This window comes from Dama dama, chromosome 3, assembly GCF_033118175.1.
Source record: "Dama dama isolate Ldn47 chromosome 3, ASM3311817v1, whole genome shotgun sequence".
Taxonomy (NCBI): domain Eukaryota; kingdom Metazoa; phylum Chordata; class Mammalia; order Artiodactyla; family Cervidae; genus Dama; species Dama dama.
Window position 1 is genome coordinate 19,607,463 of NC_083683.1, and position 288,358 is coordinate 19,895,820.

General features: G+C 41.4%; 2 protein-coding genes and 2 non-coding genes across 9 annotated transcripts; all 4 read left to right on the forward strand.

Moving 5' to 3' along the window:
• Positions 1–18,223: 18,223 nt before the first annotated feature.
• Positions 18,224–90,527, forward strand: TBC1D15 (TBC1 domain family member 15). 6 transcript variants are annotated; one of them, XM_061124618.1, is made up of 19 exons: positions 18,224–18,298; positions 39,259–39,357; positions 39,935–40,009; positions 43,967–44,105; positions 49,162–49,372; positions 57,311–57,413; positions 58,242–58,292; positions 58,601–58,798; positions 60,263–60,391; positions 61,368–61,471; positions 62,528–62,622; positions 67,520–67,552; positions 73,475–73,591; positions 79,002–79,102; positions 83,383–83,482; positions 84,347–84,444; positions 86,416–86,532; positions 87,831–87,917; positions 89,207–90,527. In XM_061124618.1, exons 1-19 carry the CDS (start codon positions 18,269–18,271, stop codon positions 89,426–89,428), a joined length of 2,109 nt encoding a protein of 702 aa, XP_060980601.1. In that variant the 5' UTR covers positions 18,224–18,268; the 3' UTR covers positions 89,429–90,527. The 6 variants fall into 6 exon arrangements, with proteins under 6 accessions (XP_060980601.1, XP_060980611.1, XP_060980567.1 ...); XM_061124628.1 differs by lacking the exon at positions 18,224–18,298 and adding an exon at positions 37,179–37,198; XM_061124584.1 differs by lacking the exon at positions 18,224–18,298 and having other exon boundaries at positions 67,523–67,552.
• On the forward strand, positions 50,908–51,019 carry LOC133049567 (U6 spliceosomal RNA). The gene has a single exon (XR_009691383.1). It is a non-coding gene; the product is annotated as a U6 spliceosomal RNA (small nuclear RNA).
• On the forward strand, positions 64,920–65,026 carry LOC133049464 (U6 spliceosomal RNA). The gene has a single exon (XR_009691327.1). It is a non-coding gene; the product is annotated as a U6 spliceosomal RNA (small nuclear RNA).
• A 17,359-nt stretch (positions 90,528–107,886) lies between the features above and the next one.
• TPH2 (tryptophan hydroxylase 2) lies at positions 107,887–217,523 on the forward strand. Its single transcript, XM_061121901.1, has 11 exons — positions 107,887–108,391; positions 110,838–110,990; positions 123,688–123,871; positions 123,967–124,067; positions 128,819–128,886; positions 147,877–148,073; positions 153,626–153,761; positions 169,752–169,878; positions 201,974–202,069; positions 215,352–215,485; positions 215,615–217,523. The coding sequence occupies exons 1-11, from the start codon at positions 108,074–108,076 to the stop codon at positions 215,787–215,789; spliced, it is 1,689 nt and encodes a 562-aa protein (XP_060977884.1). The 5' UTR covers positions 107,887–108,073; the 3' UTR covers positions 215,790–217,523.
• Positions 217,524–288,358: the final 70,835 nt, after the last annotated feature.

The following is a 288,358-nucleotide window of genomic DNA, read 5'->3' on the forward strand; positions in this document are numbered from 1 at the left end:
CACAAGATGAATTTCGAGTGCTCTTCATCCCTTGACAAAGCAGGTTGCAAGGACAGCTCGGATTCAAGGGGGTGAGGTTTTTTTTTTTTTTTTTCCTTTTTTTTTCCATTTACTTTTATTAGTTGCAGGCTAATTACTTTACAATATTGTAGTGGTTTTTGCCATACATTGACATGAATCAGCAATAGATTTACACGTGTTCCCCATCCCGATCCCTCCTCCCACCTCCCTCTCTACCCGATCCCTCTGGGTCATCCCAGTGCACCAGCCCTGAGCACTTGTCTCATGCATCCAGCCTGGGCTGGTGATCTGTTTCACCCTCGATAATATACATGTTTCGATGCTGTTGTCTCGAAACATCCCACACTCTCCTTCTCCCACAGAGTCCAAATGTCTATTCTGTACATCTGTGTCTCTTTTCCTGTTTTGCATATAGGGTTATCGTTACTATCTTTTAAATTCCATATATATGCGTTAGTATACTGTATTGGTCTTTATCTTTCTGGCTTAGTTCACTCTATATAATGGGCTCCAGTTTCATCCATCTCATTAGAACTGATTCAAATAAATTCTTTTTAATGGCTGAGTAATATTCCATGGTGTATATGTACCACAGCTTCCTTATTCATTCATCTGCTGATGGGCATCTAAGTTGCTTCCATGTCCTGGCTATTATAAATAGTGCTGTGATGAACATTGGGGTACACGTGTCTCTTTCAGATCTGGTTTCCTCGGTGTGTATGCCCAGGAGTGGGATTGCTGGGTCATATGGCAGTTCTATTTCCAGTTTTTAAAGGAATCTCCACACTGTTCTCCATAGCGGCTGTACTAGTTTGCATTCCCACCAACAGTGTAAGAGGGTTCCCTTTTCTCCACACCCTCTCCAGGATTTATTGCTTGTAGACTTTTGGATAGCAGCCATCCTGACTGGCGTGTAATGGTACCTCACTGTGGTTTTGATTTGCATTTCTCTGATAATGAGTGATGTTGAGCATCTTTTCATGTGTTTGTTAGCCATCTGTATGTCTTCTTTGGAGAAATGTCTGTTTAGATCTTTGGCCCATTTTTTGATTGGGTCATTTATTTTTCTGGAATTGAGCTGCAGGAGGTGCTTATATATTTTTGAGATTAATCCTTTGTCTGTTTCTTCATTTGCTATTATTTTCTCCCATTCTGAGGGCTGTCTTTCACCTTGCTTATAGTTTCCTTTGTTGTGCAAAAGCTTTTAAGTTTGATTAGGTCCCATTTGTTTATTTTTGCTTTTATTTCCAATATTCTGGGAGGTGGGTCATAGAGGATCCTGCTGTGATTTATGTCGGAGAGTGTTTTGCCTATGTTCTCCTCTAGGAGTTTTATAGTTTCTGGTCTTACATTTAGATTTTAATCCATTTTGTTTATTTTTGTGTATGGTGTTAGAAAGTGTTCTAGTTTCATTCTTTTACAAGTGGTTAACCAGTTTTCCGAGCACCACTTGTTAAAGAGGTTGTCTTTTTTCCATTGTATATCCTTGCCTCCTTTGTCGAAGATAAGGTGTCCGTAGGTACGTGGATTTATCTCTGGGCTTTCTATTTTGTTCCATTGATCTATATTTCAGTCTTTGTGCCAGTACCATACTGTCTTCATGACTGTGGCTTTGTAGTAGAGCCTGAAGTCAGGCAGGTTGATTCCTCCAGTTCCATTCTTCTTTCTCAAGATTGCTTTGGCTATTCGAGTTTTTTTGTATTTCCATACAAATTGTGAAATTATTTGTTCTAGTTCTGTGAAGAATACCATTGGTAGCTTGATAGGGATTGCATTGAATCTACGGGTTGCTTTGGGTAGTATACTCATTTTCACAATATTGATTCTTCCAATCCATGAACACGGTATATTTCTCCATCTATTTGTGTCCTCTTTGATTTCTTTCATCAGTGTTTTATAGTTTTCTATGTATAGGTCTGGGGGGGGGGAGGTAAAATATTCCACCTTTTGATTCAAGGAGCTGTAAAGACACTTTGTAAAGAGAGATGCAAACAGCAAAGGATAGATACATGTGGGTATTTTTGCAATCTAACATAGAGATGGAGAAATCATGTGACTCAGTCCCTGCATCTTACTGTAACCCTTAACTTAGAGATTGGTTGATTTCAAAGGCAACACAGCAGTTAGCACTTCCCTGGCTGTCAAGCTGTAAAGAATCTCCAGTGCAGGAGATGTGGGTTCTATCCCTGAATTGGGAAGATCCCCTGGAGAAGGAAATGGCAAACCACTCTAGTATTCTTGCCTGGGAAATCCCATGGACAGAGGAGCCTGGCAGGCTACAGTCCATGGGGTTGCAAAAGAGCTGGACACAACTCTGTTCCTAAATGATTCTCTTCAGGGCTTCTCCCAGGTGTTCCTGATTCCCATGGTTCCTGGCATGGCATGCTGACTGAATAGCCACTAAGAAAATATGGGCAGTGAGTATCTGGAGAAATGAACCAGTTATTTGGACATGTTTACTATGACATCTGTGCTTCAAATAAAATGATCAAATTTTTTTGTATAAAATAAAGGGAGTGCTTAGGGTCTTGAATCTCTTGATTCTCCTCATAGAAAAATATACGAGAGAATCACCAGGCACTGTGTCTTTAAAATTCTGATTACCTGCTGATCTTAAAAGTAATTTAGAGCCAGTATTGTGGAGAGATGGTTTTCTCCGGGTTCCCTCAGCCCCCGGCCCTGTGGGAGCCTCGTGGGGTACTTACAGGGAGTCAGCTGGAAGGTGGGAACCACTATGTCTAAGCCCCCAGAGCCTTCACACTCTGCAACTGGCCCATGCGTGGCCACCAGGTTTCTAGTGTGGACCTCCTACTGTTTTCTGTGCTGTCTGGTGGCTCTGCTCCAGTGAAGCTGCAAGGCTCCTGACTCATAGGACCACAAGGTCAACATCTTACATACTTTGGACTGTAACATTGAACTACTGACAGGCTGAGGGAACAAATCTCAGAAGATTAAATCACATGCCCAGAGTCATATTGCTGGTAAGGATTTACCTGAGATTGCCTCCAAACACCCTCTTCCAATAACACAGGAGAAGACTACACCTGGACATCACCAGATGGTCAATACTGAAATCAGATTCATTATATTCTTTGCAGCCAAAGATGGAGAAACTATATACAGTCAGCAAAAACAAGAGTGGGAGCTGACTGTGGCTCAGATCATGAACTCCTTATTGCCAAATTCAGACTGAAATTGAAGAAAGTAGGGAAAACCACTAGACCCTTCAGGTATGACCTAGATCAAATCCCTTACACTTATACAGTGGGAGTAAGAAATAGATTCAAGGGATTAGATCTGATAGACAGAGTGCCTGAAGAACTATAGACAGAGGTTCGTGACATTGTACAGGAGGCAGGGATCAAGACCATACCCAAGGAAAATAAATGCAAAAAGGCAAAATGGTTGTCTGAGTAGGTCTTACAAAGAGCTGTGAAAAGAAAAGAAGTGAAAGGCAAAGGAGAAAAGGAAAGATATACCCATTTGAATGCAGAGTTCCAAAGAATAGCAAGGAGAGATAAGAAAGCCTTCCTCAGCTATCAATGCAAAGAAATAGAGGAAAACAATAGAATAGGAAAGTCTAGAAATCTCTTCAAGAAAATTAGAGATACCAAGGGAACACTTCATGCAAACATGGGCTCAATAAAGGACAGAAATTGTATAGACCTAACAGAAGCAGAAGATTTTAAGAGAGGTGGCAAGAATACAAAGAAGAACTATACAAAAAAGATCTTCATGACCCAGATAATCATGATGGTGTGATCACCAACCTAGAACCAGACATCCTGGAATGTGAAGTCAAGTGGGCCTTAGGAAGCATCACGATGAACAAAGCTAGTGGAGGTGATGGAATTCCAGTTGAGCTATTTCAAATCCTGAAAGATGATGCTGTGAACGTGCTGCACTCAATATGCCAACAAATTTGGAAAACTCAACAGTGGCCACAGGACTGGAAAAGCTCAGTTTTCATTCCAATCCCAAAGAAAGGCAATGCCAAAGAATGCTCAAACTACCACACAATTGCACTCATCTCACACACTAGTAAAGTAATGCTCAAAATTCTCCAAGTCAGGCTTCAACAGTACGTGGACTATGAACTTCTAGATGTTCAAGCTGGATTTAGAAAAGACAGAGGAACCAGAGATCAAATTGCTTCTGTTGGCTCATCAAAAAAGCAAGAGAGTTCCAGAAAAACATCTACTTCTGCCTTATTGACTATGCCAAAGCTTTTGACTGTGTGGATCACAACAAACTGGGAAATTCTTAAAGTGATGCAAATACCAGACCATCTGACCTGCCTCTTGAGAAATCTGTATGCCGGTCTGGAAGCAACAGTTAGAAGTGCACAACAGTCTGGTTCCAAATAGAGAAAGGAGTACATCAAGGCTGTACATTGTCACCCGGCTTATTTAACTTATATGCAGAGTACATCATGAGAAACGCTGGGCTGAATGAAGCACAAGCTGGAATCAAGATTGCCAGGAGAAATATCAGTAACCTCAGATATGCAGATGACACCACCCTTATGGCAAAAATTGAAGAAGAACTAAAGAGCTTCTTGACGAAAGCGAAAGAGGAGACTGAAAAAGTTGGCTTAAAGGTCAACATTCAGAAAACTAAGATCATGGCATCTCGTCCCATCACTTCATGGCAAATAGATGGGGAAACAATGGAAACAGTGACAGACATTATTTTGGGAGGCTCCAAAAGCACTGCAGATGGTGATTGCAGCCATGACATTAAAAGATGCTTACTCCTTGGAAGGAAAGTTATGACCAGCCTAGACAGCATATTAAAAAGTAGAGACATTTCTTTGCTAACAAAGGTCTGTCTAGTCAAAGCTATGGTTTTTCCAGTAGTCATGTTTGGATGTGAGAGTTGGACTATAAAGAAAGCTGAGCATCGAAGAATTGATGCTTTTGAACTGTCGGGTTGGAGAAGACTCTTGAGATTCCCTTGGACTGCAAGGAGATCCAGCCAGTCCATCCTAAGGGAGATCAGTCCTGAATATTCATTGGAAAGACTGATGCTGAAGCTGGAACTCCAATACTTTGGCCACCTGATGCAAAGAGGTGACTCATTTGAAAAGACCCTGATGCTGGGAAAGACTTAAGGTGGGAGGAGAAGGGGACAACAGAGAATGAGATGGTTGGATGGCATCACCGGCTGAATGGACATGAGTTTGGGTGAAGGCTGGGAGTTGGTGATGGACAGGCAGGCTTGGCGAGCTGTGGTTCGTGGGGTTGCATTGAGTCACACATGACTGAGCAACTGAACTGAACTGACAACAAGGAATCCAGTTTTAGTACAGAACAAGAACTTTCTAACAATGAGGGAGGAAAAGTAAACTGGTTTTTAAAATTTTAGACAATACACATTGCTTAAAGTAGAAAGTGGAATTCCTCTTATGCTCTCAGGAGTTTGGCGTTTGCTTTAGAATCTACACTGCAGATACTCAGGGCCTTTTGTCTGTTCTCTTTCACGCCTTAACAGGTACGGAAACCAAATAGTGCACTTAAGCAGTGGGCTCTGAAGCATTCTTAAATTCCAGTAACAGGATTAGGAGGCAGGACTCCTGATCTATCAGCTAATGAAATCATGTTCCATGTATACTGTATGTCTTTTCTTAATGTTTAATATGGACTCAATTATGCATGCACATGTTATTTGTAGGGAACATTTGCAATAATGCCTTTCCAGCTTTTGTAGAGAAATACATCCCCCAAACTGTGGATGGAGTAGTAGACTGTAGCAACTGTTATTTTCAAGGGTTCGATTTATGCAGATATCTGAATTTGCTAGTTTTTGTTTTCCATTGGCTTCATTAGAGTACAAAAGATAAATGCTGTAGATTCATACCAATATAATTTAAATGATTATTATGTTGATATTAGTTTTTCTCCCCAAATAGCTTATAAATTTTCTGTTTTCCTCCTTCTATTATAGTTTTTTTTTTTAAAAAACTTTAACAACATAAATCTCCATGACACACTAAAGGAGAGAAAAATGTAAGTGGGTAAGCAATGAAGCTGAGAAGGAAACATTTAATATTGGGTAATATGTGCCTTGATAGGAGAAAACAAGAATACCTCCTCAGGCTTCAACAATAACTCCATTTCTCAGTAGTTAGCAATGTTATTCTTCTGAAATAAATGGAAACACTTTATGAATAATCATCAGTTTGGGAGGCTATTTTTTATTATTTGCCTAACAGGGGTCTTTCATTTCTAGAGCATCATAACATCAGAGAAAAAAATATTGTATATACAGGCTGCCACTAAGAAACAATTGACACTCAAAAACTCCTTATATATAACCATGCCTCAGGTTTGAAGTTTTTGTTTATTAGTTTTTCAATTGCTATTTATTGCTTTTCTAGCTTACTCTTACAATTCTATTAGTAGAGGTTCTTTTGTCTATCACCATTCTGATGAAGAATTGTGGAGAAGCCTTCCAGGAGAAAGACTGATACCCTGGTTGATTCTTAAAGAATAAGGAGCCATTTCCTAGTGGAAATTTATAGGTTTGGGAATGGAAAGCAAGGGCATGCCAGGTTGAAGAGGGCACATCAGCAAAGGAAGAAATAGCATAGTGTTCAGAGAACCTAAAGAGTTGGGGTCATTAGAGTATAAAGTTCTGCAGGGAATGATGGAAAATAGGCTGAAGGGTCAAGGAGGGCTGCTGAATTTCATTCCATCAGTGTTGATGAAAAATTGGTGGGTGATTTATGGGATTAATGACATTGTGACTTAAGGGGGGAAAAAGGAAAGATTAAGAAGATTATTGAGCCTCACTGTTGGAAAAGGATTAGAAGGAGAAAATATTTTAGGCAGGGAGTAGTTGCTGCAGTTATTCATGGGAGTGATGACAGTATCCTCAGATATAACAGGTAACGACAGAGCTATTACTTTTCAATTGTATCAAGGGTTAAACAAATTTTTCAACCCCAACTGTACTTATGGTGTGACAGACATACAGGCTGTCTACCAATAACCGGTTTTCCCTTTTTCTTTGCTAACTGCTTTGTAGTATTGAGAACCGTATACTCAGGGCCATACTACATTTCCAGAGCCATACTATTTGAGGAATAAGATGCAATTCTGGCCAATGATTTTACAGAAAACCTCCTGAGGTCTTTTCATTAGCCTTAAAAAAGGAACCCAGAAAAGAAACGTTCTCCTGGTCTTTGCATGTTTTTATAGAAGGATGTGATTAATGGGGCTGCTGTAATCATTTTGAGATTCAGTGGACAGTTTTAGGACCAAGTACCAACATTCTGGAAATGAAGAGGGAGAAATACAGCACGAGGCTGGGTCTTTGATGACCCATTTGGAGTGATGAATTAATCAATCCTGACTATCTTTTGAATTTTTGCTTTGTGAGACAAAACAAAATCCACTTATAATACATTTTTTGGTGACAATTTTTAAAAAAGAATTTTATTGGAGTATAGTTGATTTACAATGTTGTGTTAGTTCCAGGTGTACCATGGATATATCTGCTCATTTTTAGATTCTTTTCCTGTATAGGCCATTACAGAGTATTGAATAGACACACACCACTATATATAAAATAGGGGCTTTCCAGGTGGCGCTAGTGGTAAAGAACCTGCCTGCCAATGCAGGAGATGAAAGAGGCAGGGTTCCATCCCTGGGTCAGGAAGATCCCCTGGAGGAGCAAATGGCATCCCACTGCAGTATTCTTGCCTGGAGAATCCTCATGGGTAGAGGAGCCTGGTGGGCTACAGTCCATGGGGTTGCAGAGTCGGACACGACTGAAGTGACTTAGCACAGGGCACAACTAACAAGGGCGTCGCGGTAGAACACGGGAACTGTCACAGATCTGACACAGAGTAGCACAAAGTTACAGGATACAGCATGATTTTTCAGCATGACTTTCAAACATTTTGCTCTCGAATCTTTCACTTTTGCCCTCACCTACTGACTCTCTTTAAGCTTCACCAGCCCTATACCCCACGTGCCTCTGGAGCTGCAGCCTCTGCACTGAGATTCCTGCTGGCATAGACCGTGGGGCATCTGCCCCTGTGACGTGTCACCCCTCCCACCCCTGGACCCATCACCTCTCCTCCCAAAGTACTCTGTCTCTGCGGTCACCCTGTCTGCTTCCAGCAGAAGGTTCTCCCAGGCGGTGGCCCTTCTTTTGGGCAGACAGGCCTGCTCAGGAGTCTCCCATCCTGGCTCCCATCCATGGCCCTCTGACCTCCCAGCCCCTTCTCAGAGCTCCTTCTCCGTCTGCATTCGGTGTCTCCAGCTGCTCACCAGGTACTTTCTGTCTGACCCATCCTGATCTAACCTCGCCACCCCCCCTTTTTTTCCCCACATTTGGATTGTTTGCTACTTGCAGCCAAAGTTGGCTATCCTGATACACATTTAAAAATGTATAACTGAATTTCAAATATCTAACATACATAAAAACTTTGGAAATTTGCCAAAAAAAAAAAAGTATGGGCAATTTCCATATACTTTTCACCCACTTTTTCCCAATGATAATGTTTTATATAACTGTAGTACAATACCACAGAGAAGGCAATAGCACCCCACTCCAGTCCTCTTGCCTGGAAAATCCCATGGACAGAGGAGCCTGGTAGGCTGCAGTCCATGGGGTCTCTAAGAGTTGGACATGACTGAGCGACTTCACTTTCACTTTTCACTTTCATGCATTGGAGAAGGAAATGGCAACCCACTCCGTGTTCTTGCCTGGAGAATCCCAGAGATGGGGGAGCCTGGTGGGCTGCCGTCTATGGGGTCTCACAGAGTCAGACACGACTGAAGTGACTTAGCAGCAGCAGCAGCAGCACAACACCAAACCCAGGCAATTGACTTTGATACAATCCACAGAATTTACTCAGATTTCACCAGTTTTACATGCACTGATTTGTCTATGTACGTGAACACTGAGTACAGTATGCAATTTTATCGTGTCGATTTATGTAACTATCACTTTGATCAAGATACAGATCTGCTCCATCACCACAAAGCTTCCTTCCCTTTACAGCTACTCCCATCCTTTCCCCCTTCCTCCCTAATCCCTAACCCCTGGAAATAATAATCTGCTTTTAATATGTATAATTTTTCTATCTCAAGAACATTATATAAATGGAGTCATGTAGCATTAACCATGGTGGAACTGATTTTTTTTTTCATTCAGCATAATTCTCTTCATCCATTCAAGTTGCTGCATGTATCAATTTTGTTGTTCTTCAGTAACTGAGTCCTGTCCAACTCTTTGCAACCCCACAGACAGCAGCATGCCAGGCTCTCTTGTCCTTCACTATCTCCCAGAGAGAATTTGCTCAAATTCTTGTTCATTGAGTTGGTGATGCTATCTCACCATCTCAGCCTCTGTTGGCCCCTTATCCTTTTGCCTTCAAACTTTGCCAGCATCAGGGTCTTAAAGTAAGTACGTAGTGATACCTCATTATGGCTTTACTTTGCATTTCCCTTATGACTAATGAAGTTGAACATCTTTTAGGTGCTCATTTTGCCACTTTTATGTCTTTAATAAAATGTGTGTTGACGTGTGTGATAGGAAGAACAATTTCCTCCCAAAAATATTATGCTATTATCCCCAGAACCTCAAGAAAATGTTACTTTGCACAGCAAAATTACTTTGCTGATGTGATTAAAGGTATGGACTTTGAGAAGGGGAGAGTGTCAGGAATTATCTAGGTGGACTTAATCTAGTCTCATGAGTCCATACATCGAGAACCTTTCAGGTAGAAATGTGAATAAGACAAAATAATTTACTCTGTTGTCCTACATCTTCCCATGCTTTTACTAGCAAGTTCAAATATATACTTATTCTTGTCCTTTTCATGCAACATGATATTTTTCCCCAACTGTGCATGTTTTTACAATCTTCTTTTGATTCTCATTGTCCTGAAATGTTACAATTACATCCCTTGCTGTTAGTCTTTCTGTTACACTATGCTGGGTGCTTAGTGTGCTGATTCAGTTTGAAAATATACATCTGACATTTCTGAGAAATTTTTTGAATTATTTTGTTTAATAATTTCCTTTCTTCCATATTTTCTGCTTGCTGTTGTTTATTTGGACTTAAGATATCCTGTTCTACTCCGCTAATTTTCTCAACTTTTCTCTCTTCATAGTTTTCTCTTTTTGTTCTATTTTCTGGGACATTTCCTCAGATTATCTTTTAATCCATTTATGGGCTTTTGAATTTATGTTAGCATATTTTTAATTTCTAAAAACTTATTTTGGTTCCCTAAATATTCCTTTACATGGTCTTTTATTCTTGTTTCATGGATACAAAGTCTTCTCTCATCTCTTAAAGGAATTTATTACAATTAAAATATTTTCTTCTGGGCATTGCCTTTTTGTCTTCAATTGCTTGTTTGTTGGTTTGTTCATTTTGGTCTCTGCCTTTCTACTTAAAGATCTTCTTCAAATGTGGAGTGATCCATAGTTATCTGTTCATATTTAAGAGACTGGAACCAAAAGCTGATTGGAAGTTTTAGGTATAAAGGTGGGGCCTGTTGATTTTTGTTTTTCATGGTAGAATGATGTGGTTGGGTCATTTCAGTGGAGATTCCCAACTGTCAATACTTACAGGTCTGATTTCTTCAGCTGGCCAATTTATCCCAAGAGAACTCCAGGAATCTCTTGCCTGTCACCAAAGTCTTTGCCTTCTTCATGGCACTACCTTGTATGGGGCGTGCATACTGCTGTGTGTGTGCTCGCTCACTCAGTCGGGTCTGACTCTTTGTGCCTGTAGCCTGTAGCCTGCCAGGGTCCTCTGTCCATGGGATTTTCAAGGCAAGAATACTGGAATGGGACTGCCATTTCCTCATCCAAAGGATCTTCCTGACCCAGGGATCGAACCCACTTCTCCTGTATCGGCAGGCAGATTTTTTACCCTGAGCCACCTGGGAAGCCCACTATCTTGTATAGTTAAGCACTAAAACAAAGTTTTTAGTCTGACTGTTATAAGAATTCAGGCAAGGTAGGGATAAATGAATGCTGGCAACATTGGGTGAATCTTAATACATGATGTGTGACATGGAATAATCCATGAAAGACAAACAGGTCAGTCAAACTGAGGTGTGTGAAAATCAAACTGAACAGTTAATTAAATGCAGTAATTTAGAGAGGGGAGTGATCACTTTCAGATGATAAGTGTAGCACAACCAACTAAGACACATCTCTAATGAAGTCTCTAGACAGCCATAAAGTAGCTCATGACTTTGGCAAACCATTAATCTCTAAGAGCCTCAGTTTCTTCAACTGAAAAACCCAGAAGATTCTCTCTAAAGTCCCACCCAGGTCCAAAGATTCTTTAAGGTGCTTCTTAAGATTCTTTTGCATTATATGATTTTTTTGAGTGATAAGTTATAATTAGCCAATGACTATGTAGTTTATGAGAGTGAACTTAGAAACTATAAAATTACTAAATTCCTTTAAGACAGTAATTATTTTAAGTTATAGGAAACACTGACTTTATTTACATTAAATTTATGAATGCTACTTTAAAAAAAGCTGTACACTTGTTATACATAAATTTACTATGTTTTTTTCCTTCTACTGTAGTAAAATCCTACAAATGAAACAAATTACATTGAAATTCTGACATTCTTTCTTCCCCTTTGCATATAGACAGAGACTATCATTGAAAATGGTCTTTTTCCTCTTGAATGAAAAGTTTCACTTCAGTTCAGTCACTCAGTTGTGTCTGATTCTTTGTGACCCCATGGACTGCAGGACACCAGGCGACCCTGTCCATCACCAACTCCCGGAGTTTACTCAACTCATGCCCATCTAGTCAGTGATACCATCCAAGCATCTCATCCTCTGTTGTCCCCTTCTCCTCCTGCCCCCAATCCCTCCCAGCAGCATGGTCTTTTCAAATGAGTCAGCTCTTTGCATCAGGTAGCCAAAGTATCAGAGTTTCAGCTTCAGCATCAGTCTTTCCAATGAATATTCAGGACTGATTTCCTTAGGATGGACTGGTTGGATCTCCTTGCTGTCCAAGAGACTCTCAAGAGTCTTCTCCAACACCACAGTTCAAAAGCATCAATTCTTTGGTGTTCAGCTTTCTTTATAGTCCAACTCTCACATCCAAACATGACTACTGGAAAAATCATAGCTTTGACTACACAGACCTTTGTTGGCAAAGTAACATCTCTGCTTTTTACTATGCTGTCTAGGTTGGTCATAACTTTTCTTCCAAGGAGCAAGTGTCTTTTAATTTCATGGCTGCAGTCACCATCTGCAGTGCTTTTGGAGCCCCCAAAAATAAAGTCTGTCACTGTTTCCATTGTTTCCCCATATATTTGCCATGAAGTGATGGGACAAGATGCCATGATCTTAGTTTTTTGAATGTTGACTTTTAAGCCAACTTTTTCAGTTTCATCAAGAGGCTCTTTAGTTCTTTGCTTTCTGCCATAAGGGTGGTGTCATCTGCATATCTGAGGTTATTGCTTTTTCTCCTGGCCATCTTGTTTCCAGCTTGTGCTTCATCCCAGTGTTTTTCATGATGTACTCTGCATAGAAGTTAAATAAGCAGAGTGACAATATACAGCGTTGATGTACTCCTTTCTCTATTTGGAACCAGTCTGTTGTTCCATGTCCAGTTCTAACTGTTGCTTCCTGACCTGCATACAGATTTCTCAAGAGGCAGGTCAGGAGGTCTGGTATTCCCATCTCTTTAAGAATTTTCCACAGTTTGTTGTGATCCACACAGTCAAAAGCTTTGGCATAGTCAATAAGGCAGAAGTAGATGTTTTTCTGGAACTCTTTCACCTTTTCAATGAGCCAACGGATGTTGGCAATTTGATCTCTGGTTCCTCTGCCTTTTCTAAATCCAGCTTGAACATCTGAAAGCTCATGGTTCACGTACTGAAGCATGGCTTGGAGAATTTTGAGCATTACTTTACTAGAGTGTGAGATGAGTGCAACTGTGTGGTAGTTTGAGCATTCTTTGCCTTTCTCTGGGATTGGAATGAAAACTGAGCTTTTCCAGTCCTGTGGCCACTGTTGAGTTTTCCAAATTTGTTGGCATATTGAGTGCAGCACGTTCACAGCATCATCTTTTAGGATTTGAAATAGCTCAACTGGAATTCCATCACCTCCACTAGCTTTGTTCATCGTGATGCTTCCTAAGGCCCAGTTGACTTCACATTCCAGGATGTCTGGTTCTAGGTTGGTGATCACACCATCATGATTATCTGGGTCGTGAAGATCTTTTTTGTATAGTTCTTCTTTGTATTCTTGCCACCTCTCTTAAAATCTTCTGCTTCTGTTAGGTCCATACAATTTCTGTCCTTTATTGAGCCCATGTTTGCATGAAATGTTCCCTTGGCATCTCTTATTTTCTTGAGGAGATCTCTAGTCTTTCTCATTCTGTTGTTTTCCTCTATTTCTTTGCATTGATTGCTGAGGAAGGCTTTCTTATCTCTCCTTGCTATTCTTTGGAACTCTGCATTCAAATGGGTATATCTTTCCTTTTTTCCTTTGCCTTTCACTTCTCTTTTCACAGCTCTTTGTAAGACCTACTCAGGCAACCATTTGCCTTTTTGCATTTATTTTCCTTGGGTATGGTCTTGATCCCTGCCTCCTGTACAATGTCACGAACCTCCGTCCATAGTTCTTCAGGCACCCTGTCTATCAGATCTAGTCCCTTAAATCTATTTCTCACTCCCACTGTATAGTCATAAGGGATTTGATTTAGGTCATACCTGAATGGTCTAGTGGTTTTCCCTACTTTCTTCAATTTCAGTCTGAATTTGGCAACAAGGAGGTCACGATCTGAGCCACAGTCAGCTCCTGGTCTTGTTTTTGCTGACTGTATAGAGCGTCTCCATCTTTGACTGCAAAGAATATAATCAATCTGATTTCAGTATTGACCATCTGGTGATGTTCATGTATAGTCTTCTCTTGGGAGAGGTTGTTTGCTATGACCAGTGTGTTCTCTTGGCAAAACTCTCTATACCCTTTGCCTTGCTTCATTCTGTACTCCAGGCCAAATTTGCCTGTTACTCCAGGTATTTCTTGACTTCCTACTTTTGCATTACAGTCCCCTATAATGAAAAGGACATCTTTTTGGGGTGTTAGAATGTAAAGTATAGCTGTGCCATTTCTAAATGGCCAATTACCTGATATTAATTTGTTAAACCTTTATTTAATATCTTCTATGAGTCAGGCATTTGTGCCAGGTGCAGTGGTAACACATATAAAAAGCATTGTCCCTGCTTTTCAGTAATTCATAGCCTAGTAAGGAAAGGAAGACAGTTCATTAAACCACAAAGTATTTTCCAGCATGATACCATGAAAGTGCGAAAATGGAACCTCTTTCGTTGATCTCTGCTTGCATGCTTAGCAGTCACTTATTTTTTTCTGGAATGGCTCATGGACTTTTCTCTGAGAATTACTCTTCTGCTATTTACATGTACTTTGACTGGAGCTGTGGGTATGTGACTCAAATTTGGCCAATCAGAACATTACATATTTTGGGTTACTGTGATCGGCTCAAGGATAATTCCATGATCCAAACCAAGTCAATCTGCTACAGTGAGAAGCAATCTTGGGACACAGCATGGGACATTCTAGGAACAACAGTTATTTGGCTGTGGTTGGAGAACTGGGTCTGAGTTGGGAAGGTAAAGCTAAAATGGTAGGCAACAACAATTTATGAAGGTGCTTCTAGCTATGCTGGAGAATTTGGACTTTTTCCTGAAGAGATAGGGAGCCATTAAGAGATTTTAAGCAGGGAGGTCACATGATCATGTTTATGCTTAGAAAGATTAATCTGGTAGGAATACAAATGATGAGATGGGGTAAGATGAAGACAAAAGCAAGAGAATGAATGAAGATGCCAGAATAGTTGTTCAAATCAGCGGTAATGAGAGACCTGAACTGCAGGAGTGGTAGTGGGGATAGGAAGGAGAGACATGATGATGTTGTTTCCCAGAAGACACACCAAAAAGGCATACCATGATAGCAGTACTTTCCTGGAGAAACTGGATTCTGACTGCATCTGTAGTTCAGTAAATGGTAGTCATTTTCAAAGAAGAAAAGCAAAATTTAAGTTTCATTTAAGACCATGTTTCTCAAAGTTTACTATATACACAAATCACCTGGGGATGTGTTAAAATGCCGATTTTGTTTTGGTAGGTCTGCGGTGGGACATAGGAGCCTGCATTTCTAACAAGCTCTCAGAAGATGATGGTATTGCTTGTCTGCAGACTACACTTTGAGTAGTAAAAATTTAGGATTTTTTAAGGTGTGAGTGGGCCATTCAACTTAAAAGTTCCAGTTGGCCGTATATCCAGGCTCTAGATTTTAGAAAAGGGAGAGACTGGGTCTTGAGAGATTTGGGAACCATCAACATTTAGGAGGTGATATCAGAACATCAAGATAATAATACAGAATTAGCTTTTGGAAAAAAGGAAGGAAGTCCAAGGATAATCCAAGCAATCCAATCCAAACTCAAGGTAACATCGTAATTTAAGGGGCAGTTGGAGGATGAGGCTTAAGAACATGAAGTAGCAGATGAACCAAATTTTGCCAAATTTTCAATGAAAAGCCTTTAATTCCCAAGTTTATCATATAAATATCAATAATAGCTACCATTTGTTGAGGATTGGATTCTGAGTACTGTACTAAGGGCTTCAATTTTCTCCAAAACACAGGGCATAAGAGATGTCATTAAAATTTTTCTCTAATGACACCCCATTGTCGGGAGCCACTATGGGAGGTCCCGCCCGTGACAAGGTCATGAAGAAAATACCGGGCAGGCAAGGCCGTCTGGGATCCCATCCATGACGAGGTCATGAGGAAAATACCTAACAAGCAAGGCCGTCTAGGATAAGGGACCCTCCAGGTTGGCCTTGGCCTCTACCCTACCCTATATCCTCCCCCTTTTTCTGCTGTTGTTCTTGTTTGCCCTGCTTCGGATTCTTGTGTTGCCTGCCGAGAGCTCTCCTGCTCCTCTTTCACTGAATGAGGACCAAGTTAAAACCCTAATTAATAAATCTTCTGGATGCTGGTACCCTATGAAGGGGGCAGGGATGAAGGAAATGCTTCAATTCAAACCCTTTTACTGGCATTCTTGCTTGTTTGATAAATGTGTGCTCTCATTGCACAAAATGCTCATAATTGTTCTAAACATCCTAAGCACAGTACGCTAACAAAAGACACTATTAAGCATAGGTCCCTCCGTGGGGTGAGAAAAGCTCCACAAATATTATAGCCACAAATGTGCCTAATAGAAAATGGTTTAGATAGAGATTAGCTGGTGACTTCCTGCAGGTAATTAACTTTTAGACTAAGAGCCTGTTTTGTGCCATATCTGTTGTTTTTGCAATCCTTTGCATTTCTGTTCTGTAAAAATGTAATCCTATCTAGTTCCCATGGAGATGACACCTAATAGAAAGAAAATAGATTAACCACAAAAAAGACAGGGTCGGCTATTGAAGTTGCTTAAAGTTGCACCAGGTGCAAGCCATAAATTGTCAACAGGCCTGAAAGCCAAAAGATATTATACATAGAGATTAACCATTAAAAAGGCCCTAATAGGCACAGAGCCCTTTGGGGGGTAAGGAAGCCCTATTAGAAAATACAAAAAATATTGTTTTAAAAGTGGTTATTAGATCAACGTTTGATTGATGTTAATGTGCTGAGGTTGTGCAGTGGAAACTATTGTTAATATAGTTAAAGATAGATTAAAATAAGAGTTCAGCCCTAGTGTAAAAACAATAAGATAATTGTTAATTTTAACCAAGAGTGCTAAACAGGGGCTGCCTCACCAGAGCCCCTCTCTCTCTCTCTCCGCCGCCCCCCTCCCAGGCAGACTTGGCCCCATAAAGGCCGGTCCTACGTGTCTCTCTCTCGCTGACGCTGTTCATCCTGACGGTTCGCCTGGATCCTGCTGGGGCTGGACCCCGGCACCCCATTACTGATGGAAAACTTAATCTGTGTCTTGATTAGGGCTCAACACATCACACCTAGGATTGCATGAAGGTTCCAGGGGTCACACAGTCCAGTACTCTTGGAGAAAGCCCTCAAGTCTTCACTCAGTGTTGGTTACTGCTAATATGCTCCTTTCCCCAGCTTATTCATCCTTTGTGGGTGAGCTGTTTTGCCAACTGAATACCAAACTTGGCCATGGGATCTTGGCGATGGGTGGTATCTCTAATGCAGTCCTACTAAGTCCATCTTGCGACCTCCTTCACCCATTAGGTTTTCAATATTCCCAGAAGTAGCAACCCCCTTCCTCTGTTATTCCCATTGATTACCACTCACTCAACCAACCTCAAAAGCCTCTAACCTCTCTCCACTGTGGAAGAGAGAAGTACCTCAATGTGCACAGGTGTTTTTGGTACAAAGGGAACTTTTATTCAGTCCAGGGGCAAGGGAAGTCCCATACTGTGTGCCGAGCGATAAGGGGTAGGATCCTATCATTCTGACATTTTTCTACAACACTGAGAACAAAACAAATTATTATCTTAATATCTCAGCAAATCATCTCACCACATATGCACTGTCCCAATGAGATCTTTACAACCACTCCATAGGTAATTCTCATTTTCCATCCTGAAGCTTGAATGAGTTTAAAAACTTGTTTCCAGTCAACTGTGTAGGAGTTATGAGATACTGTGCGTTGGACTCTGGAGCAACGAGGGCGTGGTATTATCGCAGTTCCCATCAAAATACCTTATTATTGGTCATATGTCAGTGGCAGTCACCAGACTCAACGTCAGAAACTTTACACGAAGGCTAAAACTCTCTGTGTGTGTGCTTCGGAGAGAGGGCTGGATTCCGTTAAACTTCACTATAGCCCTATCTCAATTTTACAAATGAGACTTTGAGGCCGAAGGTGGAAGTGACTTGCCTATGGCCACAAAGCCAAGATCAAGTTTGTTGGGTCCCAGTATGGTGTTCTTTCCATCATACCAAGCTGAAGAGGCCTGCGAACAGCTCACAGCCTCGCTCCCAGACAAACTCCAAAATATGACCACTTCAACTTCCGTACTCGCCAAGGAAACTTAAACTGGTACTTGTACCTGAGACTCCACGGAGGTAGCCTCCGATTCCTACTCAGCGCGCATGCGTCAGGCTGCTCCTCCCGCCCCGGCCCCTTCACCCCTCCGCCTTCCCGCCTCTCCCCGCCCCTTTCCCGCCCGGATATCAGCCTAGTTTTGCCGGATGTTGTTGTGAGTCTGGGAGACACGTGAGGCGCTGCTACGTCATCACAGGCACGCGCAGGAAACATGGCGGCGGCGGGTGTTGTGAGCGGGAAGGTAGGTAACGGCCCCGGGAGGACACTCCTGTTTTTCTCCGGGTCGGGCTGCTTTTGCTGCTTGGAGGCCGGCTTGGGAGGGATGCGAGGGCCTTGCTGTATCCGGAACAACGTGTAGAGGATGTAGGAGAAGATGCCTGGTTGTCAGCTGTTTTCTCGAGAATGCCGGCTCAGCTCGGGAATTGAGAGACCCGGCTCCTACTCCAAGACTAGCTAGGCCTTGGCGCTGTTTGGTCCGCTCTTCCCCAGGGTGAGGGGCTTTTATCGGTATTGCCTTTTCTGAGAGACAGGTGGTTCCCCTATTCCGTTTTTTTTTTTGGCTCGATTTTCTCTGACTGTCGTTCTTTCTGTCACTCTTAAGGACTCAAGGAATTTTTCTGTCTTCCTTTGAGGCGTCACTCTGATTCGCCTCTGCCTTCCTCTACTTCACTCTGGTAAGGCATCTTTGTCCTGTTCGGGAGGAGCTAAAAACAGGTGCTTTGCAGCTGTGCACTTAGAGGAGCGCATTGGATCCATTTTACCAGATTGCCGAGTTGATTGGTGATGGTGAGCAGTAGGGATGTTTCTTCTCAGGGAGCTGGAGATTTACAACATCCCACGCTTGTCTAGGAAGGCCTTAGTTACAGTATTTATTTCTGAGGCAAAGCTGTGATGTTCCCGTGGGAGACTCTGGTGCCGTTTTACGGAGTTGGTCATTGAACGCCTCGTTTTTCGTTAGGAATTAGGATTAGGTGCGGAGGATATTTCATCGCCTAGTGCTTATTCATGTTCCAAGGGAACGTCTTAATGCCTGTTAGTACTACCGTGGCATACCACTGGCAACATTTCCAGTTGGAGGAGTATTTCGTAAACAGTTGGGTGCGGTAATGACTCATCTCATACCAAGGACTGTTTACTTTCCGCGGATAGCTTCCTCCGTTCCTTGATTTCACTCATTTTCTTTACGCCGCCCTCTGCATCCCATTTTGAATTGTGTGACAGCGTTTGTGCTTTAGTGTAGGAACTACTAGCCAGCATAACACAATACTTTTACTCTGAATTGTGACCTTGCGAAATTGAGCAAGCATGACTTCTCTGTCCTTCCAGGTCTTTATCTCCAGAATGGATGTGGTGCTAGTCATTATTTATTGTATTGGAGTTAAGATTATATGAAATGATATAAGCATTAAGAAACTACCTCCTTCTGCATACTGAATATTTTAAATGATGGTCATCGTTTTCGAATTTTCTCTGTCTTTGGTTGTCTTGTCTGTTTTAGTCTTTAGGATGGAGATTTGACTAGTCTTTAGGATGGAGAGTCTCTTTGACTCATTACATATAGTAAGATTTTCTGTCTGGACTGATCCAATCTGATTCTATCTGACTGATCCAAGAAGGGATCCTTTCTATTTGAACTACACTTCGCTCTTTCAGGTGTGGATTGATTTTGATAGAACCTTTGAGATGATGAAGCGGAGTTGTGAAATAGGACCTTTTTCACCCTTTCCTTCCAGGCACTCACTACCTTTCATAACCTGACTGCATCTTTTATTTAACTCTACTTCTCCACCGCATTTATTCTCACACGTTGCAAACTTACACCCATTCTCATCACTGCACCTAAATTATTTTTTCATGCCAAAGGCTGCCCCTCTTTCAAATAATTCTGTTGTGACCAGTGAAACCTGCTTACTCCTTCTTCAGCAAGTTCAGATCTAGTTAATGGCATCATCATTTACTTGGTTGCATGTGAAACAAACATGGAGATGTCCATTTCTGTAACAGCATTTAATCAATAAGATAGTAGGACTGATCAGATCCTACTAGTTGTACCTTAAAGAGATTTCTTAAATTTGCTGCATCCTCTTCGTTCTCAGCGCTTGGTTCATTCAGACATTTAGTCTTGAGTTCTCTGCAGACTTTTCTTCTTTTCTACAGTCTCTTTGCCCAGAGTCTCGTCTCTACACAACCACTAGAGTTATTTTCTAGTGCACAAGTCTGATTGTCTCTTGTTTTAAAAAAACAAACAGAAAAGTCTTCATTTTGTTACTGTCACCATTAAAATAATACTCAAGGCTGGTTAACATGGCATTAAAAACGTGTGTTGACTTTCTGGCTTTATCTTATGCTTTTCTACTTCTCAGTCTTGTTTCTTTGGGAAAAGGGGGATAGGAAAGAAAACACACACGTATATTTGTGAAAGAGTGTGTATATATGTGTCTCTGTATTTATTTATTCCCCACCCCCACCCCAAAGGTTCAGCTAAGAACTGTCTAATTAGAAACCTAGGGCAGTGAATGTTAACCAAGACTTTTAGAAATCACGTGTGGTACTTTTAAAACTATGGATGCTGGGTCACAGCCCAATTCTATTGATTAGAACCTCCTGGTGTTGAGATCTAGGATGTAGAGTAACTTTACTACTGAGTCTACTTGCTTGAAACTTTGATTCTACGAAGTCATGTGGAGAGGAAGTTAATCTCTGTCATATGGAGAAGCAGTGTAAGATAACAGCTAAGAGCATGGACTCTGGAGACCCAAGCCAGTTTCAAAAACTAACTTCACACTAGTGACGTCAGTCAAATTACTTAATGTCTCTTTGTTTCAGTTTCCTTATCTGTAATACAGTAATGATAATAGTATCTACTTCATGGGATTTTTAGGATTGATAAGGAAATGTATTAGAACAAAGCCTGGCATGTAGGGTGTAGATCCTGTGTAGGTGTTACTGATTTCCCTGCAAGTCAGTGGTTAAGTATGGTAGAATTTTAAAGGTTTAGAATATGGTTTTTGGTATGAGGGTGAAATTCATTTTTGAATTTCCGTTCAGTTGCTCAGTTTTGTCCGACTCTTTGTGACCCCATGGACTGCAGCACGCCTGGCTTCCCTGTCCATCACCAACTCTTGGGGCTTGCTCAAACTCATGTCCATCAAGTTAATCATGCCATCCAACCATCTCATCCTCTGTCGCCCCCTTCTCCTCCTGCCTTCAGTCTTGCCCAGCATCAGGGTCTTTTCCAGTAAGTCAGTTCTTCGCATCAGGTGGCTGAAGTATTGGAGTTTCAACTTCAGCATCAGTCCTTCAAATGAATATTCAGACTGATTTCCTTTAGGATTGACTGGTTGGATCTCCTTGAAGTCCAGGGGACTCTCAAGAGTCTTTTCCAGCACCACAGTTCAAAAGCATCAATTCTTCAGTGCTCAGCTTTCTTGATGGTCCAACTCTCACATCCAAACATTACTACTGGAAAAACCATGGCTTTGACTAGACAGACATTTGTTTGCAAAGTAATGTCTCTGCTTTTTAATATGCTGTCTAGGTTGGTCATAACTTTTCTTCCAAGGAGCAAGAGTCTTAATTTCATGGCTGCAGTCACCATCTGCAGTGATTTTGGCGCCCAAGAAAATAAAATCTGGTACTGTTTCCACTGTTTCCCCATCTGTTTGCCATGAAGTGATGGGACAGGATGCCATGATCTAAGTTTTTTGAATGTTGAGTTTTAAGTTCTAATTCTCAGTGTTTTTTTAGAATTTGAAATACACCTTGTTTTAGAAGTCACAGGGAATTCTCTAGGGGTCGAATGGTTAGAACTCTGTGCTTCCTTTGCTGGGGAACTAGGATTCTGCATGCTGCATGGTGTGGCCAACCCCCCCTCCAAAGTCATGTAGTTTTGATGAATGAGAAATCGTCACAGTGGGGCGGTGGTGAAGGAGACAGAGCCTGACTGCTGGGGTTCAGAACCGAGCTCCACCACTGTATAGCTGTGTTACTTTGGGCAAATGTCTGAACTTTCTGTGCACCAGTTTTCTGATTTGAGAAATGGGAGCTAATGATGTAGGATGGGAGCTAGTGATTATTTTCCATCATCGGGTTGTGGAGAGGATTAAATGAGTTAATATTTACAGAGCATTTAGAGTAGTGCCTGGTATCAGATAAGTGCTTAATAAATGTTAACTGCTGTTGTTATTGTTGAGGATCTTTCAGACTGTCTTAAAGTTTTAAGGTTATTATTTGTTTGGAAGTAGTTGAATGTTTGTTTTTTGCTGCCATTTTCTACAGAGATTAAAGCTGCCCCAAAATACTAAAGCACTATAGTTAATGTAAAATAAATTGGAGGGGAAAAAGGCAAAAGGAAAGTAAATAATTGACATATCACTATATAAGCTTAAGGTGCACAGCCTGCTGGTTTGATTTATATGTATAGTGAGATGATGACCACAGTAGGTTCAGCTAACTCTTCTTCTCATATAGATCCTTCTTTATGCGGATAGATCTTCTCATGTAGATTGTCTTGTGAATTTTCAGGGGAGAAATAGGGCCACTCCCTGCAAAAGCTGTCCTGCTTTAGGATAATTAATGGAATAAGTTGACATCACAAAGGAGGCAGGAGAAAAGAGATAGTTAGAAGCAGGCTTTGGCCTTTATGCCCAGTGCCTATGAGGGTTGCAGTTTCCTTTTATTCATTTATAGAATATTTATTAAACACCTGATTTTTTCCAGGCACTATTCTAGGCATTTGGGATACATTAGATAGTCTTTACCTTGGAAATTACAGATTTCAATTCTTCAGAAGGAAAATATTCACTAAAATCCACCCCCTTATCTTGTTTAAATAAATTCAGTGAGTTTCAGATTTTTGAAGTGGTGCTGTTAATAGTGATGTTTGTTTTCATGAGGCTTGTAGACTGGACTAAGCCTCATGAGCACAAGGCCTGAAATGTTTCCCCTGTACCTGGCATAGTGCCGCCACATAGGATGTGTTCACTGAGGAGGAAGCAGCAAGAAAATAGGAGAAAAACACAAACGAAGGGGGACTAGAGGAAGAGTGATGGGTTCACTGAAAGCACTCTTGTTTTAGAGTTGATAAGTCCTGTGTTCGTATATTTACATTTCTCTCTAGGCCTGTGTTTTTTATTGTTAGAATTTGGTTCTGTTGAAAATAGCTTGAAACAATTGGGAAATCACCTGTTGTTTTTTTTTACCCCCTGGAGTTTTTTTGTTGTTGTTGTTTTTTTAGTGGTTTTCTTAGTAAGAATTTATTTTGTAGCTTAAATTTGGCCCTTTCCAGTTCCTTTTAGATAATGTTTATAGTCCTGTGAAATCCTATGCTTAAGAAAGATTGATATTCTTATTATCTGGTAGGTTTTCCTGGAGAATTTTCTTAGACTGTGTGTGTGTTAGTTGCTTAGTCGTGTTTGACTCTTCGCGACCCCACGGACTGTAGCCCGCCAAGCTTCTCTGTCCATGGAATTCCCCAGGCAAGAATACTGGAGTGGATTGCCATTCCCTTCTCCAGAGGAACTGCCCAACCCAGGGATTGAACGCTGGTCTCCTGCATCGCAGGCAGATTCTTTACTGTTTGAGCTACAGGCAAGTCCTTTTCTTAGACTAGATCTTATTAAATGGTAGTATCTTCCTGGTGTGGGATACAATGAATATGTCTTCCTTATTTTTCTGGCATTCTTTAACAAACATTTGAGTACCTTCTGTGTGCTGAGTTCTTTATTCTTGACACAGCACAGTGGTTTGCCATTTTAAGAAGTCATTTCAATTTGTGATTTAATAAAAACATGACTTGGGGAAAGAATTTAAATATTGTTTGCTTTGATGGGTCTTAGTTGCTGAGACTAAATGAAAGGAAGGAAATCCTTTGGACATGTGTTGACTGTTTCTTGCACAGTCTGTGGTGTGTCTGTAGTCGTTGGCATGAGAGAAGTCCTTCATTTAACCTCCTTACCCCTCCTGTACTGCCTTCCTGTCTGACATGGTTGTGCACACTGGCGCTCTTAGGAAGCAATGAAGTTCCGCCTGCCTTTTACTGAGAGTTGTACCATCCTCAGTGTCTCTTTGTCTTCACTGTAAGAATTTGTGTGGTTTGTTACTCGTAAAACCACCTGTGTTCCACATTGCTTTGAGTTCCACAGTCATTACTGACTAACATGCCCCAAATAAACTCACTGCATTCTTTCTTCTATATTCTCTCTCTCAGTTTTGTCCTGGAGTCTCCTCCTTCACCTCCCACATCTAATCAGTCATGAAGTGCTGTCATTTTGACCTTGTAATTACCATTCTAAGCCATCTGCCTTTCCTCATCCCACTGCCGCTGCCTGGGTTCAAGCCCCCATGAATTGCTTCCTCTCTGGATTATTGCAGCTGTTCTTTCTTGGCTCTGCAGCTGGTGTGTTGGTTTTGAAAAGGCAGGTCTGACATGGCGTTCCTCTGCTAGAACTTTCTAATGACTTTCAGTGGTAAATAATTGTCTTCAGGGTAAACGCCAAACTCCCAAATTCCTGAGCGTGTCTTAAAAACATTGTAGTCACTGGAGGCTTTCCAGATGGCTCAGATGGTAAACAGTCTGCCCGAAATGCGGGAGACCTGGGTTCGATCCCTGGGTTGGGAAGATCCCCTGGAGAAGGGAATGGCAACCGACTCCAGTATTCTTGTCTGGAGAATTCCATGGACAGAGGATTCTGGTAGGCTACAGTCTGTGGGGTTGCAAAGAGTCGGAACCGACTGAGTGACTTGACACATATGATCTGATCTGATTCCTGCTCTTGTGTCGAAACTGTTGGTCACTGCTTGCCGATCTGGGTTGCAGCCATTCATGGAACTACTTTCTGCATAGAACACATGCCCTGTGCCAAGAACACACACCCTCTTTGAGGTAACATTGCCATTCTTCAGGTCTCGGGCTGTATGTCACTCTAGTTACAGTCTTTCTGATTTCTCATCCTGCCTCACCCCTTTTGTGTAGGGTGGAAGTGTTGGTCGCTCAGTCATGTGCGACTTTCTGCCACCCCATGAACTGTAGCCCGCCAGGCTGCTCTATGGAATTCTCCAGGTGAGGATACTAGAGTGGGTAGCCATTCCCTTTAGGGTTTGCTTTGGCAACTGTTTACATCTTTATTAAATCATACGTTGCTTTTATCTGTTTTCTTGTCCTAACCGCCAATCAGATCGCTGTGAAGGCAGTGACTGAATCTTACTTATTTTTACCCAGAAGCTTGCTCTGTGCCTGGCACAGTGCAGGCATTCACTATATAACTATTGAAGAAATAACTGTAATTGACATCTCATACAAGATCCTGTGTACACTTTTATCACATTCTTCTATGATTGTTGACTTACATGACATTCCTACTTAGTCAGACACTTTTTATGATTTATGTTTTTCCACCAGCACCTTTTATCTCCAAATCTAGTTGGTGCTAAGTAAATGTGAATGAGTAAAGAAACTTAAATGAGGTTAGGTGGAATGCAGATGATTGGATGTGTTTGGATAGGCTATACTTGTGTCCTTTTGAAGGAGTTAGTCGAAGTTGTTTGCAGAGAGAAGGTATAAAAGGGTGTTCTAGGCAGAAGGAACAGAATGCACACAACACGCAAAGGCACACGGCTCTGAGGAACAGGGGAGTTCTGAGGGCCCACAGCACTGAGTGTCGCGGAGTGACAGGTGTTGCGTAGTTGTAGAAGTAAAGGGTGGAGTCAGAAGAATTTTAAGCTCAGGTGTGGTATGGTGAGACGTACGTTTTATAAAGGTCATTTTTGTCAGTTGTTAAAAACTATACAGTTTACACAGATTATTGGAAGGTGACTAGATTGGGGAGGAGTGATCAGGATATTATTTTAGTAACTCAGGCTAAAAATGATGAAGGGTCAGTGTCAGAGGGGAAGGTTTGAGGGGTTTTAGGAGGTGGCATGGGGATGGTGAAAGAGGCATTTAGGTACTGGGTTGTCTTACAGTTGGGAATATCAGAGGAGCAGATTTAGGATAAAACATACTGAGTGTAAGATGCCTGTGGGTTGTTCAAGTGGAGACATCAAGTGGGTGCTTATATATTGCTCATTAGAGTTTCTGGGCTTATTCTGGCATTTCCTGCAGATAACATCTCTAATCAAAACTTTAAATTACTTATATGCTGAATAGTTTTAAAGAAACTGAATTTTGTAACTTTCTTGTTGTTAAATTTAGCTTAAAAATTCACAGTTGCTAAAGTTCAGAATGTATGTTGTGTATAGTAGGTGTTGAATTTCCAGTTTTGGACAGAGATTTAGGGCAAGGATTTTATCCCTAAAACCTAAGAGTAAATTTCAAATATTAGTTGAATGTTTTATCTTTAGTTTTTGAAAATAAAGATTATAATAATACAGATAAAAATCCAATTCCATTAAGTGTAGGAACAAAATGAAAAATTATCTGCCATTGTATTGTGCAACTTTTATTCTAATTTCTGCTAAATTAAGAGGTCAGTAAGTTTATTCTAAATAATTTGCTATGGTTCCCAGAGTACTTTTAATGAGTTGTGTTGGACATGGTTTCTTTGGTAAAGGAAAAAAAAATCTGCAGTTTCTGCCATGTCATGTCAAAATGTCCCAGGCTGTCATTGGAAGTTTTATAAATATAATTACCTAGTTAGGCATCTTAGCAAATATTTAAGACCATTTTATTCCAGATAGAGAACTTTTCTCCTTTTTTTAGTACCTTTACACATACTTTTTTTTTCCCCCCTCCCAGGAGGGTGGGAAGAAGTTAGAATGCTCTAGCTTGTGTAAAGATTTTACCTTTTTTATAAAATTACCATTTACATCCAGGCAAGGAACTTTTATCTTGTTTATTTTTTTCTGCTCTCCACAGTGTCTGGCACATAATAAGTGCCCAATAAAAGTTTGTTGAATTAAGTTTAGATAATTGACTTATCACCACCAAGTGGCGAGTCTTTGAATGTGCTTGATAGTTTTTGCTCCCTATGGACACTTAATCCCCAAAGAAGAATAGATAAGGTGTGAATTAAAAAAAATTTTTTGAGGCAGGATCAACAACTTTTTTTTTCCAGTAGGATACTTCTGCCATGTGTTCACTATTATATAGGGTTTTGTGGTATAAAATAGACTTTTCCTGTTAGTTGTTTTTTATACAGCTTTATTGAGGTACTAATTGACAACCAGTAAGTAGCACATAGTGTGTATAATTTGATAACTTTTAATATACTATAGACCCATCAATAAAATCAAAATAATGACATATCTACCACTCAAAAGTTTCCTCTTGACATATTGTAATCTGTCACTGTCTTCATCCTGTCCACAGGCAACCACTGAGCTGCTTTTTGTGACTAGTTTGCATTTTCTGCAGTTTTATATAAATGGAATTATATGGCATGTACTCTATTTTTGGCCTGACTTTCTTTATTCAGCATAATTATTTTGAGGTTCATTTATGTTGTTGCATGTATCATTAGTAATTCCTTTTTATTGCCAAGTAGTATCCTGTCATATAGGTATATGGGTGTATGTATGTTTATTCATTGATCTATTGATGGACATTTTTCTTTTTCACTTTTGGCTTTACAAATAAAGTTTCTGTGAACATTGATGTATAAGTCTTTGTATGAATATATGCTTTGTATTTTGTCGGGCAAATACCTAGGTGTAGAATAGCTGGATCATAATGTTAGTTTCGGGCTTCCCTGATAGCTCAGCAGGCAGAGAATCCACTTGCAGTGCAGGAGACACGGGAGTCGCAGGTTTGATCCCTGGGTCAGTAGGATCCCCTGGAGGAGTAGATGGTGACCCACTCCAGTACTCTTGCCTGGAGAATTCCGTGGACAGAGGAGCCTGGTGGGCTGCAGTCTAGTGGTCACAGAGCCAGGCTAAGCACATGGCACAGTGTAAACTGGATATTTAGGATTTTAAGAAGCTGCCAAACTGTTTTCCAAACCATTTTACATTCCCACTGGTGGTTGTATAAAGGTTCTAGTTGCTCCACATCTTTGTTAACACTTGGCATGTTAGTTTAAAAAATTATAGTCATTTTAATAGATAGTTTTCAGTTTGCAGTTCCCTAATGACTTAGCAACTAAAAACAGCAAAACAATGACTTATGATGTTGAGCATTTTTTTCATGTGATTTTATGTCATCCCTTTGGTGAAGTGTCTGTTTAAACCTTTTGCCCTTTTTGTAATTTAAAATTTTTTTGTTCATTTTCTTGTTACTGAATTTTGAGAGTTATTTTTATGTTCTGGATATAAGTTCTTTATTACACATACAACATGACTTGCATGTATTTTCTCCACCTGAGCTGTGACTTTTTATTTGCTTAATGTCTTTTGAAGAGAAGTTTTCAATTTGATGATTTACCAGTCTTTTATGCTTTTGGCATCATTTCTAAATTTTGTTGTTGTTGTTGAACCCAAGGCCACATAAATCTTGTCCTAAATTTTCTTCTTAAAGCTTTGTAGTTTTAAGTTTTACATTTAAGTCTTGTCCTGTTTGATTTGTGTATGTAGTGTGATGTAAGGGTTAAAGTTTGATTTTTTTGCACATGGGTATCCATTTATTTGAACACTGTTAAAAAGACTATAAATTTAATTTTCTTAATTTATACTGTACTACTCAGGACAGATTATCTTTTTCATCTTGTGAGTATTGGTGGCTGTGTCTCTTAAATTTGTTTTAAGTTGTCAAATTCATTAGTATAAATTGTTCATAAATATTCTTGGTGTCTTTTTTACTTGTGTACATCTGTAGTGATGTTAAAGTTCTAATTCCGAATGTTGGTAGCTTGTGTCGTTTATTTTTTCCTCATCTGTCTGGCTAGAGTTTTAACCAGTTTTATTTCTTTTTTGTATTTTATTGATTTCTACTCTGATCTTTATTTCTACCTGCTTTCTTTGGGTTTAATTGGCATTTCTTTTTCTAGTTTCTTAAAGTAGATGCTGAGGTCATTAATTTGAGACCTTTTTTCCTTTCTGATAAAGGCATGTAACCCTATGTGTTTCCCACTAAGCACTGTTTTAGTGGCATTGTACAGACCATGCACAGGTTTTAATATAAGCTTGCATTTTGATTTGGTTCAAATACTTTCTAGTTCCTCTTTTATTTCTTCTTGATCCTTGGGTATTTAGAAGTATGTTACTAATTTCCAGGTATGTGAGAATATGCCAAAGATATTTCTATTACTGATTCATAATTTAATTCTATTGTGGTCACAGAATGTACTTGAATTCTTTTAACTTTATTGATATTTGCTTTATGGCTCAATTTTTGATCTGTCCTGGCAAATGTTTTGTGTATATTTGAAAGAATGAGTATTCTTTCAAGTATTCAAATGAATACTCATTCAAATGAGTATTCAAATGAATATTGATGGGTGGAATGTTTTGTAAGCATAAATTAGGTCCAGTTGGTTGATGGTGTTATCAAGTCTTCTATATTACTGATTTTCTTTCTATCATTTAATCAGTTATTGAGAGGGGTTTGAAATTTTGCAGTAATTGTGGACTTGTTTATTTCTTCTTGCAGTCCTGTCACTTTATGCTTCACGTTTTTTGAAAGTCTTATTAGGTGCATAAACATTTAGGATTGTTAGATCATCTTGAACCATTGACCATTTTATCATTAGGAAATTATCTTTTTAACCAGTAATATTTCTTTTGTCCAGAAGTTTATTTTTGTCTGATATTAATATAGCCATTCTAGCTTTTTTCTAATTAGTGTTAGTATATCTTTTCACCTTTTTATTTTTAACCTATATATGTCTTTATATTTAAAATGCTTTTCTTGCAGGTAGCATAGAATTTGGGCTTACTTTTCAATCTGATACTCTTTTTAGGTAATTTGTGTTTAATTTAGGTAATTTGTATTTAATGAGGTATGGTTAAATTTAAGTCTTATCATCTTGCTAATTTTTATTGTGCCGTCTCTTCTTTCTTCCATTTTCTTTTTCTGCCTTTTTTGTGACTAATCAAGTAGTTTTCATTAGTCTAAGTTTTATTTCCTTTATTGACAATTAACTATTAACTCTTATTTTAGTGATTGCTTTAATGCCTATAGTATGCATTGTTAGCTTATGACATTTACCTTCAGGAGTTATACTGCTTCACATAAGATATAAGAACCTAGAACACTATACTTCATTTCTCTTATCCCAACTTTTGTGCTATTTTTCTTATTTTACTTTTGCAAACTCCACAAAAACATACATTCATTCTTTTTTTAAAAATCCATTTGTTTTTGGCCGTGCCGGGTCTTTGTTGCTGACCGTGGACTTTCTCCGGTCGTGAGGCCTGGACCTGTCACCGCGGCGGTTTCTGTTGAGGAGCGCGGGCTCGGGGCGGGCTTCTGCAGCTGCGGCTTGCGGGCTCTAGAGCGCAGGCTTAGCAGTTGCAGTGCACAGGCTTAGTTGGCCCACAGTTTGTGGAATCTTCTCAGCCCAGGGATCAAGCCTCTGTCCCCTGCATTGGCAGACGGATGCTTAACCACTGGACTATCAGGGAAGTCCACATGTGTGTGAAAGTGAAGTGAAAGTGGCTCATCGTGTCTGACTCTTTGTGACCCCATGGCTGACTATACAGTCCATGGAATTCTCCAGGCCAGAATACTGGAGTGGGTAGCCTTTCCCTTCTCCAGGGATCTTCCCAGTTCAGGGATCAAACCCAGGTCTCCCAGACTGCAGGAGAATTCTTGACCAGTTGAGCCACTAGGGAAGCCCCCACATGTATTCATTTATTTATTTAGGCTTTAAAAAAAGGGATTTGATTAACAAATATATATATATATTTATTCACATAGTTATCTTTTTTGGTGGCTATTATTTCTGTATGGATCCAGATTTCCTTCTAGTGTAATCTATTCTCCCTGAAAAACTTACTTAAACATTTGTAATGTAGGTCTGTTTGTGATGAAGTTTTTTAGTTTTTATATGTCTGGAAAAGTCTTTATCTCTCTTCTAAATTGTGTGTGTGTGTTTTTTTTTTTTTTTAAATTAATGGCTGCACTGGGTCTTTGTTGCACTGGGTCTTCCTCCAAGGAGGAAGGAGGAAAGTTTGGTAGGTGATGGGTATGTTTGTGGCTTGATGGTGATGGTCTCATGGGTATATATTTATACACAGCTTACCAAGTTGTATGTGTTAAATATGTATAGTTTCTTATATGTCAGTCATTCCTCAATAAAGTGATTTAAGAAAAGCATTGCTCCATTGTTTTTGATCTCCATTGTTTCTTAAAAGGAATCTTCTATAATCATTATACTTATTTTTTTTTTCCTCTGGCTGACTTAAGATTTTCTGTGTGTTACTGATTTTGCATAATTTGATTACAGTGTGCCTTTAAATGATTTTCTTTGATTCTTGCTTTCATTTTGGAGTTTATTGGTACTTACATCTATGGATTTGCAGTCTTAGTCAAATTTGAATAAACTTTTGCAATTATTTTATCAAAAAAGATTTTTTGGGGTTTCTTTTCTCAGTCAACTCTTTCAGGTACATCAGTTAGGTTAATACATATACTAGATCAGTTGAAATTTCCCTGTAGCTCATTGGTGCCTTGTTCACTTTTTTCCTCAGCCCTCTCCCCTTTTGTGTTTTGTTTTATATAGTTATCGCTATAACTTCATTATTCTTCTAAAATATTTAATCTGCCATTATCCCATTAAGTGTATTTTTTATCTCAGACATTGTATTTTTCATCTCTAGAAGTTCAGTTTGGATCTATTTTTGATGTCTTAGCAAGTTGTAACTTGTTTCTAGTGTCCCGAACAATAGAGAACTCAGTTATAATAATGTTTTAATGTCTTTCCCTATTTTATTAATCGTGCCATATTTAGTTGGTTGATTTTTCCCCCTTACTGTGAGTCATATCTTTCTGATTGTTTTTTTGATACCAGATGCCAAAATCTATCTGGGAGTTTGTGGGTTTTTTTGGTTTTTTTTTTTTTAGCCAAATGTCATTACTGTGAATTTTATGTACATTTTTTTGTGTGTAAAATGTTCTTGAGTTTTATCCTAGAAGGCACTTACTTGTGTGGAAACAATTTGATACCTTTGGGACTTGCTTTTAAACTTTGTTAGATGTGATCAACACAGCTTTTGTTTTTGTTTTTGTTGAAGTATAGTTAATTTACAGTGTTGTGTTAGTTTGTAGTGTACAGCAGAGGGATTCATTTATATATACATTTTCACATTATTTTTTCCATTATGGTTTATTAAAGGATATTGAATATATTTCCCTGTGCTATACAGTAGGACCTTGTTTTTTATCAACACAGTATTTTTTTTCATTTATTTTATTAGTTGGAGGCTAATTACTTTACAATATTGTAGTGGGTTTTGTCATACATTGACATGAATCAGCCATGGAGTTACATGTATTCCCCATCCCGATCCCCCCTCCCTCAGCACAGCATTTAATGTAAGACTCACAGTGCCCCACTGCTGAGGTAAGATTATTCTGAGTATTCTACCTAGTGCCCTGTGATTTGTTAGGTTTCCTGCACTGATGGGGGGCTTCCCGGGTGGCCCAAATGGTAAAGAACTTGCTTGCAATGTGGAAGAACTGGATTTGATGTCTGGGTTGGGAAGATCCCCTGGAGAAGGAAATGGCAACCTGCTCCGGTATTCTTGCCTGGAGAATTTCATGGACAGAGGAGCTGGCAGGCTACAGTCCATGGGGTCACAAAGAGTTAACGTATGATACTGGAACAGTGTTCACACATGCGAAGCCTTAAATTGATTGTCTTTTCCATAATGTACCCTTTGGACAAATAAAACTTGTCCGAGCAGACCTGAGTCTCAACCCTGGAATAATGGAAATTGTTGTTTTTGTTCAGTTGCCAGGTCATGTCCAACTCTTTGCGACCCATGGACGCCAGGCTTCTCTGTCCTTCATTATCTCTTGGAGTTTGCTCAAATTCATGTCCATTGATTGAGTCAGTGGTGCTATCCTCTGCCACCCTTTTCTCCTTTTGCCTTCTATGTTTCCCAGCATCAGGGTCTTTTCCACTGAGTCAGCTCTTCTCATCAGGTGGCCAGAGTAGAGTAATAGAAGAATTTGGATCAGATCACTTCTGGGACTTTCCTGGTAGTCCATGGTTGGTCTCTGTGCTTCCACTGAGGATGACGTGGGTGTGGCCCCTGGTCAGGAAACTGGGATACTGCATGCTGCATGGCCAAAAAAAAAAAAGAAAAGTTACTTCCTTGCCTTTTTTTCCCTCAATTGCAAAGTGGGAGTGATAACATGTATCTAATAGAATTGTGAGGATCAAATGTGATAATGTAGAAATGCTTTGTAAAGTAATGAATAGTAGAAATATTACATGGCCAATGATGGCATTTGAACCTTTCTTTTTATTTTACATTAGAAATTATTAATAAAACCAGAGTAAGGAAATTGGAAGCCTGTTTCACTAAAAGTACTGAATATTACCTTAGATGAAATTCCTGATATCATAATTGTTCCCTGTAACAAAATAATTTTTCATATCAAACAAGCTTGGAGATAGCTTTTCAAGTGTTAATCATTAGCATTGGTAAATGGAGGAAGCAGAATGTCCTGTGGTAGTCTCATCCTCCTCAGGAATCAGTTCACTGTAGAGTTTAATGAAGAAATATCATCTTCATGCTATTGTCAAGAGGATCAGATTCTTTTTTTTCCTTCTTTTTTTGGCCTCACTACATAACTTGCAGATCTCAGTTCCCCAAACTGAGGTTGAACCCAGGCCCCTGTGGTAAAAGGGTGGAGTCCTAACCACTGGACTGCCAAGGAATTCCCTAAGATCAAATTCTTAATTGGATTTTTGTTTCTTTTTTTGACTTTTTTTTGATTTTTTATTTTTGTTTCTGTTTCTGATTTTTAACTGTTTCAAGTAGTCGATACAACTGTGTTTTATTGTATGCGTGTACCCATAAACTATGGTGATGAACATATATATGCTGTGAGTAGAAAATAAGTAAAATCATGCCCTCAAAGAAAGTAGAGTAAAAGGTTATCATATTAAAACAAATGATTCAAACCAAGATGCTATACAGGGGCTAAACTTTTCTTGTGAAATGTTTAGGCCTTCAGATGGGGGAGGATTTTGTTTAAGGCCAAACTTAAATAGTTAGCTGCTACATTGATCTATAAACTAAAGGCATTTAAAAATTGTCTTTAGGTAATTCCCTGGTGGTCCAGTGATTAGGACTGTGTGCTTTCACTGCTGAGGGCCTGGGTTCAGTTTCTGGTCGGGGAACTGAGATCCCACAAGCTGAGAAGTGCAGGCAAAAAAAACCTGTTTTTTTGTTTTTAGTCCCCAAAGCAGCATTATTTTCTGCATCTAAGCAACTTCAGAAACCATCTTCTAAGGAAGCTATGTAAAATTTTTTGGTAGATTCTTGAGGCAGTAATCATTGAGATTTAATGAGTGAAGGTGCCAGGAAATCTGAAATCCACTTCTTTCTTTGTTGTTGTTGTTTTTTTTTCCCACTTCTTACTTTGATATAAAGTCACTTAACAGCTCTGTGTCTCAGTTAATTCTTTAAAAAATGGAGGTAATAAGATCTAAATATTATATTTGAAGTAAATTATGTACTAGTGATTATGTTTGTATGCCTTTGAGTCTAATAAGACTTAATGAAGTTTTGTAGACATGAAGGTAAATTTACAAATTTTATTCCTTCTGCAGAATTAATTTGTATTGGTTAACATCATACTTTTCAAATCAGAAAGATGAACATAACTGCTTTCTAAAGACAGTACAAGTCAGGGTTTAGAATTGTCAAATTTTGGACATGTAATATGTCCCTCAGAAAGTGCTAAAAAGTTAAGAACATGAGATGGGTACTACAGTTTTGACTTTTTTGATGAAGTGCCTGGTGCTTTAGTACTTTTTAAATATTTTCCCAACTGAATTACTTAAGAAAGTTTTTCTTAAATGACAAAGAGTAAGGCTACACCTCATTGACATGTTTATGGGAAAGAAAGAGCTGCTTGATGTGCTTCAGTTAGGTGAAGTGTTGCATTTGATTCTTTAGGAGGGCTCATTTATTTCACTGAAGTTCCAGAATCTCTTTAGTATTAATAGTACCACAGAATTTAAGAAGCAGTGTAACACTGTTTTTGCACTTTGAAATATTCAAACAAGTCCAGCAGTAACATAGAAAGTTACAGTTTCTCTTTCAGCCTTTCTCTGTTCCCTTCTCTTTTTCAGAAGTAACCTTTGCTAACATTAAAGTGTGTCCTTCCAGAGCTTGTTGTCTGTTATTTTACACAAATAAGAGTGGACACAACTGAAGTGACTTAGCTCATATAGCACACACAGAGACACTTTTAAAACATATAAGTGTCATTATCTTATATATAATTGGGAGTTTTTTCCATGTATGCTTGTCTGTTTAATCTGCCTCTCAACTTCTGAGTTCTGTTCTCCATAGAATGAACATTGCAGGTTGTATTTGATAATTTCTTTCTGTGGTCATTTAGGTTCATACCTTCCTTTTCCTCCTCTCAGCTCTACCACCCACCATGTTATAAATAATAGTATTGTGAATGTTCTTATGCATATCTTTGTGTCCATCTGTGAGTAAATCTGTATGCTTTAAAATTTAATTTTTCATTTCTATACAAACAGTACAGCATTGTCTCCCACCACTCCTTAACTCAGACTGTCCCTAGTCTTTGCCTTCTGCTTCATGCTAGTCTGGTGTTTAACAGCTGTTTCATTGAAGGCCATCTTAGATTTTTTGAGATCAGAACTTCTCTTGTGATCTTGATTACTGAAAGGACTCTTTCTTGACTTGATATAAGTCTGTACCAGAAGCGGTTAACAAAACAGGAGAAGTAATAAAAGTAATGTGGGAACTTTGTAGTGCAGTGGCTAAGAGAACAGTTTTCTGGTGTCAGACTGCCTGGGTTTCAGACTCTACACCACTCCTTAACCACTCCTTACTATATGTGTCTTCAACTTTAGGCAAGTTATTTAACCTCTTTCAGATTTCTCAGCCCATAAATACTCTCCTCATCCTAATGATGTAGTTATAATAATATAGAACCTATGATTTTTGTAAGGATTAAGCTATGACATGGAATTGTTGGTTCATAAATGTTCCATAAATGTCCTCTGGGGGGTGATGATGGTGAGCTTTGTTGCTCGTCCTACATCCTTGGTCCCTATGCTGTTCAGTCACCCAAAGCCAGACATTGTGGAGTGCAAAGTCAGGTGGGCCTTAGGAAGCACTGATGTTAATAAAGTTAGTGGATACGATGGATTTCCAGTGTGTGTGTTAGTCGCTAGGTCGTGTCTGACCCTTTGTGACCCCATGGGCCCAGGAGCCTGCCAAGCTCCTCTGTTCATGGAATTCTCTAAGCAAGAATATAGGAGTGGGTTGCTGTTCCCTTCTCCAGGGGATCTTTCAGACCCAGGGATCAAACCTAGGTCTCCTGTATTGCAGGCAGATTCTTCACCATCTGAGCCACCAGGGAAGCCCAGTAGAATTCCAGTAGAGCTGTTGGAAACCCTAAAGGATGATGCCTTTAGACATCAAGGTGTTGCAGTCAGTATGTCAGCAAATCTGGAAGAGCCATCAGTGGCTAAAGGATTGGACAAGGTCAATCCTCATCCCAGTTCCCAACAAGGGTAATACTAAAGAATGTGCTAATCATTGGGTAATTGCCCTCATCTCCCATGCTAGTAAGGTCATGCTTAAAATCTTGCATGCTTCAGCATTATGCAAACCAAGAACGTCCAGATGTCCAAGCTGGGTTTAGAAAATGAAGTGAAACCAGAGATCAAATTACCAACAATTGCTGGATCATAGAGAAGGCAAGGGAATTCCAGAAAGACATCTACCTCTGTTTCATTGTTTATGCTAAAGCCTTTGACTGTGTGGCTCATAACAAACTGTGGAAAACTCTTAAAGAAATGGGAATACCAGACCATCTTACCTGTCTCCTGAGAAACCTGTATGCAGGTCAAGAAGCAACAGTTAAAACCATGTATGGAACAACTGTTTGGTTCAAGATTGAGAGACGAGTACGCCAGAGCTGTCTGCTGTCACCCTGTTTTTGTTTAACCTATAGACTGAGGACATCCTGACAAATGCCGGGCTGAGTGAGTTAAAGCTGGAATCAAGATAGGCGGGAGAAACGTCAGCAACCTCAGATATGCGGGTAATGCTACTATAATGGCAGAAAGTGAGGATCAACTAAAGAGCCTCTTGGTGACGGTGAAGGAGGAGAGTGAAGAGCTGGCTTAAAACTAAATATTAAAGAAAACTAAGGTCATGGCATCTGGCCACATTACTTCACGGCAAATAGAAGGGGAAAAGGTGAAAGTAGTGACAGGTTTCCCCTTGGGTTCCAGAATCACTGTGACGGTGACTGCAGCCATGAAATCTAAAGGCGATTGCTTCTTGGCAGGAAAACTGACAAACCTGGACAATGTGTTGCAAAACAGAGATATTACTTTGCTGACAAAGGTCCATGTAGTCATGGCTGTGGGCCTCCCAGTGGTCATGTATGGTTGTAAGAGCTGGACTGTAAAGGCAGAACACCAAAAAATTGATGCCTTTGGACTGTGGTGCTGGAAATGACTCCTGAAAGTCCCTTGGATAGCAAGGAGATCAAACCAGTCAATCTTAAGGGAAATCAGTTCTGAAAACTTGTTGAAAGGACCAATGCTGAAGCTGGAATTCTGGGATTTTGGTCATCTGATGCGAATAGCCGGCTTATTGGAAAAGTCCCTGAGACTGGGAAAGATTAAGGACAGAAGGAGAAGAAGGTGTCAGAGGATGAGATGGCTGGATGGCATCACCAATGGAATGGAAATGAACTTGGGCAAACTGCGTTAGATGGTGAGGGACAGGGAGTCCTGGCGTGCTGCAGTCCATGGGTTTGCAGAGTCCGACACAACTGGGTGGCTGAATAACAACAAGAAGTGTTGTTTTGAATAGTGTGATTGTATTGATAAAAGATCTACATAAATAGAAAGTAGACTGTATTCCAAACTTATGTCAAAATTACTTAGGTCTGGGAGTGACTATTTTATTTTCTTTTTACTTATTTTCATAATGAAAAGTAATTTTTACTGGTTTGAAATGGGTCGGAAATAGAATCTTAATATATCAGATAATGCTTTTAGCAAACAAGATTTAACTTTATAAGCATCTCGTTTACTTAGGAGGTAACTGGTCTCCCCTGTACTCCTGTGGGACGTGGTACTGGGACCTGTCTTGTGTGCTCAGTCCCTCAGGCGTGTCCAGCTCTCTGCCACCCCATGGACTACAGCCGGCCAGGCTCCTCTGTCCATGGGGTTCTCCAGGCAAGAGTACTGGAGTGGGTTGCCATGCCCTCCTCCAGGGCATCTTCCCAACCCAGGGATTGAACCCAGGTTTCCTGCATTGTGGGCAGATTCTTGACTGTCTGAGCCACCAGGGAAGCCTGTCATAGTCTTATACTTACCTTTTTATATGCTCTTACATATAGAGGCACTCAGCAAGTGTTTATGAGCTTAAACTAGTTCTGATCATCCCAAGAAGGCCTCATTATTACTTTTTAATATTCCCATATTATTCCGTGAATTTCTAGGCCATTGTGCTACAAAAGCACACCAAAATAAACTTATAGTAAAAACATATGCTGTTATAGGAATGGTTAGAAATCATTAACTTCTCATTATATTTCATGTTCTTTTTAATATTTTCAGGTTGAACCCAATACTTTGCTTAATGTTTGTTAAAAATATGTTATGTGAAATTTGCATATAGTGTCACACAACAATTAGCTTGACATCTTTGTCTAAGGAGAAGATCAAGATTGTGATTACATATCACCAGACTTGCATGTGTAACAAAGCAAATTCCTTTCTAATTTATGTTTGAAGTGTTTTTAAGTCTCAATAATATTTTTAAGATAATACACTTTTTGGAGAAGGAAATGGCAACCCACTCCAGTATTCTTGCCTGGAAAAATCCATGGACAGAGGAGTCTGGCGGGCTGAAGTCCATGGGATTACATGACTGAGCATGTTTTCACGAGGGTGGAGGGAGATGGGTTGGTAGCAATAAACTGGTAGAACTAAAAAAAAAAAAAAAAGATAATACAGTTTTATATGATATAATCAAAAACTTGGTTCAGGCATTATAGAAAAGTATCTCTTAAATATTTTAAGACAAACATTGAGATAGTACTGCATAAAAATGGTTTGATTAATCTTATTTTTGCTGTTTCAGATTATATATGAACAGGAAGGGGTCTATATTCACTCATCTTTGGGAAAGACCAATGACCAGGACAGCTTGATTTCAGGAATATTACGTGTTTTAGAAAAGGTATGTTTCTAGTAAATGACTTTATTTAACAATTGTTTGTTTAAATAAATTTTTAAAAATAATTGTTTAATAGTAATTGGGACATTATCAGCAAGTTTGAATTTTACTTGTAAGAGAAAATTATATAATTGAACAGTGGTTGTAAATTTAACATGAAAGTGATGTTAGAAATAAAATGCTTCAGATAAGCCAGTAAAATGCATGGAATATTTTTAAATTTACTATGGAAAAGTTGCAGTAATATAATTTTTTATAATGAAAATTGGAATTTCGAATGTGCATATTGTTTGTTGTCAAATAGTGGTTGTTTACATATGATATGCATGTTAAGGTGCTAATAAATTTAAGAGGTTAAAAATTCATTTTGGGGGCTTCCCTGGTAGTCCGGTAGTTAAGAATCTGAGCTTCCAATGCAGAGGAAGTGGGTTCAAGCCCTGGTCAGGGAACTAAGGTCCTGCATGTTTTGTGGTGCAGCCCCCTCAAAAAATTTCACTTTTGGTTCAGGGAATTAACTATAGGTGACTGAAAAATAAGATATTGCTGAAGAGTAAATATGGTTAATAATTTTTTTTTCTAGGATGCTGAAGTAATAGTGGACTGGAGACCACTGGATGATGCATTAGATTCTTCTAGTATTCTCTATGCTGGAAAGGTATTTATGGAAGAAATATATTACTAAAGGAATGATGTTTTTAAATAAAAGCTTTATTAAGATATAATTCATATACCATAAAGTTCACTCTTTTAAAGGACATAATTCAGTTTCTTTAGTATATTTACAGAATTGTATAACTATCACCAATAACCAACTTTAAAACATTTCTATTCCAAAAAAGCAGTCACCTCTCTTTCCCACTTAACTCCAATACTCTTCACTCATTAATTTACTATCTGTCTCTGAGGATTTGCTTATTATGGACATTTTATCTGAGTGGAATCATATAATATGTAGTTTTATGTGACTGGCTGCTTTCACGTAGCATAATATTTTCAAGGTTCATCCATGTTCTAGCACCTATCTGTTCTTTCCTTTTTTTCCTTTTTGCTGAATAATACTGCATTTCTGGATATGTGCCATATTTTGTTTATTCATTCATCAGTTGATGAGCATTTGGGTTGTTTTCATCTTTAGGCTAATCTAAATAATGCTCCTGTGCATGATCAGGTTCAAATTTCTTTGTGGACATATTTTCCTTGAAAACCAAGAAACGGGATAGTTGGATTAATTTATGTTTACTGTGTCTAATGTGTTGAGTTCTTACTGTGGAAGGTAGGGATTTAGCTCTCTTATCTCTAATTCACTCTGAAACTATGCCTCAGTTCTCCACATTTCTTCTCAAAGTATTAGTCACATGGACGATCTAATTTCGCCTTCTTGGAGACGTTTCTTGCAGACTTGTCTTCCACGCTCCTCCTGAACTGGCTACCCTTTTGGTTTGCTGGGTAGCAGTGCTGTGGCTTCCTCTGGCCTCCTTCCCGTGTTTTACCCACTGTCTCCTGTGCTGTCTTCTCTCCCGGCTTACTCTCTAGGTCTGGTGCACCTCTGGTGCTTCCCGAGAAAACGCGTGTGTGAGACCAAAGGCATCTCTTATGAACATTTGGGTTGAGCTGTCAATTCTGAATTGATGACTGGCTGGCATAGAATTATAGTTTGAAAATAAATTACCCCCACATTTTTGGAAGTTAGTCTTTACATTTCACTTATTTTCTTTATTGATGTTAAGTCTAATGTATTCGAATCCTGATCCTTGCTATATTTTTTTCCTCTTTAGAAGCTTTTAGAATTACCTTTTTGTTTCTACTATTCTAGATGTCCTGGAAATGTGCCCTTGTGGTCCTTTTTATCCTCTGTTTGGGTACTTGATAGTCCTTTTTAAAATGAAAACTTGTATCTTTTCATTTTTAGAAAATGTTCTTGAATTGTTTTAGTGGTGATTTCTTCTTTCTGTCCGTTTTCTACTTTCATTCTTTCTGGAACCCTCTACATGTTTTATATTGGTCCTGTAGTATTTTAATGCTTTACTGTTTTCTAATTCTTTGTATATGTGTATGTTATTTTCTAGGAAATTTCTTCAGTTTTATGTTTCAATTCTTCCGGAACCGTTTTCGTCTTGGCTGTTTTTAAATTTTGAATGCGTCTTGTTATGTGTCCCCTTCCCCCTTTAAAAGAAAACTTGCATCCTGTTCTTGGATGTTGTTCATCTATATGATTCCCTTGTTTCTGAGGAATTTAAGGATAATTTTTTAGATGTTTTCATTTCTGTATATAGTCCACTTTCTCTAATTCACTATCTTTTCTGCTGTTTCATTTAGACTTTTATCATTTATGTAGACACTTGCCTTTGTTTGGTGATCTTTGTACTTGGTGCTAATAAACAGCACACACGAAAAACTGATCATACTCTCTCAGTGTGTGGATAGGTTTGTTCATAGTTGGGACTCAGGGCGACCTGGCTAGGCTGTTTCCTTGGGGAATCCCTGATGTTGAAACCTGGGTCTTTCTTCTTGGGCTGGTCATTTGTCAGAGAAGAGTTTACAGATTTCTGCCTGAAGAGGGAAAACTGGATTCTACTGTTTCGGGAGCTGAGTGGAGGAAGAGAGCTGGGAGTCTTGCCACTCGTTTGATGAACTTTTGATTCATTCTCCTGTTTTTAGTGTATTATCTCTTTGCTCAGTGTCCCAGGTTTCTTGTAATCCAGAGAGAATCTGTTTTACCTTTTCCAGTGAATAAACCTCCAGCCTTCTGGACTTTTGTTAGTAGTCCTTTTTTCAGCTTGACCTTTATCCTAGTTTCCAAACGTGCCTGATGCACCAGGTCCAAGCCTTCGGGTGGGGTTGGGTTCTGTAAATGCTACTTAGCTTTCCTCTTTATTGGTAGTGATGGTGGTAAAGGTTGCATTTTTTAAATTGGGCAAACAAGGAGGACTCCCTGAGAAGTGACATTTGTGGAAGGACTCTGAGGAAAAAGCACTCCACTTTATAATTTCATTCACTCAGTTTTTTTCCCCCTATTCTTCAGTCTGTTTCTATTCCTTACTAATTTCTTTTGTTTCTTAATAATATATTCCTGTTCCTATAAAATCTTTTTTCCATTTTTGAAAAGAATTACACTAGTAATCCACATTGTAAAAATTCGAATAATAGAAAGTTGAAGCCCTCCTTGACTAGAACCCCATCCCTCATCTGTCCCTGTTTACTGTGTATCTTTCCAGACTTTTATCAGTACACATTTCCTTCCTTATCTGTATACCTGTCTATATCCATTTATCCATCCATCATCCCTGGTTTTCTCTAGTGTGATTCTAATTATGTATGTTCCATGTAGTTGTTATACTGCATACATTGTTTCATGATTTCCTTTTATTTACTTTTACATATTGAACATAAATACACATGAATAGATATCAATCTTTAAAACTTCTGCCTAGCATTTTATTGGCTACCCCTAGTTTATTTACTTATTCTTCCATTGATGGATAATAAGTTATTTTCAGCTCTTCACTTTTACAAGCAATGTTATGATGAAAATTCTTATATCTGCCTCTTTGTATACATGTTTATTTCTCTAACGTAGATAAAGTTATTGTGAAATATGCATATTTTAAATTTTAATAAATATGACTCCATTTTCATTTCAGTCAGTACTAATTATCACTGTTATCAACAGTGTGAGATAGCATTTCCTCACACTGTCTTCTATATTTTATTTTTTAATTGAAGGGGCATAAAAATTGAAATTCATCTTGCTTTTCTTTGTTTCTGAAGTTGGACTTCTTTCTTTGTCACTTCATGTTTCTTCTTTGATTTGTTTGTTCATGCCATTTCCTTTTCTCTTTTGATATTTGTTGATTTCTAAGTAAGTTGGTAGGGGTTATATTTGTTTTCTGGATGTTTTTCTGTCATCTTCTATGTATTTCAGAAAGATTTCACAAGTTTTGCTTATCGTTAACTTATGTGTAGTTTCTTTTGTTGACTAGAAGTTAAATTTTTTGATTTAGTCAAATTATTAATGTTGCATTTTAGACTTTTTTTTTTTAGGTTTTTGGTTGTTTTTTTGCTTTAGTCTCTTTTAAAACAAAATTCTTTAGGACTAAACATGTAGATATGTTATTTGTAGCTTTTAGGTAATTTTGATTAAGAGAAATATAGCAACCAATGATGATGACCTCAATAAGTGGCTACTGTTGGCCGTTTTCCTCAAATAACCAGAAGTCTGGAGGTTTGGAGCTCTTTGCAGTGTTTTTCTTGCTTTTTCTCTATGGTTGTAAGGTGGCTGTTATATTTTTAGCAACATAGCTGCATCGAAAGCAGGAAGTAGGGGCAAAGGGATAAGGCTTTTATTAGGAAAATCAAAGCATTCCCAAGGCCTACTGTTCACTTAGCTTATATTTCACTGATAACTCTATCTGCAGAAGAGTCTGGACACGCCTTTCTTTTTTTGTTTTCTTGAACAAGGGAGAAAGGATAGCAAATAGTGTTCAATTTTCCCACCAGTGATGTCTGCCACAACCTACAAACTTAATTTATATAGGAGCTGAGAAGACATTATTGATTAAAGTGAAATTGTAGTCTTAGTCCCTAAATATTTTATATGTTATAATTATTTTAGGACTCCAGCTCAGTTGTAGAATGGACTCAGGCCCCAAAAGAAAGAGCTCATCGAGTAGCGGAACATCTGAACAGTTACGAAGCAGAGTGGGACATGGTTAATACAGTTTCATTTAAAAAGAAACCACACACGAATGGAGGTATGACTTCAGTCTTTTGAAATCTTAAACTGATTTGCTACAGGATAAACAAAAGTGCAAAGAAAGTGGTTTCATGCTCCTTAGAGGAAGGATGATTTGGTGCTTTGATTAATATGTATAACTCTTATGTTTTTATTCCTTTATCATCTTTTTGTTTCCTCGGTTGTGACTTCATAAAGTACTTGTTCTGTTTGAAGTTATTAATGGCATAAAATAGAAACACTTTAAAAATTGCTTTGGTTGCCTCTCATGTACATTTTTCATAATTCGGTAGAATTAAAAAAAGTCATGTTATTTCATCCTAAAGCACCAGGGGGAGATGGAGTATACCACTAAACCATATCATTCTAATTTCAGTGTTTACTGGGATCATCACAGCTCATTGCAGTCTCCCCGTTATATATATGTTCAGTGGCTGTTCTCCTTTGTATATAAATTTATGTTTGCTGTGTGGTGACTGTCTACATACAGATAACAAGAAAGAACCAAGCCAGCAGTCTGGTAGAACACATACATATGCTATTCCAGATACAAGCTAGCTAGCCTGTCGGTGATGTGGCCAACTTACTTGTGATCTCTTTAAAAAATATTAAGCACTCTAAAGAGTTAATTTTTTTTTTGTTTTGATTTCTTTGTATTTTGTAACTAATAGGATATTTGATCTTTTAATGATTTTGGTCTGAATTTAGGATTTATTGGCATTTTACTGAAGTCAAAGAGGCTAGCCAAAGTTTACAAGAATATGTATTGCTATGTTCAATATGTATTGCTATGTTTACAAGAATATATATTGCTATGTTTAATATATGTATTGCTATGATAATATAAGTAAAATTGATTTTCATGTATGGCCTGGGGAATCATTCTCATATACAGTAGTTATACTTTGTACTGTATCATTTCTTGGGAACAGTAGCAATTAAATAGTAAATCACAGGCTTTTTTTTAACAATCAGCTCATGCATATATTAGGCAAACAAAAAATAGCAATTCACATAAACCAACCCCGAAGGTCTAATCTAGAGAAGTTAAAAATCCCTCACATGCTAAATATACTAAAGTCCTGTGGTTTTCTTTTCATAACATCTTTACGTTGTTCTGATAAGAACCTTCCCTGTAGAATAGGAATGCCAAAAAAAAGAAAGCATATATGCATGGTGGTTTAGTCACTAAGGTGTGTCCTACTCTTGTGACCCCATGGACTATAGCCTGCCAGGCTCCTCTGTCCATGGGATTCTTCAGACAAGAATACTAGAGCGGGTTGCCATTTTCTTCTCCAAGGGATCCTCCCAACCCAGGGATCGAACCCACTTCTCTTACATCTCCTGCATTGTCAGGAGGGTTCTTTACCACTAGCGCCACCTGGGAAGCCTATGAGCTAGGGCTAGCTTTCTCTTATAGAAATACAGTAGTCCAAATAGGTGGGTTGAAACCTCAAGAAAGAGCCTAGTTATGTAAAGAAAACCACAGAATTTTAGTATATTTAGCATTTGAGGGATTTTTAAGTTCTCTAGATCAGACCTTCAGGATTGGTTGATGTGAATTGCTATTTTTCATTGGCTAATATTATTGCTAAATCCTTGAAAATGAAAAAGTTACAGAAATGAGCAAAATGAGTGAATTTTCAGAATTTCATAAAGGAAATTTTGAAATACATGTTTGAGAAAAATATCTGATAGTAAACATCTTTTTAGATTAATGGTTTTTAACTTTGGCCGTGCATTGAAATCACGTGGGGAAGTTAAGCTTTGAAAAAAAGTAAAAGAAAAAAAGTACCAGCTGGGACTTCCCTGGCGGTTCAGTGGTTGGAAGACTCCAGGCTCCCACTGCAGGGCACAGGTTTGATCCCTGGTTGGGGAACTAAGGTCCTACATCCTGGATGCATGGCAGAACACCCAGAAATCAAGAAAGGGCCAGTGCTTGGGTTTCATCCAGCAAATCAAATCATCCTCTGGAGGTGGGGCCCAAGCGCCTGTATTCTTCAGAAGTTCTGGTGATTTAGTGTGCAGACTTGAGTGTGTCTGTGTAACAGCGTACTGCGTAGCTTAGCAAGAAACAGACATAAATACTGCTTGTATATCTTGGCACTGTATGATGGCCTGTAAAGAGCCTTTATTTAGTAATTATTAAAAGTTAAGGACACATTTTCTTTTTCTCTGTTTTCTCCACTACTTAAAAAATTTTATGATAGCAGTAAGAAATACATTGCACAGTATGGCCCAGTGTGCAAACACATGTACATATTTAACAGAACAAGGAGTTAATGAAGTACATGTCTTCCATTTCATCCCATTCCATCTCATTTTAGCCTCATCCAATCATGTTTCATAAAAACTGCTTCTTAAAACATTTTCTAATCTTAATGTTTCAGAGTTAAAAATTAAGCCATTAAATTTTTGTTCATTTTTGAAAAGCAGTTTTTCAAATAAAATTTTTAATTTTATTATTATAACCTTCACATTTTTTACTTTTTTTGTGTGACTTACAGAGGCAAACCTTAAAAAAGTTGACTATTGAAAACTTTTTTTAAGTTTATATTTCTTAGGAAATATACTCCTTAGTCTTTGTTTTTATATTCTAGATCAAATGTTTTGAAAATACATCTTTCCAGAACAACAGACTGCCATGGTGTTCTGGAAACATATTCAAGTAAAATGTCATGACCTTCATGTTAATTCTGTTTAAGACATACGGAGACTTACTATTTTATTCACTTTTCTTCTGTTTTGGCCAGTTTTCCCATGTCAGTGTGTTGAAGGTATTTTTTACATGTATTTGGCAACATGGTAAGTTCATCAGAACTAATTAGCTTTATTTACCTTTCTCTAAGGAGAAAGAAGGAAATTTTGGGTTAACTCTTGGGTTCTGTTAGTTTTCTTCTGTGACAATTTCTAGTTCTGGCTAGCTTGCATTGGTAGACCAGATTGCACATTACTTTTCTGTTGACTTGGTACTAAGTTGTTATTCTATATAACACACCTTTGAATACCTACTATGTGCTAGTCACTTTTCTAAGCACTGGGCATATAGCTGTGAACAGAGTTAAGTTCTTGTTTTCAGGAAACTTACACTCTAGTAAAGGGACTTCTAGAATTGACTTGTAATGTTTCTCTCATCATTTATCAGAGCTTTAAATGAGGAAACGTGTAAGGCATTTTCTGTTGTATTTAGTATGTAATGTGTTTCTCTTCTATTAGCAAGAGAAAATCTGCATAAAATTTTTACTTTGGGAATATGCACAAACTTCTGATAGTTCGTATAGTCTTCATATGTTATTTAATAATCTTCATATGATTTTCTTGCATTACTTTGGATTAAATACTTTTTGTGTAATTTAAGAGCTTAATTTAAAAATTGTATCTAGTTTCTCACTGTTGTTTTGCTGTGAAAATATTTTTGTCTTTGTAGATAATCTAGTAGTATGAATCTTTTCTGGGTAGTCCAGATACATTCATATGTAGGTGACTCATATTGAAATTCTAGAATTGTTCTCATTTTGCTGTTCGTTTGTAATGCTGTTATGAGCCCTGTAATATAAATTCCAGTGAAACATGACGTGTAGTAAAACGGGCACATAGTACTGAGTCTGTTATCAGCCTTAGATATGAGTTCAACATCTGAACAGGAAGTCAGCAGGCCACTGCGTAGATAATTTACTTTAGCCTTTCTGAACTTTCTTTCAAGTGATACTTGTTAAAGGTATCACTTAATCACATGTCCATGAAAGTGTGATGGTGTCTGCATTCCCTGCAAGTAGAGGTTTCTGGAAGGTGTAGATTCCTCTGTGTCAGTTTAGGAGAGTTTGTTGGAGGTGATGGAGCTGTAATGTTCCTGACTATATAGGAAGCTGACATACGTTCAGGTCAGTACTGACTGATCTACCCTTTGATTAATTTAAGTTCTGTAAGCAAATATTATCTATGTGGTTTATCTTTGTGAAATTGATAGTGTTGGGACAGAATTAGTGACGATTTTAAATAACAGGATAGTATGACACTTCTTATGAAATAACAGTCAAGAAAGGGTTTTTTAAGATATCAGAAGCTTTCCTGCTTAAGGTCTGAGTTAAAATGTTAAAATGACATTTTTAGATAAGAAATTAATTATAAGTATTGGATAGCATTTTTTCCTTTGTTCTTTACATTTTTATTTAAATAGATGATCTTTAAATTGCTTGTTATTGATTATGATATTATTCACAAACCTAGGATTTTAAGCCTCTCTAAAGAGCCCAAATACTAGGAAATGCTTTATTTTACATAGCTATAGTTTGATTTGAACTGGGGTCTTAATTTAATAAAAGGTTGATTTTAGCAGTGATACTGAATGTGCTCATTCTTTTTGAAGCATTCACAACTTGATTACCTTTCATCCTCAATTTCCCACTATTTTGTGGGGTTTTACAAATGTTAGTCTGTGTATTCACTCCAGTGTTACTTTTTATATTGGCATACTTTTACCTTCACTCAGTGTAGTCTGCTAAAAATAATTGGATGTGAGGAATAAAGGGTGGTTTTTGTTTTAAATGACTGTTGAAGTCCATCATTTGATTTGTTTTTGAGGGAAGTGGAGAGGATGAATATTTATTATTTGCTATATACTTGACACCATAGTAGTTAGTTGACAAGTATTATCTTTTTAATTCTTAGAATAACAGTGGGAGGTAAGTATAATTATCTCCATTATACAGATGAAGAAACTAAGGCTCAGAGAGATTCAATTATTTGCCCCAAATCATTGTTAGTAAGATGGTGGTGTTGCAGTTTGAATCCAGCCAACCTGCTTCTAAAGCCACTGTCATTTTGGGGCAAAGCTGATATTTTAAATAAGGATAGCATTTTTTTCAGTTTGTATGCAGTAAGATAATTATTTTAAAGACTGTTCTTTAAAGAAAATGTTTATTGCCATTTCTAATACAGGTGGAAGCCATGGTAATATGAATGCTGCAGTCATTCCCTAGGTTCAACAAATTTCTGTTAGGCAGTCGTGAAGAGTGCTGTCAGTACCTTTTAAAAAGGTGAACAAAAATATTTTGCCCCACTTTCTTGTTTTTAAGATGCTCCAAGTCATAGAAATGGGAAAAGCAAATGGTCATTCCTGTTCAGTTTGACAGACCTGAAATCAATCAAGCAAAACAAAGAGGGTATGGGCTGGTCATATTTGGTATTCTGTCTAAAGGATGACGTCGTTCTCCCTGCTCTGCACTTTCACCAAGGAGACAGCAAACTACTGATTGACTGTCTTGAAAAATATGTGGCATTATGTGAGTAAGTATCAAATTATTTTCTACTTACTGAAACTGGATTGTTGTGTTGGTCCCAAGGCAAACTGTTTTCACTTGATTGTTGGGTATCAGTGACCCATGTGCATATTAGGGGACAAGCAGCTTTGTTCTTTCTGGAATACTGACTGTTTTGGATGAATGAATAACATTTTGCCAATTTAGTGATTTGGGTCTGCAGTGTATCACCTTATTACTCTTTTAAAGAAAAAAAATGGTCCAGTATGTTTAATACACATTTAAATGTATGATGATACATCAGTAGTTAATGGGTTGTATATTTACCAATTTCACCTTTTATGTAGTTTCTCTTAAATGTAGAGTTTCGCTTGTAATGTTACAGATTTAAGGCGGGCAAATTTAAGGGCTTTATAAAATTATTTTAAGTGTGAAAGTTAGGGCATTCTCACTTTCCATAAATCTTGTGTCTTAAATTTATTTATGCAGGTGTTTGTGCACATAGTTTTTCTCACTTTCACTCTCCACAAATACATTTTTGATATCTACTGTGTTCTGAGCACTGTGCTGGTTGTTTGATATTTAGAAGAACAAAATAGGCATGTTCCTGGATATCTGCAAGTTTATGGTCTAGTGAAGGTGGCTGATCAGTAAATAGCAGTAAAACTCAAGAACTAAGATGGAGGAAGTACAAGGAAGGGAGGAATGGTACTCCAGTGGGGAGTTGGGTAGGAATCAGGGAAGACTTTCTGGAGGAGGTAATGTTTAGGTTGAAACCTGACAAATGAGTGAACATTAGCACGAAAGGGAGGGAGATACTTAGAGCAGAGATGTTTTAGATAGAGGGAAGAACATGCAGCATGCTGTGATCATGGAACACGGTAGTTCAGTATCACAGGTCTGCACAGTGGGAGAAGGGAGGACACCAGATTTAAGGATGAGGTCAGAGAGCTGAGTAAAGGCCACAGAGTGAACGCTCTTGTCAGTCATGTTAGCAGGTTGTTCCAGTCATCTAGAGGACTTAATGGTGGCATGAACTAGTAGAGCAATAGGAAAGAAGTATTGGAACAATATTTAGTGTTAGAGTTTGCGATTGATTGGATATGTGGAGGTGAAAAAAGGGAGAAGTTGAGATTTTTAGGAAGAGATTTTTGTTTGGGAAACTGTAAGGATGATTGTTAAGTTTATGAATATTAATGCCCTCACTTTGATAGAGAAACATCATGCCTAGATGTAGATTATACAAAGCTAGGAGGGACCCAGAAGTTGAGAGATGCTGCCTGTTTTCAGCTGGAGTTCTCCCTTGCATGTTGACCACCTCTGGCTGGCACTGGGCGTGCTGATGAGTAACTGTAACCATGAGAAAGTCAAATCTGTTTGGTAGAATGTGGGTCTTGGATCTTGAACTGAGAAACTGTGAATAGGCTACCACCCGTGAGGTTAAGTGGATTTCAGAAGGAGCATCGTCATAACTGGGGCAGAAGGCTTGGCTCTTGGGGGTTTTAGCATCATAGCAAGCTCCTTTTGCTCACTGTTGGGATGCAACTGTTAAGAGTTAGGTAAGTGCTCGCTTCGGCAGCACATGTGCTAAAATTGGAACGATGCAGAGAAGATTAGTATGGCATGGTCCCTGTGCAAGGATGACATGCAAATTCGTGAAGTGTTCCATATTTTTGATAAGGAAGCTATGGTACATATACACCATGGAATATTACTCAGCCATTAAAAAGGATTCATTTGAATCAGTTTTAATGAGATGGGTGAAACTGGAGCCCATTATACAGAGTGAACTAAGCCAGAAAGATAAAGACCAATACAGTATACTAACGCATATATATGGAATTTAGAAAGATGGTAATGATAACCCTATATGCAAAACAGAAAAAGAGACAGAGATGTACAGAACAGAATTTTGGAGTCTGTGGGAGAAGGCGAGGGTGGGATGTTTTGAGAGAACAGCATCGAAACATGTATATTATCGAGGGTGAAACAGATCACCAGCCCAGGTGGGATGCATGAGACAAGTGCTCGGGCCTGGTGCACTGGGAAGACCCAGAGGGATCGGGTGGAGAGGGAGGTGGGAGGGGGGATCGAGATGGGGAATACTTGTAAATCCGTGGCTGATTCATGTCAATGAATCAAAAACCACTACAATATTGTAAAGTAATTAGCTTCCAACTTAAAAAAAAAAGAGGTAAGCTGAGACTGTGGCTGACGCATACTCCCTGCAGTGAAGTGGCAGTCCCTCTATCCTGCTGCTGCTGCTAAGTCGCTTCGGTCGTGTCCGACTCTGTGCGACCCCATAGACAGCAGCCCACCAGGCTCCCCCGTCCCGGGGCTTCTCCAGGCAAGAACACCGGAGTGGGTTGCCATTTCCTTCTCCAATGCATGAAAGTGAAAAGTGAAAGTGAAGTCGCTCAGTTGTGTCCGACTCAGCGACCTCATGGACTACAGCCCACCAGGCTCCTCCGTCTATGGGGTTTTCCAGGCAAGAGTACTGGAGTGGGGTGCCATTGCCTTCTCCACCCTCTATCCTAGTAAGATTGTATTTTGGAGAACTAGGCTTAAACACTTCATTTAAATATATAGACTGACTATACTACATGGAAAAGATGACTAGTATAATGAGAGGGATCAAAATGGTATCATGAAAAACACTAGAAGGATGTGGGGATTTAACTTAAAGAAGAAGAGTTTAATGCTGCACCGTTAAATAAAAGCCAGGCTTCTTACTATGCTCGGTGACCCGCCCTGTCTTAGCCCTGCTGAGTTCTTAAGCCGCACTCCCTGCCGTTCTCTTCTGTGTTCCAGTCACCCGGCTTTCTCTCGGTTCCTGAGATGCCTTAAACTCTCTCTTAAGTCCTGTATGTATGTGTTTCTTTTGCTTAGATTCTTCTTCTCTCTTTCTTATCCCTGATGTCTCAGTTTAATGTCCCTTCTTCAGAGGGGCTTTTTTGGCACTTAGTCTCCTGTTTAATGTAGGTTCCCACTACCATGCCTTTTTGCTTTCTCATTCCTTTGTTTGCTTCCTTCATGGCCCTTAACAGAATGAAATAATTTTGTCTGTTTACCTCTGTTATATTCTACTCTAGATATAAGCCCTTAAAGGGAGGGATTGTATCTATATTGTTTACATTTTATCCTGAATTCCTAACCAGAATGCCTGGCATGTAGTATTTGTGCAGTAAATCTTAGTTGCATGAATAAATGGCATGGTACTTACCAGTTCTACAAATAATTTTGAAAGCATTGTTAAATAAACTGGACTCCAAAGATAAATAGATAAATTAGAAGGGGATAGCTCCAGAAATAGAAATTAGAAGAAAATAGCTCGAAGGATAGAGTTTTCTGTCCTGGATGAGTTCAAGGATAGACTCAACAATCACTTAGGTGCTTAAAAGAGAATATGTACCTTAAATATGTGTTCTTGATGTTTTAATGAAGGTTGTAAGTGAAACTGTGTTCCCTTCTCTGTATTTGTAAACAAGAGAGAAGTAAATATAAGAATCAGACAGATGGTGATAAAAATATTATTGGTGAGGCTTGGATGTGTAGCCTCATAATAGCTCAGCCCAAATCATTGTTGAATTCACCCAGTTACCACTTTTGGGCAGTCACAGTTCTCCCTAGTGAGGGCAGAGCACTTACGACAGGAATGAGAGCAGGCTAGAAGCCACCTTCCCCCTTGGCAGGCAGATCCAAGAGGTAAAGGGAGCCTGGACGGGGATATGCCGCACGTGCACCTCCCTCTTCTCTGCTCTCAGCAGGCAGGTGTGTCTTCACTAGATGTGTGTGCATCCACCTGGAGACAAGAAGCCGTGGGGATGGTGTCCCCCTCTGTTTTTCATTCAGCAGGAATTTTTTTTTTTTACAGAGGACCCACCATGTCCTAGACATCATACTAAGTGGCGGAAAGGAGCACTTGGTCAAAAAAGATATGGCCTCTGTCTTCATGGAGTTTGTGCTATTTGCAGGAAGGACAAACATTGCTTATACAAATAAATGTAAATTTTCAGCTGTTCAAGTGCTATGAATGAGAAATTTAGCACAGTGAAATATAGCCTGTAATAGGATAATATGTAAGTTTGTCTGTGTGTGTGTTACTAGTAATCAAAGCTCTGAGAGAGAATGAGATTACCTAAGGAGAGGATAAAATGGGACAGAATGTGAGCTTAAGTGATTAATTACAGCCTTTAGTGACCTGGTCAGAGAGAAGACCCTAGCAGAGGAATCTGACTCCCTACACTTTGTTTTCTGTCTTCCCACCAGGGTTTATCACATTTGTGGTCAACCAAGGATGTGACTGTTTCTGGGGGAGGAGATAGTAGTGTAAAGTGAGTGCTTTAAAAGCTACATCCCTAATACCAGCCACTCTCTATTGTGTGTTCTCCTGTGACACTGGGGGCCAGTTTATTCTTTGCCCCTGAATAGCCTGAAATGTACATCAAATATTTTATCCCCAGGCCTCTCTATACCCCAGGCAGAAAATAAGCACCCCCTAATCTTTTTCCCATCATAAATTGTGCCCAATTACATTGGGTCATGTAGATTGCCAGAGATTGTGTGCGGAGTCCAGGTGGTAGGATATTAGAAATTCCAGATAAACAGTCACCAGTATAAAAATAACTAACAAATTTGTATAAGCCATCTCTTGTTATCAGATTCTTAGGGAGATACTAAAGGTTCTTCTTTTTTATGTTCATAACTTAGGATCCCAATAAATGGAATTTCCAGTTAAGTCCAAAGAAATGAAAATTCCCAGCTATCCCCCATTTTTTACTTTATTAGGTATCATTTCCTGTCACTGGAGCAGTTATCCTAAGCAAAATGGTGTTTTCAGAGTCATGTTCCTATGGTCACAAATTGTTGTAGAGACCAGAAGAAGGAGAGTAGGCCAGGGAAAGCTTGATTTCAGCAGCTTTACTGAGATCCTGGCCGCTCTGTTCCCAGGTCATCCTTCTTGTCTTCTTCTGAGTTCAAAACATCAGTAGAGGTAGAATCAGACTATGTTATCTTTTTTCTCTGATTAACCTAAATTAAAGAATGTGGCTTTCATCTTTGGCCGTGATGTCTTCCTAATACTCCCTGTAATGAATTAAGGGCCTTAACCATACAGATGAAAGGAAACTGCAGATTTGCTAGTGAGATAAAGGCTGGGGCAGCTATGCACATTTCCTTCTTTCAGTTTTATCAAGTGGATCAGTCAGCGCAAAATAGGCCAGCTTCTTGAGACTTAACTAGTTTCTCTACTAGTTTTCTTAACTACTGGGAAAAACAAATTGTCTTATTCGTTGATGTTCTTTATTGTCTGACTTACCAACATTTAAAACATCGTATTTAGTGGGATCAAAGAATGAGCCACAGAAACATTTTTGTTATTTTTCTGGAACCAAGTTGGTTGTTAGGAAGTCAATGAAGGTTATTGGTTCTGTTAAAATTATTTTATATATTGGGCCATTTAAAAATTAATACATAAATATCCAAGCAATGAAATGTTTCCTTAAAAAGCCAAATTGGTTGTATCATAACACCAGCCATTTACGAGATTAGGTTCTTGACCCTCATGTATTCTCTTTGGGAGATACATTTATGGGTGTGTGTGTATGTGTATATTCATACATACATATGTACACATTTGTTTAGTTGCTGTTGTGTCTAACTCTTTTGTGACCCCATGGACTGTAGCCCACCAGGCTCCTCTGTCCATGGGATTTCTCAGGGAAGAATACTGGAGTGGGTTGCCGTTTCCTTCTCTAGAGGATCTTCCTGACCCAGGGATTGAACTTGTGTCTCCTGCATTGGTAGGCGGATTCTTTACCACTGAGCCCTCAGAGAAGCCTATATATAAATTATATAAATAGGATTAAACTATACAGTTTTGCTGTAAATATTCTGTACCTTTTTATTAACCTTTTCTGCTTTGTATCTTTTGCAACGTTGTTATTTATTTAGCTTTCCATATTGATCTCAGTAGCAATATAAAATAGTTACTGTTACATCTCAGTGTGCAAACATTCTTCAGCTGTTGTAATTTCTGAATTCTGAAGTCTTTGAGAGAGGCTCATTCCAAAGTACTTCTGAATTTTCAGTAATTACACATCTATAGTTACGATGTTAGACAGTGGTTTTCTTTAAGCCCTTTAGTAGGATCTAATAGAATTGGTGATGTTAGCATCATTAAAAGTTGTCTTACTGCTGCAGTGAGGTTTTGAAAGTCTTGAATAACATTGTTATGAGTGAGCAACTTCCCAGAATCTATAATACCCCAGAATATGTAAAGAGAGTGATTAATCTTCCCAGATTCAGTCGGTGTGGCAATCTGGCAGGTGGATATGTGGCAGTATTCTGGAATGCCAGGCCTCCTCCTGGTGAGCTCTGCAGTAGCTGAACAGCGTATCACCTGTCCTCCTCCTGATGTGCTTGAAGAAAATGCTCTGTTGATTTCTTTAGGGGCAGACAAGTAAAATGTGACTTCTTCTAGCCCCTCACCACAGAGCATTAGTTATTAAAAAAATAAAAAGAGAAATTCTTCCTTTTATAAAAGTATCTGTGGTTGGTTGTTGGTTGAGCAGTCATTTCTTCTCTGCATCTCCGGTCTTGTGACCGTAGTGTTGTATCTGGAGCCAAATAGTTGGCTGAACACAGCTAACTGAAGGTTGCATGTGTACTCCCCTTCAACATGCAGAAGCCAGTAAAAAATTGATACAAACTATTTTTAGAGACAAGTAACCATAGCGCCAGCACCACTGTGTTAGGGAAAAAGACGTTCCTGTATTAATTATTTTCTTTTTCTGATGCTTCATTTACAAGTTGACCAATCACTTAGAAATGCCTTGTGAGAACCTGTAGGTCTTCATGTTAATCATGAACCACTCCCCTGCAGGAGACATTCAGAAAAGTAATTAATGAATATCGAACATCTAAAAATTTTTTTTTTCTACCTCAAATGTCTCAACCTTAACTCTTTTAAAAAGCCAAGGGGCTTAGTAAGCTGTTATTGTCTCTGAGGAGTGAGTTCTGACTAAGAGTAAAATCTGTTTTGGATTTCAGGTACCCCCATAATTGCTGTTGCATCCTCTTATGTAAGAATTGAGAAGAGAGAACTGATGCTGAAGTTCTTATCTCAAGTTTTTATAATAAAGTAGAGGTAGATAGCAGCAAAACAATGCATTTAATTTTTGTTTTTAAACATAAAAGTTGTGAATTTATTACAGCTGGCTTACTAACTTATAAAACTTTTGAATAGAAAAAAGACTGGATAATTCATTTGTTTACTTCAAATTAGGTCTCTTTTTGGAAAGCATTTTGTTTATTCTGTAGTTACTAGGAAATGTGAAGAAAAACTTGTGTCCAGAGCTTTATAAGCAAGAACTAAAAATATACTGTTATGTGAACTGTACATTACAACCATTGTGTTATAATAATGATTTGCATAATTAATAGTCTTTAACAGGTAATCTTTTTTATCTTGTATTTTTAACATCTTATATTGAAATTCTCCCAAATGTGAAGTGTCCATTTCAAAATAGGATGTTTTCCTACAGTGTACATATTACATATACCAATGAATCCTGAAGTGCGTTTCAGTTTTCTTTATAAGAGAAAATATATTCTTATAATAAGGGAAGATATATTTGTAAGGATTTTTCTACGATATTCTAAACAAGAGTTTGGGTTTGGGTTCATTATAATTTAGTTCTCTTGGAATAAAATAAAATAGAAATACACTTCATCCTTTTTTATTTGTTAATTTAGTAGTTTCATGTAGTTTTGGAACTCACTTAAGATAGTTACTAAGTACTTGCTAGTACTGTATTGATGGGAAACTGTCCTGGAGCTGGACATTTAAGGTTTTTTTGTTGTTGTTGTTAAGGAAAAATAACTATGCATTAGTAATTATTCACGTATCACTGATACAGTATGATACTGTTTTCTACAAAGCGCCCCCCCCCTTTTTTTATTGCAGATCTCCACAGGACAAAAGAACACTTCTTGTGAATTGTCAGAATAAGAGTCTTTCACAGTCTTTTGAAAATCTTCTTGATGAGCCAGCATATGGTATAATACAAGTATGTTTCTTAAGTCTATTTTGTATTAATCTGTTAGTCTGACCCCATTATTTTATATACATGCTACCTCTTACTTTCCTAGCGATTATACAGAATGAGGCACATGTCTGTTTGTGTGTAAACTTTATGGAACTATTCTCTATAGTTTTATAGAAAATAGTATGTATCATACTATAGAAATAGTATGTATCATCTGGTTTGAATTTTTATTTTCCAGTTAAGTAGGTTCATTTGGGGTCAGGTTAGTTTAATTGCTCTTCAAGTATTTGAGTATATTCTTGAATTTGGCCGAAAAGCACAGGCAGAACTAAAGATAATTTTTCACTCAGATTTCTATGTAAACTTAATGGCAGTTTTGTTGACTCATGTGTTTGTATATATTCACTTATTCATTCAACAAATGTTTGAGTGCTTACTTTGTCCTGGATGTTCTTTTCTTGGTTCTGATGATAAAGTGGGGACGTTTTAGGAAGGAAGACAGGAGAGCTCTTGAACACTGATTAAAAAAAAAAAGTGAGGGAACAGTTTTTCTTATTATGAAAAATAATCATTTTAAAGATAGACCTTTAAGAAGTAGCTGTTTTTGCTAAATATGAATAAGCAGGCAGTTTGGGATTTAGAAATAACTTTAGCAGTAGAAAAATGTTTTTTTACTGTTTTCTAGGACAGCCCTGTCCAGAACAAATTAGTTTTACTGGCATGAGTTACCCATATATAACTATGTCAGTTAATATTTAAATATTGTGAGTATTTAAACTTAGCTGTCAGATATTTTGTGTTACATTAGTGTGGTACTGCACACTTTAAGAAGTTTTTTTTTGTGTGAAGGCAGGACTACTAGACAGAAGAAAGCTGTTGTGGGCCATTCATCAGTGGAAAGTAAGCACTGCATATATTTCTGGTGTATGCAGATTGAATGAAGCCTGCAAATGATTTGTTTATCTGCAATTCAATCAGTAGTGTTAGCTTGTCATTTGATATGCTATTTTAACCAAATGAAAAAATTGGCTTAGAAAATTTAAATTTTTCTTCCCAGAAAGAAACAAAATTTTAAAATAATCTTAGAATACTGTTTTAGTTCTGATTCTCCCCCCCCTTTTAAAAAACTTTGCCCTTTTGCTTATCATGAGGTATTTTTATCGTTCATTTGAATTAACTGTGCCAATATTTTTCTTCCTACCACATAGAAAATTAAAAAGGATCCTTATACAGCAACTATGGTAGGATTTTCCAAAGTCACAAACTACATTTTTGATAGTTTAAGAGGCAGTGATCCTTCTGTACATCAGCGACCACCTTCAGAGATGGCAGATTTTCTTAGTGATGCTATTCCAGGTTTAAAGATAAATCAACAAGAAGAACCAGGATTTGAAGTCATCACAAAGGTGAGTGGAGTTTATGTTAATATAGCTCTTCTATTTTAGCAGGAGAAATGCTTTTTAATGCTACAGAAATGCATTTCTATAGAAATATAGAAATTAAATGATAAATAGAAATTCAGTTTTGGTCATACCTGACTTCTTTCTCACAATCCTTTCATATAACTTTTTGCTAACTAATATATCTAACAATTCAAGCTTGTCCTGCCACCAGATTCTTGGTTGTTTCTTCACCAACTATGCTGCTTTCCTTTTCTATTCATCAGTGTTGGATGTCTTTTCTTTGACTACTTTTTGATAATAATGAATAGGTCGTTCGTTTCATTGAGTGCATAGTGAAGCTGCTCAGTCGTGTCTGACTCTGTGTGATCCCATGGACTGTAGCCCACCAGGCTCCTCCATCCATGGGATTTTCCAAGCAAGAATACTGGAGTGGGTTGCCATTTCCTTCTCCAGGAGATCTTCCCAACGTAGGGATTGAACCCGGGTCTCTTGCGTTGTAGGCAGACGCTTTACCATCTGAGCCACCAGGGAAGTCCATTGAGTGCATAGGAGTGAGTAAATAGTAAGCCTTGCATGTTTCCCATAGTTCTGCTCCAGATTTTTGTTTTCCCAGGTACTCTACACAGGCAGCTAGTCAGGACACTACTCTTGGGCTTTCATTCTTATGTGAATATTTTCTTTTTAAGTAAGATGGATTTTGGCCTTGAATTATGTCAAATCTTTACATATGTTCAACAAGACTTTTGAATTTGTTAAAATTCTAGGCTCCACACAGAACATTATGAAATATCTAAATTATAGTACTTAATGGAGAAGGGAATGGCAACCCACTCTAGTACTCTTGTGTGGAGAATCCCATGGACAGAGGAGCCTGGTGGGCTACAATCCATAGGGTCGCGAAGAGTTGGATATGACTGAGCAACTAACACACACACACTTAAAGAACTTATCTTACAAATGGCATTTAAAAATTACCAACTTTTTTTTTATTATTTAAAAAAAATTACCAACATTATTGAATAAAAAACTGTATAAAATGCAACGTGAAGCTAATGAATCATGAATCAATTCTGAGAGCTGCCAATTTTAGTTTGGAAGGAAAGTTAATTTTAGAATATGAATGGAATAGTACTCTCTCTTTTTTTTAAATAATAGAGCATACCATTTAGTTTGAAGGGTTTGTTTATTTGTATGTTGAATGTTCTATACTTATGTAATTGAAACCCAAAGTAGCAAATGCTTTTCTGTTTCTGAATTTATAGCTCAGTTATTTGTGTGTTTAGTAGGAGGGAAAAATGTATGGAGTGTTACTGCAGTTTATAAACTAAACATTGGAAACTAAGGGAAAATATTAGAAATGTTAGAACTTATGTGTGAGTAATAGTATTTTAATTTTAGTTGCTATATACTTTGATTTCATTTCGTTTGTTAAAGGTGTACTTCTTTTTGCTTATCTTCCTATTTTAGATTGATTTGGGCGAAAGACCTGTTGTTCAAAGGAGAGAGCCAGTATCATTGGAAGAATGGACTAAGAACATTGATTCTGAAGGAAGAATTTTAAATGTAGATAATATGAAGCAGATGATATTTAGAGGGGTAATTACTTTGGTATTTTAAATTGTTGGTATTCGAATTTTCTTTTTCCTTTGAGATGTTGGAGAGATGAACTCCATTTTGATGAATGATATCTTCAAATCCCTGTAGGACAGAGTGAGGTGCTTGTGATATCCTTGAGGGTTGGGTATTAGGGCTATGCTGCTAAGCCTGTGGAAAGGCACTCTTTCTTACTGGGGAGTTGTGTGGGTGATCTGAAGGAAGTGTTGTCTCTGTGGTAGCTGCCTTTTCCGGTAAGGTTTGGGTTTGGAAAGACTATCAGCCTGCTGTCAGCTCTGTGGTCTCCTGTTTGCTCTTCACTGTTCATGTATTCTGGCAGCTGCTTACACCGTCAGAATCTCAAAGTCAAAAACAAGGCAGTAGTCACTGACTTGAGCTATTTTCATATGTATAACTACCTTGGAGATACTGTGGGTTTGGTTCTAGACTGCTGCAGTAAAGTGAATATTGTAGATAAGCAAGTCCCTCAAATTTTTGATTTCCCAATGCATATAAAAATTACACTTGTGCTCTGTATTGTATTTAGTTGATTGATTGTTCAACAGTGTCATGTCTAAGAAAAAAAATGTACATATTTTAATTAAAAAATGCAAACAAAAAGATTTAATAACAGTAACATCAGAGATCACTGATCACAAATCACCACAAATAATAATAATAATGAAACAGCTTGAAATATTGCAAGAACTATCAAATTGCAACTCAGAGACATGAAATGAGCAAACGCTGTTAAAAAATTATTGCAGAGATAGATTTGTTTGACACAGGCTTGTCACAGATGTTTAATTGAATTAAAAAATGCAATGTTTGAGAAGTGCAGTGAAACAGAGTGCAGTAAAATGAAGTATGCCTATGTGAAACTCTCTCTTAATGGTTAGTTTTTCTGTTTATATGCAAGTTTTATAAGAGTATTGCATTCATTTTTTACAAGTGTGTTTAATATGCATATTTTCTTTAGGGACTTAGTCATGCATTGAGAAAACAAGCATGGAAATTTCTTCTGGGTTATTTTCCTTGGGACAGTACCAAAGAGGAAAGAACTCGGTTACAAAAACAAAAGACGTAAGTAATGGTCTTTTGTATGCTTACTAAAGAAACCCAAGTAACTTACCCATAAAAGTGTAATATACTGGGATTTGAGAGTATGTTCTTATTTTCATCTTTTTAACTTAAACATTACGAGTGCAGTAGTTAATTTCAAACCAGAAATGCTTACTAGAGAGATATTATTGCAATTACATTGGTGAATATGTTGAAAGCTGGTTAAAAAATTTCTAGTTCCTTTGTATCTACATTTTAAACATACTTAGATATAGCTTTTTAAATACATGTCATTTATCTTGATTCATTTTTATAGTTTATTATGAAATTATAAAAATGGTTCATAAGTATATTTGCTATTTAGGTTAATTACCTTTAAATTATTTTCCTGGTGCTCTTATAAACTGGTCTTTGATTCTGTTTTTTTGGAAGTGTGTTTCTGTTTCTAAGTAATTTATCAGACTTAAAAAGAAATACAGACCAACTGTCCAGTTTTACTTATTGCCAGTTTGTCAGTCTAACCTTTAATTTAAAGCTCATTTTCAGTGATTATGTATATATTCAAACTCACACAGTCCTTTCTCATCTCAATATGTTTGCCAGAACGTCTTAGACATTGTCACATCAACAAATTTCTGCAGTAAACTTGTTGGAAAATGGCACTCATATGTTACATTAAAGAAAAAAAAATTTTTTTTTCCTTAGGTTTATGTTGGGTTGGCCAAAAAGTTTATTCTGGTTTTAAAAACCCAAACAAACTTTTTGGCCAACCCAATATTTGTCATTATTCAGAAACTCTAGTGGTTAAAGTATTTAATGACAGGAATAATTTTAGGTCTGATATTAAGGATTTAAATAAATGTTTCCTTAAAATCACACATAAATTATTCACGTAGTTTAAACAAAGTTTGACATAGGTTATTTTATTTTTCCTTTGTTTTCACTAATTTATCATAACTTTAAACATTTTACTGTCATTTATAAATTTATCTCACTAGCATCATAAATGCTTTGATACATTAAAATTTTTTTTTAGGTGTTTAAGTAACTTCTTTTGGTGTAAAATTGTTTCTACAGTGATGAATACTTCAGAATGAAACTTCAGTGGAAATCTGTCAGCGAGGAACAAGAGAAAAGAAATTCGAGGTTGAGAGATTATAGAAGTCTTATCGGTAATTTTTTCTTAATTTTGGAAATGTTTGGAAGGGTTGCATGGAAGTTTTGGTGAGATTTAAGAAATGAAGATATATAGTAAGAGTTAGGGCCCAAATAAGAAATCAGAGGCTTATGGCAAAGATTCTTACCACGAAAATACCTCGGACCTCCTAGGACAGCCTTTGGAGTATGATTTAGGTGCTCTTTCTAGCTGCAAGCCTCTCTCTGGCTCTCTAGCCCTCTGAGGAAACTAACATTGTTGTGAACTTGGCCAGATAATAAGGTCATAAAGCTGTGTCTCAGAGACAAGATGGAGTAGAGGAGGCAAAACTCACCTTCCCCCCCAAACACATCAAATATCTACACATGGAACAATTTTCATTGAAAACTAACTGGAGACTGGCTAAGGGACTCCTGCACAGTCAAAGCTGAGAGAAAGATATACGTGACATTGAATAGGAAGGGAAAATAAATGATGAGGTTGGAGCTTGTGTTGCTGGGAGAGGACTCGGGAAGTTACATGGGCAGAGGGCCTCCTTGGGGGGAGAGAGTGGGTTAAGCCGCATCCTGGGTCACAGTCATGGGGCCCAGCACTGAAAGATGAGCCTCCTTGGCTGCTTGGAGGGCCAGTGGGCCTAACAGGAGGCCTGTAGGAAGCCTGAACTCTGCCCTTGAAGAGGGTGCGCATGCTTGTCTGAGGCAGGGTGGAGAGGGTGGATTGAAAGCTGCAGGAGTGGCTGGTGGGCTTCCCATAGCCACCCTTGCACGTCCTGGCCTGAGCTAAACAGACACTCTATAGTCCTGCTTGGGAGACAGGCTGTGAGATACAGAAGCAACTCAGACCTGAAGCAGCGTATGAGCAGGGTGGGGGCGCCCATTACAGGCAGAATATCAGAAGCAGTCTGGATCTGTGACCTTTGCGGGACCGATAGCCCGTGCACCCACACTTGGAGTGCCCACACCAGCCCCTCTTGTTTTAGCACTGTTCCCTCTGGGAGAGGTGTGTAGGGTACACACTTAGAGGGAAGAGAGCCCGCTCAGACTGAGCCCCGGGACTTGTGCTGCAGGAATTTGAGGCCTGACCCTGTCCCTGAGAGGGAGGTGACAGCAGACGGTCAGACAGCCAGCTCATACCTGGCCTCGGCCCCGGCCCCTCCACCTCGAGCCGCACCTCCCAGCAAGGGGATAGCTACCATCATGCTCTCAGGGAAAGTGTGACCTGTGTTCAGGTGAATCCAGCTCTCCCTCCAAAGCCATGGGCACAGGCTGACTGTATATGGATTGCCCCACACAGTGACACCCGTAAGCTGTTCCTCTGTGAGATTAGGTAAAAGTTAAGCAAAACAAGAAGACAGACGAATTTGTTTCAATTGAAAGAGTAGGAGGAAACCCCTGAAAAAACAGCTAATGAAACAGACATAAGCAGTTTACCAGATAAAGAATTCAAAGCATACCAGATAAAGAATTCAAAGCGTTTTTATGAGTAATAACACAGAAAATAGAAGAATCAGAACTGAAAAATACAGACTGAAATGAAAAACACACTATAAGGAATTAATAGTAGACTGGATGATACAGAGCACATAAATGGTCTGGAAGAAAGGATAATGGAAATCATCTAATCAGAACAGCAAAAAGAAAAACAAAAAAAAATGAACAGCGTAAGGAACCACTGGGACAACTTGAACTATACCAGCATTTGCATTATGGGAGTTCCAGAAGGAGAGGGGGGATGGTGAAAATATGTGACATTTTCCACAAAACTAGAACAGATAATCCTAAAATTAATAATCTTAACTGCAGAAGACCCCCAAAATGCCAAAGTAAAAAAAAAAAAAAAAAAGCCAAAGTAATCTTGAAAGAGACAAAAAAAAAAAAAGCTGAAGGTATTATGCTTTCTTGACTTCAGACTATACTACAAAGCTACATTTATGGAAACAGCATGGTACTGAAACAAAAACACGCATAGATTCCAATGGGACAGAATAGAGAGCCCAGAAACAAACTCACATGGTTGGTTAGTCTACAACAGAGGAGGAGAGAATATATAATGGAGAAAAGATAGTCTCTTCAGTAAATGGTGCTGGAAAAACTGAAGAGCTGTGTATAAAACGGATTAGAACATTTCCTCACACCGTATATAAAAGTATAAACTAAAAATGGATTAAATACCTAAATGTGAGATGTGAAACCATAAAGTTCCTAGAAGAGAACATAGGCAGAGTACTCTTTGATGTAAATCATAGCATTATTTTTTTTTATTTGTCTCCTAAGGCAAAGGAAACCAAATGGGACTAATTAAAACTTAAAAGCTGTGCTCGCTTCGGCAGCACATATACTAAAATTGGAACGATACAGAGAAGATTAGCATGGCCCCTGCGCAAGGATGACACGCAAATTCGTGAAGCATTCCATATTTTTAAATTTTAATCTTTTCAGGTAGTTGTGGACTTACTGTAAATGCTCCAAAAGCTGAAATCAAATAATAAAATAGACTAGTTTACTCAAAAAAAAAAAAAAAGAAAACTTAAAAGCTATTGCATGGAAAAAGAAAGACAGCCTGCTTGCTGAATGGGAGAAAATATTTGTAAATGATAGGACCTTTAAGTGGTTAATACCCAAAAATATATAAACGGCCCCAAAAATCAATTAAAACATGGACAGAAGACCTGAATAGATACTTTCCAATGAAGACATCCAGATGGCCCGCAGGCACATGAGAAGATGCTCAGTAGTGCTAACCAGTAGAGAAATGCAAATCAAAACCACAGATACTACCTCATACCTGACAGAAGGCTATCATTTAAAAACATGACCAATAACTAATGTTGGTGATGTGATTAAAAAGGAATCCTTGTACACTGTTGATGGGAAATGTAAGTTGGTGCAGTCACTATAAAAAACAATATGGAAGGCCTTCAAAAAACTCAAGATAGAACTACCGTATGATCCAGCAATTCCACTCCTAGGTATAAAGCTGAAGAAAATGAAAACAGTGTGCATCCCAGTGTTCATAGCAGCATTATTTACAATTGCCAAGGTATGGAAGGAACCCGTCTCCATCAACAACAAATGAATTGGTTAAGAAGTTGTGGCATGTGTACACACACACACACACACACACACACACACAATGGAATATTACTCAACCATAAAAAAAGAATGAAATTCTCCCATGTGCAACAGTGTGGGTGGACCTAGAGAGTATTATATGTGGTGAAATAAGAGAAAGATGAAAGATGAATAATCTGTTACCAGTTATATATGAAATATAAAAAAATACAATGAACCAAATGTATATGAGAAAACAGAAACTGAATAATAGATGTAGAAAACAAACTAGTGTTTATCAGTGGGAAGAGGGAAGAGGGATGGGCCAAGATAGGGGTAGGGTGTTAGGAGATACACACTACTGTGTATAAGACAGATAAGCAAAAGGACATATTGTACAGTACAGAGGAATGTAGCTGTTACCCTGTAGTAACTTTAAATGGGGTATAATATATAAAAATATTATCACTATGTTACATACCTGAAACTGATACAATATTGTAAGTCAACTATAGTTTAAAAAAGGAGAGAAATCAGAATGGAAAATAAATTAAAATGTGTGTTTAATATTCTTGGTTGTCTCTCTTCCAGTAGGAATATGAGTGCAGCCAGTATAGGTACTAATATATTTCGAGTTCCAAAGCATGAATTAAAGAAATGTTTAACTTCATTTGCTTGTTAATTTCATTTAAAAAATGGTGGTATTCCTCATTACAGAAATACCTTGTTTATTATAGAAAAATTAGAAGCTATAGATGAGCCTAAGAGAATGAAATGAAAATCTTGTTTCTGTCATTCAAAGAAAACAGCAATGGTTAAGAGGCTTTGGTTTGTATCCTTCAAGACCTTCTTTAAATATACATATATTTTATTTTTTAATCAAATGAATGACTCCATAGTAAATCTTTATCAGTATTTAAGAACTGAATAACTTCATCTGGGAATATTTATTCTCTGAAGAAGAGATACTTGATAGAATTTTACATTAAAAGCATTAACTTTCACCAAACAGTTACTGACTTGTCTGTCTCTTATGATAAAGGCTAGGTTGGTATAAGTTGCTGAAGGTGTCCATAGTTACTGCTGTACATGTTTACCTGACAAGTTCAGTTCATAACTTCCGTTTTACAGATAAGAAAACGGAAGCACTGAGAGCATAAATTGACTTGTCCAAAGTCATATAGTTAACAAGAGCAGTACCCAGTTTTGATGCTTACTGTTTGTTGCATGCCCTCTATATAATTTTAGGATAGTTTTTGATAGTAGTGAAACTTACTTGTAAAATCCTTACATTTGGTTTTGTGTATCTGTAGCTTTATAAATAAAGATTTGAGGGATGTTTTTGACCACCATGATCATCACTATCATCCCATGAAAGAAAAATTTCTCTAAATCATAGTTAAGAATCCCAGCATAACAGACTGATTTGGCAGCTTTTGTAGACGTAAAGACAAATGCTGAGATCTTTGATTGAAAAAAATCTTTATTTTCCTGAAAAATAAATTAGACCAGAGTAAACCACATCCTTCCTCTGGTTAAGGCAAAAGTTTCAAGACCTTGAGGAATGGGGTATCTGAAGTTTTCACCTGAAACCTCCTGCTATTTTCTGTTTCAGTAGGGAAAATGATAATGTACTGTTCCTTCCTGCTTGGAAATATTGTGAGTGAAAGGGATCTTAGAGAAAAACAAACCCAGTGTTTTAAGCCCTCTCCTTCCACATGCCATCCTTTGTTCCCTTTCTCACTCTTTCCTATGTCCTGTTTTCACTGTTTTCATGAAATTAAAAGAAAAATTTAGATGCTTTAAATGCCTGTTATGTAGTTTGAATTGAGACAAAGCTTAGTCTAATTTTCTCATTTTTAGCAGATAATGAAATAAAATTGAAGCTCAGAAAAGGTTAGTAAATTATCTTAAGTCATCTATCTGGATCGTTCCATATCTGGATGATTTCATAATCAGATCTAATTCTTAAGTGGCCTTTCAACTATACTGTGCTTTTTACTAATACAAGTATATAATGCACTCGTTTAAAAGCATTTTTTTCCTGTCATACTTTGTCCTCAAAATATTTCTTAGGGCTTTAGGAAGAATTACCAGAAGCTCTTTGTTGTTGTTTGGTATAAATTTTCTGTAATTATTGTTTTTTTAATTTATTTATTTTTGCCACACTGGGTCTTCGGTGCTGCGCGTGGGCTTTCTCTAGTTGTGGAGAGTGGGGGCTCTTCTTTGTTGTGGTGTGCGGGCTTCTCACTGTGGTGGCTTCTCTGGTCACCGAGTACAGACTCTAGGTAGACGGATTTCAGTAGTTGCGGCTCTTGGGCTTTAGAGCGTGAACTCGGTAGATGTGGCACAGGGCTCAGCTGCTCTGCATGCAGCATGTGGGATCCTCCTGGACCAGAGATCAAACCTGTGTTCCTGCGAACCTGTGTTCCTAAATTGGAAAGTGGATTCATAACCACTGGACCACCAGGGAAGCCCTGAATTCTATTTAGAAAAAAAAAATATGCAGATAATCTGTAGGCCTTCTGGATCATGCCAAGAAGGTGACTTTTATTTTAAATATGAAGAGTTCAAGTTGTTCAAGTATTTGAAGTAAAATCCTATTTATATTTTAAAGTCATTTTTTTCTGCTGTATGTAAATTGGATTGAATCAAGAGTAGGAACAGGGAGACCACTTCGTAGTAATGACTCCAATACAAGAGATGGTGGTGGTGGAGATGTAGAGTGATAGATTGATACAGGTTATATTTTATTATAGAATTGGTAAGACTTCGTGAGAAATCAGGGATGGGACTACGTTTCTTGGCTTGAGAAATTGATCATTTGGTGGTGCTACTCACTGAGATGCATGGAGTATCAGTTCAGTTGCACAGTCGTGTCTGACTCCCTGTGATCCCATGGACTGCAGCATGCCTGGCTTCCCTGTCCATCACCAACTCCCAGAGTTTACTCAAACTCATGTCCATTGAGTTGGTGATGCCATCCAACCATCTCATCCTCTGTCGTCCCCTTCTCCTCCCACCTTCATTCTTTCCCAGCATCAGGGTCTTTTCAAATGAGTCAGTTTTCACATGAGGTGGCCAAAGTACTGGAGTTTCAGCTTCAGCGTCAGTCCTTCCAATGAATATTCAGGACTGATTTCCTTTAGGATGGACTGGCTGGATTTCCTTGCAGTCCAAGGGACTCTCAAGAGTCTTCTCCAACACCACAGTTCTTCGGCATGCAGCTTTCTTTATAGTCCAACCCTCCCACCCATACATGACTACTGGAAAAACCATAGCTTTCACTAGACGGACCTTTGTTGGCAAAGTATAGTGGTGTTGTTGGCATGGAGTTGTTGTTGGTATGGGGTATAGTGAAATTGCATTAGATTTTACATATATATCTTAAGGTGGGACATAGAAATGGAATGTCAGTTGGCAGTAATCTGGAGTAGTCTGGGTAGGTTATATAAATTTGGTTATTATTAATATAAATATCCATGGTAATAGATGATATCACCTAGGGAATAAAAGAGAGGCAGGAATCCGAGTCTTTAGAGCATTGTTTCCTAACTTTGACTGCATGTTAGAATCACCAGGGGTCTTTTTAGAAATCATATTGATTATTTTAAACAATCATATATTCATTCATTTAATAAATATTTACTTAGTGCCTATTACTAGCGTGTGAGATGAGTGCAATTATGCAGTAGTTTGAGCATTCTTTGGCATTGCCTTTCTTTGGGGTTGGAATGAAAACTGACCATGTCCAGTCCTGTGGCCACTGCTGAGTTTTCCAAATTTGCTGACATATTGAGTGCAGTGCTTTCACAGCATCATCTTTTGGGATTTGAAATAGCTCAACTGGAATTCCATCACTTCCACTAGCTTTGTTCGTAGTGATGCTTCCTAAGGCCCACTTGACTTCACATTCCAGGATGTCTGGCTCTAGGGGAGTGATCACACCATCGTGATTATCTGGGTCGTGAAGATTTTTTTTGTACAGTCGTTCTGTGTATTCTTGCCACCTCTTCTTAATATCTTCTGCTTCTGTTAGGTCCATACCATTTCTGTCCTTTATTGAGCCCATGTTTGCATGAAATGTTCCCTTGGTATCTCTGATTTTCTTGAAGAGATCTCTAGTCTTTCCCATTCTATTATTTTCTTCTATTTCTTTGCATTGATCACTGAGGAAGGCTTTCTTAACTCTCCTGGCTATTCTTTAGAACTCTGTATTCAAATGGGCATGTCTTTCCTTTTTCTCCTTTGCTTTTCGCTTCTCTTCTTTTCACAGCTATTTGTAAGGTCTCCTCAGACAGCCATTTTGTTTTTTGCATTTCTTTTCCTTGGGGATGGTTTTGATCCCTGTCTCCTGTACAATGTCACGAACCTCCGTCCATAGTCCATCAGGCACTCTGTCTATCAGATTGAGTCCCTTAAATCTATTTCTCACTTCCACTGTATAGTCATAAGGGATTTGATTTAGGTCATATCTGAATGGTCTAGTGGTTTTCTCCACTTTCTTCAATTTCAGTCTGAATTTGGCAATAAGGAGTTCATGATCTGAGCCACAGTCAACTCCCAGTCTTGTTTTTGCTGACTGTATAGAGCTTCTCCATCTTTGGTTGCAAAGAATGTAATCAATCTGATTTTGGTGTTGGCCATCTGGTGATGTCCATGTATAGAGTTATGGCAGAAAGTGAAGAAGCACTAAAGAGCCTCTTGATCTTGATGAAAGTGAAAGAGGAGAGTGAAAAAGTTGGCTTAAAGCTCAACATTCAGAAAACTAAGATCATGGCATCTGGTCCCATCACCTCATGGGAAATCGATGGGGAAATAGTGGCTGACTTTACTTTTTTGGGCTCCAAAACCACTGCAGATGGTGATAGTAGCCATGAAATTAAAACATGCTTATTTCTTTGAAGGAAAGTTATGACCAACTTAGACAGCATATTAAAAAGCAAAGATATTACTTTGTCAACAAGGGTCCATCTAGTCAAGGCTATGGTTTTTCCAGTAGTTGTGTATAGATTTGAGAGTTGGACTATAAAGAAAGCTGAGTGCCGAAGAATTGATGGTTTTGAACTGTGGTGTTGGAGAAGACTCTTGAGAGTCCCTTGGACTGCACAGAGATCCAACCAGTCAGTCCCAAAGGAGATCAGTCCTGGGTGTTCATTGGAAGGACTGATGTTGAAGCTGAAACTCCAATACTTTGGCCACCTCATGCGAAGAGCTGACTCATTTGAAAAGACCCTGATGCTGGGAAAGATTGAGGGCGGGAGGAGAAGGGGATGACAGAGGATGAGATAGTTGGATGGCATCACCCACTCAATGGACATTTGGGTGGACTCTGGGAGTTGGTGATGGACAGGGAGGTCTGGCGTGCTGCAGTTCATGGGGTCGCAAAGAGTCAGACACGGCTGGGTAACTGAACTGAACAACTGAAAGCATTTCAGAAAGTAGTGACTGGAATGTTAAGTAAGATGAAAACTTGGATTGACTGTTAAGCAGAGTGATAAAGAGATCACTAAAAATTTTGATGGAAAAGGAGTTTTGGTGGAGTGGTGAATGTGCCAACCTGATTGGAGTGAGTTTGAGAGGGAATGGGAAGAGAGGACATGGAGACAATATGTACAGTTCTTTCAGGTAGTTTTGCTGTAACCAGAGAAAATGGGGCCACAATTAGAGGGAAGAGTGAGATTAAGAAAGATTTTTATGATGATAGAAGCAATTGTATGGTTGCTGAATGAAACTATAAAACGATGCAAGAATTAACTGGGACCCTATCTTTGAGTAGCCAATAGGGCATGGCTTTTGTGCACCAGAGGAGGGATTTGGTTGTAGCGACAATCATGGAAGCTTTGTAGCAATATGAGAGAGAAGGGAGACTAGGGGTCCAGAGGCTGTTGTGTGGTTAAAGTAGTAGGAATCTATGGAGTTCTCTTTGGATAACTTTCATTTTCTCAGAGATAGGAAGCAAGATCCTCAGAGCTGAGGTGTGGGGGGAAGATAGCATACTGGAGGCTTGGGAGAGGAGAAGATATAAAATAATACGAGAAGAAAGGGGACGCATGAGGGAAGTAGAGCGTGATTGCCAGGCAGGATCCACTTGAGGGCAGAAATGGTGAATGTAAGACAGACCGGTCTGCGTAGTTGTGCTTTCTTCAGCCTTCGCTGCATCAGGTTAGAGTTGGATTTAATGAGGACTTTAAAAAAAATTCAGTGCTCATTTTCTTTCTAGAAACACTTCCCTTGTATCATTTTTGATACCTTTTTGTTTTCTGCCTGGCATGTCTACTAAATACTCAAGAGGAGAGAATTAACAGATAGTTCTTGATGGCACAAATAATTTTTTACTGTGTTTAAAACACCTGTAAGGGAAGAAATTCTATGTTGGCATTATGACTATGTAAATTGTACTTGAGTTAATAAAAATAACTTATCTTTATCAACCATGATATGAGAATGAAAGATGTTTTTAAATGAAATTTGACTGTTATAGCATGATTGGTGTTGCTTTTCCTTGTTTGAAAATGTCTTCACAGTGTTCTATAGATAGGTGCTTATATTTATTGCATCAAGTGTAGTATGTTTTAGCAGAAAGCTAGACTGTTGTTCTTATGATTTTTTAAACACGCTTACAGAATCTAAACTCATGCTGTGTTAGATTCTGCTTTGTTGTAAAATACCTCCTCATCTTTTCACAACAGTTAATTGAGAATGTTTTCAGATTATTCCATTTACGGGGCAGGGATGGGGAAGAGAACAGTTATTAGTTTTAAACAAAACTGATTATAGAGTAGGTTAATCACTTTAAATTTCTTTACATTATTTTTTCTTAATTTACTGAGGGATTCAAGTTTGAGGAGTGCCTTTTTAATTGTAAGGTCTTTCACAGCAATATGCATCTAATAGATACCAGTTGTCAGAGAGGCAATGGCACCCCACTCCAGTCCTCTTGCCTGGAAAATCCCATGGACAGAGGAGCCTGGTGGGCTGCAGTCCATGGGGTTGGGAAGAGTTGGACACGACTGAGCGACTTCACTTTCCCTTTTCACTTTCATGCATTGGAGAAGGAAATGGCAGCCCACTCCAGTGTTCTTGCCTGGAGAATCCCGGACGGGGGAGCCTGGTGGGCTGCCGTCTATGGGGTCGCACAGAGTCGGACACGACTGAAGTGACTTAGCAGCAGCAGCAGCAGGTACCATTTGAGATACACTTCTGGTGATGTTTCCGGATCTTTTCTAGTGTCTTAAAATCATTTTCAGAAAAATGGATTTTCATTTTTTCAGAATTAAAATAGATTGCTTTTATAAACTGAATAATATATATTGAGAATACAGAAGTAGTTTGTCCTAAAGATGATTATGGAACATAATACTTCCTATAATGAATGAAGCAATTATGAAAACAAATCTCTTTGATTACACTTGACTGCATATTAACTTTTTTCATTACTGTTTTCAAATACTACTGCCTGTCACATGTGTTCATGACTGGCATTTTTGTTGCTAACTAATGTGAACTATTAATACTTGGTGTTGGTTTTAATTAATCAAAAATATTTCCTACTATTCAATTGAAAGGTTTCTGTTTAGGTAAAAATTGAAAAATATTTTAAACTATACCCAAGAGGAGGTGGACTGACTGGAAAAAAATTTCAAAATGTTAGCTTTTTTGCTTATCTGAAATGGAGTTTGATGAACTTTTTCATTAAGTAAAAGCTTAGTAAGAGAGTAAAATTAATAACAAGAAAAATAACTCTACTTGTAAGATATGAGCTTTATAAAAATCTGTCATTCTAAAGGTTTTCAAATATGTGATTTTCTTTCTCAGAAAAAGATGTTAACAGAACAGATCGAACAAACAAGTTTTATGAAGGTCAAGATAATCCAGGGTTGATTTTGCTTCATGACATTTTGATGACCTACTGTATGTATGATTTTGATTTAGGTAAGTTCTCCTCTAATACCCTAATTTAAAGATGTATGTTTAATTTAGAATTTAACTAGACGTATGTAAAAAGCTCTGTGATGTAGTTTTTATAGGGGTTGTTCTACTGGGGACTGGAAACTTAAAAGGCTTTGGTTCCCAAATTGTGTACCAGAGAGCACTGGGTTGCTGCAGCAAACTCATGGGACTGATGTCGGATATTTTAAATATTTGAGGGAAATAGAGGGACATCTGTAGGACACTGCCCTAACTACTAGCTGGAGTAGTTCAGGGTTTCAGCATTAAATCACCACATTCCTTCTTTCTGATGAAGTTATGTTTACAAAGGAGAGTTTTTGACTCTGCTGTGATAAGCAAGTACTGTGAGAAAATAGATGAGGATGGTGGTATCCAATTGGATTCCAAAGTTTGAGAAGTAGTGTGGTGCCCAACAGGTCCTAAAGTTCATAGGATATAAATATTTATTAAGTTGTTTGGATATGTTTAATAAATGGAAATGTTATTAATATTTTTGAACCTGGGATGCCGTGGAAAAAAATTTCTGAGGCGTACTGTGACCTGAGAAAGTTTGGAAACCTTTTTTTGATAGGCTTTCTCCCTTGTGAAGAAAAATGCTGATTTGATATCATAGATAAGAGGTGCAGATATTTATCTAGGGCATGTGAAATTTCACTTTTTTCCTGGTTAGGCTGCTTTCTACCAGGAATGGGTTGGAAAGACTAGGAGTGGAGGTTAGAGTGGGGGATTGCATGGGAAAGTGATGCTAAGGGCTAGAAAACCTGAGGAAACAGTATTTTAAGGGACAAGAGGACTTGAGCTGTTTCTTTAAGGGACCAATAAACTCCCTAAGCATCTACCTTTTTAAGTGAGTATAAAGAATGAACAAGTTTCTGAGTTACCTACTGATGTTAGTGACTCCCAGTAGAGGATAGTGAGGGTAGTTGTTTCCAGATTACCTTAATAGAACCTAAGACTTTCTTTTGGAGAAAGTAATTGAGTATTTGTCATATTAAACCCAAATGAACCTTGAATGGCGAGTATATTTTCTTCACTGTTTGTATCTATGAACCAAGAATTCTTCTTGGCTTCTTATATGTGGGTTAGGGAAAGATGTAAACTCTTGAGGATCTTGCAGGATCAGCCTCTTATGACAGTAAGTGAATATCTCAGATTTCTCTTTAAAATGTGAAATGTGCCCAGTCCTGTCAGGTTACACCTATAATGAACCTCAAATTGGATCGGTGAAAATACTAGGGACTGGAGTGCTTCTCAGGTTACCGAGTGTTGTCCTGCTCAATTTTGATTATATTAGCAGCCTCTTTTAAGAAGTGGATTAATAATCCCAGTTGTATGAATAAAGTTATAGTGATTTAGAGAGTGACTCAGGGCTGCATAAGTAGTAAATACTGGGCTGGGGGTAGAGGCCCAGCTCTTTATTTCAGGCTGGTATTTTAAAAAATATTTTTTTAAAATTTATTTGGCTGTTGCAGGGTATGGGGATCTAGTGAGCTGACCGTGGATTGAACCCGGGCCCCCCTGCTTTGGGAGCACAGAGTCTTAGCCACTGGACCACCAGGGCATTTTCCAGATGGCATTCTCACCTCCACACATTCAGCACCCTGACCCATTGCCATGTCAGTCTCTGTTAACCGCTGTTGGAAATAGGGCCTTTACTGTGGAGAACAGGAGGCATCCTCTCCAGGGGTAATTGTGAAGTACGAATGTATATTCTCAGAAGTCATTCCTGAATGCTCAGTTTTTCCATGCATTGAGTCACAGACAAGCTATTTGGACAGATTGCTATTTCCATTTGTCTATATTAACCCCACATTCTTTCTGGTTGGATACTTAAGTTATCTGAAACATACCCAGGGATTTTATTAAGAACTCTGGCCTTGAAAGAAGCCAAGGTAGTTTTCATAAAGCCCTGGACCAAATTGCTTGCTGTTTGACATGGATTTGAAGTAGCAGACAGTGATGTCGGACTCTTTGCAACTCCGTGGATTGTAGCCTGTCAGATTCCTCTGTCCATGGAGTTTTCTAGGCAGGAATACTGGAGAAGGTTGCCATTTCCTAATCCAGGGGTCTTCCTGACCCAGGGATTGAAGCTGCATCTCTTGCATCTCATGCATTGAGCAGGTGGCTCCTTCACCAGCTCCCCCACCGTCTTGCTGTTTACTCACAGTAAAGTAACCTGGGCTGTAAGTTTACTCTTGTAGTTGATTTTGTCATATTGAGTTGTTTGGCCTCTTAACCCACAGATGAGGTATCGGTGTGTTTGCATTTAATACAATCTCATTAGTAGTGAGGAGGAAGGCAAAAACCATCAAAAGCATACAGAAGACAAACATTACCAAAAGCAGATAGAAGAACTCAAGGAAGAGTAACTTTTACTTAGTGCAGAGGGTACACCTAAGGTATTTCTGTGGGAGGTACCTATTTTTTTTTCTACAATGTATGTTTATAATCATGATCCTGAATAAACAACAGAAGGTTAAATTATACTCAGAATACTCTATGTAAGAAGGCAGGAGTGTGTCCAGTAGAAAAAAAATGATTTCAAACACTTAAGATTTTTTTTAAAATTTTATTCTCTAATAACTGAATAAGCTTCAGTTGACCTGGAAAATTGACCTATGTAAAGATGAACTCTTTCTTTTCTCTTTAAGAATGTGTGCATTAGGATGATAAGGAGTTCATTTTTAACACCTCCCAACTGAAACAACTTTGTTATGAAAATAATTTAGGGGAACTTCTTCAGACATTGTAGTAGTACTGATTAAGATGTACATCAGTCAGCACTCGTGCAGAATCTGAACATCACTGAATGCTAATTTAAACAGCTTTAATCTTTCTTTAATTAAAGGGAATTTGTACATTAATTCCACCCCCACAACTCATGACATACCCCAAAGAACATCATGTATAAAATAGATTAAAAGCAACAAGAGTATGGAGAATAATTTGACTAGTTGATTTAACTAAAACTTACAGAAGAAATACAGTACTGATCTGGTATGAAAGCTAAAGACTTAAAGGATTAAATTAGCTTCTTAGAAATTTTTATTCATTATAACTTTATAACAAAACTCATTTCCCCCCAGAAGAAAGGTGCTTTGTAAATCTTTTGAATAGCACACTTTGAAATAGTTCCATTGTAGACTGTAGGTAGTCAGACCCAGTAAAGTGGTGCTCTTCTGCACTTTGTTGAATTCAGATAAATTTCCTTCATGCTTTGATTGGTTTAGCCTTTATGTTTGTTGTTGCTTTCACTGTGTCATTGCCATGTAGGAAACTTTTGATGATAACAGTCTAGTCTTCCTTCTGACCTACTTAAGAAAAATGTTGTTTTAACCAGGGAAAGAAACAAAGAAAAAAAGATTGCTTATAAGATACTGGCTTATGTCATTATGGAGACTAAAAGGTTCCCAGCCTGCCACCTAAAAGCTGGAGACCCAGGAAAGCTAGTGGTGTAGTTTAAAGCCTTCTGAGGGCAGGAGAGCTGGGGCAGAGGTCTCATTCCTGAGTCTGAAGGTGTGAGACCAGGAGCACTGAGGGCAGATGGATGTCTCAGGTCAGCAACCAGGCAGAGAGCAGATTCAGCCTTCCTCATCTTTGTGTTCTGTTCAGGCCCTCAGTGAATTGGATGATGCCCACTCACATTTCTGAAAGCCATCTGCTTTAATCAGTTCACCGATTCAAGTGCTAATCTCTTCTAGAAACACCTTTGCAGATACTCCCAGAAATTATGTTTAACCAGACATCTGGGCACCCTGTGGCTCACTCAGATTGACACCCAGGACTCACCATCACGAGTGTGTGTTATTGTTTTAAAAAGCGTCTGCAATAAATTTGTTTATGTGCTTACATTTAGGTGTCATGTCACATGCCGTTTTTTCTAGCTCTTTTCTCTGAACGTCTTGGTAACGCCATTGTTTGGCGCTGTAATGAGGGGATCCCAAGTTTGTGTATGTGTGTGTGCGTGCGAGCGCACTACTGTGCATGGAGCCGCACTCTCCCATGGGGTGTAGTGTAGACATAGTGAGGTTGGCAGGGGTTAGGCGTAGCAGTAGATGACAGGGCAGAGGCTAATAGCAGATAGAGCTAGACTTCTGTTTGTAAGGAGATCCTGAAGTGAGCTGGGTGTCTTTATTACACTTTTAACCCAAATTTTCTTAAGAGATTTTGGCTTACCTGCTTCCTGGGGTCACTTTTAAAGCTTTCTTCCAAAATAGGAAGAATGATGTAAAATTATGTATAATTTCTTCAGAAATATCCCCTCTCCTTTAAAAATAAGCATACTGTTTTAAATGACTTCAGTTCACATAGATTTTGGTGAATGATAAGAATGTAAGTTTTGGTTCTGCAAATGAAAGCCTGTTTTCCTCAGACTATCACTGGGGGAAAAACATCTCTGTGTAACTTTAACAAATACACAAGTTACCAAAGTTGAATGATAATATGTATGTGAAAAGGCTTTGTAAGAGCTCTTGTCCCTTGGTTCATTCAAGTCTCTGTATTTTAAGTCCGAAATCTAATTGTAAAATAGTTAAGAAAATTGTTAAGATGGAAATATAAACAATAAGACTTTTGACATGGTCTGGTGAAAAGCAAAACTAAGACTTTCTGGTTTTTAAGGGAGGGACCTGCTTCTTTAACTTTCCAATTTTTCTTTTAATCAACGGCTTTAAATTAGTGTCATGATTGAGAAATTGTAAGAGTGTCAAGAGAAAGATGGTTGAAATGGTAGTTTTACATACAAAATATTGATTGGATTAAATCCATTTGCTAGCATTGGTTGGGTTAGAGTAACAGCAAAAAGAAAAAAAGAGAAATTAAAAGAGGTGATTTTGTTGTGGTTATTTTTGTGTGGATTACCAATGTCTGGTTGCTAAATCAGTTGGACCCTTTTTTAGTTCTTATTTCACTTGGCTTATTCATGGCAGTTTGGTGGTGTTGTCCACTCTGACCTTGCAACTTCTTTCCCTTTGACTTTTACAACATTCTTTTCCCTTGCTTTCCCCCCTTTCTTCTTGACTATTATCTCACAAATCTTCTTTGGCTGTGTTCTTTTCAGTTTGATGTTCCTCTGGGTTTCCCGTCATCCGTCTTTATTATAATGCTTTTGCACATAAGTTTTTAGTATTATCCTCTCCTGATCCTCTCCTGATAGTGAGTGATACCTACACTGAGACACACAGCAGTTACATATCTGCTTGACCTCTCAAGCACCTCCCATTTCTCACCTGGTTACTAGATTTCCTTCTCATTGTTTAAGAACATCAGTATACACAAGTTTGTGAAACCCGAAAAAGATGTAATTTTAAGTGAGTTGGTGGAGATACGCATAGATGGATACAGAAAGTTTAGGTTTTTAGAGGTATGATTAGTTCTTCTTGTTTTTTTTAAGGCTACGTGCAAGGAATGAGTGACTTACTTTCACCTCTGTTATATGTGATGGAAAATGAAGTGGATGCCTTTTGGTGCTTTGCCTCCTACATGGACCAAATGGTAAGAACAGAGACTCCTTCCTTTAATCAAATTAATTTTGAATATTTTAGTTATATAATAATCTTACTATATAAGATGGATGTTTATATTTAGCCAGTCATGGTAGAACTTGAAACAAATTGCTCTGTTGGTTGGTTGTTTCAAGAGGCTTGGAAATGCTGGTACTATTTTTAATATTAAAAGTAGATAGTAAGTGCCTATAGAATAGGAATAATCAGGATTTAATATTGGTAAATAAATGCTTATGATCTGCAGAAGGGTAATGAGTCATAGAATATTGATGAAGTAGATGATTCAGTTCTTGTGAGGTATTTTCATTTCATCTGTTTCAGAGATAAAGCTTAGTCATTCCAAGTAATATCCTTACCTTTTGTGAACGTTTTAGATTTTATCATTATAGTGACTGATTTTTCTCCAGATGTTTTTGAACTATTTGTAACATTGACAGTTTCTTAGTTTTTTCATAAGCATGTGATTATTAGAGTTGAACTGTCTATATACATGTTATTACAAAGAACATTTTATCTATTATCATTGATATATCTTAGAGACAGAGTTCTAGGACAATAGTACAGAGAGAGTATTAACAGGAAAATAAAATAGAACAGTCTTCTCAAGTAATCTTTAGAAAGTGGAAGGGGGAAGAAAAAGCAAAGGGGCTCAGAGCAGATAAAAGCATATGAAATCCAAAGACCTGACTACATAGGTCTCTGTACGTGTTTCCAAATAAAATTAATATACTTGATGCTGGCCCTTCATGGTCGGATATTGAAATGGCTTGCTTGTAAGGGGATGAAGATTTCAAATATATAATCATATAAATGATTCCTTGCTATATAGAGTCTGGGATACAGATGTGAAACTTTTTGATTGCTTCTGTTTTTTGATGACTTCTGTTCTTCCTCTCTTGCTTGCCTGTTTTTATTTCCCCTTTAATTTGTCTCAGTTTTACCTGTTTTCTCAAGTCTCTTCTCCATGGTTTCAACTCATCACTACTTCGCCTAGTTCTTTTCCATCCTTAATAAGATTTGATAGTTTTAAAATATTCTTTTTCTATTAAAGTAATACATATTCAAATTATATAGTCCTTTACCATGAATTAATTTTTTTGGATTATTTAGAAAGATTGTTAATTGCAGTAATCTGGTAATATCATAATTTGTCTTCCTTACCTTTTTGATTGGTTGATTTTTACCTGCCTTCTTAGTTCCATATACTCCTAAGCGCTCTAGAAACCTGAGGCATTTGTTATAAAGGTCTGTACAACTGATAATAATTGTATAAAAACTGTTGTTTTGTTTTCCTTGTTTTTCTTGTTTATCCTCTTTTCACTAGAGCTAGTTTGATAAAGAGGTCATGTCTTTGTTTAACTCGTTCTGTGATATGCTGCCAGAATTTTCCTGATGCTTGACATGAGGTGTTTGTTCAACAGATTTTTGTAAAATAAATATGTGAGTATTTCCCCAGTGCTTAGTTTAGATCTCAGCTTACAGTAGGTTTTCTAAGAATTAGTACAAACGTATGGCATTTACTTTTTCTGTTGTTGTTCAGTCGCTAAGTCGTGTTCAACTCTGTGACCCCATGGACTGTAGGACTCCAGATTCCTTTGGCTCCTGGAGTTTGCTCAAATTCATGCCCATTGAGTCAGTGATGCTATCTAACCATCTCATTACAGTAATAGTTTTCATAAGAGCTAATACTGGCATGTTCAAGTATATTATCTTGTGTGCCAGATATGTATATACATGCATATGTGTGCATGTATTTAGGCCTCAGATGTAAAGACCACTTTCTGAACATCTTTAATACACATTTCACAGTCTGTCATTTTTGTGTATGGAGGTTCAAGTTCTTTGTTCTGTCTTTTTCACAGTAGATACCTTTTCCATTGACAACGGTCTGGGGATATTTCTAGTCTTTATTCTAAAAAGATTTCTTAATGTCTGCTAACATTTTTTGTTTCATGATGTGAAACATAACATGAAACATTTCATAATATGAAAGGGCAGTAAGTTGCAATTAAAATAGTTTGCACAATTATTTCCACTGCATTGTTATTATTTTGGTGTCCTTGAATCTCTTCTGCTGTTTGATTCCTTCTTTTTGTTTTACAGCTTTATTTCATGTAAGTTTTTACTGCTTTACGGAGGCTGAATCCAATGTCTGTAGATTTACTTTTGTTGGTATTTACTCATATCTAGTGTTGGTCTAGGCATAGACTTCTGTCTCATATCGCCATATTATAGAAACAACTGCAAAATGATCTAATGAACTTCCTTATAGCCAGCATTCATTTTGCCATATAGTTTTAACTTGCCCTTCCTTCTTACCCCCTTCCATATACATATGTGTGTGTATACACATACCTGTATATATGTACATATACATATATGTATATATGCACACATGTACATGCATATGTAATGTATATACACATTTATAGTTAGACTTGAAGCCCTTTGTATATCCATTGTTGACCTCCTTTTCCTTTCTGCAGGAATAGCTACTTCTCTGAAGTTGGCTTCTGTCATTTTGAGAGTGCTACTTTTTATAGCAGAGTGGGCAGCAGTGGCCATGCCATGCTGGTACTTCCAAAACAGTGGAAGCTTTTGGCCATGTCACAGCAAGAATTATACTGTTAATCAAAGAGTTAGTCCTGCCTTTCCCTTTTATTTTACAGTGGGAAATGTGAAGAAACTATATCCCAAAAACTTGCGTTAGTCTATTAAAGCATTTCATTCGCTAATTAAACTATTCAGATCACTAAAGAGAAACCAGTTTATTGAGAATCAGTAGCCTTAATTTTTTTTTAACCAACTAATCTGATAGATACTTCTAATAAGGCACTATTATTAGAGAAGGAAATGGCAACCCACTCCAGTATTCTTGCCTAGAGAATCCCGTGGGCAGAGGAGCCTGATGAGCTACAGTCCACGGGGTCGCAAAGAGTCGGACAAGACTTAGTGACTAAACGACCAAACAGCATTGTCTCAAAAACTAAAAGAGAAATGTGAGGGGGAAAGGATGTTATTCTTAGGCTTTTCACAAAGATTAGGGCAGTGGTTCTCCATAAAGGGGTTAGAACACGAGGGTTAAAGGGATCATAATCATAAGAAACCTTTCATTTATTTTGGTGCCCTCCGCATCCCAAAACCTTGACTGAAATTTTGGTAGCGAATCTACTCAGTTTCAGAGATTAAAACATTTAAACCACAGTAATTCTCAAACTTTATGATCTCAGGACCTCTTCACACTGTTCAATATTATTGCAGATTCTAAGAGCTTTTTTATGTGGGTTATATCTGTTGATGTTTGTCATGAAAAGTTCTAGGAAATTGATAAATATCGTGTTGTTTGGTTGCTAAGTTGTATCCAACTCTTGCAACCCGGTGGACTATAGCCCACCAGGCTCATCTGTCCATGGGATTTCCCAGGCAAGAATACTTGAGTGGGTTGCCATTTCCTTCACCAGAAGATCTTTCCAACGCAGGGATGGAACCTGTATCTCCTACATTGGCAGGTGGATTCTTTACCACTGAGCTACCTGGGAAGCCCAGATATTTATTTATTTATTCATTTAGAGATAACAGTAAACCTTCTGAAATTTTACATACCTTTTTTTAAAATGAAAAATAACTTTTCCAAAACAATTTACTGAAAAGAGGGATTATCTTCCAGTTTTCATTTTCTTTTACTGTTTAGTATTTAGTTTAATAGGAGACAGCTGACTTTCACATCTGCTCTTATATGCGGTCTATTGCAATATATAGCCTTTTTATAGCCTTTACAATTATGGGAGAATTTAAAGTGCAAAATTCGTAGATTGTTTTAGTATTGCTGTTGTCATGAAAATGGTTTTGACTTCATAGATTCCTTAATGTCATCAAATCATAAGAAATAATTAGCTAATTCTTTAACACTGGACACATATTAAAGCTAAAATTAATTTTATTTCCTATGTTAATTTGAAGAAATATTTAGCAGTAAAGTGATTTGATAAAAGTCTGTATCCCAAATGTATGTTCCTTTCACCCAGGTTTCTTATTTGATATAAGAATAGTCTATCAGTCAGTCTACAGCTGCTGTTGTCTGCATTATTCTTTATCTTAAAAAATTGAATAGTGGGAAAAAATAATCTTTTAGCATTTTAATTAGTTGTGATTTTAAAATATAACCAATATGGTGTAAGTACAACATTTGTCCTTATTTTAATGGCACAGTTATCAGTGGTTATGTATGGTAAAATATTTATTAAATATTACTTAATATTTTTTTTAAAGCATCAAAATTTTGAAGAGCAGATGCAAGGCATGAAGACCCAGCTTATTCAGCTAAGTACCTTACTTCGGTTGTTGGACAGTGGATTTTGCAGTTACTTAGGTGAGTTGAGTGAAACAAAGCTATACTCAGCAAATTGTAGGGTAATACGCAAAGAGAAAAAATGTAAAGACTGTATAATCCACCAGTGTTGCCTGAGTTCCTCTGAGGAATAAAACTGTGGGACCAAACTGTCCCACTTGTACAATTCGGCCTTAAAACAGTTTATTCATACTATGAAATACGAGTCATCTCTCATTTGGGAGGACTGCCCCTGGGTTGCGAAGATCTTTTGGAGGAAGAAATGGCAACCCACTACAGTATTCTTACCTGAAAAATTACATAGACAGGAGCCTGACGGGCTGCGATCCAGAGTTGAAAAGAGCTGGACATGACTGAGTGACTCACACACATACACTCTCACCCGCATGTCAGAATCCGAGGAGACTCAAGTCCCTTACGTGAAATGGCATAGTATTTGCATATAGCCTATGTACATCTTCCTGTATACTTTAGATCACCTCTAGATTATTTATTATACCTCACACAACATAATTGCTGTGTAAATAGTTGTAAATACAGTGTAAATCCTTTTTAAATAGTTGCCAGGTGCAGCAAATTCAACTTTTGCTTTTTGGAACTTCCTGAAATTTTTTTTTCCCCAAATATTTTCCATTCACAATTGGTTGAATCCACAGACACAAACTTGAAGAGATATGGAGAGTCAGCTGTTTTTTGGTGGCTTGCTTTTAAAGAAGTTAGCCTGCAATTCTGAATCGTTTCCTTGAATTAGTAGAAGATAATTAAATTTATAGGACTTTTAATAGCCTAAGATGAACAGAAAAATTTGAGTTTGAAATAGGTACCCTATTCTGAGATAATTATTGTAAGAGAAAATAAGGTTTTTGTTTTTGTTTTTTTTTGTAGAATCCCAGGACTCTGGATACCTTTATTTTTGCTTCAGATGGCTTTTAATCAGATTTAAAAGGGAATTTAGTTTTCTAGATATTCTTCGATTATGGGAGGTAAGTTCTTAATTATTGTAAAAATGTAACACTTTTTATGAAAATAACCATTTTGTTTCTATAGACTATAAATGGATTATAATATCCTGACTGAAATTTCTAAAGCAGTTCTGAAATTCTGATGTTTCTGGTCTCTCCTTAAAAACTGTGTTGAGCTGAATGTGTGGTCTTGGGAGTTTTTTTCTGTAGATCACATCCTTGTGAGACTGGGGGCCAGTAGGTTACCCAGAACAAGTTCTGTAGACCATTTGACCTTGGGGTACTTTATGTGAGACTGTGCTGAATTTGGGTGTAGATTTAAATATAGTTAAGAAAGTTTTGGCAGGCCAGTCAGTTGAGATGGTACTTTATTTGCAGTTTGGAGTATTGGGAGGGAACTGACTTTTGTTTTACTTTTTCAAGAAATTTAAGTGAGAGCAAAATACTAACAATAATGTAACAAATATGCTACTATCTGCATTCAACATATGTAATGATTTTTTACATATTTTACATATTTTACTTATTTACTTCTATCAAGTTGGCCAAATAAATTTGTTTGAATGAACTTTTTGGCCAATCCAATAGTTTTTCTCTCTTTCCAAGGCAAAAAATATTGAAAGATGTAACTTAGATCTTTAATCACCACCCCAAGCCCCATTACCCTTTTCCTCACTCTGGAGAGTATTCATGATCATGTTTTTGGTTTATATCTTTTCATTCCATATTGTACCCAGGGCAACTCTTGATGAAAAACAGAAAAGTATTTTCTTTTCATATATCTGTTAATTGTTAACAGATGGTATGCTTTCGAGATAGACTATTGGTATAATGACCATCCATTACCTTATCTTTATGAAAGTAAAGATGACAGAAACTTTCCCAAGGAAAGAATGGGGGAAATAATCTGTTTGAATAATAAGTGAACTTAATATACAGTGAGTATCCTGAGGCTCTTACACCTGGAAGTTGATTCCTTACTTTTGGTGGCTGTGCTCCCGTTAGAGAAGGTGATGCATTAACTGAAGGAACACGTCTTTGTTTGAAATTAGAAGGAAAACTTACATGTTCTCGACCTAGAATCGTACTTTAAAGTTTATCAGTTTCATTAAATTAGTATCTCAGCTTCGTTTCAAAAGTTTTCAGTAGTTGTAATAACTCCTTAATCTGTGTTTACCAAATAAATTAGGACTTTTAATGAAATCTTTGAGGTTAATTGCATTATAATTAAACTTTCAAAAATGGATTTAGTCTGAAAATGATTCTACTTGGTTTATTTTTAGTAAAAGAAATAAAGACATTTCTGGTATGCTCTAATAATATTGTTTACACGAGTCTTTGATCTTTCTAAAAAAGATATTAAGTACATTAACCAGAGGAAATTAAGACTTTAAGTTTTAGGACATTTATTGGGAAGAAATGATCAAATGTTGTACACATTTGGGTATCAATTTTGGGTGGTTGATTGAGTTTTTGTCACAATCAGAGATATTCTGATTTATTATATAATATGTTGCTTAGAATGTAGAGCTACTTCTGGGTGTTTTTGATTCCATGCAGTGTATAACTGCATTTTTATTCCTATGATGTAGCTTTTCCCCTCACCCCTAGAGACTGAAGAAGATTTAAAAGTGAAAAACTGAAGGTTTAGAAAAATATTGAAAATACCTCTAACGCTTATACCTTAGCCATTTATCATATTGATTAGGCTCAGTGCTAACTGCAGTCACCTAAAGAGACATGTTTGGGATTCATCATAATTCATTTATTGTTTGTGGGCAAAGGTAAGACTTTCATTCCCCACATCTCATTTCTTAACTAGAAAAAGAATGGACTACTCCATCTGGACAACTTCTGCTTTGCATAGAAGTCATTCAGAATTGAGCATCGTATCTATGAAGAAAATATTTTCTTTTTTTTCTTTTTTCTTTTTTTTAAGAAAATATTTTAGAATTGATCGAGTTTACTAAATATGTGTTCTGTTTTCTATAGGTAATGTGGACTGAACTACCATGTAAAAATTTTCATCTCCTTCTCTGTTGTGCTATTCTGGAGTCAGAAAAACAACAAATAATGGAAAAACATTATGGCTTTAATGAAATACTTAAGGTAGTTTTTCTTTTAATTTAGATTTTAATATTTTGACTCTTTCCTCTTTTTGTTGGAAAACAAACATTTCCTTGAGTGTTACTGAATCTCTTGAGTGACTTAAAATTTTATCAGTAATAGTCAATACTAGGACCAGTTCTCTGAGAATGACTGTTCAGCAAGTTGAACATATTGGCCAGTTATTTTTTCTCCTAGCTAATTAGAAAGAGAAGCAGATTCAACAAATGCTCTTTTATGTTGTTTACTTTTCTAAAAAAAGTAATTCTTTTGCTTATAACTTTGAGATAGTAGACTTGGGACAGCTGCTGGATTCAATGTTCCAATAGCTTATTATTAATAGCTGTTCCTTAGCTTTAAAACTTGAAATGATCTAATGAGGGATATGTTAAATTTCCTGTTTACTTGTAGTCTGGGGGTATTTTGTTTTGAGGATTCTATCTACAGTGTAATATAACTAGTATGACACCACCCTTATGGAGGAAAGCTAAGAAGAACTAAAGAGCCTCTTGATGAAAGTAAAAGAGAGTGAAAAAGTTGGCTAAAATTCAACATTCAGAAAACTAAGATCATGGCATCTGGTCCCATCACTTCATGGCAAATAGATGGGGAAACAGTGAGTGACTTTATTTTTTTGGGCCCGAAAATCACTGCAGATGGTGACTGCAGCCATGAAATTAAAATATGCTTACTCCTTGGAAGAAAAGTTACGACCAAACTAGACAGCTTATTAAAAAGCAGAGGCATTACTTTGCCAACAAAGGTCCGTCTAGTCAAAGCTATGGTTTTTCCAGTGGTCATGTATGGATGTGAGAGTTGGACTGTGAAGAAAGCTGAGCACCGAAGAACTGATGCTTTTGAACTATGGTGTTGGAGAAGACTCTTGAGAGTCCCTTGGACTGCAAGGAGATCCAACCAGTCCATCCTAAAGGAGATCAATCTTGGGTGTTCATTGGAAGGACTGATGCTGAAGCTGAAACTCCAGTACTTTGGCCACCTCATGCGAAGAGCTGACTCATTTGAAAAGACCCTGATGCTGGGAGGGATTGGGGGCAGGAGGAGAAGGGGATGACAGAGGATGAGATGGCTGGATGGCATCACGGACTCGATGGACATGAGTTTGAGTAAACGCTGGGAGTTGGTGATGGACAGGGAGGCCTGGTATGCTGTAGTCCATGGGGTTGCAAAGAGTTGGACACGACTGAGCGACTGAACTGAACTGACTGAATATACCTAGTAATAAATTGTGTAATAGAGTATAATAGTGTTTCAGTTTCAATTATTTTATTGATTTATTCTAGCATATCAATGAATTGTCCATGAAAATTGATGTGGAAGATGTACTATGCAAGGCAGAAGCAATTTCACTACAGATGGTAAAATGCAAGGTAAACAGTATTTTAAGTAATTGAAAGATTTTTTTGTCTGTATGATTTTGGTGGATTGAGGTCACAAACTTTTTCTTTTTAGAAGTTAAATTAGCACGTTGATGGCAGGCACAAAGCATTGGCCAGCATTTGTTTACCATTATAGATTTACAGCACTTAATTGAAAACAATTGAATAATTATGCTAGGAGACAATAAGAAGACAGAATGATAAAAGTAATGAAAACACTTTGGCAACAAGAGAGGCTGTAGAAGCGTCGATATATTTTCAAAGTAGTGAGCACAGAATAGGACCTCATAGTGAATATATAGTGCCTTCAAGTCAGGACAGATGCTAATCAGAAATAATTAAATGGATATTATTTGGTCAATGTCATTACATTTATATCAGTCAAGCTCTTAATTATCTCTAAAAACAAGGCAAGTTTGAGGTGTTCTGTCCTGAATTTAAACCAAAGTATTACACTTTTGGTGTATTTTGGTTTTCAGATTTTTAAGAGAATTCTTATTTAGTCTTTGTGTCATTTGTTCATGGTTCCAAATATTTATTTTGGCTCAGTTCTTTTCTTTATAATTTTATGTATTTGTGTACTTAGGGCTGCACCGGGACTTCATTGCTGCCTGGGCTTTTCTGGTTGAGGACAGTGGGGGCCGCTCTTCTTGCGGCTCGCAGGCTCCTCTCTTCAGGGGCTCCTCTGCTTGGGGCGCTTGGGCTCTAGGACCTCTGTGGCTGCAGCACATGGGCTCAGTCACTGAGGCTCCCAGGCTCGGCACTCAAGGCGCACAGGCTTAGTGGCTCCATGGCCTTTGGGCTCTTCCCTAGATAAGGGATCAAATCTATGTCTTCTGCATTGGCAGGTGGATCCTTTACCACTGAACCAGCAGGGAATCCCTATTTTAGTTCAGTTTTACAAATATTTATTTGATAGCTATTCTGTTCAAAACTTGTCGGAGATGCTTTTCAAGTTTAAGGAACATTTGTGTATTGAGGGAAAAGAATGACGTAAATAAAGAGTGAAATAAATGCAAAATGTTAGAAAACAGTATGTTTGTGGGAGTGGTGGGGTGGGGTAGGATGGAGGGTGGCTAATTCAGAATAGATCAGAAAACCACTTATTAAAAAGAGTGGTTTGGATTTCACTTCGAGTGGAGAAGGAAGGCCTGAGAAGGTGTGTAACAATTGCACTGTTAGAACAAATGTTTGATGTTATCTTCAATAGTACGTATTAATTTGTGGGTACTTTTCCTCTGTGGTGAATGATGATTTTATATTTGGTTCTTCTTATTCAGGAGTTGCCACAAGCAGTTTGTGAGATCCTGGGGCTTCAGGAAAGTGAAGTTACAACACCGGATTCAGACAATGGGGAAGATGAAAATGTCGGCATGACTATTTGTCCTGCATCTGCATTTCAGAGTAACTCGTTGCCTGTCCTTACTGCCAGTGGAGGCAGAGATGACAGCCCAACAGAGATATCCATGTCCCCAAGTGTCAGCAGATTAACACCTGCATGATCATTCTTTGAAGAGACACTTTGTTACAACTTTTTTTCAAGTACTTGAAAGGTGGAAATTTGAAATCTTGGTATTGATCATGCTTTAAGGTTTATGGAAAGAATGTGTACTGATGTTCTTGCATTAAAGCTTTACAAAGATTTAAACTAATTATTTTTGTAGTTACTTCTACCAAATAGCCTTTCCTTTTCAATAACATTCCTTGGTATTTTTTATAGCTAAGTACATTTTATTTTCTTGCTGATGAACTGGAATTGGAAAAACAGTACAAGTGGATGAGTTGGAAATTACGCACTTTGAAAACATTCACTTTGTTTACTCCGGGTTTAGCAGGTTTGGATCTGATTAAATGCTGAGCCTTTCTATAGCTTTCTAAGCTAAGAAGTAGATTGTGGCCCAGTGATGAAATGAAAGAATTTATTTTTCTGTCTTGTTTACAAAAATACTCAGCTTAAATATTTACGCTGGTTGAATGTGATTTAAATTGGACATTTTCATCAATGCAATTTAATGTGTAGATAAAGAGCTATTTCAACCATAATAAGTGGATTGGCAGTATATTTTTTACATTGAACTTTTCTTCACTTGTATATAAAGACTGTATAAGTACTTATTTATGAGTATAAGAAAGGATAGGCATATTTTCTTTAACAGAATAAACTTGACTATTGATTTATATAACCTGATTTCACAAAGTTAATACATAGCTTCAATATGAGATCTTTTTCAATGCTATTTTCTTAACCAAACATTTATTTCAGGAGACTACATTCAACCCCATACCTGGTGTAATTTTCAAGTTCATTGCTTATAGTCTCATTTTACTAATAATGTTTACTATCTTTCCTAATAATGCATTAACTGATTAATCAGGTCTTTAAATTTTTATGAAATACTCTTTACCAAAAGCTTACGTCAAAAATTTCATTATACTATCACGAGTCTCAAAATAATGCTCTTTTGTATATGAATGAAGCTATTGTTTTTACCATGCAGTGTTGCATGATTTTAAGTTATGTGTAGTGAACATAACTGATTCCATTTTAATTGTAATTTGTTTACTTCTGTACATATCATTAAAATAAATTTGAAGTTGAAATGGTGTTTTCAGTTAAATTGCACTTGGAAATAATCTGCTTGTTCTTCATGAGAAGAAGAAAACCCTAAGATGGACCCCAGTGCATCTTGTATTTTTATATGATTGAAACGGTCATTTGAATGAGTTGTGGAAAGAAGTGAGAAACATGATTCTTTATAAAGAAACTTTTTATTAGCATGAAATTGGGTATAGTATTACCTTGGAGGATATAATTATCTGAATCAGTAAAGCAACTTCCTGCAAGTGATGTTAATAATGTAAAATAAAAGTTACATAGTTCTAAAATGGTCCACTAGATAGATTCCCAGACCCCCCCTCCTCCCCCGACTCAGAGAACTAGGGAACCAAATGAACTTTTTCTTACTTGAGCTTTAACTGACAGTCATGACAGTAGAACCATTAGATTGTATTTTTTAATATCATATGTGTGTTATCTTTCATCAGTTAATAATAAGTAAGTCTATTCAGAAAAAAAAGTAAACTGATGAAAACTTGGCATCTCCAGCCTTTCATTTCCTGGTGTTGAGGAAATTGCTGAGAACATCTTGATGTCCTCCTTGTTCTTCCTGGGCAGGGACTTTGGGGAGGGTTTTTTTTCCCCCAACTATGTAATAAAATGTCTACTTCAGAGTTTTAAAAAATTTTAAGACATTTAGTAAGTTTAACTTTTGTGAAGTTTTATTTTTAAAACTACTTGTTAAAAAACATTTTTACTAAACATGTAATATTTCTCTTTGGCACATTTTTTATATGTAAATAATGATAATACAGTGCTAAGTAAAGTCTGACTTAATCCTTGCTAGCAAAACCAGCTAGCAAGTAACCATGTAAACTTGAACTTTTGATATTGCTAAGATAGAGTTCAGGTAAGTGTCTTAGTCTGACTTTTAAAAGATTTGCTTGTTTCAATTTTCACAAGGTGCTCTCTCCATGCCGATGACACATGAAATATTGAAAGTGAAAGTGCAAGTCACGTCCGACTCTTTGCAACCCCATGGACTTTACAGTCCATGTAATTCTCCAGGCCAGAATACTGGAGTGGGTAGCCTCTCACTTCTCCAGGGGATTTTCCCAACCTAGGGATCGAACCTAGGTCTCCCGCATTGCGAGCGGATTCTTTACCAGCTGAGCCACGAGGGAAGCCCAAGAATACTGGAGTGGGTAGCCAATCCCTTCTCCAGCGGATCTTCCCAACCCAGGAATCAAACCCAGGTCTCCTGCATTGCAGGTGGATTCTTTACCAGCCGAGCTATATTATGTGCTGTAAAAAGTTTTCAATTCTGATAGGAGTCTATGGGCAACCTTTCTGCATTGTAGATTTAGAGAATTGCCATTGTATATTGTATTGCTTGGAGTAAATTTTGACTTAGAGTTAGGTAGACAGGTCCTTAAGGTTTTTTTTTTTTTTTTTTTTAAGTACCTTGATTTTCTAAGGTGGATTTGCCCTAGTTCTGGTCATCATTTTTAGTAAAAAGTAATGACAGTCAACTTTGACTATTTTATGTAGGTTCCTCTGTTCTTACATTTTGAAGAGAAACTTTCAGTGTCATTTTACTTCTGAACATGAAACAGGGTTAAATTTGAGATGAATCTGAAAGTTGTTTTAATCAGTACCTAATGTCATTATCCGACAGTAAACGTCTGTACTTACTGTACTGAGTTGGCCAAAACGTTCATTAGGGTTTTCTGGTAACATCTTCGGGAAAAACCTGAAAGAACTTTTTGGTCAACTCAATACTTTTAACATGAATACTGCCATTTAAATGCTAGTGTATTTGGCCTGTCCTCCCTTTGGGTCCTTATAATATGGGCGTTTTTTAAGTTGTAGGTATTTGAGGATTGCTCTGATTACAAACATTTTTATCTTAGGTCTTATAAGTAGACTATTTTTCAGGCTGTCTTGACTTAGGGGAAGAAGTGTGTCATCCTTAGATGCAAAGAGGGGTGGGGGTGGGGCATTGATTGGACATACTTCTATAAGTTCTGGGGTATCCAAAGCACTCTTGGCTCATGGGAAATTGCACTGTTAACAAACTCACTGTAAAGAAAAACAGATCGTAATCCAAATCTCTTTCTAAGAACCATCAGACATCAGAAATGCTGGATTTACCTAATGTAGTTCAATCTCTAGAGTTAGAATTGGAATACTAGAATACTAGAATAATATAATATAATATAATAATATAATATAATAACTCACTAGAGTGAGTGCTTGCTCAGTCATGTCTGACTCTGTGATCCCATGGACTTTAGCCCACCAGGCTCCTCTGGGATTTTCCAGGCAAGAATACTGGAGTAGGTTGCTGTTTTCTAGAGAGTCTTCCCCAGAGGGATCAAACTTCTGTCCCTCGTCTCCTGCATTGGCAGGCGGTTTCTTCACCACTGAGCCTCCTGGGAAGCCCTAGAGTAAATAGGTCAGCTGTTAACTACGCTTCTCCTCAGAGGTCTCTGGTACATTGCTCTTCACATCTCTGTGTACTAAAGTAGACAGAGTGAAAAGAACAAATGCCAGCAAGCTTCGCTGTGATCAAGGAACAGTTCCTTTCAGGTTTTTTTAATTAAGAAGATGTATTAACTTCAGAAATGGGCTTTTGCTGTGACATTCAATAATGCATATTTTCAATACCATACTAGTCTGGAGGCACCAGACCCACTGAGTTAGCTGACTGCTTTAAAAACAACGAGAGCTGTTTTTAAGATTGCTTTAGATGTTTTATGGCCTGATTGTACATCGTTTTTTCATGAGTGTCACAGGTTCACTTTGTAAAGCAAATTCTTCTCCAGCGGAGAAGCCGTCAAGGTACTTCTGAGAGCTTAGTATTAATACTGCATGCCATTGCACCTCGGAGGCGCGGACTGCAGGGTGCGTCCAGAGAAAATATGAGTCACGTGCTCTTTGTTAACTGACTCAGACGTTAAGTGGGCCAAATGGAGTGTTTGCTGACCAGGAAGTCATTAACAGAATAGCATCTGACCGAAATAGATAGTGTAAAGACTTAAATTGTTTTCTGAGTGAAACTGTTTATTTTTTTATACTCTTAATAGAAGTAATGCTATTATAAACACACACATGTTCCTATTTCTGCCTTCCCCACTTCCAAAATTCACGAGAAGTTCTTTCACACACGTCAGGGTGTAAAGAAGGTAACCCGATAAATAGTATTGTTAAATTCCTCAATTTAAATGCAATTTCTGAGTACATTTGGGACAAATATTTTATTCTCTTCTGGTTTACAGAGCTTTTAAGGATTCTACATGTAGGTTAATGAGGGGGAACCCAGTCTGATGTTTCTAGCTTCCTTCATATCCTATTAACAGTTTTCCAGACCAGCCTTTTAACTTTCTAATACGACTTATCCCAAAATTTTATTGATCGGTGAAGATCAGGGGGGAAAGAATCACTTTCATTGGTATTTCATACCTAAGAAGAGTGACAAAAAAACAAAAAACCCTTCACTGCTTAAACAACCTACGGAATGGATGGGGTTATTCTTTTTCTTTTTTTTTTGGTATCTTTAATTTTTTTATTCTGTATTGTGGTAATTGGGGTATAGCCGATTAACAATGTTGGGACAATTTCAGGTGAACAGCAAAGGGACTCAGCCGTACATACACAGGTAATGGATGGGTTAGTCTTGACAGGTACATCTTAGGGAAGGAATTTAAGGAATAGAAATGTTTCAACTGGAGTCCGGTGAGTTGAATTCAGGTGGCAGAATCCTGGAGCCATCTGCCTCAGCAGAATCATTTTTTCCTAACCTATTCCCTTGTTCCTGACAGGACTGTAGGTGAATCATTCCAGCCATGAGAATCCATACCCCCACCCCACTCCTTTTTTTTTTTTTAAACACTTGTGGAAAAGGAAATTCTTTACCACAGAAATTCCCATTTTCTTTTGGTCACTCTTAAGTTTGATTTTGTGATGCTTCTCACATGCGTGGGCTGCTGAATTTTCCGTATTTTCAACTCTTCAGAATTAGAAGAAGGTGTGTTTAGAAGAGTGGCTCAGTGGCAAAGAATCTACCTGCCGTGTAGGAGACGCAGGAAACGGGTTCGATCCTGGGTTGGGCAGGCTCCCCAGAGGAGGAAATGGCAACCCAATCCAGTATCCCTGTGGGGAAAATCCTACGGACAGGGAAGCCTGGTGGGCTACAGCCCGTGGGGTTGCAAAGAGCTGAACGTGACTGAGCAGCTGAGCATACCGCCCCTCTCCCAATACAAGTTTATTCTGCAAGAAGACTTGAGTAATTGTGAGCATTTTATTTGTTAGCTTTACAGTGTGGAGTGAGTCCATGAGAGTCCTGGCCTCGGTCTAGGGTGTCCCTCTTTAATCTTTTTCCATAGTTTCCTAAGTTATTCTTAAGGACTCACATTGTCTGAGAGCATCGCTATGGCTTTTTTTTTTTTTCTTCTTTTTTTAAATACAGGAGTTTCTTTGTTAACTTGCTTTTAAAAACCTTGAAGTTTTGTATAGCTTCTTTTTCTTCTTTTTTTCTTTTTTATTTGCTATCACTGACTTGATTTCTTGACCACAATTTAGAGTTGCTTGACTGTATCAACACAAATATGAGTTCTTTTGATGGGTGGTGCTAATGGACAAATAGTACAACTAGTTTGAGGTGTTTGTTTTCTGAGTTAAAGGTGACTTCGGGTGGGGTATAGATGCTTGGGTCATAAAGTGCTTTGTGTTCTTGTCACACCATGGAGTTTATCCTGTAACATTCTGGGAGTCAGGTGTCAGAAAAAGATTTATTCGCACTGAATTGTTCATACTAGAAAATGCAAAACATTTTCTTAACGAATGCAAAACAGAAGGGTTAAACTATTTGAGTAGGAGCACAAGTTTTAGAGTCAGGCGGTCATGGATTTGAGACCTGGCTCCGTCGTTTCTTAATATTGTGACCATAACGGTTCCCAGTAAATGGAGTGTATGTAAAATGTTTAGTACAGTGCCTGGCATGATAAATAAATGGTATTGTTATTATTTGATGACAACCAACTAGATACCACGGCAGGCCATCATTTTTTATTCTTAAAGCTATATGGTTTGCTTTTCCTGCCAAAACATAGTATCCAACAGGCATGGCCTGGGGGCACCATTTGATTTGTTTTCATTGAGGTCATTTTGATTTTAAATCTGAACTGTGTTCTGGTTTCATCTGAGCCATTGCCTCACTGACCCCAGAATAAATCACTATTCCTTTTCTGCTTTAGTTTTATCCTATTCAAATTGGTTTAAATGTGCTTGCCTTTTATGAGTCTCCTTTTATCAAAGTTGTCATAAAAACATGGTAATGAGAACACAAATGTAAGATTTCATATTTTGCTTATTAATAGAGAAGTCTCTAGTCAACCATCTTGGTCAATATAGAAAATTATAAAAAATAAAAATCACCAGGTTTGTCTGCACTAAGTATTTTAGTGGTATGGTAATTATAGTGTCTACTTGATAGTCAAAGGTCCCTCGAGTCAAAGCTATCGTTTTTCCAGTAGTTGTATATGGATATGAGAGTTGGACTATAAAGGAAGCTGGAAAAAAAAAGGAAGCTGAGTGCCAAAGAATTGCTGCTTTTGCTGGTGTTGGAGAAGAATCCTGAGAGTCCCTTGGCCTGCAAGGAGATCAAACCAGTCAATCCTAAAGGAAATCAGTCCTGAATATTCACTGGAAGGACTGATGTTCAAGCTGAAACTCCAATACTGTGGCCACTTGATGGGAAGAACTGACTCATTAGAAAAGACTGTGATGCTGGGAAAGATTGAGGGCAGGAGGAGAAGGGGACGACAGAGGATGAGGTGGCTGGACGACATCACCGACTCGATGGACATGAGTCTGAGCAAGCTTTGGGAGTTGCTGATGGATAGGGAAGCCTCGCATGCTGCAGTCCATAGGGTTGCAGAGTCAGACATGACTGAGCGACTGAACTAATAGTCATGTGAACATTTTATCAGGAAAAAATAGATTCCTAAGGCCGTAGCAGCTGTTTTTGGTTATGGTCCAACATTAAGTCAGTTCAGTCAGACTCTTGATACCGAATCACCCTTATCCTCCATGACTTAATTCAGATTATATTGTCTTGATGTCTGACTGGTTGACAGAATGTCCTTGCAAAATTTAAATCCATCTTTATCTTTGTTGAAATTTTTTTCTCAAAATGATAGTTTCTATAGTCTTTGGGTGTGTTCCACAGGAGTAAATCATCTCCATTGTGTCTGCACACTTTCATGTATTATAGTATGAGTGGGCATAGTGGAAGCCACTTGAGTTGGTATTGTTTGGGGATATTCTTCCTGTGAGCACAAGTGCATACCTCATACTGACTATGAGTGTGTGCTCAGTCATGTCAGACTCTGTGGCCCCATAAACTGTAGCCCTCCAGGCTCAGAATTTTCGAGGCAAGAAATACTGGAGCAAGTCACCATTTCCTACTCCAGGCAATCTTCTCAACCCAGGGATTGAACCTGCATCTCTTGTGTCCTGCATTGGCAGGTGGATTAGCGCCACCTGGGAAGCCCCATACTATCATGGCATAATCAATTTTATGAAGACTTCTCATTTAAAGAGTGGGATCTCCTAAGCTCTCATGTAAGCCTAAGACTTTTTCCCCCATACTGCTGCTTTTTTCTTTTAATCCATTTGTAGATACTTAAAGTACCAGGATATGGTTCTAGTGGTAAAGAATCTGCCTGCCAATGCAGGAAATGTAAGGGACGCAGGTTTGATGCCTGGGTCGGGAAGATGCCCTGGAGGAGGGCGTGGTAACCTGCTCCAGTATTCTTGCCTGGAGAATTCTATGGACAGAGGAGCCTGGCAGGCTATTGTCCACAGGGTCACACAGAATCAGACATGACATGCGAGCAGTGATGCTCACATGCAGAGTACTAGAATAGATGGCAACTTTGTTAACTATGTATATGACAGTTGGTTTGTGAATATGTTGAAAAGAAAATAGTGTTATGTAAATGCCTGCTTGAGTTTCTTAAATGTTAGTCATGGCAGGTGTGTTTCATTCCTTTACTGATAAATTACTATACTACTAAGTTAAGGAAACACTTTAGCTATGGCATACGTTTATTTTGGTATGGTATTCACGTGGTTAGGTTGGAGGAATTAGGAATGGATGATATAGCAGTGAACAATTCCTGTCACAGAACCAAAAATGTACCCTGTAAACCCTAGGAGTCAGATGTCAATGGAAAAAAAAAATCCAACTGAAGTGATCACTAGGTTGGTTGGTTTTGTGCTATGAAGTTAAGCCTTATTCAATGTGGTTTAAGCACAGCAGGCATACATATCACATTTGCTTGTGACACAGACTTGATAGGCTGGAATGATGGCTTGCAACCAGAAAGACTTAAGGGAAAGAGATCAGCCTTTTTTATTCCCAGTCTCAAAATAACCACTGTTGATTGTTTTTCAGGTACCTCCGTATTCTGACAGCCCGTGTCTGTCCTTTAATAACTGCACTCGCCTTCTCCATTCATCTTGGGGAGGGACCAGGAAAGTTTTTTCTGATCATCAGCTTGTTTCCTTTTATCCTTCCCCCGAACATATTTCTTTACATCTCTGAAAATTCACTTTGATGACATTGTAATCTGTCGGATTTTTTTTTTTTTGGCCATGCCACGTGGCCTGTGGGATCTTAGTTCTCCGACCAGGAATTGTTTGTTTATTCCCTCTCCTTTCAGTTCCCACTGTATACATTGACCCTTCTTTATTGTTCCATCTTCCAATATAGTTGATATAGTATCAGTTTGTCCTTGTTGTTTAGTCGCTAAGTTGTGTCCGACTCTTTTGTGACCCCCATGGACTGCAACCCACTGGACTTCTTTGTCCTTGGGATTTCCCAGGCAACGAATGCTGGAGTGGGTTGCCATTTCCTTCTCAATGGGATCTTCCTGACCCAGGGATCAAACCTGTGTATCCTGAATCTCCTGCATTGGCAGGCAGATTTTTTACCACTGAGCCACTGGGGAAACTCATTATATTAGTTAGGGCAATGCAGTTCTTAGCTGAGACATGTCTTTCTTTGACCCTTTAATTTTTCTTTGGGAATCAATTCTTACTAAGGTTTTTTGTTTACTTGTTTTTTACATAATTATCACTAATCCAGTCTACCAAATGTTTAAATCGGGGCTTGCCAGTGATGGGGGTTTTACCATAATCTGATTGCTCTATTTTGTTCAGAGCTCTCAAAGTCTTCAGGTTTTTCTTTCTTTCCTGGTCAGAGTCTCCAACCATTTTCCCACGACCTGGCTGCAGGGTAAATGCCCGGCTCCCAGCCTCCTGTGGTTTGAGTCTCGGTACTCAGTGCACATGTTCTTTTAATCACTTTACTTTCAGGGTAATGCTGTTCTCAAACATGTCTAGTGCCCTTCTGTCCAGAGGTCCTCTGTTTTACAGTTTCCAGAAAATAAGCTCCATTCATCCCCCTGGAGGCAGGAAGGGAAGTGGCTTGGCTATGTAGAATAGAAGAGGGGAATATAGAGTTTTAACTGCCTTTAAAAAAAATAACAGTTTTATTAGGATATAATTCATGTGCCATAAAATGCACTCTTTTAAAGTGTGCAGGTCACTGATTTTTAATATATCCACAGAGTTGTGCGAGTATTCTCGTGTTGAGAGTCTCTTCATAACTGTCAGAAGAAACTTGGGGCTCAGTAGCGGTCACTCCTGCCTCCCCCTTCCCTGCAGCGCCCGACAACCACTAACCTGCGTCTGTCTGCCATCTCTCTCCTCTCCCCCACCCTTTTCTTGTTTCTTTTCACCTCTTCACCACGCTTCACACAAATGGAGTCATGCACTATGTGACATTTTGTGACTGGCTTCTTTAACTCAGTATGATGTTTTCAAGATTCATTTATGTCCTAACACATTTCAGTACTTTCTTCCTCTATGTTACCATTTATGGACACACCATATTTTGTTTTGTCTTTTCACTTAGTTGATATCTGCATTGATGTGAATTTGGGGTTTTTATTGTTATTACAAACTGTCAAACATTTTTCCAAAATGACTACTGCATTGTAACATATACCTAGAGGTAAAATTGTTGGGTCACATGGTAACTTTGTAGTTAATATTTTGAAGGACTACCAAACTTTTCCAAAGTGACTCATCATTTTTCATTCCTATCAACAATGTATGAGACTTGCTATTTTTCCATTTTCTTCCAATATTTGTCTGTCTTTTTTATTTTAGCCATTCTAGTGGTTTATAAATATCTTTTTTTGTGTTTTGATTTGTATTTCTCTAATAACTAATGTTGAGCATCTTTTCATGTACTTATTGGTCATATATTCTTTGGACAAATGTCAGTTCAAATCCTTTGTCCATTTCAAAATTGGTGATTCATTTTGAGTTAATTTTTGTGTCTGAAGTAAGGTAGGAGTCAGTGTTCATTGTTTTTCATGTAGATATCCAGTTATTCTTTGCTATGAACAGTTTTAGCACACTTGTTGAAAATCAGTTGACCATAAATGGTCAAAACTTGTTTTGAACTCTAAATTCTATTCCATTTATATGTCTATTGTCCTACAGGCTTCCCAGGCAGCGCTAGTGGTACAGGACCTGCCCGCCAATGTGGAAAACATAAGAGACTTGCATAGGGGAGACCCCCGGGGGGAGGGCACAGCCACCCACTTCAGTATTCTTGACCGGAGAATCCCTATGGACAGCGGAGCCTGGCAGGCGATAGTCCAAAGGGTTGCAAAGAGTTGGACACAACTGAAGTGACTTAGTGTCAGACTTTATTTTGGGGGGCTCCAAAATCACTGCAGATGGTGATTGCAGCCATGAAATTAAAAGACTCTTACTCCTTGGAAGGAAAGTTATGACCAACCTAGATAGCATATTAAAAAGCAGAGACATTTCTTTGCCAAAAAAGGTCCATCTAGTCAAGGCTATGGTTTATCCAGTGGTCATGTATGGATGTGAGAGTTGGACTGTGAAGAAAGCTGAGCACTGAAGATGCTTTTGAACTGTGGTGTTGGAGAAGACTCTTGAGAGTTCCTTGGACTGCAAGGAGATCCAACCAGTCCATCCTGAAGGAGATGAGTCCTGGGTGTTCATTGGGAGGACGGATGCTGAAGCTAAAACTCCAATACTTTGGCCACCTCATGCGAAGAGCTGACTCATTGGAAAAGACCCTGATGCTGGGAGGGATTGGGGGCAGGAGGAGAAGGGGGCGACAGAGGATGAGATGGCTGGATGGCATCACCGACTCGATGGGCATGAGTTTGAGTAAACTCCGGGAGTTTGTGATGGACAGGGAGGCCTGGCGTGCTGTGGTTCATGGGGTCGCAAAGAGTCGGACATGACTGAGTGACTGAACTGAACTGAACTGAGGTGACTTAACACATTGTCTTATAGTGCCACACTGGTTTGATTACTTTGTTAAATTTTGAAATTGTTTAATGACTTCTTAAACAGTCTTTGAACAATTCTTTTTCAGTCTCCTCCATTCACTCCCACTTCTAGAGGTATTTGAGCCTTTAGGAGATTCAGTAATGTTAGCTGAGTTGCTTCTCAGTCTTCTTCATTGATAGCTTAGGGTTCAGCTTTCTCACATTTACAAAATCTTTGATCAGTTTTTCGTCTTCTTTTAAGTTTCCAATCTTTTTGTTGCTGTTGTTTCTCCAATTTATGCTAATCTTTTGTGCCTTAAAAAGGAAAGGAAATCCTTTACTGTTGCTTTAGTAGGATTTCAGGAGGGAGCAAAAATAGTTAAATCTACACTATTAATTAGAAAGAGTACTTAAAAATCTTATATAGATGATCCGGACTTATTACCTACACTTTGGAACCCACATTATCTTTAACTCCTGTGATCTGGGTTTATTTCCTCTCTCTTACTAAAACTGCACTCTCTAAGGTCACCAGTGACAGTCTTGATAGCCAAATCTAGTGGTCTTTCTCTAGTTCTCATTCCTTTCCACTTCTCTGTAGTATTTGAAACCACTGACCATAAGTTTTATCTCCTTTCTATGTTTCACCTCCTTTAATCTTTTTTACTTGGATGACTTCTCTTTTTCATTCTACCTTTAATTATGAGCATCTTTTGTGGTTTAGTTCCTGGGTTCTCTTGGTTATTTATTTATTATTAAAATTTTTAAAATTTGTGGTAAAATGCACAGAGCATAAAGTTTATCTCTCACCATTCCTAAGCTCAACAATGTTAAGTACATTCATGTTATTGTGCAGCCAATCTCCAGAATTTTATCTTATTAAATTGAAACTCTGTGCCCCATTTTCCCCTCTCCCCAGCCCCTGACAAGCTCCATTTTGCTTGTGAGTTCAGCTATGCTAGATTTCTCATATAAATGGAATGTATTTGTCTTTTTGTGACTGACATTTCACTTAGCATAAAGTCCTTGAAGTTCATCCATGTTACGCATTTGTCAGGATTTCCTTTTTATGGCTGAATAACATTCCATTGTAGGTATATTCCATGTTTTGTTTACCACTTTGTTCATTGATAGACGCTTGTGTTGCTCAGCCTTTTGGCTCTTGTGAATAACAATGCTATTAACATGGATGTGGGGTTTCCCTGGTGGCTCAAATGGTAGAGAATCTGCCTGCAATGCAGGACACCTGGGTTTGATCCCTGGGTTGGGAAGATCTCCTGGAGAAGGAAATGGCAACCCACTCCAGTATTCTTGCCTGGAGAATCCCATGGACAGAGGAGCCTGGTGGGATAGAGTCCACAGGGTGACAAGAGTCACACAAGACTTCGTGACTAAAGTCAACTCAACATGAGTGCAAAAATACCTCTTTGAGTCCCTGCTTTCAATTCTTTTGGATTCAGACACGCACACAGACAGACACACACACACACTTCCCTGGTGGCTCAGATGGTAAAGAATCTGCGTGCAATGCAGGAGACCCAGTTTCAATCCCTGGGTGGGGAAGATCCCCTGGAGAAGGGAATGGCAACCCACTCCAGAATTCTTGCCTGGAGAATTTAATGGACAGAGGAACCTGGTGGGCTGCAATCCATGAAGTTGCAAACAGTTGGACCTGACTGAGGGACTCATGTATATATATGTATATACATACACACACCCAGAACTAGGATTGCTAAATCATACCATAATTCTTTTACTTTTTTGAGGAATCCTTTTCCTGTTTCCCCAGAGGCTGTACCATTTTATATTTCCCTCGATAGTTCAAAAGGATTCTAGTCTCTCTAGAGAGGATGTTTCTCTATATTCTTTTATTTGGATAGTCCATGGCCTGTGCCAGCTAACATCACTGAATTACTCTCAGATTTCTATCCATAGCTCTAATCTACTTCCCAAATTCCAGTCTAACATTTATAATTGCACGCTATTTAAAGTTCCTTTATAGTACTGCAGTCAACTCAATTTCACTCTTCTTTTTCCAAAACTTTATTCCCCTCTTTTTTTTTCCCAAAACTTATTCCTTCGTTGGAAATAGCGAAAATACCACCATTTACAGCCATGGAAGCTTGAGAGTTGAGTCTTCTTCCTATTTTGGACTTCACCTTCTATTTCAGAAGCAATATTCAGGCCCTCACCCCGCCCCTGCTGGCCAGGAGACCCACCCCGTTGACTCCTGCCCCTCCGCCCCCACCCCTCCCCTCCCCCCGCCGCCCCCTCCTCCCCTCCCCCTGCCGCCCCCACCTCCCCTCCCCCTGCCGCCCCCACCTCCCCTCCCCCCTCCCCCCACCTCCCCGCCGCCCCCACTCCCCCCTCCCCCGCCGCCCCCTCCTCCCCTCCCCCCTCCCCCCACCTCCCCGCCGCCCCCACTCCCCCCTCCCCCGCCGCCCCCTCCTCCCCTCCCCCTCCCCCGCCGCCCCTCCTCCCCTCCCCCTCCCCCCTCCCCCCTCCCCCCTCCCCCCTCCTCCCCTCCGCCCCTTTCCGCTGCGCCGCGGAGCTGCCCGACGTTTGCGCTACAGGACGGCTGGGCTGCCGCAGGACTGTTTGGATGGTGCGCTGCCGGCAGGGTCCTGGCAGAGGCTGAGTCCCTTGACCACTTCCGGTGTCCTGTGTGCCTAGAAGCCAGTTTAGGTGCCGAGTGGCCACGGCCTGTGGTTTGTATGCTGCAGGAATGTCTGAAACCCCGGATGTGTGGGGTGGAGCTCCGGCGGCGGCCGACGACGCCCAGAGACTTCTCCCCATGCTGCGCTAGCAGTTTCTTTCCGCCCAAGATCCAGGCGCATGGGGCCTCTTGTCTGAACGTGGACAGACTTCCTGGTCAGTGGCTGAGGTTACAAACGGCAGGGAGCTTTGGGCCTGTGCGCTGCGGCCGCGGGCCTCTCCCTACCTGCCGCGGAGAGCTGCAGCTGCCCCGGAACCAGCGGAGACAGGGCCTCTGGGGGCGGAGCAGTTTCCTCCAGGGTACTGTTGCTTGGGCTTCCCAGTGGCTCTAGTGAAGAACTCGCCTGTCGATGCAGGAGACAGGAGGCGTAGGTTTGATCCCTGGGTCCGGAGGACCCCTGTTGAAGGAAATGGCAAGGACACTCCAGTGTTCTTGCCTGGAAAATCCCGTGGACAGAGGAGCCTGGAGGGCTGCAGTCCATAGAGTTGCAAAAGAGTCCTGGCATTCAGATTTACAAACACTCAAGTCCTTCATTCTGTTTTTCAAGTTTCATATTTGCCTTCCAAAAACTTACCTTCTCTTGGCTTTGCTTTTCCTACCTCTCTGAAATTTTTCCTTTTCTTATTTTCCTTTTTATGTTTCTGTTTTTATTTTGTTTTAAATCATTTCTTAAATTTGATGTTCCCCAGGGTTTTCTGTTCTTGACTGTCTTCTCAAACAACATATACTTTGTGAGTGAAGCTATATTAAACCAATTCAGTACTTGACAATAGTCAAGGCTCTATATCCAGCTTAGGTCTCATTTCAAGTTTTAAACCCATATATTCAAATGCTTATTGGACAGTTTCACTTGGTCATTCACATGCAATATATATAAGATCTAACTTTTAAGAGTTTTTTTTTTTTTTTTTTCTTAACTTGCAATTATTTATGTGTGGTCTAGTTCAATGAATGAGACTGTAATTTACCCAGTCCACCCAGTCAGAAACTTGAGAGTTATTCTGGGAGCTTTTTATCTGCTCCCACATCCAAGTAGACATGTTATCCTATGGATTTTACTCCTTAACATCTCTTATTCTTTTCATTGCTTACTTCGTCCCCCAGTTGGACTATTTCACGTCCTAAGTGGTTTATACCTTTAGTTTTGAGGTCCTCCCCCAAGCTGCTGCTTTTCTGAAATACCAAGATGGTTACACTGTTGCCTTGCCTAATGCCCTTCCAAGTGCTCTCTTTCCCTTACAGGATAAGGTGATAAAGTGAAAAGCCCACTGAACGCCATTCAAGATTTATCAGGATTTGGATCCCGTTTTCCCCTTCAGCCTTATCCTTCAAGGGCACCTTTGCCCTGGCCCACACTCCATTCTTGTTGAGCAACATCATTTGTCGATATATTTCTTATATTGTTCTCTCTACATGGAATCACCTCCTCACTATCTCCTATTCCATTCCAATTAATAAACACAAACTCACTTTTAATTATTCAGCTTCTAGAAAGGCCCACTTAACTCCCCTAAGGTAACACTGAGCACTCTGTCCCTTGTGCTTTTACTGTCTTCTGTAGAGAATTCGATGTTTTGTTTCACTTATTTATTTGCATGTATATTCCTTCAGCCAGTCTGTGCTTTGCTTGAGGGTGGCAGTGTACCTCATTCATCTTTGCATCCCCAGGACGCGGTTTCAGTGCCTGACAGAGTGAAGTGAAGTTGCCCAGTTGTGTCCAACTCTGCGACCCCCTGGACTGTAGCGTACCAGGATCCTCCATCCGTGGGAGGCAAAAATACTGGAGTGGGTTGCCATTTCCTTCTCCAGGAGATCTTCCTGACTCAGGGATTGAACCTGGGTCTCCCGCATTGTAGGCAGACGCTTTACTGTCTGAGCCACCAGGGAAGTCCTAACAGAGTGAGTCCTTAACAAGTCTTTGTTGAATTACACATCTTCCCAAATCCTCTTCTAGATGAAATAATTTATGTATGTTTTCTTGAGTTTACTTTTATTTCCTTGTTTGGAATACTCAAAGGTTTAATGTAATAGTTGAGACCATGGATTTTGGAGCCAAACTGCCTGAATTTAAATCCTGCCTCAGCCACCTTTTAATTTTGTAAACCTTTGGCATGTGTGTGTGTTAAGTCACTTCAGTCATGTCCGACTCTTTGCGACCCTATGGACTGCAGCCCGCCAGGTTCCCCTGTCCACTGGACCTCTAGGTTGGTACAGAGCCCCTGTTTGAATTTCCTGAGCCACACAGCAGATTCCTGTTGGCTGTCTATTTTACTCATGGTAATATAAGTTTCCAAATTACTCTTTCCATACATCTCACCCTCTCCCTCCCTCTCCCCATGTCTATAAGTCTATTCTCTATATCTGTTTCTACATAAACATGTCCATTTGATCAAGAGTCTTCAATCCTTCAGGAGGCTATTAATATTTTCCTTGGTAATTTTATGACTTACTAAAGTTTGAATGGTAAGTTATCAGTTGATCTATGCATTTCAAATTGTTGGACTTGTTCTAGTTTGAAGTCATCAAAGGAATGATTATATGGACATTTCATATCCTTTTCCTTCCTACCTAGTGAGGAAGATTCTAGGGTTAGTGTCTCAACTATGCATCAGTTCAGTTCAGTCGCTCAGTTGTGTCTGACTCTTTGCGACCCATGAATCCTAGCACGCCAGGCCTCCCTGTCCATCACAAACTCCCGGAGGTTACTCAAACCCATGTCCATCAAGTCGGTGATGCCATCCAGCCATTTCATCCTCTGTTGTCCCCTTCTCCTCCTGCCCCCAATCCCTCCCAGCATCAGGGTCTTTTCAATGAGTCAGCTCTTCACATGAGGTGGCCAAGGTATCGGAGTTTCCGCTTCAGCATCAGTCCTACCAATGAACACCCAGGACTGATCTCCTTCAGGATGGAGTGGTTGGATCTCCTTGCAGTCCAGGGACTCTCAAGAGTCTTCTCCAACACCACAGTTCAAAAGCATCAGTTTTTCGGCACTCAGCTTTCTTCACAGTCCACCTCTCACATCCAGACATGACCACTGGAAAAACCATAGCCTTGACTAGATGGACCTTTTTTGACAAAGTAATGTCTCTGCTTTTTAATATGCTATCTAGGTTGGTCAGAACTTTCCTTCCAAGGAGTAAGTGTCTTTTAATTTCATGGCTGCAATCACCATGTGCAGTGATTTTGGAGCCCCCCCCCAAAATAGTCTGACACTGTTTCCACTGTTTCCCCATCCACTTCCCATGAAGTGATGGGACCAGATGCCATGATCTTAGTTTTCTGAATGTTGAGCTTTAAGCCAACTTTTTCACTCTCCTCTTTCACTTTCCTCAAGAGGCTTTTTAGTTCCTCTTCACTTTCTGCCATAAGGGTGGTGTCATCTGCATATCTGAGGTTATTGATATTTCTCCCAGCAATCTTGATTCCAGCTTGTGCTTCTTCCAGCCCAGCGTTTGTCATGATGTACTCTGCATATAAGTTAAATAAGAAGGGTGACAACATACAGCCTTGACGTACTCCTTTTCCTATTTGGAACCAGTCTGTTGTTCCATGTCCAGTTCTAACTGTTGCTTCCTGACCTGCATACAGGTTTCTCAAGAGGCAGGTCAGGTGGTCTGGTATTCCCATCTCTTTCAGAATTTTCCACAGTTTATTGTGATCCACACAGTCAAAGGCTTTGGCATAGTCAATAAAGCAGAAATAGATGTTTTTCTGGAACTCTCTTGCTTTTTTGACTATCCAGCAGATATTGGCAATTTGATCTCTGGTTCCTCTGTCTTTTCTAAAACCAGCTTGAACATCTGGACCATTCAGGTATGACCTAAATCAAATCCCTTATGATTATACAGTGGAAGTGAGAAATAGATTTAAGGGACTAGATCTGATAGACAGAGTGCCTGATGAACTATGGACGGAGGTTCGTGACATTATACAGGAGACAGGGATCAAGACCACCCCCATGGAAAAGAAATGCAATAAAGCAAAATGGCTGTTTGAAGAGGCCTTACAACTATGCATATATGTGGCTAAGTCACAGCCTCACATTTCCTTTACAGTTGCCTAAACATCACTGCATAGTTTTATCACACAACTGGGAAGCTGTGCATTTTATGAACACCATCACACACACAATTCCACTCACACAGTCATAACACATCAGATCAGAAAAAATTTATTAACATAAAGTAAAATGGCTTAGGGACTCTGCAATACTGATCTTTCTCGAATTATTTTCCTTCTTTTGGAAAACATTGAATTCCTCATTACCTTAAGGGTGAGGTTAGCTTGCCAGTAGCAGGTTTGAGAGATGAGAGCTAAGGTCAGGGGACAGATGTTTTCTTTTACAAATAGCACTCCATTATGTATTGTTCCCCACCACCCACGCCCGAGCAGCTACTCGACCTATGAAACAAACAAAGAGCCCGGGGAACACAGATAACCCCAGCCTTCAGGTTTGTAATCTGACTGTGGCCATCGGCAGCCAGAAATGAGTTTCTTTCTAATCAGCCTTCCATCAGTCCCCAGTCACTCATATAAAGGGCCTGGAAGGGGAAGATTCGCATTGCATTTTCTTCAGCACCAGGGTTCTGGTCAGCGCCCCGAGAGGTCCACCGCCGGCCAGCCCCTCTCACCTCATCGCGGCTGGGCTGCTGCCTTGCTCGTCCCCCTGCTGCAGAGGAAGCAAATTACACCGGGACCCATGCAGCCAGCAATGATGATGTTTTCCAGTAAATACTGGGCAAGAAGAGGGCTTTCCCTGGACTCAGCAGTGCCCGAAGAGCATCAGCTGCTCGCCAGCTCAACAGTGAGTCTTGAGTAGCGGGCACTCTCTAGAGGAGGGTTTTCCAGGTCGGGGACAGCCTCATCCTTGCCGCTGGGACACCTACTCTAAACACACACCCTTAATTCCTTCCTCATCTGTCTAACCTGCCTCCCTGCTGCCTCTCTCCACCCTTCTTTCTCTCTCCATAAAGTAAAGCAGGTGTCCTGATCTCTACGGGGCACAACTTTCTTTCCTCAAAGTTTTTGAGTTGAAGTAAGGAAGTTCCCGAATGTTAAGAATGAGAAGTTGTATGAAATAATGTCTTACATCAACAACCAAAATGAGTGTGCAGAATTTTTGAGAGGATCGTTTATTATGAGTTGGAACAGGGAGAAGAAATTAAATGGATTTCTGTGGTTCCTGCAAGACTGTTGTGTCTTCTGTACCCTCTTCCATCTACAAAACCTGGTCTTTAAACACAAAGTAATATTTTCTGTTTTTGTCTATAGATGCTGTTTTTTGGAATAAGAGAAAGATCAGATTCCTTTCAAAAGTTTTCCTGTGTTCCTCATTACTTCATTATTTTTCAGTTTAACTGATGGGGTAATGAAAGCAATACACCACTTGTTTCAATATTTAAGGCAGTTTTATTAAAAAAAAGTAAATAAAAAAGTAACATTTTGCAGGATTTAGAGCCTGATACGGGGTAATAATCATAGGATTTGATAAAGAAGACAGTGAATGAAAAATGTATTCAGATTTCTAGTTATTAAAAATATTAAATGATATTTCATTACTATACTACCAGAGTTAATCAACCAATTACAATTCAATGTGTATTATAGAAAAATCTGTTTTAGTATCATAGCTCTGACTATGTGCCAGAGGGTTGTATTGTACTGGTATATTATTACTCCTAAAAATGTTGAAAAGTAATCAGGGCAAGTTTTGAAGAACTGTTTAAATCAATTTGCAAAAATGAGTCTAAAACATAAATAAGTTTTCTAACATTTAAATGTTAGAAATGAATATTTGAATGAGATATTACAATGAAGAATTCTGAAGCCACAGTGACCTTCTGGGAGGAAAACAAGGAAAACTCAAAGTTATGGTTAATGTGTAATAACCCTTTCATATAGAAAATACTACTTAAATATATAAGATCTGTGGCAGATGTTGAGAGCACTACAACATTCGAGCTTTTAATGATGGAACATACTGTCAAATGCCAATGCCCGCATAAACTTCTTTTGTCCCTCAAGTCGTAAATTATAAAATGTTTATTTCTGTGATATGTAAATCTAGTGAGTGAGGCAATAGTAATATGTGAAAATAAAGCCAGTAGGGAAGTGAGAGGAAGAAAATAACAAAGAACTGTTCACTGGGTTCCATATCAAATGTGCATGTTTCAGTTTCATGAGCAAGTAATAGATGGGTATGACTGCACTATATCACTGTCTGCCAGGGAGAACATTCTATTTGCCCAGTTCTTCATCTGCATATAAAGAACATGGAAAGGTACACTCCGGTTTGCATTCTGCTGAGTAAGTTTCCAGCTTTTTAATTGTGTATTTCTGACAATATGATCCAAGTTTCTGGAATCTGTCATTTTTGTCTTTAGCCAATAAGACCAACAGTCATTACTTAGTTACGTATTATTATGGTATCTTGGTTGGCCAATGAAGTGCTAATATTTTTCAATTTCTCAGATTCTACTCTTGGCTCCTAATGATGAGCTAGTCTCTTTGTTTCTTGATTTCTTTTTACCCTGCTCTTTCTTCCTGCCTTCCTTTCTCTCTCCCTCCCTCCCTCCTCTCCTTCATCTTTCTTTCTTTTCTTCAGTTTTTTCATGTAGCTGAATTTTTATGGCCACTTTTCATATATCTGCTGACACAGGTGGCCTTCATTAAATGCACTCCTATGTGCTAAACTTCTGCAGATAGACTCACATTGACCATGTGGATCTAACTGCACAAAGTAAGGTGGTCAATTTTAGTGCATGTCCTGACATATTTCAGAACAAAATTAATATTTTGTTTTTAAGATTAATTGAAAAATTATTTTGAAAAATATGTTTAGTAATTAACATAGCTTAATTTTATGTTTACTAATTAATATATCTTTGATATAATTCAACTAGGCTAACAGATCAAACTTCATGCTGTAAAATCTGTTAGAAAGAAGGGAGTTATTCACACAAGAGACTTTATGATGGTCAGGTTTTTGTTGCTATTAAAATGAAACAAATATGATTTCCCTTTAATTTCAACCACTGGATGATACCTTTGAGCATTTCAAAATAGTGTCCGTGAGTAAATTAGACCAGTACTTATGATCGATAGTTATAAGTGACTTGGCAACTTCTCCTTGAGTTTGTATGCTTGCTAAGGGTTCCAGCATATGAATGGAATGTCTGAAAAAGAATCTGGTTACAGAGAACTCTGGAATCCTAACTAATACTTTCGTGTGTGTTTCTACCTTTTTAAAGCTAAATAAAACTAACTCTGGCAAAAATGATGATAAAAAAGGCAACAAGGGAAGCAGCAAAAATGACACTGCTACTGAGAGTGGCAAGACGGCAGTTGTATTCTCCTTGAAAAATGAAGTTGGTGGATTGGTCAAAGCACTGAAACTCTTCCAGGTGAATGTAAAAATGTCATTATCTAATTTTAAAACTGTCTGTGTGCTGGTCTACAAACCTGTCATCTGTTATGAAATATCACTGAATCCATTTCTAGATAATGTGTTGAAAGGTTCAAAGAGACCAAACTTCATGACACTCTATAAGAGGGGTTAGTCTGTCAAACAATAAAATAAACATTCGTGGAAATCATGGTTTATTAACTTAGAGTCAGCCGATTCATAATTCTGCATACTGTTGTCAGGTGAGGAAGTAAGTAATTTGAAAGTGTGAGCCTCACACCCGGGAAATGTAAACACAAAAGAAGCCAAAGAAGATATCTTTAAATATCAAGAGCTTGCAGCCTGATTCAGTTTGTTCACGTTTGAATCATGCATATGTCCTAGAGCACATTGATGGCATAAAATGAGATGTGTTAGTATAGGCACTCGTTATTCTGTTGTAGGAAGGGGGACCCCCTTCCAAGGCCCGAAGTTGGGCTCTTGTCTAACACTTGGAAAAGAATTGTCCGAGGAGACACATGCTGACAAAGCAAGAGATTTTATTGGGAAGGGCACCCAGGTGGAGAGCAGGAGGGTAAGGGAACCCAGGAGAACTGCTCTGCCGCAGTCTTGGGTTTTATGGTGATGGGATTAGTTTCTGGGTGGTCTTTGGCCAATCATTCTAATTCAGAGTCTTTCCTGGTGGTGCACGCATCGCTCAGCCAAGGTGGATGCTAGCAAGAGGGATTCTGGGAAGTGGACGGACAGGTAGTGTCTCCTCTCGACCTTTCCCAAACTCTTCCGGCTGGTGGTGGCTTATTAGTTCCATATTCCTTATCAGGATCTCCTGCCATAAAACAACTCATGCAAATGGTTACTATGGTGCCTGGCCAGGGTGGGAGGTTTCAATCAGTGTGCTTCCCCTAACAACTCGTACCTGAGAGACTTTATACTCAAGATGCTGTTTGGGAATTGGGGCGGAGGTCTCTTTTTTTTGTAACTTCTTCCTGCTGTGCCTGGGCGTAGGCCTGCCTAGCAGAGCAGAAGTCTCTCTCTACCTGATCTAAGTTGGGGTGTTCTATATTTGAAACCAGCTCCCACCCTTGTAGTAACATCAATTTGGCCTGGAACTGCTGGAGTCTGCTGGAGATAAACTTTGTAAGGAGTTGGAGTATACAGGGGCCAAATAGGAGGCCTAATAGGATAGTTATCACTGGACCCATGAATGGTAGGAGCCAAGAAGGGAAAGAAGGAGAACTCCATACACCTGTTGAACTTAAATCTCGGATCTTTGTAGCCTGTTCCAAAAGCCCCTTGATATCTTCTTGGACCTGCCCAGACTGATTATAATAAAAACAGGATTTTTCCTTTAGATATAGACAAGTGCCTCCCTGTCCTGCAGTCAATAAGTCTAGGGCCTGACGATTTTGTAGGACCATTGTGGCTAGGGAGTCTAACTGGGATTGTAGGCATTGGAGGGTCCTCACTGTTTTTTCTATGGATACAGCAGTGTCGGTAGAAAGCTGCTGAAATTTATGTAAAGAAGTTCCCCCCATGGCAACTCTTGTTAAACCAGCAGTCAGTCCTAATGCCAGGAAAATAGGGGTAAGTATTACTGCACGACGTATCCTCTGGTTGGTATATACTGGTAGAGGCAAGGAGGTATTACTCCAGGCCAGATCTATGTGGGGCGTAACATACCCTAGGGAGCAAGTTCCTGACCAAAAAGGTGGTAGGGATAAATAAGCTTTATCTCCACATATGAAATAGACACCATGACTAGGTTTAAGTTGGGCAGCAAAATGGGTTTGCCAAAGAGGAACAGGATTTTCATCTGCCTTACAACTGGAACATGGCATAATGGAACATAATGGGGCAGTCCTTTAGCAGCTGGGAGGAGACTGTCACTCCACTTGCTGCAAAACCGGCAGCAGTGAGGGCATTTAGGAATGGATTTAAGTGTTGTGAGGCATCCTGGGTTTTGTCCTCAAGGTAGAGAGTATTTCGTTTGGGCTCCCACCATAGGGTTAGGTTTTTAGGGGTGGGTACCCCTACAAGGGAATAACAGGGGTCAGAGTTGCCCGTCCGGTTTAGAAACCAGGACGAATGGGTGTGGTTCTTTGGTCGTCCAGAACAGAACATGGATTTTCGAGACTGGTTAATGGCATCTGAGGAGAGCCTCATGTTCGGGGATAGGTATAGTGTGTCGGTTCTGCCAGAACCTCTAGTTCCCAAACTTTGGGCTAAATCGTAATACCCTAGTGAAATTTCTAGGTCCCGGTTTTTCCCATCAGTTTCAACAGTGAACATCACCCCACATTGTGAGTCGTCTAGATTTCCCACTGACACCCCTGTTAGGGAGTGGCTTTTTAGACAGATAGAGAAGGTCACTTGGGGGATGTTAGTCAAGAGAGAAAATAAGGGCTCAGGTGGGATTGCAGATGTCATAGAGGGGGTAAATAGAGACAGTTGTTGCTGGTTCCAAGGCATGAAGTTTTTTTCCCCTTTTTCCCAAAAGGCCATATTACGACCAGATGGGGTGTGCTGAGTAACAGCCCGTAGCTCGGCTGGAGGGTGGGCCATTGATACCCTGGGATAGGTTGGACATATCCCCAACTTCTGCCATTAATGCAGATCCAGCACGGGCTGGTTAGGTTGAGTTGAGAAGCAGTGTGGTTTGCAAGTGTATATGCCTCGTTTAGGGGGAGATCAATAGCCATACAGGGAGATATGATTAGAAAGAGGAAGAACATCATATGATGCATTTTACTTATCTGAGGGAGAGTTGATGGGGTTGCGCTTGAACAAGAGCCTGAGATCTTTAACAGATTCACAGAAATAGCTGTCCTCTGGCTTTGGAGTCTCAGTTTCTGTCTCCCCCTCCTGTAGGCCATAGGGTTCTATTCTAGAATTGTGGGCCCAGGCAGATAGACCCTTCACTTTTACAGCAGTTGAAGTCACTGGAACAACCTGATATGGCCCTGTCCATTTCTCGGACAGCTGGTTTGGACTCCCTTTTTCTTGCCGGGTCTTTACTAATACTTGATCCCCTGGCTCTACCTGGGGATTTTTCAAGTCTCCCTGTGGTTTAGGGAGGATCTGTTCTCCATACCATTGGAGTTCCTGTTGAAACCTTCCCAGGTCAATTATATGTTTTAAAAGTGTATTGGCATCCTCATCAAAAAACAAATCAGAGGTTAAGAAGGGACGCCCATACATCATTTCATAAGGACTTAACAGTAGTGGCCGTTTGGGGGATGTCCGTACCCTCATGAGGGCCATGGGTAGCATATGTGTCCACTTATTATGTGTTTCTTGGCATAGCTGAGCCAGAGCCCTTTTAAGAGTCTGGTTGGCTCTCTCTACCCTTCCTGAAGCTTGAGGCCTCCAGGATGAGCGGAGCTGGTATTTTATGCCTAAGCATGCGGCTAGCTTCTGAGATATCGTGGCTGTAAATGAGGGCCCATTGTCACTCTGAAGTGACCGAGGCAGCCCAAACCTAGGCACTATCTCCTTCAGCAGAGCTTTACAGACATCTGTAGCTCTCTCTGTCTTAGTAGGGAACGCTTCAATCCATCCTGTGAATGTGTCAATAAAGACTAGCAAATAAGAAAACCCTTGGGTCTTTGGCATGGCTGTAAAATCTACTTGCCAGTCCTCTCCTGGGTATGATCCCCGATGTTGGACAGGTTTAATTAGGGGAGGTGGCAAGGGTCTGGTTTTTGGATTATTTCTTAGACAGGTATCAAAATTCTGTGTGACCTGTCTAACAACCTTAGCTAACTGGGGATGGTAGAGAATAGGCTTAAGCAAGATTTCTAGATCATCTCTTCCAAAATGGGTGCTCTTATGTAAGGAGTTAGTAATTTTCCAAACCTGAGAATCAGGGAGTATTATTTGGGCCTGATCAGTCTGAAACCACCCATGTGACCCAATCTCCCAGCCCCGCTCAGCATATCGGGAATGTTCCTCTGGGGTATAATCTGGAGTCAGGGTTTCCTTGGGGAAAAGGGGGCAGATAGCAGTGGCAGGGGTAGCTTCCCTGGCAGCTGGTCTTGCCTCCTGATCAGCTCTCCTATTTCCCTGGGCCTCTTCTTCTTGCCCCTTTTGGTGACCCTTGCAGTGGATGACGGCTAATTTTGCAGGAAGTTTGACTGCCTCCAGGAGCCTGAGAATGAGCTCTTTGTGTTTAATAGGAGAGCTGCGGGCACTGAGCATCCCTCTTTCTTTCCAAATTGCTGCATGGGCATGCAGAATGAGGAAAGCATACTTAGAGTCCGTATACACATTAATCCTCTTTCCTTCTCCTAACTCCAAAGCTCTTGTCAGGGCAAAAAGTTCAGCTTTCTGGGCTGAGGTGTCTGGGGGAAGAGACCCACTTTCCTTAGTTTCTTCTAGGCTCACTACAGCATATCCTGCTTTCCTCTCTCCTTTTTCTACAAAACTGCTGCCATCTGTGTACCAATTTTCCTCTGGGTCAGATAAAGGTGTCTCTGATAGGTCCGGGGGAGAAGAGTATAACTCGTCTATGATTTCTCTGCATTGGTGATCCAGAGGGGAAGTAGAGGGATCTGGCAGTAAGGTTGCTGGATTTAAAGTCTGGCAGACCCTCAACTTTATTTCTGGAGTGTCAAGGAGGAGGGCTTGGTATTGGGTGATCCTTCCCCCTGTCATCCACCTGTCCCCTTTAGTTTCCAAGACTGCTTGCACCTGGTGAGGCGTATACACTGTGGTGGGCTGACCCAGGGTCAGCTTAGATGCCTCCTTAACCATAAGAGCGGTGGCTGCTACTGCCCGGAGGCAAGTGGGCCACCCTCTGGCCACCTCATCTAGTTATTTTGAGAGATAAGCCACGGGTTGTAATACGGGCCCCATCATCTGCCCTGACATCCCAAGAGCAGTTCCTATCCTTTCAGAAACATAGAGTCTAAAAGGCTTCTCCAGGTTTGAGAGGCCTAAAGCTGGGGCTGTAGTGATGGACTCTTTTAGGGCATTAAAGGCGACCTTGCAGGTCTCATGCCAGTTGAGTGGCTCTTTTTCTTTCCCCCTTAACCTTTCATATAGGGGTCTGGCCAGGTTGCCATAATTAGGAATTCAGACCCTGCAAAACCCGGTCATTCCTAAAAATCCCCTAAGCTGTTTTTTTTGTTTCTGGGTACGGGGTATTTAAGATGAGGGATTTCCCCTCGGGGTCAAGAATTCTTTTTCTTTCCGTAATTATAAATCCAAGGTATTTTACTTGGGTTAAGCTAATCTGAGCCTTCTTGGGGGATACTCCATAACCCTTTTCATATAGGAAATTTAGAGTTTTAATAGTGTCCATTTGAGAGCTGGTAAAATCTGGACTAGCTGTGAGCAAGCCTTCCACATACTGTATTAGACTACTGTTCGTTAAAGTTAATTCCCTTAGTTCTCTCCCCTAGGAAGTCCCAAAGATATGAGGGCTATCCCTAACCCTTGTGGTAGTCGAGTCCAGCAGAGTTGTATGGGCTCTCTTGTTTCCAAGTCCCGCCACTCAAAAGCAAAGAGCTTTTGGGATTCAGGATGGAGAGGAATGCAAAAGAAAGCATCTTTAAGATCCAAGACTGAGAAGTACTTGGCATTTCCTGGGACTTGGGATAGGAGGGTATACGGGTTTGGGACTATGGGGTGGATGGGAACCACAGCTTCATTAACAGCTCTTAGATCCTGGACGAATCGATAAAGTCCATCTGGTTTTTTAACGGGCAAGATTGGAGTATTGCAGGGGGACTCACAGCTGATTAGAATTCCAGTATCTTGGTATTTGTTAACTAATGGTCTAAGACCCTCAAGAGCTTCTGGTTTTAAGGGATATTGTCTTTTCCAGGGGTAGGGAGCATTTGGCCTCAGAGAAATCTTTACCGGTGGAACATTTATGGCTAAACCAGGGCTGGAGACATCCTACACCTGGGGATCGACCTCATCTAGGAAAGGGACAGACTCTTCCTTTTCTACCTCTGACTGTAAATATTCAGACACTAGGCAAAGAAAATTATCGACTCCTACCTTTCCCCAAGTCACTCTGGTTTGGAGGCGGCAAAGAAGGTCTCTCCCCAGTAGGGGAGCAGGGCAACCAGGGATGTATAAGAAGGGGTGGGTTCCTTGCCAATTTCCCACCTTATAATGGAGGGGCTTAGTAAAATTCCGGCTTTGGGGTTTTCCATCTACCCCATCACCATTTTAGCCTGGGAGTCTAAAGGTCCTAATTGGAAAGGAAGAACGGAGAAGGCAGTCCCCGTGTCTAAAAGAAAGTTCACATCTTTACCTTTTATTTGTAGAGTCACCCAAGGGCCAAGAGGAGTGATCTGGATCTCACCATTTGCGGGGGTTTTTCGAGCCGCTGGGCACCTTCAATCCCGGTCGCCCAGAACTAACACAGAGGGAGCAGGTGTAGGGGTCGCCATACGCCTTCCCTTAGGGCGATATGGACACTCCCTTTTCCAATGCCCATCCTCTCTGCAGTAGGCACACTGGGTGTGGCTCAGCCGCGGTGGACTGTTAGGATCTTTTTTTTTCTTTGCTCTCCCCGGGACTCTCGCATAGTGGCAGGATGAATCAAGACCAGGATTTTAGCCTGTTGTTGGGCCAAGGCCTGGGTCTGCCTCTGTATTCTCCTATCTTTTTTTTTAATTATTATTTATTTATTTATTTTTTCAGTGGGTTTTTGTCATACATTGACATGAATCAGCAATAGATTTACATGTATTCCGCATCCCGATCCCCCCTCCCACCTCCCTCTCCACCCGATTCCTCTGGGTCCTCCCAGTGCACCAGGCCCGAGCACTTGTCTCATGCATTCCACCTGGGCTGGTGACCTCTTTCACCATAGATAGTATACATGCTGTTCTTTCGCAACATGCCACCCTCACCTTCTCCCACATAGTTCAAAAGTCTGTTCTGTACTTCTGTGTCTCTTTTTCTGTTTTGGACTTCTTTTTGCTCCCTTCTTGCTTCCTCCTCCCGGTCTCTGTTCAAAAACACCCTATTTGCCTCCTCCACCAAATCGGAAATTGGGGTCTCTGGTCCTTTCCCTAGTTTTTGTAATTTTCTCCTCATGTCTGGGGCTGCCTGGGTCATGAAGAAATGGGCCAACAGGGCTCGTCCCTCCATACTTGTTAAATCTGTCTTGGTAAAGTTTTTGAAGGCTTCTGTGAGTCTGTCCAAAAAAAAAAGAGCTGGATTTTCATTTTTTTCCTGTGTAACCTCTTTTATCTTATTATAATTAACAACCTTTCGCACACCCTGGGTCATTCCCTGTAGTAGGCAAGTAATGAGGTATCTTAAGGATTCCTTTTTTGCCCTTGTACTAGGATCCCAGTCTGGCTCTGTTGAGGGAATTGTCTCTTCGGCAGGGGCCAGACTGACATCTACCCGCTGTCTTTCATCAGCCACTTTTCTAGCCTGATCTAGGATTTGAGCTTTTTCCTCATCATTACAACACCGGGTGAGGATGACCATTATATCCCTCCAGGTGAGGGAGGAGTTAAGGCCAAGATGCTCAAATTCATCCTTAAATTTTTTGGGGTTCTCGGAATATGAACCCAATTGTTCCTTGCATTGGGTAATGTCTTGCATAGAGAACGGAACATGAACGTGCATAGTTCCCCCCTCCCCATCTGGTACCTCTCTTAGGGGGCAGATTTTGTCTGAGGATGACCTTTTTTTCTGTAGAGGACAAAGCTTACTTCCTGATCGTAACCCCACGGGGGAGGGGACATATGGAGGAGGAGCCGAGGCGACTGGGAGTGACTCCCCTTCTGATCCCATGACTTTCGGGCCCAGCCTCCTGACTTCCAGGCTTGTCTGACCCTCCCTTCCTCGTGGCCTCTCTGCTGAAGCAGGGGAGGTCAAGAGAAGGTCAAGGGGATCTTCTGTTTCAGACCTTGTTAAAAGGATTTTGGAAGAGCATTTATCAAAGTCCTCGAGCTTATATTTTCCCTTTTTTTCAGAATCCTGGTAGAGGGTCATAAAGGCCTGGACATAGGGAACTTCCTTGTATTTACCCTCACGTTTGTAGTATAGACTGAGCTGTAAAATGGTGTTGTGTCTAAGTGATCCTGACTGGGGCCATTTTCCCCCTCCCCCCAGGGAGTAAGTAGGCCAGTATTGAGTACAGTATTTGATAAGTTTTTTCTTTTTTTAACCCTCCCAGTTGGTATCCCTCCCAGTTGGCCAAAAGACAACCGAGCGGGGTGTCTAGAGGGAAGCTAGGCTTATTTCTCATTTTAGCGATGGTATAGCTTATATCTCGTTCCCAAGGGACCAGTATTGGGGCTGATGTCTCTATATCTGACTCTAGAGAGATTGTAAGCTCTCTCCTGGTCCCAAAGGGCCTGATTGTATAAGCGCCAAAGGAAATGTTCGGTAGTAAGCACAATCAACGGGGCTGTAGGGCTGGTCCCAAAAGGTAAATTAACCCCTAGGGATGTATCTAGGGTGTTAATTTTCACCCAAGACCAGGTGCGACTATACTGAACCCCGTCAATCACTTCCACGTGGAAGCACTCAGCCAAATGCTCAAGTAAATGGCTGAATTTATAGAAACAGGGCACCCGGTGGAGGGCTTCTAACGCCCGATCGTCTCCCCAAGAACAGAAAGCACAGTTGATGGGGAGCAGAGGGCGTAGCCTCTCTGAAAATCTCTTACAAAGACCCAGAACTTCAGGTCAAGTATTGACAGACAGAGTAAGCGGAAATAACTTGGGTTTTCAAAGAGAGGGAAGAGGGCCAGGTTGAGAGAAAAGGAGTGGGAAGAAACAGAAGGTCTAGGAGTGGGGGAGAGAGAGAGAAAAAGGGGTGGCCTTACAGACGTCTCCTGCCACCTGCAGACACCCAGGCGTTACGGGGCTTTTCCCTGGGCTTCCAGAGAAGGGAGGACTGGAACTCGGCCCTACCAAACCAGAATTCGAGTTCTCTGCCAAGAGGAGGTGATCAGTCTCCAATCCTCAGCTTAAGCTGAGGCCCTTCGACCAGGTTCCTGCGTCCAGGACCGGGGGACTAGAAAAATAGGACAGGTTGAAAAGAGGGGTGAGAAAAGAGGGGTCAACAAAATCTCTTGTTCCTTACCCGGTTGGGGCACCCTGGCCAGTTGTCTGCGTCACGAGGAGACCAGGGACAAACGAGTCCCAGTTGCGGCCGCTGGGTCAGATCCGTCGGCAGGCGAGCTGGTCCTGGAGTACCCCGAGCGGTCTGGATGTCAGCCCCAGTAGAAATGGGGGTGTCCCTTCGTGGTCGCCAGTTGTTGTATGAAGGGGGACCCCCTTCCAGGGCCCGAAGTTGGGCTCTTGTCTAACACTTGGAAAAGAATTGTCCGAGGAGACACATGCTGACAAAGCAAGAGATTTTATTGGGAAGGGCACCCACGTGGAGAGCAGGAGGTAAGGGAACCCAGGAGAACTGCTCTGCCGCAGTCTTGGGTTTTATGGTGATGGGATTAGTTTCTGGGTGGTCTTTGGCCAATCATTCTAATTCAGAGTCTTTCCTGGTGGTGCACGCATCGCTCAGCCAAGATGGATGCTAGCAAGAGGGATTCTGGGAAGTGGACGGACAGGTAGTGTCTCCTCTCGACCTTTCCCGAACTCTTCTGGCTGGTGGTGGCTTATTAGTTCCATATTCCTTATCAGGATCTCCTGTCATAAAACAACTCATGCAAATGGTTACTATGGTGCCTGGCCAGGGTGGGCGGTTTCAATCAGTGTGCTTCCCCTAACAATTCCTCTAAGACTCTTTGTTTCAAGAACCTAATGTGTCTTTTGTAAAGATGAGTCATTCTCCTTTTTTTTTTTTTTTTTAAAGATGAGTCATTCTCCTTATATAGGACCTAGGACTGTGTGCATGCTAAGTTGCCTCAGTTGTGTCCAACTCTTTGCAACCCTATGGACTGTAGCCCACCAGGCTCCTCTGTCCATGGGATTCTCCAGGCAAGAATACTGGAGTGGGTTGCCATGCCCTTTTCCAGGGGAATCCTCCCAACCCAGGGGTTGAACCCACTTCTCTTACATCTCCTGCATTGGCAGGCAAGTTGTTTACCACTAGCGCCACCTGGGAAGCCTGGGAGCTAGGGCTAGCTTTCTCTAGAAATATAGTCATCCAAATGGGTGGTTTGAAACCTTAAGAAAGAGTGTAGTTGAGGGGAAGGTTATAAAAACCCAGAAAAACTCTTGACTTCTTGCCAGGGTACCCCTGATGGCTTCCCTGTCCTTCAGGAAATGCCTCTGTTACCAGTGGGTTTTGTTTGGGGGCAGTGGCCATGATTAGAGCTGTCACAGGGGCCTAGCACTGTATGGTGCCTTGGGTTCCTGGTGCCATGGAAAGACTGAATTGCAGTCAGAGGTTTCAGACCCGTGTTCTCTTGGCTCGGCTAATCACTAGCTGCTTCCTAGATTCAATAGCTCCATTTGTAAAATAGCAGTAATAATTCCTACCTAACAAGGTTGTTGTGCTGAAATAACAGGAGTGTAAGCGCTTTGTAAAGTGTGCAGACGTGAGGCATTACTGTGATGCCTCTTTGATGACCATAGAGGGGGAATTAGCAGCCTGATTTGGCAAATATTTCCTTGTTCTCTTCTGACCTTCAAGAAAGGATCAGGTACCATAAACAGTGGTAATGGAAGTTTGGGGAACTATTTTATACATAATGATATCATCCACTGCTGTCTCCATACAGTACCCAAAGGCAGGCCAATTCAACTAGACCGCTGGGTGCAGCGGAAAAACCCCTGGAGACAGACTCATCAGTTCTGAGTTTTCACTTGGCCATCAGCTGGTGATGGGGTCTTAGTTATATCACTTAACCCATCTGAACCCCAGTTTTCTTGTTTAAAAATATCCACTCTGCTTCAACCAAAGTCCACACACACAGTGACCCAGTTGTGTGAAGACGCTTGAACTTTGAACCTAATGTCAATCTTACCTTTATTACCTCCCAATTTAGAAAATATGGCATTATTGCAAAACTTATTAAAAACATAAATAGAACAATTAGCAGCCTGGTCACAGGATGAGTTTCTTTATACAGAGAAGGATGCTGTGCTTTCATCCTGGTCTGGTACTGGAAATTGCCTCTCCTGCTGCTGTGCTGAAAGGTCTGAGGCCTGCCAGATTGTACTTGGAGTTATGCTGATAATCAGAGGATACTGTGGACTGATGGGGAGGGATCTGCTTGTCTGGGGGTGGTCAGGATGGAGAGGAGAACTTAGTCTTCAGTTACCTGAGGACAAAGAAAGACTACGTCCCTGGGGGGAATTTAAACCTGAGACTTGAGTATGAAATTGCTGCCCTGCTTTGAACATCTTATTGTAAGGAGATTTTACTCATGAAATCCATCATGATAGTTGTGTTATAGCCACGCATTCCGGGAAGCAAACTCACTCAGAAGGACAATGCAGATAGTGGAGTGCAGTTTATTACACCGGCGGGCCCAAGGCAGAGTCTCCTCTTAGCCAAGGACCCCGACCAGCATTTGCGAAAATCTTTTATACCCCATGTGTACGTGTCCAAACCCACCACCCCAATTCCCTTGAGACTTACATAAACAAAGGTAGGGTAAATACAACTACAATAACCGCATAATTCACGTGTTATGTGTTCAAACAGTCAATAATCAATAAGCCCGCAGTTACATTCCAAACAGTTAATAATCAATAAGCTTGTGGTCACGTTCCAACCAGTTAATAATCGATAAGCCTGTGATTACATCCTGATAGATACGGAAAAAGTTTATGACCTGTCCGGAGTCAGGGGTGATTATGGTATGTTTCCTCTTAGGCAATGAGTAACCTGGATGTGATCTTCAAGATTCCCCTGTCCGGAGGGGGTCTTATCCTTCCATTGTCATTTCCACAGGCACTAAGCAGAGAGTTCAGAGTCCACTGGAGAGGCAGCCAAGCACGATCAGCACAGATATGACTGAGATGGAGTCCTGGCCCTATGAATTCCTTCTTCAGTTGCAGCAACACATTCTTGGGTGAAGTTAGTTAGCCTGGAGGTTGCTGAAAGAGAATAGTTCCTAAGTGGTTCCATTAGGGAGCCTTCTTTTATTTCCTTGCCTATGGAGACCCTTCGTTGGCTACTTTTCTTGCTTCCTTCCGCCACCCCACCCCCTAAAATGTGGGCTGCTCTTCGGTTAGTGTGTCCCAAATTTCGGTCATTTTCGTATCACCTTCCCTGTTTCTGCCTTATTTGCCTGCTGTTCATACTATTAATTATTTCTTCTACAATTATCTTAAGTTTTATTTCAAAAAGAAATGTTTTATTACCATAAAATCAAGAATTTGAGTTATAAGATTTTGGGGAAAATATATTAAAAAAATCAACCTGACAGTATGATATATGACAATATGATAAACTAAATTCCCCCCAAATAATCGTGCATACCACCAGTGGGATGTGGACTCCTCTAGGAAATGATAATCTTCATAATTATTATACATTTTTCGGGGCTTTTATATACCATAATGTCCTTCCTTGTTGAAAAAGAGACAGGAAAACCTACACACAGTTACTATTCTTATTAATAGAGACAATGGTTGGAAAACATTTCCGTGTTTTAGTCAACCAAACAGTGAGATAATTGTCTTTTCCTCTTTCGTGGGCACTTGGCACCTTTTTGCTTACATGTTAAACAAGGCCAGTCCATGGCATCTCTTTTATTGTTCCCTGGAGCTGATTTAGATATGTTGTTTATACTTTCACAGGAAAAACATGTCAACATGATTCACATTGAGTCCCGGAAATCCCGGCGGCGAAGTTCGGAAGTTGAAATCTTTGTGGACTGTGAGTGTGGCAAAACGGAATTCAATGAGCTCATTCAGTCGCTGAAATTTCAAACCACGATTGTGACGCTGAATCCGCCAGAGAACATTTGGACGGAGGAAGAAGGCAAGGCCAGTTTTTGTTTGTTGGGTGATTTTGCAAGCTGACGCGTGTTGCAAAGGGGAAAGCTAATATTTTTGAACCTGCCCTGTTTCCAGCAGAGTTGGAGGACGTGCCCTGGTTTCCCCGGAAGATCTCGGAGTTAGATAGGTGCTCTCACCGAGTCCTCATGTATGGTTCAGAACTGGATGCCGACCACCCAGTAAGTGCCCAGTCAAATCCATCCCACATGCGCTCTTCAAGCATATGGCAGAGTGCCATATTCTGTGCCAGGATGCTTTATCATAGAGCAATTTATTATTTATTCCCTGTAACTTAGAGCAGACTCTTAAATGATAAGGCTTTTCTGTACGTATGAGTTGGCTGGAAGCAGGTTAGAGGGATGGTAGTTCCACCTTGCTTTTATTTTTAAAAGGGTTGGATGAAAGAGGAGGAGAGTATAAACCTTGGAGAACGTTTCTGTAGAATTAGACAACCTGAAATATACTTGCAGATGGTGGCCCTTGGAAGAAAGGAGGAGCTGAAATTGATCACCTCTTTGGGAAATAAGGGAGGACTGGGTGTTGTGCAACTCAGTGAGAGAGTAGAACTCTCCTTGTTATTTTCCTGGACTGGAAGTAGTTAGGAGCAGAGCAGTGTGGTGGACTTCAGTCTCAATGGAAAGGCAGAGGGTGATAGAATCAGACCATGAAGGAAGACGCATCTCTCCTTCCTGAATCTATTTACCGCCATCTCAGCTCTACAGCTGTAAAAATGACCACCTTTAAAGAAATATGATATGTAGTAAGCATTTCCATTATTTCCTCTCTTCCCCTTTACATCAGTTTTTATTTAACGCAGGAGACCTGAAACTTCTTTATGGTCAGAATGAAGTACAGTTAGTAGTCTGGGAGAAGCAAGCAATGTACTCCTTCGTTACAAAAGATTTTCCCCCAGTGCCCTGTGTCTAAAAGTGGTGGATTAAAGGGTGAAACCCGAGCAGATTGGTCATACTTATAGAGCCTTTTGTGGACTGAGGGTAATGGTTTTCAGATATCCATCTTATTTAAATGGAGGAAGTCTGGAAATCTTACAGACTGTGCAGAGGCTCTCTCAGTGTGGTCCTGGGCCAGCTGCCTTGGTATCACCCAGGGGCTTGTCTCACTAAGCCCCCACTCGAGCGTGAGAACCACTGCTTTAAAGGAGACCAGGACACCTTCAGCAAGAGCGAGCTATTCAGTCAAACCAGTCTTTTGGCATAAAATACAAATTCAGACCAATTCATAGGATACCATTTAGTGGTCAGACAAACCTAATTCAATTCCATGATTCAAAAAACTGAGTTCGCTCAAAGACACATTCTGTTACCTTTGCCAGTATAGCTTAAAAATTCAGAGTAATTCACAGTAGTTCACATGAAAGGTTCCTGAACTTTACAGAAATACTTAAAAGTGTCTTTAAGAATCATCCGTTTGTTTATCTTCCCCTTCTCACCTCAGAGGAGTCAGGATTAGCACAGAAGCTGATCTAAGATCTTAGCAGGAGCAGGATGGCTCAGACACCAGCTGTTAATTTCAGGATGACCTTGGGCAAGTCCCCCTACTTCTGCAGCTCAGATTCTTTACATCAAATGTGGGCATAAAATGCTTATTGAGCTCAAAGGGGCGTTTGAAAGGCCTAGTTAATAAAACAACTGGAAAGCATTTTGGCAAGAGTAAATGCTTAATTCTGGGAAAGGAAATGCTGTATTAAATCATGCAGATCAATGCCTGGACAGTAAAGGAGTTTTTTGCTAACCTCTTATTTCCAAATGCTCCCCTTAGTCTAGTTTGGAAATTACTCACGTTGGAGAAAGGGGGTCAGAACAACCACAGGAACCACTGACCTTGCTGTGAAAAAATTTATTCTAATATCCAGCATAAATTTTTCTATGCTTAATTTTGTTCCATCATTCCTAATTGTACCCGTCTTATGATACCTTCTCTTATTTTCTATGCAGCCACTTGAAATAATTGCAAGTACTTAGCAGTTTCCTACCTGACTCATCATTTTTTACCACATATATTTCTTTTATATAAGCACACCAAATATTCGTTATGCAAAATTTAATATTGGTAAGTTGGTGTTTTTAAAATTATTATTTGATGAGGATAGATAAAAGTTTCTAAGGAATTTTTGTGCCTGGGAATAATTTCAGTCCCAAGGCAGGGATTATTATGTTAGGATCACGTTCTTGTGCTGAGATAGCTCACAGGGGGCTTGGAATATGAGTCATGCTGCTGAGGTTCTCAAGAAAGGGTTAAATATGTAGGTGAGTCCATCTCAAACATTAAAGGACATACAAATCATGTAGATCTTTTCAAAATGCAGGTGGAGGTCCTGAGATTCTGCCTTTCTAGGGAGCTCCCGGTTGAGGCATACACTGGTGGTCCAGGGACCACACTTTGAATAGCCAGGATCTAGACTGCAAGGGTCTTTCAAAGTGGGATTCAAGGTCCCCTGCATAAGGCTCTCATTAAAATTGCAGTACCTTGGGGCTCATCTGAAGCCTACTGAATCAGAACTTCCAGGGATGGAGCCTGGAATCTGCCTTTAAATGGATTTACCAGAGAGTCCAGTGAGCGCTAAAGTTTGAGAGCTTGTGAGCCTAACTCGGTGATTCTCGGCCTTCGCTTTCCATTTAGATAATCTCTGGGAAATTAGAAAAATATACTAATGCCAGCATCTCCTGTCAGTGTGCTTGCATCAAAACCTCTGGGAATGCGTCCAGGTTTGGAGTATTATTTAAAAGCTTGGCGGATGATACCAGTGTTCTGCCAGGGTTGACCGATTTGGGATAGCTGTGCTCGCCAAAGTACATTCAGCTGAGCACTTTTGGGTGCTGGTTGGGTCTTCAGTGCCCCTTGATTTAAGTTGAGAGAGGAAGGGTCGTGTCTAGCAGACATTCTCTAAGTGCTTGTGTTGCCAGATTTAGCAAATACAAGTACAGGATGCCCAGTTACATTTTCATTTCATATAAACAATAACATTTTTTTAGTATAAGTAATGTCCCAAATATTGCCTGAGTGTCTTGTATTTTATCTGGTAACCTTATCCCTGGCATCAATTTAGAATGGATGGCCAGGGAATTCTGTTTCTCTGTAATCACTAGAGTAGCTAGCATCTCTGTTCTATTTTGCTAGTTCACGCACGTTTCAACGCTGGAATTTCTGGTTCGCCCATAACACTTGTGTAATTACCACCAGGCTAGGCTGATGAGCCATGATGAGTAAATCATTCTCTTGTGTGCCTGGAAAAGGTGCAGGTGTTTGCCAAGCAGACAGTCAAGATTCTTTGGGAAGCCCAGCAGATTATGATGTGGTTGCCATGGTGTCTGGTTTGGCAGGAATCAGGGAACAGATGCTCAGATTTTCACATCACTCTTTTCCTTTTGTCGCGGCCTGCTTTCTCTTTGAGTATTAAGGGTGCTTGGCATTCTTCAGTTTTAGCATCCCAGGTTGTTGGGTGTGACTAGTGAGTGTTGAAATCCGCATTTTCTAGCATGACCACTTCTACCTCTGTGGCATAAGACATTTTTCTTAGGTCACAGACCCATTTGTAAAGGTGGTCACACATTTTGTAAATGTAATCACAAATTTTGTATATAGACATTTGAAGGCTCTGTCAGCCTGCTTTTGGACTCCAGTTTAAAGACCCCCAGTTCATAGCAGAAAAGAGAGTGCTGGCCTTGAGGGTGGGCTCCCTTCCCTTCTGCAGGGCCTTTGGGTGAGCTCAGGGCACTCCCTGTCTCCCTCTGTTCCTGACCTCTTGTCATTCCTGAGAGAAAGGCTCTTGGCAGTGGACATTCTTTGTTTCTGTTCGGCATTCAGTCCTGTGAAGATTTCTGACCTCAAGGCCAGTTCTCCTTCAGCCGGAAGAGAGAGGAAAATGAGCTAAGGTTTCCCTTGAACGTGTCTGAGTGGATGCCGATTGAGCGGTGATGGCTCAGGGCTTCGTGGGCCTGTCCCGGTTCTCCTCCCGGAGCCCTGATCCCACAGCCTGTCTTCTTGCCCGACCTTCTTTCTCAGAGTGGCCCTCCCATCTTGGTTTATCCCTCAGGGTTCCAGGGGCTGCAGAGGTAAGAAGTTAAATTGAAACGGTACCATCTGGGCTTCCAGCTGTTTGAAGAAACACCCCTGGAAAGAACCGATTGTCTGAAAGTACCTGAAAGAAAGGAAAATTGAAAGTCTGTTGACAAGAGCAGAGACTCGTGAATAAACCAGGAAGTCCTCTTGGAAGGACTCCATTTGATAGGAGAATGACAGACGGGATGGTTAATTTCCCAAGTGCATGATGCTGGGTAAAATCTTGAACTTGGCTGAAAACTAGTCAGAATTATAGGAACTCAGAGGGAAATGGAGCTAGCTTGCTATCCTGTGTCTGGATCCCTTGTAATCGATTTTGCTTTATGTGGCTATACTCATAACATACAGCAAAACCTCTTTAATTCATCCTAATTTGGGATTTTGATGAGTATTCTGAGTGATAGAATTTTAATGCATGAACATTTACTGGTTATTTGCACAAAGCAATTAAATTTAGGTTAACTCACTGAATAGCCATGTTAAAGGGATCTGTTTTATTGAACAGATAAGATTAATTTGTAATTAAGATCAGTTACATGTAAATGATACTTAAAAACCAAAGGATATTGTTCACAACATCAATTTGCTTAACTAAGCCATTCTGCTTACTTATGGAGAGGTTAACTTTAGTCTGAATTCCCACGCATCCCAAATTAGGATAGCCCAAATTTAATGAGGTTTTACTGTAAGTACAATTTGCTTCCGCCTGTATCATCAAGGTGGTCATCCAAGGGAAAAAATTACATTTGAATTGGACCCTCAATAAACATCACAGCAATTTTCTTTTAGGTCTTCTGTAACTAACTTTTTTGGCAGTCTGTTAAATAACTTCATTTCTTTTCTGTTTAAGGGATTTAAAGACAATGTCTATCGACAGAGAAGGAAGTATTTTGTGGATGTCGCCATGGGCTACAAATAGTAAGTACCTGTGTGACTCTGTCCTGTGACTTGTTGTTGCTGGATTAGGTAAATCACATGCTGGGTTAAACAGACCTGTCTTCTCGTCCCTTTTAACTTTTGCAGAAAGCAGACATGAACCATTTTATACACTCACCAATGCTGTAGGCTTTAAATGCCAACACGGATGTTTGACATGTGGGTATAATTGCAAAATAATGAGTGCTGTGGGCGGACGCCAAGTGCTACATTTTCACCATGGTACTCAGAGATCAACTAAGGCAAGGAGCCATTTCTGTACACTCTGCAGGGCCTGGGAAATGTGTTTTAATTTTACTTTTGACTTGACATTTTAGTTAACTCCCTTCCACGTCCAGCTTCCCAGGTGAAAGTAGAGGATTCCACAGGAATGACGAAAAGGCTCATGTAAGCAGCCATCACAGAAAAGAAATGTGGTTGTTTTATAGGAAAAGGAAACTTCCTGTAAACTGGAGGGTTTTTAAAAAATTTTTTTATTTATTATTTGGCTGCACGAGGTCTTAGTTGCAGCACGTGGGACCTTCAGTCTTCATAGCCATGTGCGGACCAGGGATCTTTAGTTGTGGTATGTGGGATCTGCTTCCGTGACCGGGGATCTAACCCAGGCTCTCTGCCGTGGGATCACAGTCTTAGCCGCTGGAGCATCAGGGACGTCCCTAAACTGGAAGTTTCATCCCCAGTCGGGGATTAGGCTTGAGGTGAAACTGGCGCGCCTCGGGACTGGGCCAAGCGGCAGGGGCAGGAGGTCTGTGACTGGCAGCAGAGGCCACACCCGGAGAGCTGGAGTGGACGTCAGCACCTGCCTCTTCTGCTCACGCCGATGAACATCGCGTCCGGACCGTCACAGCGCTGCCGCATCTTTCCTCTGGTGTTCGCTCAGCTCCATGCGTCTTCTGACCAGAAAGAACACACTGTAAACCCGTGCCTGGCGGGAACGCGTCTTTCTTCCTCTCACTGAGACTGCTGAGAGGCCTGACTGTCGTGTGGGGCAGGTTTGTCCTTGCTGAGAATTGGGCCATTATGAGTGTTAAGGAGGGCACCATGTTTCCTTGATTTAAAGGAATCTGACACACAGGTATGAGAGCGACGTGAGCGCATCCCCCCAGCCCTCTGGCTGGCAGTCTGCTCGTTCCTAACCTCCTCTGATGCTTTGGATGCTCTCTCCTCCCTCCTCCCAAGCCCCAGGCACCCCTCACTCTTCCGTATAAGCATGCAAAACGGACTCCTCGGCACGCTTTTCCGCGTGTCTCTTCTCGGCCTGACTCTGTTCCAAGCGGGTTCTTGGCCCCCTTTAGACCGCAGTGCCTTTCTGGCGCCTCCGACGGCAGCGAGCTCGGCTTATCCCGCCCGCGCCTGACCTCACGGCCCCTGCACCCTCAGCACCATCACTGTTAGCTCCGTCTCCCAGGGTCCCCGGTCAGGTTGCCCAGTGAGGACTCTGACGGGCCACGTGCACCTTTCCACATCAGGCCCCGACAGAGGGCTGTGACCTTAACATTGGCCCCCTTGGTTCACAGACCCTCCCTGTGAAATCTGGTCATGTCTGCGTAGGCAGGACAGACCTCTGGGGCACGATCTGCCCAGGACATGGTAAAAGCTCAGTTCTTGGCAGACACTTTTTCTTTAGATAAAACAGATAGACAAAAATGTATTTAAAAAAAAATGTATTTTATACACAGATGCTCCATGGAATGTATTATATATGTAAGAACAGTGTGTATGTATGTGTGTGTGTATTTATATAAATGTAAGGGATTTTGTCAGCATAGGGATCAAGTGCGTGTGTGTGTGCTCAGTCGTGTCTGACTCTTTTGTGACCCCATGGACTGTAGCCCACCAGTCTCCTCTGTCCATGGGATTCTCCAGGCAAGAATACTAGAGTGGGTTACCATTTCCTCTCCAGGGGATCTTCCCAAACCAAAGATTCAACCCGCAGCTCCTGCTGCATCTCCTGCATTGGCAGGTGGATTCTGTATCACTGAGCCACCAAGGAAGCCTGTAGTTATGATCAAGGGACTACCTCAAATATTAGTTATTTCTTCTTGTGGACCCCAGAAATTGGACCACGACAGGCACTAGTAGAAACTGGTATACACGAGTCCACCCGTTTCAAGGAGCACTGATAATGGGGACTTTTATGGTTTTAAAGGAAGCATATTTGTTTGGAGAGGAGAGGAAAGGAGCATACAGTTATAATGATGAAGGGTGAGGCCCTCAAAGTGTTAACAGGAGCTTGCAGTTGCCATTTCCCATTAGCTAAAGTGAAATTGAGGCCTGATGTCTATGGAAAATGAAAGTAAAAACTGGAGGTTGGACGTGGTGGAGGTTTTATACAAAGGAGGGCTGCACGCAGGCGGAGCAGTCCAGGATCTGGTTCCCGTCTGGAGGGGACTGACTCCTAGTAACCGAATGGTCAGGAGGCTGAGACAGGCAGGGCACTGCCTCTTCGTCATTACCTAGGCAGAAACCACTCTCCCTGTGGTCCTGATGCCAGGGAGGTCAGATTACACTAGTCAGTGGGAACAGCGTCAGAGCAAAGGGTGTTTGGACATGAGAGTTTGGAACCCAGGGGCCTTGTCACCCTCTGCCCCTGGACAGTGCTGACCACAAAGAATAAGAAAGTGGTTCACAGCTGGGGTTTTGGAGTCAGACAGGGCGGAGCTGCAGTTCCAGCCTCACTGCTCCCTAGCTGGTGAGCGCCGCAGGCCCTCCTTCTGGGAAGCGTGTCTGACAGGAGGGCCTGTCTCAGGGCTGTCCGGGCTACGAGGGAGTGTGTACGCTGTGCTGAGCACGAAGCTGGACGTGGTTTGTGATCACTGGTGTCAGTTACTGCTCTTACATCCGCCCCCTCCCTTTCCTCAGGCTGGCTTCTGCTTCCCTTTGATCTACTGGTTCATTCTTTAGCCATCTTAACAGCACCATTTATGCACCATCTTAGGAAATACTATAGCTTGAACATCCCGAGAAGTAATCCTTGAAAGAAAATTCCTCCAGTTTCTCATTTAAAAGGTTGCTCATAGGCTGGTAACTCTTCATGCTGAACAGCCTCCCTCTTTATGGAGAAATTTCATAGAAAACAGTCATATTCCCATTTGGGTATGTGTGGGAAGCTGCCAAGATACTGAGAAAGGTCACCCGTTGCCTCAGGTGCTTCTTGTAAGTGGATGGTGTGAGGGAAGTGGAGAGAAAAGGATCATTCCTTGATCCCCTTCGTGCCGTCATCGTCATCGCTGTGGCTTCTCTGACTGTGGCTTTGAGGATGGCTGTGGGCTAGCTGTTATGCATGTGTGTGCGTGTGTGCAAGCTCATGCGATGGTGCTGGTGGGTTGGGGCACAAGTTCTTACAAGTCCTAAGAGGGCCTTGGCCATGGTCTCCACTGTGCCATGCGGTAGGGAAGGTTTCCTTTTGCTTTAACAGGAAAAAAAGATGCAATTTCTAATTGCAGTATGTATTTTCTAGTGCTGTTGGTTTTCCAAGTGAGCAAAGGGGAAAGATGTCAATACAGTAATTACTTAAGTTCGCTTGAGTGGCTTCTGGCAGCAAGCTGTGACTGGATTTTTCCAAAGCAAAGCTTGGAACCACTGGTCTGAGGAGCCAGATTAGTTGAAATTGGGGTGGTCCTGAAAAAATTCAGCAAGTGAGGTTTCTGCAAATATAGTTTGGTAATAATAAAATTAGGGACTATTTGAACATGGGGGAAATAATTCAGTTCCCTGTTGATAGTTCATTCAGGCTTTATGGACACTGAAAAGGTCAGAAATATAGATGGAGATGGAGCACAGATATTTTAGTGGTGTCGTAGCAATTGGCAGGATGGAGTCTGAGGTGTCAAAAGATGAAGAGGAGAAGAAGCGAAATACAGAATAATGTATATTGAAACCACAGCCAAGAAGCCCTCTGGGGAATTCGTGTTGAATACCATATTTTCTATGATAGTCTTGAAAGGATAAAGCAGGGGGAAAGAATCAACACAAGCAGAGAAAAATGAAAAAAATTCCTCTAGATGATGAAAAAACAGCAGGCTCAAAGTCTGTGTTACCTTGAGACAGAAAGCAGAAAAGGAGTGGGGACATGCGGCCTGCTGAGAACTGTCCATAGGGGCCACTCAGGGAGTTTCTGATTGGCAGAGCTGCTGGGAAACAGGACTGATTACCCGGAGGCCTGTGGCTGCTGCAGACATGCCTGGATGGTGGGCCGCGAGGGTCTGCAAAGCCTGATTGCCTGGCCGGTAACAGCAGAGGAAGCCTTCATCAGTGCAAATATCGCTCTCCTTGGCCGCCCTAAGACAGAAGGCGGTGGATGGGGAAGGAACGCACCGTTTCTGAAGTCATCTGTGAGACGCCACATCCTCTAAACCCTGATCTCCTCCACCCAAATGAAAGAAATCCTGGCATAAACAGATAAAGGCGCCTCCTGCTTAGATAATGTGAAGGGTATATGGACATGCACTTCAGAGGAAATGGAAGTGCATGGGGGTGGCGCAGATGCTATGTGGAGGAAGAGAAAATTTTGACTGTGGTGCTGGGGCTGTCAGATCTGAAACTCTTCAGTTCTGGTGTGGCAAAACATGTGACAGAAGTCTAGGCTTTGGAGCTAAACAGAACTGGATTTGAATTCCTGTTCCATCACTTACGAGCTCTATGGCCATGAGCACTGACCTAGGCTCCTGGTCTCAGCGCCCGTGTCTTAAATGGACGCAGTGTCCACCTTGAATGTTTGGGAGGATTATCAGTGCTTCAGGGCTCAGATGCTGATTGCTACAAGCTGGGGTTGATTCTATGACAGATATGATTATTATTATCACGTGTTGAGTAGCTGGTGGTTCCTTGATTCCATGTAATCATCTGTTAAGCTTTAAAATAAACACAGTACCTTAAGGAGTGAATGAATTAGGGAATTTCAAGCCCCACAATAGACTGGGTTAAAGGAGGTTAAAAAAAATGTGTGTGGTGTGTGTATATGTGTGTGTGTGTGTACACTATAGTGTCCTGTAACTCATGCACACAGCTTGCTTCTTCAATCTGAAAAATTGACTCTCTGCATTGCCTTTGCAGGCCAGTGGGTCTCAGCTAAGGTCAGAGGGAGCAGATAGGGGCTGGGCTGTGTTGGACTCATTTCTGAATGACTGATGGTGGTAGAAATGTTCACCAAAGCTAGACTTCTCAGCTGTAATGCACAGGGGGTTTTAGTTTCCTTTTGTTAAATTCCTGCTATTTGCTTGACAAGGTATTAATTAAACATGTTGCTTATGGTCTTCCAGTGAACTCTCAATAAGCCTTTGAGATAGGTATGCGATCTCATTTTGAAGATAAGGAAACTGAAGCTCAGAGACATTAGGAAACTTACTAGAGGTGACAAAGCTGATTGTATCACCCGGATAAGCACCCATGGTTGATGCTTTAATTTCTCTGAAGTTGAGTAGTAAATGGAAATGTACAATGAAAGCAAATATTTGTAGTCCTAGGTTTGTTTCCCAGACGACCAGAATAGTTTCTGAAAAAGACCATTTTCAAGTGTGCCTCTCTTATAGAATCTAAATGTCTTTCTTTGCTCAAGAAGGCACATCTCCTCCTTCTTTTTGGTCTGGAAGTGGCTGTAGCGTTTCCCTTGAGATCAGATGAATATAATAGTGACAGAAGTAAGGGACTTGGCATTTTAAAAAGTCATTCTTCTCTTTAGAGAATTCTCAGATGTTTGAAATGCACAGTTTTTGTGTGTACTTAATACACTTCAGACTTTATGAAGCCAGGACTCCGACCGGCCCTGCCTGCAAGGCTGGGCTCTCTCTCTCGGGTGCCCGGGACATCTGCCTGGCCCTGGCATGGCAGAGCCGCATGCCTGCCCCGCGCAGCAACTTCACTCTCCCTCAGGCCCTGAGCGCCTCTCCTTCTGCCCGGAGCCTGACCCTTGGGGGATATAATACGGCTGGAAATAAACATGGCTGGGTTGAGGCTTGAAAAACAATTGCCAGGGATTTGTCCCTCTCTGGCTTTTTCAGTTGCTAGACTATTTCTTGATTTTTTGATTTACAAAACTGCACCTTTTGTGATTAATTTGCTCCAAGTGTAAGTTCACAGCTAAACAGAGATTCTAAAACAAAATAGCCCCAAATGGGAACTAACATATTTGAAAAGTGCAATCACCCAGCCCAGCAGGCTCATTCAATTTGGGTGAGCTTGTGAATATTCTATGCAGCACCATCAGAGGGAGAGAGAGAATGCTTTCATTCAACATGGAATTGTGATGACTCTAAGGTCCTCTTCCTATCAAAACAGAGACAGGCATTTTCTTACCACCTTCCTTCCTCCCACCCACAGCCCCAAACACTGCGAGTCGTCAAAAGGAAATGCCCAGGGACTAAGATTCAGTACTGCGTTGTGATTCTAAGTTGTTGTGCTCAGTGGCTCAGTTTGCAGCCCTATGGACTGTAGCCCACCGGGCTCCTCTGTCCATGGGATTCTCTAGGCAAGAATATTGGAATGGGTTGCCATTTCCTCCTCCAGGGGATCTTACCAACCCAGGGATAGAACGCATGTTTCTAAAGATGCTGAATAGATACATAATTGTGGACTGGGTTTTCCTTGGAATAAACATATTGGATTTCCAAGCCAGCATCTCACCTCCTAGGAGGTCTCAGTTTTCCCTTCGCTAGATGATTCGGCAGGAGTCAGCCAAAGGCTTGTAAAGAAGAGGAAGGAGATGGATGATCAGAGACAAAAGCTCTTCCTGGTCTCTTACCCAGTACTGTGCATTTTGGGGTTTACCTGCTCACAGGTAGCTTCGATGATTCAGCTTATGTTTGAGCTGGAGAATTACTGATGCTGAGTTGTTCCTAGGAGGCATTTGCAATTATTGCAACTTGCAGAAAAATAACCGGGGTGACGCTACCTCTTCACCTTTCCAGAAATTTCAGTTGACCTTAGCATTTCTCATTTCACGTGAGAAGAGCCATGATTTATGGACCCTGCATGATTTCATAATATAGCTTAAAGGATTGCATTACTAACCGGACTCCTGGGTGCCAAGTTACCTATTTTTAGATAGCCGAATCTTAATTGGAAATGTAACAAATAGAAGGTGGAGCAAGAAGGGAAGAGAAAAGTTATGCTTTCTTAACAGGAAAAAAACTTAACAGGGGTTGCAAGTTTTTTTCCTTAACAACATTTTCCTCATCAGTTTCATTAGCAGATGGTCACCTTGATGAATTATGGGGTCTATGGTGATGGGGGACTGGGTTTTAATTTTTCCCCTTCTCTGCCCATTTGAGAAGAGGCACCTGAGAAGGCAAATATGTTTTCTCCCTGACTGAGCTAATTTTATCCCATTCCATTATCCTCCATTGATTTGCTTTCCCAGCTTTTGAATGAAACTGAGATGTATGTGGCTGTTTGGGTACTTTGTGACTCCTGCATAAACACCAGTTGTTGATGCTTTAATTTCTTTGAAATGGAGCGGTAAATTGAAAAGTAGAACAAAACCAAATATTTGTCGTAATGGGGGTCATTTCCCAGATGACTTGAATAGTTTCTGAGGAAGGTCACATTAGAGATTTCAAGAGTCTCTCTCTCTTGGAGAATCTAAATATTTTTTTTTTAATTTCTGCCCAAGAGGCAATGCTTTCTTCTTTTTGTTGTCTTAAAAAAAATCTGCATAGCTACTTCCATTTGACATAGGTGGTATCATACACAAGTTGAAAACAAAAGCAACAGAATTAAATAACATGGGTTTTTAAAAAGTTATTCTCTGTATAGAGTTCTCAGTATATTTTAAATGCACAACTCTTGTAGGTATTTAAAAGACGTCAGGCTTTATGGAAAATCATTTTCATGCCAAATGTTTCTCTCTACCTGAAGTTCAACTCAATGGTGGAAATGAAGGGAGCCTGAAGATTCCTAAGAAAGATGAAAGAGACAATTGATTTGGAAAAGTTTTCTCCGTTCCCTTTTGGGGGCTTGGTGGGTTTTTCAGGTGTGTGTCGGTGCTTTAGGAGGATGCTGCCTGGTTATAGCACGGCTCCCACAGCTGGGGAAAGCAGGAGCACAGTGCCGCCAGGATGACTTACTGAAAGGGCCTCTGCACCGAATTCTAACATCTTTCATGCGGAATGAGGTCTGCGTGCTTTTACTTTGAAATGATTTCCACAAACATGAAGGATTAAAATTACTTCCACAAGTGCTGTCTGAGAGGTGAATGGATTTATAAGGGAGAATGTGGTTTTTCATCTCCAGACCTATTTCCAACCCTGCAGGGAAGTGATGAAGTCTTTTTCATTTCTATACACCTGGAGGAAGTGAACCAACTGTGTTGAGTCCCTTTAGATACGAGGCATTGGCCCTGGAGCTTTGCAAAGATGTCCCATTTGATACTGTGTGTTGTGTGGTTGTCTTACTTCCCTCAGTTTCAAACGAGGAAACAGAGGCCAAACCCAGTGCTAGGTAGTGTAGATTTTGCACTGAGGCATGTTGGTTTAGAGTGGGATCTCCAGAGCTACTGTTTCTGAATCTCAGCACCTGCTATGCCACTTACTGTTTGATCTTGGCTAGATTACTATGTCTGTAAGCCTTAACCTCTTTAACTGTAAACAGTCATTTAATCACTGTATAAGGGCAGTGGTACAGAAGAAAATCCATGTCATGTGCTATGATATTATTGTTATTATTACAGTTAAGTGGATGGTGGATAATGGATGCCGCTGTTAGGCCTGTGAGCTGTAGGGTGACTGCATTCCGTCATCTGCTCCTGAAAGAGGCAGGTTGGGGCCCAGCAGTCAGCAACATTTGGTCCCTGTTGATCAAGATGCAGGATATAGGGGGATGAACTTGAGGTTCTACGAGACCCTAGCCTGAGTCTCTTCATCCTAAAATTGACCTGAGATTGTTGGCTGCTCTTAACTCTTAGCTCTTTTCTGGACTGCGTCCTCTGAGTTCCCCTTCCCTGTGTATGCTGAGCATGTGCCTGTCAGTGGATGTTAGACCTGCTGTTGCTGCTAGTGATATTTAATTTCATGGTAGTTTTGACAGAAGAAAATCACTCCTCTAGAGTGTGGTGAAGGCTTTCTGCAAGGTAAGAAAATGGTGGGAAACCCTACCCTGGGGTGCACAGGACAAATAAAAACATGATTTCCAGGAGTTAAATCTCTCTCCTCGAGGCTCCCTAGGTGTAGTAGTTTATTTTCATTATGTCTCTTGTAAAAGCAGCGCCAGTATTACCAATGTGAGCAAATCACACCAACGTTTTTGTCTGCTGCCATCTGAAAGTTCCTTAGGGCCTATAGACTCATTTACGAAAATTCATGTGTGCAAAGCTCATTTGCAAAAGCAAATAAAATATGTGATCATAAGTGCTCTTTACCTGACTGGCCTAGGGGACTTGCTGAAAATGAGTTTGTGCCTTTACAGTTTTCTCTCTGGTGTAGTTTAGGAGTCCCCATCCGCCCAACTCCTCGTCAGATGAGCCCCTCATCGACCCACTTAAAGTCAGATGACTTGAATGGTTGCAAATCTTGGTATAACTCAAGATTTAAGTCACTGTACTGATCTGTGAGTTTCTTTTTTGAAAAATATAGTTTAATCATCATGCCTGTGGCATTGAAAATATCTCTGAAAGTTCATTCATTAAAATACCTAACCAATTGACAACCTAGAGGGGTGGGGTGGGGTGGGAGATGGGAGGGAGATTCACGAGGGAGGGGACATGTGTATACCTATGGCTGATTCATACTGACGTATGGCAGCAACCAACACGGTATTGTAAAGCGATTAAAAATAACCAGAGTAAGAAAAGATGTCTAGCCAAGGAAACGTCTCTGTATTTAGTTATGCCCCTTTGGGCTTCCCTGGTGGCTCAGAGGATAAAGCGTCTGCCTGCAATGCAGGAGACCTGGGTTTGATCCCTGGGTTGGGAAGATCCCCTGGAGAAGGAAATGGCAACCCACTCCAGTATTCTTGCCTGGAGAATCCCATGGACAGAAGAGCTTGGTGGCCTACAGTTCATGGGGTTGCAAAGAGCTGGACACGACTAAGTGACTTCACTTCACTTTGGGTTTGCATAGGCTGCTTTCTTTCCTGGTGAAAATTTTGGCTACAAGTGTGAGGGGGTGACAATGCCTAGGAAACCTGAGTGAGAAAATCAGAAAAGAGAAACCCCTGCCTGTAAAGTAAGCAGGACATAAAATTAATCGGAAGTTTCCAGAAAACATATTGAAATCTCAAAGTCTTTGGAGTTGCTTTTTCCATAGCAATTGAAATACATGAGACAGGGATGAGGTAACTCATTTGCAAAAGCAAATAAAATATGTGATTGTAAGTGCTCTTTACCTGACTGGCCTAGGGGACTTGCTGAAAATGAGTTTGTGCCTTCACAGTTTTCTCTCTGGTGTAGTTTAGCGGTCCCCATCCACCCAACTCCTCATCAAATGAACCCCTCATGGAGCCACTTAAGGTCAGATGACTTGAATCGTTGCAAATCTTGGTATAACTCAAGATTTAAGTCACTGTACTGATCTGTGAGTTTCTTTTTTGAAAAGAAACTGTCTGCCAGACTTTTGGATAAACAACTATACTTTTTCTCAACCTTTAAATGTGTGGCTTGTTTTATTCTGATTGATTGATTTACTTATTCAACAAATATTATTTATTGAGTACCAGTCTGTTCCAGGCTTTGTTCTGGGGGTGGACAGGGCTATAAAAATGAACAAAGCAAACAGAAGTCCCTATCTTCAAGGAGGACACATGGTAATGGGGCATAGATTGAGCAGAATAATAATTTTGGATATTTTACTTGTTTATTTCCCCCCTGAGTACTACTGATAGTAGTTTATCATAAAGTTATTGAGTGTCTTTTGAAGGATGATTTTATCAAATTCGAGAGCCTTAGACTTTTCTCACTGACTCTTAAAAATCAGTAGATAAAAATGGCATTTGCCTCCTGGTTAAACTTTAATGGACTTTATCTACTTTCCTGAGAATTTTTTTTTTCTTATATGTAGCAACATTTTTTTTTCCAGTCTCAAAGACATGAGCCATCATCTTGTGGAACATTTATTGACTATATGGTTGTACTCTGGGGACACCGGGCTGCAGGTGATGCTGTTCATGAAGGTGGTGTCAGCCGACACAGTAGGAGGTGGCGTTATTCTCACTGGCTATGGGTGAGAGTCATCCAGCACTGGTTTCTGCATATTGGTGTGTCGTCTAGTTTTTAGCAGTATGACAAATGCTGGGCAATATTAACAAGTTTCGAAAATAATGAATATTTCCCTTTTTAAATATTGTTGTTGTTTGGTCACTAAGCTGTGTCCAACTCTTTGTGACCCCAGGAACGCCAGTCTTCCCTGCCCTTCACTGTCTCTTTCACTCTCTCCTTTCACTATCTCCTTCACTATCTCTTTCACTTTCTCCTTTCACTATCTCCTCCTTCACTATATCCTTCACTATGTCCCAGAGTTTGTTCAAACTCATGTCCATTGAGTCGATGATGCCATCCAATCATCTCATCCTCTGTCACCTGCTTTTCCTCTGTTGCCTTCTTCTCCTCCTGCCCTTAATCTTTCCCAGCATCAGGGTCTTTTCCACTGAGTCGGCTCTTTGCATCACATGGCCAAAGTATTGGAGCTTCAGCATCAGTCCTTCCAATGAATATTCAGAGTTGGTTTCCTTTAGGATTGACTGGCTTGAACTCCTTGCTGTCCAAGGGATTCCGAAAGGACTTTTCTAGCACCACAGTTTGAAAGCATCAATTCTTTGGTCCTCAGCCTTCTTTATGGTCCAGCTCTCACATCCGGACACGACTACTGGAAAAACGTTAGCTTTGACTATACAGACCTTTGTCAGCAAAGTGATGTCTTTTTAAAATTACTTTAGATCAAAATCAAGATTATTTTGAGAATAATGTTGGAATCATGTCAGTCTCACTTTGCCATATTCTTATGTGCCCTGGATGAGAAGGAGAGAAGGTGAATTACAGACAGCTCCCTGGAAATGCGGCAGAATTGAGGGTATGCCCAGTGAGAAGCGCAGCCCACATGTCTCAATTCGAGGAGGAGCAGAATCCTCATGCCTTCCTGTTCCAATAATCTTTCTCCAAAGGCTTTGACCAACCCCTCAGAGGAGCTGCTAATTGCTAATGAGTTGCAAAGTTGATGGATTTTTACATGTCACCTCTTATCATTTCCCTTCAGCAATCCCAGGTGGAAGCTTCCATCACAAGAGAAATGCCTGAGATGGGAAAGGAGAGGAAAGATGAGGCAGAGATGAAAGGGGCTGTTTATTCCAGGCAGATAAACAGTGCCTGAGTAAGTGAGGCATCCCCTGCCCCGAGGAACGTGTAATGAAATAAAATAGAAAATGAGTCCATTCCTGTTTTTGTTAATATCAGATTCACCCATCCCCCCTTAAACAATTCTCAGTTTCTCTTCTGCTCTCTTTAGTCCTTGCCATGGAGGAACTCCAACTGTTTCCCAGGAACACAACCTGCATCATGATTCAGCCAGTTTTGCCATCTTGCTGTGAATACTGTCAATTGCAGCCTGTCACCTCTTCCTCCACTGAGTAGGGGGATTGCTTCTTGACCCTGGAGTTCCTCTAAAGATAACACAAGCAGAGGAACTGCGTCTCCTATTGGGAATTTTAGCAGCAGGGACTCCAGGAGGTAGCCAGGCTGGACCACCATAATCAAATGTTTTCCAATCCCCCAAATTAAAAAAAATATACATATGTATAAGAAAAGGAGCTTTCTGTTGGACCTGGTGGAGATCAGACAAATAGTTAAAACAAAGTTTATTCATCTGGCTGTAGGGAGAACTTCCGTAACTTCAGCCTCAGTGGGGTTGATTGATGTTCCTGGATTTCAGTGTAAAAGTGTGTTTGTTAAACAGCATTGTTTTAACAAGCTCAGGACTTACAGAGAATAACCCTGTGCGTGTGTGCTAATTTGCTTCAGTTGTGCCTGACTCTGCGCCCCTGTGGGCTGGAATTCAGGCCTCTCTGTCCATGGGCTTCTCCAGGCAAGAGTACTAGAGGTTGCCAGGCCTGCTGCCAGGGGATCTTCCTGACCCAGGCATCGAACCTGCGTCTCTCATGTCTCCTGCACCGGCAGGTGGGTTCTCTCCCACTAGCGCCACTTGGGAAGCCCTAGCTCTATCTGACCTGCCTCCAGTTAGGTTTGGCTATGTACTTTCCACCCTCTCCTCTCTGTAAGGAACAGATTTTTCAGAATCATCACCCTTCCTGTAGAAACAGTGGGATTCAACTGTCCAGGCAGAAGGACACCTCCCACAGCCTTCAGTATTTCCCAAGAAAGTTCTCAGTCATCTTTGAGTCACATATGGTACCAGGGAGTTTTTCCTGTTGTCAAGCTAAATCCTGACGATGAAGGTTCTGGCCCTTTTCCTCGCACTGTCCTGGCTGAGTGATGGTTCCCTATCTTGTTTGTAACATCTTAGCTGGCCATTCTTTGGCAAGAGGGCAGAGTCCGCAGTGAGTGGTAGTCACTGAAAGTCACATCTGTTTTTCTCCAGTGAGTTAGGAATCTATGAGCAATAATTTTGGTGGTTGTTTAGAATTCTGGAATCACAACTAATTCCATAGAAGTGGAGGCAACTCCCTAGAGATCTAATTATAATATTCACTTGTAATTAGTTTGTTGAGGTGTCTCATCTTGTTGGGGTTTATACCGATATAAATGTAAAATGATTTTATTTTCCCCACTCACTGCTTTTCAACTGTATCGTGTTGAATCCTACTTTCCTGCTGGGAAGCAAGTTCCTTAGCAACATCTAATTTCCTGTCATTTTCAATTATTAGAATAGTCTCACCAGGGTATTTAAGACCTAGGCCCATTCATTTAAAAAGAAGTTAATCTCAAATTTGGTTCAAAGTGTATTCTCCTCCTCAGTTCTTTGGAGTGTGTGTGTGTGTGTGTGTGTGCGCGTGCATGGTTTGGAGATATTTTTCCTTCTCTTCTAGGATTTGGTTCCTCTGGAGTTGGGCTCTGAGAGGAGGGGGAGGAGGCTGAGGGCGTTCTGTGGGGTTGTTTGAATGTCAGGGGTGGGCAGGCCGCAGGCCTCTTGCAGCCTGGTTTGGAAAGGTTCTTTCTGATGAGGTGGTCTCTACTGCGTCCGAGTTTGGGCACCCCTCCCGCACGCACCTGGCCGTTAGTGCCGCCTCGTCAGGGCTGAGGGGAGCCCCTGGAGCCCTCTTCTGTCCCCCGAGAGCTGAGCAGAACTGGTGGAGTGGGGCCTCCCGTCTTCCTAGCGGGCACAGCACACCGGGCCCCGTGGAGATTTCTAGCCATCACCGGGCACCATGCCCACGGTCACGTGGACCTCAGGTTTAGAGGACCCCTGTCCAGGGTGCGCTCACCCTCCCCGGAGTGCACCATGTTCCGGGGCCTCCAGACGCTCTCCAGGGGCCATCTCTACTGCTCCGTTCTTCTGTCTCTTCTGTTTGAAAAGGTTACTATTCATCTGGTCTCGCCTGTGCTGTACTTCCCACTGCACACGGGCGTTCTCCAGCTGCGGCGGGCAGGAGCGCCTCTCCGGTCGCACAAGCTTCTCACTGCAGAGGCTGCTTCTGTCGCAGAGCGAGGACCCGGGGGCACACCGGCTTCAGTCGCTGCAGCTCCTGGGGGCATGTGGCGCGTGGGGTCTGTTGTTCCATGGCACGTGGGGTCTTCCCAGACCAAGGATCAAACCAGTGTCTCCTGCACTGCAAGGTGGCTTCTTAACCAACCACTGGACCACCAGGGAAGCCCTCCACTGTTCCATTCTGGTGATGGCACCAGGGAGGGCACGGATATTCTGCTCGGCAAGCGTCCAGATGGGAATGGAGAGGCCAGACCCTACCTCTCGAGGGCTCTGCAGGCCTTACAGTGATTCTGGGGCCCAGGCTGCCCTCTCCCCTTAGGGAAGGAGAGAGAGCAGGGATTTCCTCTCCAACACTGGCCTCCCTTGTGGTCCTGCGTGTCTGACTCCCTGCTAGACTGGTGGGTGAGGCTTGGTGAGGCGGGAAGGTTGGTACGAGAGGGGTTTGCTGCTGGGAGAGCCATTTCCGCTGCCTCCTGCCGAGCCCTGCAGGGAGGTGGCTGGTGCTAGTTGCTGGGAGCTCCCTCTAGAATGTGGCCTGCTTCAGGACTTCAGTTGTGGGAGAGCAGAGTTTTAGGACGCTGGTTGCCTATTACATATGTGTTATGACATGTACCCAGGGACAGATGCATAATGATGTGTGGGTATATGTCCTCGGCCCTGAAAAGATCAGGACGCGACCCTGTCATCCTCACATATAATTCACAAAAGGCCTACTATCCCATGACAAGTACAGAGAAGTGTAGCATGTTTCGATTTTTCTCATGACTACAATTTTTGTTTTTCTAAATGTCAGATCTCAAAGTTGTTTTTTTTTTTTAAAAACTGCCCCTGCATTCCTGGTGCCCCCAGCACTAGCTGGCAGTCTCACTGAGAAGGTTGGATGAGTGAATAAATAAGACAGGGCTTTGTGGAATCTACAGACACATGTTGCTATTACGATTGCATATGATTATACATGAGGTTTTCTGTATTTAAGTACAGATACCTATAAGTCTTATTTTAACTTTGTATGTGGAAATAAGCTGGTACGTGGAAAAATTCTTTATTTCATAGGTGTATGCTAATCGGTTAAGACCACAGCCAGTCTTGAACCTGACAGACTGAGTTTTAAGCTTGGCGCCATGATTTTAGTCAAATGACTCAACTTCTCTGAGCCTTAGTATCCTTATCTGTAAACTGTGTGTGTGGGTCTACCTCAGTGAAGTTATGAGAATCAGATGGACTAAGTTAAATAAAAAGGCTGAACTTAAAAAACTCTCTGGCCATAGGAAGCTCTCACAAATAAGCTATAATTATATAACTGTATTAACTACATAGAAAAATGGGACATTTCTTATTTTGTCTGTTTTAGGGATATTTTTAACAAAAAGTAAATGGGTAAAACTAGCCTTTACTTGGTGTGAAGCTGATATTTAAACACTTACCTTAAATAGTTACCCAGGATGAGGGTCAGAGCAGGCTAAGAAGTTTCTTTATACGATCAGTCAGAATCACCTGTTCGGTGAAGCAGCAATGCAGTCCACCAGCCATTCCCTCAGAGAGCAGCCTCACTGGTTACCCAGGCAGGACAGACAAGTGGGAACAGATGAGACTCTGTGTGACCGTTTGCACCCCCAAGACTGCGGTGCTGGAAATTCATTAGGAAGTTACAGATATTAATACAGACAGTCCTCGACTTAATGATGATTCCCCCTCAATATGGTATGAAAGTGGAATGCATTCAGGAGAAACTGTCCTTTGAATTTTGATCTTTTTTCTCAGTGTGGTATGCAGAGAAATTCTCATGATGTTGGGCTGTGGCAGGGAGCCACAGTCAGCTACCTGATTCCGAAGCCACATACCATTCTGTTTTTCACTTTCAGTACCGTATTCCTTACGTTACACAAGATACTCACCACTTTATTATAAAACAGATTTTGTGTAAGATGATTTTGTCCACCTGTAGGCCAATGTAAGTGGGCTGAGCACATTTAACATGGTCTAGACTAAGCCGTGATGTTGGGTAGGTTAGGTGTCTTAAAGGTGTTTTCGACAACGCTATTTTCGATTTGTCACGATTAGCCCACTGTAAGTGGAGGAGGGTCTGTATCACTCTTTCTTTCTACCCCAGCTCACACTTGTCTTTCTTCTGCTGCTTCCTGTTGGCTACGGTCAGTTCCCCTTTGAAATGCTGCATGTTTGCAGATTGATGTCGAAGGGGCAAGTTTGACCTTACGATTCTTTTCAAATGGCTTCTCAATAGGTCATGTGTTGTTTCAGCCTCATTGCTTTCTACCTGCTGATTGTGCTCAGCCCCTTATTAGCTTTATCGTCTTCCCTGCCTTAGATTGACGGTGTTGAATTTTCTAGTACCAGAAGTAGATCGCTTCTATTTTTATTTCCTTACATCCTTTCTATTTTTACTCTTCATTTCAAACTTTCTTTTCATTCATCACAGATGCTAAGTTTTAGCAGTCTTAATCTTCACAGCAAATATTTGCCAGGTTGTAATTTTGTATTTATTATCAACAGTCAAATTCAAACAAGGCTAATCTTGTTCTAATTTGGTTTGTCATAAACCCTAGTCTTGGTACTTAGAGAAAATAAATGTTAATTTCTGGGGTTTTCTTCAGTATGTGTTATTCGTTCATCCTCCACGTACTGCCATTAGTTTTTTAAAAACAAAAATAATTTGGGATGATGGGAACCAGATTTGAACCTGAACCTTAGAAAGCATTTTGGTAAGAACTTTTTGAAGTCTGTAGAGGAGTGGGAGGGGGGATCTGCTGTGAGCCAGCTTTGATTACAAAAGCCTCTCCTTTGCACTGCCCCCGCGGTCCTTCCGAGTGACCAGAGCGTGCTGACCGTGCCTGAGGCTGGAGCAGCCTGAGGGGCAGTGGCTGCCTCTGCCTGGGCTCCTGGGGGGCTGCTCTGCAGGCTGGTCGATGAGCTCACAGAGGGAGACCCCCCAGCCTTATGTGTGTGTGTTGGACACACATGCTGTGTGTGTCTTTGCTGACTGCGGGGCAGAACCTGTGACAAATGGCCAGGGATGGTGGTCGGGGGATGCCGCTGGTAACTGTGGAACATGTCATGAGAAGTTTTATCCAACCCTAACTTCACTTTCGGAATAGGTTTCGTAATCAGAGGTTAAATTTAGATTCTTCTTGCTCAAGCAATAGTTTTTGAAAGTACACGTCCATATTCTCCACTTCCTCCTGGCTTGCGTGGCCTCAGGAGCTCTGGTCTCTGCTCCTGGACGCCATCTGCCGTTTTTGTTGTTGTTTCAGCCGAGAAGTCGTGTCCGACTCCTTGTGACCTTATGGACTGCAGCACGCCAGGCCCCTCTGTCCTCCACTGTCTCCTGGAGTTTGCTCAGATTCATGTCCATTGAGTCAGTGATGCCATCTAACCATCTCATCCTCTGCTGCCCCCTTCTCCTTCTGTCTGTTATTAGAAGAGCATTTTTAAACTCACCTTTCTTTCTGTCAGGGAAGCTGCACATCTTGCTTGGTCAACAGTCTCAGGCTAAGTTGTGCCTCCTCCAGGAAGCTCTCTCTGACCACTCCAGTCCAGGGCTGCCTCTCAGTATTTCAAACCAGCCGTCAGCTCCCTATGACTTATGGGCTGAATCCAGACCATTACCTGTTTTTGTAATGCAAGTTCTATTAGAACATAGCTACATTCTTGTGTCTACATCTTATCTGTGGCTGTCTTCAAGATATGATGGCAGAACTGAGCAGTTTTGATGGAGACTGTATGGCATATAAGCCTAAAGTACTTACTTTTTGGCCTTTTACAGAAAAAGTTTGCTGTCCTCTCTCCTAACAGACAGGGCTTAATGTGTACGCCTCTTAGCCTGATGTCTAATAAATACTCCCATTTTGCAGTTTGCAAAACTATTAAATTCCACAGTACTTTAGTGTTTCCCAGTGTATTGCAAACTGAACAAATAACCTCAAAGTTATCCTTGGAGATTGGGGCGAGCTCCCCACAAAGGACAGAGAAGATCTATGGGCAAGTTTATTTTCAAAAGGCAATATCCATGTTTTACTGTTGTCAGGGGATTGCAGACAAAGTCCTCAGGGCACACTTTTATAGCTAAACCGGTTCCTTCAACCCAGAACTCTTACCTCGTTACTGATCCCAGCATCAGAACAAAAATTTCATCAAATGTCCAGAAGGATGCGTGAAGACATAACAAATCATTTATGTTAAAGTTTAAACACAAACACAAACTTAGAATGTTAGCATTTACTTCCAAAACAGAACACCTCGTGGGGTCCTTTGAGACACTCAGGCATCCCCTTCTGCAGTAACCTAACTTGCATAGGTACGAGGGTGAGGATACACGCAACACAGTGGCCCAGGGCTATAGACTCATGCTTTTCTGCTCTCTCCTGCCTAGCGGTCAGCCCATCCCCAGGGTGGAGTACACGGAGGAAGAAACGAAGACTTGGGGTGTTGTGTTCCGGGAGCTCTCCAAACTCTATCCCACTCACGCTTGCCGGGAGTATTTGAAAAACTTCCCCCTGCTGACTAAACACTGTGGCTACAGGGAGGATAATGTGCCCCAACTGGAAGACGTCTCGACGTTTCTGAAAGGTGAGCTTCACACGGGCTCTTTCAGGCTAAGCATCCGTGTGGGCTTGCCAAGGACACAGTGGGCAGCGATTGCCCTTTTCCCACACAAGGTAGGACTCCCTCTGGTTTAAAAAGAGGGGGCTGCTCCGCCAGAACCTGGGCCCGTGAGAGGCAGGTGAACAACTGAACAGTTTATTACACTAGTGTTCACAAGTGGAACAGAAAAGCTTTATACTGGATGAAGAAATATCCTGGATGATGTTGAGCACAGTGACTTTCCTCTGGCAGGGAGTCGGTCAGTCCGATCCCTCGTCTAACGCGTTGGTGTAAATCGCACCCAGGGAGGTGGTAGCCGCCACCACCGGCAGTGAACACGGGAAGCGGAGTCACCTGGCGTTCGTGTCCTCTGCGTGGCCGCTGTCCTCACTGGCCCTTCTGGGATGGGAGCGGGGGAACTCTGGGCTCTCGCGGGGTTGGGGGTACAGGTGAAGCTTCAGGGTGGCCCTGCTTCTTGCTCAGTCCTTCACTGTGGCTGAGTCCTCGGGTTCTGCTCTTCTCTCTCTTTCCCCCCTGTTTCAAGCACACGGTTCTAAAAGCTAGAATCTTGCTGCCTGCCTCCCTCCCTGGAACTTCCTTCCTCGCCTGCCTTCCCTGTTTCTATCGGGGGTGATGGATTCGTAGGCTCAGGCGCTAAGGACTCCTGTTGCCTAAAGAGTAGTTTTATTGCTCCGGGCACAGGGGGCCGCAGCAGGTCAACCCCTCTGAACTGTGTGTCCCACCCTGGGGGCGTCCAGGAGTCTGGGAGTGTCCCAGGAACGGGCTGTGGGCAGCTCGTGGACATTTTTCTGGTTGGTTGCTGGGGAGGTGATTGGGAGTCAGCATCAAGCTTCCGGTCGGTTCCAGCCAGCCTGGGGTCTACATGCTTGTGGGCAGCACACAGTTAACTTCTTCCACCTGCTGGAGGTTTCAGTTTCTGCAAAACAGCTCAAAGAACACGGCTCAGAATATTGTCCATATTCCTTGAGGAAGAATGAAAAGTCCTTGACTTGGTTTAATGGCAGCAGTGTTATTATTTTGGCTTGCTTGGCTGTTTTCCTTTCTCTTCTTACTTCTCTGATTAAATTTATTCATTGGCAAAGAGTTTTCCACAGACAAAAGGCAGGCAGAGGACATGGATGGGGTCTATTCTGGGAAGGCCTCAGAGAGTCCTGCTAGGTAACACTCTTTCTGTGAAGTCCTACCCACCCCCTTCCTGCCACACTTCATCAGCCTTTGTAGAAGCTTCTTATTCAGCTGTAACAATTACCACAGACTTAGTGGCTTAACACGAACGTATTATCTTAAAGTTCTGAAGGTTAGAAGTTTAAAATCAAGGTCTTGGCAAGGCTGGATCCCGCTGGAGACTTCTGTTTCCTTCCTTTTCAGCTTCTAGAGTCTATCCACATACCTTGCCACAGAGCGCCTTCCTCGCCTCACTCTGACATTGCTTCCATCACCTGCCTCCTTCTCTGACCCTCCTGCCTATCTCTCAGAAGGATGCTTCTGCATGGCCCCACCGGGATCATCTGCGCTGATTGCCCCAGCGCAAGACCCCTACCTTAACTCCATGAGTAAAGTTCATTTTGCCACCTAAGGGAATGCATTCTCAGGCCCAGGGCATTAGAGCAGGGGCTTATTAGAAGGGCCTAACGGAACTGAGCTTACCCCAGTCTGCGGGCACTGTCACTTCTAGCTTTGCGCCCCATCCTTGCATCCCCGTGCTGCACTCACACGGAGGCCTCATCATTGCACCCTTGACCCCAGCATCTCCTCCCCTCTCCTCTCCTGTCCGCAGCTTCCAGATGAAGCTCCCTAGAGAGTTCCTTTGTTCCTGGCATCCGTGCTCAGAAGCTAGCAGTGGCTTCCCCTTGATTTTACTGAGGTTGGCAAACTTTTAAATGTTTTTGGTAAAAGTCCAGATGGACCATAAATATTTTAGGTTGTGTGGGCCAAGAGCCAAAATTGAGGCTATTAGTACATACTTATATCACTGTTTAAATGTTAACATTTGAAAATGCAGGAACTATTCTTAGCTCACAGGTGTACATGAACAGGCAGCGACCTGGGTTTGGACTACAGATCGCAGTTTGCTGGCCTCTGCTTTGTAACAGAGGCAAGTTCTTAGCTGCTCATCCTCAGCTCACGGCCCTGACCCCGTTCTCCCAGCGTGTCTCCTGCTGTGACCGCTCTGCACAGACCCTTTGTTCTAGCTGTGGGTCTTCATATCGTTACTTAGGCTCTGTGACTTGCTAGGATAGTTGTTGTTCAGTTGCCAAGTCGTGTCTGACTTCGCAGCCCCATGGACTGTAGTACGCCAGGCTTTCCTGTCTGTCACCATCTCCTGGAGTTTGCCCAAGTTCATGTCCATTGAATCAGTGATGCCATCCAGCCATCTCATCCTCTGTCACCCTCTTCTTCTGCCCCCCCCAGCCTCAAGGTCCTTTCCAATGAGTCGGCTCTTCGCATCATGTGACCAAAGTATTGGAGCTTCAGCATCAGTCCTTCCAATGAGTATTCAGGGTTGCTTTCCTTTACGATTGGCCGGTTGACCTCCTTGCTGTCCCAGGGACTCTCAGGAGTCTTCTCCAGCACCACGGTCATCCCTCCACCTACTCAAATTCTTTGTGTTCCTCAAGACTCGGAGCAAGCCCTGGATTCTCTCTGAATCCTGATCATACAGCCACCGTGACCTCTCCCTTTCCCGGTTTCATCCCAGATCATGTGTGTATCGGGGGAAAGGCAGGCGTGGCCTGACAGCGGTCCCCTGAGAACCACCCTCAGCATGATGGGAGGGCCCTGTGCAGGGTCGCCATCCTTGGTATTTGTTACTGAAAGAGATTAAGAACCACTGATCAGCATCATTCAGTTAGCCCCTAATTATGTGATACCTATGTGTTGTTTAACTAGAATCTATGCTCCCTGATGGCCCTGCCTCTGGCTTGCCTCTTTCTTTCCCATGGAGTTACGTATTATATATTTACCATGGGCTTGATTACTCCCGTATGAGGATTGCTTTTTACTGCTTTGTTTCTCAAACCCCAGTAGTTACATTCCCATCTCAATATTTTCCATATCTGTCACCCAATTTAATATTTTTATGAGGGGCAGTATGGTACAGAACAGATTCTGGATGCAGAATGCCTGGGGTTGAGGCCGGCTCCACCAGTTCCTGGCTGTGTGACCTTAGATGGATGAATCACCTTAGCTTCTCTTTACCTCCATTTCCTCTCTGCAAACAGAGGTCATCATCTTATCTACCTTACAAGGTTGGGAGGGGAAACTAACAATGTGTGCCTAAAGTTATTGCTGGGCACACATTAAGTGTACCAGAGTTTTAGTTATGATTACTACTATTATTGCTATTGTTTTGCATCACCCTTGGTGAACTGGTTGTCCTGGGTAGTCAGTTTGCATCATTCATTGGTGAACAGCAAGCACAATATAAGTTGTATGTATTTTTATTTCTTTTAATTGACTCACTTTTAAAATACCAACTTTATTTTAAAAAGAAACTTCTTAAGCAGTGGTATTCACAGATTCAAAGTTCTTGATGTAATAGATACACATTTTAAAATTTATAAGAAAATAAAATATATAGCTATTAAAGAATGTCCCCTTGTACCCCACATGTGGGATACTGGCATAGAATACAAAAAGAAGAAAATACACTTATCTTTTTGATTTTCAGTGGGGAATAATGAATCTACCTGGAAACTTTTGGAATGACCTTAATACTGTTAGAATCATAGGCTTGAGGATATCTGAGAATAGGGTTATTTCCCTGTAGGTAGCCAGTATCCCAGGGCGGACTTGTTTTATACACTTAATTGGTTTTTATCTTTAAAAACTATTTCTAACCATTCAGAAGTGCTTTCTGAATGAACTGAGATTTTTAAAATGGGAGCCTTTACAGTGCTTATATCAGAGAGAAGAGCCCTCCTGTCATTTTTTTGCGGGCCCTGATGAGCAGGAAGCATGAGGCAGTCTTTAACTGGGTTAGCTGTCTAGTGTGATTTTCATAGATCTTATTGTCTTCTGCTTATTTTTTTTGTCCTCTTACCACAAACCAACAGAGCTTGTAGAGCTTTAGTGTATCTTTCAAATTGTCATAATTAATATAATTGTTTTCATAATATCAAAGAAATGGGATATGACAATGTAGAATGAAGGGGTTAGGGGGTTGTTGTTGTTGTTTAGTAGCTCGAACGTGTCCAACTCTTTGTGACCACATGGACTGCAGCACGCCAGGCTTCCCTGTCCTTCATCATCTCCCAGAGCCTGCCAAACTCACGTCCATCAAGTTGGTGATGCCATCCAACCATCTCATCCTCTGTCGCCTCTTCTCCTCCTGCCTTCAATCTTTTCCAGCATCAGGGTCTTTTCCAGAGTCAGCTCTTCGCATCAGGTGGCCAAAGTATTGGAGTTTCAGCTTCAACATCAGCCCTTCCAATGAACACCCAGGACTGATCTCCTTTAGGATGGACTGGTTGGATCTCCTTGCAGTCCAAGGGACTCTCAGGAGTCTTCTCCAGCACCACAGTTCAAAAGCATCAATTCTTTGACACTCAGCCTTCTTTATGGTTCAGATCTCACATCCATACACGACTGTTGGACAAACCATAGGTTTGACTGTCAATAAAAAGCCATAGTATGAACTGATTCCATAATGCTAGTCAACGGGCTAAATTGGCAGCGTGTTCACTGACCACATACATACAGGAAGTATTCTTATCTAGGTGTGTCTTTAGAAAGATATCAAGTGATACATGGTAAGCATCACTATATTTTATTTATATTTTTTTAGCAACTTCATTGAGGTATAGTTTACATAAAATAAAAATTACCCTTTGTAACTGTACAAGTCAGTGATGTAAGTAAATTAATAGAATTGTGTAACCATCACAACAATTCAGTTTTACAACATTTCTATCTCTACAGAAAGTTCCCTTTTGCTCCTTTATAATCAATCCTTATTCCTATCCTTAGCCCTGGGAAACCACTGATTTGCTTTCTGTCTATAGCTTTTCCTTCTTTGGACATCACATAAATAGAAGCACAAAATGTGTAGTAGTCTTTCACATCTGATGTCTTTTAAAAGAATTTATGTCTTACCAAGGCCACACTGGTTTAGACTATTAGATAAGTTTCATGTGTACAACCTTATATGTCTATTTCTGTGTACAATCTGGTGTGCTCACCACCAAAAATTTAGATTGTAGTCTTCTTCTGTGCATTTGAGCTTTCTTATCCTAATTTGGCCTCTGAATTCAAATCCTTAAATTTTTTTTTTCACCTTTCTTTCCATTTTAATGAATGTCTTGTTCCCCTGGAAACCATCATTCGTGAGTAGATTTTAGTTATCAGAAGCCACAAATGTGATAGCTATAAACAATGTATGTCATTCAATTGTCAACAGTTTTAGGACCTTGGTTACATTGTTTCTGGAGCGTCCTTAAAAATAATAGGAAGCCCTGCTTGGGCTGTCAAGTCCTCTTGCGTTAATACTTACTTGACTCTTTCTGTTACCTCTTTAGAAAGATCTGGCTTCACGGTGAGGCCGGTGGCTGGATACCTGAGCCCTCGGGACTTTCTGGCGGGACTGGCCTACAGAGTGTTCCACTGCACCCAGTATGTCCGCCACGGCTCAGATCCCCTCTACACCCCGGAGCCGTGAGTACCTGCGCTGGAAGCCTGTGTGGGGCGGAGACCGCCATCCCAGTGCCCACTTTATTTGAGACAAATTGGGTCCAGGAACTCTAAAGACCACTGTTCCTCGGGCCACCAAGCTCATCACTCTGCTTTTGATGCTGTTTTACCTGAATAGTCTTGTGATTAATGGACTGCCAAGGTCTTTGCTAGGGAGCAGGGAGCTCGGAGGTTCAGGCAGTAAAGTAGCTGACGACAGCAGAAGTGCCAGGGATTCGAGCTGAGTCCAAAGCCCCCGCCTCCCTAGGGGCCCTGACGCTCACGGACAGGTGGGTCCCTCTGGGGTCACTACATGGCTTTCATTTTTTACGTTTTATTTTTATCTCCTTTCAGCTTCCCTGAAAATGTTTTCAGGGTAAACAAAGGTTACTTATAGGACTCCAGACATTTGGGAAAGAAACACTTGTTAGAGTGGATGAGTGCTCAAAGAATTGCTGTTACAGTTGGATAGGCCATCTCTAAATCTGGCCCAGAGGGTTTACAAATGGCCCTGTTTACAAATAGCAGGCACTTTGTTAGCTCTCTGAATAACCAGCCCTCCTGAGACCTGTGGTAGCGTGCCAATAGGTATGCAGAGAGAGAGGCCAAATAAATGAGATTTTAGCCACAGAGGTCTATAGAACTGGGGGGATAATGTGTTATATTTTTACCAAAGTACTTGCTGCCAATTCATTCAGCAAACATTTATGTGCAATGCTAGCAGGGAGGTGCAGCGGATTCAAAGATGAATAAAATATAGCAGCTGCTTTTTTTTTTTTTTTTTTAAAGCCTCTGACTTTTCTGGCAGGAGAGATAGAAGCATAAACAGTTATGAAAGAGTGTGGTAAGGGGCCATATGTGCTGAGTGTTGGAGGAGCAAAGAGGAGGGAGCGGTCCAGAGAGGCTTTTCAGAGGAAACGTAAGATGAGTAGGGGTCTAGAAGGGTGGGCAGGAGTTTCTCCTTGGATAAGCAAAGTGGGGTGAGGGGGGAGCTTTCAAGTCAAGGAAACAACCAGTGCAAAGATATGGAGGCAGGGAGAGGCAGAAATGAGCAAGGCTGATTACTTCAGAGTAGCCAGAGCACGGGTACGTGTTAGGGGTGAAATGATTCTTCTGTCCACAGTTTTGTTGTTCAGTCACTCAGTCATGTCCAACTCTTTGCAACCCCATGGACTGCAGCATGCAAGGCATCCCTGTCCATCACCAACTCCCAGAGTTTGCTTAAACTCATGTCCTCTCAGTGGATGATGCCTTCCAACCATCTCATCCTCTGCCACCCTCTTCTCCTTTTACCTTCAGTCTTTTCCAGCATCAGGGTCTTTTCTAATGAGTCGGCTCTTTGCATCAGGTGGCCAAAATATTGGAGTTTCAGCTTCAACATCAGTCCTTCCAATGAATATTCAGGGTTGCTTTCCTTTAGGATGGATAGGATCGACTGGTCCACAATGTAAACAGTCATTTGTCAAAATAGGGCATTTGGACCTAGTTCTGTAGGCAGCAGGGAGCTATCCAAGGCTCCTCAGCATGATGAAGTCATCATGTTTAGGGAAGCTGATGGGGCTGGGGGCTGGGACATATGGAGCATGAACTGTCTGGGAGATGCAGGAAGGAATGCAGTGTGTAAGGCATCAGTAGGACAGCAGGAGAGGCCACCTCTGTGAAACGCTTCCTTAAGATGGAATTTACAGCATTTGCGACTGTAATGAGGGTGAGAGGGTCCCTAAGGCAGTGCTCAGGTTTTTAGATTGGGAAGCTGGATGGGTAGCTGTTTCTAATAATAGTGGAAAATATCAGAAGGGGCTTAGGCCTGGAGGAAAGAGGGAGACAAGAGGGGGATTTGAGTTTGGAGCACCCTGTCTTAGAGAGGCTCATGGAAGGGACCTCCAGATGGAGGAGCTCCTGGTGGTTGGAAGTCAGAGCTGAGAGCTCAGAAGTGAATTTTAGTTCCCGCTGTTGATCTTACTGTTCTCTTCTTTCACAACTCCCCTGACCACACAGCAAGAGGACGCTGAAGGAAAGCATGGAGACTTGCGATTCGTGAACTTGGGATTGTTTGTACAGGCTCATTTTTATGAATTTTATTTATTTTTAAAGTTACTCTTATTTAAAAATTTTTTTTTTTAGCCAAGCCACATAGCATGTGGGATCTTAGTTCCCTGGGCAGGGATCGAACCTGCGCCACTTGCATTGGAGGCTCGCAGTCTTAACCACTGGCCCACCAGGGAAGTCCCCTCTTCTGTGGGTTTTATATCATTCATTTGTCTCTTAAATTATGATGATGATTTATGAGTCGGTGACGCTTGTACACAATCCAGCATTTAGAGCTTACAGAAGGGCCCACTGTGAACATTGACTGTTTCCCTTCCTCTGCTCCTTGACACCCGCTGCGTCCTCCCTGGCGACAGCCGCATCCTTCCAGGAATACCCTGTGTGGACACAGTGCTCTGGAAGGAGCCCTTCAATCCTCAGGTCCTGCAGAGTCCCAGATCTCTTCCCAGCCACAGGCTGTAGTTTGAATCTATGAAATTCTGTTTCCTGCCCAAGCGCTTTCACAGGCATTGTCTTTTAAATGCAATCCCGTTCCCTCAATTGAGAACCAACAAGAGGGCAGTTTCTCCAATTTGCGGAGTTCAACTTGACTCTTGCGCTTGGTGCTTGTACCCTGCTTCCAAATAACTGCTTCTAGCTGCTGAACTGTTGTGGTGGAGGCAGCGCTAATGAGACAAAGGTGAGCCCTGAAGACGCAGCTAGCAAAGAGAGTGAAAGCAGCAAAAATACGTTATCTGAAAAAAAGCTTTATTTTCCATTTTGGTCTGGATAGAATGTATTTTGATATCCCCACTCTCAATACATTATTGGCTTTCAAACTTGGCTTGTTTTACCATTTTACATTTTAAAACTCCAGTGTCTCTAAGCCCGCCAGGAACTGGGACTTGAGTTTAAAATGGCAATGGCAATTTGGGTTTGCCCCGTGGGGAGTGGTCTGGCCTGGGGGACAGAAGAGGAGAGCGTCCTGGAGAATCAGCAATTCCTGCTCGGAAAGAGGAGGGAGGAGCTTCTTTTCCTTGCATTTCTACTTGGACTGAAAGGTCACTGATCCTGCCAGAAGGGAGATGGTGTTCTGGCTCTTTCTCCCTTGGAGCACTGCCCCAGGCAGGGATTCTGCACCTCGTTGATCAGCCTCCTTTGATCAGCAAGCACCTTTGTCACTAATCAAGTATTGAAGTTTACAAACGATTCCCTTAAAAAAAAAATCAATTGGGTCAAATTCAAGGTTGTTGCAGTAATAGCGTTCTTCTCAGTCCGTGGAAAGACGGAAAGAAGCCAAGCTCCAAGTTGCATGGGTGTGTGAGCATCACGCCTGCGGTGGGGGCAGGACAAAAATGTGAGAAGCCCCACAATCTCCTGGTCCCCTTTCTGCCTCTCTGGGGAGTCCCTGTGGGCTGTGTCATCCTGTGCCCTCTGGCCATCTCGTCTTTTAGAGCAGGGTTTCTTCGCCTTGGCAGTATTGACATTTTGAGCTAAATAATGCTTTGCTGTGGGCGGCTGTCCTGTGTATTGTAGAATGTTTAGCAGCATCCCTTGCCTCTACCCGCTAGATGTCAAGCGTAGGCACTCACCCCTGCCAGATGTGACAACCGAAGTTGTCTCCAGACATTGCCAAATATCCCCAGGGGGCAACATCTTTCCCAGTGCGAGCCACTGTTTGAGATATTTGACAGGTCATCTTAACATGGCTACTCTGTCCGACAGTTACTGTACTCTTCAAAGCGAGCTGTAGGCTTTGTTCCCTTTCTAAAAACACCAATGTGAGTATAGCATTCTCATGTTTAACCTCTGTTGGTTCCCTGTTACATTCAGGGGGAAAATGTCTGAGATCATCCAATCATATCTTCTGTCTCTCTTTCTGCCCCTTCTAAAACCTTGTGCTCCAGCCACACTGGACTTCTCACCATCCTGGGGGCCCTGCTGGTTCTTGCCTGCATCTCTTTGCACAGGTGGTTCATTAGCCCTGGAATGACTCTCGTGAGATCATTTTAAGTCTCAGGATTAAAACTCAATTGCAACCTTTCCCGTGAACACTTTCCCAGGCAGTTCTGGATATTCCTGTAGCCTTTTGCCTTACTTCTATTTGAGCACTCATAGCCCTGCATGGTAATTGTTTGTTCATGTGTTGGTCTCCTTCATCAGACTATAATTAACTCCAGGCCAGCTGGCAAAGGCAACAGAGGAACAAGAAGATCCAGACTGAGTTTGGAGTGGATCCCCAAACCTGGCGTCCAGAGTGAAAATGGAGGCCAAGGTGGGCTGGAGCCGCAAATGCCGCTGCTACCAGGAGGTGCCTGATTAGGGAGACATATGCAGAGTGCCAGGCTCTGTCCGAGATCTGTGGGGAGAGGGGCCCAGGGGAGGCCTGGCGGCGCCCCGTGTGCCAGGAGCAGCTACCCCTGCAGGGTTGCAGATCCTCCACCCCCTCCCGCAGCTTCACCCTGATTTCAGGAACTGTAGCTGGACTCCCTTCCATCAATAAGTCATTTTTATATAGTCAGTGTCTTCAGATAAAATCATGAACCATTAATGGTGGAATTTTAGGCATCAGTTGCAGCTTTGAAGTTAGCCCATTTGGACCATTTGGAAGAGTCTTCTCTCTAAATCATCCCCAGGAGGGGCGGCCTGGTCTGTTCACCTTTTTGCTTTGAGAAGGCACGTTGTTTCAGATGGCAAAACTAGTTGTTCTCTGTGAAGCTGAAGGAGTGGACGTAAAGGAAACGTTGTTCCCTTCTCCCCTTCATGAATATGGGGTAGAGCGCCAGAAAGAAAAGGAGACCCAACTGCCTGGCACCTGGTGCTAAGAAGGTATTTCCCCCTTTGGGTAAAAAAAACCCCAAATTTAGTTTCACCTTAAAAGTGGGAAAGCTCATTGCCCTCCTTTGAAAAACAGTGTCAGTCTGTGAAGTGTTCTGACTTCTATATGAACGTCTTAAACGTGACATAAAGAAGAGATATGCTGAGACTGTATCTGCAAGCGTTGATGTAGGTCCCTGCAGGACTGTCCTCTGTGTGGACGTGTTGTCTAAGTGAGTGGATAGAGCATTAGAAACATCTCTGGATTTGTTTCTAGAAGATTCTTGCTGGAGAGGGGCGGTGGAGATGCAGTGCAGGAAAGTCTAGGGCACACTGCAGGGAGAAGCGAGTTGGAGGGAGGGATCTTGCCCTGGTCTTGTCTCTGGTGTCAGCTTTCAGAGGTGTTCTGGATTTTCAGCTGTTGTATGTATCCCCCTTCTTCCTAGTTCTGCTTTAGTGCATTTGGTTTTTCTTCCCCAGACACTTCCTTTTAGGGGGTCTGTGGTTTCTATTCTTCATAGTTGCAACAGACTTCTTGGCTGTGTTTTATGCAAAGTGATGTTGAATTCTTGCTCTCTGAATTTGCCTGTGCATGTATACTTGTCTATATGATTTTTATTTTTATCTGTAGTCCTGATGGCCAGTGGTATCTCAGAAATGTAGAGCTCTTTAATGAGAAATATGGTTTAATAAAACCATATTCTCCTGGGGCCAAATCTCATGCTTTTCTTCAGAAGCTGTGTGGACTGACTGAGGTCTAGGAAATGAAGGAGGGTAAAGCATGAAGGGCCTATTTTTTTTTTCTGTTTTACAAAATATTTATTTGGCTTTGTGATGTGGGATCTTTGCATCATGTGAGATCTTTCTTGAGGCTCGTGGGCTCTGTAGTTGCCCTGCAAGGGTGTAGTTGCCCCCTGGCAGGTGGAATCTTAGATCTCCAACGAGGGGTCAAGCCTGTGTCCCCGCATTGCACGGTGGGTCCTTAACCACTGGACCACCAGGGAAGTCCCAAGAAGGTCCTATTTTCTAAAGTATTATAATCTAGTCTTGTTTTCTCCAGTATAGGCCAAACCCACCCATCTATATTTCTGGATGGAGACCAGAGGTGGCCAGATGGTTCAAGGTTCTGTAGCCTTCAGTTCAATTCAGTCGCTCAGTCGTGTCTGACTCTTTGCGACCCCATGAACCGCAGCATGCCAGGCCTCCCTATCCATCACCAACTCCCGGAGTCTACCCAAACCCATGTACGTCGACTCGGTGATGCCATCCAGCCATCTCATCCTCTGTCGCCTCCTTCTCCTCCTGCCCCCAATCCCTCCCAGAATCAGGGTCTTTTCCAGTGAGTCAGCCCTTCACATCAGGTGGCCAAAGTATTGGAGCTTCGGCTTCAGCGTCAGTCCTTCCAATGAACACTCAGGGCTGATCTCCCTTAGGATGGACTGGTTGGATCTCCTTTCAGTCCAACGGACTCTCAAGAGTCTTCTCCAACACCACAGTTCAAAAGCATCAATTTGTCAGTGCTTAGCTTTCTTTATAGTCCAACTCTTGCATCCATACATGACCACTGGAAAAACCATAGCCTAGACTAGATGGACCTTTGTTGGCAAAGTAATGTCTCTGCTTTTTAATATGGTGTCTAGGTTGGTCATAACTTTCCTTCCAAGGAGTAAGCGTCTTTTAATTTCATGGCTGCAATCACCATCTGCAGTGATTTTGGAGCCCAGAAAAATAAAGTCAGCCACTGTTTCCACTGTCTCCCCATCTATTTGCCATGAAGTGATGGGACCGGATGCCATGATCTTAGTTTTCTGAATGTTGAGCTTTCAGCCAATTTTTTCACTCTCCTCTTTCACTTTCATCAAGAGGCTTTTTAGTTCCTCTTCACTTTCTGCCATCAGGGTGGTGTCATCTGCATATCTGAGGTTATTGATATTTCTCCCAGCAATCTTGATTCCAGCTTGTGCTTCTTCCAGCCCAGCATTTCTCATGATGTACTCTGCATATAAGTTAAATAAGCAGGGTGACAATATACAGCCTTGACATACTCCTTTTCCTATTTGGAACCGGTCTGTTGTTCCATGTCCAGTTCTAACTGTTTCTGTAGCTTAGAAACCTAAAATATTGCCCAGAGCAATGTTGAAACACAGATCCATAACACAGCACTCTGACCCCTTCTCCTCTGCTCAGGGAGAAGACTGGCATTTTCAATATAACATCCGTTCTTCAATGTCAGTTCTTCGAGGTCAAACCAGTACAGTATCTGTCTTTCCAGTAGAGTTCTTGCCAAAGTAATAGTGCAGTTTTTGCACCAGAAATCCCTTTAAAAAATGTTTTAATGAAGACATTAAAAAAGATTTCTTCTATTTTATTTTCAGATGTTGTGCTGAATATGCTAGTAACAAAAATATCCTTGGCACAGCATAGTGTAAGCTTATTCAGTCAGGGAGTCCCCATTCAGGGCTGCATTGATGACTGATGATTCCAGCACATGCTGATGTGAGTCTGTCCTGCTCTTCCCCCGTGTGTCCCTTTTCAAATCAGAGAGCACACTTTCCCCGCCAGGAAATAATTCATGACACCATGGGCTCACACTGCAACGTTTATTGTCATAATATTGCTAAATGCATTTGCGTTCAGAAAAATATTTCTTGTTATAGTTGAACATTTCAGGGGCAATTAATGTTATTTTAAAATACAACCGTTTTAAAGTTTAGAAAAGGTTTTGCAGTCAGGTGATTTTTCTTATAATTGCTGCTGTGTTTCTATTTTATAAGAAAAATAAAAGTGAATTATTTCTAACGCTGGTTTTCATCTAAGCCGAGTCAGTGAACTTTATGCTTAATCCTTGTGTGTTACAACAGAACCCTGTCTAACATGGGCAGATGTCATTCATCTCCTGTTCTTGTGGCTCTGACATTAATCCTCATTTGTTAACTAACAGTACCAGCAGCTGAAGACAGAGGATTTCACATTGATAAGAAGCTTGACTACCGCTCTCTGGATCAAACAGATTCCTTTCACTGGACCTTTCCTTTCCCAACTTTCCCTCCTTGCTGTCTGAGACATCCTGGGTCTGTGGATTTGTCTGATCTAAGCCCTGACTGTCCTGGGTGTTTTTAATATCAGGGCCTGCTGAAGTCAGGTCTGGGCATGGTCTTCCTGGTGAGCTGGGAAGATGAGCCAGAGCTTTATAGGGTTGAACCTTCATCCCTGTGAGCTCTTGTTTAGCTTAAAGTTGCCTCCCCCACAGATCAGCCTCATCTCTGCCAAGTGTGATGCCAAGCTTCCTGCCCAGCCAGCTGGCTCCCTCCCCAGCTCTGTCATCATTTTTGCCATTCAGGATAGCAGAGCAGCATTGTACCAGTGATTCTCAGAGAATGGCTTGTTCTCAAAAAGCTGATCCCATCTGGCCTTCCTTTCCTGAGTTTTAACAGGAGTTCACACTCCGAGATTAGCAGCCATCTCCTTCCTCAGAAGAAATTTGGTTTGGGCTATACCCAGGGCTTCCCTGGTGGCTCAGATGGTAAAGAGTCTGCCTGGAAGGTGGGAGACCTGGGTTCGATCCCTGGGTCAGGAAGATCCCCTGGAGGATGGCATGGCGACCCACTCCAGTATTCTTGCCTGCAGAACTCTATGGACAGAGGAGCCTGGTGGGCTATAGTTCATGGGGTCGCAAAGACTTGGACATGACTGAGCAACTGACACACACTGGGGTCAGGTAGAATGTTAGAGGCCCTAAAACCTGGGAGTGTTTTCACCCCTTCCATTCTCCAACATAGATTAGTTCAAAAACAATAGCTGCACAAGCAATTAAATATATGTATATATATATACATACATATATATATATATGTGTGTGTATATTATTACTAACAGTAAACATGTCTATGTCAACTATTATATGCCAGGCACTATTTTAAGCATTGTAAGTGGATGAACTCAGTACTCACAACAACCTTCTAAGTTCTGAGTTACTCTTATTATTTTGCATGTATGGATGAGGCCATTGAGGCACAGAAAGGTTAAGTACCTTGTTCCAGGTCACACAGCCGGTAAGGGGGGCAGTCAGGGAGTGGTGCCGGCGTCTGTGGGATTGACTGCTCTTCTGTATTAAGCTCACCCCACAAGAGGGGGCATTCGTAGTAAAGAACCCACCTGCCAATAGGGGTTGTTATTCAGGAGACGTGAGAGACGTGGCTTTGATCCCTGGGTCGGGAAGATTGCCTGGAGAAGGGCATGGCAACCCACTCCAGTGTTCTTGCCTGGAGAATCCCATGGACAGAGGAGCTGGTGGACTACAGTCCATGGGGTCACAAAGAGTTGGATGCGACTGAGGCGACTTAGCACACAAGCCCAGAAGAAAACTCCAAACTTGTATGTGTACTAAAGTTGAGTAGTTTCTTTCTCGATTTTCCAATTACAGATTTTATATAAAATAGTTGAGAGTGACACTTTCTTTCTTTAATCTGGCGGCTCTGCTTTGCCAGGACCCTAAGTACTGGATGTGTCTACTGGGTGGTCTTGTGCCATGCTATTCCATCCAGTGATGATCCAACTACCAAGCTTTGTCAGAAGCCCATTCTCTCCTTTGATCTTCACAGGGCCAGTTAGCCCGCCCCTTCATCAGGAGGAGGCATCTTTTATTTCACTAGGAAAAAGGAGGGGAAGTGCCTCTCTCCAGAGCAGCGGTGCAGATGGGAGGATGCTGTGTGCACCCTGAGGCAGAAGGCCCTGTGGACCACGTGCCCACAGTCCAGGCCCCGCTGGCAGCTCGGTGTGACTGTTGGCAAACCACTTAACCTCCCTGTGTGAGGGCTGATGAAGTAAGGCTTTGATCTTCGCAGAGAAAAAGGCTTTATAGAAAATACCAAATAGGTCCACTGTTCCCTTGGCACCTCTGAAATTCATGTGGAAACTGATGTGTTTGAAACATTCCAGTCACTCTTAGTTACAAGGACATGTTCCTAGACCCAGCCTCCCAAGTTTTCAGTCATTGTATTTTGTCTAGTTTCGTGAGGTACCTCAAAGCAAAAATAAGCCCTAGGAATTTTTATGCAAGCCTTTTTTGTCTCAAAAGCTCTGAGCATTCTAACAATAAACATTCTGAGAACTCCACCACCACCCCACACAACCCTATACATTATTTAAAACCTGTGCATTTTAAAACCATATTTGTGCCTGAATGCCAGCTAGAGCCCTGTTGTTCGCTTAGGCTATTAATGGTAGTGACTTTTTGGGGTAAAGCTTTCAGTTGTAGGATTGTATATATTTTAGCAGATTCAAAGCAGGATTTCTTTTTTCCCCATCACTCCACCCCCACCAAGGTTTGCCACCCTTGTGTGGTGTGTGTCATCCAAAATTAGCACCCATATGCACCCACAGCAGACTCACAATTCATACTCCCTCGGTGCCGGGTCATAGGGAGAAGCTCATTCATGTACCTTCAGGCGTGGAAGATGGAGATGATCTGGGAAAATTTTTTTAAGGAATATTTGCTTTTTAAGATTGCAAATTGAGAAGAAATTCAAGGCGAGTGAATTTTAGGCAAGGAAGAGGTAAGCACTGGTTGTACCTCTTCACTACCGTGTAGAGAAACAGGTAGAGAAGGCCCCACAAGAGAGAAGGAAAAAGAGATCTGACATTTCCCCTGTCAGCTCGTGTCATTCTGCTTGTGGATGTGGGGTAGGCAGGGTTGTCGCCATTTTACAGATGGTAATTCCAGAGATCAGTGAAGTCAGATCATTCCCCTATGTACGCATAACTTGCTGTTTGGTTCCTAAGTCGTGTCCAACTCTTTGTGACCCCCACGGACTGCAGCACGCTAGGCTTCTCTATCCTTTTCTATCTCCCAGAGTTTGTGCAAACCTATGTCCATGAAGTCAGTGATGCCATCCAACCATCTCATCCTCTGTCATCCCCTTCTCCTCCTGACCTCAGTCTTTCCCAGCATCAGGGTCTTTTCCGATGAGTCAGCTCTTCACATCAGGTGGCCAAAGTATTAGGGTTTCAGCATCAGGACAGTTGACTAGAAAATAGCAAGGCCAAGATCAAGTCCAGAACCCTTATGATACACTGGAGATTAGGAAAAGCTATGCTTGGGGTTCCTGTGGATTTGCCTCTCTGTGGTGCAGTAGGGCCCCACCGTCTTTGCTTTATTCTGTTAAGTCAGAAAGCAGTTGCTGAACATCTAACATGTGCCAGGCTTTCCTACGTACCGGAAACCCAAAAATGAACATGGCATGACCTCTGTCCTGGAGGAACTTACTGCTGCTTGTTGAAGTGATAAAACAGATTCAAAAAGGACAAAACCTAAGAACTCCATGAGATAAGGACCCTTATAATCTCCAGGTTATAGATGAAAAAACAATACATCTGTGCTGTCCAATGTGGTAGAGATGTGTCTATCTAAGTTTATTAATTAAAGTGAAATAGAACCATGAGTTTAGTTCCTCAGTAGTGCTGGTCACGTTTAAGATGTTCTGTAGTCACCTGTAACAAGTGGCTGCCATATTGGATGATGCAGATACAGAATATTTCCGTCATTGCAGGAAACCCTATTGCACCACGCCGCTCTAAGTCACTTTATCAACACAGGAATGTGCAACATGGGCTTGTTCTGACTCCAGATTATAAACTGATAACCACTATGTTACATTGCTTCCCTAATATCTAGTGAAAATTTTGGGAGAGGGAGCAGACAGGGGAAGAGTTAGAAATCTCTTTTTATTCAGGAAATAAGAAATATTTAAGATGATGGGGAACAGGAGACATTAAGTACAGATTTCCCCTGAAGCTCTTTTGTGGTACTTGAAGAACTGGAAACGATTTTTTTTTTACTGGATCAGGAAAGTTAGTACTTGCTGTTTATGGAATCAAGAGGTGACTTTTGCTAAGAGTTATCCTAGGATTTTGTCTTACTTAACTTTTAAGCCTCAGTTCCTAACATAGTACTTAATATTTAATAGCTGTACAAGAAATGCTTCTTGAACTAAATTTAAAAAAATTAAGTGTACTATCTTTTGCCCGTCTCAGAAGAATTGTCGTGAAGAAGAGTAACATTGGTGGCTTTCCTTACGATTCCTAGGGGGAGAAAAGGAAAGAAGATTTCCGCAAGGGCAATATCCAGATGCTCAGCTTCATGAAAAGAGGGCCCCATACGAATATATCTGTGCTCTGACAGGGACATAAGAGGGAGTGATCATAAGAGCTGCCTAAAAGCTTATCTGGGCCAGATTTTACAGTCTGCTATTTTAAAACTACAGAAACTCTGTATGTGGCTCTAAAATGAGAACGGAGAAAAATTGCCTCAATACCAAATTAATTCCTGTTATTATCTCTTTAGTGAAGTGAAAACAAAGTCACCCCTCCCCCCCCCCCCCCCCCCCCAAATGTGTCCCAGTGTGTTATCCCGGATTACTTGCACTTACCCACCAAATGTTGTGTGAAAGCTGGAAAAAAACAAAAACAAAAAAAAACCCACCACTATTTCGGCTCCCAGCTCATCCTCCTGCTCTTTTCATCAATGCGACCCTCCCCCACCCCCATCTTCCTTTCCTTCTCTTCAGGATTTAGCTGAAGTGTTGGCTTCTGTGTTATTTAGAACAAACAAAACCTATCAAAATAGGGTTTCAAAGACAGATGTGCTGACTGGGGATGGGAAGCAAATGCGGCATGCTCACTCACTTCTTAAAAGCTTTAATTTACAGCAAAAATAATAAGTTGTTCAATACCAGGCAGGAGGAGTCAGCTTTGAAAAACTGACTGATAAGCGGAGAAGAATGCTAGATTTGTTTTGAATTTGAACTTAACAACTAGGACCCTTCTTTTCCCAGCAGCAGTGATCACAACTTCCTTAGAATGATTTAAGAATTCCCTGGGGACGTTTCACCCAGGTCCCTTTGTAAGCTTTAGACTCCAAACAGGGCTTATCAGAGAAGATTCCAATTTAGAGCAGCAAAAAGTTTAGTGTCTGATATCAGCTCTAGCTTTTCTTCTTCTTCTTCTCTTTTTCAAAAGGAGACATGATGTTTTACAGTGTTAACACTTTTGAAAGTTCCCATATTTCCAGCGAACAGAGTGCTTTTGTGAAAAGGGCTCTGAGAAGCATTATTCAGGCGAAATGCATCAAAGGGATGCGAGTTGAAAAGAGAGGAGTTTGCCGATGTGGAGATTGAAGGCAGCATGTGCTGACAGGTGCAATTATAGCTAGATAATTGAATGTTTTAAGAGAGATGCGGTGCGATCAGGCAATAGTTATGAACTCACATCGGAAAGCCGTTCATAATTAGATATTCAGGGATCCCGCTGTGGATGACACAGTGTTGGATGACACAGTGTTGGGACCATGAACTACTTTAGCTGCTGGACATAAAAGGGATTGCACTTTGTAAAGTAGTGTGAAATAGCATGATATCAGCCCTACAGAACTTAATTGATACAAAGTTTGAAGAGAAGGCTCAGCCTTCTCCCTCAGATTCCCAATAGTCTGGAACCTCTTTCAGCCTCTGAGTCAGAAGTCAATGCAGCTTCCAAGTCTTTTGGTCTCAGAGAAGCTAAAGAAAATACCAACTTTTTAACTAGCAACATGAAACATCTCTCTCTGCTGGTTGAAGAGTTTCCAGACACTTCAGTTTCCTTTCTCTACACAAAGTGCCTTAGCCAAAGAGCCTGGAATGAAACCAGTCCGGTGTTTATCTCTGAGAATGTTCCACCGAAGTCATAAAAGATAACAGCTCTATTTATAGTCTTGAAATTTCGGTGCTTAGAGCCTTGGCTCGGTGAGAAGTGGGGTTACTATGTGAACTGCATCTCAGTTTCCGTTGGGGTCTCTGTGTGGGCTGAGCAGTGAGGACAGCACAGGCCAGCGAAACATAGCAACCGTTTCTGCTCAGAACAGAGCGGAGGCATCCAGATGCTTCATCAGTAGATCCGTTAGACTTCCGGCTTCAGGCTTTCCTTCCTAATGAAACAATATAACTCATTCTGCTGTGTTGTATGATTTTTTTCTTTCAAATTTTAATTTCTTTCCTCTTCTATATATGGCTGGATTACCTTATCACTGTAATGTTATTAAAGACTCTTAAGCTGACTCTGAGTTATAGGTTTCTGATAATGACACCTTAACTCAAAACTCAGGTGATAGCTCCTTTTCTACCACAGAGAATCGACTCCTTGAAGACTTTGGATCTCTCACATTTTCCTTCATTCTTTTTTAGCTGCTACTTTTCACTTTCCCTTCTACCTAGAAGTGTTTGGACTCCATTGGTGCCTCGGCAGGTATTAATAGTAGACTGTCCCCATCAAGCATTTAACAAGCTCAAAAGTGAATCCAGTTTTGCACCAAAAATCCACCACCACAGTAGCTATGACCTATCCCAGTCTCACATTAGAAAGACTTCTTCTCACATTAATAAGACTTCTTTGGAAGTGAAGATGAAATTACTAATGGGATATGAAAACATTTAGCATCACACTCAGCACATAACAGGAGCCTACTCTATGTTAGCTTTCTTTCTTTCCTCCTCCTGTCTCTAACTTCTTTACAGGTAAAATGAGGGCTTCTGATAACATTTAAATTCCTCTGATGCACTAAAATCCAGTGAGTCTGATTGTCTGCCTTAAGCAGTGTGATTGGAGAGTAACCTCCACACAGTCTTTTCCACAAATTCAGCTTCTGTGCAAAAAAGGAGACTCTCGGCACACAGTTGATGGGGAATGAATTTGGATTTTCTTTCACTATCATGTCCATGCATTCTTGTTTGGCCGTCCTCTCAACCTGATGTACTGGGAAGTGGCTGGCCAGGGCTGGACGTGTATCTTGAGCTGTGGGAATGAGGTTTTCTGACTGAGGCATGCCGTCTGTTTTACGCTGGTATCCGTCATCTCCCCTTGCCTCCACCTCATAACCCTCCGGCTTACTTTCTGCCTGTATTAATGGTGGCAGTACCTGGCATTTACGTTGTAGCATCTATTTGAAGTAATAGCACTTAAGAGAAGGCCAGGCCATATCAGGAAGCATCTTTCAATTACTACCTGGCTCATTAGTTTTGTCAAGAAAATGAAATACGGTCTGCTTTTTGACTCATTCCCAGAGAATGATCGGGGGAAGCACTGCGGTGTTGTTTGGTGTCAGGAAACAGTTTGTGGTTTACAGCAACGACTCAGGAAGGTATCTGCTTTGTCTCATCGCGGCACATACCCGCCTTTGCCTGGTCATCTGGCTCCAAGTGGAAGCCCAGGCAAATGCGAGAGGATCTAAATTTCTGTTATGACCCAGTTGAGGCTGGACAAGGCAGAGGACTGGGGGTCTTCCACTGTGAAGGCTCCAGAAGTTGCTTGTGCTACAGACATAAAATTTGGTCTATGGGAAAAGCCCCTTGATGACAATATGGTCCTCTGCTCTTTGCCAGTGCCAGAAAAGTGTAACATGGGATGCAGTGTGACTTCAGGGTTGAGAGCAAGAGTTTAGAAATCATGATAAGCTGGATGCAGATTTTGGCTTTATCACTGTTTGTAGCAAGAGTCAACCTTTTTCAGTAAAGGGCCAGCTAGTAACTATTTTAGGCTGTGTGGGCCATGTGATCTCGGTGACAACTACTCAACTCTGCTGTCTTAGTGAAAAGGAGTCATACACAATACATCAGTGAATAGGCATGGCTGTGTGCCAATAAAACTTTATGCACAGAAATAGGCCACAGACTCAATGTGGCCAACAGCTGCAGTTTGCTCACCCATGATCTATAGAACGTTGCACTGTAAGGTACTTTAATTCAAGTTTCTTCTGAATATTAAAAGAGATGATGTATGTAACAAAACGCTTAGCACATGCTTGGCACGTGATAAAATGCCAAGTATCTACTGCTGCCAAACATCTACTACTTGAAAATAGTAGATACTTTAACATTAATAGCAAAATATTAAAGTACTGTATATCCTATAATTTAAGACGCCATTTGTTGTAGGATGCATATGGATTTCAGTTGTTAAAATGTGATAAGAAATTCTTAGGATTGGTAAAACTTAGTAACAGTAATTAATTATAGTAACAAAGTTTTATTTAGAATTTAGGCCTTTTTCTACCAGTGATAATTTAATTCATCTAACATTTCTCTGTGATGTTTTTCTTGTCAGAGACACATGTCATGAACTCCTGGGACATGTCCCTCTGCTTGCGGATCCTAAGTTTGCTCAGTTTTCACAAGAAATAGGCCTGGCATCTCTGGGAGCTTCGGATGAAGATGTTCAGAAGCTAGCCACAGTGAGTTCCTCTTCAGCCTGAAACGCACTCTGTGTATGTCCTTTTGTAAGATGAGGGAAGCTTTAGAGGCACCATGAATAGTAAGGCAAGCATTCTGGAGAGGGCGTGGCGGCTTTATTTTCCCCCATGTGTGTTCCTTCGTAGCACAACGTGTACTTGGTTTATTAACTGCCAGAATCTTTGTATTTTATCCTTCTCATTCAGGGGCTAGCTCTTAGATAGTAAGCATTTTAGGCTTGCAGTTTCTGAGGTCTCTTTCATAACTGCTTAGCTCAGCTAGTGTGGTGTGAAAGCAGTCACAGACAGTACGGAAATGAATGCGTGGGTGGATTTCAATAAAACTTTATGTATAAAGCCGACAGTGGGCCGGATTGGCCTGTTTGCTGACTCTCGTGCTGCTGCTGAGTCGCTCAGTCACGTCTGATTCTCTGTGACCCTCAGCACTGTAGCCCGCCAGGCTCCTCTGTCCGTGGGATTCTCCAGGCAAGGATACTGGAGTGGGTTGCCATGCCCTCCTCCAGGGGATCTTCCCGACCCGGGGATTGAACCCTCGTCTCTTACGTCTCCTGCATCGGCAGGCGGGTTCTTTACCACGAACACCACCTGGGAAGCCCCTTGTTCTAGTTCAATCTTTATTTTCTAGAATTGTCTGTAATAGTGAAAAGTGTGCATTTACGGTAACGTAGGAGTTGAACTCAGGAGACGTGAGACATGGGTTTGGCCCCTGGGTCAGGAAGATCCCCTGGAGGAGGGCATGGCAATCCACTCCAGTATCCTTGCCTGGAGAATCCCTGGTGGGCTACAGTCCACGGGATCACAAAGAGCTGGACATGACTAAAGCGACTTAACACGCATGCAGGAGTTGTACTTGGGATTATTTCTGACTAGTCAGTATGGGTTTTTCAGACTCAGTTTGAGCCAGCATTAAGCAGCTCATGCGAAACAATTACTATAAGCACAAAACCAGAGAAAGATTGAATAGATACTATGATCTCAGCAAGGTTCTTTGCAAAGCAAGTCATATGAGAGGAAAGGTGTAATGTTGGCAGCTACCTTTAAGCTGCTGAAGAGCCAGATCCAGCAAACTCATATGTTTTATCCTAGCCCCATATGAAGAAGCCAGAGTAACAAAGAGCAGGTTGAACAAACTCACTTACTTACAGGGGACAGTCTACTGACAACAATGAGCAAAGCTACTGGAGGACGAAAAAATAGGATCCTAATTGTGTGTTTGACAGACATACATTGGTGACATATTCGGGGTACAGGAATATTCTTCACTCCCACAAGGAAATAAATGGTCTCCTAGATTTCTTACGATGCCGAGCCCTTTCAGTATATCTTTTGTTTCCTAATTTTGACAGAGATATAGAAACTGAGAAATAGTATTCTACTCGAAGAGAATAGTGGAATAGCCATGCTGCTGGGGTCCGTGTGGCGATGAGCAGAGGTTGGTGGGGGCTGCCGTGAGCTCAGGAGAGTGTGTCTTTTACAGCAGAAGCTGCCAGATGGGAATGTAGGCCTTTCTGTTGCTGGATCTTCTAAATTTGAGACAGATTGGAAATCTAGATTTCTAAGTGAAATTTAATGATTTAAAAATTTTAGCTCATGAAAAAAAATCTACCATTATGAACTCAGGAAAATATATTTGTAGACTGAATTAGGATCTGTTCTTCCAATTTGTAACCTCTGCTGTAGGAATTGTATCTCATGTATTTTGGTTATCTATTACTGCGTAACAAGTAATCCCAAAACTTGGTGGCTTAAAAGAATGAACATTTGTTATCTCATAGTTTCTGTGTTTGAAGATTTGGGAGCAGCTTAGCTGAATGGTTTTGGCTCAGGGGCTTTTTGTTGTTGCTGTTAGGATGTGGGCTAGACCTATAGAGGTCTTCAGATTTGGGAAAGTTCTCCCAAGATGGCTCAGCCATGTGGATATTGGCAACTGGCTTCCTTTGGAAGAGAGAGAGGGAGAGAGGAAGGGGAGAGAGAGGGGGGAGGAAAGAGAGAAAGGGAAGAGATAGAGATAGCTAATTTTTAAATTTAGTTTTTAGTTGGAGGAGAAGCGCTTTACCATGGTGTGTTGCTTTCTGCAGCTCAGCTGTACAAATCGGTCATAATTATACACACGTCCCCTCCCCTCACCCCACCCCCTGGGTCAGCACGGAGTCCCCGTGTGACCCAGCAGCTCCGCACTAGCCCTCCACTTCACACGAGACGGTGTATAAACGCGACGACGTGTGCACACTTGGTGCTGTGTATCTCAGAGCTGCTTCCTCCGTCTGCCCACCCTCTCCTTCCCCGCTGTGTCCACAGGTCGGCGCAGAGGTGGGTGTTGATCGAGGGAGTTATGATGCCTTTGGTGACTTGATCAGGTGCGGATCACGTCAGCCACGTTCTGCTCTTTAGAAGGGACTCACTCCAGTGCACACTCAAGGGGAGGACAGTTCATCTCTGTTGTTTGGCGGAAGGAGCATCAGAGCGTTCGTGGGTGTATTTTATTTTGTTTGTTTGTTTATAGTTGTGCTGGGTCTTTGCTGCTGCGAGGGCCTCCTCTAGTGGCAGCGAGCAGGGGCTGCCCGCTAGTTGCGGTACGTGGGTTGCTCATTGCGGTGGCTTTTCTTGTTGTGGAGCCTGGGCTCTAAGTCACGTGGGAACAGTAGTTGTGACATGTGGGCTCTAGACCACAGGCTCAGTAGTTGTGACACGTGGGGCTGGTTGCTCTGCAACATGTGGAGGCTTCCGAGATCAGGGATTGAGTCCATGTCTCCAGTATTGGCCGGTGATCCTTCGCTACTGAGCCACCAGGGAAGCCCCGTAGATGTGCTTTAAGACCACCGCACCGGAAGTCCTCTTACTTGATTCTCGAACCTTAGCTCTGGCTTTAAATGCTACATTTCAGAACTTTGTTGTGCCTTGCAAATTCCTTGAAGTTTTCTGGTTTCAGTCTTTGACCCCTGTAGCTTATACTTCTTGATCAAAGATGGATGGTTTGCTTGCTTGTCTTATTCTGAACAGCCGCAAACTAGGAGTCAGCCCTGCCAGGTTGTGTGTGTGTGTGTGTATCTGTGTCCAAAGAGAGGAGGAGAAGGAGTGAGGTAGGACTTCATGGATGTGAATGTAGGTGGAGCCTAGTGAGTGATCTAATTTCTTTCTTAGAAGCAGTGACAATAAAACAGTTTTATTTTCTCTTCCATTGAATGACAATTAAGTAATTCCATCTTTCAAACTAACATTTACAAAGAATATGACAGAATCCTCACCTTTCAGAAAGTCATAGACTGTATAGATAAAACTAAGACTTGTCAGAGGAGAGAAACTTTGTGTTGAGTCTTGAAAGGTGGGAGGGGGAAGGGAAGAGTTGAGGGATGGTTTCATTTAGAAGAAATCTCTCTGGTTTGGAGGCTCGGCAGGGAAGGCCTGCTCACCAGTTTAGGGGACCATGCTGAAACCAAGGATCACCTTTTCTGTCATTACAATGAAAAAATTACTCCTCATCTAAAACAGTATAAATGTGTTATCTTGCAGTTTCATAGAGTTAGACGTCTGACTAACTTTTCACTGGGCTAAGAGGAAGGTGTCAGCAGGGCTGTGTCGCTCTCTGGAGGCTCTGGGGGATAATCTGTTTCCTGGCCTTTCTCCCGGTGTTAAAGGCTGCCTGCATTCCTTGGCTCGTGGCCCCCTTCATCCACCATCAACACGGCCGTGTTGCATCTCTCTGACCTTCCTGCCGTTGTCACTTCTCTCTCTGTCTCTCATTGACTATTGCTTTGTGGGGTAATGTGGGGCCTACCTGGGTAATTCATGAATTTCCCCATTCAAACTCCATGTCTGCATAGATAGCATATTCATAGGTTCTGGATATCTTTGAGGGGGCATTCTTCTTTGTTTCTGTTTTTACGCTTGCAAGATAAAACTAATAATTGAAGCTTGAAACCTTTTCTTTACTAGGGCCAGTGAATTTGTAGAATAAGTTTTCCTTGGGAACTTACATTCCTTTGCATGGTTCCAATACCCTTGGCCATGGATTGCTTTAGTTCCAGTGGCCAGAAACAATTCCATCTATTAGAGATCACTAATCATGTTTCTCTTGCTATCTTTCTTCCTCTTTTTCAATTGTTCTTTGCCTAGAAAATACCACTTTTTTCCTGCAGAAGCTGATTCAAGTCAACAGATAGTCTTTAAGTGGCTAAAGAATCCCAGGTTCCATGGGTGGGAATAGGGGAAAGGCAAAGAAGTAGTCCTTACTTCAAAGAACTCATGATCCAGTACACAAAAATACAGTAAACCCCGTCAGTGTTAGCTTTCATTCATACACATAAGCAGATACATAGGAGAAGTAAATTTAAGTCTTATAAGCGTGTCTGAGTTCTGCGCTCGTTGTTGGAGACTGGGCCGCAGAGTCAGGTGAGGGAGGGTCAAGAGCCTCTCAAGGGAGAGAATAAGTCTGGAACCTCATAGTGGCTTTGACTCTTATAAAACCAAAGAGACCATCAGCTTTCAAGAGACTTCAACTTAAAGATTACGAGTTTCTTTAAACACAGTGGAGAGTTGGAGCCTGATCTCTTCCTCTTTTCCTGACCTTGCTTGAGCAGATCTTGCATGAGCAACTCTCTTTGATTTTCTGTCTCTCACAAGCCTTGTAGTTCCATTTTTCTCAATTTTATAGACTACCCACTTACTTTGAAAAGTATTTTGTGGACCAAGGAAAAATTTGGAAAATTTTGCCCACATGATAGGGAGAATATAGAGGAAGACAGACTCCCAGTGTGAGGACGCTAGGGAGGTTTTGTGCTGAAATAATACTATACTGCCATTGACTTCCAAAACCACATCTTATCCCTCAGTTAAAAACGAAGTGAATAGAACACTGCTGGAATTTGGCTTGAAAGAAAACAGATTCCAGCTGGGCAAGTTCATAGTAAACCTGGGAATAAATAACCTATTGGATGGCACACATATTAAGGATTGTCAAGCCATATGCTGAAGCTAGAAGCTCAACTTAATGACTCTGTTGCAAGGACTAAGAGATTAAGAGGTAAGGCCTCAATGAGAGGGGTAAAAAGACCAATGGTGGGGGCAGAGTGGTGGTTAGTGAGGCCTCTCAGCTGTCCAGATGAGAAATGGAGGTATTATTAGCTGATTTCCTCCAAGTAGTTTCCATTAAGTCTCCTGAAAAAGTATTAGAACAAAATGAGAGATGAGATGTACCAAAGGAGAAAAATCCATAGAGAGGACAAATGGAAAAGCACAGAAATCACTATTTATGCAGAAAAATTAGACAGCCCATATTATTCTTTTACTCTAGGTAAGATTTATATTATTAATGACTCTGTTTATATACTGCCTCTCTTTCCTTGTTTAGTGAATTTAAGCACTTAGGAAAAAGAGAGTCACACCTGGTAAAAGTAGATACTTAATAACTTTCTGCCGTGTGCTGTCAACAAAACCTCTGCTAGGAAGAAAGCAACCTCTGCTAAGCCTGGTGGACGCCACCAAACTCTTGTTTTGTTCAAAGCTGCTTCTGAACTTCTGGGTATGATTTCAGAGGGGCCAGGTTATTGCCTATAGCTACTGCCTCTTTTTGCTATATTTCGGCATGATATTTATTTTGGCATTTTAATAATGCTCATTTTTGAGAGTGAAGCTATCTCTGCTGTTTTATGTGGGCAATGGTTGCAACTCCCTGAGAACCGTTTAAATGAAACTCTTTTGTATCTGAATAAATTGATGATGACGCTCAGTAACTGTATTTGAAATGCACTGTTATACATGTAAATAATTTGCCCTCTGGTGGATAATGAATAAGGTCACTGGATTTGGCAGCGGTACTCTTTTCATACTCATCGTAGCTGTCCAGGGTCTGTGCATGATAGATATGCAAAAATATTCCCAATAATGCCTGCTTAGCGTGTGCTGTAATTTTCAGACCAGCCATTTCTCTCAGTAGCTCTGGCTTACATGGCTTTAATAGATTAGTGTCTTCTTTAAGGGCTGTAAACTTAAATGCCTTCAGGAGCCAGATAGTAGCAAGGATGTCTGAAATAGCCTGATATAGGATAATAAGGAGTATTGGAGCCTGTGGAGAACTAGAGAATACATCTTATACCTAAAAGCCTTCACATCCAAAAATAAAAATAAAACAAAATATTCTTTGACTACAAATCTTTGTTTGCAAGCTAAAACAGAACTATAGGCTCTCAGTTGCCAGCCCTTGTATTGAAAGTTGGATTATACATTATATTATACCAGGCAGAGGGACCAGCCCATGCTGGATTCATCTTTATTTCATATTGGACACACTCAATTACCACTTACTGGACAACTGGCTATTTTTCCCAAGAAAAGACGGCTATTACTGTGTTCACTAGAAATACATATCTTACTGCTGTTGAGAGATGACTGATTTTGAATTACAACTTTAAACAGTCAAAGCATGACTGTCATACATATGTGCTAAGCATGTGTTGACAATTTATTTAACTCACTCATGAGGTAAAAGCAAAATGGTAAATTTCACTCAGAGAAGAATTTCGGAGACTGAGACTAGTCCCTGAAAGAAGGGATTCTGGAATAAGGTGCAAAATGTTTTATGTTCTGTGGAGCAAAGAACAGTAAGCTTGAAGTTATCTTTTCTACCAGGCAGAAATCATTTGCATGTCTAGTGGACAAAAATAACTTGAAATTTATCAATCTTCACAAAATTGACACCTGACTTCACGGCATCTGGGCCTCAATCAATATAAATAGGAAGACAGACAAAGGGTATATTCCCTATGTCAGTGCTTTTCTAAAGGTAATGTGTATAAAATAACTAGAGATCTCGTTACAAGGCAGACTCTGGGCAAGTAGGTCTGGAATGGGGCCTGAAAGCTGGCACTTCTGATGAGCTCCCAGGTACTGTGACACTGGTGGTCCAGAGAAGCAGGTGACCTGGTACACAGGTGTGCCCGCTAGACGAGGCTCGGGTGTGTTTTTCAGAAGGCATATGGCAATCCTTTAGCCTTAGTTCCAGATTCAATGCTTTTCCTAAGAACTGGGCTCACAGGGCATTGCCAGATAAATACTGTGCGGTGTGACCTGAGATTATTTAGGACTTCTCCTGAGCCTGGAAATGGAGCCTGGTATCTCTGAGTGCGTGTCCCTGGTCCCATTTTGTGTGTCTGCTCTCACACTCTCCTGCCAGCTGCTCATTTGCCATATGACTTATGTCATTCAGTTTTACAGGAACTCACAGACAGAAACTTGCTGATCAGGTAGATTTAGGAGCTCGTCCCGAAAGGATTATTGATTTCTCTTTCCCAACTGTTAGGAAATGTAAAGGGATGCCTTCTCCACGCAGCGCACCCCTCCCCATGGTGCAGATGCTTCAGTTCAGTCTGTTCATCTCTCACATCATAAAGGCATTTTAAACAGACAAAGCTGTGCATCATTTGTTGGAGAAAGCAATCAGTAGGAATATACCACAGATGTTTCCCAAGCAGAATAAATCGGCCTCTGGCCCAGTTAGAATTTTCCCTTTACAGAGAGTTTTAGGTCATCCATTCAGTTCTGTCAACTCCAAAACATGTTTACCCTCACTTTCTAATGAAGCACTTCTGCCGCTGAGCCTTGGTGAAGCTGATGAGCAGAGTCTTGGCCAAGGGTAAGGAAGGAATAACCAGTCTTTTCCACAATGTGTTCCCAGAATATTAGTCTCGTGAAATGTTATTACGAGCTCTGTGACAGAAGGGATCCATAGACAAATATATTTGGGGAAAACTAGATTAAGTGAAATAAACAACTTTGTTTTCAAAGTATCGAGCTTTCAGGGCCTTTCCTAAGATAATGTGCAGAGTGAATCTTATAAGTGATAAAAATTTTATTTTTACAAACTGAAGTTTCTTCCATCTTAGTATGACATTGGTGGTAAGACATATCATTAATAGCTTTCTTTAAAAGGGGAAAAAAGATTCAGTTAGCCAATTATTTTATATTGTTTGTAAGAAGCTCTATTTTAGAAATGTTAAAATGCGAACTTGAAAATTAACAGAGTACTGGGTTGACCAAAAAATTCATTTGAGTTTTCCCCACGTTACAGAAAAACCTGAACAAACTTTTTGGCCAACCCAGTAATTAGATGGTTGCTGAAGTCTGTTTTCAAAGAAGACGTATTAGCATCCCAAGCTATTCATATTCCAAGGAGCACAGTTTAGGAGCTACAGGTCTAGATGTTTTTTGGAAAGGATGAGATTCATTGTGAGCAGAATCTCTGAATGAAAAAAAAATCACCAGCTAATTTTTTTTGTAAGAAAGGACTGTCAAAAAATTAACAATATAGGGTTCTGTTTATACTTTATAAAAACAAATAATTTATTTGTTCCAAGTAAAAAGTTTGCATTATTTGAGGCTTTTGATGGCTGTTAATGAAGTATGTTTGAATTTCCAGGTATAACTTGGACTTTCTCTTGCTGAGAGTGGTAATGAAATGTACAGTCAGCTTTAAACTAACAATTGACTGTAATTCACATTAGAAGTATAATTGTAAAGGTAACATTAGTTTATGAATTGCTAATGAATATTTTCCTGTCTGTGGAGGACATTAGCTTGTTACCCTGTCTCTTATGAGTTTGCCTACCTGGCTCGGCATGGGGTTTTAAAAAGCTTATGCCCAGTTCTACTTCTTTCTGAAATGTATTACATTAAAAATGACCATTTAATATCTCTATAGAAAGCTCAAAATAAGCCCCAGGCTTATTTATTCCATGTAGAGTCTTTGAACTAGTTTAGGCATTTGGAACATTTGATACAAAGCTGACAAAAAGCTGAAAGGAATGCACATTTACACGCTCTTAATTGAGATGTTTGGGTAGATGATGAGTTAGTGTGCTATTTCTGAGAGTAACTTAATTAAAAATTAATAATATCTATTCCAACTCATTACTTTCACTCTTATGTACTCTGTGCATATGGAAAAGTGGTCTTGCCCTGCAAGGAACTCTGTATTTCTTTAACCAGCCCCTTAGAGCCTCACTTCTGACATTTGTCGTTGTCTTTTTACCACCTCCACCCTTGGTCTTTTTCTTACCTGAGTGCCCCAAGGCAGTTCTTTCTTCTGACTGTGCTCTCTCCTGAGGTCGTTGATACTGGAGCTGAGGCTATTTTGCACTATCTGTATATGTTTCACTTATGATATTCATTGTTGCTATTATAAGTGTTTGTCATCTATTTATATTATGATGAGAACACCATTGTTACTGGGAATTAAAAAATGAGCTCTACATTGCTCACTATGTTTAGAAACAAATCTATTTTCAGTCCGGAATGGTCATCCATTTTTGCAAGTCAAATCTTTGTTCATCATTTTATAACTGTATCCTAGGGGCCTCAGAGAGCCGTCATATAACTGCAGATGAGGAAAAATAAAAGCAACCCAACAGCTTATTTTAGATATTTGGAAACTCACAAAGTTAGAGCTGCTTCAGTAACTGTTCATCCTGTTTGTGTGTTAAACTCTGTGCCCACTTGACTTTATCCTCAAGGATCACTGCCAGTTAGCAGTTGAGGGTCTCAGAACTTGATGAAGTTACTAGATGGATGTTTTGCCGGGCAGTGTATGGTGTGGGGTAATGTGCTGGGAAGGGTCTGAACCTGAAGTGAGCCCGATGGGGCTGGAGTGCCAGCTTTGTTTTTTTCTAACTATATTGAGAAGTAGCTGACTTACAACCTTGTATAGGTCATATACTTACCTGTTGCAAAACGGTTACCACGATAGTGATGGCTAGCACCTGCATCTCCTTATAAAATTGCCATTTCTTTTTTGTGGTGAGAATGTTTAAGATCTACTCTCTTAGCAATTTTCAAGTACATAACACAGCATTATTAACTATTATCCCTATTCTATACATTAGATCCCCAGAACTTACTTGTCTTACAGCTGGAGGTTTCTATCCTTTGATCTATATCTCCCTTTTCCCCGATTCCCATCTTCTGGTAAAGTGAAGTGAAAGTGCAGGTCGCTCAGTCGTGTCCGACTCTTTGCAACCCCATGGACTATGCTATCCATGGCATTCTCCAGGCCAGAACACTAGAGCGGGTAGCCATTCCCTTCTCCAGGGGATCTTCCCAACCCAGGGATCGAACCTGGGTCTCCCTCATTGCAGGTGGATTCTTTACCAGCTGAGCCACCAGGAAAGCAACCACCATTCTAAGTTGTGTTTTGGTGAGGTCAAGTTTTTAAGAATCCGCATATAAGCGATAATCATACATATTAGTCTTTCTCTGTCTGAGTTATTTTACTTACTGTAATACATTCATGGTCCATCGATGTTGTTACAAATGGCAGGATTTCCTTCTTTCTCATGGCTGAGTAGTATTACAGAGTGTGTGTGCGTGTGTGTGTGTGTGTGTGTGTGTGACTTCCCAAGTGGCGCTAGTGATAAAGAATCTGCCTGCCAATGCAAGAGATGTAGATCCCCGGGCTGGAGAGATCCCCTGGAGAAGGGCACGGCAGCCCACTGCAGTGTTCTTGCCTGCAGAGTCCCCATGGGCAGAGGAGCCTGGTGGGCTACAGTCCATGGGGTCGCAAAGAGTCAGACATGACTGAGTGACTTACTGTGTGTGTATATATATACACATATCATATATCTATATATACCATACATATACATATATACGTACATATCACATTTTTATCCATTAATCAACAAATGGACTGTTAGATTGTTTTCATATTTTGGCTATTTCAAATAATGCCGTGGTAAACATGCAGTGCAGATACCTCTTGAAATCTTGCTTTCACTTCCTTTGATAATATACCCAGAAGGAGAACTTCTGGGTCATAGAGTAATTCTGTTTTCAGTTTTTTGAGGTAACTTCATACTGCTTTTCATAGTGTCTGCACCAGTTTACATTCCCACCAGTAGCGCAGAAGGGTTCTCTTTTCTCCGCATCCTTGTGAACCTGACTCTTGATAACCTGGCTCTTACCTTTTGGTGACCTGAGTACCAGCTCTGTTGCTTCTTGATCGTGTACTCAGGCACCAACTATATTCCCTATGTGTGCCTCGAATCTCTTCTTTAAAATGGAGATGTTCTTCTACCACTCTATGCTGAATGAGGATCAAATGAGATGAAATACTTCTGTGATGTATGCTGTGCTATTGTCTAATATATCACATCGACATATGATATTAATCTCACTATCACTCCCCAAATCCAAACTGCACCAAAGGAGTTATATTGTTGATTAATTTCAAAGTCATTTCAAGCCCTTAAATCCTCTAGCTCCTCACATAGAGCTAACTTCTTCCTGTGATTCAAAAGCTCTGACATTGAGTCCTTCTTACTTTCTCTGCTCAAAGTAAGCTGGAATGCCTTCTTCAAGCACAGATTTGTGCAGTCATTTTAATTTCCATAAAGATGTAGAGAAGAAGGAATTTTCTAGTTTAACTACAATAAAGTAGGTTTTCAAAATCTTAGACTTGTATTAACAGAAATATTGCTGGTGTAATTCCATTTCTAGCAAAAGCAGAGAGAGGTGGTTGGGATTTTTTTTATGAAGAAGAATAGCAAAAGTAATGTTATATTGAACTATAGGAATTTAATTACCCCATTCCACAAATGTAGTTTTCAAATAAAGGAGTAAAAAAATTTTCCAGAGCTATTCTTCTGAACAGTGATATAAAAACCCAGAACACATTTAGTAGATGTAAAATGTATTACTGTACATTATGATCCACGGTGAAAGAAAGCATAATAAGGAACGCAACATGAGACTGAACACACAATGATTAAAAGTCTCTTTGCTCCCTTTGCAGAAATAGTCTAATTGGCTTAGAATTTTATATATTTGTCACTGTGAGAATGGGCATTTCTGGAACATTTCTGATGGGTGGATTTCATCCTGGGGAGAAGGCGCCCAGAAAATGGAAATACTATCATTTGAGGGCTTCAGTGCAGAGTAGGTGTCAATTAAGACCTGCCAGGAGGGTGGGAAGGAATAAATCACCACGGGGCCCTCATCCTTCTTTAAACAGCCTTAAAGTCTGTCCTTTACAGTGTCCATAAAACATCATGAAAACTGCTAAGAAAGTAAACCCGAAGAATTCTCATCACAAGGAAGAACTCTTTTTTCTTTTTGTTTTTTATTGTGTCTATATGAGATGGAGTCGCAAGGAGTCAGACATGACTGAGCTACTTTCACATACATACGTATGAGCTGGTAGATGAGATGCTAACTTCTTTTTTTTTTTTAATTTTTTTTTATTAGTCGGAGGCTAATTACTTCACAACATTTCAGTGGGTTTTGTCATACAGTGATATGAATCAGCCATAGATTTACACGTATTCCCCATCCCGATCCCCCCTCCCACCTCCCTCTCCACCCGATTCCTCTGGGTCTTCCCAGTGCACCAGGCCCAAGCACTTGTCTCATGCATCCCACCTGGGCTGGTGATCTGTTTCACCCTCGATAATATACATGCTGTTCTTTCAAAACATCCCACCCTCACCTTCTCCCACAGAGTTCAAAAGTCTGCTCTGTATTTCTGTGTCTCTTTTTCTGTTTTGCATATAGGGTTATCGTTACCATCTTTCTAAATTCCATATATATGTGTAACTAACTTCTTGTAGTAATCATTCACAATATATGTAAGTCAAACCATTTTGCTGTACCCCTTAAGTGTATACAGTGAAATATGTTGATTATGTCTCAATAAAACTGGGAAAAAACCCCATTCCCTCAGCAATGAAGAGAAGGCAGAGTGAATCAGGGACTCCTCTACTGAGAAGTCTTTATAAAAACCTTTGTTTCTCTTTCTTATTATACAAGTGACACATATTCACTGTAGAAAGTTTTAAAAAATGGATAAGCAAGGAAAGTAATTTAAAGATCATTTGTAATATCACAACAATAACCAGTGTTAACAATTTGGTACATAGTCTCCTAGTTTTTCTGAAAAGTCATTTTGCCACGGCAAATAAGAACTTGGTAAAGGGGAGTCCTGGCTTTGGAAAAAGAAGCAGCAAGATGTTGATCCATTGATCAAACACTTGTGCTGTCAGGAGAGACTTTACCTTTTACATCAATGGAAGAAAAAGTAAATTGGAAGTATTCTAGAAATATAGGGATTATGGTTTTTCACTCAGGTGATTTGCAAAGTGCTTTAGTGAACATCAGACGCAGCTAATGAAAAAAGTTAGCACTTTTTAAAATAAGAAAATTGGTTTTCATATATCTTTTAAACTTCAGTCTTCAAAATTTGGACTATTCTTGTCCCCAGATTAGTGATTTCTACTTTTATCTAACCAATATTCACCCCTCCTACTGTTCTTTTTTTTTTTTTTTAATAAGATCATGAACATCTTTACCCAGAGCCCTTAATCTCAGATAATCATACAGGTAAGGAAGAAATGAAAAGCTGGAATGAAATAGAGTGAATGCTCCAATATATCAGGGTTTTTCTTGAGCACTTTAGGGACTTGCTAGCAAGGCAGTATAGTGTAGTAGGCATTCAGACTGCAGGCTTCAAGGTCAAATTATGTGACTTCACGTCTGGCTCTATCACTTACTGGTTGGATAACCTTGGATAAATTAGTTAGCCTCTCTGTGCCCTAGTTTCTTCAACATTAAAATGAGAATAGTAATACTATCAAGTCTTGTAGTACTATTGGGGATTCATAAGATAAGGCATTGTAAAGCTGCGTAGCACAGAGCTAGATATTCAATTAATACCAGCTAGAGTATTTGACAAATTGCACTCAAATTGCACTAGGTGGTCAAGTCAGTAAAACTCAAGTGCAGGAAAGACCCCTGGGGAGAACTGTGACTCTTCTGGTGATCTTGGTTAGTTCTCTAACTTTTCTTTTCTTTTTTTTTGTATAAGGAATAAATTTATTGCATTCTTTCACTCAGAGATAACCACTGTTAACACTTTAGGGTAGACCTTTATAAGCTTTTCTGTGTATATAACACTAGCAAGAGTTGTGTATACAGATGATTTTAGTACACAGGTCTCAGATTGCTCTAAAAAGTCTCCTTAGTTTCAGATAAAGAAACAGAGGCTTGGACAATTAAGAGTACTACTTTATTTGACTGCAGATTTTACTAGGTATCTGTGGAAAGGAGCATGATGACCTTGAATTCTTAAGTTGGAGCAGTCAAAAGGGGAAAGATCCACTGAGTTGGTAGACAAGGGAAGCTAAGGAAATAAGTGAAGTGTAGTGATAGTCATTCGGTTGTGTCTGACTTTGTGACTACCAGGCTCCTCTGTTCAGGGAATTCTCCAAAGATAGACTTTATTTACTATTTTGATTATTTTGCCTAAGGTGAAAAATGATCTCTGTGTAGAGAGGTGCCACTAAAGTGCATGGAATAACCATTCTCTTAAGTGCTGCTCCTGCTGCTAAGGCGCTTCAGTCATGTCCAACCCTGTACGACCCCATAGACGGCCGCCCACCAGGCTCCCCCATCCCTGGGATTCTCCAGGCAAGAACACTGGAGTGGGTTGCCAAGTTCTCTAACTTTTAACTGAACTCAGGTTTTCCCTTCTGAAACGCAGGCTGTGCGGTTTATATTACAAAGGGGTTGTAGACGGAGCGGCATGCTGCTGTGCCACATAAGGTATTTTAACCATAAATAATAAAGGGAAGGCCTCCTCCGAATGATGTCAAACTTCTCCCTGGAGATGGAAGAGGCCTCCGTGGAGTTAATAGCACACCTCCCCTGAGTGAGCATAGAGAAAGGCAAGTTGCAGGAACCAGCTGGGGAGAACAAATGGGGAGAACTGTTTGTGCCAATGAGAGCACATGAAATAATGAATTCCTGACTTAAACTTCTCAAGCAGATTAGGAGTGATGCTGTTCATTGGTACATGCAGCACTCCCTTAATAACTCAGTTCAGTTCAGTCGCTCAGTCGTGTCTGACTCTTTGCGGCCCCATGGACTGCAGCACACCAGGCCTCCCTGTCCATCACCAACTCCCGGAGCTTGCTCAAACTCATGTCCATTGAGTTGGTGATGCCATCCAACCATCTCATCCGCTATCCTCCCCTTTTCCTCCTGCCTTCAATCTTTCACAGCATCAGGATCTTTTCTAATGAGTCAGTTCTTCACATCAGGTGATCAAAATATTGGAGTTTCAGCTTCAGCATCAGTCCTTCCAATGAATATTCAGGAATAATTTCCTTTAGGATTGGTTGGTTGGGTCTCCTTGCAGTCCAAGGGACTCTCAAGAGTCTTCAACACCACAGTTCAAAAGCATCAATTCTTTGGTGCTCAGTGAGAGTCTAACTCTCACATCCATGCATGACTACCAGAAAAACCATAGCTTTGACTAGATGGACCTGTTGGCAAAGTAATGTCTCTGCTTTTTAATATGCTGTCTAGGATGGTCATGACTTTTCTTTCAAGGAGCAAGTGTCTTTTAATTTCATGGCTGTGATCACCATCTGCAGTGATTTTGGAGCCCCCCAAAAATAAATTCTGTCACTGTTCCCATTGTTTCCCTAACTTTTGCCATGAAATGATGCCACTGGATGCCATGACCTTAGTTTTTTGAATGTTGAGTTTTAAGCCAACTTTTTCACTGTCCTCTTTCACTTTCATCAAGAGGCTTTTTAGTTCTTTGCTTTCTGCCATAAGGGTGGTGTCATCTGCACATCTGAAGTTATTGATATTTCTCCTGGCAATCTTGATTCCAGCTTGTGCTTCATCCAGCCCAACATTTCTCATGATGTACTCTGCATAGAAGTTAAATAAGCAGGGTGACAATATACAGCCTTGATGTACTCCTTTCCTGATTTGGAACCAGTCTGTTCTTCCATGTCCAGTTCTAACTATTGCTTCTTGACCTACATACAGATTTCTCAGGAGGCAGGTCAGGTGGTCTGGTATACCCATCTCTTGAAGAATTTTCCAGCTTTTTGTGATCCACACAGTCAAAGGCTTTAGCATAGTCAATAAAGCAAAAGTAGATGTTTTCCTGGAACTCTCTTGCTTTTTCGATGATCCAACAGATGCTGGCAATTTGATCTCTGATTCCTCTGCCTTTTCTAAATCCAGCTTGAACATTCACGGTTCATGTACTGTTGAAGCCTGGCTTGGAGAATTTTGAGCATTCCTTTGCTAGTGTGTGAGATGAGTGCAATTGTGTAGTAGTTTGAGCATCCTTTGGCATTGCCTTTTTGGGATTGGAATGAAAACTGACCTTTTCCAGTCCCATGGCGACTGCTGAGTTTTCCAAATTTGGCCTTGCCTATTACTACAGGTATCTCTTGACTTCCTACTTTTGCATTCCAGTCCCCTATAATGAAAAGGACACCTTTTTTGGGTTTTAGTTCTAGAAGATCTTGTAGGTCTTCATAGAACTGTTCAACTTCAGCTTCTTCAGCATTACTGGTCAGGGCACAGACTTGGATTACTGTGATATTGAATAGTTTGCCTTGGAAATGAATAGAGATAATTCTGTCATGTTTGAGATTGCATCCAATTTATTGCTTTCTTAATAACTCAAGAAAGCAATAAATTTAGAGTTTCTAATCTTGACTGCTCCCTCCTTGAGTTCAAGTTCCTGAGAATTTAAGCCAGGTGTTTGCAGTTTGGCTGTATGATGGCTATATTAACATAAAAGTATGCCAGGAAGCTATTGGAAGAATTCCAAAAGGTGTTTGCTCTAGTTTTGATGCATTTTGGATGTGTCTCCATACTTATACACAGAGATCCTATGTTAGTGTCTAACTAGCAAGACTCATTAGGAAAGACCCTGATGCTGGGAAAGACTGAAGACAGGAGGAGAAGAGGATGACAGAGGATGAGATGGTTGGATGGCATCACTGACTCAGTGGACAGGAGTTTGAGCAAGCTCTGGGAGATGGTGAAGGACAGGGAAGCCTGGCATGCTACAGTCCGTAGGGTTGTGGAGTCAGACATGACTGAGTGACTGAACAACAAAAAAGCAAGGCTTGAAAATTCTCTGTAACAAAACCAGGGGAGATACCTTTAAATGTTTAGCTCTCACAAACACTTTTTTGGGGGCTGTTCACCTTTTCCTCTCTCAACTCTAATTAAGAAGAGTTCCTCCAAGATAAAAGTCAAGGCTATAACTGGCTAGCAAAGGAGCATTGGACTCTGCTTCTTTGCAAAGATGTTTAGCAAAGGCATGACCTTGCTGGATGCCTACTGCATATCTTTCCCATAGCTCTGATGGAATCAATTGTGGCCCCTTCATGTGTTCTTCCAGTGAATGAGCATCTACTACATATCAAGCATCAGGAATTCAACTGTAAAACAGGCCAACATGGCCCTGTTTCTTGGGGACTTACAGTCTACTGAGGGATACAGATAAAGATTAGAATGTAACAAGTGCAAAGATAGGGAAAGGAAGGTGCTTGGGTCAGGTTCAGGAAGGGGAATGGATGATCAGAAGTGGTTTTCTGAGGAAGACTTTCTTAGCAGTCTAATTGTTATTTTTTTAATTTGCTGTGATATATGCTTACTGACAGAATAGATGTTAATACTTCGAGGAACTTTTGCTTCTCAATAGGCTATCTTCATATTGCAGAGCTCCTTGACTGGGTGTCAGGAACTGCTGACCTGTAGTTAAATCTGCTGTCACCTATCCACAGGGGATTCTCTGTAGAATCAGAGTCCTGGGACAAGGGATGAGTCAATGTGAATATGACTATGGTCTTAATAACCTCAGAGCAGGGAACCTTCACCTAAACTTAACCTCTTCTTTGATTTAGCATTTGACATGTATTGATTCATCTGAGTCTCAGTGGCTCTTTGAGACAGATGGGACTCGCATTATTACCTGCTGGCACACTTCCTGGTGTTCACATGTTGCTATAGACACAATTGGTGCCCAGTAACAATTTGGCAAGGAATGGAGTCCCCATTTGTAAATGAGACTGAGACGAGGGAACTGACTCGTCCAAGATCATACATTACAATAATGGCAGAGGCTGAGCTACTAGACTTTCTGTGTCCTGATCTGGTGCACCAGCCCACTTCTTAGGAGTTTAGGATGTCAAGGCAAGGTGTGACTGGTGTCCTGGAGGCAAGTTATGGGTACAGAAGTGCGATTCGGGCTCTTTAAAATCATGCTCCTCTCTAAAGGGTTTACAAGTCAGGGTCTTCTGGCTAATGTCAATGGGAAAAAAATATAGTCTACACCTTGATGAAGCTTTAAAAAATGCCCTGTGTTTCCACTTCAGAGGCCATCACATGGACACCCAGATTCCCAGCTTCTCTTGAAAAGACCAGTGCCTCTAGCCATCGGACTGTCTTTATCCGAGGACGCACGTGACCACACCTGATTGCTGTCCCCATTAGATGGGGTACATGATCCTGAGTTGAGAAATGAAATTTCATTTCCAGTCACCTGCCTGTCCATCCTTTACTGGTCAGGGGAATGGAGAGAGAACAGAGGGATTGATGTTCTGGGCAGCAGCAGACATGCCAGTCCCCTTGGTGGCCAGAGCCAGCCGATACGTTTGGTTCAACAGCTTGTCACGAGGCACCAAATCATTTCCGGTCACACTTTCTTTACTGTCTCTTGAATTCTCATTACCCTTTAGCAAATCTACTTTGTGCTCATCAAATAACGCATCTGTATCCAGTGTAAATCGATTGCTGCGGTTTAAAGCAATACAATGTAGTGTTTGGTTTGGGGCTTTGTAATATGATTTTTTAACATAAACATGATATATTTTATTTCCAACCCAGCCTCTCTTGTCGTCTCGGTTCTCCCGCGCTTAGCTGTAGTGCTGTTGTTCCTTGGCAAGACTCGAACGCCTGGGCTTCCTGACATGGAAGTTTTCTAGTCTGTGCTCCTTACTGGCTCCTCGTATGTCTGTGATGCACTCCTGGACCGCTATGAGACCCAGTGCAAGCCAGGCCGGGATATTTGTAGGCAAGCTGGACGGGCGTCCGTCTTTCCAGGAACCCACCAAGCTCAAGTGTCACAAAGGTGACGTGAACATCAGCTCTAGGGCCTGCAGTCACCAAGAACAGAGGTGAACAGTATGGTGTAGTACAAACAGCATGGACAGGGGGGATCAGGCACAACTAATTCCAACCCAGTTCTGTCACCCCTGAACTTGCCCAAGTAACTCCACCTGTTTTCCCATCTGTAAAATGGGGGGATTTAGCTCTGGTTGTTGTTCAGTTCAGTTGATAAGTCGTGCCCGACTCTTAGCGACCCCATGGATGGACTGCAGCACCCCAGGCTTCCCTGTCCTTCACCATCTCCCAGAGCTTGCTCAAACTCATGTCGGTTGAGTTGATGATACCATCCAAGCATCTCACCCTCTGTCGTCCCCTTCTCCTCCCGCCTTCAATCTTTCCCAGCGTCAGGGTTTTTTCCAATGTGTCAACTCTTCTCATCAGGTGGCTGAAGTATCGGAGCTTCAGTTTCAGCATCTGTCCTAGTGAATTAGCACTGGTACATAGTAAGAGTTCAATAAATGTTATTCATTTATTTTTCTCCATTTTGCAGACAAGAAACCTAAGACTCAGAGAGGCTACATAACCTTCCTAAAGTCAAGGAAATGGCAGAGCCTGCCTTTGAACCTTGGCCTTTCGCTCCAAAGTCAAACCCTGAAACCACCCTATCATGTTACTGTCACATTGCCTGCCTCTGCGGCTGTGGTGAGCGCCGTGTAATGCGTTTGGTGAGGTGGTAGGTTGTAGGTTTCAGTAATTGGCAGTGATTGTTATTAGAGGTAGGGAAGCTCAACTAAGCTGAAATTCTATTTAGAGGTTCAGTTACCTATAGACCTTCATTGTGGCAGGGACCCCAATTCATAGGTAAATCTTTTCAACTCCATTTGCACATAGAGATGGTTAGTGTCGACTCTGAGTGTGAGAGATGATGATGACCGTGGTGTTGGTTAGTGACTGGAAAAGAAACATGACTTCATTAATAAAAACTTAATATAGAGGAAGCTCAGTGCAGTGGGGCGGTGAAAATGGCTCTCTCCACTCAATGGACTTTCCTCTTCAGTTTTCAGACACATAATCATTTCCCAAGATCTTTGGCCTTGCCAGGAAAGAAATAGGTGAGAAAATGCCAGCTCTCTAGTTCTGATGTCTGGGAGGGTGTAGCTTTTCATAACACAGGGATAAAAATAAAATGACCCTTTAAAGGTGGTGGTGACTACCCTCGGCTTACTTGGGAGTCAGTAAAAACCTTATTCTTCATACAAGCATCTGAGAGCCTATCTTAGAATCACCACATCTGAGGAGAATGTGTGATCTGAGGCAGAACATTCTAGGGCATGCAGAAGGATGAATGGCCGAGAATGTGCTCATCAGTTTTCTTCTCCTTCAAGGAGCTCAGAATTGCTTAGGTTATAAAAGTCAGTTCTTGGGCACTTCCAAACCTATAGCTTTTGCTTAAGTAGGTCTTCCGTGCAAAGTAGATTAAGCATGTATATAAATGGAATGTTGATCCATACACCCGGTATGAAAATGGTGGGTGTGTGTGTGTCTGTGTCCTCAGAGTGAAGTTTAGCCACTTCAAGGTAGCTGGTTATATAGTTGGGCTTCCCAGGTGGCTCAGTGGTGAAGAACATGCCTGCCAGTGCAGGAGACACAAGAGACGCTAGTTTGACCCCCGGGTCGGGAAGATCCCTAGAGAAGGAAATGGCAACCCACTCCAGTATTCTTGCCTGGAGAATCCCATGGACGGAGAAGCCTGGCAGGCTGTGGTCCGTGGGGTCACAAAGAGTCAGTCATGAGGGAGCCACTGAGCATGCACACAGTTATATAGTAGGTTTAACAAAGGGTCATTTGGAAAAAAGATGGAATTGCCCTAAAAGAAGAGAGCCAAACTCTGTAGATCACTTTGTTTTGGAGATGGTTCAGTGAGGCTCATGCAGTAATCTAGGGTCCAAGCAGTAATACTGAATGTAACACCAGCTTTTCATTTGTGAACCCAAAGACCTGAAGGTTCAGAAGATGCTTAGGGTACTTCGAGGGCTGGAGTGAGCACAAACTCCTCCATACTCTGACCAAGCACAGTTAGCGTTTTTCTTGGCTTATTTCCAGTCGGCTACAGTCTTAGAAACAGCAAACTGAAATGCTTTCCTCTCAGATGATGGAGGCCAGAAGTCACGTAACCACAGGCCTGTTCAGCTTCCAGAAGGAGACGCCTGCCAATCAGCCTGCATGCCGGGTCCCGAAGGCCCCCCTCCTTCCTCACTGGCTTGGAGGACCCTCGGCTTTTGGTGAATGAGGTGTAGAGAGAGGTCAAGGGACCGATCCGTTTCTGAAGGTATAGGCTAAAAATGATTTGATGGCTACAGTCGTGGGAGTTTCATCTTTTCAAAGAGTCTGTAACATTGGAAAGGGTGCTGAGGGGAGTACTTACTGATCTGGGAGATTGGTGTGGACCCTGTTGGCTTGGCCTGCTGGGAAATTCTTCTCCATTCACTTTTTCCTCCCTGCCTTCAGTGTTTGCCAAGCGCCCGCTACATGTCAGGTCGGGGGCAGGAGACCAGCCGTGAAACAGCAGCAACGGCAAAAGCAAGGCAGACTCTAGCCTTGACCCGAGTCTGGAGGAGGGGGTGGCAGGAAGACTGGAAGTTTCCGTCTGGCTCTGTAAGCGCATCTTCTTGGGGCAGACCAGCAGGAAGTAGGCAGAGGGGCTGAGCCATGACAAGAGCATCCCTGGCAGAGGGAGGGCAGTGTTCTAAGGCTTAGGTGGGAAGCTGGAAGGAGCACGTCCATCCACACAGCTGCAAGTAGTTTTTGGGGCCAGGGGCGGTGGCAGGGTGGGCGGCAGGGAGGGAGGGCAGGCTGCAGATGAGGCTGCAGGAGGCAGGGGCCCAAGTCCTTGAGGGTCTTTTCTTCTGTCTTTCTCTGCTTGGGGCTGTGCTGGATCTTTTTGCTGGGTGGGCTTTCTCTAGTAGTGGCGTGTGGACTGCTCATTGTGTGGCTTCTCCTATTGCAGAGCATGGGTTCTGGGGCGCTCAGACTTCAGTAGTTGCAGCTTGAGGGCCCAGTAGTTGAGGTTGGTGGGCTCTGGAGCCTGGATGGTGTACTTGTGGCACACACGTGGGCTTAGTTGCCCCAAGGCATGTGGGATCTTAGTTCCCGTACCAGGATTGAACCCGTGTCCCCTGCATTGACAGGTGCATTCTAACTGCTGGACCACCGGGGAAGTCCTGAGGGACTTTTGTGCCATATGAAGTGTGACCTGCACCCTAGGCTGGTGACTTGTAACTGGGACACCATGAGGCCCTTGTGACCTGATATTGAGCCCTGGGGGTGGAGGCTGTGGAGTGGATCCTGTTGGAGTTTAGGCGTGCACCAATAAGGTGGCCCAGATGTTGGGTGAATGCCTGTCATTCCTGTTAGTCCATGGGCAGGAGCCAGGGGATGAGACATTTTTTTTTTTCTTTTTCTAATTAAAAAATGCCATTAAAGCCTGATATAAAAACTTGTAAGTGTAAAATGGTTCCAAGTCAGGTGGTATTTGAAGTTGAAAATCCTCTCAGATAAGCTGAACAAGGGGCCATAAAACTGAAACAGTCAGAGGGCACTTAAACAAATCATCCATTTGTTCTTGTAAGCAACCCAAAAGATAGAGGAAAGGGTAGTTAAACACACAGAAAAATCTTGCTGAAAACAGTGCTGCTTGAAAATCGCCTATGTCGATGTATTTTTCAATAAAAGTTGTTTTCTGCTGACTTTTTTTTATTCTCCCTATGGATGTGCCTCTTGTATTTGATGATCAATTTTCCACAAGGTTTGCCATAATGTTTCCTCAGAGCTCAGGTTTTTACATTTTAATTCATTCTGTGGCTGTTCTTAGCCTAAGACAGTGTATGCTGTTTTCACAATTCAGGGTCACTGTCTTCAAGCTGACAAGACGATACTCAGATCCCAGCTTTCCTCTTTTTCTCAGCTTCTGTTTGTCTGTCTTGGTTTGAGGAGAACCACTGGCAAATGAGGCAGTCTTTGCTACCCTAGTGGAGCCTGTGAGCCGATCCTTTCCATAATCTGATTTACCTTTAACTTCCTGTTATTCACGTTTTGGGTTCCCAAATATCACCCGTCCCTAGGCCCTTGATGTTAGTTGCTCTTTCCAGCAGCTCGTCTGAGGTCCCATTTATCCTTCAAAGTCCAGCAGAAGCTTCATATTCCTCGTCTTCTGAGACAGATAAGCCATGCTGCAGTTTCAAGACAGAAATTTGGGATGGCATCACAGCAGCAGAACTTTATTACTGCTGTTGTTGTTTTTATTATATGTCTTGTCTACCTGTTTGTCTTGTCCCTTTCTTGAGACCGTATCTTTAACCACTTCTGTAATCTCCAGTCGAGCTTAACTGGGCAAATATAAATTTAAAAAATGTAATAAGTTGTGATCTGCTATAGTGGTTTTCATTTAGGGGCTCGTGGTAACATATGAGTGTGGAGATCTGAGTGTGGTTCTAATCCTGCAGTCATCTGGATGATGGTACTAGAATCTAGACAGCAGCTGGCCCCCAAACCCATGAACACGGAGCGGAAGACTTTTGCCAAAACACTCCTTTTACCAGCGGGAGGCTTCGAGATGGGGTGCGGATGGCCTGTGGTTACAGAGTGGCTGTAGCCTGGGACTGCAAAAGACCAGTGTCTTCCAGCTCTAAGTGTCTAGCATTTCTTACACTTTTGTTTCACCCAGAAGTAGCCCAGGGTCAGCTCATGAAGACTGCAAACCACCACTTCCCCCACTTCCTGCTTTTCTGAAGCTAAGTTCCAGAGATTGTGCCCAGCCAGGAACACTTGCTCTGCAAACAAAGCCTGGGGGTAATAATCATTGCACCCTAGTGTGATTTGACTTTATACGTGACTCTTGGAGTGTTGACAGTTTAAGTGGTCAAAGAAACTACAATAAAAATGGATGTCTGGAGAGTTTTCTACCTTGTGACATTGACTGATGGCCTGTATGGCTTAAGTAGGGCAGCGTGCACTTTCATTTTTGTTCCCCATGTGGGTTTGTATTGCCTTCGCATGTCCATCTCAGAGCTTCCCCCTTATCTATCAAACCTCATTCCTGTCCCAATCCTACTATTATTTGCAATTTATTCAAGATTAAGGGAATTTTGGCTATAGGTGTGAAGGTACTTCCTGCTTGTAGACTGAAATTCAATGTGGCTAAAATCCAAACTCTAGCAGCTGGCAACAAGTGGTAGAGGAGTGACTGGGATCCTGGATCCTCTTCATTTTCTCAACAGTTTTTCTAGTGTCATCTTTGACATGCTAGTCGTTCGGTGGAAAGATGTTAGAGAAAGGGAGGCTGTGAGACACAGGGCTCTTTTTCTGCATTTTTAACTGCACTTACTGAGGTGCGGACCCCCGGTATAAGAGCATCTTTGTGTGGCCTTCTTCCTTTCTGGGATGACGTAGGTACAAAAGAGAACGACGCTCATCAGTCCTGTGTGGGATCAGGGTACAGTAGGTCCAAGCTTCGTAGGTATTAAGACCTTATTTTCTAGATCATGAAGAAGTGGTAGTGAGGGGAAGGGTGGGGGCGTCAGAGCTTGGAAGAGGGCTGGAGGAGCCTGGTTGGCTGGGGGCCTCTGGAGAGGGTTCACAGGGGTTTATACCTGTTCTGGACGTATCTCAATATTTCAACAAGGGCTTCTGTGCTAGTGTGGCGGACTGGGAGTGGCTCTGCTTCTGTAAGTGCACCTGTTGATGAGGAAAGAATGTGGGGTCTGAGGTTAGGAAGCTGGAGCTTGACTCCTAGCTCTGCCAGCCGTGGGTCCAGGAACCTGGGAAGACTCCTGGATCACTGAGACTCAGCTTTCCCATCTGTACAATGGAAATAATAATAGCTACTCTATTCAGTTAGTAGTCAGGTAGCAGATTTGTAGCAAGATGACATATGTGTGGACATGTTGTTAAACTGGAGGTCCACTGGCTGTTTCGCTATTATCTTTTTCATTTAAAAAAATGTATCTTTAACTGGAGGAGAATTGCTTTACAGTGTTGTGCTGGCTTCTGCCTTACAGCAGCGTGAGTCAGCCGTGAGGGTGCACACATCCTTTCCCTCCTGAACCTCCCACCCCGTCATCCCCCACCCACCCCCAGGCTGTCGCAGACACCGTGCTGCGCTCCTCTGATACACAGCTACTTCCCGCTGGCTACCTGTTTACACATGGGGACGTACATGTTCTAATGCTACTCTCTCAATGCATTCCACCCTCCTCCTCCGCTGTTAGTGTCATGATTGAGCTCTGCTGTTAGGTGAAAACTTCAAGTATGAAAGTGTTAAGGGTTGTTTATCCAAGCACCAAATATTGTGTTTCTCCGTCAGATCTGCATTTTGTATATTTTTCTTGTTCCCCTCTCATGTCAGGGTGTTGACTTAGAAGCTACATATCTGAAGTTTATTTGAACTGTATACTAGACATGGATAAATGGCATCTGAGTGAGGGCCTGAGGGATTCTTTTATATGTAAAGCAAATCAAGTTTAGCACATAACTTTTTTGTTATGTTTAGCACATCTCAGTTAGGGCTGTTTTAAACATTCTTTGCTCGCTTCTTGTCTCTTGTCTGTCCTGTATGTGTGGATGACGGAATTCCAGATGTGAAATGATGTATGTGATTACTTAGAAGTATGTGCTACCAGCTCAAAAAACCCCACATTTTCAGTGACGGTGGTAGAGAATATACGTCCCTCACTTGGCATTTATTTAACATTTTTGGCTGTGCTGGTCTTCCTTACAGTGTGGACGTCTCTCTGGTTGTCGTGCGTGCATTCTCATTGTGGGGACTTCTCTTGTTGTGGCATGGGCTGTGGGGTGCTCGGGGTTCAGTAGTTGCGGCTCCCTGGGCCTCAGAGCACAGGCTCAATAGTTGTGGTGCTTGGGCTTAGTTGCTCAGCATGTGGGATCTTCCTGGACCAGGGATCGAACCTGTGTCCCCTGCACTGGCACAGTCTTCACCACTGAGCTACCAGGGAAGCCCCTTCAAGCATTTATTAAATGATGTGTATAAACAAATTTCCTGAACAAAATGAAAGAAGTAGGATATTTGGGCATCTTCCTAGGACTGTGCACCATTTAAATCTAATTTAAGAATGCAGACTGAGTCTCAGGAAGAGGTTATATAATTATTTCAAGGGATGCAGAGAGATGGGAAAGTAGGAGGCAAAAGAACTCTTCCAGAGAAAGATCAGAACTATAAATTTCTTTTTCATCAAGAGAGAAACGTGTTCATGCATGCTTAGTCATGTCTGACTCTTTGTGACTCCGTGGACTGTAGAATGCCAGGCTCCTCTGTCCATGGAAAATTCCAGGCAAGAATACCAGAGTGGGTTGCCATTTGCTCCTCCAGGGGATCTTCCTGACCCAGGAAGTGTCTCTCGAACCAGCAGGGTTCTAGGGTCTCCTGAATTAGCAGGCAGATTCTTCACCACTGCACCACCTGGGAAAGCCCTTGAAAAAGGTGTACATCTCTTTAGTCCCCTGGAGGAGGAAATGGCAACACACTCCACTGTTCTTGCCTGGAAAATTCCATGGACAGAGGAGCCCAGTGGGCTACAGTCCACAGGGTCGCAAAGAGAAACGACAGAGCTTGCACGGATGTGCACTGTTTAATTGGAGTATGTGCCTTAGCGAGAGCGTCAGATGTCTAATACCAAACACGAGAAGGGTATGGCAGCATGTCCTTTTGTAAATCATCATGTGGGCTCAGGGCTCTCCAGGTGGCTTGGGGGTAAGGAACCCATCTACCAATGCAGGAGACACAGGAGGCATGGGTTTCATCCCTGGGTGGGGAGGATCCCCTGGAGGAGGAAACAGCAACCCACTCCAGTATTCTCTCCTGGAGAGTCCCATGAGCAGAGGAGCCTGGCGGGCTACAGTCCGTGGGGTCGCAAAGGACTGGCCCTGACTGAGCGTGAGCACACGCGCGTGTGCAATCAGGTGGATTTGCCGACGTGCCCAGTGTCAGTGGCCTCTTCCTGCCTGCTCTCCCTGCGGCCCTTTGACGAGGCCAGAGCGTCCGCCAGAATGGTGTCCTACCAGTCGTGATCTGAAGATGGCAGCATTGGGCGACCTAGCTCATGTTCCGAAGTGCCTCGCTGCTAGCTCATCCGCTGGCTGCGTTTGGACTTCACTCTGTCACTCAGACTCCCTTCTGCCTAATGACTGTGTGTGTAAATGACTCTGCTTTTCTTCTAGGGAAGAGGTCCGATCTATCATTCTTGTTTTGGTTTTCAGTTAATGATTATGTGTAATTATATTCAAATAAAATATTTATAAATAATTACATATAATTAGTGGTATGTAAAACTTGAATTCATGAACGTCAGCTTTGATGAAAGGTACCCTTCAATTTGGGAGGTGTTAGTCTTAGTATTATTATTTGTTTCTGTTTAAAAGGCATTAGTGGCCAAGACTCTGCAGTTCTCTCTTTTACAGGAGTTCTTTTAGGGCTCAGTTTTTGGCTTTTTTTAAATAATAGGTAGGATATTTATTTGTTAAGTCTCTAGGGAATATATTGCAGATCCACATCTGGTGAGTGCTCTGCGGAAAACAAATTCTACTTCCTTAAGTTTCAAGGACTGATTAGCTACCCTTGAATTCTCAAGGGTCTGCAGGGGTCATCCAGTCCAACTCTAAATAGGCTTTGCATTTAAAAAACAGGCAGGGGCTTCCCCAGTGGTCCAGAGGTTCAGACTACATGCTTCCAAATGAAGGGGAGCAGGTTCGATTCCTGGTAGGGGAACTAAGATCCCACGTGCTGCGTGGCTTGGCCGCAAAAAAGAAATAGACCACCAGGCAGAAGAGTGTGTCATTGCCCTCTCCTCCCCGCTGCTGATGTGCTCAGGGTCTTCTGCATTTTGAGGTCTCCACCTAATGCATTTTAAGGCATTAGAAACAGAAAGAGAAAAATTACCCTGAGCAAGTCCATAATTCAAATGTTGCCAACACCTCAGCTTCAGGTACACTTTACCATTCCTCTTGATCTGTTAGCCACACATGGAGCTGCAAACAGAAAGCTGTGTCAAAGCTGAAGGTCTGATTCTTTGGGGAGCAAAGGCTGCGGAAGCAGCATCTCAGCTCATTCCTTGGTGGAGGAGAGCAGGAAACCAGAGAGAAAGGCAGGTAAGGAACGAGCAGGTGGAACTGTGTACGGTCGGAGTTTCTGGAAGGATTCCCAGATAAGGGATGGGGCCCGAGAGCATTCAAACAACAAGGAGGAAGAAACCCAGAGGTTCTTTCCTCTGAGGTGACTCCAGTTCTAGAAGCACAAGGACCCAAGATCGCTTTAGCTTAGAATTTTCAGACCTTTCAGTTCCTGCCTCATGCTAGGTTGGGATGCCAGGTCTATGTGAAGACCATGTGAATATGGTGTAGCAGATTTTCTCAGGGGCTCTCTCAGCCTACTTTGGTTTAGATCATAATCATGATGATGGATTATGTATGCGCTGATGTAGTATACAGAAAATTAAAAATGCGTGTTACAGGCTGACCTAAGTGCTCCTGTAGCTGGCTCCACGTTTTTTTTTGTTTCACAAACTCTTCTGTAGTTAATGTTAAGACTCTAAGGATTTCACATCATGTGCTATAGATGCAGCATAAATTAGAGAAATCAACCAAAAACATACTAAGGTGTCATGAGGTTGTAGTTTTCCTGATTTAGCCTTTCATTCCCCCCCACCTTTTTTAAAATTATTTTTTGGTTGTAAGGGAAAATCATGCATCTATTAATCTTTTACCTGGAAACTTTAAAATGTGACAGATGTTGAGCTCATACAACACTGAGCTCTGGATCTTTTAAATATCACCATCTAGACTGATCCAGGATAAATCACTTCATCTCCTTAAACTTGAGTTTTCCTTTTGTTAAAGAAGCTGAACTTCCAGTCCTCCCATTCTATGACTGTATGATCACATCTCCTTTGTGCCCAGGATTGTACAAAGATTTTTGAGGACTCACTTGAGGATTGTATTTTAACTATTCTTTCTCCTTTGCAATTGAAGTGTATTTGACTTACAGTTTTATATTAGTTTCATATATACAATGTAATGATTCAATGTTTCTATACGTTACAACATGATTATCACCATGTCTAATTACCATATGTCACCATACAGAGTTATTACAGTATTATTGACTGTATTTCCTATGCTATACATTACATCCTTTTATTTTGATTCATCTCATGACACATCTTAACATCTCTTATTTTGGATCTTCTCCTGAGGCCTCTGTGACACTGACTTCTCCCAACCTCCTCCTACCCCTGGCCGAAGTCAAGTTCGAAGTGGCTTACCAGCCTTGTCTCTTGGCTGCAACTGCCTTCCAATAGTCTCTCTGCTTCCACTGTTGCCTCCCTACAATCTATTCATTACCCAGCACCAACATGATCTTTGGAAAAGGAAAGCAGAACACATCTTTCTCCTGCCTCAGACCTTCCAATAGCTTCCTGACACCCTTGGAAATACAGATATATGTCTGACTCAGGTTCTTTGCACTGGCTGTCTACTGGGAACACTCTCGTAGTCTTTATACAACTGGCCTTTTCATGTCCTAAAGAAAGGGCCATTTGCAAGCAAGTTGCAGCTTAAATATCCCTCCCGCAGGTAGGCCTTCCCTGACCCCTCCATCTAAAACAGCTGTATCCTCTGCTTGATGTCAGAATGTCACATGATTTTGTGATTTATATAGCAGATTTCACCTGACATTATTGTCTAACATATTTTTAATCTTTTATTTATTATTTGCTGCATTGGGTCTCAGTTACCTCATGTGAGGGCGCCCACCTGCGGTATGTGGATTCTTTGGTTGTGGCGGGTGGGCCACAGTCACAGTGCATGGGCTTAGTTGCCCCACGCATGTGGGATCTTAGGTCCCCAAGCAGGAATCGAACCTACATCCCCTGAATTGCAAGGTGGATTCTTAACCACTGGGCCATCAGGGAAGTCCCTGTATACTGATTTTGTTTTGTCTGTCTCACCCCTGTAGCATGCCTGCTTCGTGGATGGGGCACTTTGTTCCCTTGTTCTCTGTAGAGCAGAGTCTGGCATACACAGATTTGTAGGAGTGTTTGTAGAATAAGTAGATGAATGAATGGATGGTTGTCACAGGCAGGAAAACTACAGCGCAGGGAGGTTGTGGTCACATAGCCAATCACATATGACAATCGGACTCGGGTCGCCTCATGTGTTTCCTTCCTCTAGGTCCTGCTGCCTTACAAAAAGCCTAATTTAGAAATAATTCATTCACTATTTATTTATTCACCAGCGATTTATTGAGCTCTTATCATGATTCTGACACTATTCTACATCAGTTGTTCTCAACCAGGAGCGATTTTGACCTTCTTGGAATATTTCTCAATGTCTAGAGACATGTTATTGCTTGTTACAAGTGGGGTGGGATGCTACTGGCATCAGAGGACTAATGGGGACAGAGACCAGGGAAGCTGCAAAGTGCAGGACAGCCCCCCAGAACAAAGAGCTAGCCACCCCAATGCGTCAATCCTGCTGAGAGTGGGAACCTCTGTTCTAGATGAACAGACAGGGATACCGCTCTCATGGAGCTGATAATGTTATGGGGGAAACAGATGACAAATAGTACATTTCATATACAAATGAAAATCCATGTCAAAAAATGATGTGATTGAAAAGAAAGCCAAGTCAGAACAGGATAAAGAGGAGGCTGGTAGGTGCTGTGGGTGGTGACAAGGTAAGAAGGGCTGTGATTTTAGCTTCTTGGGGAGATGAGTCAGGAAAGGAAATTTTGCCTCCAGAGGTTCAGCACTGTGACCTGGAATGAGCAGTCCTTGAGGTGCAGTCCAGGGTGCCAGCATACTGGCCGCTCCAGTTCAGAGGTCATCCACATGTAATAAAAATATAAAATGCTTGGGAACCAAGGGACGTCTTAACCTCCAAATAGAAGCAGAGCAAACTGCCACAGGCTAGAAATAATTGTGGTTTTCTCTCCCTTTCAGGGGTGTTTAAATTCTCTTTCTCAGCACCTTTGTTGCTCCATCATCACTGGTATAGAACAGCGTTAATTTGATGCATTTTTTTATTGCTCATTGTCAGCCTCTCACTTTACTTTTAGAGCACAAATAATGTAACTTCAGCTCCTCTCAAGAGCATTGTGAGTCGCTTGATTGTACAGAGATTTCTGTTTATCTAGGTTGATTTGTAGGAACTTAACAGAAGCAAGTGTAGATTCTAGTATCTTGGGGAAGCTGCAGTAGTCGATGAAGTTAAAACGTGGGTCAATGAAATGGTTCTTACTATATGTATTTAATGTATGCGTGTGTAAGTATGTGGGCTTTCCTGGTGGTAAAGAATCTGCCTGCCAGTGCAGGAGACGTGGGTTTGATCCCTGGATCAGGAAGATCCTCTGGAGAAAGAAATGGCAGCCCACTCCAGTGTTCTTGCCTGGGAAATCCCATGGACAGAGGAGCCTGCTGGGCTGCATTCCAGGTGGTCGCAAAGAGTCAGACATGACTGAAGTGATTTAGCATGCATGCACACACACATATAAGTGCATACATTGGCATCCGTTTAAGATTTTGCTAAAGAAAATGGTAATTTGGAAGGCATACACTTGTTTTCTTGGACTCTCCTGGCTTCTTCACCACAATTCTTTACCGAGCATTGGCACATAGTAGGAACTCAACAAATGTTTGCTAAATGAATAAACCAACTGTAAAAATCAGTTTGGGATCGTTGAATTCTAAGTTATTTTTCCACATTTACACAGATTTATTTATGTTACTGAACCACAACTTAGTAAATATAGTAGCATATTCTTATGGCATTATCACTGTGACAGATTAATTTTCTATAAATCTGTTTTTTTTTTAAATTTTAAAATTGTTGCAAGGGATACGATTTGACTCATAGGGTTTCTGAATCGAGGAAAAATAAGACTCTTAGCAGTTAACGCTTTTCCCATATACCTTTAATCTAGGGAGGGATTATTAGGCAAGAGAATAATGTCAATAAATGTTGATTCAGATGCATTTACATTGACAGTGCTAAAGAAATTATGCACAGGGCACCATTTTATTTTGGGCGCCCTTTTATTTTACAGAAGAACTTGTTGCCCAGTTCACTGGATGTGTGTCCATTAAACACATTTTTTTTGCAGTGCTATTTCTTCACGATTGAGTTTGGCCTTTGCAAACAAGAAGGGCAGCTGCGGGCATATGGCGCTGGACTGCTTTCCTCCATTGGAGAATTAAAGGTACGAAGCTGTGAGCAAAATATCCTTCCCGAGCAAACTAGTTCAAGGTCACAGAAAATATTGATTCGTCTGTCTGAGTCTCTCTACTCACAGATACCCCATAAATATTTAGTACAGAGGACTTGGCACCTCATATGTGGGTGCTGACCTGACTTTTTACACTTTTGAAAATGGGTCATGCCTTTCTGGGTTTGTGGTGTGACTCAAATGGATGAGCAGCCATGTGCCCGAATCAACAGGAATGACAAATGTATGCTCAGATGTTGGGTAACAAATGACTGGCCTAAATATGGTGCTGAAAAGTGCTCACTGAGCTAGCAGTGATCCCACTGATATAAAATTTCTTTGTGAGGGTGGCTTGGCTACTCTCAATTCTGTCACCCTCATGGCTCCCATGGATTCCCTAGCATCTACTTTCCAAAGGGGATTTTGAGCTCATTTTAGCTTCTTCACAACTGATGTAAATTAAAATATTTATGGACATGTACAATTTAAAAAAAACACTTAAATGTACATGTGGTCAGAGAGGTATCTAACATGGGCAGTGATGCCTAATGGATGGTGTGTATATATATACTTTTTTTTTTTTTTTTTGCCTTAAAATACAGTAGAATAATTTGTTCAGAAATGTTGAGGTCTGGGACATTCTGATCATTTAACTATTCTGGTTAATTAAGAATTTCTATCTGTATACTACTGGGGGATAGGAAGTTTTGATGAATTTAGAATGCATTGTGTTATCTAATCTGGAAATGGTACTGAAAATAATTTAATCTTTCTTTGATTACTCACACTGAGGTCAGGATTATGAACAGTCCTAGGGTTTTTATTTTGAATATTGATATTCTTTATCCTTATAGGATATTTATTATCCTGGGATGTGTATGTTTACTAGAGCTTTTCAGATGTTTGTACTTTTGAAAAATGTGATTTAGCTGTAGTTTTATTCAGTCCACTCACTTTATGGTGTCATTCAATTCTCAGATATTTGGTTGAGCACCTACTATGCACCGTGTACTTGTGCCAGGCATTGAGGATACAAAGACAGATAGTCATGATGAAGAATAAGAATATGAAAAAGATAATAGCTCTCTCAAAAGACACTTCAATAAACCTTAGAATTTAAGGTGAAACTTATTAACCCACTTAATTCTCCTAGCAACACAGTAGGATAAGTAACATCGTCATCACAGGTGAGGAACAGAGGGGTAAAGGTCAGTAAGGAGCGTGTTGAAGGTTCCACAGTTAGTGAGTGTCGGAGGTGGCCCCGAGTCCAGGCGGTGTGAGCTCCAGGATCTGAGCCCAGCACCTGGGGCCCTGCTACAAGCAGGTAACGTTCTAGTGCAGGAGACAAACAACCGAGGTAACACAGGCAGTGTGACGAATGCACCTGTCACATTTTCGGCCATGCTTGGGAAGCCTCCCTGACGAGGGTGCTGCCGCCTATGCGGATTCTGGAGGACTAGGAAGGATGACTCTGGAGGACTGGGAAGGATGACTCTGGAGGACTGGGATGGATGACTCTGGAGGAGTGGGAAGGATGACTCTGGAGGACTGGGAAGGATGACTCTGGAGGAGTGGGAAGGATGACTCTGGAGGACTGGGAAGGATGACTCTGGAGGACTGGGACGGATAACTCTGGAGGAGTGGGAAGGATGACTCTGGAGGACTGGGAAGGATGACCCCAGAGGAGTGGGAAGGATGACTCTGGAGGAGTGGGAAGGATGACTCTGGAGGACTAGGAAGGATGACTCTGGAGGACTGGGACGGATGACTCTGGAGAACTGGGAAGGATGACCCCAGAGGAGTGGGAAGGATGACTCTGGAGGACTGGGAAGGATGACCCCAGAGGAGTGGGAAGGATGACTCTGGAGGACTGGGAAGGATGACTCTGGAGGACTGGGACGGATGACTCCGGAGAAGTGGGAAGGATGACTCTGGAGGACTGGGAAGGATGACCCCAGAGGAGTGGGAAGGATGACTCTGGAGGAGTGGGAAGGATGACTCTGGAGGACTGGGAAGGATGACTCTGGAGGACTGGGATGGATGACTCTGGAGGAGTGGGAAGGATGACTCTGGAGGACTGGGAAGGATGACCCCAGAGGAGTGGGAAGGATGACTTTGGAGGAGTGGGAAGGATGACTCTGGAGGACTGGGAACGATGACTCTGGAGGAGTGGGAAGGATGACTCTGGAGGAGTGGGAAGGATGACTCTGGAGGACTGGGAAGGATGACTCTGGAGGAGTGGGAAGGATGACTCTGGAGGACTGGGAAGGATGACCCCAGAGGAGTGGGAAGGATGACTCTGGAGGACTGGGAAGGATGACCCCGGAGGAGTGGGAAGGATGACCCTGGAGGAGTGGGAAGGATGACTCTGGAGGAGTGGAAAGGATGACCCCCGAGGCGTGGGAAAGATGACTCTGGAGGAGTGGAAAGGATGACCCCTGAGGAGTGGGAAGGATGACTCTGGAGGAGTGGGAAGGATGACCCCGGAGGAGTGGGAAGGATGACCCCGGAGGAGTGGGAAGGATGACCCCCGAGGAGTGGGAAAGATGACTCTGGAGGAGTGGAAAGGATGACCCCTGAGGAGTGGGAAGGATGACTCTGGAGGAGTGGGAAGGATGACCCTGGAGGAGTGAAAAGGATGACCCCCGAGGAGTGGGAAAGATGGCTCTGGAGGAGTGTAAAGGATGACCCCCTAGGAGTGGGAAGGATGACTCCGAAGGAGTGGGGAGGATGACTCCAGAGGAGTGGGAAGGATGACTCTGGAGGAGAGGGGAGGATGACTTGGAGGAGTGGGAAAGGGAGGGGAGGTGCTGGATCAGCCCACAGACCGCGCCGTGAGTGTGCCCTCCTCAGAGCCTGGCCTGTTACGGGAGCTGTGAGGCCAGGCCTCTCTGGAACAGACAATAATATTCAACATAACAAAGGCCTGATATGATGTGGTGAAAAAAATTTTTTTTTCTAAGTTCTCAACAACAAAAACATCCATTTGGGGTTGATCTCAAAGCTCACAAGTCATAGTGTGATGTCATCTCCCTGTGTGACCCATGCCTTCTACAGACTCTTTCTTGATTTCCTAGAAAAAAGAATTAGTCAGAAAATGATGTAGCTCTTGAGTTACATCTATTTACATTCTTCTCAGAGGGCTTACAAATGACACCAGAAAAAAAAGGAAACAAATCTCTCATTGCCCCAACTTTTGTCAGGGTCCTCTGGTCTGGTTAACGAGGCATGTGTAGGCAGCACTCGGGTGAATCTGTTGTTTTTGTTTCCGTCGGTACGGATCGAGTCATCTGGAAATGGAAATCAGCCAGAAACATGGACACTGAAGGGCATTGTCTGCCGTGAATCTTCTTGTTCTGGTCCATCAGCTCTGGTCATTAGCATTCTTCCATTCCCATATTTCAACACTCCAACATCCCTATGATTGCTATTTGGACCATTTTTACAACTCAGAAATTCTTTCTCTCTGAAATGTCTTCTGACTGTTTGCAGAGAATACATAACACAAGAGCTTTCCCTGGTGTCTTAGCTTTGCCCTACCCTTACCCCATCCCTGCTCACCTTGGCCTGAGTGTCTAGGGTCCTCTCCTAGCACTTGTGAATACATCTGTCCAACTTTTATTTGCATGAACAGATGATAGTTTTGAGCCCAGGTGGGGATAACTTTATTAACAGCATTATAATAATTCCTGTACAAACCTGCCTATTAATGCAGTTTTGAATGTAGTTACCTTTTGCAGTAAAATCTGTTTTTGCTGTTCCAGTTATAGTCCATTCTGGGTAAGTTGTCAGAAGTTTTGGTGTAGTCCTTCTAACTTTTACATAACTCTCCACAATTCTTCTTCTTTTCTTGAACTGGGCACATTTTAAAATGTGTGTTTTAAGAGGCTCGGTTTTCAGGAATAAATGTTGCACTTCAGAGTTGCCCAAGTACTTCCAAGCAGTGTCTCTATAGTTTGAAGGATACCTTTCATTTTTCCTTCGTATTTTTTGACAGTGCTTATTTTTTATCTTTGAAGATATAAAGGAAATAAATATGGAAGTGCTTATAAAAACTACCATACATCTGCTAACTATAAAGGATATCAAAAACATCTCAGCAGTGATTGCTCTCCCTCTCTTGTTCTAGTCATTTTTTCTGTGATGTGCTTTTAGGAATTCCAGAAGTGTACTTGGGAAGGACCTTTCCAAACCTTCATCGCTGTGGGGAGCAGTTGATAATGAGCTAGATCATCTGGAAAACTGACTTTACAAAAGGTTGAAAATGGGATAATTCTTGCTGTTCACTCACAGTCTAGCGTGTTTCTTTCCTTTTTCTATTCTTTTTCTATCTCAGAGTTGACTTAACTGTATGACTGTCATTTAAAAAATTTATTATTCACTCATTCCTTCACTTCTTTTACTCAACAAGCTCAAAACTGAAAGTTTCAGTTTTCAAGAAAGTTTGTGTATTTAGGGGGTAAAATCTAAGAAAGGGGTGAACATGGGTCTTTGCTGAATCCAGTCCTCCTAGAGAAGCAACAGCGCAGGTTGTTCTTGTTAGGGGGTAAAGGACTGCTTGCTAGTTGATGAATTGACTGAATCTTATCTCAAAAAGTTTGCTGTCGTTAAGTCGTGTCTGACTCTTTGAGACCCTGTAAACTGCACTGCGCCAGGCTTCCCTGTCCTTCACTGTCCCCCGGGATTTGCTCAGAATCATGCCCATTGAGTCAGTGATGCCATCCAACCATCTTAATCCATCTCAAAAATGAAAGGTAATTTCTCCTTCCTTTTTGCAGGTAAGAGCATAAGTTCTTTGTTTCCTTAAGGACAGAGATTATACTTTTTTTGGCAAATGGCATCTACCTCGTAAGTGTCGCTGGAATATTACATACAAATACATTTGTTTTGCTTTTCAGGTTTTGACAAGGCTGGTGGTTTTTGAAAATTTATTTACTATATTTTGGCTTTAGTTTTAGGGTATCCTTGCATGGTGAATTTACGTAGCTGTTCATCAGCATTCCCAGAACAGCTTTATATTTACTACGATCATTTGTATTTATGGCCACTTGCAGCAACTCTGTGAGGTGATCAGAGGCTGGTCGTTACGGCCAGGCTGTGGAGGCGGCCCAGGGCCCCTGTGTGTTCCCCTGGGTCTTCCAGTGTGTTGGCGGGGTGGCTGGAGCTTGGGCTCTGAGAGCCTCTGAGCTGCTCCGCCTGCACTGTGTTCAGACCGCTCCCAGCTCCCTTCCTCCCGGGGAGCTTCCTCCCTTCCTCCTTCCTTTCCCGAAGCAGCACTGTGCGTAAGAACAGAGCAAAGATCAGACAGTGGGCGCTGGAGAAGGGTGTTTGGCTTTTACACAGGGATTTCTTGTTGAGGGAGTTTGTCCCAGTGCCCCCTCCTGCCCCCGGAATCTTGTTCAAACTGCTGAAACTTTCAACATCACTGATGAAAAAGTGTGACACTCAGTTTGGCAGTAGGGATGTTGTGACCATGCTGTGCTCAGTTAGAAGGAAAAACATTTAAGGGGGGTTCAAAAAATACTATAGACATGCATACATACTTATTATATTATATGTTTGTTGTTCTGATGTAGGAAAAGATGATTGTAGTGTGAGTGTAAGGGTGTTTGTAAATTTTTATTTAGGATCTAGGGCCCAAACTACCTAGACTTCACACTTGAGTTTTTCCCCAACTTTAACCAGTCCTAATATAGAGGGTGAGGATCACAGGTTGACATCTAGAAGAGCTGAGATAATAACTCCGTGTTATTGCAAAGGCATGTGGCTGGGAGGAAGGAAGATTTTAAGCTGATAAACTCAGGCCCGGCACTGTTGCAGTCTAGGACCTGGCAGTCTCATAGCTAGGGCCATGCATCTTTCTCGATGGTTCCAGAAGAGTTGCCCCAGTGCAAGAAGGTGTGGCTCACTGCATATGTACACCAGGCATCACTGGGAGCCTGAAGCAGCCGTGATAACCAAGTTTACAGAGTGCTTCCCACTTGCCCGACACTTTGCATGCATTTTTTCGTTTAATCCTTACCACATTCCCGGGTTATAGACACTGGAACTATTCCCGTTTTCCAGATGAACACTGGAATAGGCTTACAGAGGTGGAATAACTCTGAGAAATTTTTGATGCTGAAAAGAAATTTCTATTTGAAAGACTGGAACAGGCAAAAAAAAAAAAAAGTCTTAAATTCGTGCACTAAAGTCAGTTAATTGGTAATGGCCATCTCTGTTGGGGAGGGTGGGAAGACCATACCCAGGCCCAATGGGAAAGGCTGCTATGGTGAATTTATGTGGGTTGGGGTGGAGGGAGGGGACCATGGTACGAAGGCTGTGTATTTACCTGACCCAGAGATGGAACCCAGTTTCCCCGCATTGCAGTCAGTTTCTTTACCATCTGAACCACCAGGGAAGCCCTGTGTATGGCAGGCCCTGTTAGAACCATATTGCAAGAAGAGCTTTAGAGTTCAGGTAGATACAATCTTTGCAGTTTCTCAAAGAGGAAATGGCATCCTAACCTGGGGAATTTTCAATCATCTGGTAAACCTCTGGGACAGCTATGTTTAGAATCCAGGTCTCCTGGCTCCTAGTCCTGTGAGCCTTTTGCCCTGTGGATAAATCCAAAACAGCCCTTTGAGAGAGGATGTAGATGAGAGGAGGTGATTCTCAAGCATTCCTGCACTTTAAAAATGGCTTCAGAGTAAAAAGCTCTCAGCCAGATTCTCTCAGCATTAGAAAGCCTCTCTCTGCAGGAAATTGGATTAATTTTTGCAGACTTCAGGATATCAGACTCTTAACACTTTGGAAAGGATTCACCACAGAGCTCCCTGGGGACATCAAGCAGTTTGGCTGTATGTTTACAGAGAATCGACTCTGGACACAGAGGAGAGAATGTGAGACTTGTTCCCTAAGACCAAGGTGGCTTACAGAGAGATGTGGATAGGAGTTGAGAAGCAAACTCAGTAGGCCTTTGCTCCACTGAGCAGTGGAACCAGTGGAGACGTGACCGATATTCTATAAGCCTTGAGCTGTGCTTTAGTTTCCCGAAGCAGGGGCCCTTCATGGGCTGCATGGATGTGCCTGGAGGTCATCACACAGAACTTCCCACTAGTAAGTGAGACATTTATTGGTGTGATTGCCACCTCCTTTGTTGGCCTCACTCAGTGGCTGCTTCCCCAACTCTGGACTCTTCATTTTCCAGGCTAATCCTTGGGTAACAGCCACAGGGGAGAACTGGTCTCATACTCCATGGATGGAGCGGTCCCCAACATATAACCAGCTATTGGATGCAGCAGGATCTTGAGGATAGACTACATTGTTGAAAGCTTAGAACAATGAACTTCCAGTTGTCCTTTTGATGATTGTATTAGTCAAGTGTGAGATATCTTAGCTAATGGTCTTTGCTTCAAATCATATGCTGTGAATGCACTGACTTCTCTTAGAGGCAGAGCACCTTGCCTTCTGGGCTTTTTCTTGGTCTACTGTCATCTCGCTTATCTGTTAAAATGATGAGATGAGCTTATTTGAGTATCTAGTAGAATCATCATATGACACATTTTTCTAAAACTACACTAATTTTGATCTCTGTTATTGTATACCAGAGGCATTCTCTACACGTGGTGACTGCTAAAGGTCCTCCGGTCCTGTTGCAGCCAAGGCCTGTCACATTGCAGACCTAGGTAGATAAGTTTCCTCCTCTTCCCTTGCTTGTCCTTGGCCCAGTGAGAAGTCTGGCTCAGCAGGGAGCCCCAAGGGAGCCGTGCCCTGAACGTTCACACAGCCTCTTCTGCTACCTCTCTGCCAGTGCACCTCAATGCGAGTGTGGGAACATGCAAGCATCAGGGACACTAAGGCAGGCACTGTCTTCCTTTTTGTATGTACCGATGGATAAATGGACAGTTAGAGCAACATACTAAATAAAATGCATGCAGATTGTATGGCTGCAAAGAAAGCAACTCTAGTTCCAGAAATCATGGGGGACCAATAGGAGGCCTATTCTTTGCAGAGGAGCAGCAGTTCAGTTCAGTTCAGTCACTCAGTCATGTCCTACTCTTTGCAACCCCATGAACCACAACATGCCAGGCCTCCCTGTCCATCACCAACTCCCGAAGTCCACCCAAACCCATGTCCATTGAGTCAGTGATGCCATCCAGCCATCTTATCCTCTGCCGTCCCCTTCTCCTCCTGCCCTCAATCTTTCCCAGCATCAGGGTCTTTTCAAATGAGTCAGCTCTTCGCATCAGGTGGCCAAAGTATTGGAGTTTCAGCTTCAAAATCAGTCCTTCCAATGAACACCCAGGACTGATCTCCTTTAGGATGGAGATCAGTGGAGAAATAACTCCAGAAAGAATGAAGGGATGCAGCCAAAGCAAAAACAACACGCAGTTGTGGATGTGACTGGTGATAGAAGCAAGGTTTGATGCTGTAAAGAGCAATATTGCATAGGAACCTGGAATGTTAGGTCCATGAATCAAGGCAAATTGGAAGTGGTCAAAGAGGAGATGGCAAGAGTGAATGTCAACATTCTAGGGGTCAGCGAACTAAGATGGACTGGAATGGGTGAATTTAACTCAGATGACCATTATGTCTACTACTGTGGGCAAGAATCCCTTAGAAGAAATGGAGTAGCCATCATAGTCAACAAAAGAGTCCGAAATGCAGTACTTGGATGCGATCTCAAAAACGACAGAATGATCTCTGTTCATTTCCAAGGCAAACCACTCAGTATCACGGTAATCCAAGTCTATGCCCCAACCAGTAACACTGAAGAAGCTGAAGTTGAACAGTTCTATGAAGACCTACGAGACCTTCTAGAAGTAACACCCCCAAAAGATGTCTTTTTCATTATAGGGGACTGGAATGCAAAAGTAGGAAGTCAAGAAACACCTGGAGTAACAGGCAAATTTGGCCTTGGAGTACAGAATGAAGCAGGGCAAAGGCTAATAGAGTTTTGTCAAGAAAACGCACTGGTCATAGCAAACACCCTCTTCCAACAACACAAGGGAAGGCTCTACAAATGGACATTACCAGATAGTCGACACCGAAATCAGATTGATTATATTCTTTGCAGCCAAAGACAGAGAAGCTCTATACAGTCAGCAAAAACAAGACCGGGAGCTGACTGTGGCTTAGATCATGAACTCCTTATTGCCAAATTCAGACTGAAACTGAAGAAAGTGGAGAAAACCACTAGACCATTCAGGTATGACCTAAATCAAATCCTTTATGACTATACAGTAGAAGTGAGAAATAGATTTAAGGGACTAGATCTGATAGACAGAGTGCCTGAAGAGCTATGGACGGAGGTTCGTGACATTGTACAGGAGACAGGAATCAAAACCATCCCCAAGAGGAGCAACAACTCTCATCAAAGCACATTTTGTTTCTTGAAACTGTGAAGTCGTTTTAAAAATGTGGACAGAATTATTAGTCATGTGGAACCCCGAATCCCCTGATGTTCACTGCACTGCCTTGAATATAGCACAAATGCATGTGCTGGTGTAGTGACCTTCCACATATAATGAAGTTGTTCTGTGGGCCAAGAAAAAATTAGTTCACTCGATGGGGCCCTGTGCATTCCCTGATTCACATCTGCATTGATTTGGACAATGGGACTTGGCGGGAAAGCAAATCTCACCCAGGGTAGGACCATGTGCCCTTTCTCTCACCCGTCCTTGGGTTCACTATTGTATTTTCACACTTAGGGAACCACAGTCTTCTTCATAGACGGCTACAAATCATTTCAAGCATTGTGAAATTGTTGCGGGAATGCACCAGGAATATTGAACAGGAAAGGTTTTTCAGTGTTTCTCCGGGAAAACCTTAGCAGTTAGAGATTGAGAAGTGCTTTGGGTGGACCAGAGACTGGAATAGAGTGTCTTCAGAAATCAGCCAGCCCAGACTGTTCATGGACACGCAGGAAATGGGGACCCAGAGAGGTGAAATCATCTGCCAAGTTTACCCAGTTAGCAGCAACGCCTGGACTAGAGTCCAAGTTTTCTCTTCTTTCTTTCTCTGTGATTCACCACTTATTCTTATTTATTTATTTTATTGGAGAATAAACGCATCACAGGATTGAGCTGATTTCTGCTGGACAGCAGTGTGAATCAGCTTGCTCTCTCTCTCTCTCTCTCTCGCTAGCTCTCTCTCTCTCTCTCTCTATTCATACACACACACACACACACACACACTCTCTCTCTCTCTCTCTCTCTTTCTCTTTCTCCCTCCTGAGCATCCCTCGCACCTCCCCACCCCATGCCCACTAGCTATTTATTTCACACATGGTGGTGTATACATGCCGATTCCAACTCCCAAGTCATCCCACCCTTTCAGCCCCCTCTGTGTCCACAAGTCCAGTCTCCATGTGTCTCCGTTCCTGCCCTGCGAATAGGTTTTCTAACTCTCAGTTCAAGGCTGTTTCTGCTACCTTTTCTCTCTCTGCCTCTCTCTCCCGACCAGTTTATCATTTAAATTAAGAAGGAAAGAATCTAAAGGGGTGTTTCTCAAAATATAATTTACAACCACCTGTCTGAATCACCGTGGATGCCTTTCAAATGCAGACTTCTGGGATTTGTTCGGACCTTCCAAATAAAACTGAGGCCTGGGTTTCTGCGTTTTCTACAGGCTCCTCAGTGGTCTCAGGCACATTCTGTGTGAGAACCACAGATCCAGGGGCTATACGCACGCAGGTGGCAGGAAATGAGTGCTAACTTTTAGCATCACTGGATTTATCCTGAATACGACCATTCATCGTTGCTTGCTGTTCTTAGCGTCAGTCATGGAGTGACCCGAACAGGGCTGATGATGGTTCGCAGAGGCCCTGCATTAGCTTTCCTGTGTCTGTCATGTCTGCTCTGAGCATAAGTATAGCTGTTAATATTAGCTCTTTTTTTTCCCACCTGGCAATATTTATCTGCTGTATATTGCTCTGCTGTGCTTGAGGGAAGGTAAATGAATGCTTTGCATGTATCCTCAAATATTCAGGCCCACTGCAGCCTCTGCTGAATCATAGTACCTGGCCTCAGAATGTCTCACAGTGAGTCCACAAATAGTTCAGTCAGAGTCCCAATTACCTCTGCACGCAGGTAATTATTACTTCTGCCATTTAAGGGAAATTCCAGTCCATTGCTTATAGCAATACATTTAAGACCATATTTGTTCTCTCTCCTGTTTCTATTCATAGCATAGATTTAAAATTTCATTTCAGTGGAGTTGGGCTTCCCAGGTGACGCAGTGGTAAAGAATCTGCCTGCCAACGCAGGAGATGCAGGAGAGGCAGTTTTGGTCCCTGGGTCAGGAAGATCCCCTGGAGGAGGAAATGACAGCCCATTCCAGTGTTCTTGCCTGGGAAATCCCATGAACAGAGGAGCCTGGTGGGCTACAGACCGTGGCTACAGAATACAGAATCTGACATGACCATGCACGCATGCACATTCTGTGGGGTTCCAGCTCTGAACGGTCTTTCAGTATGAATTTGGTTAATAGTAAATAAAATAATACCGTTATCTCCTTTTTGTCCCCTCAGCTACTAAGAGACTTCAACACAACCAACCAACCAAACAAAACCCTTCACAGCCCGTTTCCTCTGCCTCAGGGAGAGTCCCCAGGCCACGGTGGATGAGTGACTGGGCACTTCTGTGGGGAGAGTCCCCATGCCATGGTGGATGAGTGACTGGGCACTTCTGTGGGGAGAGTCCCCAGGCCACGGTGGATGAGTGACTGGGCACTTCTGTGGGGAGATTCCCCAGGCCATGGTGGATGACTGGGCAGTTCTGTGGGGAGAGTCCCCATGCCATGGTGGATGAGTGACCGGGCAGTTCTGTGGGGAGAGTCCCCATGCCATGATGGATGAGTGACTGGGCACTTCTGTGGGGAGAGTCCCCATGCCATGGTGGATGAGTGACCGGGCAGTTCTGTGGGGAGAGTCCCCATGCCATGATGGATGAGTGACTGGGCACTTCTGTGGGGAGAGTCCCCATGCCATGGTGGATGAGTGACCGGGCAGTTCTGTGGGGAGAGTTCCCCATGCCATGGTGGATGAGTGACTGGGCAGTTCTGTGGGGAGAGTCCCCAGGCCACGGTGGATGAGTGACTGGGCACTTCTGTGGGGAGATTCCCCAGGCCATGGTGGATGACTGGGCAGTTCTGTGGGGAGAGTCCCCAGGCCATGGTGGATGAGTGACTGGGAAGTTCTGTGGGGAGAGTCCCCAGGCCACGGTGGATGAGTGACTGGGCACTTCTGTGGGGAGATTCCCCAGGCCATGGTGGATGACTGGGCAGTTCTGTGGGGAGAGTCCCCAGGCCATGGTGGACGAGTGACTGGGCATTTCTATGGGGAGATTCCCCAGGCCATGGTGGATGACTGGGCAGTTCTGTGGGGAGAGTCCCCATGCCATGATGGATGAGTGACTGGGCACTTCTGTGGGGAGAGTCCCCATGCCATGGTGGATGAGTGACTGGGCAGTTCTGTGGGGAGAGTCCCCATGCCACGGTGGATGAGTGACTGGGCACTTCTGTGGGGAGAGTCCCCATGCCACGGTGGATGAGTGACTGGGCAGTTCTGTGGGGAGAGTCCCCAGGCCATGGTGGATGACTGGGCAGTTCTGTGGGGAGAGTCCCCAGGCCATGGTGGATGAGTGACTGGGCATTTCTATGGGGAGATTCCCCAGGCCATGGTGGATGACTGGGCAGTTCTGTGGGGAGAGTCCCCATGCCATGGTGGATGAGTGACTGGGCAGTTCTGTGGGGAGAGTCCCCATGCCATGGTGGATGAGTGACTGGGCATTTCTATGGGGAGATTCCCCAGGCCATGGTGGATGAGTGACTGGGCAGTTCTGTGGGGAGAGTCCCCATGCCATGATGGATGAGTGACTGGGCAGTTCTGTGGGGAGAGTCCCCAGGCCACGGTGGATGAGTGACTGGGCAGCTCTGTGGGGAGAGTCCCCAGGCCATGGTGGATGATACCTGGGCAGTTCTGTGGGGAGGGTCCCCCTGCCATGGTGGATGAGTGACTGGGCATTTCTATGGGGAGAGTCCCCAGGCCACGGTGGATGACTGGGCAGTTCTGTGGGGAGGGTCCCCGTGCCACGGTGGGTGAGTGACTGGGCATTTCTATGGGGAGAGTCCCCAGGCCACGGTGGATGACTGGGCAGTTCTGTGGGGAGGGTCCCCCTGCCACGGTGGATGAGTGACCGGGCATTTCTGTGGGAGGACTGAGCTGCTCTGGAGGAGTGTGAGCTGGCGGCAGTCTCATCCGGGACTTTAACAGGTTTCACGGTGTGTTTTCCAGCATGCTCTTTCCGACAAGGCGTGTGTGAAAGCCTTTGACCCAAAGACAACCTGCTTGCAGGAATGCCTTATCACCACCTTCCAGGAAGCCTACTTTGTTTCAGAAAGTTTTGAAGAAGCCAAAGAAAAGATGAGGTAAATTTCTTTTGCTTCCATCTGGAGAACATGACTTTTTATTTTGCTGGCTCTGTTCCTTCCTTATATCTGTCTCTTGAACCTATGAGGGTTGATCCCATTTTCTTCTCTGTTCTGTTTATTTTGCAGGGACTTCGCAAAGTCAATTACCCGTCCCTTCTCAGTCTACTTCAATCCCTACACTCAGAGTATTGAAATTCTGAAAGACACCAGGAGTATTGAGAATGTGGTGCAGGACCTCCGCAGCGATTTGAACACCGTGTGTGATGCCTTGAACAAAATGAACCAGTATCTGGGGATTTGATGCCTGGGACCCGTGTCACCGCCAGCATGATGTTTCGGGGGCTTAACAACAATTCAGTGTCATATAACACCAATAGCTTTCTGTGTCATGGCTTGGCTAGTAAGCACGCAGTTCTGTGTATTCCTACCTACTTGTAACTTACTGTGATAATGTGTGAAACACCATAAAGAGCCCAATGGTAGAGAGCCACTCATTGTATGAAGCAGGTTTAAATGTCTTAAATAAATTTGACGTTCCGGCTTAGTGTCCTTAGCCAAACTGCAGCTGTTGAAAATTGGTAACAAATAGCCCTCTTCTGACTCTAGCTTGTGACCTTTCCTTTCTCAGATCCTAGCCTTTCCTTTGTGTTCATTAGATACAATGAAAATAGCAGTGAGACTGTTTATTTTCTCCAGTGTGAGTGTTTTCACAGCACTGTTTGAGATAAACCCAGAATTGTATGAAACTTCTTATCACCTTACTAAAAGATTCAGTATTTTCTTTCAAAAATGGATAGTGAACACACTAGTTGGAATGGTTTTCAGGATGATTATTTATACAATGTAAGAAAAGTGAACTTTTCACACATAGAATATGTAGGTTGCATTGACCTTGTGGAGACTGAGTTGTGGCAAGCTTCCCAAAGTATTTTGGAAGAAAATACTTCCAGGGTGGACATTAGGAAAGACTAAACAGTAGAGAATAAATCTTGGGACTGTGAATTTTATGCTGGAATAAAGTGACTATTCTGCTCAGGTGTTTAACCCATTTCTCTTGGAGAATAACAATTTTCACAGAGCTTTGATTTCTGGTGCAGAAACTGAGTCACAGAGAGTTAAGTGATTTGCTCAGAGTAGCAGTTAGCCATGCATCCATGTGAACAGCCCCTCACATCTCACTTTTGGATTGCTAAGACATTCAGCTTGGTGTATGTGTGTAATTTATGACGTGTAGTCACAGAAGGGAAAGTAATGCTTATCGGAACTAATGTTATCAGTAAACAGGACTTGGCTTGTGATCAAGGATTGACAACAGCACAGATGTTTCCCCTCACAACCCCAAATCAGGCTAGGTCTCTGGGAGTCCGGCCACTTGTCCAAAGTTTGGGCAAATTTAGGTCAATGAGAGTGATGTAGCCCAGGAAGGAAATCTAGGGAAGAGGGGATGTATGTGTACACAGAGCCGAGTCACTGCTGTACCGCGGTGACTGACAGAACATGGCAAAGCGACCGCCCTCCAGCAGTGGGAAGGGAACGCTGCGCTGCAAGCCTCAGTCATCCCTTGCTTATAGTCAGGTGATCAAGTGAACAAATAACTGCTGAATGAGTGAATGAATTTTAGCTTCTGACTCCCTTAACAAATGCAATCATCGTTCCTCTAGTCTGCTTTAGTAGCACAGAATACTGGGTGGGGGAAAGAGAGGATGAGAAAAAGGAGAGAAGAGTAAGATGACAGAATAACTTTTAAGGTAGCAATTCTAAAATATTTACTTCCAAGGATTTTCTTTAAATAGGAAGTTGCATAAAATTTCAAACTAACTCATACTGTTGCATGGCCTGTTACAGGTCAGAAATTTTGGGACTAAATATATTCAGGAAGAATATGAGAAAATTAAAATATACATCAGAGTGAGGTAAAATTACAATGAGAAATCAGACTTTTGACTCTTGGTTATCTTGATGATTGAGGCTCTTTCATTTTTGAAGGATTCTCAAAACAATGGAGTTTTTTTTTTTCCATTTATTTTTATTAGTTGGAGGCTAATTACTTTACAATATTGTAGTGGTTTTTGCCATACATTGGCATGAATCAGCCATGGATTTACATGTGTTCCCCATCCTGAGTCCCCCTCCCACCTCCCTCCCCATCCCATCCCTCTGGGTCATCCCAGTGCACCAGCCCCGAGCACTTGTCTCATGCATCTAACCTGGACTGGCGATCTGTTTCACACTTGATAATATACATGTTTCGATGCTGTCCTCTCAGATCTGAGAATGGAGTTTTTGAGAAGGGATTTGATGGTTAGAATGTTAGAATCATGTAGTTTAAATGCTGTTTGAGCTGAAAGAGTAGTGCCTTGAAAAATTACCAGTGGCAGAGAAATGAAGAGCAAGCTGGACCCAAATAAAAGTATCTGAAATGATCAAGTAGTTGTAAATTCCAATCATTTTCTAAATCCATAAAGACCTGATTTCTTACATCTTGCTTTGCTAGATCTAGATGACCCTGAATAATTATTAATAAATACTACTCTAGAATGATAACCCAGAACAGTGAGTCCAGAAATTTCCCATAAACAGTTAAGAGAGACTAGGAACAGTAAGAAATTTCCAGAACTGGTTGCTGAATTTTCTCAAAGGAGAAAATTGGCTAAGAAACTCTTCATGTCTGCTTTTGCTGTTGTTCCCATAATTTGGTGTTGCTTTAGATAATATTTTACCTTTTGCAGCAACAGGGATGACTTGGAGGGCATGTTATGTTAAGTGAAATAACCCAGCCAGAGAAAAACAAATACTGTGTGATATCACTTATACATGAAATAAGAAAATACAACCAACTAGTAGATATGACAGAAAAGAAGCAGAGTCACAGAGAGAACAAAACAGTGGTTACCAGGGGAGGGGAAGACGGGAGGGGCAGGAGAGGGCTGGAGGGTTAAGAGGTACAGAGCAGTAAGTATAAGATAAGCTGCAAGGATATACTGGACAACACGGGGAGTATAGCCAACATTTTATATTATCTATAAAGGGAGCATAGCCTTTAAAAATTCTGAATACTATACACCTATACTTATGTTACAGTCACTGTAATTCAGTAAAAAAGGAAAAAACCCAAAAGTAGCCATCAAGCTTTTCCCTTCTAGCCCCAGTGAAAGGGGAGTTTCTTAATGTACTTAAGAATGTACTGTTAAATGTACTGAAGGAAGAATTGTACTTAATTATAGACAAACTCCCTCAACAAAAATAACAGTTCATCTGTCTTCTGACTGGCTATAGTGGCATCCTCAGTTTTCTTACATGGGCAAAAACCTATGTGTTTCAAAAATAGAAGAGTTGCAAAGGCTTTCACACAGGCTTATAGAGGTATCGTACAAGGAGGAGGGATTACTTGATTCTTTATAGATTTGTTATCCCTTTGGAATAGCAGTAACCATGGTTCTCGCCATGTGAAACAATGGAATTGTGGTTTTCATTTGTTGTGAGCATTTAACATGCAAATGTCATTACAACTAATAGTGGGAAAAGTCCTATAAAGTTTAATAGCCATCAGAGGAGAAGTGTTGGCAGAAAAAGTCCCCAAATGGAAATAGTACAACAAAATAATCACAGCCAGATTCTTGTCATATCTGATACCTGCTCAGTGCAACCATTTGTCTCAATTATGCCTCCTGACTTAAAGCTAAATTAAATAGATCCAAGGGCAATTATAAATTTAAAGACACTTGCTCACTGTCATCTCACTCGCTACTTTATTTTGGCTTTGCTGCTGTCTTCTGTAATCAGCTAATCAGAAATCAACCCAAGGTTCCTAGTAACACCAGATTTCTTATGTATCATCCTTTGCAAAAAACAGCTAGAATCTGATTAGTTCAGTTTTTCCTTAAAGCATTTTTGTCTGTTATGAGTTGGGGTCAGTCAACCAGTATATTCCTGGATGATAAGTTTATTTGGCCTAATAAACTGGTTCATAAATTGCAGGGTTTTTTCAAAAAATATTTTTTAGCTGAAGGATAATTGCTTTACAAAATTTTGTTAGCTTCTGCCAAATATCAGCATCAATCAGTCATAGGTATACATATGTCCCTCCCTCTTGAACCTCTGTTCCATCTCCCTCCCCATAAATTGCTGGTTTTAAGAGTGGGTAACTGTGACCCAGGCTGGTTAAAAAATAATTTTTTTTTTTTACATTAGTGTTAAGGGTTGTGAAACGAGTGTCTGGCTTAGTCTCATTTATTTACTGTGTAATTTAGAAATGATGCTTTATGGGAATGATATATCTGTGCCTGTCTTGCTTGCACATGGTAAATGGGCCTGCGCCTAATGAATGTAATGTATTGCAACATTTTCCAACATGAAAAGTTTGAAAATGAAAAACAGTGTGCTTTAACGTGAAAGCAAATAGAAATACAAAGTTTCATTTTCAAATGCAGTCATGGCTCACATCATCTCATTTTCTTCATTTGAGGAGGAAAACATTAACACAAGATGTAGTTGTCCTCTAATTCATTGGATCTAATTTTCAACTTCTAAAGAATCAAGCCCTGATGCTTACTCTCATGAACCTTGTCTTACTTATAATGAAAAAGAAAGCAGTCCAGAGTTTTCTGGTGTGTCTGAGTTTTTTTTTTTTTTTTCCTTCTTCAATTTCCAAAGACATTCTCTTATTGGGAAAATTATTCTTATGCAGATTGCCATTTTCTGGGAAGAGGCAAGGGAATTAATAGTGATATATTGCTCTTCTCATATTAGATTTGCATGTGTTCAAAATAAACCAGCTCTGAAACATGGAATGGTGAGTCTTTGTAATGTCACTCGTGGTCTCAAAATGTTCAGATATGGCTTAGACCATATCAGGGGCTGTATCAGGCACTGTTCTCAACACTGAGTATATAGTGATGAATTAGGCAGAAGAGGTTTATGCCCACTTCAAACTTATATTCTAAGAGAGATATCAGCAAAAAACCAGATTGAGATCATGGCAAATTTTATGAAGAAAATAGTTGGAGTGATGTGATACTGAGCAATGGAATGGGGAGGGAATAAGCCGGCCAGGGAAAGCATTTCTGAGCAGATGGCATTTGACTAAGAACCATGGGATAAGCAGAAGCCAGGCATGAAGGGAGCCATGGAAAGAGTGTCCTCTGAAAGAGGGAACAGCAAGATCATAGGCAGAAATGGATGTGTTCACGGAAGACAGATTGCCAGTGGGCTGGAGAGGAAGGATAGAATGACAGTCTGGAAAGCAAGGATGAGATAACACAGGTTCCAGAGGGGGTGGGGTGGGCTTTCAATGCAGTGGAGTCACTGGAGGGCTGTAAACAAGATCTGAGTTACATTTTGAAAGGTGACTCAAGCTGCTGTGTGGAAATGAATTGTCGGGGGATTGGAGAGTGCTGGAAAACCAATTAGGAGACCATTGCAATACTGAGACTCGAAAAAATCAATATCTTACTGGGTCATGGTGGACATCATTAAAAATAGTTATAATTAAATAAGTTACTAAGTGACTCAGAACTGTCAAATGAAACACCAGGGGAAACTGGAATAACTAGTACCTGGGTGGATTATCATCTGACTGGAGAAGCAGACATCCAATGACATCCTGTGTCTTATGCAAATAATTAACGCTTCCTTTAACAAAGTATCACCTCATGTTTAATTTTTCCTGGACAGCTTTTAAGGGTAAGAAAGCAGACTGGAGAGCAAACACTTTTTTTTTCCCCCTAGAGACTCATAGTCACTGCATAAGCAGAAATGAAGTAAGGAATGGGGATTATTGGTGAATGCTGGTGCTGATACATGGGGTAATTCAAGACAAAAAAGCACCCTCACCTCCAGGCAAACGGAAATAGTCGTCGTATTCACTACCCCCCTGGTCATTTCTATAGGAGTAGGTCATATAGATGCAAGGGAGTTAATTAAGTCTACTTCCACGCTTCTCACTGCTGTCCATCTTCAAAACGTATCTGAGATACCAGGCAAGGCTCACTTGCTGAGCTGTCTTCCTCTCTCTAGGAAGGATGGGTCTGGTGCAGCAGCTGAACGGATGTTTCCTTCTTTGGGAGGATTGTAGTGAGCCTGGTGTTCAGCCCAAGGGCATCTGTGGTGATGGTGCAAGCAAACAGCTTTCTCATAATTCAGTCTGGATAGAGTTTTTATAACTGAACAACAGAACGATCTGACAGATGCGGGCAGGGTAATTTGAAAACTAGTGGCAAAAGAAATCAAGTTCATTTTCTGTCAAAATCAAATCTTTAAAAAAAGATGCAAAGCTAGCCCTCATTTTGTAGGTTGAGAAAGTTAATATTAATTATAGGAAGGGTATAGGACTTTCCTGATGTCTCCTTTGCTCCTTCCAGTTCTCTTACAGTCTGCTTACTTTTTTAGTATGTTAATTTTCATGGAACTTGCTAGAATTTTCATGGAACTTGCTGATTCAGTATGTCTATTATCCCCAAAGGTTTGCAAACCACTGAACACATCTAATGTACAGCTTGCCCAATTTTAGTGAACAACTAACTTCACAGACATTAATGAGGCCAATTATCGGCAAGTGAATTTGAAGTGAAGAGCACAGGTTTGCCACAATAGCACTTATTTGTTTATTGGGATTGATTGAAGCAAACGTCTTTTTGATCATTACATCTGATTGATCACTGAACGTGGCATTATGAGAAAATGAGGTTCCTAAATCAGATAGTTACTTGGAAGAAAAATCTCTACCTTGCAAGGGCAGAACATGTCCCCTATCCATTTCATTGTGAAAGTGTAGCCATTAAGTTGGAATAGATTCTAATTAGCCTCCTTACAAATCTCTAAAACTTTTTGGTCTTGCCTGTTGAGCAGAACTTAAAAGAAGCCTAAATTCCTCCCTTGCCCACATATAGTCAGTATCAAAGAAAATAACTTGCAGGTTAATCCTTACTGCTGAAAACGAGTGCAGACATAGCAATCCTGATTTGAAGTGGCATTGGAAAGCATAATTTGATTCATCCAGCCAGGTGATTACTGCAAGTACAGATCATCAGCAGGGCTCAGTCCAGCACATTTGAATTGGTGATCAGCTGACAGCTAATTGCCAGAGTGAGTGTGTCTCTTGAGCTTCTGCCTGGGAACAGAGGGGAAAAATCACCATGACTCCTACCTAGCCTGGATGGAGGTATTTTTCCCACATTGGAAATATGTCTTGGAGGATGGTTGTCACTGATGCTTACAGTGCAGGCTGTTGTTTGCCCAGCATCTACACCTTTTTCTGGTCCAATAACTACACCCCCAATTTTCTTTTGTGAATACGCTCCTACTTTCAATCTATACCTGGGGTGAGGCTGACTCTCCCTCCCAGTTCCAAGGGTTGGGCTTCTGACCAAGGCTTCGATGAGATGTTTTATCTCCCTGCCCTAAACGACTTGTGCAAGGCTTGGCCATGTTCTGAGCTGGGCCGAAGAAGGTCAACACCTGGACTTTTCTGGAACCACCGAGGAGAGAGGTGTGCTTTCTTTTGTGGTTGGAAAGTGGTAGCGTGTGAGTCTGGAGCTTTCAGGGGGCTTCTGTAGAGGGAATGCAGGGTCAAGAGTGTGAGGTGGGACAGCGTCTCAGTGTCAGACTCATGGATGTGCCCGGGCTGACGCTCCATGTATCTTTGGATTTTCCGTGTCTGGGAGCTAATGCATGCTTCCCCCTTCCCCACTGTCATTTTCTTTTACTGTCATCAGCAACCAAAAAAGTGCTGATACCCAGGATAAAAGCACAAGAGGAGAGGCAGGAGATTTTACATTTGCTTTTTTTTTCCTTCACATTTTTCCTCTTGGCTTTAGCAATTTCAACTTCTTGAAGAAGTACTATTTATTTCCTTTTGGCTTAGTCTTTGCCGTAGAAATTCAGGATACCTGACCTCTTTACCCTCCTTTAATGCTGGTAATGGCACGGCTTCTTCTGGTGAGATGTGGCCAGCATAACTGCTCAATAGAAAGGTTTAACTGGGTTCAAGGAGACTGAGACTCAAGCTCTAGGCCACTGATTTCATCCTTGGGAAAAGAATATCAAAGCAAATTAAACTGAAGATAACTAGATAAAACGTTTTCTGTTCCAGCTTTTTACTGAGACTAGTATTAGAAGGATCTGATTTTCATTAGAATTGGGCTCTTTGAAACAAAAATTCTCTCTCAGACTCTAGCAAAGAACCCAGGCTCTGAAATCAGGTAAATGGAGATAGTTCAGTTCAGTTCAGTCGCTCAGTCATGTCCGACTCTTTGCATGGACTGCAGTATGCCAGGCCTCCCTGTCCATCACCAACTCCCAGAGTTTACTCAAATTCATGTCCATTGAGTCAGTGATGCCATCCAACCATCTCATGGTCTGTTGTCCCCTTCTCCTCCTGCCTTCAATCTTTCCTCGCATGAGAGTCTTTTCCAAATGAGTCAGCTCTTCACAGAGGTACAAATGCTCATTTTTCCACTTACAAGCCAGGGGATGTTTACAGACTTACTGGAGGCATTTTCTGAGCTTAGGAGTTTAGTTTTCTGTAAAATAGGAATAAAAATACTTCATTTATATACTTATCATGAAAATTAAATATTATACATGCCTAACCGTAAAAATTACTTAGCAAATGTTAATTTCCTTCTCTTCCTGTTTTTAAATTTAAATGCCCTTAACCATCCCCAGCTTTCCCCACACTTTTAAATGATAAAAATCTTTGTACCTTAATGGCCCAAAGAAGTATTACACCATTGTTATGGGCCATTGTTTTTATTTCCATGACTTTTCATACTTGCATTTGACCAGGCTTTAGTAGAACTAATTGCATCTCACTGAGATGTGAATCTGTAGGCTTGTGGTCATTTGCATGATAGTCTTAAATCATTACCTAGAAATTCAAAGGCAATGGACACGAACTGATTCAGTGACCTCAGAGATGGTTTGCATTTCTCTCTGGACATCAAAATTTATACCTATGAAATGGGAATAAAAATATAAAACCTTGTTCAAATTAATGAAACAATATAAAGGTTGGAGTTTCCTGGAAGAACGAAACTGAGCAAATCGAGGTATTATTCATAGTTCATTGAATTGTGGCAAGTTGACTCTGAGCCATTCCGCCACTGTCTATCTCAGAAACACAGAAATAGGAGGCAGAGTGGTTGGTGGGTGTACATACCAGTCATCATCCAGCTACTAAAAGGCAGGCCCAGCCAACCTCCTCTCGTGTCAGAGGTACTGCACTCCCAAGGCTCCCTTTCAGAGAGCAATTGAGCTTACGGTTGTCTCTGATGAAAATAAAGCCCTGGTCAGAGGGAACAAGTTCATGCAGAATATAAATGCATTTTATTTGCAGAGTAGGAAAGAGAAGTGCTAAGTGAAAATAGGAAATTGGAATATTATGTGTTGGGAGAGCAATTCTTTTCATCCTTGCAGCTAATGGACTGAACAAAAAGTGCACAATTTGTTTCGTGTGGTAATTCACTAACTAACTGACGAGGTTTCCATTTCTGAGTCCCTTTCCACATTCAGCTGCTGGTTTGATAGTGCAGGAGTACAATTATCTGCCTATCTATTGCACTGCATAAACAGGGAGGTTGGAACACACGTGAGGAATAACCGCAACTGATTAAGTCCTTCATGCTAAAGGCTATATGGAGTATCTCCTGCTTGCCTTAAACTAGCCATCTGTTTTCTTTGTGATGTTCTCTTCCCTGGAGAATCCACTTTTAGAGAAATATTCTAATATGGGAAGGAGAACAGTAGCTGGGTTCAGTTTTACTTTGGAGTTTTTTTCTTGCCTCCTTTTCGTCTTTCTTATAAATTGAGCAACCTTGAATGGACGGCTGGTTCTAATCACCAGCCTAGAAACAAGGATCAGACACCCTCGAGTCCTGACTGACACACACAGGAGCTGTATTACATAGGGGGTGTTAGTCCCTCAGTCGTGTCCAACTCTTTGTGACCCCATGGACTGTAGCCCACCAGGCTCCTCTGTCCATGGATTTCTCCAGGCAAGAATACTGGAGTGGGTTGCCATTTCCTTCTCCAGAGGATCTTCCCAGCCCAGGGATAGAACCCTGTTCTCCCGCATCGCAGGCAGACTGTTTACCAGCTGAGCCACTGGGGAAGCCCAAGACTCATGACGGCTCAGTGGTAAAGAATCTTCCTGCAGTGCAGGAAATGCAGTAGATGTGGGTTTGATCCCCGGGCTGGGGAGATCCCGTGGAGGTGGAAAGGCAATCCACTCCAGTATTCCTGCCTGAAAAAACTCCATGGACAGAGGTGCCTGGTGGGCTACAGTCCGTGGGGACACAGCTGAGGGACTGAGCACAAGCACGGGCATGAACCCATGGCAGGGGTGTAGGAGCTTTCAGAAGAGATTGGAGCCCATCACCTGAAGGACTTCCAGATGTTTCTGCTGTCACTGCTGGCTTCTCTGCACATCTGTTCATCCTACTCTCTGGGACTCAGTTTTATTCTTCCCCTTTCTCTGCAGATGGGATTTATCTACGTACCCATCTGCATGGTGGATATATGGTTGGCTCTAAAACTCCCAAGTTTTATATCTTATAGTTTTAGCCAAAGACACTCACTGCCTCTGAGTTGAAATTTCAAACTTTTGGGAAAGAGAAGCTGATTGATCCAGTGTGGGTCAGCTGTTCATACCTGGTCCGATTGACTGAGGTCAAAGTGGAAGGGAAAGGTGGTTTAAATACGGCTGCAGACTCCCTTTCTTGTGGGTGGGGAGGCAGTTTTGGGGAAAAATAGGTGGGCAGTGAAAGGTCACCCTGACTGCAGGCGGGAAAGCGCCAGCTGGAAAATGCTGACGGAGAAGCCCCCGCCGGAAAGTCCCAGATAAGACATCCACCAATCAACAGCCCGTTGCCAGGCAGAATGATGGACGCGAAGGCACCAAGACTCCGGCCAATCAAAAACTGACACGAGACTGAAAAGTCCAATCAGCACCCTAGAGCCCGATTCTAACCATATATGGAAAGGTCCCGCCACTTCCGCATCCACCAGGGTATATAAGTGTCGCCCCCCTGCCCGGAGGTTGCAGACTCCGCTTTCCCCCCTGCTTGCCCTGGGGAGCGCTGCCCCGGGAGCGCTGCCCAATAAAGCCTCTTAACACTCCGGCGCTCTCTTCATCTTGCTGCGGCGGCGTTCTTACAGGCAGAAATCCAAATGATAGTCCAGACCACAACTGTCATCCTGTTTAAAGAAATCATCATGCTTATGGAGCTTGTCCTTGGATCCTAAATGCTCAGACTTGAGGTGGGCTTTTATCTACTGTGGTCCGTTTTTATCAGTTTTTTCTTTTTGGACTTGTTAACTTCCTGTTTCTTGTTACCCATGCAAGTGGCAAACATCACCTTTGGTCAACCCATTCTTCAGCCCACCTCTGCTCCGTAATCACTTTGCGCCTGCTATCACCTCACATGCAGGCTGGAAGGCCTTGTGAGGCGCTCTTACGGTGAAGTGGTGGGCAGAGAGGAGGCACCGTGGTGGAAATGCAAGAGGAGGGTCAAGAGTGACAGGAGGGTCAGGGATGTGTGGTTTCAGAAGCTGAAGGGGAAGAGCTTTAAGGGCTGAGGAGCTGTGGACTCGAAAGGGCTGAGCCTCAACACCCCTACCCGTCCCCCGCATCCGTAGTCCCCAGGTATGAGCAGAATCACTGGCAAAGCCTAGATTGTGAAATCTTCCTCTGGAAAGTAAGGTAAATTTTATTGTGACTTAGTTTCTATCAAGATACTAATGGAAAGGCAGGCTGATACAGTGAATCAAGTCTCATTTAACTACTGAGATGACGCATATGTGAGATGATGTGGTACCTACTATGGGAAAAATGGTTCCTGCTTCCTTTTTTTCTGCCTCAAACTTTCTCAGGATCTTTTTTCTTGATATGCTATGACCTGTGGTGATTTGGGGTATATCACCCAGAAAAACAAAGCCCGACGGTTAAGTCTAAGAGGTCTATACAGTGTCAAATGCCTCCCTTAATTGTAGAAAAAACTTGCCTGTTTAGCTTCACTAACACTTCAGAGTAGAAGCCTTTGCCTTTGCTAAAAATGTTGCTTTTGAATGACCACACTTTATTTTTAACGTTATTTATAGCTTCCTTCTCTTTCTTTTGAGATGTATAGTATATTTTAAAAATGAATTAGTGTTCCACTAGCTAATCATAGTTTATCCTTTAGAATTACCTTCTTCAATCCAGGGAAAATTAGATAACCGAGCACTATTATTAATTAGACTCTTTTGCCAGGCTTAGTTTCATATCCATTATTTTTAGTGTAATTGCTGTACATACAATTGAAAGGTTGTTGCTGAACCACGAAAAATGCTGGATTCTTGGCCTCCAGAGGAGAAGAATTCAAGCTGGGGCCAGTGAGGAGGCTTGATTGCTCAGAGCTTTTGTGCAATAGAGTTTTATTTAAGTATAAAGAGATAGAGAAAGCTTCTGACATAGACACCAGAAGGGGGCAGAAAGAGTGCCCCCTCACTAGTGTTAGCAATGGAGTTATATACTTTTTAATTAGTTATTGCGGTGAATCAAAAGAAATGTCTGGAGGTTGTAAAGACCTTACTAGACCCACTCCCATAATTTACATTCTTAAGATAGCAGGATTAGCCAGAAGGTTTTTTCCAGAGACTGTTCTCAAGCAGGATACATTATTGTTATATAATCCTAAGGAATGTAGAGGGAAAAAAACATTTGTCCTTTCCTCCTCCTTGAGAATTCCAGACCCCTCTCTCCTTGGGGACCCCAGGATTTCTTATCAACCTGTCTAGGAATTGACTCTCACAATGAAACCAAAGAGAACATAATGGTGGATTTGTCTGAACATGACATCCCATTGCCCTGTTTTTTAGAGGCGTGCATGTGAGAAAATTTAAAATGTCTTTTACTTTACAGACTCATTCCTTGTTCTTACTGAATCAGAGTGAGAGTTTGTAAGACAGTCGGTATTCTTCAACATGTGGATGCGTAGGCCTAGCAGCTATATAGACTTTTCTCTCCTCTAAAATGTAGTGCTCAGAGTATAGAGGCTGGGGTCAGAGTGCCCAGTTTTGCTACTAATGAAGAGTGCCCAGTTTTGCTACTAATGAGGATAATTGGCTTAATCCGTCTTTTGTGCCTGTGAAATGGGAGATAATAATAGTAGTGATCTCATAGTATGGTTGTGGACATTATATGAGATGATACAGTTAAAATTCACAGAAGAGCGGCTCTCATCCATCTCACAGAGTTCTTCTAAATTGAAAAATATATAAAAAGTATTTGGCTCAATGCCTGCCCCATGACATTTGTTGACACCTAATAAATGGGAGCTATTATTATTTTATACATTGTTCTTTTTTAACCACCTGGTTCTATCTTCATAACCTTTCTTTTATTATACAATGAATACGTCAGTTTATTAAAATTTTGGTTAAGAGTTTAGAATACAAAAAAGCAAAGAACAAAATATAATGATTCCCCTTTGCAAGTCACCCCATCCCTGCCCTCCACAAACTCAATCATCAAGCTTTTGTTTAGGGAGATTACAGTCCTCCCATAATCTCTAGCAATCTTCCATGCCATACTTTGACAGTGGCACTTTCAATTTTTTTAGTTTACACAAAGTTCTAAGCAGACACAGCTTGGAGCTCAATAATAATTTTTTCCCCCTTTTTAATGGGGACAGAGTTTCAGTTTAGGAAAGTAAAAACTTCAGGAAATAGATGATGCTGAGAGCTGCACCACAATGTGAATGTACTTAGCGCCGTTGAAATGTAAATATGGTTAAAATAGTATGCTTTATATTATATGATTTTTACCACAGTAAAAATTCTTTTAATAAAAAATTTAGTGTTTGTTGATGGAAGGCCAAGAAAAGTAGGTTTGGAAACCAATGTCACAGGAGCAGGACTATATGAAACAGGAAGAATTAGCCCAAAGAAGATCTACTGGTAAGCAACTGGAAAACTGCCTGAGCGCTTTCTAAGGTCTGCTGACCTGAATACACTCCTGTGTATATTCACAAACCTCTGTGTTTTGCTAGTCCTTTTCCACTGCCATTGCCAGGTTTACCAAATTTTAGCCTGGCTTCCCTTCTGAGCATTGAGTCAAACTTCTTTTGAGTGTTTTTTATGATTTTTAAGTAACAAAAAAATTTTTATTCTTCTTTAAATGGACTTTTCACCATACTTGGGAGAGAATTTGGGAAACATTCAGGTTTTTGGAAGATTTAAAAGATATTTTTGAAAGGCAAAGAGAGATAACAAAATAATTCCCATTTATGCTGTCTTGCTTATTCTTTATCAAATACAGGTGCTAGGCTAAGCCCTTTCAATGAGGGTAAGCCCTCATTAATTCTTTATAACAATCTCATGAGGCAGATATGTTTATTATACTCTTTTCTATTTTTAGATAGATAATCTGAAAATTGAGAGAAAATAAATAACTTACCATAGATCATGCTAAGTGTTGGCGTCATTTAAAACCTGGAGTGTCTGACCTCATGGCCCGGGCTCTGAATTTTAGGGCCTCTGCCCTGTTTGTGCTGAATCTGTGCCAGGCACCGGAAATGCACAGATAAAGATCTGATTCTTTCCCCTCTGTAACCCATTGTTTAGACAAAAGCTAAATCACGAGCCACAGGCTAGCTTGGTTCAGATTCCAGCTCTACCGCTCAGTTGCTGAATGACTTTTGCCAAGTTACTTAACCTTCCTGTGCCTTGGTTTTCTTGTGTGTGAAACGAGGGTAACAAGACTTGGTTCCCGTGGACATTAGATGAGATGCTACATGTGAAGCACTGGAGTAGTCCTTGGCGTGCAGAGTGCTCAGTGACATGAGCTGTTACTACTCTTCTTGTCATTATTGGGCTTCCCTGGTGGCTCAGACGGTAAAGAATCTGCCTGCAGCACAGGAGACCCAGGTTCCATCCCTGGGTCAGGAAGATCCCCTGGAGAGGGAATGGCTACCTGCTCTAGTATTCTTGCCTGGAGAATTCCATGGACAGAGGAGCCTGGTGGGCTGCAGCCCATGGCACTGCAAAGACTCAGACACGACTGAGCGACCAACAGTTTCACTTTCTTTATCGTGATCATTGAGGTTGGCTAAGACTGGGCTGTAACACCCACTGAAGGAACAAGATTAGTTCTGGGGTCTCAAAGAGGCTCTCCATGCTTCCCAAAGTGTATCGATGAAGGAACTTCGTTTGGGAGTATTACTTGGTGTTTTCTTGGTACTCTGCTACCAAGATTCTGAAACAGTTGTTTTTTTCCCGAGGGTGTGGTGCTTTTTAATTTTAGAGTATCTCCTTCCTGGCCAATATTAATGTGTTATTTTGGCTGGGATTTAGAATAATTTATATTTTCTCACTACTAAAAGACAACTATTTTGCTTCTATAGTTTACTTTCAGAGCTTATCAAGAAATAAGAGTATCTATGGAGTTGTGGCCAGATTCTATACTTTTTAGGCAAATCTTCTGATTCAGACATTGGTGTTCTTGTATTGGCTGTGACATTAACTACTTTGGGCAAGCCATTTCATCTCACTGAGCCTTAGTTTCTTTCCAGTATAAAGAGGATTGAATGGGTTGGTGAGGATATGGGGAAATTGGAACCCCTGTACACCGTTGGTGGGAATGTAAACTGCGTGCTAAGTCCCTTCACTCCTGTCTGACTCTTTGTGACCCTATGAACTGTAGTCCTCCAGGCTCCTCTGTCCATGGAATTCTCCAGGCAAGAATACTGGAGTGGGTTGCTATGTCTTCCTCCAGGGGATCTTCCCCACCCAGTGACTGAACCTGAGTCTCTTATGTCTTCTGCATTGCAGGTGGGTTCTTTACCACAAACACTACCTGGGAAGCCCATGTGAAGTAATGCAGTCACTACGGACCATTGTTTTAAGATTCAAAGATGCAGTTCGGTGAACTCATTCATTTAACATACTTACTGAAATATTTCCACGAATACGGAAAATAGTATGTTTCCTCAGAAAATTAAAAATAGAACTATCAGAAGATCCAGCAATTCTACTTCTGTGTATATATTAAAAAGATATGGAATCAGGATATCAAAAAGATATTTGCATGCCTATGTTCACTACAGTGCTATTGACAATAACCAAGGTATGGAAACAAGCTAAATGTCAGCTGTGTCCACTGATGGATGAATGATATGGTCCAGCATTAAAAAAGAAGGAAATCTTGTCATCTGCAACAAGTTTGAACCTGGAGGACTTATATTAAGTGAAATAAGCCAGTTGCAGAAAGACAACTACTACCTATTTCTACTTACATGAAGTGTCTAAAATAATCAAATTCATAGAAGTAGAGAGTAAAATGGTGTTTCCCAGGGGCTGGGGGAGGGGAAAATAGGGAGCTGCTCAATGGGTGTAATGTTTCAGTTACATCAGGTGAATACCTTCCAACAATCTGAGTATAAGATACTGCCTATATTTAACAGTACTGTAGTGTACAATTAAAAAAATTTGTTAAGAGGCTGGATCTCATGTTAAGTGTTATTATCAGAAAAAAGCCTCGAAAACAAAGGAGCATAGGAAACTTTGGGAGGTGATGGATATCTTTATCACCTTGATTGTGGTGATGGTTTCATGGGTGTTTGTGTATCTACAAACTCATAAATTGTGTATATTAAATTTGTGCAGTTTTTTGTGTATCAAGTATACCTCAATAACATTGTTAACAAATGAAAAATAAATAGGAAAAAAAGGAGGACTGGATTATATAATTTCTAACTCGTCCATTTCCAAAATTCACTTAACATATGATTCTGTGCTTCTGATTCTGGGTCAGTGACTACAGGGCAGATTTTCCCCAGATTCCATAAGGCTTGTCTACCCCTCTGTTGTGGTTATTAAAGGTTTCTGGGTGTTTTCAGATCTGATTAATCTGGCAGAAAGTGTACTGAACGGTTCTCAGTATCCTGCCACCATATCACAGCAATCGTTTCTCTTTTACGTCTCAATTACTTTGCAGTTCCCTCTAATCACTTTCAGAAAACCATTCCAGAGGCCAGTTTGAGCCAGAGAGGCAGACAGATTTTCTTTCACCTCAGCCTCTGTTAAATTTCTGCTTTTTTATCTACCGATGTCCACAAGTAGCTCTCTCACATTAGTAGTACATTCTTTTCCTATTGCTGCTGTAACATATCATTTCAGACTTAGTGGCTAAGGCGACCCAATTTTATTAAGTTCTCTAGGCTAGAAGTCTGACACCACTCTAACCGCTAAAATCAAGGTGCCCACAGGGTTGTGTCCTTTCTGCTGGCTCCAGGGGAGAATCTGCTTTCTTGCCTTTTCCAGCTTCTAAAGACTGTGGCATTTTTGGCTTGTGGCTACTTCTTCTGTCTTCAAAGCCAACAATGACAGGCTGAGTCCGACCCAGTATGGCTCTGACCGTGCTTCTATGATTGCATCTGCTTCTCTTTCCCATCTGCTTTCATGTCTCCACTTTATGGACTCTTGTGAACACACTGGGTCCACCTGGATGATTCAGGATAATCTCCATAATTTTAGGCCAGCTGATCAGCCACCTTCATTCCATCTGCTGCCTTAGTTCTTCATCATGTAACTCCAAATATTTATAGATTCTGCAGATTAGAACAAGGACATATTTTGAGGGGCATTATTATTTTTAAAAAATATTGTTTATTTGTTTGTATTTGGCTGTACCAGGTCTAGTTGCAGCATGTGAACTCTTAGTTGTGGCGTGGGGGATCTAGTTCCTTGACTAGGGGTCACACTTGAGCCCCTTGAATTGAGAGGGTGGAGTCTTAGCCACTGGACCACCAGGGAAGTCCCTGGGGGGCATTCTTTTGCTTACCACAAGGAGACACCTTTTCAAATTGTAGCACCACCATCCAGACTTTCTACACAGCTCCATCCACATTGTGCCCTTCCTTACAAGGTCAAATAGTGAGGAGATTTGAAGGATTCAAGTGTGCACTGGCTGAGTTACACACAAATCCAGGTTGGCAATGTTAGGTTTAGATACAGAGGAAGGATGGAGCCCTCCCAGTACCTCTTACAATTTACAAAATGAACAAATTTCCAGCAAGAGTCCCTTGTTTTTCAGTCACCCACTCCCTCCTAGAATACAGTTTATTTGAGCAATGTTTCTCACATTTAGTAGCCTTAGAGATTGCAGAGTCCTCATTAGTTAATTGGAAAAAAAAAACCCTTCACTTGAGTATCTTTGGGCTTATTTGGGTTGATGTACTTCAATTTCTTCATTACTAATGCTGAGTAAAGAAGCACTGCTGCTGCGGCTGCTAAGTCGCTTCAGTCGTGGCTGACTCTGTGCGACCCCAAAGACGGCAGCCCACCAGGCTCCCCCGTCCCTGGGATTCTCCAGGCAAGAACACTGGAGTGGGTTGCCATTTCCTTCTCCAATGCATGAAAGTGAAAAGTGAAAGTAAAGTCGCTCAGTCGTGTCCGACCTTTAGTGACCCCATGGATTGCAGCCAACCAGGCTCCCCCATCCCTGGGATTCTCCAGGCAAGAACACTGGAGTGGGTTGCCATTGCCTTCTCTGAAAGGGGTACTACATGCCCCCAAATTATTAACTAGAGCACTATGTGTGGATAATGGCAAATTATCACCATATCACCTCCTAAAGTCATTCCTTCTTGGCCAGGTGTGTTCTACAGGCCTAGTGTTCAGAGAAAACTCAGATAACGTCACACTTCCCAGGTGCCCTATGTTAATGGGAGGACTCTAGGCAAGTAGAGTCTTTCCCTGGTAGCTCAGTCGTAAACAATCTGCCTGCCCTGCAAGAGACCTGGGTTCGATCCTGGGTCGGGATGATTCCTTGGAGAAGGAAATGGCAACCCACTCCAGCATCCTTCCCTGGAAAATCCTATGGACAGAAGAGCCTTGTGGGCTGTAGTCCATGGGGCCACAAAGAGTTGGGCACGACTGAGTGGCTGACACTTTTCAGGCACGTAGCATCTAGGTCCCCTTGTCAATCACAGTAGCAGCAAAGCAGTTCTTTGCTGAAAAAAATAATTGGGTGGGCTCTTAGCATGTGATTTTCTTTCTTTAAAGTATTTTTTTATTTAATCGTATAGTAACGTATATGTGGAATCTAGAAAACTGTAACTGGTGGACCTATTTGCAGGGCAGCAATAGAGACACACACAGAGAACGGACTTACGGACACAGTGGGGGAAGGGGAGGGTCGGATGACTTGAGAGAGCAGCATTGAAACATATACACAGTTCCATAAATACAACAGCCAGTGGGGATCTGCTGTAGGATGCAGGGAGCTCAACCTGCAGCTTGGTGATGACCTAGAGGGCTGGGATGCACTTGGGGGCAGGAGGCAGGTTCAAGAGGGAGGGGCGATATGTATCCTTAGGGCTGACTCATGTTGTTACATGGCAGAGACACAACATCGTAAAGCAATTAAAAACAAAAAATGCATACACACACACACATATGTATACATGTAGCTTATTTATTGCCTAGTGACAAGAGATGGGCTTTGGAGTTACACAAACCTAAGTCTGAATTTTCTCCATGATTCATCTTGATACCTTGGGAAAGATCCTTAACCTCTCAGAGCCTTAATTGCTTTATTCTTAAAATCGGGATAATATTTTTCTTATACTTTGGTACAAACATTCATGAAATAACATGTTAGAAATTCCAAGTACAGTGCCTTGCACACGATAGAGGTTTGATAAAGTTATTGTTATTAATGGAACATCTGGCACACCCAGCTACGAAACAGGACTAATAGAGAATGCTTTTAGAAAGATTATTTTCCTGATTTGTTCTCTTTTGCACTAGAAACATGTTTTGGTATAAACTTTTAGAAAGTTCAGAAAAATTTCTATTAGAAATTCATGTCTTTCCATTATGTAAAGTTTGGAACCTTAAAGAAAAAAGTAAATAAAATATATTACCATATGTGAAAGAGACAACCAGTCCAAGTTCGATGCATAGACAGGGGACTCCAAGCTGGTGCACTGGGATGATGCTGAGGGATGGGAGGGGGAGGGAGGCGGGAGGGGTCAGGATGGGGGCACATGTACCCCCGTGGCTGATTCCTGCCAATGTGTGGCATAAACCACCACAATAGTGTAAAGTAATTAGCCTCCAATTAAAAGAAATAGGTAAATTTTAAAAAATGACATGTTTACCTACTTCGTTGACACAACTGCTTGTGACATTTTGATGTACTTCTTCCTCTTCCTCATGCTCCCTCTTGCTTCCTCCAGCTCAGTCTTAGTGGGAGGTTTAGAGCTATAAGCAACAGAAACTCAAACTAGCTCAAGCATAAATGGACATTATTGAAAGGACATCCATGAAATTATCCAAGAATACTAAGAAAGAATGCTACTTTCACATTTACTCACAAGTAACTGAGAAGACAGCAGTAACGCTTAGTCTCTTCATTTCTCTAAGGAACAAGGTTTTCTTATCTTTGCTTCCTTTTGGTGTTTTTTGAAGGTCAGCTTTCTCAGCTTTGGATATGCCTGTGGTTATTCCAGTTCATGATCTTTATAAAGTTTCAGGAAAGGCTGAACTGCTGTGTTGAAGAGTTCCAAATTCAAGTGGTTTAAATGAACTTGTTTATGTCCCACTCCAGTTAACGGGGCGGGTCTGCTGCAGGCAGTCACTGTAGAATCCAGGATTCTTCCATCTTTTTGCTCTGCCATTCCCTAGAGCATGTCTTTTCCTGCCTGGCTGAGGCTGGTTCATGGACATATATGAGTTCCAATTCTTAGGAGACAGTGGGGGGCAGGACTAGTGCAGGAGAAAGAGCTGATCTTTCAGGCAACAATCTGTAAGTGGCATGCCTTACTGCCATTCACATAACCTCGGCATAATCATAGATGACAAACTTCAGATGATGATAGTGAGGCTAGAATTTCAATTCCTCTTCACTAAGGAATGAGGACAGACCTCAGCTAAATATTTTTAAGAGGCATGGTTTTGGCTCCAGTTTTCTCGGCTGTGCCGTCCAAATTTGGGGCTCTTTTTCTGTGTGTCTCACCATGTTCCTGTTGCACATCAGAAGGTGCCTTCCTTTGAACAGGACATGTCTTACTCTTTGGAGCCAATTTTTAGTTTCCTTCTGCTACTCAAAACACAGAATCCATCTCAGTCTTCAAAAGAGATTGCTTTCAAAGATCATGTCTTTAGTATTGACATCCCAACTTGTTACCCTTATGGGACTTAGTTTTAGTTTTTGTTACTGATCAGCTTCACTACTAAGAGTCCCTAAAGAGCCTATTCTTGTGGCAAAACTAACTTTAATTGCATCCTTGAAAAGTGACCTTTTCCTGCTTTTTTATATGTGTAAGTAGGAGAGGAAAAATATAGTTCACTTAGCGTATGTGCTAAGTCACTTTAGTCTTGTCCAACTCTTTGTGACCCTGTGACCTGTAGCCTGCCAGGCTCCTCTGTCCATGGGATTCTCCAGGCAGGAACACTGGAGTGGGTTGCCATGCCCTCCTCCAGGGGATCTTCCTGACCCAGGGACTGAACCCGTTGTCTCTTACATCTCCTGCACTGGCAGGCAGGTTCTTTACCACGAGCACCACCTGGGAATCCCTCAAATTTAGCTAATATTCCTCTAAATTCTCATTGAACCATATTCTCATAGCATCCAAGCTATTCCCATAGTAAAAAGCACAAACTTCTGAGAGAGGATGTTGTATATTTTCCAGCTTTATTGAGGTTTAATTACCAAGGGAATATATATATGAAACTGTTTTCCCCTTCTTCCGTGCCATAGGAATTCCTGCCTACCCTAGCGATGGTTGCCCTGGTTTTGGAGTCCTCGTCAGAGCACCTCTGTTTGGTGGATTGCCTGCTCCTGGCTTTATCTAATGTCCTGGGTTTGGACAGGAATACTGGGTCAGACTGTATAGCAGCATAATCACTGTTGTGTTTCCTCTGTCACACTGTCATATATCCTCTGGACTAGAGCAGGTCAGTTTAATTATTTATTTGCCTACTTCATAATTATAGGCATGCATCCCACACTGTTGAATGGTAAATGTTAAGTTACAACATATAATTTATTACATCAAAACTCTTATTCGGATATAAAAGGAATCAAAGGGAAACTTCAATGCAGAGATTCTCATTTATTTAGGAATTCACAGGAGCAGCCTGCCTTAAAGGCAGTGGCCTCAATACTTTTATAACACTGTTCCCATTCTAGTAATGATAAGATGACAAAAATAACAACGAAAATCAAAGTCACTGTCCAGTTCAACCAGGTAATTTTTTTCCTGTGTATATAAAGGACTTACTTTAGGAATGAATCATTTGATCTCTATGGTTTGCTGTCTGGTCTAGTTTAAAATAACGTCAGAAGCCTTTTAATCTAATGACATCAGGGCAGTAGTTAAAATGTTTAATAGGAGAAGTTGATTAAAGCAGGGAATTATTTTGAAAAAAACACCTTAAAGATTTTACTTACCTCAAAAAACATATAAACTTATGCTCATTCACCAATAAGAGGACAACAGAGGACCAGATGGTTGGATGGCATCACCGACTCAATGGACTTGGGTTTGAGCAAACTCTGGGAGATGGTGAAAGACAGGGAAGCCTGGCATGCTGTAGTTCATGGGGTCGCAAAGAATTGTACATAACTGAGCAACTGAACCACAGCAACCAACATTTTTAGTGTAGACCCCGTTTCATTTTTAGTAATGGTTCCCTGGTTGGAGTTCTGAGTCTTTTTTGTACCAACCACACCTGTAATTCATTGTAAGTTCTGGTATGCCTTTTTCAAGTGGAATAATAGCCTGAAGACATGAGCACATCCACCCTTTACATTTTTCAGTTCAGTCGCTCAGTCGTGTCCGACTCTTTGCGACCCCATGGACCACAGCACGCCAGGCTTCCCTGTCCATAACCAACTCCCAGAGCTTGCTCAAACTCATGTCCATTGAGTCGGAGATGCCATCCAACCATCTCATCCTCTGTCGCCCCCTTCTCCTCCTGCCTTCAATCTTTCCCAGCATCAGGGTCTTTTCCAATGAGTCAGTTCTTTGCATCAAGTGGCCAAAGTATTGGAGTTTCAGCTTCAGCATCAGTCCTTCCAATGAATATTCAGGGTTGATTTCCATTAGGATTGACTGGTTTGATCTCCTTGCAGTCCAAGGGACTCTCAAGAGTCTTCTCCACATTTCTATGATCGTTTAAAAAGCTTTTACAATGGTCTCACTCACATCTAATCTGACAGTGTATGTTTTAGTGACTCACCTTTATTATAACATTTTTCTCAAGCATTCAATATGGGTTTTGAAGAAGCCACTACTCTCTTTTTGTAATCACATATCATTGCCTGGAAGGATATTTCATTAAATCATGCAATTATGCAATTAAATTAACAAGCTTAAGAAACATAAACAGAGTTGGGAACAAACAAGTCTTGGCAAGCGCGCAACTGATGGGAGGAGAACTGAGTGAACAGACAGGTCAGGGTCTCTGCTCTGGGCTTCCACAGTTACAAGCTTTATAGGGAGGTGGGGGAGCATCAGGTAATGTGGTGAATTAGTCTGGTAGAGGTGGATTAAGCGAGCTCTCCTGGGACTTCCCTGTTGGTCTAGTTGTTAAGAATCGGCCTGCCAGTGCAGGAGACATAGGTTTGATTCCTGATCTGGGAAGGCCTCACATGCCATGTGGCAGCTAAGTCTGTGAGCCACAGCTACTGAGGCCCCCGCACCCTAGAGCCCATGTCTGCAACAAAAGAAGCCGCAGCAAGAAGTCTGTGCGCTGCAACAGAAAGGAGCCCGCACACTCCCAATGAGAGAAAGCCTATGCACAGCAACGGAGACCAGTGCAGACCAAAAAGTGTTGCAGGTCTCCTCATCTCTGGCAGACATCGTCACTAAAAAAATAAAAGAGAGAGAGACAGAGTTCTCCTGCATTTCTGACATCCCTATGAAATGTTTTGTGATGAAATTTAAACAGCACTTACTATGATTTCAGTTAAGGTCTGAAATAAATATTTTGCGGAAACCAGAAACCTTTTCATTTGAATTTCCGGAATATCTTACCTTTTAGTTCAGTGGAATTCTAACATTCTTGGTGTAATTCTTGGCAATTCTGGAGCCCAGATGAATCCTCCAATACACTGACTTCTCATTTCCTTTGCCTCTGCTTATTCAGTACCTTGTCCTTACCCTCCTGCTCTTTCTTCTCAAAAGCCACATCCCAACTTCCTGCTGTCAATAACTGTAACCTCTCCATAAACTTTGTTTCAAACAACTACTTCTGGTAACCACCAAGCTTACTTTGCGCTTCCTTCAGTAACCTCACTCCTTGATGTCTCTTGAAAATGTCAATCACATCCCTTCCTCAAGGCCTTTGCACTTGCTGTTCTCTCTGCCTGAAATGCATTTACTCCACATATCAAAATGAGTTACACTCTTTCTTCCTTCAGGTCTTTGCACAATTTTTAAAATTTAATTATTTAATAAATTTTATTTATTTATTTAATTTATTAATTTAATTATTAATTATTTAATAACTTAATTATTTAATTTTCTACCCCCAACCTCTCTCCAAATCTTGCCATCCCCGTTACTCCCCCATCATCCTTTCTTGCTTTATTTCTCCTTAGTATTTATCACCATCAAACATACATATATTTATTTTTTGTCTTTATTGGAAAGAAAGTTCTATTCCTATATCCTTCTAGCTGAGATTTCCAACCCCCTCTTGTTCACTATTGTACTTTCAGTGTCTAGAAGAATGCTTGGCACATAGTAATCCTTCAATAAATATTTTTTGAGTGAAGGAATGTGTGGGTGTGTGCTCAATACTCAGTTGCATCTGACTCTCTGCGAGTCCATGGACTGTAGCTCACCAGACTCCTCTGTCCACAGAATTTTCCAGGCAAGAATGCTGAAGTGGGTTGCCATTTTCTACTCCAGGGAATCTCCCTGGCCCAGGGATCAAACCCCTGTCTCCTGCCTCTCCTGCACTGGCAGGAGGCTTCTTCACTCTTGAGCCATCTATGAAGCTGAAGTGAAGGAATGACTGAATGAAGTTCCTCAGCACTCAGTTCATAACAGGTAGAAAGATCAGTCCTCTGCTTAATTGTGAATAATCACCAGTAAATATCTTAGGGATGTTTAACTTTCAAAATATTGTTGATTATTTATAGTCTCCTGAAGTCCGCTATGTGAAAAAGTTGGCTTAAAGCCAACATTCAGAAAACTAAGATCATGGCATCTGGTCCCATCACTTCATGGCAAATAGATGGGGAAACAGTGTCAGACTTTATTTCTTTGGGCTGCAAAATCACTGCAGATGGTGACTGCAGCCATGAAATTAAAAGATGCTTACTCCTTGGAAGGAAAGTTATGACCAACTTAGCTTATTAAAAAGCAGAGACATTACTTTGTCAACAAAGATCCATCTAGTCAAGGCTATGGTTTTCCCAGTGGTTATGTATGGATGTGAGAGTTGGACTGTGAAGAAAGCTGAGCACCGAAAAATTGATGCTTTTGAACTGTGGTGTTGGAGAAGACTGTTGAGAGTCCCTTGGACTGCAAGGAGATCCAACCAGTCCATCCTAAAGGAGATCAGTCCTGGGTGTTCATTGGAAGGACTGATGTTGAAGCTGAAACTCCAATACTTTGGCCACCTCATGCGAAGAGTTGACTCATTGGAAAAGACCCTGATGCTGGGAGGAATTGGGGGCAGGAGGAGAAGGGGAAGACAGAGGTTGAGATGGCTGGATGGCATCACCGACTCGATGGACATGAGTTTGAGTAAACTCCGGGAGTTGGTGATGGACAGGGAGGCCTGGAGTGCTGCGATTCATGGGGTCGCAAAGCGTCAGACACGACTGAGTGACTGAACTGAACTGAACAGAGTCAGCTGTAGATTTAGAAATTATTTGTTTGAAAAGTTTTGTGATTTGGATGTTGATTATTACTGAAGTACATAGTAGAAAATATGTTCACTGAAATCACTTCTTTTCAAGTAGCTTCATTTTTATCTTTCCTCCTTCTTCTTTGATCCATACTGTGTACTCTGGATAGCACATAATCTTTATCATTTGTTCCTTTTCTTTTGCAAAATGACAAGTTTTGTAATTTCAGCAAAATGGCCTCAGTTGGGGGAATAAATGAGTTTAATTCTCCTTTAGGTGATTAAAATTGAGAATAGGTGGGATGTTTCTTTCATATGTTATATCTTCAGCTTTGTAATTTTATGTTCAAGCTAGTTTATTTTTCTAAGTCCTCCCTTTTCTTTTTCCTCCTCTGAGGGCAAAGTAAATCGCTTTACTTTGGAGAAATGTGCCAGTAGCATCCTGCAGAATCTTAGAGTAAGCTTATCCATTGTCATAAATTTTGGAAGATTCATGGATGCCTATAAAAGACATAAAAAGTCAGTGCTTGGAAGCTGCTGATGATTATTTTTTACTTTTCTTCCCCTTCATAGGCAAGGGGTGGGTGGGCATATTTCCTCGATTTTAATGATAGTGATACTTGATCAGAAGTAGTCATTCTCCCCCAGCTTTAATGGGAGGGAGTGACTGCTCATCCAAAAAATAGAGCCTGGTCTGCAGTAAGAATTATGTGTGTCTGGATGAAAGGAATTGGTTTGGATCTTCTGGCATATATCAGTAAGTTTAGCTTCCTTTGTATATCTTACAAAGTTCCTTTCATTTCTTTTGCTTTATGAAAGGTGATTGAAGTAGAGGTTTAAAGGAACTAAATATATTGCTGCAATTCCCTGCAACTATTATGCTTCCTTCCATATGTCAGGCTGAAGACAATTATCAATAAAATGTATAGAATTATTATTTGGCACTGACACTTACCACTTGTCACACACATTTATTAAGGCACATGGGATATGTTGGGTTAGGTTTTCCAAGTCTTTACAAATAGCTCTTTTGATCTTTGATTGTTTTAATTCATTTAAAAGGGTGTTTAACACATATTTTTTAATCTTTAATTTTGTATATAAAAAAAAAATCCTCAGTATCCTTCATGTCCCACATTCCTAAGGAGAGTTTTCTTTCTTTCCTTTTTGGTTTTTGTTCTTTGGTAGGAAAGCATAATCTTATCTTTTCTCCCTGAAATAATGAAGTGATAGTTTTTCTTTAAATGGAAAAATTGAACTTAAATGGTTTAGCTTAATGGCTGAGCCATTTTTAACTGCTGGCATATGTTACAAAAAATACTTCATATTCATTATTTGATCTGTTACCTAAAACCAAAAGCATTAGATCAGTGAGTCTGTGAGAAAGAGTAAACACTTTCACATTCTCCTGTGAAAACCTTTTCCATTTGTCACTAGTATCTTGTGATATTTTCTTTGGGGTCCAAGGAATCTTTTACCCTCATGTCTCTTCCTAGATAGGAAATGAGAGACTCTATCTTAAGGAAACAGTCAGGGAGGAAAATAAATGGTCCCATCACCCTGGACATACTTTGCGGATATTTCCAAAGTTAATTTCTCCTGGAGGAAGGGCAGTAATCAGGCATTCACTTTGGAAGGTCAGAGACTTATTTTTAGCTATTTAAAATGGAAATGTTAATAAGAATAAAATCAGAGTAAACAGTCTACAGCCCATGTGAGGATCATCAAAGTTATGAACGAGAGGAGGCATTTAAATGATAAAAATATAATTGCTGAAATCATGTTGGAAAGGAAAAAAGAGATTAGCCTGAGACTCTGCGATGGGGCTTTCATCAGGCCTTTGCTGTGTTCACACAGCCTCTCAGCCGGCCCCCTCGGGTGTCAGGCGCGCCACGGTCTTCCTCTGGGGTCTGGAGTGGAGGGAGGGCGACCCTCCAGAGAGGGAGGGTCTCTCCCCATTTCCCACCACGTGCCAGTCTCCTGGTCCAGTTTGCCTCTTGCTGGAGCCTCACCCACACGCACTGGGAGGGAATGGCCTTTCCCTCCTCTGAAAGGACGTGAGGCTTTGAGGAGAGACGTGGTGATAGAAGGGGGCTTTCCAGATGGCTCAGTGGCGAAGAGTCTGTTGGCCGGTGCAGGAGACTCAGGAGACATGGCTTTGATCCCTGGGTTGGGGAAATCCTCTGGAGTAGGAGGTGGCCATCCACTCCAGTATTCTTGTCTGGAAAATTCCAAGGACAGAGGAGCCTGGCGGGCTGCCGTCCGTGGGGCTGCAGAGTCAGACATGACTGAGCGACAGAGCGCACATGCATCTGCTGATGAGGCTCTCTCTGTTTCTCTGGAGATCTAAAAAAAGGGACCAGTCGGGCTTCAGGACACCGTTTAAAAAACTTAACAGCACTAGAATTGCCACTATTGTCGAAAAAGGCTTTAAGTTTCTGCTTTTTAAGACTTGTCAAGGAAAACATTCAGTTCATCAACAGCTATTCACTGAAGCTTATTTTGTTCTGATGTTCAGTTTCCACATCTGCTACCATATGGCTACACCAGGACAGAGCAGGCCCTTGGAAGTTCTTATTGCGAGTGATTTAAATTGCTTTGTCTGAGGGGAGACGGGCAGGAGCACCCATCTGATGGGGACCGTGGCCTCTGCAGTCCTGTGGCCTGCCTTTGAGCCCCGGTTCTCTTGCCCACAAGCAGTGGGACCTTCATAACTTATCCAAACTCCCTGTGCCTCAGTTTCCTCATCTGCGATATGGGGGTAATCATGGTTTCTCCCCCCCAGAGTTGCAGTAAAGTGTGGACAACAGTGTCTGACACATTGTAACTCACGAGCCCTGAGTGGAGGAGGCTGAGGATAACAATGAGACTACTTTGCATTTCATGTGAGATGTGACTAAGCTCTACAAAATTGACGTGACTCATTAAAAAGTGCTACAACAGCAATGAATTTTATTCTACCCCAAAATCTAGGTGTAAAAAATTTCTTTGACTTCTCTAACTCAAATTTAATCTCTTCTGAGCCTATCTTTCATTATGTAGGTTGGAGATAATGGCTCTCTAGTTACTGGAGTTTTCTCTGTCAACAGGTTGGACAGAGGTGCTGGTGAGGCTGGTATGGGTGGGAGGCGAATCCTACAGTGAGAATGTTTGGGGATGAGTCTTATGTCTTTGGTTTAAATAGATAGATACCTGCTCAAGCTCACATCTCTCCTTGATGGGGAGAGGCTCTTTTGTTCTACAACACCACCCCCTGACCAACTCCAGATTTATGGTGTATAACTGACAAATAAAATTGTGTACGTTTAAAATGTACAGTGTGATGATTATGTATGTAAGTATACACTGTGAAGGCTTCCCAGGTGTTGATAGTGGTAAAGAACCCGCCTGCTAATGCAGGAGACACAAGAGACGTGAGTTTGATCCCTGGGTCAGGAAGACCCCTGGAGGAGGGCATGGCAACCCACTCCAGTTTTCTTGCCTAGAGAATCCCATGGACAGAGAAGCCTGGTGGGTTACAACCCACAGGGTCGAAAAGTTGGACACCACGGAAGCACACACGCGCACATACACTGTGAACTTATTACTCATCCTCAAATAAATCAACACACTCATCACCTCACGTGCTTGTAGTTTAGTTGCTAAGTCATGTTCAACTCTTTTGTGAACCATGGACTATAGTCCACCAGGTTCCTCTGTCTGTGGGATTTCCCAGGCAAGAATACTGGGGTGGGTTGCCATTTCATTCTTCAGGGGATCTTCCCAACCCAGGGATGGAACCCATCACCTACTGATAGGTGGATTCTTTGCCACTGATCCACCAAGGAAGACCATTGTATCACATAGTTAGCATTTTTTTTTGTTTGTTTGCTTGTTTGGTGGTGGTAAGAAGCCTTAAGATCCAAATCTTTAGTAAATTTCAGATATACAATACAGTATTTTTTTTAAATGAGACACAGTTGATATTTAGCATATTAGTTTCAGATGTACAACATAATGATTCAATAGCTTATATACATTGTGAAATGATCACAATAATTCTGGTTATTATTGTAGTAATTTACATTGTAGTAATTCCGTCACACATATAGTTACAATTTTTTTTCTTGTGATGACAACTTTTAAGATCTACTATCTTCAGTTCAGTTCAGTTCAGTTCCGTCACTCAGTCCAACCCTTTGTGACACCATGGACTGCAGCACACCAGACCTCCCTGTCCATCATCAACTCCCGGAATCCACCCAAACTCATGTCCATTGAGTCGGTGATGCCATCCAACCATCTCATCCTCTGTCATCCCCTTCTCCTCCTGCCTTCAATCTTTCCCAGCATCAGGGTCTTTTTCAATGAGTCAGCTCTTTGCATCAGGTGGCCAAAGTATTGGAGTTTCAGCTTCAACATCAGTCCTTCCAATGAACACTCAGGACTGATTTCCCTTAGGATGGACTTGTTGGATCTCCTTGCAGTCCAAGGGGCTCTTACACGCCAGTCAGGATGGCTGCCATCCAAAAGTTTACAAGCAATAAATGCTGGAGAGGGTGTGGAGAAAAGGGAACCCTCTTACACTGTTGGTGGGAATGCAAACTAGTACAGCTGCTATGGAAAACAGTGTGGAGATTTCTTAAAAAACTGGAAATAGAACTGCCATATGACCCAGCAATCCCACTTCTGGGCATACACACTGAGGAAACCAGATCTGAAAGAGACACGTGCACCCCAATGTTCATCGCAGCACTGTTTATAATAGCCAGGACATGGAAGCAACCTAGATGCCCATCAGCAGATGAATGGATAAGGAAGCTGTGGTACATACACACCATGGAATATTACTCAGCCATTAAAAAGAATTCATTTGAATCAGTTCTAATGAGATGGATGAAACTGGAGCCCCTTATACAGAGTGAAGTAAGCCAGAAAGATAAAGAACATTACAGCATACTAACACATATATATAGAATTTAGAAAGATGGTAATGATAACCCTATATGCAAAACAGAAAAAGAGACACAGAAATACAGAACAGACTTTTGAACTCTGTGGGAGAAGGTGAGGGTGGGATGTTTTGAAAGAACAGCATGTATATTATCTATGTTGAAACAGATCACCAGCCCAGGTGGGATGCATGAGACAAGTGCTCCGGCCTGGTGCACTGGGAAGACCCAGAGGAATCGGGTGGAGAGGGAGGTGGGAGGGGGGATTGGGATGGGGAATACGTGTAAATCTATGGCTGATTCATATCAATGTATGACAAAACCCACTGAAATGTTGTGAAGTAATTAGCCTCCAACTAAAAAAAAAAATAAAAAATATATATATATATAAAAACAAACAAACAAACAAAAAACTCTTCTCCAACACCACAGTTCAAAAGCATCAGTTCTTTCGTGCTCAGCTTTCTTTATAGTCCAACTATTAGCAACTGTCAAGTGTACATTACAGTGTTATTAACTATAGTCGCATGCTGTCTTCAGAGCTCATTCATCTTATAACTGAAAGTTTGTACCCTTTAATCAACATCTCCCCATTTCTTCCACCCCAGCCCCTGGCAACCACCATTCTATCCTATGAGTTCATTATCTCTAAGTTCACATTTAAGTGGTACGACACAGCTTCTCTGTTCTGTGACCTGTCGGGGGCTGGGTCTTTGTGAGGCTAGCTGCTTGCTCAGGTCCTCCTACTGTCTGGTCTCCCTACCTACACAAAACCGTCATTCCTTTCAGAGGTCCTGCTGTCTCCTCACTTTGCAGAACCTTTTTTGTTGTAGATCCCACAGCTCTCAGTTCCTTTCCTAGATCTCAGGAGAAGCTAGTCTTGCAACCGCTTACCTAAAATATTTCCTTCTTTTCTTTCCCTTCTAAACCCCGCCTCACTCCCTAAATGTGACTCCCTAAATGTGACTTTAAGGGAAAAAGAAAATTCAGGAAGAGGCATAATCTTTAGGCACTTTCTGCTTGGGCCTTATCACGTGAAATCCCCTGAAAAGAAAACATAAAGACATAGAGGCCATTTTGTAACTGGGAAGGGAAATTATAGGAAAGAGAAAACACATGTGAATTTCACCATTTGGGTTTCAGCAATCATTTCAGAGTGGAGCAGGGGACTTAGGCTTTTCTAGAGTTCCTCACATACTCATTTGACACTTGTAAGAACCATATTCTCAGTCACTCCTTGAAATCAACAAGTCATGTCACAGGCAGTTAATGCCGTTTTAGTCATTTCCGACCTATTTTACCGCCCATGTATTTTCTTTCATCGGCAAATGCAGCACGATTCTTAGAACAGAGATCTCAGATGGTGGAAGTGCAGTGCATACCAGCGCAGATTCCAGTGATGCAAACACACCGAGGTAACACCGAAACAATTATATTTGCCCTGAATTTTAAAAGAGATGTTTGTTTTATAGTGTTGGGGAGGTCATGCAGAGGTCGTGACTGCCGTCTGACCCGCGATCTGGACTGGGGCAATTGGAGGCTTCCCTGCCCCACCTTGCTCTTGGAATGTACATTCTGACCACCATTGTACAGCCGGAGCTGCTTCGAGGATGGAGCCTTGAGAGAGTCAAGTGCTGTTGAGACCATCTGAACTGAACACATGAGGGAACCTCTATATGAACTTTAAAGATTCTGATGGACCGGTGTGGAGTTCTACTCATTTTACCTTGGCCTCGGACAAGCCTGGTAAGTTCCCTTGCTTATTAAACCACATTAAGTTCTCTTGCTTATAAAACCTGCCACTTACCAATCCGAAGTGGCCTCCCTCTTTCTCCACTCTCTCCTTGTCCTGTGTGTGTGTGTGTGTGTGTGTGTGTGTGTGTAGGGAGGAAGGGAAACAATTTGCAAGCCAATACATAGAACTGAAACAAGTAGGTTACCATAATTTCTGTAAAATATGACCTACCAGCTCAAACAAAACAAAACTGTGAACTTTGGTTATCTGTGACCTTGGAATACTTATGTGACTTAGAAGAAATTCTTGACAACCTGCTACTTCCCAGGACAGGCACACTGATCTCTTTGTTTTTCCTTACTGTTTCCTTTCTTTCTAGTCTGTTCTCTTCCTCATTATTTACTCTTTGTATCTCTCCATGTTCTCTGTCTCCTTTCTCTGTACTTTCCTTAATTTTCTATTATAGAATAGTTATCTTCCAGCTCTACTGGGGACAATCAGGACTAAAGAGATTAGGATTTCCTACGTGAAGACGTTTTCTTTCCTTTTATATGAAGAACTGCTTTATTTTCTCATCAAGAGAATGTCTTATATGTGTAATATAGTATCCTTTTTTTTTTCTAGCCCAGATATCTAAGCTTTAATTTAGGAAACCAACGTGATCTCAATAAATACCATTCCTCGAGTTCTCATCAGAGAAAATAGGATAATAAGGTCAATTTTCTCTTCACCAGAACAAGTGTTTAGGTTTCTAAGTTGATACTCCCTTGGATCTTTTTAAGACCTCGCATTTATATTGAGGTCAAGGCTTTAATTGTGAAAGTCCAAAGATTTTTGCTTCCCTCAGGAAGCCACGCACAAAAAACTGCTGTTGCTATTTTTGCAGCAGCATTTTTCTGGAGGTACTTATTGTCAGTTAACATTGCTTCAAGTGAGCAAAAATTATGTATCAGCAATTCAACCAACTATAAAGATAATAGAAATAGTTTCTGTCCTCTAGAGCAATATTCAGCAAACTATCAAGATTGCCGGGAGAAATATCAATAACCTCAGATATGCAGATGACACCACCCTTATGGCAGAAAGCAAGAAGAACTAAACAGCCTCTTGATGAAAGTAAAAGAGAAGAGTGAAAAAGTTGGCTTAAAACTCAACATTCAGAAAACTAAGATCATGGCATCTGGCCCCATCACTTCATGGCAAATAAATGGGGAAACAGTGGAAACAGTGTCAGACTTTATTTTGGGGGGCTCCAAAATCACTGCAGATGGTGACTGCAGCCATGAAATTAAAAGATGCTTGCTCCTTGGAAGGAGAGTCATGACCAACCTGCTGCTGCTGCTAAGTCAGTTCAGTTGTGTCCAACTCTCGCGACCCCATGGACTGCAGCCCACCAGGCTACTCCGTCCATGGGATTTTCCAGCAAGAGTACTGGAGTGGGGTGCCATTGCCTTCTCCACTCTTACTGTTAGATTGTGCTTATTCAGCAAACACTGAGGATCTATTTTGTGCCAGGCGTTGCTCTAGGCATGGAAAATATGGCAGTATGTAACAACAACAAAATAATATTGGAGCACCTTCTTTTTCTTTCTTTGCTCTCCTCCTACCCCCACCTTGGAGCTCACAGTCTAGATCTGGGGTTGCAAATCAAAATGACTTCAGAGACCAAGCTGGTAATGTAAGTGAGTGAAGCAGTCTTTTTGGGATGCAATGCCAAAATACCATAGACTGGGTGGCTTATAAACAACAAATGTTTATTTCTCATAGTTCGGAGGCTGAAAAGTCCAGCGTCATGGGGCCAGCCAGTTCAGTGTCTGGTATGAGCCAGCTTCTCGTTGACAGGCTTCTTCTTACTGTAACCTCACATGGCTCGAGGGACAAGCAAGCTCTCTGGGGCACCGATCCTATCCATGAGGGTCACACCCTCATGACCTAATGGCCTCCCCCAAATCCCAACTCCTGGTATTACCCGCCTTGTGGGTTAGAATCTCAATATGTGAATTTTGCAGGGACATGAACATTCAGACCATAGAGCCAGGTATAAGAGAGGTTCACTGTAAAACAATAATTTTTGCTTCTGTTTTGGCTGTGCTGGGTCTTCATCGCTCTGTGCGGCTCCCTCTGGTTGCGGGGCACAGCCTCCTTCTTGCTGTGGCTCCCCTTGGTGCAGAACATGGGCTCCAGGGCGCTCGGGCTGCAGGAGTTACGGCCCGGGGCTCACGGCTGCTGGCCCCGCCGTCTAGGACACTGGCTCGGTAGTTGTGGTGCACAGGCTTAGCTGCTCCTCGGTATGCAGGATCTTCCCAAATCAGGGATCCAACTCGTGTCCCCTGAATTGGCAGGTGGATTCTTTACCACGAACCACCAGGGTAGCCCAGTTGTGAATGTTTTTAACATTTCCTTTCCCCTATAGAATTCTCTTATCTAACAGATCATAGCGCATCTGCTTCTGTTGAAAGCTGGTTTTCCAGGCCTGCTTGACACAGGTTCTTGGGTAAGAAATAGTCAAGAGACCGTCTCTGTGATCTGTTATTTCCACTCAGCATTCTGCATCCACAGATGTTTAAACGTAGATGTCTGATAACTCTTTGCAACTGTCTAAATCCTACTTTAGTTTGTAAATAGCCATCTCAAGAGAAAACTAGGAAGAAAATCAAGTGAAAGGAGTTTCTGCAGATGGATTCAGATTAGCATTATTCATTAACCTTAGCAGTTTGTGGTGGCTAATAATTGCTAACACACTACACTTGGGAGATTACTTATTAGGTGGTATAAATGTCCCTTCAAAGACATTCTTGCTATTTCATTTAAAAGGCAATGAATTAGCTCTGGACATCTTCCAACTATAATTTCCATCTAGTGGAACTGTGCTCCTCCATAACATATTAGATTATAGTGCTGGGAAAATTTCACCATCAAGTAACATCTTGTTTCCTAGCGAGGGAAAGAATTGAAGACAAGAACAGTGTCAGGAGTGATGATAAAACTTACATATTATTTTTTGACACAAGTTGTCTTAAATTTATTTTAAAGTATCAAATAAATACATACTTAGATCAGGAAATAGATGCAATGTGACATATTATTTTGAAGCATGGTATGGAGTGTGATAGTTCAGATTCTAGAGGCATACAGACCAGGGTTCTGTCTGTCAGTCACCTGTTAGGTGTGAGTTGGGCAAATTACTCAACCCCTATGAACCTCAATTTTCTCAGAGCAAAAGAAGGATAATAACAGTGATTCTGTGTGATGTTTTGAAGGTTAAGCATTCAGTGCTTGCAAGGTCCTTGACAGAGTGAATGGCACAGGGCTGTGGTGGTCTTGTTTAGTCACTAAACCACGTCCAACCCTTTGTGACCCCATGGACTGTAGCCCACAAGGCTGCTCTGTCCATGGGATTCTCCAGGCAAGAATACTGGAGTGGGTTGCCATTTCCTTCTCCAGGGGATCTTCCTGATCCAGGGATCAAACCCACGTCTCCTGAATTGCAGGCAGATTCTTTACTGCTGAGTCACCAGGGAAGCCCTCATGGCACAGGTAAGGCCCTTAATAAATGGAAGTTACACGTTATTTGATAAAATTCTTCTAGAAATTAATCTATTCCTTGTTTTAAAATTTGATGTATAATTTTGGAAGAAATTCTTCTAGACATTACTTTGTAGGGTTTGAAATGAGAACGACTAGTTTGGAGCTCAGTTTCTATCATCCATTTAATTGTGTGATCTTGGACAGTCATCTGTTCCTTCCTGCATTGACCTGCTTGTGTATTCAGTGTGACTTGGTTCTGTCCTATGACCACTTTCAGACATGGGGGTCAAAGAGTGAGGAATAAAGACAAGGCTTTTATCTATATAATGCTTACATTTTAATAAGATATATTAGACAAACAGGAATATAACAAAATAAACATCAAAATGATAAAAGAAAACACTTTGAAATGATATTATAAAGAAAATAAAAACAGGCCACTGTGTTGGTAGGTAATTGTGAGGGACGGCATGAGAGTGTGTAGCAAGGTCTGAGAAGATGTTATTTCATTTAAGACTTGAACCACAAAGCAACCAAAAATGCAGAGATCTGTGAGAAGAATATTGTAGAAAGAACTGCTGAGGAAGTTCATGTACACCATGGTGAAGAATTTGGATTCAACTTTAAGAATAATAGAAAGTAACTGGAAAATTTTAATCAGGAGAAAGGCATGTTCTGATTTTTATTATTTAGTCTTTCGGGGGATCTTTTACTTCCACGTGAAAAGTGGACCGTAATGGTAGTTACACAATAGGATACCAGAGGTTTAAAAGAACAGTGCAAATAAAGTTCCTTGGTACTGACATATATAACCTCAAAATACAAGTTGAGCATTATTATTTTTGTGTAATTGATGCAGTTTTTACTACAGCTGTTTTGGACTGAATCGTGTCATCCCCCCGCCCCATTTCGTATGTTGAAGTGCTAGCCACCCAGTGTGACTGTGTTTGAGACAGGGCCTGTAGGAGGCAGTTGAAGGTGAATGAGGTCGTAGGGACAGGGCCTTTGGTGGGCTGGTGCTTCTATGAGATGGGGAAGACACCCCGGCAGGTGCGTTTGGATGGAGGACTCTCCCGTCTTACTTGGTTTCTGTGTGAAGAGCAGCAAGCATCTGGGGAGATACGCTGGCCAGTGGTAGATGTATTGTCCATGGACATGAACCAGGAACAAGATTTATTTTAGCTAATTCTCTGAGCACATGAACTAAGTAGTCGTGACTTCGAGGTTCATTAGCTCTGAAGCAACGCTTTGCAAGTCTGTCTGCATTTACTAATGACTGTGAGATTTTAAAAATCGCAGATTCCTGGATTCTACCTAGAGAGATTTCGATTTAGTAGTTTAGTGATGGAGCCCTGTAATATGTATTTTTGACGCAATATCTCAAATGCTCTGCTAAGTTTGGAATGTACTGGTTTTAGAATATAAAATGATGTCATAATTTTTGTTCAAAAACATCAGCATTTATCCAGAGGACATCTGTCCCTAGGAGATTATGGTTATTTAAATGGAGAGCTTAGTTGTTTTTTTTTTTTTATTTTAATGAAGCTCTGTTAGGTAAAACATGATTTTAAGAAGCTGTGTAGGACCACCCTGGTGGTCCAGGGCTTGAGAATCTGCCTGTCAGTGCAGGGGACGTGGGTTTGATCCCTGGTCCGGGAAGATTCCACAAGCTGCTCGACAACTAAGCCTGCGCACCACCGCTGTTGAGCCCAGGCTCCAGAGTCTGTGAGCCGTAACGAGTGAAGCCCACTCCCTCTAGGACCCTTGAGCTGCAACGATCGAGCTCAGGTGCAGCGACTACTGAAGTGTGTGCGCCTAGAGCCATACTCAACAAGAAAGGCCACTGCAGTGAGAAGCCCGTGTACCTCGCCTAGAGAGCAGCACCCCCTTGCTGCAACTGGAGAAAAGCCCATGCACAGCGCAGGAGAGACAGTGAAGCTGAAACAGATGACGAACTAAAGGAAGGAAACGGCTGCGCAGACTGAGCACACACGCGGACGTCAAGCGGGAAGAGGGGGGATGAACTGGGCGACGGGGATGACGCACAGACACCGCTGATGCTGAGTATAAGACAGATAGCTAGGGAGGACACACTGTGGCTCAGGGGCCTCTGCTCAAGGCTCTGTGTATAGCTAGTGCACTTTGCTGTGTTGTAGAGACTAACGCAACATTGGAAAGCAGCTATACTCCAACACTCATTCACTGAAAAAAAAAGGGCAGCAAAATGGCTTTGTGCATGTCCTCTGGATGTCGAATTTATGGACTGAAATCCCAGTGACACTACTTACTAGCTATGCAATGTTGGGCAAATTATTTGACTCATTTTATTCATCTGTAACTGAATTGATGATGATAATGCCCCAAATCCTAGACCAAGTCATATTTAAAACCGACATAAGAAGAATAGTCCCATAGTTATTAATTGAATCCATAATTAAAAACTTTCCCACAAATTAAACTACATCTCAGGTGACTTCACTAGTTTATTCTAGGAAATAATGAGAAAGAATGTCACTCTTACACAAACTCTTTCAGGTAAAGAAAAAGGAGAGAATACTTTCCGCTTGCTTTTTGAAGATTGCAAAACAATAATAAATCCTGAGAAGCATTTACGAAGAAAGAGCTGTTATTGGTCATGCTCAACCATGGTACAAAACAGCTAGCATTAGCAGGCCTGAGACTCCACCCTTAGAAAGGCCTGCTTGCAGCGTTAGCTCTTGGCTGGTGTCTGGAAACTTGGATTTCAGGAGTATTCCCCCCATTCCCTGGTTGATGAGTGACACACTGGGCCTAAACTGTTTGTACAAGAAACATGATTGCTCTGGGACTCTGGAATTTTAGTATGTGCTAGGCAGGGCACCTCCGTGACCAGCCCGGGATTATAAACTCTGGGCACTGAGTCTCTAATGAGCCTCCCTGGTGGACAATACTGCTTCTGTGTTGTCACAGTTAGAGGCTGGAGGGATTCATCATGTCCTGACTCTTGGAAGAAGACTCTTGGAAACTTGTTCTTGGCTTTCTCCATACTTTACCCCTTGTGCTTTTTGCCTTTGTTGAATTTGCTTTGTATCTCTTTGCTTGTATAACTAAATACCGAATTCTGTGAGTCCTTCTAATGAGCCATAAAACTTGAAGGCGCGCTCGGAGACCCCCCAAAAGATACATGCGCTACAGCTTTAACCAATTTGATAGGTCATGAAAAAGTAATAAAAGATACAAGAATTATTTGCATATGATCTTGTGTGTAGAATTAAAAAAATAAGTTTAGCAAGGCTGCTAGGTGCATCATCAAAGTTTTTCAAATTGACCACATCTCTGTTTAACAGTAACAGAGTATAAGAAAATCCAGTAGTATCAAATAGTATTAAGGACTCTGTGTTGTCATTGATTAGTCAGTAAGTCGTTTCTGACTCTGCAATCCTGTGGACATTAAGGCCACCAGTCTCCTCTGTCTGTGGGCTTTCCCAGGCAAGAATACTGGAGTGAGTTGCCATTTCCTTCTCCAGGGGATCTTCCTGACCCAGGGATCGAGTCCACATCTGCATTGGCAAGCAGATTCTTTACCACTGGTCCACCAGGGAAGCATTAAGGACTCTAAAGTAAATCTAAGAGATGTGTAAAACTCTTCTCATAAAAATATAAAGTATTACTGAGAGAAATTAAAGAAGACTCAAATATTTCTATGGATATGCCATATTCATGGATAGAAGATTCAGTATAATAAATATGAAAACATTTTCCACATTGATTTATAGATTCAATGGCATATCAATTAAAATTCCAATTAATTTTTTAGTGAAAAGTGTCAAGCTGACTTTAAAATTTATATGGAAATGTCAGGGACCAAAAGTAGTCAAGACTCCTTTGAAGAACAAGATCTAACCCAGGTCTCCTGCATTGCAGGCAGATTCTTTACCGCCTGAGCCAGCAGGGAAGCCCAAGGGCAAGCCAGAAGGACTCATTTTATTCAGGAGTCACCATAAATAAATATATGTAAAATATTTTTATGCAAATATGCTTTTTGCATATTGTCTTTGTATATGTATATACATATACTAAAATATGTGTATAAATATTTTTATTTATGACAATAATTTTATTACAGTGTAGCCGAGAATGAACAGTCGTCTCAAAGCGCTGAATCAGTTGTTTAACCACATGGAAAACAATATCCTGGATCTCACAGAAATCATTTCAGATGAGTTATAGGCATAAATATGAAAAAGTAAAGTAATAGTCAATAAAACCTCTAGAAGAGAACTTTACGTTCAGTGGAACTTTACATGATGTCAGAAATATTCTATAACCATGCTGTCCTTTACAGTAGCCACTAGACTCATGTGCCTGTTGAGCCCTTGACATGTTGCTAATGTGAACGAAAAACTGAATTTTTATGTCTTAAAAATTTTAGTTGATATAAATTTAAATTTAAATAGCCATGTGTGCCTAGTGACTACGGTAATGCACAGTGCAGCTATTCAGTATATTATAGGAAACTATGTTCATAACCTTGAGATGAGGAAAGATTTCTTAAATAGGACAGCAAAATGAGCACTTAAAAAGGGAAATATAATAAATTGGACTACATTAAAATGAATACTTCTTGTTCCTGGAAATTAAGCCATGAAATAGTAGTATTCTCTTATCAGAATATTAAAATTGAAAACAGTTAAAAAATATCAAGCATTAATGATGATGTGGAGTGACAGGGATCCTCACACACTGTCGGGAGGCATGCAAATTAGTTCAACTGCTTTGAAGATAGTTTGGTATTTGTGTCCTAAAGTTGGAGGTATGTGTACCCTATAACTCAATCAGTGTTTTCCCAATAGCAACACAAGCATATGTGCTGTAAATGACGTGCCCAAGTATAGTCAAAGCAGTATTATTAGTTATAGCCCAAACCAAGGAAACGCCCAAATAGTCATCATGAGTAAAATGAATATATGAATAACAGTAGGTTCATACAATGGACTTTTTAAAATAATAATACAAATGAATCACAGCCACGAAACTAAACATGGCTTAATCTTAAATATAGAGTAAAAAAGGCAGACTAAAGAGAATGTATAATGTCTTATTCCCCTTCCATAAAATTTAAAAAAAAGGCAAGAGGGAGCTGTGGGTTTAGAAGTCAGGATAGAAGTTGCCTTGGATGAGGAGTAAAGAGTAGTGATTGGAAAGTGGCTTCAGGGAACCTCTGGGGGGGTGGTGTTTTATTTCTTCACCTGGTAACTGGTTGCTTGGAAATGTTTGCTATGTGATGATACGCAGTTATGTGCTGTGAGCCTTCCTGAATATGTGCTTTACCTCCAGAGAAATGCCAGTTGACGAAGAAATTAGATAATAAAAAGCGAACTACAAAATAGACTAAATATAGGTGTTAAGACAGCTCCTTCAAATATAGAAAACAATGCACTGGTTTCAGAAATAACAAGAGCCATCGCATCCTTGTGCTGATTCAGCGCTCACATGCACGTTAGGTCAGGTTTCGGCTGGTGGTGCAGGGCCCACGGAGGGCCAGCCCAGCCGGGCAGGAGAGGACGGGGCTGGCTTCCACCCAGCGAGTGCCGCGAGGCGGGTGGCTGGGAGCTGGGAGGCCTGGCAGTGGTCTGGGGACAGATGTCCTGGCTGGAGGCCGAGGGCCCTCAAACTGGCAGCAGGCAGGCAGTGAGCATCCAAGCCGGCAGGTGGCCGGTGCCGGGAGGCCCATCGCAGGTAGTGCTGACCTGCCCGGAGGTCGCTCCTGCGAGGACAGGCGGGGAGGGGGCGCCATCAAACCCACAAGGAGCATGGTACAGGCAGGGAATCAGGGCGATTCAGTTCTGAAAAAAGGGTTCAGTGTGGGCGTTTGTCATGAATGAGTCTCGGAAAGTGAAAGTGCAGTCACTCAGTCGTGTCCAACTCTCTGCGACCCCATGGACTGCAGCCCGCCAGGCTCCTCCGTCCTCGGGATTCTCCAGGCAAGAGGACTGGGGTGGGCTGCCTTGAGTCTCCCAGCCTGGTGCTGGTCTGAGTCTACAGGTGGGAGGCTGGGCAGCTTGGAGCCTAGGAGAGGGAACTTGGTTGCTATACAATTTATAGAACCTAGGGAAAAATAATACAAAATATAAAGTGTTAGCACCAGAGGGGAACGTACAGCTTACCAAATTCAGCTCCCTCATTTTGTAGGAAAGGAGACTAATATTATTGAATACTACCCATTAATTTCTTTTTATAAGTGAATCCATTTGATCCTCATAACTATCGTGTAAATTAAATAGTGTTATCTTTATTTTGGGCTTCTCAGGTAACCTGGTGGTAAAGAATCCGCCTGCAATGCAGGAGATGCAGGTTCGATCCCTAGGTTGGGAAGATCCCCTGGAGAAGGGCTCCAGTGTTCTTGCCTGGAGAATTCCACGGACAGAGGAGCCTGGTGGACTACCGGATATGGGGTTGCAAAAGAGTTGTGCATGACTTCGCAACTGAACACCAACAAGATTTTACACACGTCAGAGAAGTTAAGGAACTACCTCTGTGTCAGAACTGTTGGTGCCATTTCCACGGTATCAGATAGCAAGTTACGGTAGAGTGGGGTCTGACATTCAACCCTCAACTTGTAGGTTTATTCTATTTACAATGTGACAGAAATGACTGTAATTTTATTTACATGGATTGACTGAAAAGGAGAGGATTGCCATTTCAGTACCTCTCCTATCTCACTTGAGCTGAAAACATGGCTGGATTGATAGTTTAAGTGGGAAGCAAGGATTTCCTGTGTCTGAGGGTTATTGAAAATCTGATTTGTGCCCAAAATGGATTCAAATACAGAGGGATGCTTGAATGGATCAGCCGTTATCTTTGGATTCCAGTTGAATTTTCCATGTTCAGAGTTAGGAAAACCAGAGCTCATGAAGAAAAAAATAAGAAAAAAGAAGAGAAAAAAGTCAAATAGGAAACTTCTAGCCAACCATTCTGAAGCTTTTTTTGGATGAGAGGTGAGCTGATGGACCGGGGAGAGGCTAATGACACCTTTGCAGCTGACTACGGGCACAGACGTATTAGCCCTGCGGCAGGAGTGGGAAAGACAATGGAAACGCTCTGCTAGGAGAGAGGAGGAGGATTTCCAAAGCCACCTGAAAAGCGAAATAATTAGTCACCTCAAATTTAGCCAGAAACATAGCATGGACCAGTTGCTTAACACCTTTATTCATCGTGTCTGAATTGCAGATAAAAGCTTTTTGTCTGCTTCCCTTATGGAGACATGCAATTTTTGTTGTAAGAATGTTCCAACGATTTCACAGAGAACCATAGCTAAAGACAAGGTGTTGTTGTTACCCTTTCTTTCTGCCTTGTGCCTAGGGAGATTTTGAAAGATACTATCAATGGATTAGGTGGGTCAGGGATAAAACGTACCCCATCCTCCAGGAGCTTGAAATCTGCAGACCACAGACCACATTTTCTCCCCCAGCAACTACATGTAGAAATAGAAATGAATACATATCAATACGTGGACAATGTCAGAGACATCACTGCATTGTCTGTTGGTGTTTAATCTCTAAAGACTCTGTTGTTGTTGTTTAGTTGTGAAGTCATGTCCAACTCTCTGTGACCTCGTGGACTGTAGCCTGCCAGGCTTCTCTGTCCCCGGGATTTCCCAGGCGAGAATATTGGAGTGCGTTGCCATTGTCTCCAAGGGATCTTCCCGACCCAGGCAGGGATGAACCTCCATCTCCTGCATCTCTTGCGTTGGCATTCTTTACCACTGAGCCAGCAGGGAAGTCCGCTGTGTTGTTAGTTGTATTAAAGTCTTGCGTTGTCCTGTGAGTTTTCTTCTTCTCTCTCTGTGTCCTGTTCTGTGTTTTCGCCCTTTCTCTCCTCCTTCCTGTGCCCGCTCCCTCCCTTCTTTCCTGTATTTTAGGCATTCACTGACTGACATGAAAAGTGAAAATTTTTGTCATGGGAGTTCTCTTTTTCTGTGTGATGCCAAATATCTGAATACTTGGAAACACCTAGTGATTTGGAAGATTCTGTTCAGTATATTGGGCTTCCCAGGTGGGCGCTAATGGTAAAGAACTAGCTTCCCATTGGGCGCTAGTGGTAAAGAGTCTGCCCGCCAGTGCAGTTTAATGCCTGGGTCCGGAAGATCCCCTGGAGGAGGGCATGGCAACCCCCTCCAGTATTCTTGCCTGGAGAATCCCATGGACAGAGGACTCTGGTGGGTACAGTCCATGGGGTCTCAAGGAGTCAGACATGACTGAAGCGACTGAGCAAGCACGCACGTTCAGTAACAAACTCAGTCTTGTTTTGGAGTCAGTCAGTCAGTTCACTCGCTCAGTCGTGTCCGACGTTTGGAAGTAGGTGTCATAAATAAAATGCCCCAGGGGTAAGAGACATGTGGTTCTTTCAGTCCAGATTTCATTTTCTCATGTGGTCAAAGATACTTACACAGAGAAAAATATTCATGACTGTGATGTAAAAAAAGAGACTGTGCCTGCTTGAGGATGAACTATTGATACTCAGACTAGGGTCTGGAGACAAGGTTGGGAGGGTAGGAACTGTAGCTATTACTCACCATATGGAAACATGGGTCTAGTTTAGATATATTTTTCAATTTTTCAAGAAAATCCAGACATTTCCATTTTTAATGTGCAATATCCTCTTTTTCAAACATTAGCAATGATTTAAAAATCCTTTGAAATACCTCTTTATGTCAAATAAAATACGCCTGTGTGTCAAATTCTGTTCACAGATCTTTGTCTACAGTCTTTGTGGTAAGATCTTGGTGAGAAATTTGGATTTTAATTGCATGCAATGGGAAATTATTGACTAGTTTTAATAGCAGTGATATATATAATCTACATTTCCAAAACAACCTCTTGGCCACTGTGTGGAGAGTGGCTCCTGGGTGGGCAAGAGTAAAAGAAGGTCATGGCCTTTATCCATCCAGGTGAGGGTGGTAGCCCTGATATGTGGAGGTGGCAATGGAAGGAGGTGAATTTGAGTTACAATAAATTAGAAAAAAGCAGATCAAGACTGTCTCAGAGATTTGATGCTGAAGCAGGGTAGATGTGATGCCATCTACGAAGATAGTGAAGAAGGGGAAAGGATTAAGTTTCAAGTAGGAGCAGAACTCAATTTTGGATAAGTTCTTCCTCTAATTTCTTACATGGAATACTTAGTTCACTTATTATTTCTGTTCAAATTGATAGCATTTCTGTTTGACTCTATCAAGATTGTTACTTTTATTTTTTGGTGATTTCCTTCAATAGTCTGTCTTATTTTTTATTTCCTTTCTGATCCAGACTTATTTAGGAGACCATTTTAAAATAACTAAGTGGTTCTGGCTTTGTTATTGACTTCTTTTATTGAATTGTGGTTAGAAAGTGGAGTCTGTTCAGAATCTCTTTTTATAAATTCATCGAGATTTTCTTTGTATCTAAAAGAAAACTGGTTCTTTTGGAAAGAAGTACATATTTTATATCAATTTTATTTTTCCAGGGCTTCAAAATCTGAGGGCTTCCCAGGTGGTGCTAGTGGAAAGAATCTGCCTGCCAGTTGAGGAGACGTAAGAGATGTAGGTTCGATCCCTGGGCCAGGAAGATCCCCTGAAGGGAGGGCATGGCAACCCACTCCAGAATTCCTGCCTGGAAAATCCCACGGAGAGAGGAGTCTGGCGGGCTATAGTCCATAGGGCCGCACAGAGTCAGACACGACTGAACGATTAAGCCCAGCACACCCAGATTTACTTCAAGAAAGAATTACTGTTCTATTTAAATTAGAGTCTCTATCAGTGAAAACAGCTAATAAAAAATTAACCTCATGAAGCTATGTTACCATTTTTCACATGTGAGTTTTCAAATGAACATTTGCTACAGAACCATTTACTTTAGATATGACTTTGACAAAGGTGGTTTCATTTTCGACCTTGTCCAAAGAAGTTTGCCCTCTTCCAAGGGATGGAGGCAACTGAAGCTACTCCAGTGTTACAAGGCGTCTTCAGGACACTCACGTCACTGGACTGTGTTCCAGCCTTGAGCCACCCGCAGGTTCCAGGACGTGCTGGTCTTCCCATCACAGATGCTTCTTTCTCAAGTGTGTGCTTATCGTGATTCCCTCAGCTGCTTGCATCTCCTCTTTCACAAACCCTCATTTCTGTGAGTTCTTTGATAGCAACCCATGAAGTCCTGAATCTCATACACATACATTTCTTGGAACTTCCCTTTCTAAAGACATATTTTGCAGCTTCTCTGCAATAGAGTGACAGTCTTGTTACTGCCACTTTAAATGGGTTCTTTTAGCCTCTTTTCTCTTCTTTTTAGTAAGCAGATGAGCTGAGAAAACTCTTGCCAAACCTCTATTTCTCATTTTGTTCATCTGTTTTTTTTTTTCCAGTTTTCTTAAACTACTTGGGAAAGTATAAAGTGTTTATTTCATAAGCATAGTTAATATTTTATACTCATTATATTTTATATTCCTCTGTCCGTGGAATTCTCCAGGCAAGAATACTGGGGTGGGTAGCTATTCCTTTCTCCAGGGGGGTCTTCCCGACCCAGGGATTGAACCCAGGTCTCTTGCACTGTAGGCAGATCTTTACCATTTAAGCCACCCGGGAAGCTCCTTATACTCATTATAAGATATTCAAGAGTAAACCTGTTTATTCTAAACCACTTTGGATTTAAATTTACACATTTGTATATTCTCTTTGTGAATAGTTGAACTCAATTTTTAGCAGAAAGACAGTGTGAATAAGAGTCTAATGAAGTGCATTATAGCAAAAGTTCATGCAAAAGAGAGTCTGTCTTATGCAGTTTCTGAAATTCCACCAAAGTGAAAGTTGTGCTCAAGGTGAGGTGAGGTAAAGAATTAAATTCAAATTCTTTCTCAAATGGTAGCCAATATTTCTAGTGTATATTGAAAATAAAGTAGCCTACCAGTTACTAAGTAGGCTTGAATATATTATTATAGGAAAAAAATTATATGGGATTTAAATTCCAGCTCAGGAGGAGAGAGGCCTAAGTTAGCTTTCTCGCCTCCTCTGGTCCCATTTAGCGGCAGCTTGCTTCTGAAAGAAGCAATCAGCGGTGGTTTATGATGCTCAGACATTTCTGTGATGCATGCTTACTGAAAATCATTGATGTTTCTGCTTTAACTAGATTTAGCTACTTTGAGTTGAAAGCGCTGTGCTGCCTGAAATCCCATTTTACTAAACCTGCCAGTGAGTAAAACCACTGAGTCTTTCAGGAAAGTGCACAGTTAGGGGAAGCTGCTAATTACAGCCACAATCGGCTCTAAAGCTTGACCTTAAAGGTACATGAATTCTGCCTGCGTCAGCTGGTCTTTCTATCCAACCCATGTGGTGCCATTCATGTGGTGTCATGTGGCTTAGCCTCTTTTCATGTGTTTCCTGGGATCCTGTGATTTTTGTGTCCATGCAAAAATGCTTTGCAAGAAAGGCCATGCATCTTGTAGATATCTTTCTTTTCCATTTCTGGGATTCTAGGCTTTTCCTATCTGCCCTCTCTCCCACTCCCCTTTAGCAAAACATCTACTTCTTTACAAACTAAACCTAAACCAGCCTCACACTCCATTATTTGTAGAACTAGCCCCCTCTGCAGAGACTATGTTACCTTGGGAACCAAGACAAATTGTAGACTTATGGATTATAAAGTTTTTTTTTTACCTTAATGAAAATTTAATTTGTTATGAATGGTTCATCATAGCATATGCCAAGAAGAGCATGCCAGAAATAACAATCTGAAGGAACACACGGGATCTAATGCTTCCATACTTTTCCAAGAGTAAAGGAGATCGTTGAAACAACACATGTCAAATGCTATTACTGTCATATTGTTGAGGCCATCTGTTAAAAACCAAGATCAGGACCTGCTGCGTTCATTGAATTTGCAGTTCTGGAAAGGACAATGTCAAATGAAATTAAGTTGATTCTGTTAAGAAGAGAGTACCTGAGGGATTAAAACTTTTTTTTTTCCCTCCAGAAGGATAAGCCCATGTGATTTGTGTTTATGTCAGTAGAAATATAGCAGCCTTGGAAAAAAAAAAACTTGAATCATTTCACTATCCAGTTTTTGTAACACAAAATTGCAACAATAGTTTGTACATTTAGATGTATATTTGAATGTATACATGTAAGGATGCAGAATATGGATACATATCAGATACAGTTGTACTAGGAAGATCTGAAATCTTTCAGAATAAATCAAGAATGACTGTAAAAGAATATCTGATAGTTTATAAATGAAAAGATTGTGCTGTTTCCTTTGATATTCTGTTGAGGTCTGAAAGTGGAATTTGAGTGGTTTTAATGAGATTCTGGTTTTTCCGGTGGTCATGTATGGATGTGAGAGTTGGACTGTGAAGAGAGCTGAGTGCTGAAAAATTGATGCTTTTGAACTGTGGTGTTGGAGAAGACTCTTGAGAGTCCCTTGGACTGCAAGGAGATCCAACCAGTCCGTCTTGCAGGAGATCAGTCCTGGGTGTTCATTGGGAGGACGGATGCTAAAGCTGAAACTCCAATACTTTCGCCACCTCATGCGAAGAGTTGACTTATTGGGAAAGATCCTGATGCTGGGAGGGATTGGGGGCAGGAGGAGAAGGGGACGACAGAGGATGAGATGGCTAGATGTTATCACTGACTCAATGGACATGAGTTTGAGTAAACTCTAGGAGTTGGTGATGGACAGGGAGGCCTGGCGTGCTGCGATTCATGGGGTTGCAAAGAGGCAGACACGACTGAGCGACTGAACTGAACTGAACTGAATGAGATTCTTGCACACTTTTCAGCCATTCTTGCTTTTGTCTTGAAATATCAATCTGGTTTTAGTAAATAACTATGTGGGTCTCCCTGTCTCCTAGAATGTTTCTTTGGATGGTATTTCAAGTGTCCTTGCTAGCATTCCATTTGTCTGTATTATATGACTTTCCCCCCATTCTCCTTCAATATATTTTGGCCTCATACAAAGAGCAAAATATATATATATATATATATATATTCTTTCTCATTCTATTTCTTAACTGATCAGGCTCTGTGGCTGGTGTTCTTTAGTAAAAATATAGTTGCCTAAAACATTAGTTCTTCATTAGTGGCTGAATGAATCACAGACAATTTTTCCATCTTAGTTTCTTTATCTATAGAATATTTAGAGTGGATTTCATGATCATATATGTCCTTTTTATCTCTAGAAGCTCAGGATCACAGGAACACTGAAATCTTGCACGTGTCCTTAAAGTGATGTAACATGCCCTGTTTAAATTATATCTTGGCAAATGATATAAGGTTAATTATATATAGAAAAATTGTGAAGAAAATGTTAAGAAGAAAATTATTGCGAAGATAATAATAATGTTTGACAGAAATCTTTACCCACTAGATGAGAACATACTTTCTGAATAGTTCTCAAACTTTTCCTTCTTTTTTAAAAAAAGTCTTATTCCATGTGATAGCTTACTGTGAACGATGTCAGATTTGTGATCTCTGAGGAAGATTTAGCTTTGGGACCAGGGACCGGGCTTGATCATTCAGGAGCTTTTGTGTAGCAGAGTTTTATTAAAGTATAAAAAGGGACAGAGAACACTTTTGACACAGACATCAGGGGGGCAGAGAGTGCCCTCTCGCTAGTCTAAGCAAGGGAGCTATATACTTTTTAATTAGTTATTATAATAAATCAAAAGAAAGTCTCAAGGTTGTAAAGATCTTACTAGACCCACTCCCATAATTTATGTTTTAAGGTAACAGAATTAGGCAGAAGGTTTTCAGGAAGCAGAAACTGTCCTCAAGCAGGACACATTGTTGTTACATAATCCACAGTACAGAGTTTAAACTGAGTTGTTTGTTGTGTAATCTTCAGTTCTGGGCTTAAAGAAAAAAACTTTATGTGACAAAGACTAAGGAATGTAGGAAAAAAAAAAGTTTGTCCTTTCTTCCTCCTTGAGAATTCCAGACCCCTCTCTCCTCCTCAGGGACCCCAGACTTCTTATCAACCTGCCTAGAAACTGAGTCTCTCACATGTTTCACCAAAACTTCACATGTATTATATATGTATGTATGCACATATCTATCAAATATCTTTTGAGGTCATTTAATGACTCAGATGCATGAGACTTGTTTCTCATTTATTCTGTGTATGAGGGTCAGAGCTGTTCCCTTGTTAGATTAAGCTCAGAGAGTTGTCCCTGGTCTTCCCTTGCATGGCAGCTGAGGATGAAGGGAAAAATAAGTGAGCTTGGGACCAAGACTAAAACGCTGTGGACCCAGATAGTTAGAACCATATGGTTAGACCAAAGCAGTGGGAGTAGCTATGGCCGGGAGAGGAGGTTCCCTGTAATGGTTCTGGGTGGTTTTTTTTTTTTTTGGCTGGAATTTATCATTTGTTGTTGTTCTTAGAGATTCCAAAAGAGGGGACATAGATACTAAGAACTGTATTTAAATCAGAAATAATATCTGAGTAGATGCCCGATGGTTCCATCTAACAAATGCTGTAGCACAAGACTTGAGTCAGGAAACTCCCAATTCCCTCTTAGCTGATAGTTGACCTGCAGGGTAGACCCACTCTGACTCACCCAGCCACAAATTGGGAATTAATGTCTCCCAAGTCACTTTAGTGATCCTGTCCATTTGTGCAGTGAAGCCAGGGTCTGCATCAGGCTGTGACTCATCTGTAACCTTTTATACCTTAGTTGGTTCTGGAGAATTCAGCTAGTAAGGAAGTGGATGGTGGTGGAAGCACAGAGCAAGTCACCCCTGTAGGCAGAGCAGAAACACAAGGAGAAAGGCAGAAATGTCCCCAACACCAGAAGTTCATATATAAATAGTAAAAGTGGTGAATGTGGTTGATGGCTCCGTTTCTTTGTTCTACCTACAACTTTCAAGGATCCTGTTGATTATTTTCCATAATTTTAAAAGGATTTGTCTTAACGAGATTGCACTTATTTACAAATGGACATTGGGGATCAAAATGCCTCATGCTTTGGGTTTTATCCTTATAACAAAGAGAAATCTGCTTATGTGTTTGTTTGGCCAGGCCACTCCAGATGACTCTTCTCTAGCTGTCTGTGCATCCCCTGCTTGGCCAGTGCCTGCGTCACCTACGCCCTACTCACAGGACTGTCCGGTTCTCTTAATCGCAGGGCTTAGTCAGCAGCTGCCTGCATGCTTGCCCCTTGCCTGGGTGCTGGCGTCCCTGGTAACTGATGAGCCTTCCTTTCCCCCGAGAAGGCTGTTGCTGAGTCCTGCCTGCAGTCTGCCCCACACAGCAGGGTATCACTCGGCGAATTTGCTCCTGACTTGTAAGATACCCTGTCTAATAAACCGTCGATGTCTCTGTCACAGTCTCTGGGCTCTTCAGTTTCATGTCTGAGCAAATACAAGTGCAGCCCTGCAGGGTGCAGCCTAACAGTGCTTGGTGGAAATTTCCTACCAACTTATTTTATTCTAGCGACATTATAAGACGCTGAACCATTACGTCTCTTCATAGATTAAAAGATGGTCCCTAACCCACTGAGAAATAAACTGAGTTTTACATATATGGTTAAATTAGATAAAAGATGATCTACTACAAAGAAGGCTCTGCAGGGTACACAAAATGAATTTCTTCTTTTGCTTTCGAGGATCTTACAGTTCGATTTAAAAATGTCAGTACTGTACTTACTGATTCTATGTTACATATTTTATCATTTCTAATACTGAGATTCTTCTTACAGTTGATGGCGTGACATAGTGAAGTGGCAGCATTAAAGATTTCTTAATGGTAAACAACATTATGTGTCTTACAGCTAACGTGTTCAGATTCAATGAGATGTGGTTAGCACGAGAAACTTGGGCAAGTTTATCTGCCGTTACCCTTGATAAGCATGTTCTGTGTGTGTGGATTGTGGGTTAGGAAAGAGGAATCTGTACTTCTATTGGTTGATTTCAGTTTTCCAGTTTTCACCTGTCTCTCGTGTGATATCTCACCAGCTATAAGTGATTCTAGGGTTTAAAGGTCCAAGATTGTCCTACAAGATGCAAACAAATGACCTCATTTGGCATTCAGCAGAATAAACACATATTGATTTGGCCAGCAAGTCTGTACAAACTTTTTGGCCAACCCATTACATATCTCTTGCAACACTGAAGGGAACACTGGATTTTCTAGAGTTACAGAAGGATAGCATGAAGGACTTCAATCATGTGACAACAAAGAGATTTCTAAAGTCAAATGTGACTACCTATAATTTTTTCCATCATAACTAAAAGACCATGTAAGCACTCCTGATCCAAAGAGTGTCAGAAGAAAAATACATGTACACTAGCTTGTCTTACTACATAGGGTAGGTTTAATTGCTGCAGGTCGGAGCAAGGGGAGTGAGAAAGGCTGAAGATGCAGGAGCCAAAGAGGAAGAGGTAAGAGGTGATGAGCTCCAGAGACAGAGGGGTTAGTCTTAGATAAGAGATGTGAGCAAAGGAAGGGGAGGCAGATGAATTAACTTTGGGGGTTCAGGGTTTGTGACTGATAGCTTCTATTTTCTCTTTGAAATAGGAAGGAGATAAGGTTTTGTGATGATTTGGAAGGGCATGGTGTGTGTAGTGGGGGTGGAGTGGGTGAGGATTGATTAGAGTCATGGAGGCTTGCAGTAGGTGCTCCGAGAATGGGAGGGAAAATAGAACAAACACAAGAATAAAAAAGCATTGCCCAGCAACACTGAAGGTCTGTTTGAGACTGGAAACAATAACACAGTAGCAAGCTGGTATGATTCCCTTAGCAATCCTGAGATGCTGAGGTGTAGGAGCAGAAGAATTGTCTTCAGAGAGAAGGAACTAGAGGGGGTGAGGAATTGGAAGGCTACAAGAAGTCAATAGTCAGCGTTGGTGGGCAGGAGGGAGCAGGCTACATGCAAGTCTAGAGGCTCTGTGTGTAGAAGAGTATTGGTCTCGGGTATTTAGGCCGAGCCAGGTCTCAGTGGTGGTAAAAGTGTTGTTGGATAATCACACACTGATACTGAATTATCTCGACTTCCAGAGTCCTCCATGGGTCTTGAGAAATGATGGGCAGGGGAATAGATGATAATGAGAAAGGCTATAAGGAGTGATGGTGGAATCACAGGTACTTTGAAGAAGCAAACGCACATTAAAAAAAAATCGAAGGTGTAAAGAGCTAAGATGATCTACAAGAAACAGTGGCAGAATGGAGAATGATGTCCAAATATTTTGGCGTTGAAGTACACGTATTGTAGGATAATGAGCATTTGAGAGGTAGGTAAAGAGAGCAGTGTTTTTCGGGGAGAGACATGTCTTGAAGACTAGGTAGATGGCAGTTTAGCATTCTGGACGATGAAATCAGGCAAAGCAGAGTCAAATAAAGATAGTGCTGTATCCAGGATACCATAGCCTTGCTAAGCCTCAGTGTCCTTATCAGTAAAATGGGAATAATAATTGTATGTGCGTACTGCTTGAAGACTATGGTATTTCTGGCCTGTTTCACAGATATCTTATCTTCAGTTCCTTTCAGTTTTTTTCCCCTTGTTTTCTTGAATTTTAATGTTGGAATGTTACAGGTTTCGGGGTTCCCAGGTGGCTCAGTGGGTAGAGAATCTGCCTGCAGTGCAGGAGACAGAGGAGATGCTGGTTCCATCCCTGGGTCAGGAAAATTCCATGGAGGAGGGCATGGAGGAATCCCATTCCAGCATTCTTGCCTGGAAAACTCCATGGACAGAGGAGCCTGGTGGGCTACAGTCCATGGGGTCACAGAGTTGGCCACGACTGAAGTGACTGAGCATGCGTGCATGTCACAGGGCTCAGACCTTGTTCTGCTTTCTTTTCTTTCCTCCCCTCTCCTCGAGCAGCCTAATGGTTTTATTTTATTTTTAAAAATATTTATTTATTTGGCTGTGAAGCATCTTAGTTGTGGTACATGGAATCTTTGAATCTTTTTGTGGCCTGTGAACTCTTAGTTGCAGCATATGGGCTCTAGTTCCCTGACCAGGGATCAAACGCAGTGCCCCCGCAATAGGAGCATGGAGTCTTAGCCACTGGATTACCAGGGAAGTTAATTGTTTTAAATATCAATCGTATGCTGATGACTTCTAAAATTTTATCTTTAATAATAGATCTTTTTCTTAAACCTCACACCCATACATCCACCTGGTTATTAGATATCTCCACTGTATGGCTAATACATAATACATCTCCAACAACAGTGATGTGTCCAAAACTGAAATCCGGAACTTCCGCTTCAAACCTGCTTCACCCACAGCTTTCTCCATCTCACTCACGGTGGCTCTCTCCAGTTCATTCAGTTCAGTCTCTCAGTCGTGTCTGACTCTTTGTGATCCCACGGACTGCAGCATGCCAGGCTTCCCTGTCCATCTCCAACTCCCAGAGTTTGCTCAAATTCATGGCCATCGAGTTGGTGATGCCATCCAACCATCTCATCCTTCTGCCTTCAATCTTTCCCAGCATCAGGGTCTTTTCCAATGAGTCAGTTCTTTGCATCAGGTGGCCAAACTATTGGAGTTTCAGCTTCAACATCACTCCTTCCAATGAATATTCAGGACTGATTTCCTTTAGGATGGACAGTTTGGATCTCCTTGCAGTCCAAGGGACTCTCAAGAATCTTCTCCAACACGATAGTTCAAAAGCATCAATTCTTCAGCACTCAGCTTTCTTTATAGTCCAACTCTGACATCCATACATGACTACTGGAAAAACCATAGCCTTGACTAGACGGACCTTTGTTGACAAAGTAATGTCTCTGCTTTTTAATATGCTATCTAGGTTGGTCATAACTTTTTTTCCAAGGGGCAAGTGTCTTTTAATTTCATGGCTGCAATCACCATCTGCAGTGATTTTGGAGCCCAGAAAAATAAAGTCAGCCACTGTTTCCTCCTCTATTTGCCATGAAATGATGGGACCGGATGCCATGATCTTAGTTTTCTGAATGTTGAGCTTTAAGCCAACTTTTTCACTCTCCTCTTTCACTTTCATCAAGAAGCTCTTTAGTTCTTCTTTGCTTTCTGCCATAAGGGTGGTGTCATCTGCATATCTGAGGATATTGATATTTCTCCCGGCAATCTTAATTCCAGCCCAAACCTTTGAAGTCAGCCTTGTTTCTCTCAGACCCCACACCCACCTGGCCTCTGTCTTCAAAGACTGTCCTGAAACCAGCTGCTTCTCACTGCTTCTGCTGCTACCACCTAGATCTGAGTTCACCTCCTGCACTATCTCTAGCATTGTTCTCTACCGTCTTTTCTCAGTAGCTTGAGCTTGTTAGAGAGATCTTTAAAAATAAAGTCAGGTCATAACGCTGTTTAGTGGATTCCATTTCTCTCAGGAAACTCTGTCGTTACACAAGCCTGCAAGGTTGTCCTTGATCTGCCCTCCCATTCTCTCTTCTCTTCCTTTTCTCACCCTACCACAGTCTAAGGCCGCCTTATTCCTTGAGTCAGTCACTTTTACTCTTTACAATTTTTGTGCTTACCATTTTCTCTGCCTAGAACGCTCTTTCATCAGGTGCTTTTTGGGGCTAACTTTCTTATATTTCCCTGGAGAAGGGAAAGGCTATCCACTCCAGTATTCTGGCCTGGAGAATTCCATGGACTGTATAGTTCAAGGGGTTGCAAAGAGTCAGATACGACTGAGCGACTTTGACTTCACTTCACTTCACACTTCTTACATGTAAATCTTTGTTCAAATCTTGGGACTTCCCTGGTGGTCCAGTGGTTAAGATTGCGTTTCCGATGTCGGGATGTGAGCTTGATCCCTGGTAGGGGAACAAGAATTCCACATACCGCAGGGAGTGACCAAAAAAAAAAAAAAAGTAGCTGGTGCTGACCACCTTGCTTAGAAATCAATGCACCATGTACAGCCTTCCTATGGCACTCTAAATCTCCTCACCCTGCTTTACTTTTTATTATCACCTCCTTATACACTACTTATTTGGTTTAAAATTTGTTTACTCATTTCTTTTGGGCCGTGCTGGGTCTTCATTGCTGCGTGTGGGCTTTCTCTAGTTTGCAGCAAGGGGGGCCTGCTCTCCAGCAGTGGGGCACAGACTTCTCATTGCGTGGCATCTCTTGCTGCTTAGCCTGGGCTCTGGGGCAGGAAGGCTTCAAGAGTTGTGTTGCATGGACTTAGCAGCCTTGTGGCATGTGGGATCTTCCTGGAACAGGGATCGAACCTGCATCCCCTGCATTGGCAAGTGGATTCTTAACCACTGGATCACCAGGGTAGTCTTTTATATGCTGTTAAATTTACTTATTATGCTTATTCTTTATTGTTCATCTCCCTATGCAATGAAAAGCCCATATGAGCATGATCTGCTTTCACCACTAATGAACACTAAGAATCTCATATGGTACTTGACAAGTGGTGGATACTCAGGAAATACTTGTTCAAAGAATAAAACAATGAGAAAGTGAATGTATGACCATAAAACGTTTCTGTATACTGGTGTGGTGGTGGTGGTTTAGTCGCTAAGTCGTGTTTGACTCTTGCGACCCCATGGACTGTAGCCCACCAGGCTCCTCTGTCCGTGGGATTTCCCAGGCAAGAATACTGGAGTGGGTTGCCATTTCCTTCTCCATCTATATACTGGACATTATGCTAAGTACTGCATTAATGTTACTTGTTATTATTGTTATTTTTCAGTTGAGGGAGAGGAATAAGGAATACATTTTAGAAAGGTTTGAAAAAAAGAAAAAAGGATAAAGAGGAAGACTGTGATGTTGACATGGGCTGACGAGTAGATTATGACCTGAAAATAAACCCTAGTAGGCTATTGGTTTCTCTGTAGGAGCTCTCTAGAAGAAGTCACCTTTGGGAGAGAGAGTTAGGAAATAATTTACCCAGAAATAATTATCATTAGCAGGAAATGAGTCTTTTCCCACCCTGACTCACCCAGTGGAGACTACTTATAAGTCATTATCTTGGTTAAGTTTTATTAATCTTTGGGCACAGAGCACAGTGGTACACTTTATTGGGGACACTCTTCACCAATGAGGTTTTAAAGCTCTTGGGGGAGTATTTGAATGAGAATTTGAATGTGATAGCAGGATTGATTTAGGAGACGTTGTTCACATTTTCCTTACTTTTTCTTTTCTTTTTTACATCTTAAATGTTTGGGCAATTAGTGAGCTTAAGAGAGAATGGCACAATTTTAGTTTGGAGAATATGAGATTTTCTGATTACTTTGAATTTTTAATGCCTCTTATATGTTGATGCTTTGATCGTGTACTGCCCTTTAATTTAAATATTGAAATGGCTTATTGCTTTGTTGAGTCTGAAAGTTTTATGATTCACCCAGAGATATAGGTGCCCCTTTTTTCCTTAAGTTAACCTTTATTTGACAGACATCATTCATATTCATCATGGACAATGCTGGAAATGCAGAAAGAAGAAAAACTAGCCCTTGTCCCATCCTCAGAGATAGCCACTGTTAGCCTACTGCTGTATTGTTCTATCTTGAGTCATTTCAAAAGGTGGATATATTTCCCTTGGAATTTGTTCATTTGCTATCTCAAGGTAGCAATTCCTAACCTTTTTTAGGATTGTGGGCTGTTCTGAGAATCTAATAAAAGCTATAGATTCCCTTCCCTCAAATCTTCATATGCTCATGTACACAACTTTTGCGTATTATCAGAGGTTTTATGAACAATCTGAATCCTGTAATAACTGGTGGATTCTAGGTTTAAATCCTTGATATGAAGCATAAGCCCTCTTAAAAACCTTTTTAAATCTGATAAAAGATGAAAAATTAAAATGCTTTCCTAATATGCTTTTCTATTTTCCTATTTCCTAAAATGCTTTCCTATTATCAGGTAAAACCATAGTGAATAGTAGTGTTAGCCGTTCGGTTGTGTCCAACTCTTTTCAACCCCATGGACTATAACCTGCCAGACTCCTCTGTCCATGGAATTCTCCACGCAAGAATACAGGAGTGGATTGCTATTCCCTTCTCCAGGGGATCTTCCTGACCCAGGGATTAAACCCAGGTCTCCTGCATTGCAGCAGGCAGATTCTTTACCATCTGAGCCACTAGGAAAACCTGGTGAATATGTGTTGCTTTTATCTGCCTGGCACCCATTTTTATCCTTCTCTTTTGGTAACACTGCTCAATTACTTAGTTATAAGGGTGAGCATGTGACTCAGGCTGCAGCAAGAAGAATATCTGACTTTAGAATAGCTAAAGTATAAATTAAAATTAAACAGAGATGGATATTTTACCAAATGTGTAAGAATCTATGCATCCAAATGTTTATTCCCACTGTAATTACTTTGGGAGATTTCATTTCAACTATGTTGTCATGGTTCAACATACTTTGGAATTTATTTTCTGGAATTGCCTTTAAAGCAAGTTTTTGAGGAATATAAGCAAGTCACATCATCAAAACTTTTGGTTGAAAGTTATAGTAGACCCCACACAAATTAATTAAATAAGAAAGTAATTTATTGGTCCATGTCTTTAGAAACTTTAGGGGAGAGCTCTGTTTTCACACACAGATATACAAAGAAACTCTAATAATTTCATCAGGATCTTGTGTTTCGTTTGTGCTGACCCCATTATCAGGCAGGATTTCCTGTGTGGGGGCAAAAGTCACTGCCATTCTTTCAGGCTAGAATCCGTCAGAAGCAGACAGCAGCACTCCTGGTAGTTCCCAGATAGCTCCTGAGACTTAGGCCTCACGCTCACAGCGAAACCACCTTTGAGGTCAAGGGAATGCACTGTGGCTTTTGGTTTCGTTCAGGGGCATGTGCTTCCCCATGGAATCTTTGTTTTTATCCAATACGCATGGACCAAGAAGGGTTTCCCTGATCGCTCAGTTGGTGAAGAATCTGCCTGCAATGCAGGAGACCCCGGTTCAATTCCTGGGTCAGGAAGATCCGCTGGAGAGAGGACTGGCTACCCACTCCAGTATTCTTGGGCTTCCCTTGTGGCTCAGCTGGTAAAGAATCTGCTTGCAATGCGGGAGACCTGAGTTTGATCCCTGCGTTGTGAAGATCCCCTAGAGAAGGGAAAAGCTACCCACTCCGGTATTGTGGCCTGGAGAATTCCATGGACTGTATAGTCCATGGGGTTGCAAGAGTCAGACATGAGTGAGTGACTTTCACTTTCATGGACCACGCGTGGAGGAGGAGATTAAGAGTCAAAATAGGGGGCTGTTGTTGGAAGAAGCAGATCTTCATTCTACAGTCAATATGACTCTTTTAAAGTCTCAATGTATTTGTGGCTCAAAACGTCAACTTTCTTCACAAGTTGTTGTTTGCTGTTTAGTCACCAAGTAGTATCCGACTCGTTGAGACCCTGTGGTCTGTAGTCCGCCGGGCTCCTCAGTCCCTGGGATTCTCCAGGCAAGAATACTGGAGTGAGTTGCCATTTCCTTCTCCAGGGGATCTTCCCAACCCAGGGATCAACCTGCATCTCTTACATCTTCTGTATCGGCATTGGCAAGCAGGTTCTTTACCACTATCACCACGTGGGAAGCCCAGGAAAGCCAGATATGACCCTAAATAACTGTTGATAACAATAAAGGTAATTTACTAATGTCAGAGGATTCAAAAGAATATGTTTTAGATTGTAATATTCATTCCAAGGGAGGCAGAGATAATACCTGGGAAAATACAGTTTACTCATACGAGTTATTTCTAAATTTAAGTAAAACAGAAGGAATAAGAAATAATACAAATAAATCTCATATAGCAGGAAAGCAACTATTAACTTTTTTATACTAGTTTTTAAAATTAATTAATTTTTTTAATTGGAAGATAATTTCTTTACAGTATTGTGGTGGTTATTGCCGTACACTGACATGAATCACCCACAGGTGTGCATGTGTCTTCCCGTCCTGAACCCCTGCTCCCACCTCCCTCCCCACCCCATCCTTCTGAGTCATCCCAGAGCACCGGGCTTTGAGTGCCCTGCTTCATGCATCGAACTTGCACTGGTCATCTATTTTACATATGGCAATATACATGCAACTATTGACTTTTAGCTTGCATTCTTAAAGGCTGTATCTTTAAAAGAGATTAGGAAATTCTCATGAGAGTCTGCAACATTGAATTATAGGAAAAAAATGTCAATCTAGTAAATTCTGTTCTGAAAAACGTGCTAAATAAAATGTGATTTCTTTCGGATGTTCCTGTGGGCTCAAAAATTGTATGCAATCTGTGTTACTGGCTTTAATGTTCTATGTGATCAAGCTTATTGTGGGATTTATACATTTTCTGTTTGGCTTACTTTTGTCTGTTGATATAGCAGTTTCTGATATGAATGTGTTAAAATCTTTACTTACATTGTTGATTTAGCTATTAATCTGCCCTAATTTTTAGTGATTTAAAAAATAAACATACATTTCAAGGCTACATACATATATATACCTGTGATTTTTGTATATTATTCATGTAATATTCTTTTTATCAGTATATGATGTTCCTCTTTTCCTTCATAATTTCCACCATAAGTTCTATAACCTGCTTTATTTCTTATTTTCCTGGTATATTTTCTGTTCTCTTGTTGATATTTCTGTATACTTTCTTTACTTTTTTACCCATTAATATTTACCCTTGGATTCACTGCCTTTTGACTGAGTATGGTTCATTTATATTAAATTAAATTTTTTTCCCTAAACATTTCTGTCATCTTATTTTTTGCTTTCCATTTACAGTTCCTTTCACTTATTTTTTCCCTTTTATATGCTCCACTAGGTAGATGACAGTTTTTCTTCTATTTTAAAAATAAACATTTTATTTTTATACTTGTGGTGTATACTTTTTTACTCCCAACTTAGTAAGACTTAAAATTGTGCATATTTTTCCATATCAAACAATTTTTCCAATCAAACTGAATAGGACAAGATCATTAGTATATTCTAATTTCTCTCATATCCCTCTTAAATCTTCCATTAAACTTCATTGTAATATTAGTATAGTCTAGAACTTTAGTTTTAGGTTTTTATGCATATACATTTATGGTTATTGCTTATTAGGTAAAAGTAAATTAAGTTTTGCCTCATCCTTACTTCTCACACCTTATTGTTTCCCCTTGGGTTCATAACTTATTATATTGGAGACTATTTCTCAAGAGTTTTTTCAAACAAAGTCTTTGTATGATAAATTTTTATGATCTCTTAAGGCTTTGAATAACTTTATCTCATCATTACATTTAGGTAATAGTTTAGCTTGATATAAAACCACAGATTCAAAACTCTTTGTTCAACATTCTGTAGATTTTTATTACAATATTTTCATGTATCAGTGTTCAGTTCAGTTCAGTCACTCAGTCGTGTCCCAGTCTTTGCGACTCCATGGACTGTAGCACACCAGGCTTCCCTGTCCATCACCAACTCCCAGAGCTTGGTCAAACTCATGGCCGTTGAGTCAGTGATGCCATCCAACCATCTCATCCTGGGTCATCCCCTTCTCCTCCAGCCTTCAATCTTTCCAGGCATCAGGGTCTTTTCTAAAGTTCTTCGCATCAGGTGGCCAAAGTGTTGGAGCTTCAGCTTCACCATCTGTTCTTCCAGTGAATATTCAGGACTGATTTCCTTTAGATTGACTCTTTTGATTTCCTTGCAGTCCAAGGGACTCTCAAGAGTCTTCTCCAACACCACAGTTCAAAAACATCAATTCTTTGGCACTCAACTTTCTTTATGTTCCAACTCTAACATCCATACATGACTACTGGAAAAACCATAGCTTTGGCTAGACAGACCTTTGTTGGCAAAGTAATGTCTCTGCTTTTTAATATGCTGTCTATGTTGGTCACAGCTTTTCTTTTAAGGAGCAAGTGTCTTTTAGTTTCATGGCTGCAGTCACCATCTGCAGTGATCTTTGGAGCCTCCCAAAATAAAGTCTGCCACTGTTTCCCCATCTATTTGCCTTGAAGTGATGGGACTGGATGCCATGATCTTCGTTTTTTGAATGTTAAGTTTTAAGCCAACTTTTTCACTCCCCTCTTTCACTTTCATCAAGAGGCTCTTTAGTTCCTCTTTGCTTTCTGCCGTAAGGGTGGTGTCATCTGCATATCTGAGGTTATTGATATTTCTCCTGGCAGTCTTGATTCCAGCCTGTGCTTCCTCCAGCCCAGCGTTTCTCATGATGTACTCTGCATAGAAGTTAAATAAGCAGGGTGACAATATACAGCCTTGATGTACTCCTTTCCCAATTTGGAACCAGTCTGTTGTTCCATGTCCAGTTCTAACTATTGCTTCTTGACCTGCATACAGATTTCTCAGGAGGCAGGTAAGGTGGTCTGGTATTCCCATCTTTTAAAGAATTTTCCACAGTTTTTTTGTGATCCACATAGTCAGAGGCTTTGGCATAGTCAATAAAGCAGAAGTAGATGTTTTTCTGGAACTCTCTTGCTTTTTTCTATGATCCAGTGGATGTTGGCAATTTGATCTCTGGTTCTTCTGCCTTTTCTAAATCGATGTTACTGTTGAGAAATTTGATATCCATTTGATTCTTCGTACATTGTAAGTTGTCTACCTTTTCACTCTTAAAGAGTTAAAAGTTTAGAAAAATTTTAATATAATTTCACTAAGCCTGGATTTTGAAAGCTTATCTGTTTGACACTTTATGTTTTTGCTTTCTGTCAATTTCATTAATTTTTTTGTTTAAAATTATTGGCTTAGTTTAGTTTTTGTGTAAGGTGTTCTATTTATTATCTTTCTTTCAGAATCTGTATTCGCCTCAATGGCTTCTAATATTTTTATAGATGTATCTTTTACTCCTTTACAGATGCAGCTGGTTTGACTTGCAGTGTTGAACTGAGGAGATGGGCATAAGCTCTGGCTCCAGTTTGTAGTCCTCAGGTAATTTTAAGATTTCAGTGCACGGGGAGAGACGCTAGTGTGTAATCTGGGTTTCACCTATTCCAGTTTCCTCTGCTTCAGGTGTCCCATGCCTGGCTCCATCCAGAGGCCAGCTCAGCACCTTTGTATGTAATTACCCAGCTCACAGAGTGAGTAAAAAGAAGAGGAGGGAATATTCAGTGGCCAGTACTTCTGCTAGGTTTCATCATTATAGGTACTTTATCCTGCTGCATTCCAGTGTTGCTCTGATGTTATTTCTTTTTTTTTATATATTATTTCTTTAACATCTGTGCCTTCACTACTGTAGTGAAGTGGTAATCAGTATTCTCACAGGGCAATGAGGAAGAAAGGAAGAGTTAATAGAAAACTCTCTTAACCATTCTGGTGTGGGCTCAGATCTGTCTCCAGCAGACTCTTCTTCCTCAGTGGGAAGTAGCCACCCTCTGACTCCCCAAAGCTTTCTCGTGGTTTATTGCAAGCATGGCTCTGAGATCTCTCAACCTCCCCACTTCTCCTGTGAGATTAGATTTTGGCAGTGGGAACCATCAGCATATACTTGGAGTACCTTCTTGTCCTGAAATTCTTGTTACTTTGTTAGAAACTGGAAATCATTGTTATGTTATGAATTTTTGCTACATTTATTTCTCATATTGCAGATTAATGTGAGGGCATAATAGTATAGTGAAGAAAACTATGACAATAACACATTTTAAACATTTTATTCTCTCAATATATCCCTCAATAGTTAAGAATCTTCATCCATAGTTGGAATATTTTATGCATTTAAAATATTTCTTTTTTAAAAAAAGTGTTTCTTAATAATTAATCACTGGACTTCTGAAAGGCTTTATTTGAATGTTAGGAAATTTTATATTAGCTGACAAAAAATTTAAGTCAAAGAGATAGCTATGACTTGGAGTGGCACTCATTCTTCATTGTCCCAACAAACGTGTAGCACCTGTCCTGTGTCAGGCAATGTGCTGAGTGAAGTCACAAACACAGAGAATGTGATGTGACTCTTGCCCTCAGGGACTGTGAGGTCGACTAAAATCATCAGAACAGCTATAAGATAATTTTAATTCAGAGCAACCTATGATAAGTTACATTTCCTGCTTTGTAATCTATTGTCACTTCTTTATAAAACCTATTTGCCTCTTTTCCATATTGTTTTTTTTTCTTGTTAGAATATATGCCCCTTAGAATGCATGTCTCTTGTAGCTCTTATTTTTTAAAATTTTTCTTTAATTTTAGCAAGAATATTTACTGAGATCTGCTTTCTTAACAATTTTTAGGTATAGTATTGTTTACTATAGTATACAACTGTGCAGCAGATCTTTAGAACTTATTCATCTTGCATAAGTGAAACTTTGTGCCCATTGATTAGCAATTTTCCATTTCCCCCTCTGCCCAGTCCTTTGTAAATACCATTCTACTATCTGATGATAGAATTTAATTATTTTAGATACCTCATATAAGTGAAATAATATAGTATTTGTCCTTTTGTGACTGGCTTATTTTGCTTGGCATAATGTCTTCAAAACTTATCTGTGTTGGTGCATATTGCAGAATTTCCTTGTTTTTAAAGGTTGAGTAATATTCCATTGTATTTATACACCACATTTTCATCATCCATTGACCGACATTCAGGTTGCTTCCGTATCTTGGTCATTATGGAGAGTGCTGAAACGAACACTGTGTGCTGACGTCTCTTCAAGATCCTGCTTTCAATCCTTCTGAATAAATACCTAGAACACTGGGGTAACTGGTGGTTCTGAGGGAGTCAGTTTCTAGGCAGGTAGGTGAGAAGTCTGGGGTGCTGGAGGAGGAGAGAGGGGTCTGGGGTTCACAAGGAGGAGGAAAGGACAAACTTTTTTTTCCTACATTCCTTAGTCTTAGTCACATAAAATGTTTCTTTTTCTATAAGCCCGGAACTGATGATTAGACAACACACAACTCAGCTTAAACTCTGTACTAAGGATTATGTGACATCAGTGTGTCCTGCTTGAGGACAGTTTCTCCGTCCTGAAAACCTTCATGACTAATCCTGACATCTTAGAATGTATATTATGGGAGTGGGTCTGGTAAAGTCTTCCCATTGTTAAATTGTAATCCTGTTATTTTAAAATGTAAATTGTGGGAGTGGGTCTGCTGAAATTGTTACAACCTTGAGACATTCTTTTGATGTATTGTAATAACTAGTTTAAAAGATTTATAGCTCCCTTGCTTGGACTAGCGAGGGGGGCGCTCTCCTCCTCTGATAACTGTGTCAGAAGCGTTCTCGGTCTCTTTTCACTGTAATAAAACTTCTGCCACACAGGAGCCCTGTGGTCAAGCCTGGTCTCTAGTCCTGAAGCTAAATGTTCTTCAGAGATCACGTAAGCTACCAGTTCTATTTTTAATATCCTGACGAATCTCCATACCATCTTGCATAGCAGCTGCGTCATTTTGCATTCTGGATCAACAGGGTAACTTCCTTGATTTTTTAAAAATCACATCTTAGGTGTTAAACATAAATGTGCTATGATAGGAAGTATAGGGGATAAAAGAGCATCTCTGTGTTTCCAGGAATAGTGAAAATGCAATTTGAAGTGGGTTGCCTCTTGGCTTTAGCTCAAATCCTCTTTCCTCAGGTAAGCTTTCAAACTTCTCTTGATCATCTTGAAATATCTCTTCCCTCTGAGCAGAAATTTCTCAGAAACACAGAGAAGGGCTGAATGCTTTTGCCATCATTTCTGTCTTTTGGATCCAACTTGTTTTCCTTTGAAAAAGCAAACATCCATCTGATAGAGCTGAGAAAACCTGCTAGTGTGGGCTGCCTCTAGCAGTTCACGTCACCTTGCCGAGGTTGCTGCCAACACCCACAGACCCTGTTATTGCTATTCTCAGAACACACATCCCGCTTTTATTTAAATAGCATAATGATTGGAGCTGGAAAAGAGAACAATACCCAATCCGGCATTTGAAGTCCATATTATAAACATAGACTGGAGAGCTTCTAGGTAGGGTAAAATAGTGGTCCTCGACAAGAGAGATTAGAAGCATAGTAAAATTAAATGTTTAAAGGTATTTTGGAAACCACTAGTTCTATTCCCCTCATCTAGGTGCTAGAGGTAACAAACGCGCCTGTCAGTGCAGGAGACGTAAGAGACGAGGGTTCGATCCCTGGGTCAGAAAGATCTCCTGGAGGAGGGTGTGGCGACCCACTCCAGTATTCTTGCCTGGAGAATCTAGTGTACAGAGGAGCCTGCTGGACTACAGTCCATAGGGTCACAAAGAGTCAGACGCGACTGAAGCGACTTGGCATGCATGCATACGCCTCACCTTAAACTGAAATCCAGCTTGGTGAGAAGACTTGGTTGAATTAGCAGCAGATTTGTGACTGGAACTCAGGCTTTTTTTTTTTTTTTTTTTTTTTTTACTGATTTAGGAATGCTCTTCCTATCATATCCAACTATGCATACTGTGTATTTCAGATATGGAAGTCAGTGATAGCACACTAGGAGTATGTTTTTCTATAGATCTGGATTTTGTAAGCCAGAAAAAATTTTAGTTGATTGCATGGAGCAATTTGCTAAAATTTGTCATTTCTATATTTAATGGAATGGTTAATTTTATTGTTAACTTGGCTAGACCATAGTGCCACATATGTGGTCAAATATTATTCTCAGTGTTCATGTGAGAGTGTTAGGGAGATTAACATTTAAATTAGTGGGCTTTGAGTAAAGCAGATGGCTCTCCATAATATAGGTGGGCCTTATCCAATCAGTTGAAGGTCCACGCAGAACAAAAGACTGACCTCTGCCCAGCAAGAAGGAATTCTGCTAGAAGACAGCCTTTACACTTGAACTGCAATTTTGGCTCTTCATGTGTTCCCAAGTGTAATAACTCACCTTGCAGATTTTGAACTGGATGAGCCATTTCCTTAGAATAAATCTTTCTTTCTCTATACATACACATCTTATTTGTCCTGTTTCTCTGGAGAACTCTGACTAATACACGTAAAGAAACACTTGTCTCTCTTGTCTAGCACTTGGACCTTACATATTTGGACCCAGAGCACCTTGTTTGATGTTTTGGGTCATCAAATACCAGCATCTATCCCTCTAATACTCTGTAAACACTAAGATGCTTCTCTTCATCATTTCATAATGTTATCCTAATGTGTCTTCTTCAAATTCTGAGACAAGTGCTGCTGGCTCTATCTGTTGAACAGCGAGGCAGGCTTTTGGCTCGGGTGCCAGAGAAGGCAAGAGAGCAAGCACACAGCGACTCAGTTTTCATTTTTTTTCTCTGAAAAATTGGTATTCTCTTGTCCAGGCCTCCATCGTGCTTTGCCAAGACATTCCCAGATCCTCTGCATCATCTTCCTTTTTATTGATTGGGTCACTTTCAGTCATGAGTAGCAGTAACCTGACACAAGCTAGCTTAAGCCCAAAGAGAACTTTATTTATTTATTTTTATTTAATTTTATTTATTCAAACAAGCGAAAGAAAAAAAGCTTCACAGGGAGTCCTGGGGCAGATGACTTCAGAGCCTCAGATCCATTCATCAGGAGCCATTCTCTCCCGGTCGCTGCACTTGGCTTTCCTATGTGCTGTGCCATTTTCAGGCTGGCTGTTCCTGGTCTCGGTGCGATGCAGCCAGCAGCTCCTGGCTCATAGACTGCTCGTTTACCACCACAGGAAAAGGAGCGCTGCCCAAGAATTCTAAAAATGTCCTGCGCCTGACTCTCACCTTGAGTGGGCTTCCCTGGTGGCTCAGAAGATAAAGAATCTGCCTACAATGCGGGAGACTGGGGTGTGATGCCTGGGTGGGGAAGATCCCCTGGAGGAGGAAATGGCTACCCGCTCCAGTACTCTTGCCTGGGGAATCCCAAGGACCGAGGAGCCGGGTGGGCTGCAGTCCACGGGGTCCCGAAGAGTCGGACATGACTGCGTGACTCACACTTTCTATCCCTGAATATGCTGATTAGTTTCCTTCTAGATCACATGGCCATCTTCTTACTTAAATTAGGACTGGCCTCAGTCAACCCACATGTACAAAGAGCAAGGAAGAAGCGGTTTTCTCAAAGGGAAAGGAAGCACAGACGTCAGGGAAACAAAAGTGAGAGAAGACATGGCAATGTCCCCGTCGGGTCTGGGCAGCCCTAGTGTGTCGGCAGGTGGGTGAGGAGATGAGAAGCTCAGTCCGAAACAGTTATGTTTTTTATCTTAAAAAAAATTTTTTGGCTTTGTTAAAAGATAATTGACAAAGTTGAAATATGTTTGCAGTATGCAATGTGATGATTTGATACATGTGTACATTATATGTATGTTATTCATATGTAGGTATTGTATGTTCAGTACACATACACAGATGTCTGTGAAATATCCCGTGGTTCTGGATTATTGAGGTCTGGAAATAAAGAAGACTGAGCTAGAGAGCCTCCTAAGCTTTAGAAACAAATTACACTTCCTGGAAGGTTCTAAAGTTCTAGAATAGAGATTTGAACATTTTGTAGCTCCTTATGTTAGAGTACCATTTTTCTCATTGATTATTTTCAACTTCTGAGCCTTCTCCTCTAGTCCTTTTTTATAGCTTGCCAGAGCATTCATATTGAAATAGTGGGAAGTGTGTTTCATGAGGAAAAGGGTTTAGTCCTCTGCTCACTCTTTTATTTGCAGTGCCTAGAAGAGTACCAGGTCCGTGATGGACGCTCAAAGGATATTTTTGGAATAAATGGTCTGATAAATTGCACATGTTATTTTATATCTGGCCTCACTATGAATGGGTAAATGTCATGGTAACAAGTTTTATTTTGTTTATTATGCTTTTTATGATTCTTTCCATTTGAATTTTTTAAATTAAACTTTTTTTGGAATAAAATTATAGACTCAAATGTTATTGTAAGAAATAACACAGACAGATCTCATGTACTCTTTACCCTGTTTCGCCAGTGGCAACATTTTGCAAAACTACACGCTGAGATGTTGACATCAATGTAGTCAGTCGGGTTGACCTTCCCTCGCTCTTTCTCAGTGTGTGTCTGAGTTTGTGGCAAATTGTTTCATGGCCACAAGTTCTTCACATCCAATATACATTCTTTTGCCTTGTGACTTTGCTGTTCCCATACTCTGGGGTGAAGTCTCTTTCTCCAGAACCTTGAATTTGGACCAGACTCATTTTGCTGTGATCAATAGAATGTGGCAGAAGTTATGTTGTGTGAATGTTAGTCTTGGCTTCCAAAGACCTGGCATCTTTTATTATCTCTCTTGATGTATTTTCCTGAGAATCCCCTCACTGCACCCCACTTGAAGAATATATTCTAGGCTACTGGGGGTGAGGGACTGGGAGGGGGCAAACCGTGGGACCCCTGACAACAGCCAGGGCCAGTTCTGGACATGGGAGTGAGGCAATCTTGGGCCTTCCAGCCTGGCTCAATGCATCAGTAAGGCCAGGTGAAATCAGCAAAGACTGGCCTAGTCAAACTCGCGTAATTATGAAAAGTAATAAATCATTGTTGTTCTATATTTTGGAATGTTTGTTACATAGCAGAAGGTAGCTGAGACAGTAGCATCTCACACTGAGAATTTTTAGGTGTAAAGATTCAGATTTTAATCCTTGGATCATGACATGGTCACTGGCAGACGAGGATTAACTATGTGTAGCTTGGATGTTTTCCCTGAAGTACATTACCTGTCAGTTGCTTCCATCTTGTTATGTATCAGCTGCATATCAGGAAGCCCTGATTAATACCAGCCTCACTTTATCTACTTTTTTAGCATGCAGAATTTTTAGTGGTATCTGACAAAGCAGTTTCATGGTTTCATGTCGATATAGACCCAAACCTGGTTTCTTAGGTTAATATTAATACAGATTCAAATCTAGCCAAATAAATGTTTCAGTAGAAAAATCTACATTACCATATTATAAATATTGAAACTTAGAGTTCAGGCTCAAGAATAAAATTTAAAGATTCTCTATGTTTTCTGAAAAACATTCAGCTCTTATTTTATTTTTGTCTTGATCCTCATGTTAATAGTCGTGATAAATCTTTAGATGTAGTCCAGGAGGATACATTATTTCAGAAATCCCAAGAAAGCATCTGGACATGCAGATATTTCTACAGATAGTGAAAATATGAATGAGTTTATATTTACTGGCTCTTTATATCATTTCTCTTTTAGATACATTAGGGATTAATCATATAAACCGGTAAGTAAGATATATCTTTGGATAGTGGTTAAGAAATCAGTCTTTGGTGTTAGACTCCCATCTAATCCTATCACTTACAGACTGTGGAATCTTAAGCAGGTTGCTTAATTTCCTTGTGCCTCAGTTTCTGCATCTATAAAATAGGGATGATAATAATACCCGTCTCAGGTTTGTTGTGAATATTAAATGGGAAAATGCACCATCCCCCACATTGTAATCGCTCAGTGTTACTTAAGGTTCCATCTCCCTTTTATTCCTCCTCTGATTGCCACCATCATTAGTCTTCATTCTCTCCTTGGTTGACCACTAATAGGAGCTGTATTATTCCTCGCTTCTTCTCCCAATGCTAGGACTCTGAACATTTAACACAAATCTAATGACATTGTCTGACTTAAGCTTTAGATTGGTACAGTTAATAGACATTTATGATGAGGCCAGCAATATGTAGCATGGGAGAAACTACACGGGTTCAACTGGATCACCATGGTGTGTGCATTATTGTCAGTTGTTTCTCTTCCCTGGATATCACTTATACTTTTTCTCAAAGTGTTTGTTAGTTGCTCAGTCATGTCTGACTCTTTGCAACCCCATGGACTGTAGCCCACCAGGCTCCTCTGTTCATGGAATTCTCCTCGCAAGGATACTGGAGTGGGTAGCCATTTCCTTCTCCAGGGGATCTTTCTGACCCAGGGATTGAACCTGGGTCTCCTGCATTGCAAGTGGATTCTTTACCATCCGAGCCACCAGGGAAGCCTTTCTCTGAGGGAGGAGATAAATAAACATTTCTGAAAATTGCTGCCTCCGGGTCTTTTTGGGTTTAGGTGAAGAATAGTCCCCTTGAAATGGTATCGACCTTTCCTTATCCTGGCAATACTTACCTCTCTGAGACGTATTGTGATCATGACCCAATCGTTCTACCAAAGTGCAAGGCTTGTTTCCATTTATTGAATCATTGGCTGGGTTACTGAACCGCCTCACATACATGGTGGGGTTGTATCAGTCTAGGAATGGATGACGGCTCAGGCCTTAATAAGATTCCTCATTCTTTCTTCTGAATAGCTGTGATTCATCTCAGCTGCTAAATTCAGCCCAGGGTACATACATTCTGAGTCTTCTGGATGCAAATAAAGCTGCATGGGATGTATCCAAATTCATAAGTAAATGAAGAGTAAAGTGGTATGATGATGTGACTGCACTCAGACTAATTTCAATCTATTTGCCCTTCATCGTTTCTGTGTCAGCGTAGCCATACCAAAGTGGATTCTGCGAAGCTGATTGAATCACAGCCCCTAGAAGCTTAATAAGCTGCTAAAATGTAAATACTGACCCAGGGAATTTTGCATGGCTAATGAAGGCAGAGTTCAGTGTCCATGATTATATTGCACAGCTTTACTGAAACAGCCAATAAATGTTTACAAATCCATTTGAATTACTCAGTTTGCCTGCTCACAGTATAGGTGGGGTGATGATATTTCAATAACAACTTAGCTCTTTCAGGGAGAATAGCACGAAGCAAATGAAGCATTAGACACAGGAGGAGTCTGCGTTGAGTTCAGGTTTTAAGGATGGTTAATGCACAATTCTCAGAGTCTTCTGTTTGGTGATCACAGTATTATCTTTATGAAAAAGGAGACTTCTACCAGTAAGTCTTTCAGATAGGTTTGGCTCTCGAAGGAAATGGAGAGGAGAGGGAAGAGAAAAAGAGTACACATGCTTTGTGCTATGAGTGCTGGATCTTCCCATCTGAAATCTGTAAATACAAGATAGATTCTCCTGGCATTGAGTTAGATTTGGCAGATCCTTCATTCCATTGATCTTGAGAGTAATGATATTTATCGTAGGGTAATCTGTTAGTACAAGCAAAAATACTTTTGATTGAAGAGACATTCTAGTTACTCATGTCCCTTTGTTATTGTGCTATTATCTTTATGTTTGTTTTGTCTGTTTTGGTGAAGAAACAGATTGAGAAAAATGTGAATGAAATGGTACAGGGTGAATACCCTAGAAAATGATAAATGCGTATGTAAGTTTTTACTTTGAATTAGAGTCAAAGTTCATTTTCAAACCAAAAACATAATTAGTTATAATGACAGCCTGTTTTGTTTAGATCACTTTAAATTTTGAAGTGTGTTTCTAAATGCACAGATTCTTTCTTTTCATCTCTTCTCTTTTGTCAAGCTTTGCTTAAAGCAAGGACCTTCATGATAGAACAGAAGGAAGCTTTATAAAGCAGTAATCAAGCATAATGAACACAATAGGGAACTCAGAGACTTGGTGCAAATTATGCTTTTCTGGCTTTTAGGTAGCTGGACGTGCTCAACTCACATCTATTAGGCAGTTTGGGTACTCCTTCGCCCCAGATAAGAGCAGCGCTTTTAAGAAGGTGGAAGGAGAGGGATGGAGTGACAAACTCGAACCCCTAGTCACCTCAAAGGAGGCTTTTCTAGAGCCAGACTGGCTCAGTCACCCACCTTCCCAAATGTGGGAGAAAGGTTGTTTCCCGGAACACAGAGAAATGCCAGTCATTTGATGGATCCATTGAATACTTACATAACCTAGCTGTCTTAGATGAACTGGAATTGATTGTCAGACCTGAGTGAGCTGGACTATCTGATTCTATTAACCCCAACCTAAGTTTGATTATGTATGCCATTGAATTCTAATTTTTATTGATTTATTTAAAACTGAAGTTTAGTTGATTTACGGCATTGTGTTAGTTTCAGGTGTCTGGCAAAGTGGTTCAGTTTTGCATACATACATGTCTATTTTTCTCAGATTCTCTCCATTTAGAGGTTATCACAAAGTGTTGAGTAGAGTCCCCTGCCCTCCCCAGCAGGTCCTGGGTAGTTA

Coding starts and splice junctions, on each gene's coding strand:
- TBC1D15 (XM_061124618.1), top strand. CDS start 18,269: ATGGCGGCGGCGGGTGTTGTGAGCGGGAAG. Junction 58,799..60,262: donor GATTTGAAGTCATCACAAAG/GTGAGTGGAGTT, acceptor TTCCTATTTTAG/ATTGATTTGGGCGAAAGACC. Junction 62,623..67,519: donor AGATTATAGAAGTCTTATCG/GTAATTTTTTCT, acceptor TCTCATTTTTAG/CAGATAATGAAATAAAATTG.
- TPH2 (XM_061121901.1), top strand. CDS start 108,074: ATGAGTTTCTTTCTAATCAGCCTTCCATCAGTCCCCAGTCACTCATAT. Junction 110,991..123,687: donor AAGCACTGAAACTCTTCCAG/GTGAATGTAAAA, acceptor ATACTTTCACAG/GAAAAACATGTCAACATGAT. Junction 202,070..215,351: donor CCTCCATTGGAGAATTAAAG/GTACGAAGCTGT, acceptor TGTGTTTTCCAG/CATGCTCTTTCCGACAAGGC.